The sequence below is a fragment of the Balearica regulorum genome, chromosome 5 (assembly GCF_011004875.1).
Source record: "Balearica regulorum gibbericeps isolate bBalReg1 chromosome 5, bBalReg1.pri, whole genome shotgun sequence".
Lineage (NCBI taxonomy): Eukaryota > Metazoa > Chordata > Aves > Gruiformes > Gruidae > Balearica > Balearica regulorum.
In genome coordinates this window covers 49,322,703-49,550,088 of record NC_046188.1, presented here as the reverse complement: position 1 = coordinate 49,550,088, position 227,386 = coordinate 49,322,703, and the positions used below count along the sequence as shown (strand labels likewise).

The 227,386-nt window shown below is 42.7% G+C and overlaps 3 protein-coding genes and 1 long non-coding RNA gene across 16 annotated transcripts; 2 read left to right on the top strand and 2 right to left on the bottom strand.

Moving 5' to 3' along the window:
• Positions 1-5,017: 5,017 nt before the first annotated feature.
• SLC1A2 (solute carrier family 1 member 2) lies at positions 5,018-111,131 on the bottom strand. Of its 11 annotated transcripts, none has more exons than XR_012835741.1 (12): positions 109,619-110,100; positions 46,783-46,901; positions 43,076-43,215; positions 40,242-40,394; positions 39,351-39,601; positions 35,712-35,880; positions 32,600-32,726; positions 29,550-29,783; positions 25,733-25,927; positions 22,756-22,890; positions 15,070-17,706; positions 5,018-14,164 (listed from the first exon to the last, which is right to left on the bottom strand). XR_012835741.1 is itself a non-coding variant. In XM_075754801.1 (12 exons), the coding sequence occupies exons 3-12, from the start codon at positions 43,203-43,205 to the stop codon at positions 14,090-14,092; spliced, it is 1,701 nt and encodes a 566-aa protein (XP_075610916.1). In that variant the 5' UTR covers positions 43,206-43,215; positions 46,783-46,901; positions 110,364-110,680; the 3' UTR covers positions 5,018-14,089. The 11 variants fall into 11 exon arrangements, 9 of the variants coding, with proteins under 9 accessions (XP_075610916.1, XP_075610915.1, XP_075610917.1 ...); XM_075754801.1 differs by lacking the exon at positions 109,619-110,100 and adding an exon at positions 110,364-110,680 and having other exon boundaries at positions 17,475-17,706; XM_075754800.1 differs by having other exon boundaries at positions 17,475-17,706; positions 109,619-110,102.
• Positions 111,132-114,659: 3,528 nt separating this feature from the next.
• On the bottom strand, positions 114,660-176,216 carry PAMR1 (peptidase domain containing associated with muscle regeneration 1). 3 transcript variants are annotated; one of them, XM_075754794.1, is made up of 12 exons: positions 175,993-176,216; positions 164,413-164,589; positions 163,539-163,667; positions 157,031-157,145; positions 149,034-149,251; positions 144,360-144,467; positions 125,984-126,154; positions 123,084-123,296; positions 121,498-121,564; positions 118,650-118,882; positions 116,965-117,260; positions 114,660-115,708 (listed from the first exon to the last, which is right to left on the bottom strand). In XM_075754794.1, exons 1-12 carry the CDS (start codon positions 176,063-176,065, stop codon positions 115,172-115,174), a joined length of 2,337 nt encoding a protein of 778 aa, XP_075610909.1. In that variant the 5' UTR covers positions 176,066-176,216; the 3' UTR covers positions 114,660-115,171. The 3 variants fall into 3 exon arrangements, with proteins under 3 accessions (XP_075610909.1, XP_075610910.1, XP_075610912.1); XM_075754795.1 differs by lacking the exon at positions 125,984-126,154 and having other exon boundaries at positions 175,993-176,215; XM_075754797.1 differs by lacking the exons at positions 125,984-126,154; positions 144,360-144,467 and having other exon boundaries at positions 175,993-176,215.
• LOC142602076 (uncharacterized) lies at positions 160,882-166,232 on the top strand. The gene is made up of 3 exons (XR_012835743.1): positions 160,882-161,283; positions 165,242-165,323; positions 165,872-166,232. It is a non-coding gene; the product is annotated as an uncharacterized LOC142602076 (long non-coding RNA).
• Positions 176,217-209,914: 33,698 nt separating the features above from the next.
• Positions 209,915-212,752, top strand: FJX1 (four-jointed box kinase 1). Its single transcript, XM_075754755.1, has one exon. The coding sequence runs from the start codon at positions 210,387-210,389 to the stop codon at positions 211,665-211,667; it is 1,281 nt and encodes a 426-aa protein (XP_075610870.1). The 5' UTR covers positions 209,915-210,386; the 3' UTR covers positions 211,668-212,752.
• The last annotated feature ends 14,634 nt before the right edge of the window (positions 212,753-227,386 follow it).

The following is a 227,386-nucleotide window of genomic DNA, read 5'->3' as shown; positions in this document are numbered from 1 at the left end:
AGGGATGGAGGGAGGACACATTTGCTGGGAGAGGAAGTAAAGGGAGAGTGAAATTTCTGTGCTACTACTGGGAAAGTCCCTTCAACACCCCCAGCACTTGAATGTTTCACATCTCCGAGAAGGAAGAAAGAATTGGCCTTTTCCTCTGAAGCCCCCACCTCCAAGTCACTCTCTACATTCATCACCTCATTTGCAAACTGATTTTGAATAATTTCCCCTGGTAGCTTATTTCTTGTTATTACTATGCCACGCTGCATGTGGTATCCACCAACACCACGCTGAGAGCAAGCAGCTATGACGATGAGAAAAGAGAGGCAAAATGCAAATTTAGAAAAGATGAATAACAGTGTCTTTTGTACAGCAGAGAGACCGTACTTTTTGTCTTCCCTGTCTCACCCATTTGGAGTAAGGTTAGCAATGGCAAGATTTCGAGAACATTTCTCTTCTTGCTTATCTTCCTGTTTTTAAAGTACCAGACTTACACAGATCTTCACACAGGTCAAATGTGCTGCTGCCAATTTTTGAAAAGTTGAAACTGAAGAAGTAAATCCGTCATCAAAGAAGCCCTCCTGACCTAAAGGGGGCTGATTATTGTTAAAGTGCAAGTAAAGCAGATGCAGTGAAAGCTTTAAATATGCTTTAAACGCAGCCGCCTTTCAATTTTTTCTGGATGGTTTCAGCAAACATTAAAAGGTTTTGCCTGAGCAACAACTCCAAGGATTCTCACACCTTTTATTAAAATTTGTTACTCTACAGGCAAAAGGGTTTTGGATGAGCAAGTGGCTGGATGAAACCCATTTTCATACATTCTCTGACACACAAATCTGTGCATTGAATGCTGATGTGAATGTCATTACTTTTGTGTTTTCTTTCAGAAAAAAATAAAAAAATTAAAATCATGGAGCTTTGGATCAAAACAAGTCCACAAAGACTGTCAAGTGAGAAGATGACTAGATTTTGTTTTCAGAAATAGACATAGTTTTCACTAGTTTTAATATCCCAGACAGAAGATCTAGCTGTGCACAATTACTTCTTTTTTTGGAAGATTCACCACGCCTAATACATAATGTAGCTTTCCATTTGTACTAAAATGAAATCCTTACAATGTCTGTGTAAATTTACAGTAAATTAAGTCAAAGTCAAGTCAAATAGGATCTGACATAAATTTAAGTGCATCTATTGGAAAACCCTCAAGCATTTTTTAGAATAGTAGGGAAAAGTCTCACTGTGAAACACCCACCTAACTCAGACTTTAACTCAACAGCAGCTTTCTTCTGGTGCTGAAGCTGATGCAAGAGGCTGCCTTCTAAGTGGTGCCAAAGGCACAGCTGAAGTTAGGGACGTGTGGGCTGGCACTGGGAAACCAGCATATGGCTGATAGGCAGTGGAAGCTCTGTACATCGAACAGGTTCCAGGTTTGCTGAGTTAGTCCTGAAGTCTTTCAAACTCCCAGAGCAACCAAGGACAGAGGAGGCATTTTCCACCTCTTCTCCAGAGGCTGTAAGTTTTGTACCCGACATCTGAAAGCCTTGCCTCAGGCAATCATGTTAGGATGAGGTCAGCTTTAACACCCATATGCTAGTGTCATGTTGCAGTGTATAAATGGTTTGGTTACAGCAGAGTTTTAGCTTTAAATCTAAATTACTTGCAGTCATTGGTGTATATCTAGTTTCTGGCACCACATACTCAAAAGGCTTTTTTTTCCCAGCTTAACTTGGGGCGGGGAAGCTTAGATCATTTGCAGTGACCACATTTTCCTCGCACGAATCAAGACTCCACACTTTCATTTTACTCAGAACAAACTAACAAACTGAGTATATTTTGCCTCATGATTGAATGTTAAGTCTGAGTTTATATTCACCACTTTTTGTCAACCTACTCTTTTTAATAACAAGCATCTGGTTCAGGGCTGCTGCTGCAGATTGCTAGCAGCACCCTTACTGTAGCTAGCTCAGAGAGACAGTTTTCAGCAGCTTTCAGCCTGAGCCTATAGGATGAGTTTTTCTAAGATGAGCTTATAGCTGAGCCTTGTATCCAAGACACAGTGATCTCAGCTGGCAACAGCACAATAAAGGAGAGAAAAGTCTTCCTGCAAGTGCTCTGGACTACAACAATCAATGATACAAGCCTCACAGCAAATCTCTAGAAAAAGTGTGTTGGGTTCATTTTACTTTTTGAATCTACAAATTATTCATTGTTTTGGCTTTGTTCAAGCACTGGCAACGTATGTCTAAATGCTGCCTATCTGTACCCTAGTGTGCAAGCACATGGGGTTTGTAAAACTGTTTCACAGTCATCCACTCAATTAACCATGTTTTGTTTTGCAGCAGTAGGTCATCAGATACACCAGTGGAGACAAGTTTCTAGTTATTGGGTACTTCAGGTTTTTTGTGGTTCATTTTCTAATGTTTCTTTAATTCATCAAGAGAAAGTCTGAAATGAACTCTAGGTAAGGGTGCTTAATTGTTCAGTGACTTAAAAACCAAACTTACCCTTTGTTCAAGAAGGGTGACTTCCGCTGCCTGTGCAGAAGGCCTACCGGTTGGTTACATGCCAGTCAAAAATGGGAGAAATCGGGTTCAGAAACAGCTCAGAGGGTCAGCCTGCTGCTGATTAACTGCAAAGGTGAGGGTCTTCCTCAGGGACCCTTTTTTAGAGTAATCTTCATTCATATGGAGTAATGCCTTCAAAAATCATTGCTAAAAAGTAAACTAACAAAGCTTATTTGATCCTAGCAATCTAGGTAATACTGGTAACCTAGGTGAAACAATGGAATGAATTTTGAGTGAATTTCCTAGCCCGGTCCTTCTTCTTTCCCCTTCACAGAGTTGAGAGTCAGCTGTCCTCTCTCTTTCACATCTCCACAGCAGCATTTCTCAAATGATATTCATGGACCATGGAAGAGCAATCCATGGCGCACCTTTGGGCACCCCAGTAAGAAAACAGCGAAATTGAGGTGGATCATTCTTACAAATGACTATGGGAAAGGCAAACATATTATTAGTTCAGTCACGAGTGAGAATAAATAGCACAACACTGTGAAAGACAGACCCTGGGCTGCTTCTTTAAATACTCATCCTTGTACTACAGAAGCTCCACAAACAGTGTGAGGCCTCATTCCTCCGGATCCCATCCTTGTGAGTTTTGGTGGGCAGCAGTCAGCTTTGTAATTCATCTACGCAAACACATTTTGCTTATCGCCACAGAACCTGCCTGCCTTGCTAGCACCGCCACAACCACAAGACCTAATCTTGCATGCAATCTAGTTTCCTTCCTGTGCCTGCTGCAGAGAAGAGAGCACATGAGACAGCAGCAAGCCACCTGCCAAGGCTGTGAAGCCACCTCAGCTTTGTACACAGGGCTCTGCACAGCCCCGGGGGAGCTTCGGCAGCACAGTGGCACTAAACTCTGCTGGGCTGGTTGTACATTGTTGCAAACAACTCTTGCTAGCCCAACTGAGTGTCATTTTTAATGTTGTTTTCCTCCTAAAGCACTGTAAGTTGGGGCCACCTGTTTCTTTCATGTCCTTGTCCTGTTTACATGTACAATCTAATACAAAGGAGAAGATTGTTTAAGGTTTAGCAGGTCTGAAGTGTTATCTCAGTTTTTCCTTCATGTCTGAGAGGCGATATAGAAATATCTCTTAATTTGGGTCAATGATTCTTGACTCACTGTCTTCTGTAGCACCTTATAGCAGATGCTTTCCTGTAGAGAGGGACACATTCCAGATGCAAAGGTACTCCTGAAATAATCTTTTTCTCTAAGGCTGAGGACATGGCCAAAGAGGGGCACCCAAGGGGCTTGCGAGGGCTTAGACAATCAGCTTTTGAGGTATGTATTTTCAAAAGGAACAACTTCATATAATTGCAGAATTGTCTCCTGCATGGGTTGGGGTTTTTTTAGGTCATTCTCACAGAAACATTGCTTTGAAAAAGCAACAAACATAGGTCACAGTGTCAAGCCTTTCATTTCAAACTTTTTGGCATGATGTGTAACAAAAGAATAATGACCTTTTAAGGAAGGAATTTGAACACAGTGCACGTAAAATATGCCAGTGATGGAAAATCCTGAGTGCAACAAACTTCGGGAGGGAATTTTATGTCAGTAGCATGCATTTAACACTTGTTAATGAGGCCAGATCAGGACATTTCTACCTCTGGCAGAAAGCAGCAACATGGTACAGAAATGGCAGCAGATAGGCGGGTCCTCAGAGTTATCTTTTGCCCAAAGATCTTCCTAGCACCGCATTAGGGCTTGATTCCTTACTGACTCAGAGGGCAGATCGCCAGCTGAAGCGCTGCCAAAGCCACTTCCTGCTGTGCCTGGATTTTCTTTGGAAACTTCTCAAGTGGATGTTGGCCTCGGTTAGATTAGTAAGAAATAAGCCCAGGGTTGTGCAGACTGTTAAACCTCACAACCTGGTTTTCGGTTATGTGTCTTGATCGCACAATGATTACACTATCTCTGTAATGTGGGCTACTCTGAGCATAAATGTCAGACCTTTCCATACGTAGGAACTGCCAGTCCTCTGGGCCATGGTTCACTCCATGAGCATCTCTTAAATCATGTATTAAATAGAGCTGATTTCTTTACAAAGTGCTCCAGGGGCTCAGCTACACACCTTATTTACTTTTTTTTTTAAGAAAGGCTATGAGGAAGAGATTTATTTTTTAGCAGCCAGGAGAGGGAAGTAGGTTTTTCAAGCAACTGCAACCATTGCATTGCACTCTTCTAATATCTCTTTCCACTACTCTCAACTTCATTGCCAAGAACTGTAGTTAGTGCATCCTGGCCTTTGTGGCAAATGAGCTCAGTTGCAGCTGGCACCCTGGAATATTTGCAGGATACAGTGAAGGGTGAGATTTCTAACACTCTGGCAAAGTCAGGTCCATCTTCTACCCTGCCTGCTGTTTTCAGAGCAGGCCGCCTCTCACATCACACTGCTTTATCTAAAATCGTACCCAAAGCATTCCCACATTGAGCCCAGGCTGACATTAAAACTCACAGATATAAGCCATGAAAATTATGAATCAACATTTATTGATGATATGTACATAAGAGGTACAACACTTAGTGAAATATTATATTCATGACTATTTCCAGTATAGAAAGAATGTCTACTTTTTTTATATGTGAAAGTTACAGAAATCAGTTCACACCATAAGAAAGCATTAAAAGCAAATGACTATCAATTGTTGTAAGGAGGAGAGGATCTGAACTGCAAAAATAGACTCAGTGTACGAGGCATTCCAACTACGATATACAAGAACAGAGCCCAGAGTTGGGAGAAGTTTTATCATCTGGATTCATTAGTTTTTAAATCATCTGGATTCATTAGTTTTTAAACAAACTGTGCTATAGACACTGTTATTTCAAAATCTGGCGAACTTTTTGAGTGTAAGGAAAAGACCAACCATATCCCTATTCTTTTTTATTCTTTTTACGTGAAACATGTCAAAACATCCCAGCTCATGCCTGGTCACTTTGAAGAGGGTGAAAGGTATGATGAATAGGCAGCACACAGTACTGTGGTGTGCAATTCATACCGAAGCATTGTAATGGGACTCGCCAAAGATACTTCCTATGCTTCGGGATAGCATGGATTTTTCTGATTTTGATCTTACAGGAAATTATTATATATATGAGAACCAGGCACAGGGTATCTAGGAACGAACCAGCTGCTTCTTGCTGTCCCAAGCTCTTTCAGAACCACCTTCAGGTTTTGCCCCAGAAATGTCTTATTTTCTCACAGATCTGAACGGTAGCCCTGATGTCAGAAGATTTTTTGCTACTGACTATGTAGTTCATATGTCTGTGTTATGATCAGACATACTTTTTAAAAATAACAGGCTTGTACAACAACCACAGTAGCTTGAGGAGCATTTAGCTTTGCATTTAATTAATATCCTTTTGTAACAATGAAAGAAACAGTGCACCTTCGCCTGTGAATGTATTCATCTTTCTGACAGACTGTTCCTGTAAAGGGGATTAAGCAGAGGTTCCTACTTTGACTTCTTGGGCATTCTGGAGAGAATCAGCAGCCCTGGGCTGCCTGCAGCCTTGCCCACTCACAGCCGTGTGACTGCACTTGCTTTGTTGGTGTCTGTGGTCAAGGAGGAACTGGAAGTGACTCAGAGGGATCCTGTGATGCCGTGATGTGACTAAGGGCTGAATGATACCCAGTGCACAAAGAGTCAAAAGCAGCCAGGGCATCCAGCAGGAATGCAGTTGGATGGATTTCTCCTTATTCATTGTGCCAATTTAAACAGTGATTTACTAAACTTCTGGTGATAAAGAGTCCCAACATTTCAAACAAACAGGAGGAAAAAAACCAGAAACTAATCATTCTAGGTGAGCATTAATTTTTAACATCATAGCAATTGCATTCACAAGGCAGCAAATCTATCGCTTTCACTCACTGCCAGGGAACTACGCACATGCAGGTACTAGCACATACCGCGCTGGTTAGATAACTGAAAACTAAAAATAACATATTTACAATAAGTTGGCTGCATACATGATTCTGAATATTATCAGAACACGATACTCCATAATAGACAGATAAAGCAGTTACTGAACTGTGGAACCTAAGCAGTTGAATGGCCAAAGGGAAACAAACTCAGATACAAATGAAAAACAGAAAGTAGATCAAAATTTTAACAGACAGTCCAATTTTCTACTATGGCTCAGTACACAGAAACTAATTAAATTAAAGCACTACTACGCATACTTTATACACCATTTCACTGAAATTACATGTTGATAACTACATTGTCTACACTAAGTGCAGAGAGGCACTGGACATCATGCTTCAACAGAATGTCAAAATTAGTATCAATAAGGTTTTACAGCTATTTGTTACTCAGCACTATTTTACCTGTGGTTCCTATGAAGATAATACCTGGTACATCTGATTTAAAATACAAGAAAGAGATTAAAATACAAGGGTATATCAACACACTTCCTACATGTATATCTACTAGAAATCTAGTCTCTAAAACCTCAGCAGAATAACGTGGCCTCATAGATTTCTGAATAGTTGAAGACATACCCAGTATCAGTCGCACTGGGACAGCAGTACTTGCTGTTCAATGTTTTCTTTGTTTCGAATCACAGTCAAAGAGATAGCAGGCCATAAAAGATTTTTTTTGCGATATAATTGTTACAATTATCTATATTAATTTATTTTTATTCCTCTAAAAACAGTTCCTTGTTAATTAAATAGAAATTATTATAGCCACAGCCTTAATGCCAACAAGTATTTGCCTAATGGGAACAGATGACCATAATAAAGAAGCAATTCTCACTTCTGCTGGTCAAAAAAAAATTGTGGTTGTCCTCTTTAAAATACATAAGAAAGCAGGAGGTATTTGTACAGATGCTACCCAATTACATTGGTCCTATGGTGGTTCTGTTGGTCCCTTTTCAAGAAGGCAAAGGTAGGTGGCCAAATCATGAACTCTTTCCACAGGCTGAACTCACATATGCTGTATTGTAGCAAGATGGACTGGGTACCTGATAACATATTTTTTGCCTACCCAGATCTCCAGTTTTCTATAAATTGTATTCTGAGTCAGTCATGATCAGATCCTAAGAAAGAACTGCAGGATTTGGCAAAGTTAACACCAGGAAAATGACAAAAATGAGGGACGATTGCCCAAGAGAGTCAATCTAGAAGATTGTTCAGAGTATTATAACATTGTTCCATAATGAACTGCAGCATTGAAGGACATCTTGAAATTCCTATTTGCTTCTTGCATTTTGTGCTTTGTTTATAATTTATCACTAAATATAACACAAAAATATTTCATTGCTCCTAAATGTTATAAGAAAACTGGTTTTCTTCTAAGTTACAGATCACCTTTAAAGGATTATCCCCCACCTTATACCATCATATAGAAAACATTATAAGAAAATATTAGCATGTCTGTAAATTACAGATACTAGGTAATTTAGTTTAGTCTACACTGTAGTTTCCAGAGAACAAGTACAAACCCCTAAAACCTGTATTAATAACTAAATCAGTATTGAGCATATAATATTTAACAGTATAAATAGGTATGCAGCTTTTTCTCATGCATTCTACAAGCTAGAGTTCACACCAGCTCATAGGAAATGGGATATATGTAAGAAAGGAGCAGGATATATTGGATGGACATTTATGCAATTGTCTTTAGGAAGGAAGGAGAACCTGTAATACACAAGAAGCACAAGCCCATACAAAACACCAAAATGGAAATGCTATAATCTACAATATTGACTGAAAAATCAATTTGTAAATGCAGTTTGCATACAGTCTTTGAAAAACTGCAGAAAAAAAATAGAAAAGAATGATACAAAAATCCTTGCAAACTATACTATTTATGTACAAAGCAATATACAGGTACCAGACAATCCAGGTTGTGTGATGCTGCCTATGACAGTTTCTCTTCATTTAATTGTGTGCACCAAAAAGCATCATTAAAAACAATTGCAGGACTCCTGAATTTTGAAAAATCAGACTAGAAGGATTGGACAGGCTGGCATCGATTAGCATTGGCTCTGCAGCAGAATGTAGTTAGAAGTGAAAGGGGATCAAAGGTTGGGTGAAGTGAGATTTCTCACAAGTCTCTTGCCTCCCCAAATCCTGCATTAGCCTGTTGTTTATTTCCATCCTGGACTAGTAGAGACCTACTCAGAGGCTCAGTCATATGCTCTAGGTTTTTGCAATGTTTGGAGCCTGGGTCTTCCATAAGACTCATAGTTGCAACTGCACAACCATCTTATCTGTTAGGGTTTGTATCAACCTGGTAGTGGGAAGTTACCAAGTTTCCCCCAAGCAGGGGAAGATGTCTCTGGAATGGTGAGCACATGCAAGGGATGGTTCCTCAGAGCCTTGTGCCAGGGAGCCCACTCATACAAGAAGTAAAAGAATTACCAGCACCTGTGCATCAGCAGCAGTTTGACTCATTCATAGCAGCAGATTTCAGTTTAGCATCAAATATGATGGCAGGGAGGCACTCATTGTACAGTTTGTGCCCAGGCAGTGTTGCTGGGGACTGTACTGGGAGTCCTGACTTAGGTGTGCAGAACTGCAGTCTGTGCTTTGTCTGAGGAACATGGAGAGACACAGCCTTTGTGTCTATGTGGGAAGAAAGATCAGTAACTTTGGAAGGAATATGCACTAAATACATTATTTCAGGTAAATTGTGAGTAAGAACATAGCACTTTCAAAAATAACATGGTGAAGCTGAACAATTTGTTTACCTTTGATACTTCAGTATTGCAATTCCCTTTTTTTTTTTTTTTCCAAGTTCTTGAAGCTACATTCTATATATCATTATTCAAACAAAGGAAGTTGGGTAAATATTTTTCCTTCAAAGTCATCAATATGATTGGAGAGAAGAAAATAACTCATCTTCCTGAGAGTGCTTTCTGCTGGGAACAGGAGCTTCTACATAGTCTTATATGGTGAATTATACCAATGGACTATACACCTATCATAATAACTAATATGAAAAAATATCTTAATCGTGGCCTTAGAACTAATAAATCAAGGATAGTCTTCTGGCTCATATTACAGTATATTTTTATAAAGTGCCTTTATTTATCCTTCTGTAAAATAACTCAAATGCAGCAATAAAAGTAGACAAATGGAACTTAATGAAATGAGAAACAGTTATACCTTTACACCTTCACAAAAGGATTCTTCTAAGCCCGGCACTAAAGCTCAGAGCCTTTTTAAAGGTAGTTACAGAAGTGAATGCCAGAGGTGAGGTTTAATACTGCCTACGGTTTTGGGGATTTGTGCGATTGCTGCTGTGTTGTTACAAGACTGCAACAACACAAGTAAAGGCAAGGAAGCAAAGAAAATCCAGGCAGTTGCCAGAATAAATTTGTTCAAACGCTGTTGCTGCAGCTTCTCAGATGAACAGTCTGCTCTTCTGAGTATCTACTGTGGGAAAACTAATGACCCTGGAAGTGATGGAAAACAAATCAGAAATCTATATTACTCAGACATTTTAAAGTGAAACGAAGTTTTGGAATTCCATGTGCTTTGAGAAAGAAATGGAGATCAGCTGTATCTGAGGGAAGAAATGGGAAAAAAACGTAATGATAGTGAACCTTGCCTTTGTAAGTAAGGATCTTTTGTGTGAGTTTTAAATTCATTGCTGGACTTGTAGCATAGAAACAATTAGGCAAAAAAGCAGCATCTTGGCAGAAATCTTTTGGATGTGAGAATCAACGTCATTATTATAAATAGCAGACAAAGACTATTCCCTAGGATGGGACTGTAAAATGTCTTGTAACTTAATGCAGACAGGAACGGACTTCACCTTTCCTGGAAGCCCATGACTCCCATGTGGGGCTTTCATGTAGTCAGAGCTTTGCAGGCACAGGTTTTACTACAGCAAACACAGTTTTTCAAACACGTACTGAGTTTCTCACCAATTCAAATGGAAGAAGCACATCCCATAATATGGTTCAAATGGCTCATCCCCTACCTATTTGAAGCACCTTCATGTATAAGATCCACACGTTTCTCACAATGCTGGTGCAGCCTTTATCTTCTAAGGGAAGCAATGAACAAATAAATTCAGTAGCAAAGTGCTCCACCTCTTCTTTAGTTTTAATGTACAGTGTGCTTTAGTTTCAGTGAATAGATATTAAGAGAATGCTGACCTAGTTTCAGCAGTAAATACATAAAGCAAATGCATAAGCATGTACTTAATTAAGCATGCCATTAACTGAGTCTTTGTCTGGTCTAGACTTTTCCATGTGCCAGTATGCTGTAAGTAACCCAAAGAGCAAAGGATATCACAGTTGCACAGACAAGGGTGGGGGGAACTGGCAGAGCAGCAAATGATGAATGTATAAAGAAATATTAATTTGTTTAGGAACTACACAGAAAACAAATCACTTTCCACTGTGCTTCTCCTTTGCCACTCCAGCACTGTGAACAAATACAAAAGATTTGCCAGATGAAATTAATGCATCAACACTCCTAGTGAAACTAAAAAGAGACTGGCCAGTAACCACCACTGCCTGCTGAAAACCTGAACCTTGTATTAGCTGCAGTGGCCGGTCTCTGGGTTATTTTCTGTTTATTTAGTTAAGTAGCCTCATGTGGAATGAGCAAATTGAGAAATGCAAGCCAAGAGTGAGTGAGTTACATTTTCCCAGAGAAATGGGAAGCTTTTTGATGGTTAAATACAGTGCTGCGCTGGAGTAACACTATATTAAATAGTCAGGATAAAAGCAGAGGAGTATACGAAAAACAACGTTTCTCCTTCTCCTACATCCACATTTAAATAGAGAAATACCATTGTAATTATATTTTGAAATGTCCCTGAGTTACTGTATCTACAGAATTACTATTTTAAAATCACAGTCTGCTATTCTAGTCTTTTCAAAAGACCCAATTTTATTCTTCCTTATGTAGGTGGGGTTTCTCTAGCATCTCATTCCTTCCACCTCTAGTCTCCATACAAAGAAGCACTCTTCAAAGGACAATACATCCCAAGTGGATAAGTGTACACATATTATGTTTTGCAATATGTAATTTTGTGGAGCTGCCTAGTCACAAGTTGCTGGCATTCCTATTTGTTTCCAACTGCTAAACAGTTTCAAAGGACAGCTAAAAGTCTAGGGACCAGTTTTGTAAAGCTACTTTTAAGGCAAGCAATCCATGTGGCTGCTCCTAAGAAACTGCTACAGTGAAGACGATGGAAAGTCATCTGTTAATCTCTTAACGGGTGAGCTGTGCAATGAAACAGATCGAGAACCTGAGTAAGCACTGCGTGTTATTCTTGCATATAACTACCACCCAAGTCACAACAAATTTCACTTGATGTGAGCTAGCAGAGTACCTACACACCATCCCAGGCACATTTCTAGCACATAAACCAGTGGTAAAAATGTCTTCATATGCAAATTGGGAGCAGCAGCAGCTAGCTATAGGTTAACTCTGGATAGGCTAATACCAATTACTGAAGAAAAGAAAAGAGAAAACAACCTGCCTACCACTTGTCTTAATATCCTACAATTCCATCCCTCACGACAAAAAAAAAAATCCTTAAGATGCTTCAGGAGGCCTCTGGAAAAGGTCTCTACCTCTAATACATGTTAGACGCCTACAGAATTCACAGTGGCTCAATATTTATTAAATGATATAGGCCATTTTACTTAGGCTTGTAGCCATGGCATGCAAGCGAGGACAAAAATACAGTAGCAAGAAAAATATTCCATGACAACAAATGCTTTGAAGCATTCACATGAAGGATACTCTGACAATGGACTTGAACTTGCACATCATTAATCATGCAAGTAGCCTTGGCTGGCCCAGGTCCATGTGCATTTTCGGAGATATTTATATGAATGCAGATGAGCAAAAGCAGATTATATTTGTATTTTAATAGCTTCTACAGAGCTAAATACCACTCTACATTTAAACACATTATTCCTGTTTAAACCCATGACAGGTCTGAGCACAGACACTGAATGGCCTGTATCCGTGAATGCTTCAAGTCTGCTTTCTGCCACTTTTAAGTTCACCGTATGCTCATATTCTAATTCATTCTGAGAACCTCTGAGAGCTCCCCCAAAAATTGCACAAAGCTTGTTCTGTGGGTAGAGCCTCCCAAGGTCACATGGCTCAGTGTTGCTATAGAACATTGCTAATAGTATAATGGCATTCACCAGTGTCTTAAATTGCTGAGTATTAACAAGCACCTTTAAAAACACTTCGCAGGGTGATTATTGTGGCTAATTTCTTCTGACAGGACAAGTCAGCTATACTACGTGGACTAAACACCACCTCGTTAATTCAGACGCCATGTGCTCCAAGAAACATTTCTTTGACATTAGAGAGTTATATGAATTGTTACTCTGCAAAAGAGAGAGAGAGAGAGAGATTCAATGTTCTGATCTAAATCTTGAAATTCTGGTTTATTCTCTATTCAGTCCTAGCCGTGGCCAAATTCTATTAACCTTATATGGAATTTGGCTTAGCAATGAATTCAGGATTTGGCCATTCTTTGAAATATGACATATACTTGAATGATGGCTTTCACTTCATACCAAATGCTACTGATGATCACATTCAAAACCTCTCAGTTTCTTAGAGTAATGGATTCAGAATTTGTTTATAGCTCATTATCAAGTACCCAATCATGACATCTGTGATCAATCTTAGTAGTAGTAGTCCTGTCCACATGAGGAATCCCTCTGACATCACGGGACAGCAGGGTGAAGAGTAAGGTGCTACCTACTTTGATTAAGAATGACATAACTGAGCCCACGGTATTCTGTATTTTGCACATCAGGCATAGATTTAGTGAAGGAACTACCACCCCTGCAATAATACTGCCTTGTATTATATGATGCATTGTGGTCACACAGCAGCACAGCCCCATCATAAAATAAAGGCTGCACCTGCCCTGGGACAACTGATAAAAACACATCGCATGCACATCCAAATCTAAGGGCTTGTCTTGATGCTAAGTATTAGTTGTACTGATCTAACAAAATGTCTCGGATAATTTATTGACTTCTATACATTAATCTTGCCCTGGATCTAAGTTGAGTTTAAAGTACAACTAGGCACAAACATACAGTGCTCGTTATTATTAAAACAAATAGAAATCTTTATGGACATTTTCAAAATATATTTTAGCCATACAGTGCTAAATAGATCAGGTATGCCATAAGAGTCACCAAAACACTTGAAGGTTTACGTGGTGTTATGTTTCTCTTGTATTTGTGACCCTGAGTCCCTGTAGTGAGCTTTGATCTTCCCATTTTGCAGCATTTACATTCTCTGTGTCTTGAATGAAAGGGGAGGCAGGTGAGAGCACATTGCACTGCGTGGAGTATTCTCCAGCTGCATCATCCAAACAGTAACACAAGGGAGACACATGGTTATGGATCATTGCTTGGCAAAGACACTACAATGACTTGATGAAATCTTTGCTAAGTTTCAGTTAAGAAATTAAGTAAGCAGAAACTGTAGATGTTAAATAAAAAAGAGAGAAATCTTCTTTAATCATGGTATCTTTTGCCAGAAGGTAACTTCAGGGCTTATTAAAGATGGAGCTAGGAATCTCTTCCCCTAGTTTTCATGTTTCCAAGGCTCTTCTTCAATAACACTGAAGTCTGCAGATTTGCCATTCGTTGCCAGTGTTACCTGCAAGTAATTATGATCAACAACCAACTTAAAGGCCAAGGCACTTTGACAAGAAAAGTCATGAGTTTTATATGGAAGGTCATGCTATTTACAGGAATTACATACACCATGTTTTATTATATATGTAAAATGTATTTATTCAGAATTCACAACACTCCCAAATAGTGAGACTCCTGTTCATTTATTATACTGACTAGAAAACATTAGCAGTAGAAAATTGTTCCATATTTTCTTAGCCTTTGCTCTGGGTTTTTTTTTTTTCAATAAATATTTCACATTCTACTCCTTTTTATCTCCTACAGATTTTTCTGGATTAGTTAAAAAACAGATTACTTTTTTAAATGTAGAAAGTCATATTTTTTTCAGTGGAATTCCTTAGCAAAGCAGGATAGCTGATGCAAGGACATGAAAAATATGCAAGGCCAGAATAATCATAGATGTGTATCTATACAAACTCACCTACAATTACACCGCCTTTAAAGAAATGGAGGAAAGACATGCTGTGAAAGTACTGTTCATCGTACCACTGTTTCTAACAATGCAGTGAAAGATTTTTACTATAGTCAGACCAAAAATTCATAATGCTGCTATGTTTGTCTCACACAAAGTACAGCAAAATATCACTCTTGCCTGTAAAGATACGTGCTAAAATTTTTCATTTTTAAGTATGGTAGAAGACTTACAGTGATCTACCAACTCACAGTAAACACTGGTGAGTATGTTGCATCCCAGAAATCACCATTAATATACCTATGCTTCAAGAAAGATATCTCCAGCCAAATGACTTAAAAGATTTAAAAAGGTAAAATGTCAATTTAACTTTACAAAAGTGATCTAGATCTTTACAATTGTGAGAGGACCTTTCATTTAATTGTAAATGGATGGGTCACTCTTTCCTAACTTACCTTGTAAGTTAACATCCTCAGCTTCAAATGAAAACTTAAAGACAGAGCTGAATTTCCCCATGCTGGATAAACTGGATGCATGGAAGTATTGGGACATGGAAACATGACAAAATGCACTGATTTTTGAAACAAAGTCAAGCTATTTCTTAGATAATTGAAAGGGGGAAACATGCAAATACAGGAATGAACAACTTATTCAGAAATGAAAATTACACAGAGTCATGTGAAATACGATAATAAAAAAATACAAAAATATTGTGCAATAACAACCACTCTACCCCCCATATAAACTACTTATTAAAAATTTACATTGATCATGCAAAATTATAAACTATTAGTGCTATACATGGAATATATTACATAAAGTAAATAGAAAGGACATGCTAGTTGACTAGCTTTTCCAAATTCTGACCAGAGTTGCAGTGAGCTTTTCAACCCACCAGTGCATTTGACATGATGAAGAGAGGTCTCTTCAGACTTAACAGCTGACTGTTTTGAAGCCCCAAATCCTAGACTCTGTTGCTTTTGCTACTGTAACACTTGGGAGCTGTAGACCACTTCAACAAGATTCAAATGCTTTGCAAATGTCAGCATATATTCATAGCTAATGAAGTAGACTGTAACATCACATCCTTTTGGCAGTTTGCAGACACGGACGAGAAGTGACCTGCTCAGAGTCAGTCTTGTGCTCAATCCAGTAAACCCTGACTCTTTTCATGAGTTTAAAAGTGCAAAATGAGATCACAAGTAGAGCAAACCCAAAACAATGTAAAAGAACAAACACTTCTAGCTCATAAATCACTGGTCACAAATTTTAATAAAATGATGTGCTTAGGATGACACATTGCACCATTAATCTATGTTTTTGAGGTAAGCTAATGACTCAGTTGAGGGAAATGATAAGAGAAACTGAAGGAGAAAAGGAAGTGCAGCAAGTATTGCATCAACAGGCTACTACTTTGTAGCCTGACTTGAACCTCTGTGCAAATCTGAGATCTTTTATCAAAGGAGAACTTTCTTCTTCAGGGAGCTTCTTTTTTCCCTCAAATTTTTATGTCTCCTGTGTCCTTTTTTTTTTTTTTTGAGAAATATAAATTAATGACAATTTTTAATTTTGTGTAAGCATGTATCCTCTTTCCATTTCAAAATTTTTTTCCTTTAATTTTTCTCATGGAAAAAGAGTGGGTCAGAAGAGGAAGGGGAGAGCCATATCAGAACAAAACGTTTCTTTTCATTTTAAAAAGCATTTTGTTAAAAACTTGGAAGACTCAGGAAAAATTGAGGATAAAATGTAAGTTTTTTCTTTCCTGAATTCAGTATTACTTTTCCCCCTGGAAGTTCAGGTTTGGACTGACTTATCTAGAAGTAAGCAATAGAAAAAAATATGTTCTAAAGAACACTTCCAGCCAGGCTGGAGACAGGTGAAAGTGATAGAATAGGACTTATATTTCCAGCATATATAATGATCTGCTAATGGACTTAGTGTGAGCATTCACAGTTAGATACTGGCTCAGTTGTGGCAACTGGAAGATGCAAGAGAATCTCTTTGGATAACTGGCTAAGGTAGGCTCAGTGGCAAATTCACTGTGTCGAAGACAGTGTACAGGATCAGATCAGAGTATTAATAAATAAAAAAAAGACTATGAAATGAAATGTTCCAGCTTGTTTCACTCTCTTTCTCCTCCTTTTCAAAAACTCTCTCTTGATTTTAAACTGCCCTGTCCTAGTGGTGCATGCTTAGTAAACTTTTAACCACTAACCTCCCCAACTGTTTTCTCATTCAACTGGTGGAGTTTCTCAAGCTCACTTTGCTCTGATCAAGATATTATTATTACTATTAATAATCCATGTTAGTTACAGCAAGAAATAGAGAGAGAATATGATGTTTGTGTCTTAATGACTCAGGAACAATGATGGAAGCAAAGCGTAAGCATGCTGTATGAGTGCAGGAGCATTCTGATGCTAAAGTGCATTCAACATGTCCATCTCTGAACAGCATATCATGGAAGGCAGTCAGCAAATGACAACACCTGTATCTGAATTGCAGCTATCCTTCATTTGGATTGGCAATTAAGTTCTCTGTTGCCATAGAAAATCAAGTAAATGTCCATAGAAGGTGATGCCATATTGTCTGTGTCTCGGCATGTTCCATAATACGCTGCATCTTGCCTTTTGATATGTAAACAATGTACATGATTTTTTCCCCTCAAATGACAACTTTTAAGAGTGCAAAAAAACATCTTTTGAACTGCTCAAACTCATTCAAAATGTCTGGGGTTCATGGACCTTGTCACATTGTTATTTGCAGAATGATTTGAAAAATACATGCAGGTTAAAAAAAATAAGATAAAATAAAGCATGCAGTGCTATATACATGTCTCAATATCCATAAATGTGAAAGGTACCTTGCACTCATCTACTATGACTGAGTTGTGAGCTGCAAAAACACATTGGTTTGAGTTGTTTTCCCTATGATTTTTCATGTCGTCATAAACTGACTGAGTCTTGGTCATTTCAATGTCTTCGTGCCCTTTATGATGGGAATCAATGGTGTCAAGTTCTGCCTTGGAAAGGTGGTAGACAATGCCAGCACCAAAAGAATCCCCCACTACATTGACTGACGTTCTCATCCGGTCCCTACAAAAGAAGCAAAAGGCAGAGGCTGAATGGCATGAAAAGAAGAAAAAGTAGGGCATGGCAGCCCTGTTAATGTTACAGTTACTGTGTTTATTTCCAGCAGTTTAAGGCATCTTTAGAATAGAAAGATAGGAGCTTTCAAGTGAAATTGAAAAAGCTTGCTTTCCCCAGGGACTTGTTCAGACAGGGAGGATGTGCAAACTCCCATGTCCCAGCTGCTCATACCAATGGATTTTGGCAAAGAACTTGCACTAGACATACAGCCAAAATGCAGAGCTGCGTTTGACTGAGATCTCCCCAGCACCTGCTTCTAGAGCTGGAGGTTTCAATGTCAGGGTGCCAGACTCACATCATTGCCCTTTGTTTAATCTGAATTTATCACAGCACTGAACTTAATGCAGCCAGGAAAAGATTTTGGATCTGATGAAGTGTTCTAATTTCTGGGACGGATTAACAAATGGCCTCTTCCTTTATTCTCAGTGAGCAAACTATGGGGAAAAAAATGCCTGAATTATCTCCATAAGACTCAGGCCATCAAAGCTCTTCTCCTGGCACCATCTTTACAGATGGTCATCTGTTAGCATGGCAGCATGCCCACTCACACAACTGTATGCCAGAGCTCAGCATATGAGCCAACCAAATACAGGTCATGGCCTACAAAATGATGAGCCTGTGACAGCATTTCAGTAATGAGTGCTCCTTGTTGTAGGAGGGTGCCAACAGAGGCTCGTATGCTTCATTACAAAGAAATGTGCTTGTTGGCACTTCCTGGACAGGATACCATTGGACAGACATGCCATCTTTCTCCTGTCTTGTTTTTAGAGTGTTGCTCTATCTGTCAGCAATAAACTCATGGTTGTGGATTTTCCCTTATTTCAGAATTCTGCCCCAAACCTGCCCAAAATTCTGCAAAAATGGAAGATGGTCTTACAGAGCAGAACTCTGGGGTCCTGCTACATTCCTGCTGTAGGTAGGCTGTATTACACATGTTGAAATCATTTACAAATTTGCCTCTTTATATCTGAACATAAGACTCCTACAAACCTCCTGACTGAGAGCTGCAATGTAAAGCTACTGCAGCAACTGAGTCTAGTTTTGTCAAAGAGGTCAGAGAAGCAATTGCACTGATTAGTTCTCAGAGGTATATCCATGAAGACTCATTTACACAAAATGTTGAACAATGTTGAACAGTTGGCAGGTTGAACAGTGTGGACATTTGCCAAGTGACAGGAAAACCAGCATGTAAGACCTCATTTCCCATGACAGTGATAATTTGAAAACACCCTTTCTAGCATTTCTGGTACTAGATTTGTGTAATATTTCCTTTTGCTGTAGAACACTGAGAAAAAAAAAACCCTAAATATATATAAACCCCTAACTGATACGCATTCATTACACATGTCTATTCCTGGCCATACAAACTTTTGAGCCCTTTTTAACATCTTTGCTCTAAATATCTGTAAATCTGCCTTTCCCAGCTGTGGAATTGCATTCCCTTTCAAGTTTCTCCTCTCCCTCTCTACATTATCATGCTTACATATTTGGAGTTTGCGGTGTAATATCTTAGTTGAGGCAGTTAATTTTTTTTAATATTTTGTCATCAAAAGAATATGCAGAAGTAAAAAAAAAAACCTCCAATAATACCCCTGAAAAACAAACAGACAATCCATAGGAGGAAAACATCGTTCCAGTTTTGCTTCACACAAATAAAATCCTTTATGCAGCTCTCATCCCATGCTTATGAAGAGTCATGCTTATGAACCTGGTCAGAGTGGCAGAATAGGAAAATATGACTTTCTGAGTGTAATTTTTAATTAAGATCATCAAATATACTGAACCTAGCAACACAGCTCCACAAAAAGAACAGCTGCTTAACATTTTGTATGAGCAGTATTACATTTTGGAAGGATTCACCGATGGCAGACAATGAAGGGATAGTACAGGATGCAAAAAAAAACAAGGTGGAGAGAATACATAAATATAATTTAGGCACAATTCAAATTCTGAAAAGGTCATTTGAGGAGATGGTCCAGCCCATATGCATGTATTACTAACGGAGAGATTCAGCGATACAAACCTCACAGCGCTGCAGAACATGCTACACTGTACGAACCAAAGTAAACAAGTAAGTTCCTTACAATAGGAAGAACAAAGTCTCAACAGCAAAGTGCCAATGACCTCTTTTGGGCCAAAGAACACCCTAAGAAGAACAAAGAAGACTCTACTTACTCTTTTGTTAAAAAACAACCAACCAATTAATTCCAGCTATGCTGGAACAATGTAAACAAAATCAATATAGGAAAGCTGCAGTCTAGTAAATTACTTGCTCCAACACAGCTACGTCTGCATTGTCCATAACAGCTTCTGAGAGGAATTATGGGACTGAAAGTCAAAGTTCTCTCTCAAATGTCAGCTCAACATCTGGTACGAATGGGCTTTGGAATAATTAGGAAGTAATTATTTAAATCTTGATAAGAATTAATGCCTAATTTCCTCAAACTGATAAATCAGACGAACTGGAAGCTTAACAATGTAGATGAACGGAATAGAAATGTGAAGAATTGAATCAAGCCCCCTTATTATTCATGTCATAGTGCCTATATAGCATGCTAGTATGCAAATAAGTTACTCCTGTTCCCCGAAAGGTTGAAAAACCTGTATATCAACCTCACTAGATTTTAGAAAGGAGATTAAAATCTTAGCACACCTGCTAAGTCAAAGACCAGGTGGCATGTTCAACTTGCCTTACCTCTTTGTCATTATAGGAAAGAGCTCCTGGTTTTATAGTTTAATTCAATTTATATTAACATCCATATGTTCATAACATCCATATGTTCATAACATCCAGATGTCAACTGGGTCTGAATATTCTGAATTTAGATCTAAAGCAAGGAACAGAGTCAGAACTCAAGCACTCTTTTTCTGAGTTACTGAATGAAGGTTTAAATACTGGATCAGGTGTCCAATTCCATTTTCTCTAATTCCTCTCTCTCCACTGCAAAATACTACTGTATTTGAGGTTGTGCTATGATATTTGCTAAGCTTGTCAGTCACATCTGGAAAGTAGCCAGCTTCTGGCTAGAGCAAAAGAAGTTGGTTTTATCCCAGCTGTTGGCACATAATTCATGTCCTATTACCAACACTGCTCTGTTGTGCTTACTTTTAAACTGAGAAACTATGTGAGTTGTGAAATATTGGGAAATTTGCCTGATGAAAGAGCTCACACTGTGTATGTACATGTGGGAGGGGGAAAGGTTGAGCAACCTAACTTCTAGATATTGGAGAGGCTTGAGAAGAAATTGATACAGAAACCTTTAGGCTTCAATTTGAAGGAGAGAGTGACGAGTTTAAGGACATTCAAAAGTCAGCTTTTTGTTACAACGTGACCAAATCATGCAAAACTGGTTTTGGTAAGACCACAGTTCCAGATGATGGTAGTATTGTAAAATCATTGATGTTCTGATATTTTCTTTCATCAGAAATATTGAAAGACTCATAGAGTATGACATTTTTTTAAAAGCTTTGATTATCTGGAATCGAAATGTTATAAAAGAGCTATTCCAAATATTTCTCAATGGCTGCTTGAATTTACACACTGGTTCCAGAAAAATGGCTAGAATTGGGTCTTAAATATTTTATTAACTCTCTCTTCTACACTCTGTTAGAAATACTGCTGTAATGTTATTTGATGATCTAAAGAAATGGAAGAAGACAATGTCTGTAAGTAAAGAAAATATCTTTTTATGACCTTTTGTTTCAGATATTCTTTAGGTCTGCTTCGTGTGCCGAACAGCTTGCTCAAAAATCAGCTTGTGTGCCTTTTCTTAACATCAGCAATGTCAGCAGCATCATTTTCCATATCTCACTAGATCATCGTGGCTACCACAACACAACCACTGGAAGATGGAAAATAAAGCTATTAGCTGTTGACATATGTTAATTAGCACAACACTTCCACCAACAAACTTTGTCTTAATTTTACAGCACCAGCGGCATGACACAGAGCTTTTCATCTCCTTCTTTATCTCTTTTCCCACTTCCCTCTACCTTTCAATTCTGAATCACACTGCAATTGCACTGCTGATTGTTAAGCCAGAAGGATCCAAAACCAACCGCTTGTGCTGAAAGGTTCTTTTGCCTGGCATTTATTTTGGAAAGATACCTTGAAATACTTCTTTCAAAAGTACTATCCTTCCTATACTTACATTCATCACCGCTACGACTCCACAGTACAGAAGGTTTTATTTCCTAAGCAGGGTTGGATGAGCCAGCAGTAACAATGCTGCTGAAGCCAAGCCTGAAATGCAACACCTACTAGTGGATCAGAGCTGCTGGTAAACTTATGGCTATGAGGTTTGCTACTGTTGGCAGAGCTTCTCAGTCCACAGGAATATTTTTAAATGACATTTTCCTAAAAAAACAAACAAACCACAGGCTCCTTTTGCACATCCTCCTACCAGCTGCAGAAACCTACCTATTTGCCTTACTTTGAGAGCCAGCAAAAACATTTATTTAAAATGAGTATGCACCTCCCTTTTGCTCTCCTCCTCCCAGCTTCAGATTCCTATGCCACTTTCCTGTTTTCAACCATGACCTCATAAATATAAAAAACCCACAGAATATCACATTTTTCCCTACACCAGCTGTACTCTGACTGCCGAACCCTGCCTCTTTCACCATTCTGAGTCACAGTATCATGATATTCAGTTATATATAAAATATGTAAGTCATCTTTTCCCTTTGCCTTTCCAAGCTGTAAATGCCTCTTTCATTTTTCCCTGAAGCAGAAGTCGGAGCTGTATGCTCTTCTTCACAATTCTTAGTGATTCTTGGCGCATAGAAACTGACTTCAGTAGCTCTATAACGATTTGTACCAGCTGAGAAGCTGCTTTCAGTGTCTCTTACTTCATTAAATAGCCTGTTTCTTCCTTTGCCTTAACTGTAGATGAGAGTCTTACAGTTCTTTAAGATCAATGGCTGAAAAGCACTACAGACAACCATTACTTCACTACTTTTTCTGCACTGAGCAATGGAGTCAGCACAACTTACAAAAGCCAGTCAACAGCAACAAGCAAACTGATGTCCTGGGTAGGGAGACCCACTGCAGTAAGGATCAGAAGCATAGTGACGAGTCCTGCGCTGGGAATACTGGCAGCTCCAACACTTGCAAGGGTGGCAGTCAAACTGCAAAAACAAAAATTAAATGGGGGTAGCAGGAAGAGGAACATACGCTTTCATTGCATACTGATGTAAACATTAGGAAGGTCTTATTTTTAATAAATTCTTCCCAGAAAATAACGACTATATGATAGATCACAGTAAGTTCAGGCAATAGTTTTCACACTTGTGTTTCTACAAAAATTTTTATTAGGGGTGGCCAGATCTATGGAGTTTGTTCTGAGAGTTGTAAGAGAGTTGTCTCAGAGATTTAAGTTCTGAAGTGGGTTATGACATTCAAATCTTTGGCCTAGTGTTGTTTTCTGAGCTCTACCAACACATTCAGGGTCTTGAATCCTGAGTTTTGATCATCCAGACCTGCTGAAGTTTTGTGACTTCAGGGTGGTTCATTTTTGTTTATTTATGGTACTTGAAGTCTGACTTGTGAGGTACTGGCTGAAAGTAAGTCGTTATTATCAAGTACAGAAGCGTAAAAATCTTGGTATCCAACACTCCCACAGTACAAGCCAGTGGTGTACCAAGCCTAAATACAAATCACCCTAGATGAAAAAGGAAAATTCATTTGATTGTTTCACAAATCCAAACCTGTCTTTGTTTTTGCCTCTCATTTTTTAATGAAGACCAGTAATGTTTGTAAAAATACAACACAGATCACAACAAATATCAGTATCATTGCCAATCCTATGAAGAATGGAAAATAAATTTGTCAGAGAACAAGCCAAGGGGAGAAAAACAAAGAAGAGAAGCAGAGGAAAAGGGAGAGAGAGAGGGAGAGGGAGAGGGAAAGAGAGAAGGAGGGACAGGTAAAAGGAAAAAGGAAAGTAAAAGCTATCTCTGTTTTTTTAAATACAGAGATTAGTAACATGGTTGTACTTCTGTGGGTGTACCCAACAAATCTGAAAGTCCTTCCAACACAGAAGTAGGGGAAAAAGGTCTCTGTGGAGGAAATGCTCAGCCGTTAGCCACAGAACTAATCTGTGATGATGTTAGCCTGATTTAGAGCTGGCAGATGGCTGGCTCTGACACAGACAATCCAGGCTGCAGTGTGTTTGTCAGGTGTCTGGGTGCAACCTGGCCTACTAAACACCCAGACGGGTCCAGCAGATATGCAGGCAAGATGCTCTGCTCTGCTGTCAGGCCCTGTGCACAGTGCCAGCTCCTCAGGCACTTCCAGCCTTAAATGGTAAGGGATTACATCCAAGCTCTGTGAGGAAATGCTCCTGCCAACAGTGCTGCTGTGGGAAGCACTTACAGGGCTGGAGGGGAATGAAGCTAGCACTGTTCAGGTCTAAACAGAGTCTGGCTTAGCTACCATTTCCAAGATCACCCTCTCCCAAAGGAGACAGGAAATCAGAGGATCTACATGACCAATATGAAGTAACTAGGGCTGGCCAAAGGCTAATTAAGTCTTCGTGAGTTTATGTCTGGGTCATTTGAATATCCTCAGTATCACAAACTGGATTTGACAGACAAAACCTAATAACCTTTCATTCATTTGAATTGCCGCCCTGAGAGATAATTCTTGTCATATTGTTGTAGCAAAAATGCTACACTGCATGAAGAGAACCAATGGTTTTCTTACAGATAGCCCAAAGTTGCTGCCTGCTTAGTAAATCTGAGTCACAAAGCTGGCCACACCACCCTTGAAATGGTGAGATCAGGAAGAGCTAATGGGTCAGTCCCTCAGAGAAGAGGAGTAACTCAGGTTCAAGTCTACCAAATCTCTTGGACAACAGCTGATTCCTGACTCAATTTCCTTTGGCCTCAATTTAGTTTAATATGCGGTATCTCTGAAATAACTGTTTTCAATCTTAGCAACAAATATGCTTCATGCAGGTCTAATATCTGCCTTCATTCAAAGCAGCCCTGAACCTTTTAAAAACCTTGGCTTTACTATTTCATGGGTTGGTGCAGGAGGTAAAGAAATGGAAAATGTGGAACCAGTATAGCTGGGTAAGAAGCATAGAATTAGACATCTCTTTGCAGGAGTTTCTTTAGAGTTAAAACGGTTTAATAAAAGAAAGGTGGGTGGGTGAAAACTACAGGAAGGCGGCAAACTTGGCAGCCTTCACTTGTGGTTTCCATTTTAACTATTCAAAATGTTAGGCCTGGTGTCTTCATCAAGTTTTCCGTTGAAAATTAACTTTAGCTGCTGCAGTCATACTTTTGCTATTGTTTTTTATTAGTCACCCTACCTAATATGTCTTAAAACTCCATTACAGTAAATAGTCTTCAATTATTCTTATCCATTTTTAATGGGTACTTTCCTTTGTCCTTCCAGATATTCAGCTTAGTCCTATATATGACAATTTGATATGAAAAGACTAGAGCTAATGTGTGCTGGGTTAGAGAGAAAAAGTCTGGGAGTATCCAGACCAGGCTGCAGGAAATCGCACCCTCAGGCTGGGCTATTCTCAGTCCATTTTGTTTGTTGTTCACCAAAGTCACAGAAAAAGTACAGGCAAACATAAATACACAGATACATTTTTTAGGTACACTTTTTTCCAATGTATATAAACACATACATTCTAGAAAGTTAATGCCCCATATATCACTTGTAGCATCCCTCTATACTAAAAAAGGCATTGCACTGAATAGAGAACGCTGTATTTAACATTGTATTGTCAACTGCAAAACTGTGTAAAACACCACCAGCATACACTAAGGCTGCAAATGATACATATGTCACCAGAGAACCAGGACCTATGTACATAACGTTCCTTTGCATATCATTATTAAAAATACATGGATTTCACAGTGAATCCCACAGCTACTAAGAAGACATCCAACCCAAAGCTTCACATTTTACAGTCTGTAGAAACAAAGCCTACAAGTATTTTGAACTGACCTCACAGTAACTATCTGGCCTCCATCCAACTCAATTCCATTCATCTGTGCTATGAAGATGGCAGCCACAGCTTCATAAAGGGCAGTTCCATCCATGTTAATAGTTGCTCCAACGGGGAGAACAAACCTTGTTACACGCTTATCAATACCTAGATTTTCTTCAAGGCACCGGAATGTGACAGGTAATGTTCCAGCACTAAATGAGAGAAAGCAAAAAAGTAGAAAAGACATAATTACAATGTAATATATACACATAAGAGAGCAAAGTCAGAAATTCTGCTATCACTGTTTACATTTTCTACTTCCACGTTCTGCTGTGATTCAAGCCTTTTTTAGCCAATTTTTAAATTAAGCCTGCATTTAGCTGAAGGTGGACTGAGGCCAAGACATGAACATGGCTCGAAGTCGGGATGAGAGCTTGAGAGAGTACAGATGAATTTTTCAGACTCATTTATTAATTGTTTCTTGCATTTTGTTCAAACAGACAAGTTCCAGATGTTTTCTGATGGACAGAACTATGAGTGTAGGGAAAAATCCCAAACTTCTTTGTGAATTTGCTGTGAATGGAGAAATCAGTGTTGTATTAAGGAGGGAAAAGTCAGGCAAAAAAATACAACCCATAGAGTTCCCAGACACTGGAGGACAGGAAAGGTTATGAAACACAGCTGGAGGATAGGAAAAGATGCAAAAGATAGCTGGAAGAGGGGAACAGCTCCTTACACAGATCCCCAGTGCCTTGCCTTTGGGGGAATAGTTCATACTATTACATTCGCTTGCTCACAATAAAACACCTTCATGAAAAAAATACTGCTGAAAACAGAACACTTTTTTCCCTGTAGATGCAAATATCTTCTACTTCTTCACTTGCCTAGCAGGTCTGCCTGCCTCAGGCAAAGGACTTGGTGCATGAAACTCAACACAGGAGCATGTTTTGGTTCCTTACTTTTCTGTGTTATTTCTGAGGTCAAGTCCACCACTAAATCAAGTTGGTTGTTGCCTGAGAAGCTGTTCTGAAAAGAAAGCTGACCTGGGGAAATTCCTTTTAATTTGTGTTTCATACAGAAGCAGCTGGAGCACATCTGTTGTGGTTTATTTGCTTTTCTTCAGCTGAGCTGCCAGAATTCCTCAAAGAATTTCCTACTAATTCTGGTGTCATTGCCCCTACAAAAATACGAATTTGCTCATAGAACAGTAAAGGACTGGACTCACCAAACTTTCTCAGATAAATACAGCATATTGTTGCTAGTGCCTTGCAACTTCAGAGTCTAACTCATTCATTCGTCCACTGCCACAGAGATGTTATTGGTTACAAAAAATTTAATCTTCCCATTTTGCAGGTGATTAAACCATGGAAAAGGGAGATTAAGGAATGCATGAGATACCTAACTATAAAAATGTAGTGTCATAATAAAAGTCCTATGTTATCTGGAACAAGCACATGAGGCTGACCTATTTGCATGGGATCTATGGAAAACCTAAATCCTTCTGGACTGGCATATGCCTCAGTCACTTCCTAAATAACTCCTCTTGTCCCACATCTATCGAAAAATGAGTTAGAACATATGAGCTTCTAGATTCTCACCTTTTGCTCAAATGACTAGACCACTGTTTGTTCACAGAGCTTTTTTTTTTTTTTTAACAGACATCAATAAGACAGAATGGCAGTACCAGTAATTTGTGTTCTAGCATCTTTGCAAATATATTTGTAATTATTATTTTACTGTGGTTTTAACCAAAGGTAATCAAATGCTTAATATTCTGTGGGTTTAGCCAAATCAGCCAATCATACTTTCTAAAAACAATGTAGTATACTCTCTCGTAAGTTACTCTAGCAGCTGCATTTATAGTGGATAGTAGAAAATATCTAGTGTGTGATTAACCAAGAACTACTAGTCAGTTTTCAAGACAGTTCCAGATCACTTTACCTCCTAGAGCAAAGATATTCCTGTATCTTATTAAAAGAAAAATAGAATAGAAAAGGTAGTTCAATGACACACATTGAAACTCAGTCAGATAAGGTTCTTTTTTTTCAGAAATACAAGTACCACCTTACCTTTACTGTTAGAAATCAGATCATCAGCACAAGATGTGTACCAGCCATGGCCTACCATTGCCACAATGAACCCCAGCAGGCTCAGTAGGCAGGGACTATGCAAATATCTTCCCCCTTCAGTTCTGCCACCATGAGCAAGGACAGGTGAGCAGGTCATGGAGACAAGTTTTATTAGAAGAGCACAATACATGGATGTCTTCCATGGTTCCATGGTTCCTCAGGTTGGCCAAAGAGCTTTAATAGGTCCCTGTATAGGAGGCATTTGCAACTTCCAGAGGTACCAGGTTAGACCATATGATGGTGATTGTTTTCATGTGGTCACTTGTCTGGGTGCTAAGAACTGGTACACCTCTGTTTAGCCAGTAATTCAGATCTGGACAGCAGTCAGGTGGTAAAGCTAGTATCCAGGTAAATCCATATGCTGGAATCACTTAGAATCCCCCACATTTTTCCACCTCAGTACTCCAGTAGAAAAACATTATTTCACACTAAAAAAAACCCCCACAAATGTTGTGTATGGACACTGTAAATTTTGTATTGAAAATCTAAGTGGAAACTCAAACACTTAAAAGAACAAAAGCCTTAGGGAAGTTGTGGTTTAGTGAAAATCCTGGACAGATTAAATCTGCTATAATCCCACATTGTTTATCACAGAGCCACGTAATTGTTGAGGTTGGAAGGCACTCTGGAGGTCACCTATTCCAACCACCTTGCTCAAGACAGGGGAAGCTAGGGCAGGTTGCCCAGGACCATGCCCAGACACATTTTGTCTATCTCCAGGGATGGAGATTCCACAACTTCTCTGGGCAACCTGTGCCAGCATTCAACCACCATCACAGTAAATCACAGTAAAAATATTTTTCGTGTGTTCACATGGAATTTCTTTTGTTTCAATTTGTGCCCACTGACTCTCCTCCTGTCACTGGGCACTACTGACAAGAGTCTTGCTTTATCTTCTCCACACTGTCTCACCAGATATTTATGCACATCAGTAACATCTCCCCAGAGCCTCTTGTTCACTGGGGAGAAGTTGTTCAGCAGGGTGGTTTGGGCTGACACAATCTGATGGTCAGTTTTGAATTAGGCTTTTTTGTTTTCACCTTTTTAATTAAAATGGAAGAATAAGTTTGCTTCAGAAATAAAACATCTATTGAAGATAAACATTCTAAAATATGCTATTTAACTGAAAAATATTTTCAACACAAGATCTACTGTCTGCCCCAATGCAAAACATCAATTTATTACTGAGAATTGAGTTGCCTACACACTTTGTTCAGTCTGTTCTGTGCATTAGCAACAAGGCTAAAATGCTCACCTCTTCAATGAAGTCCCCTTACTCTGCTAAAATGGATGAAAGAATAAAAGGAGAGGTTTTTTAAATATCTTCTTGAAACCTAGCACTGTTTATTTTTTTCCCAATGCAACGAGACTGGTCTAAACATGCTTTCAAAATAAATATAATTATTACTGTTTCCTAGTTGAGGGAAACAAGTACAGAGGTAACACAATTTGCACAAGTCATTTGGTCAATGACAGAAAACAGAAAGTGGGTCTCCCAACTTTCTGCAGTTGGCTGTACAACCTAAGAAATCCCAAAGATGCGTGGTTATTTTTATTTATTTCAACATGGCTGGATTAAAAATACTTTTTATTCAATGGCGTAAAATGATTTTGCAATGAAGGTCAGAACAGCAGATGTATTAGCTTTAAACAGCAGCTAATGATCTGCTAAAAAATAAAGCAAGCTGTTATTTCTCAAGTGTACCTGGAAGCTGTGCCTAGTGCTGTGATCCATGCCTGGAAAATCCCAGCAAGGAATGAAAATGGGCTTTTCCTTGTTATCACAAAGTAGAGCAGAGGCAGGAAGATCCCTCCATGGATGAGAAGACCCACAATTACAGTGACCATGTACATGCCAAGTTGTCTAGCAACTACTTCTAAGTCCTTGATTGCAATGATTTTTCCACAGATGAGGCAAGCAATGCCCAAAGGGGAATACCTGGGGAAAGAAAATAAGCACAGACAGAACTAGTCTTTGCAGCATAGTCATAAAAATTGTGCTCAACAGAGTATAGACTGGAGAAAGAGTAGAGGGCACTCAGGCTCAATGCTGAGATGCAGATGGAAATTCATGGAAATTCAATGGATACCTTTCACATCTTTTTAAAAAATAATGGCCATCTCCAGTTAATTCCCCATCTACTTCGATTTTTCCCATCCCATAGAATGCAATATATATTTCCTGAATAGTCTTTGATCCTGGAATAACATTGTACAAGAATACTATAATGTTACATGGGTTTGGATCATTTTTATGAAGAGTAGGGTGGTAGTTGTTCTTAATACATAACTTTTACAACCCATTGCTTATCTTGTTTCAGAGAGTTGCATTATTTGATTCAGTTAAACTATTCATTGAAATTAATTGCTTTTATCTCGAAGGCTGCAAATGTTTCCATTATGTTATTTCAATAATTTGGACAAATGCTTTTTAGTTTACGGATTCTTCATTAATTATGTGCTTTTCTTAGTTAGGGTCAGGTTTTTGTTACCTCAGTCCTGTGATTCCCTGATGGCAGAAATGGAACACTTAGATAGGATGGTAATGGTAGCACAGTTTAGTAATAAAAAAAATTGAAATTAATGGATATTTTTTAAAAATGTAATAATCAGCTATAGTGAAAAATGCTTGAAAGTGCCTGGATAGAAGACAATATTTATACCTGCACTGGTAAGGGTTAGCATATTATATAATTTTAAGTGACATTCACTTTCTCTGCCTGTTTTATAAAACTTAAGCTGGGAGAAAGTAATGTGTGTAACGTGGAGAAACAGTAAACAAAATGCCTCTCTGAAAATAAATGGTAATGCATGGTTTCAAAATTGATAAGTGATTTGAACGCTTAATTAAAGACAATACAAAGGAAACTGACTTTCAGAATAAAACTGCTTCGTGTTTTCTGTAAGAAACATTTCATGGTCTCTCAAGCAATGAGCCCAAAACCTGGAAAGCCCTCAGTCACTTGAAATGCAAGGCCAGCTGTTATACCAGTTATCATAAAAAGCCATGTTTCAATGAACTTGAGGAAGCATATTTCTTATAAAGAATTACATGGTGTCAGGGACAGGTGTCTGAATTGTTTATGTTTGCGTAGCAATGCCATGCTGCTGAGTCTAGAGTTGCCACGCGAGTTACAGCGCTCTGTGCAGAGAAACCAAAGAAAATGTAACTCTGCATAAAGAAGTGCATTTGTCTTTATAAACACACGTAAAAAAACCTGCTTCTGACCACAATAATTCTTTAAAAATTCTAGACAGAGATGAACAAGTGGAATTCCCAACATCAATCTCCTTTCTCACGAAAATATAAAGCATATCAGTAAACAATAAACATTTACAGTGAATTTCTTGAAACTTGAATGATTTCCTGCCATTGCAACACTGACTACTAGAGACAATTTATACTGTAGGCAAGGTATTATGTCTTGGGTGTACCAACTGGTGCTAAGTGAAGTAAGAGTAAATTCTAGCTCTTGGAATTATGAGAGTACAGTCACTGTCTCTACAGAGTCAAGAGCAGCAGGTTACAATAATTATTGAAAGCACTAGGGCTTTGTGAATAAAAACAACTGTGTTTTTATGCAGAAAGATCATCTACAGAAAAGCAGAAGCATAACAGGAATGCAAGGTCATTGCTTCAAGTTCTTTCTTTTGTTCTACACATTTCCACATCGCTGTTGCTATCTGCATCACTCTTGCATAACAGTCTCCCTTTCAAACACTGGTGATGCTGAAGACTTGCACTTCAGGCACCCTGCTCCCTTTTCTATAAACTGTGTCCATCTAGAGCCTCAGAGAAGAGGCATACTGCAGCCTTGTAACTCAGGACATCATCTCCAGGGACACCAGGGAATCACGGGAAGCAATGAGCCATGATACATGTGTTGTATTGAAGTGACTATTTCTGGTCTCAAAGACCTAGGAGATACAAAACACAGCAGTACAATGCCAAATGTAGCAATGCATTTTTATGTTCTGAAAAACTGGGGTGTTTGTGATATGGCCACACTTGGCACTGTGTACAAATAGCTCTGGAGAAGTCCTCAGAAGAAACATCTCAAAAAAAAAAAAAAGAGAGAATCCCCTTCCAGAAATGTAAACAATAGCTCAGTCTTATTTGGGTAAAATCACTCCCTTGAAGGCAAGCCAGGCCCCATTATTACGAATGGGTATACTTCAAAAACAGGACAGATACATTCCAGTGACCCCATTGCAGCGAGGTTGAAAGACACAGATTCTGCAGAAACTATGGGTGGAGAGACTACACATCACTGAAAACCACTGGAATTTTATTTGGTGGTAGAGTATTTTTAGTACAGAAGACAGTGAATAAAGTGTGTCTCCAGGCTTCTTTGTAATTATACCTCCTAGCTATAGGGGATTACGCTAACCTCCCAGGAAGATTTGGATGTTCTTATGTGGGGCATTCTGGCTTGCTTAGGTGTCCTTCTATGCAATGAACATCCATAATCAATGTGGCATTTGAAGGGCTCTTTGCAGGTACCTGCATGTCTTGGATTTCAGTAAACAAAGAACAGAATACCTTCAGAAATATTTCAAATTGGGTCCTAAATAATCCTCACAAACAGAAATAATGCTGCTGTAGTTCTAACACACCTGTCAAGGCTTCAAAAAATGAACTATTTAATTACATTGTTTAAAAAAACTGTGGTCACTCTATGCTATATTAGGGTTTTATGAGGTTTTTTTAAATCTTTTTTTTTTTTGTTCTAGAAGTTAAAACTTCAAACTTACCACATGATCATAGTTACTAACTTCATTACAATCTCATTCAGGATGTTGAAGAAATCCACCATGATCTTGGCCTGTTCTCCCATTTTCCCCATAGCAATGCCAAAAGCAATAAAGAATCCTATCAAACCTATTGGGAAAAAATTGCAAGACAAAAAAAAAAAGCAAGTAAAACCATGGTTTTTAGGAAGTTTTTGCACCTAGTCAATGTCTTGATACTACCTGCTAGTCCAGTTTTCAGAATTATAGTGTATTACACATCTCTCGGGACTTTTTAATACAGACTCACTCTCAACTTTCATGATCATATTCAGAACATCTTTTATTCTTCAATATTTTACCAAATTCCAATTTCGCAGCCCAACTATGTTTTTTTTTCCTTTTTTCCTGAATTGATCCGATCATCAAAAAAATACTTATACCATAATCTTCTCAGTGTCATGCAACTGTTAGAAATCTCATAGCCCCTGGCAATTGGGAGAGGCAACACAGTGCCATATCATGACTCTTTTTTTGCTGCTAAAACAGTCACTAAAGACCAAGAGCATTTTTGTCAAGCTTTACAAAAGTCCCTTAACAGATTCAACCTACAGACTAGTCAGTCCTGGAGTACAAGGAAAGGTAAAAGCAGCCCAGAACATAACTTTCACAGGCAAGAGTATTCCAGTTAAATGAAGAATGTGGGGGTGGGAGGAGAAAGTGGGTATTGCATTTTAAGCTAAACCACAGAACTCCCATTAAAAAGATTAACCTCACTGAAACTGTCTATCAGCAGATACATAATCATAGAATTCAATACAAGTAACATTTGACTCCTAAATTTAAATGCTAAGGTGTGAAAGTCTGGAGTATTGGACTATCGGTATGAAAAACTTAGTGCATCTGTCATGTATTACTTTGGAGCTGTGTCTCCAATGCTAACCTTTACCATCCAGCAATTTTCAGTGTCCAGGGTGGGATTGTTATCTGATATCGATAGATAGTTTGAATCTTCAGCCATCTTTTGAGGCTAAACTTTCAGTCATGATATAAATATCTAACAACACATGTGTGAACTCAGCTGGGAAATTCCTAAGGAAAAACCCATCAAGACACAAAAGCATTCAAGAGAAGGGAATTTCAGCTACCAGTACTCTGGGAAAAGACAGGCTGTTCCATATCCTCACACTGGATCTAGGAACCAGACTTTTTGCCTTTTTTTTTTTAATCGAATCTCCTGGATATAAAGTCAATCTTTAGCACCAAGCCATCTTTATTGAGTCACTTGAATAGGGAAGTGAAGTGTATGTTTGTGCGCTGCAGAGCATAGAGAAATTACGAAAAGCTTTTCAGTCAAAGACCAAGTAACTTCCTGGAATTCAGACTCAGTATTAGAAAATGTTAGTAGGTGGTTTTATTCATTAATTCCAAACGAGCTGCTACATTAGTCATAAGGGTCAAGTTGGTTCATATTTGCAGGAATTTGCTTGGCTTGTACAGTTTATGCAAGCTGGATGGCAATTCCCCAACATTTTCACTTCTTCATTCAAAACCAAACCACACCAAACCAAACCACACGTTAACCAAAAAACTGCAATGTTTGAGAGCCATTTGTCAAAATACTACAGCAAATCCCCCACCTAAACTGTGTATTTCCTTTCTGTAGGAATTGTATTCAGCCTTCTAGGTCTTTTCCTATCCATGGCAGAGCCTGCAGAAAACAAGTCCAGCACTAAATGTAATGCATCTCTCACATTAGAAATACCGTTTTATTTTAATGCATAAACAGGAGAGAAAAAAGCATGAGCAATGAGCTGCTGCTTCATGCAGGGTGCAAAATGCCAATTTGCAGCTTTGAAAGAAAGCGGCTCCTCTGCCCACAGATGTTGAATAGAACGAGGAGCCATGGAGGCAGGCAGAATACAGTGGCTCACAGCTCTTGTAGAGCAGGCTGCTTCACAAAGAAACAAATCATCTCTCATGAGGTTACTGATGCTATCTCCCCTACTTCTAAGCAACGCAGCCACTACCAACGAACTCACCAACATCTGGAGAAGCTCTGCAGGCACAGCAGCCACTGTGTCAGCAGGAGCAGCTCATCAGCTGTAAGGAGTCTGCCCCTAAAAGTGATGGCCCAGTGGTGACATAAAGCAGGGGTTTAAATACTGCCACATACTGTCCCACTTTGAGGACAACACCTATAAACAAAAGTGTCAGCCTCAGCCCTGTGGACATGCTGCCACAGAGATTGTGTATCTTCAAGTGCAGGTGTGCCAATGAGGCTACAAATTGAGGGCTAATTTGTGACTGACTTTGCCCACATCCAGAAAATAAGAAGGTGAAGGAGGAGCACTCCTCTCCGGGCTGAGAAAACGGTGAGTCTAAGCACAGAGGAGAAAACAGAAGTAGTGTGGTGGATCTTTGTTCCCCTGCACCCCTGCCCCAGTCTAAACAGGTGCTTCAGGAAGGGGTGGGAGATAGGCAAAGTCTTCGTACCACCCCTACTTGCTGGCTTGTCCAGACAAGATGGCACAACGGCTGCTGTTCATAATCTACAGCTGGTAAAGGTCAGCAGCCAAGATGAAAGAAGGAGGGATTTGTGACTCAGAGATATGTCAAGTCGCTCTGGAATTTTTCTTGGGTGGTGTAGTTCACACCCCACCTCTCACTTCAGGCTCTGCCTCAAGCCATATTCTAGTTCAGCGTGCCCAAGACACCTACTGGAAACAACTGAGCTCAAATTCATCAGGGGATCGGTAAAGCACTGGCACTTGAAGCTCTCTCCCATATTGTTTTGCCAATAGGCGTTAGTCTAGGTAGGCTACTAGGAAGAAAGGATATTTTGGGTACCTCCTACATGCTTTCCCATTGTACTCTTAATTAATACTTGCACAGCTGCCAATCCAGAATAATTCACTTGATATTGTTTCTGTAATACAGTCATATTTCTAGAAAGACCATTAGATTTTCATCTCAGAGACCAATGGGCAGCCAGTAGGTGATAACACTAGATGATTATGTGGGAAGACTAAACTTGCACTGAAGAGCAGATCAGACAACACTGGCTACCCAGTCACAGCCAAAAGCTGTGTCATACATATGATGTACATATTTAACAGGCAAAAAGTTTTCCTACCCAGGACATTCATGCCATCCTTAAATTCAAGTCCCTTCTTAATGACCAGCTGGGCTTCTGGTGGTGCTTCGCGCAATGTCTCATTCATCATAGCAAAGGCAGAGTCAGTGACATTAGTTGTTTCTTCAATGGGTGGTGGCACCAGCACTTTCTTAGTGACAGTTTGGATCTGAAGATAAATAAAAAGAGAGGATGAGAATGGAAACAGACTGACTATAATCCATATGGGAGATCAGGAAATAATAACAAAAAGAGTCTTCACTTGAAATTCCAGGGAAATATATTTTTAAAGGATTAGACATGCATTCCACAACCTCTTACCCCCTTTTTCAAAAATAATTTAATTCCAAGTGTCATAAAGTCCTGGGAGTCCTCCTCATGACTCTAGTGTGAAAAGTAAGGCAAATACTTGTTCCTTACCACTATGATGTAACATTTTACAGATAGTTAGCCCCTTTGTCCAGATGGTTCACAAATGGTGCTTCACAGATTGTATGTTACATGTTGATACCATCAATTTAGCACCAAAAGACAGGCACCTCTAAGATCAGTCACAGCAGCAACTCTGCAGTAAGGCTTGTTATTCAGGATGGTCTGCCCAGCTCAAGTTATCAGTTACTTTGATGGTTAACTTGAATCAAAAACTTGGGACATTTCCAACACTTGGTGACTGTGAGAGGTCAAAATGGAACACACACAGTCTCTCTAATTAAAATATCTGAGTGATAGATAACAGAAAAATTGTCAAAGCTGCCAGATACCTATTAAATCCAATCTGATCACCTCAAAAAAGAAGACATCAGCATCTGAATGGATCTGGACCCCTCCTGGCACATGAAAGGCAGGGTCAAGGGAAAGCTGGGAAGGAATGGTATGGGGAAAAATGGGCTGGAGTTTACAGCTAGGAAAAAAAGGGACAAGGGAGTAGAAAAAGAGAGATCTGTGACTTGATGCTTTTAGAAGGAACATTTTCCTCCCACTTCACACCTTGAGCCTTTCCTGCCTCTTCATGGCTCTGGGACAGGCAAAATGGCTAGGAAGCTATGACCATGTTTGTCATGGTTTCCCATCTGCTCCCTACTTTCCTTGTTCCTAGCTAGAAACGTGTTTGAGTAAGGCATCAGAAACAGTGTATTAGACTTTAAAAGAACATTTGCACCTTGTTCCTGTTGAGATGGACATTGCAGTACTATGGATGATGATCCAGGTTCAATCCACATCTTTCAAAACCACAAGGTTTTAAAATGTACGTTTTATAAAGTTTTAAAATACCTTACATGTCTCCTTTCAAAACCTGCTGTCTTAAATCTAGAGAGGTAGATGTAGATAGAAAACTTACATAGCTTTGAATGAAAAACTCTTCAGTTGTCCTGAAACAACTCAATGCTCTGCATGTTTATATTTTTTTCAGAGTTAAATTTTATCTGAGGGATTAAGTCAACACAATATTTTTAATGATGTGAGGTATCCAGAATGTAAGAACAGAGTCACAGAAATTAAATTTAAAACATTAGAGTCCACACAATCACAAATTCCACTGCAGTCACTTAAGTCACAGTTCCTCAGCCCTTCTTTGCATAAGGCCACAGTCACTAAAAATGCTGAGCATATCATTAAGATTAGATACTGACAACAACATCTAAGGCCAGAAAACCATTTAAATGTCACAGTCATATTTAGAGATGATAGTCCCATTCTCTTTCATGGCACATAAGATCTTAAGTCTCTGCTGGAATAGCAGTCTTCATTATAAATTAAGACTTTCTTGTAGACCATACAAAAATTCAAGAGATATTGAAATCCCACAATGGTTCAGAGTTCAGTTTGCAAATGAACTGTTTCAAAATTGCAAGTGAATTCCTTCATTGCTTTCTGCCTGGTCACAAGGGAAGGCGTGTAAAAGTCCCCCACAGACCACAACTACACAGTACAAAAACTTGCTTTCTCCTAAGGCAATCTGGAAACACTGAATGCTCATGTATAAATGTAGGAAGAGAAAATATATGCTGACACCATTAAACACAGTTAATTTTCCTCCAAAACACAGAGACAAGTAAAGCCTAACTCCTTACTGAGGAGTTAAGGGCTAATAGAAGGCACAAGCTCCATCTGTAAAGGAGAATGACTTACTTTGTAAATGAAAGGTGACTTTGTGGCAGAGGATTTCACTGGCGATTAGTTTGGAATATGATGAAATTAAACACTGGAAAGCCAAAAAGCTTAGTAGCTTTTTTAACTAAGTTTAAAAAACAATCAATGGAATTAGTGATCCATAACTAATGAAGTGACCTGAACATTGATATTACACACACTGAAAAAAGCAATAAGGTTCCAAGACAACTATCTGACATGGGTAGCTTAATTCTGTTCTCCTGCTTTTTGTCCCTGTGCCAAGAAATTTGACCACTTTCAATTCACCAGAAATTTAATTCTCCTCTCTTCCACAGTTCAGATGAGGGAAAGGAAAAAAAAACCATAAGCACTGTGCTCTCCCCTCACTCAGTTTTGAAAAAATATTTTTCACATTACATGTGATGTTTAGCCACCCGCAGTTTGACCATGACTGACATTCCCACGATGATTTGGAAATATTGACAATGTTCTCTCTTTAAACCCCCAAGGACCATGTATTTTTATGTGGAAGCCCATGGAAGAAGTGAAGCAATCCAAGCCCTTTTGGCAGCTTACATTGCCCTCCATTCTTCCAGCCTCCGTGGCCTCTTCCCCCTTTCTCCCTTCCCGCTCTTCTCTTCACTTTATTCTTTGGCCATAACCACAGCTCCAGCTATCATGCCATTTCACTTAGGAACAGCTAAGAACAGGTTTGGCAACAAACCCTGTTCCATAAAAAAAAAAAAAAAAAAAAAAAGTCTGCATTATTGTCAAACAATTTAGTTGTAGGAAAAAGCAGCTTACATGCAAGAAATATGCTTAAGCAGAAATTAGGAAGAATGCATTTTTCATTTATTTTACCCCTCAAAATGAAGCTGTTTTGATTAAGCATCGGTGAAAAGCTTTTAGACAAAATTTTCTCCCTACAGAGGGAGTAACACATGGTGCAAGCATCCTTCTTTCCCAGCATTCTTCAAACCTGGCCTGATGGAGCCACCTGTAGGTGCGTCAACCACTTGACTGTATTATCCCCACCTAGTCTGGACAATACAGCAATAGAAGTTATGATAGCTTGGGTTTGGGGGTACATTTCCACTGGCAACCACCCGGAATTAAGATCATTCTTATATTACAAATAGAGCATTGCAGAACCATCAGCTCTGTAACTAATGACCAAGATCAAATTCAACCTGGGTGAAAGATCCTGTAATTCATCAGCTGTTCATCCCCAAGCCACCATTCATGACTATATATATTGTATAAAAAGTGAGGAAAAAAATTAAGTTTACTAAATAACAAACTAAAAATCATCATCTTTTAAAAATTCTGTGAATTTAAATAATAACTACAACATAAAACAAAGCAGCTATAAATAATGTTCTTTCATTTACCTGCGCAAGACTTAAGACTTGTATTTCTCTTTGCGTCATCATTTCTGTCACTCACCTAAACAATGACATTAAGTCTACAGACATCCCTGGTAAGTAAAAGATGTAAAAAATATTACCAAGGAATAGAAGGATTTACCTGCTGAAAGCAAGCTTGGACTAGATTTTCAGGGAACAGGTTTCGGATCAGATCCAAGAAAGCATCCAAACTAGATACTTCATCATTCTTCTTCCCTTGACCAAGCTGTTTCTTGAGTTTCGGATTCCCTGGATGGATGGCTAAAACCAAAATCACACCCAGCACAGCAGCAATAATAGTGGTGGACATGTAGTAGACCATGGCTCTTGTACCCAATCGGCCACTTGCTTTAGCATCTAAACCAGACAGTCCTGCAGGTGTTTTATTTTAAGAAACAAACAAATATATTGAGACTCAATATCCAATTCAATAATCATAAAATAAAATCCTTTATAATTTGCAAAGTTTAATGACTGCCTATAGTTGCCTACTTTTGTTCTTGTGAAATTCTCACCACTTGGTACATTACTGAGGCTTCTCCCTCCAGTTCTTATGCGAACAATGTCTGCTGCTACTAATTTGAAAAGAACCATTTAAGATTCCATGTAACCGCAGAGGAGGCATTGAAAAATAGAGAAGATATCATAATATCTTTTGCCATTGATTGCTGCAAACTGGTCAAGGTCTGGCTGACACCACAGCTTTAAGAAGGCTAGGCTTGCTAGTGTCATGCCATCTTATCTGCAAGGTCCAGTTGAGGAAGTAGGTCAAGCAGCATATTAAGAAATTTCTGTTCAAGAAGGTAGTATGTGTGCGTGTGTTTGAAAATAAATTCACTGGAGCATCTAGGTATTAAAGCCAATGAACTTAATTAGAAATTAATTCTGAAATACACATTGCAACTGCAAAATCCCTACCAGGATCACACTATTATTCTTCCTACATCACGAAAGCAAACCAGCTAATATCTGTAGCAAGTATCTTAAAGTATTTATGGCTAATAGATCTTACCTGTGATTAAACTGGAGATAATTAAAGGGAGGATCAGCATTTTTAGCATCCTCATAAGTATATCTCCTGGGAAGGCTATTAACATGATGATGTCAGGGTCAATAGGTGTTGCTAGACGAAGAAGACCCCCACACAGTGCACCCAGGATGACACCTGGAAGAAGAATAAAAGAGACCAGGCAGGTAACATAAATATACCTGAATGCACATTGATTTCCCAGAAGAACAGACCAGAGGAAAACCAGTTACACAAGGCAGCTGATTTTTGGTACAGAGATAGATTTTGGAAGGCTTCTGATTAATACAAGGCTGTAACACACTTACCATGTAATTCATGATTAAAGAGAAGGGGTCCTGATGTAGAATCTTCTGTCAGCTGAGATTATTCCTAATGTACTATTCTCCTTCTGCAAATAAAAATTTGCTGCAAACCACAACATTATTGAGGTTTACTAATACTGTGTAGGCCTTGCAATACATTGCACGATAGTCAATTTTAATTCATATCATGGTTCTACAGCTAGCAAAATTGAGGCACCAAGAGGTGAAGTGATTTATATAAGGCCATACAGAACTGACAGAAGAGCCAGGGTTAGGACCCAGCTCTTTGGAGTACGACATCTAGCTTGCAACATAAGAATGGTACCACTTGAAGACAAGATTAGCATGAGCAGCTATTTTACAGTCTAAGAAAAACCCTGCAGGAAAGCTAGAATAGTCCTGTGAGAAAAACAGATTAAAGTTTTATTTGGGGTGTTTTGGAAGGGAGTGCCTGATCTGGAATACCGCACATATCATTGAACAAAACTTGATTCCTAGTACTCATTTGTTACTCCTTCCCTTTGATGGTCTGCATTATTTAGATTTTACAGAATTACAGAATGGTATGGGTTGGAAGGGATCTCTGGAGATCATCTAGTCCAACCCCCCTGCTAAAGTAGATTCACCTACAGCAGGTTGCACAGGCTTGCGTTCAGGAGCCTTTTGAATATCTCCAGAGAAGGAGACTCTCTGGGTAGCCTGTTCCAGTGCTCAGTCACCCTCACACTTAAGAAGTTTTTCCTTATATTGAGATGGAACTTCCTGTGTTCCAGTTTGTGCCTGTTGCCCCTTGTCCTGTCACTGGGCACCACTGAAAAGAGTCTGGCCGCCTCCTCTAGGCATCCACCCTTTAGATATTTATAAGCATTGATAAGATCCTCTCTCAGTTTTCTCTTCTCCAGGCTAAACAGACCCAGCTCTCTCAGCCTTTCCTCATACGAGACATGCTCCAGTCCCCTGATCATCTTTGTAGCCCTCCGATGGACACTCTCCTGTAGTTCCTCGTCTTGAACTGGGGAGCCCAGAACTGGACACAATATTCCAGATGTGGCCTCACCAGAGCAGAGGGGGAGGATAACCTTCCTCGACCTGCTGGCCACGCTCTTCTTAATGCACCCCAGGATGGATACCATTGGCCTTCTTGGCCACAAGGGCACATTGGTGGCTCATGGAGATCTTGTTGTCCACCAGGACTCCCAGGTCCTTTTGCACAGTGCTGCTTCCCAGCAGGTCAACCCCCAACCTGTACTGGTACCTGGGGTTATTCCCTCCTAGGTGCAGGACCCTACACTTGCCCTTACTGAATTTTATATGGTTCCTCTTTGCCCAATTCTCTGGTCTGCCCAGGTCTCACTGAATGGCAGCACAGCCTTCTGGTGTGTCGGCCACTCCTCCCAGTTTTGTATCATCAGCGAATTTGCTGAGAGTACGCTCTGTCCCCTCGTCCAGGTCATTGATGAATACATTGAATCAGACTGGACCAAGCACTGACCCTTGGGGCACACCACTAGCTACAGATAGATTTGTACAGTGATAATACCCAAACCCCCTCTCCCAGAATTGAGGCTATTGAAGCATAGTCTAGGGAAAAAAACGCCATGTTTTACTTTCATAATATGATCTTTATGAATGGATATTTTATGTTTACATCAAGGATGCCTTTGTTTTCCTGATCCCAAGCCCAAGTCTCAAGTGTAATAAAACTTGACAGCAAAGCCTGAGTTGTGGTTTGCAGCAACTATGACTCTTTGAAGTATCAGTTTGATACAACAGAAAATATATATGTATTTAAAACTTTCTCTGGAACCACATCAGGCACCTTCTAAAGATGATTCAAAGCAAATACTGTCTAAACACTTCAGCAGTATGGGTTTTGAAGGCTGAAAAATATGGATGTGAAATTTGCAGCTCAAGACCAGCTGCAGCTGGTCTTTCAAACAATAACAAAATAGAGTATGTGTATGAATTTGCTGCATTTGGCTGTTAGGCTTTCAGTGAAAAAGAAACAGGCAAAAAGCCAGTGAACCACAATAAAATGTCAAACTGTTCCATATTTGGAAGCTGCTAAAGCCAGAGGCAATATTCAGGATGAGATCACGGAGCACTGGCTTACAGCTACAGAGAGGGGGCCGAACCTTGAAAGCAGCAGAGCATTAACTGAGAGATAAAAGATGAAGGAAAAGGAATTTTGAAGAGTTTTTGTCTTTTTTCAAATAACAGAGAGAAAAAACATGTAGTGCATTTAGTTCTACTGAATGACGTTGATCTGACTGGCCTTGGGACTTGAGATCACACTCCATTCAAAACCAGATTCAGAATGTATCTCAGTGGTGTCGATTTGCTCTGTTTCAGTAATCCCCTGCACACCTGAACTAAAGTGATAATGCTTATAGGCATCCTATTTAGTCTGTGGCTGCTCAGCTGGAACAGCTTATGACCACGGACAGGGCCTGTGGTACTACATGAACAAATACAGATACACACAGAATGTCCAGACCAGCAGACGCAGCTTACCGAACACAGTAAGAGTCAGGAGTAGATTCCTGTGGAGGGACTGACAGAACTGCACACATATGTTCCTGGATCTGTGCTCCACTGGGCTTAAATGACTTTCATGCATCCGCACTTCTACTTGCTTAGGCATATTGTTGGCACTAGAATAAAAAATGAAAATTAAGTAAGTTATAGCACAAGATGCCAAAAATGAGAGGAAAGTCTGGATTGCTTCCATCATATATAATTGGGGAATATGATGCATATTCCATCACTTTCCACATTTCATAAACACTGTATATTTACTGCTCTGAAGAATTCTCTGAAATGGCAATGGTTTGTCTTTCTAAACGTATAGTCTTTAAGGTATTTTTTTTGTGGTTCTCTCTCTAACGGTGGACATGTAAACAGAAATAATTCACTGGACACATCATCCCAACTGTTTCATGGGCTAAACTATTGGTCTTGAGCTGGAAAATTCAGTTTCCCCAAAGATCATGGCTGTCTACTTAAGTAGGAGAGATGGCTAAAAAACAAAGTTTCCATTAGCAGGAAAATGCAGATTTTTAATACCTTATTTAATTCCAATTCAGGAAAAGAGTTTAAAAATGGGAATTTATTTGCAAAAAAAAAAAACATTCCAGAATATTTAGATTGATCTTCCCAAAACATTTCATTTCAACATTAACATTTTATTGTAATATAATCAGAATGCTGAGGTCAAAAGAATCTTAATCAACTTGGTTCTAATGAGACTTGAACAACTGCCACTGAAAATTAGTCAGAAAACTACGCATTCCCCAATAAAACCTTTGGTTTCATTGAACTGGCATTGTTTAGAGTAAAAGATTTGATTTTTAACTAACTCTGGTTTATATTTAAGTGACATGCACATGAGTGCAGGACTTTGAAAGCCTTGCCTCTAACTTTCTCAATGCCTGAGAAATCATTAGCAATAGACTCCTTTTTTATATACAAAATATTAAAATGTACTTGAAAAAAATACTAAAAATACTACTATAAATCAAACAGTTTCCCTAAAAGTTAAGGCTGTCTACTTAAATATGAGAAATGGGTAAAGAATGAATTTTTTATTATCAAGAAAATATATATATTTTGAGATCTGGTCTTACGCTAAATTAGGACAAGATTTTAGAAAAAGGAAAACAAATCTTCCTCTAAAACAGTAGACTGAGGTTTACAGACCTAAAACAGGTCTGAAAAGATATGTAAAGTTTTGATGTTCTCACTATTAAACCATTTCCAGGGCATCAGAACTCTTTTTGTTATACATAGTACAGCTTGTTGTCTTCATAAAGTTTCTCAACAGAAATTTACAATTAGACCTGTAATAGGAAATCAGTCATTTTGATGCAAATAGTTCCATGATTTTCCTTTTCAAAGTGAAATGGCATTTCTTTCCAATACATTTGGTTGTTAAAAAAGTAGCACCAGCAAAAAATGCATTAGAGGATACATTTTTTTCTTAAGGGGGAAAAAACTCTCCAAGTGTTGTACTTTTTATTTTGTGCCTTTTTAAATATTTTACAACACTGGCTGCAATGAAATGTACTGCTAATGATGGAATAACAAACAAAAGTATCAGCGCACATTCTGAGAGTTTCAACGAGGCATGCCTACTTCTTGAAGACTTATGAATGCAAGTATCAGAGATACATAAGGATTAGTCAAGAGATAATGTGCATAGCAGTCATTTGAGGAATTATGAGAAAGATGAGAAAGTGTCTGCAGTTTTCATGCACACGGGCCACAAAGTCATGAAATCACTGGTGGAAGCGTGCCACAAAATCAAGGAACTTGGGATCCAAACTTTGCAACTGGGGATTACATCTAGTTTCACTTGCTCTGTGAACACAAATGTGTAACTTATTTAGACCTACCATTCACTACAGGTTGATTATATATTCCTCTGAAACTTTGAAATATGGACAGCTGAAAGTAATTCAAAAGAAAACTTACAGGCTCTTCCATTAGCAAATAATTAGGCAGAACTGGAATGGATCAGTAAACAGAAGCACTTGATGATGTTATATGTCTTTCTAGGATTTAGCTTTGGGCTAAGTCTGGTTTCCTGGACCCTTTCCCACCTGACATCATGCCTATAGCTTCATACTGTCCAAAGGAAAGCCACCTCACAAATATATGCTTCCTCAGCTATCAGCCTTTTCTGTAATCCATGGACAACGGAAGCATACCATTCCCCTGATACCATTGCTGAAATAAGTCCTCCCATGGAGAAGCAGGTCTCTGGTCCTGCTCTTGTTTTCAAGCCTTATTTCTATGCTTATCCATTTCTAAGTGACAGCATGGTGTTCGCTGGCCAGATCCCCCTTCCACTCCAAGTCTGGTCATCATACAAACAAAGGTTCATCAAGGGAGGGGATGGTGGACCTACTCACACAGCTGCAGTTACTACTTCAGGATTATACCCCAAATGAATCAAAGCCAGCCCTGCTTGAGGTGGTCAAACAACTACCTTCTTCAAAATTTCAGCCATGTAAAAACATAGATATCCAAATACCTTCTGAGAAGAGAAGGAAATGAGGACACAAAGCTCTTTAAGGACATTCCTAAATTTCCAGGAATTTAATACCATATTGTGTGCTTCCCTCAAGTGTAAAATATGGGTTTTACATTCTCCAGCTTTTCAAGATTGTAAGTGAACCTTCAGCATGGACTGAAATTCTGATTGGTACTTTATTTTTAAGAAAAAGACCCAATACTAAAATATGCTAACCATGCAGATTTGTTACAAAAAGCATTGACAGATTAATATCATCACATGAAAAATGTTACCACAAAGGATAATAATCTAAGCATTTGCACTGTTAGCACTGCTCTTAGCAATGAGATTTTCATCACCAGAACAAAGTATTGTTCCAGGCTTTTGAGTATGGGGGGGGGGGGGGGGGGGGGGGGGGGGGGGGGGGCGGGGAGGGAGAGGAGGTGAAACAATAATGAAATAAAAATCTTCTGCAAAGGATAAGCTTCTTGCGTAGCATGTGACAAAACCAATATTGCGCACCCGAAATTTTCTATCCAATTACTAGAAGATTAAAATCTGTTTGACCTCCGAATCGTGGAAATGAGCTTTTATCTTATGGGCTGAGTCATCCTGCTTGTGCTGGTTTTGTGCCTCTATTTGCATCTTGCAAACAATATTTAGCTCCAGAAGAATGCAGAACTTTTCGCACCTGAAACCTGCAAATCACGCAATGGCATAACTGCAGGAAGTTCCCATTGAAGCCAATGGAAGATGCACAGATGTAAGTTAGGGCAAAATCTGGGCCCTTACGGACCAGATCCCCCTGGATCTGTCCTACTCCTCTGCTGTCTGTCACTGACATTAGTGCACGCTCGCATGCACAGCTTACTATGAAATACACTCTACTCTGCCAAGGCAATACGTAAGTGCCATGTTAAAGCATGCAGGGAAGGGGCTTAAATATGTATAAGGCTTTCTTGTGCTTCAGATTTTGTTGCTGAAGGAAAAAATTAATGCATGTCAGAGTGGAGCTTGACTGCACCCCAAATTTAGTGCTGGGACTAAAATGCAGAGCCATAAGGGTACCAACAACATGAGCCCCTCCTACACAACACGAACACTGCTAATATAATCTCTATGTTAATGGTACCTCTGTAAGTATCACAAAACAGTGCAGAATGGATTTTAGCAGCTGTGAACTTTCAAACATGCAAGTGATTACCTTGGTTAAATAAATCATTGTTCCAATGCGCTGAGCTTCTGTGGCTATTCAAACAAACGAAGCATTCTGAATGCTTGTCTGAAACCCATCAGACCAAGACCTCTTTTAGTCTAACTTCACTGAAACGAAAACATGATAATATAAATTAATTCTACTCATTATTTTCACATGTCATAGTGACAAGCAGCCAAACAGCTAAGCTCCAAAATAGGCCCACAGAGAACTGCGAGAACTGAGACCTTCAAAGAAGATAATATTTGCTGTCAGCTACAGGTGCTTGAAAACATTGGCAGGACTTACGAAAAAATGAACCAAATATTGGAAAATGTGTAGTCACATGAAAAAACACAACACATGAACAGCGCATACCAAGAGTTAGACATATGTGGTGGCTTTTGAATAATTATGATCTTCTGCCTCAGTGTGACCTATCTTTCTCCCTTTTGAGGCAGCATTTATCCCTAGAAAAGGAGAGGAACTCATTTGAGCCCAGGAAATTTGATTTTTATTTACCTTAGGAGAGTACAGAAGTGTCTCAAAGTGAACACAATCTGCATTTGCACCAACTTCAAATATGCTCTGTTCTGCCAAAGCAATATGTAAGTGCATTAATAGAAATGAGTATCAGAATTAAATTGCAATTTTAATGTCTTTTAAGCAAAGAAACAACCTTGCCTGCATATTCAAGGTTATCATCTACTTGCTCTCTCCATTGTCCCTCATCCCCACAGTATGCACAAAGTACAAGAAAAAAATCTGTCCATAAGCATTTGATTTTAAATTATCTAAATATTTACAGTTAGTTTTACATATGAGATGATACACATTATACACATTATTTTACCTCCCTCCGGGAAAGTCTGCTGTTATATTTCTTTTCAATTGCTCTTTTCTTTCTCATTCCCACTGAAGTTTCTAGGACTAAAAGGTTGGAAAAATGATTTGCTGCTTTTCCCTGGTTACCAAATATAACTCCTTTCCTCACAAAAGTTACAGGTTAACAATTTACACAGTGCTCGAGTGACAATGCCCTTTTATTTTCTGTCAGTTTGGGGGGAAAGATCTCTACATCTCTCAAATGCTTACCCAGCTTGGCATAAACCTAGAGCAGAGACTAGAGAGAAAAAATAATCTTTCATCTAAATGAAAGATGTAGGCAAAGATCAAAAGGCTAACAGATGCTGTGGACAGGGTAAATTAGCAGAGACTGTGTTTAATCTGTATTCCCGCTGTGCCAATTAATCAAGCACGTAATTCTCACTATAAAAGTCTGCTTTGGTTAGTGCTGTCTAGAGATTAATTTGGTCTCTAGTTTTGGAAGATGGTGAGCTGTTTAGAGGAGAGCCTCTTGTTAGCACAGTAAATGGCTATTTTAGAGTAGGGCAACAAAATGAAGATGATCATATTTTGGGGGGAGCTGGCAAAATAGTTCTTGGATGTTTATTGAGGGTTATTTAGTAGAGATTCAGGGTTTCAGCAAAATATTTAGGTAAGATTTAAGGAAATAGCATTTTCTTCCTGGAATATCATGAGTAAAGTACTAGTTTATGTTTTGTAGCAATTACTTCAACCTAGGTAGCAAGAGTTATTTTTGAGAAAGCCACCTTGGACAGACTGGCTTAAGTTTCAGTTCAGGGTCTAAGAGCTAGATGTCTGCCGTCAAACCAAGCACTGTTCTCCTCTGAAGCAATGAGTAAACAACAGACATGAATGTCAGCACTTGTTCAGGTGTTCCTAGGAGGACTGGCCTTCTTAAGGAGAAAAAAAAAGGAAATGTGGGGTGTGCAGAAGGTTGAACTAGCTTTCTTGACCTCAGAATAAAAAGTGAACAAGCTGCAAATGTCTTCTTGCCAACCACCTAATACTCAGACAGGTAGTTCAAATGCAGTCACAGTTGAAAAGTCATGGCAAAAATGGTATCGCTAAGTTTGGTGCATAGTAATCTTGGTGAATTCTCACTGACAGAGCTTGTCCTAGCAATCAGTGGAATCGTATGGGAGTAAATGAGAGCTTAATCTGCCCTGAAAGATATTTGTTAGCAGCAAGACTTGGATCAGAGTTGCATCTCTTCCTCTTTCCCTGAAGTGACAATGTAACACCGATGATTCAGGATCAGGTGCCATGTTCACCATGAAGAGGGACTATAGATCTGTTCCACGCAACATGATCAGCTTACTCCTACCCCATATGTAGGGAAGGGCCTACTCCAGTTGCTAGATAAAAGACAACTGACTAGAAAAACTTATGGAATATCGCCAAGACAAAGAGATTTCACTATCTAGATGCGAGGAGTCTGGACTGTCTGCCACAAGTCTTTTGAAATTAGGGTTCAAGCATCAGCTTACCATGAAACTTCTAGTTTGAGTTGAAATAGAGTTGTCTGTCTGCTTAATTACATCAAGACAACAGCTGCTGAGCTTCTTTTGGGAGACAGCCTGGGACTATATTGTTCCATGTGTCACGGCACATGGGGGTTTATTTTCTTAGATTAGATCTATTTTTCAAACCACAGTGGAGCTGGTAAAGCTCATCATATACAGGCACAATATGACAGGTCATGCAGATGAAACACCTAAAATATTTTTATTGTGCAAAGTATACATTAGCTTTCGCATCACTCCTGCTATGTGATGTCCAGTTGTTAAATGTTGTATTTTATTTACATCAATAAAATATTCTGCTCAGGTCTCAGCCTCTTCACAAAAATAAAAGAAAATGCAAACCCAAACATACAGAACTACTACAAACAAGAATAACATAAGCTTTAGTCTGCATTAACAGGGTTTATTTTAAGCCTCTTGCTGCCCCTAAGCCCTTCTTTTTAAGTGCATTATGTAGGGGTTTTTCTTGTTATTTGTAAGACATTAATGAATTCTGAGTGGAGATTTTACCATGGAGCTTGATTTGGCCTAGAGATTGGTATTACAAGGAACACCCTGAAGCATGACTTGCCTTTTTGCAGTGGGAGAACTTTTCTCCCTGGATCATTTTATAACCATGTTGTTTCCTCTGAGTTAGCATTCAGTATATATTCTGTGAGTTTAACATAATCATATGAGTGAGTTTCATCATAATCATATCAGGACAACCAAGTGATCAGGCCCAGTCAGCATGGATTCATAAAAGGAAGTTCCTGCTTGACCAACTTGATCGCCTTCTATGACAAGGTGACCTACTTAGTGGATGAGGGCAAGGCTGTGGATGTTGTCTACCTTGACTGTAGTAAAGCCTTTGACACCATTTCCCACAGCATTCTCCTGGAGAAAGTGGCTGCTCATGGCTTGGATGGGCGTACACTTCACTGGGTAAAAAACTGGCTGGATGGCCGGGCCCAAAGAGTTGTGGTGAATAGAGTTAAATTCAGCTGGAGGCTGGTCACAAGTGGTGTTCCCCAGGGCTCAGTATTGGGGCCAGTTCCATTTAGTATCTTTATCAATGATCTGGATGAGGGGATCGAGTGCACCCTCAGTAAGTTTGCAGATGACACCAAGTTGTGTGGGAGTGTTGATCTGCTTGAGGGTAGGAAGGCTCTACAGAGGGATCTGGACAGGCTGGATCGATGGGCCAAGGCCAATTGTACGAGGTTCAACAAGGCTCAGTGCTGGGCTCTGCACTTGGGTCATAACAACCCCCTGCAATGCTGCAGGCTTGGGGAAGAGTGGCTGGAAACCTGCCTGGCAGAAAAGGACCTTGGGATGTTGGTCAACAGCTGACTGAATATGAGCCAGCAGTGTGCCCAGGTGGCCAAGAAGGCCAACAGCATCCTGGCTTGTATCAGAAAGAGTGTGGCCAGCAGGACTAGGGAAGTGATCGTCCCCCTGTACTGAGCACTGGTGAGGCCACACCTCAAGTATTGTGTTCAGTTTTGGGCCCCTCCCTACAAGAAAGCCATTGAGGTGCTGGAGCATGTCCAAAGAAGAGCAACAAAGCTGGTGAAGGGTCTAGAGCACAAGTCCTGTAAGGAGCAGCTGAGGGAACTGGGGTTGTTCTGGAGCTGTCTGGAGAAAAGGAGGCTGAGGGGAGACCTTGTTGCTCTCTAGAACTACCTGAAAGGAGGTTGTAGGCAGGTGGGTGTTGGTCTCTTCTCCCAAGTAACAAGTGATAGGAAGAGAGGAAACGGCCTCAAGCTGCGCCAGGGGAGATTTAGACTGGATTTTAGGAAAAAATTCTTCACTGAAAGGGTTGTCAGGCACTGGAACAGACTGCCCAGGGAAGTGGTTGAGTCACCATCCCTGGAGGACATGTAGATGTGGTGCTTAGGGACATGGTTTAGTGGTGGACTTGTCTGTGTTAGGTTAATGGTTCCACTCTATGATCTTAAGCGTCTTTTCCAACCTAAATGATTCTATGATGCTATGATTCTATATTTAAGTAATTGACCAGTAGCATCCTTACTGAATCTGCAGGGAAAAGTCCTCTACATGAACCCACTCCTGCCTCTCAATTAGTTTGCAGTTATATGTATCTCTTTCTTCTGATTTTTTAAAAATTTTGTTCCATGAGGTCACTTAGGAAAACTGCTCTTCATGATCTACCTGAATTTGCAATCTTTGAAGTTAGACTCCTTTTGTTTGCATTTTTAAAACCCTACTAGAATTAGTAGAGTTTTCTGCTCACTAAATGCTTTCTTTAACACTTTCTCCAGCTTTTGAATCTCGCTCAGGAAGCTTTATTGTACAGTGGAGAAAGGGTAGTCTAGAGGCCATTTGAAAGCAGGAGTAAGGGAAAATGAAGTATAACACAACACAATTGTTTTATAAGCACATGGTCCTTTTTCACATATCTATCCAGGTCTTTCCACAAATACTTATCACTGTGGAGCAAAGACTTCCTTTTTTTTTTTTTTTCCTGGGGTTTCTTTATGTCTGATTGACTAATGTATTGACTTATGTATTAATTGGGCTGCAGCAATACATCTGAACAATAAGAAAGAGAAGTAAAAGTTATGGATCTATCGGGCAAGAAGGAATTGTTTTCTACTCACAATCACACATCCTGTGTATGTCCGCATACATGGTTTTGAATAATTTCTTCAGACAGACTGCAGAGCATGGATAAAGCCTCTTCCTGTGCAAGATTTTTCCCGTTAACTTGCAAATTAAATTTTGTATAGCATTTTATGGCATAAAAAAAATGAGTCCCTATGGAGAGGTTGTGAACTAAAGTTCACTTGTCACGGAACCCTGCACCATAAATCACACGAAGCCAACAAATCACATTGAGTCACGCTGGTTAGAAAGAAGGTAACTGTATTTTACACAAACAGTTATGTAACTGAATACCTAGAAACGCTTTGGGAGTGGCAGGCAGGCAGAGGAGAAAGCAATCAGGGTAACACCTAAGTGTTTGAAAGGAAGAAAGATGGAAATTTCTGCAGTAAATTGCAAAAAGGAGATCTGTAACACCAACTCTCTACCCACTGTGTGGTGGATCTGATGGTAGGGAGCCACAGGAAGCTTTGAAGGTATCCTTCCACCAGGCAGCCATGAACCCGCTGGCTGCAGGACCCCACAAAGCAGTGCTTTCAGGCATCTCTTACCTAGTCATATGAAAACCTGATTTTTACACTTCAAAGAGAGAGTGTGTTGGAGTGTCTACGTGTGGGCATGCTAGTGAGTTAACTAACTTTCTAATTTACTGGCATGACAAAGCCTGACAGAAAGAGATTAAGTTACAGTTTCTAAGAAGAAAGCCAAGGTAGTTATCCAGACCTCATGCAATACAGATGTCCTGTGGATTTCCATGGTCCTTAGCAAGGAAGACCCCAGCACTATACTAGGACAAAAGTTTTAGTGATTGGAAATCCACTCCTTGCAGAAATATCTGAAAGACCCAAAGGTGCTTCTTGTGTCTGCACACACTGACCACTGTACAAAGTGGAGCGAGTGACCAAAGACTTACGTTATGCTCCTCTCCTTGTGAGCATCTCCAGGGTCAAACAGAATCACAGAATCATAGAATGGTTTGCGTTGGAAGGGACCTTAAAGATGACCTAGTTCCAACGCCCCTGCCATGGGCAGGGACACCTCCACTACTCAAAGGGCCATCCAACTCACTTCCAGGGATGGGGCATCCACAACTTCTCTGGGCAACCTGTTCCAGTGCCTCACCACCCTCACAGTAAAGAATTTCTTCCTAATATCTAATCTAAATCTACCCTCTGACAGTTTAAAGCCATTACCCCTTGTCCTATCATTACATGTCCTTGTAAACAGTCCCTCTCCAGTTTTCTTGTAGGCTCCTGTATCAGGTTTGCATGGCAAGATTTTGGTAGCAGCAGGAGAGCTACAGGGGTGGCTTCTGCAAGACGTTGCTAGAAGCTTCCCCTAGGTCTGACAGAGCCAATGCCAGTTGGCTCCAAGATGGATCCGCCGCTGGCCAAGGCCGAGCCCATCAGCGATGGTGGTTAGCGCCTCTGTGATAACATAGTTAAGGAGGGGGAAAAAAATCTCGTGGGAGCTTTTGCAGCCAGAGAGAGGAATGAGAAGATGTGAGAAACTCTGCAGACACCAAGGTCAGTGAAGAAGGAGAGGGAGGAGGTGCTTCAGGCGCCAGAGATTCTACCTGCAGCCTGTGGAGGACCCCACGCCAGAGCAGGTGGAGACACCTGAAGGAGGCTGTGGCCCTATGGGAAGCCCACACTGGAGCAAGCTCCTGGCAGGAGCCGTGGACGCACAGAGAGAGGAGCCCATGCTGGAGCAGGTTTGCTGGCAGGACTTGTGACCTCGTGGGGGACCCACACTGGAGCAGTCTGTTCCTGAAGGTCTGTACACTGTGGAAGAGAACCACGCTGGAGCAGTTCATGAAGAAGTGTAGCCCATGGGAAGGACTCACACTGGAGAAGTTTGTGGAGATGGGAATGGGAAGGACCCCACACTGGAGCAGGGAAAGAATGTGAGGAATCCTCTCCCTGAGGAGGAAGGAGCGGCAGAGACATGTGATTGCAACCCCCATTCCCTGTCCCCCTGTGCCGCTGGAGGGGACAGGGTAGAGAAATCAGAAGTGCAGTTGAGCCCGGGAAGAAGGGAGGGGTATTTATTTTAAGATTTGGTTTTATTTCTCATTGCTCTACGCTTGATAATAAATTAGATGATTTTTTTTTTTTCTAAGCTGAGTCTGTTTTGCCCCTGATGAACAATCTCTCCCTGTCCTTATCTCAACCCTCGAGGCTTTCATTATATTTTTTCTCCTCTGTCCAGTCGAGGAGGGGAGTGATAGAGCAGCTCTGGTGGGCACCTGACCTCCAGCCAGAGTCAACCTACCACAGCCCCCTTTAGGTACATGAAGGCTGCTGTAAGGTCTCCCCAGAGCCTTCTCTTCTCCAGGCTGAACAATCCCAGCCTGTCTTCACAGGAGGGGTGCTCCAGCCCCCGATCATCTTCATGCTCTGGAATCTCTCCAACAGCTCCATGTCTTTCTTGTACTGGGAACTCCAGAGCTGGGCACAGTACTCCAGGTGGCGTCTCATGAGAGTGGAGCAAAGGGGCAGAATCACCTCCCTCGACCTGCTGGTCACGCTTCTTTTGATGCAGCCCAGGACACGGTTGGCTTTCTGGGCTGCAAGTGCACATTTCCAGCTCATGTTGAGCTTCTCATCCACCAACATCCCCAAGTCCTTCTCCTCAGGGCTGCTCTCAATCCATTCTCCACCCAGCCTGTAGTTGTGCTTGGGATTGCGCTGACCCGTGTGCAGGACCTTGCACTTGGCCTTGTTGAACTTCATGATGTTCATGCAGATCCACCTGTCATGGTCCCTCTGGATGACATCCCTTCCCTCTAGCTTGTTAACTGCACCATACCGCTTGTTGTCATTGACAAACTTGCTGAGGGTGCACTCAATACTTGCAAGCCCTGGTTTACAATAACACTTACAATGGTTTACAAATAACATTGACTTGGTAGAGATTAGCTGTTGTTTGCAGGAACACAGAATTTGTAATATAGCTCACATTTTAGCAGACAAAGAAAAAGCTTCCATAATTTTTCCTATTTGCCAAGATCTGGACATGAACCTTTTTTTTAACAAGTCTTTAAATTTGGCACTGATTTATCTGTGTGAAGCTCTGGCTCTGTTTATTCACTCTCTCTGCTTTTCTGATCCTAAATCTCAAATTTAATCAACCTAAAAAGCAAATGCCATGATGACACGGTAAAGATTCAGATGTACTCTAAATTTCAGACCTTAAAGGGATATCAGTTTTTTGTGGAAGGAGGGCTGCCAGTTTGTTTCTTGTTTGGAACAAACATGGTGCATTTCTATCTACAGAGATTGTAATCTATTCATCACCCAGAGTCTAAAGCAAGAAAGTGTGTTTTAAACCATACAGTATAATACCTACCATAAAAACGATCATTTATTTATGTAATGATGTGCATGTGGAATATCTTTTTTAACTGACTGATTTTTGATGGGGCTTTATAGTGGTGTAACAACCTGGGAACTTAAATGCTTCATTACTCCAGAATTATGCATTGAGGCTGAGATGATTGATGAGTAATAGAATTAAGGATGAGTCATATTATTATTATGGCAAAGGATATAATAATGATGTGCTTTGTGCAAAAAATTATCTACTTATGTGCTCAGAAACTCAGAGACAAGTCAAATCATGATCTTGCATTTGCTTCTACCTGGGGTGTGCCAGGTAGCACAAAGAAAAAGGCTATGAAATGATTGGGGATTAACATAGTTTCAAGGGGACTGAGCAAAGATTAAGCCAGTGAGAATGTGAGAAGATCAGAAACCTAGCAGCTCCTAGACATGCTGGCTAGGGACAAAAAGGAGTAGAAGTGTGGGGGTTTTTTAATTCAGAGTAGTTCACAGAAAGGCAGACTGAACAAGGAGCTCTGATTGAGATAGACAGTAAGAATTAATTTGCTCATGATAATGGGAAACAAAATGCAAGTTCTCCTATAAATTTATTTCTTGAGTGATGGCTCTTGAAACACTTTTTCCTGTTGTAAATTCTCACAGGTTTGTCACTGAAAGCAGCTACATCAGTGATTCTGGACCACATTACTCACATAGAACAAGTTTCTAGTGGCTACATAAATCCTCATGGCTGGATTGGTGCATCAGAGCTCTACAATTAAGTAAGTCTTAACTAAGTCTAAACACAGTTATTAGCATTCATCTAGACACCATTCAGGACAAAAAGACTCAATCTTAACCGCTTAATTTTTTTTTCACCAAATCTATGTATTAACCATTTATTAACAAAAGTATGGTATGTGTCAATGAGCAGAAATAATACCAAAAAAATGAGGAAAACCCTCCTTGCCTCTCCCATAATGACTATTGTTCTTGGTGTCCACTTTGAAAGTTGCCTATAGTTTTGAAAGCAGCATGAAAGTACCCATCAGATGCAGTAGGAGTCTTATTAATGCTGTGCTGTAAACTTCCAGGTGATTTCAGAAAAACACAGCTCCAAAGTATCTTTCAACTGAATATAGTGACCACAGATGATGCTACTTTAACCCGCAAAAAGAAGTTCCCTCTCATACCGAAGCTGCTTCTTTTCTAACATGCCCTAGAAGCTATATGTCCAACTAGTCGCTTCTCGAAGTACTAAAAAACCTGCCGTTTGTAAATGTTTTCTGAGAAATGACTGGATAGTACTAGGTTTGTTACACACATTCAACCAGAAAAACTAGAAAAATCAAGATGGGGAAAAAAAAAAAATCAGAGCTCCTTTCCAACTTCCAGTGGCTGAAGTCTGAGATAGCTGACCCTTCACATTTTCAGTATTTTCCTCTAAACCCCATAAAGGGCACAAACAGGTCCAAGCTTAACTAGACTTCAGACAGCCTTAATAAAAAGCAACCAATTCACGAAAAAATGCATCCAGTTCCATGGGATGTTTGTCAATAAGCCAGCACATAACACTGGATCCAGGACTAACTGTCCTAAAACATTTCTCTGTGCTTTCTGTGGGGGAAATCTCTTGTCCAAAAAGTACTGAGGACAGACTCAGAAACTGCTTGCACAAAGAGCAACTACTAAGGAGACTGCAAGAAAACAGTTGAATTTCTATCCAGAAAATAGCAGAATTTGTATTAGTGTAGGGAAACTCAAAGTCCCAATTTGCTCCTATGTACCCTAACAGATGTTAATTCTGCTTTGACTACAGATAATGGTGTTTCTCAGCTGTTCTCCAAAATCTGACTTACAAGGAAATTTTAAACAACTATAAAGCTAATTTACCACTGCAATCTCTGAGTGCCAGAAACCTCTATGATGGTGCAGAGGTCTCATAGCATAACATTATAAACAGACTATATTTGTTCACCAGTACAATGTTATATCACAAGCTGAAAAACAAAAAAGACATTTTAAGCTTTTTCTCTCACCATATGGCATATTCCATCTTAAAATGCATCCTGTTCAAGAAACTTCTAGTCATTCTTTTCTCTTAATAATTTTGTTATTTTTTTTCCAGACTCCCTGCTTCTCTTTTTATGCCAATACACTTTTATTATAGCCAGACACTCAGATTGCTTTAATCATAACTATTGCGCCAACAAAATTGCTTTGGCCAAACTCTGCTCATGTTCCTTGAAAACAGTCTCAACAAAAATTACTTGGGCTGGGCCCTGAAAAAGCAAAGAAACTTAGTTTTGAAGACATACTAACTTCCTGTAGTATGTTAAAGAGATTACAGAAATCAAGTGTAGCATAACAGAATCCCTTGTGACATATTACTGTAGCTGTACAGCTCAGCATGCTCCTTGAAGCAGTATATATGATCACATACAGCAAGCTTTGATGAGTGCATGCCATCTGCTGGAACCAAAAAGGCTTCTCACAGAGCAGTTCCTAAAAGGCAGCAATAATTTTCACCCAGTGTAAAGCATCTACTTCATTGTCTCATGTGCCTTTGTAATTAAGGTTTGGAGTCCTTTTTTCATACTGTACCTTTACAACAGATGAAAAACAGTAGTAAACACATTGCTACAACATTCTTGGGCAACGAGAGAAAAGTATCCTATTCACATGGACTAGGAATTTATTCTAGTAGCTGTATGAAATGGAATGGACGTTCAGATAAATAGGTTGCTCAAGTGATTTGTTTATATTGTTCCCTCCTTATTAACACATCAGAAATGTCTGCAAGGAAACTACACCCAGAAAACCAACAGTATTATGATGGGAGGTTATAAATACAAAATAGCTTTCACAAAGAGGTGTATACTTAGGATTATGGGCCTGAAGATGGATGATTGGGTTGTTTTCTATCTTATATATTATACATGTGATGCCCTCAGGGCACATGCCACTCTGTCAAAGGATTTGCCTTTGTCTCCCCCAGGTCTGCTTACACTCATTTTACAGATGCAAAAGAGTTTGAGAGAATTTCAGTGCTGGCAGGCACAAGATTATTTTTGACATTCCATAAGTATCTATCCTGGCAAGACATTTTATTGAACATTTTATTTTTGCTCCTTATTTAGTATTGTCCACTTGACTGTAGTATAACACTTTGGGTAGCCTTGGCTGAACTACTTCAGCCAGGTGGTGCCTTCTTAGGGAGATGTTCCACTGCAAGACAGAGCAGCACAGTTACTATATATGTGTTGAAGATGAATCTTCATATCCAAAAGTTGTGAGGCTGAACAGCAAGATCACTCTGTGAGCTGCAGCAGCTGGTTTTCTGCAAGATACAACTACTGTCACTGCAGGAGGACGCAACAGCTTCTGTAAAAACTAGGATGGATTTTCTAACCTTGGCCAAATTTAACCGTGGAAACTTGAATTTTTCAAAGTTAATGGAAATCTAAAAAGGTTAATTTTCCAAATTATTCTGTGCTCCTCACCCTAATGGCTTTTAATATGAAGACTGGAGGGTTCATTTAACCCAGTTTGAAATCTCTGACAGTGACCAGCTCTAGATATCCAGGACATGACTGCAAGACAAGCATGTAGCACAGTATTTCCCAAGGTATTGTCCTGGCATTCATCAGCCTGTGGGTTGTGGATTTCAAGTTTATCCAGACATTACCCATAAGACTCCTTCAGTACAAAGTCAGAAAAAGAAAGTACAAGTACACATCAAAATAATTTTTTCCCATTTTTCCTTGCGAGACTTGTAATCCAGATTGCTTACAGAGACCAAGCCCTGAGATGGCATTGGGAACCTTTGTGGAACATGCTGTACAAGTAGAAAGCTCATAGAGTTTTAGCTTGAATTATGGTCAGTTACATCTTAAATCACAAATTACAGAATGATCTTAACCCCAATCACATTTACTATGTTTTCCATGGTGAATTCCAAAGCATATTATGTAAACATCATCTCCTGCAAAATGGTGACGCATTGCAGGGTGCTTTAGTCCAAGGAATAAAAAGTCTAAGCCCAATAATGAAGTCCCATGAGCTAAATCCTAAGGCTTTTATTGAGTTTTTACTGAGATTTCTATTAAAGTTACTTTAATGTTTACCTAAAGTCAGAGCTATGGAAAATCTCGTTCCCTTTTAAAGAAAATTATTGCCAAGAAATAAAAAAAAAGTGCACATCACTAAACATCTAAGCAATGGATGTCTTCAAGTGAGTTTGAAAAGAACTAGTAAAGTAGTGTGAAGCATGACACCCCTCAGTGCCGACAGGCCTGTCCCTGGGCCAACGTCAGAGTAAATACACAGAACTGGAGGCTCTGTTCACAGCACACATTACACCCAAACACAGTCTTCTGGTCTTTTAATCTAATGAACAGTGATCTCCTGAGACACAACCATGTGTTAATTCAGCAGCACTTACACATGTCCTTAAAGATACATGTATGTTTATCTGGTTGACTGAACTGGTTGCTAACCAATGAACTGCAGGAAGATACAGCCCTGGAATTTACTAGGCTATTTCTTGTAAAAAAAAATCTTACAATACAATTGCAAACTGAAAGCCATCACTGCCTAAATAATGATTAAGAGAAACACAGATTTGTTTATTAACGGCTGTATGTATCCTAGCTTATCTTTTTAACGATGACTAAATACTACACTTCTAAGTACTTAGGAACTTTAAAGCCAATACTACTTTAAAAGATCCTAAAGTTATATGCAGATCATCTAGAAAATTCTGACTTTTAGGACTATGGGAGGCTTTAGTTTACATCACTTTTATTTATTGCATTTATATTTTGTGGCTTGAAAACTTTAATAGGAAAGGAGACTTCAAACAATAATTCATTGTCGTTGTCTTGTTGTTTGTAGCCAAAAGTGAGCTGGAGTCCCAGCTGGCCATACTGCTTCTGACTCCTGGCACTCTCACTCAAGCTCTGGCTGTCAACACAGCATACCACAGGTGTCTTCAGTGAGAGTCAGTAGACGTTTTGATTGTTTACATTTACAGCTTATTCCTCATCATGAGAGTTTATTCTGTCAAAAAAACCAAAGTGGGGAAGCAGCCATGATGGACATACTAAAAATACGATGCACTAAGTAATGCTGCAGTTGTGCCCACGTTCTAGGAAAAGATGATGCTCAGGTTAGGCTGAACTTGTAAACAGGCAAACATCAACAAGATCATGTGCTGAAGTTATGATGCGGAGTTTTATAGCACCTGATAGCACTTGTGTGTTGCTTTCAGATTAGCAAAGAAATCAGTATTAAAAATCCACAGAGTACATGACTTAGCCCAATGTTACCGCAAACAGCATAGTATGTCCTAGTTTAATTGCTTGTCTTCAGCTAAGTATTTAGCATACAGATTTAAGTGGGAAAATTTGATACGTTCTTTTGCTTAACAAACCTAATTGAAGAAGTATTCTCCTCAAAAGCTCTTTAAAACTATGCTGGCCTTTCCACGTATCCCACAGTAACTATGAGTCTGTTTAATCTCTGGTACTTTTCTGCCTGATTAATTAAAAGGTGATACCAATCAAAGGACAAAAGTTCGTACCACTGCAATACTTGAAAAGCTCTAGGAATGAAAAATCTGTGATCGTGCATTTGTGTGTCTTTCCTCAGGCATCACAGAGTCACTGACTTGAACTTTCCACATATTTTTCAGTTCTCTTCCCCGCTCTCTTTCTGCCCAGCTAACCCGGTACTTTCTGATTACTTAAAACTATAGTTTTTCACGTTGTATTTATTGTAACATAATTAAATAGGCTGGTCTTGCCATTCTTGAAATACTTAACTTTCTTCTGCTGTTAGTGCTTCTTTAGGTTGTTGGTGCAGCCCAAATGCTACCCCATTGCTCTGTGACAGGCCAGAGGTCATTACCCAATCAAATGTCTCCCATGACCACATGCCTTTCAGTTACTGCAATCTTCATACAGCACTGGTCACAGTGTATTTCAAAATACATAAGTGTCCTTGAGGACATTTACACGAGCACTGCGGCCATCCCCAAATGTGATGAGCAAGCTCCTTCAGCTGGTGGAAAGCAGCAGGTTCATCAAAATCAAAATGTTTGCCCCAGAGAAAATACCAAAGGATTAATTTCTTGAAAAGGTGCCCTCAGCATTTTCTCTGACCAATTTTTCTCTCTGTCTCATCCCCTTCATCTGTCTCCACTCCTCTCCTCCACAGTAGGAGGTGGCTATTCATCACTCCTCGTTGTTCCCCACCGCCACCTGCCCGCAGACAAACTCCAGCTGGGCCATGCTGCATGCACAGGTGGGCTTCCCAGCACGCAGGTAAGAGTGTATGAGAGTGATATTCGGGAAATTTCAAGCCAGAATCAATGCATTTTTCCTCTTATTATTAATTATTAATTACTATTATTACATTTATTATATTTCTTGACAGGTTCACTTGACCTTTCAAGGGGCAAAAGTACAGTTTGTTTCAATCGGCTGCTGCAAACTCTCCCTGCCAGCTGCAGTAAGGATAAAGTGCATTGGAAACAACACCGTCTTCAGCTTTCCTGGCACAGTATGAAGTTTTACTTCTAGCAGTCTTCAGAAGGGTTTTGCCTGGCAATTATGGCACCACCTACAAAGAGAAAGACCTCCTCTCTCTCGGCTACACAGCAGAAATCTGCTGGAAAGGAATGGGCATACCTTTTGCTGGTAAAAAATGATGGATTTCTTCTAAAATGAGTATGTCATACATTGATATACAGTGCCAGAAGGCAAACCGGGCTAAATCAAAATCCAGTTTCCTAACGAATGCATGGAGCTTGAATTTTGGCCCAGACTAATATAAATTTGAGGACATTCAGGACTTCCTCTATTTTTTTCCAGTTCTGGGCTTTAATTGTCAGGTGACAATTAAATCATTTTATAATACAATTCACTTTATTTTAAGCTTGGATTTATTCTTATTCAGTCTCCTTCCTTTTTCTGCTTTAAATTGTCCAGCAACTGGAGCTTAAAATACCTAATGAAAAAAAGCATCTTCAACTGAGCAGGAGAACGTGATTCTTTCTAGTAATCTGAACAGCACAAGGGCTCCATTTCAGAGTGAAGAAGACTGATCTGAGATGGCCCAGGTAGTCCCCTTGTAGAGTGACAGGAGCTAGAAAACATGATTTATGGTGAAGGTATACTCCTCGCAGCTTTCTTGATGTACCTCTGCACTTGATTTCCCATAGTGGTTTGAGAGCTGGTGCACACTTGCAGAAGGCAGCAGAGGCTTCGGCAGAGTGGCACTGAATAGCACTTCACACTGCCACACTTCTTGGTGTCACATGAGTCCGAGTTACCTAACAGACCTTGCATTCAGAAACCAGGCAGTGAAGAAGGATTGCAGCTAGTGAGAATGATAATTAATGACCTCTGCATTTTTGCCTCTAGCTCTCAGCTTTAGTAATTTGATCACTTTCATGGCAAAGACTAACAGAAAAGATTTTTATACTCTTAACATTTTCCAGGCATTTCAATACTGCCTTGCTTGCGAATTTATTAGTAGCACAAATAATGACTCACAGGTGTTTTGCAAGTTATTATTTACAACAGGAAGCATAGCTGTTAGATGAGAAGACACAAACATTCTTCACCTATGCTTAAAAATAAACATGAAATGTGAACAGTAAGGGTGAAAACAGATGCTATAGGCAAGTAAGTGGAAAAGTATACAACAACAGTTACAAAAGTTACAAAACAGCCTTATCCTGTTGTATTTAGGTATGAAATCCCACCATTGAATGCCAATATAGGACCATTTTAATGACATTTTAACTTTATATTTTTATCAAATAAATGCTTCTCAGCTTCTCCTTCTTTTAGTTATTCATGGAGCTTGACTAGAATAGCTTAGCGCTAATGATGGAAAAGTCAAAGGCCACAGGATGGTTGCCAGCAACCTACCCCATTAAACAAGATGACCAGAGTATCTCAGGCTCCTCCTTAGCACTGACATTACTCTTCCAGTTCCCCAGGTTCTGCTTCATCTCTCTTTGGGTCGCAGACTGAGAGTGACTAAGGTCTCTCCAGAGCGCAAAGTGATATGTTGGGGGCACAGGCCAGCCCTGTGCCAGACAAGGACTGACCGTGCTCAGTTCTGCCAAGAGACTGCTTGGAGGTTTTGTTAAGGAAGCTTAACCTCATCTTGTTGAAAGTCTGGTCACACTACGCCCATTCACACACAACTCATTGTGAATATAAGTAAAAAAAATACTCAGAGAAATAGAATAAAAATTCCTGAATTAGAAATAAATTAAGCAGAAAAACTAACTCTCTCCATGACTAATCTTCTCTATCTCTGTAGTCAAATATTTGCATCTTGCTCACCATATAATACAAAAAGTTCCCTTGCTAATCCATTCATTTTGATTCACTGGGACATGTTCTAGTAAGACATGACAATGCTCTGCAATCCAAACCTGACCTTAAACTTATCTGAGAAAAGAAAGCTTTAGCCCTGTTCCAAGAATGACCTTCCCACTCTGTTCCTCTTCTTTGCTTTTGAATACTTTCACATTTACAGGTTTCAGAAGATAGACTTAAGAGCCACACGAATCTCTTGGCAATGCCTGAAGGAGCTTGTTCAGACCAAGCAGCTTCAGCAAACATCGCCCCATTTTCCTTCTACCTAAACCCCTGAATAATTTATGCTCATGCATCCCCTGTTGGCTCATGCATCCCCAAGCCAGACAGAATGGAGGTATTTTTCCTACTTTTGCCTATTTTGGCCTTATCTTGGAGCCTGAGTTCTACTCAAGTTACATCACCTCCTACAAGCCTCTGCGTACAGCAATAACTCTAACCAGCTCATGCCAGAGCCTGTTACACAATTTCCTGTATTGTCTATATGAAGAAGAAAAAACATTATTATGATTGCTCTTCCTCCTCTTTCACATCACTTGGACTGAAAACAACTCGGCTTGTTATTGCACTTGCAGGAAGTTTGTTACAGATTGTCTGGGATGATGAAATGCATACACCTGCAATAGCACCCAATTTACTTTTAAACTCATTAAATGGGAAGTTGGTTTGCTTTGTTAACACAGTAGTTTTCTAGCACAGACTCATTTTTGTCAAACATGTTAAGCCCAGGTTTGGTCTTACATTCAAATAGGGTTTATTTGCACATAACCTAAAAGAAGGGGAGGGATGGGAGAACTCAACATAATGTTTCTAAAATTTTTAAGGGTAAAACAACGCGATATCCATCACTCACCCATTAGACACGTGAAATATTGCCAACACTTTACAGCCCTTAGAGCTGCTAAGACACTCATATCTGACTTTCCTGTTGATAAAATTGTTCTCAAGGTAGACACAGTCTGCTCAGCCCATCTTCTGCTAGCTAATTATGTGCCATCGTTACTCCTGAAAACTTTATTCTCTTCACTCTGGTTACACCTGGCAGGATCCAAATTGATAAAGGACAAGCCTGTATCTTAAAGGCACTGGCCAACTACTCTTCACCAGGAACAAGAATGAAACACTTGTACTCCACAACTGTGACAGAGACAGTTTCTTGCACCTTTGTCAGGACCACTCCTATGGGCTGACATCAAACATTGATTAAAGCAGGTACAGCAGTAAATAAGCTTCCTAAAGTTAAAGGGGTTGTTGGGTATAAAATTTTCCTTCTATTATTTTCTCAGAACTAAGAGCAAAGGGAATATTTTACAGTTCACCTTTGTGCTCTGGGATTACTTTTCTATGGGTACGGTTGAGGCCTATGCTGGATTTTCTGCATTTTCGAGGAAATAACCTTTCTCTGACTTCTTTGCTGCTGTCCTCATTTCCGCTCTCAGATCCTGTTGGCAATTCTGGCTTTCACACAACTAAAGTGCTTAAGCAGTTTAAAGAACTTCAGTGCTGGATGTGCATGCATACATATATAATGCCACTTTCTCTCTCTGCTTTCAATAGATGCAGTAAAAGTGAAAACACATCTAATTTAGCACACAATCTGTACAGGGAAGACTTTGCTGTACCCTAGTGTCCCCCATATTGAAGCCACCAACGTTCTGGAAGGAAATCCTGACGGATCCAGCAGGATTATTCATAACCTTGCCAATTTGGCAAGTTTTGCTACTTATTAGTGCGAGGTAGGTGCAAACAAATTCCTGGGTTCACAAGTGTACCTTGGCGATACCATTTTGTTTCCGCTGTGCATTCCCTGAAGCCTTACTGTGAACTTCAGCAACCAACCTTTGTGTACTCTAAGAGCATCCCCATCACACTAGATCTGATGCATTAGAACTTTTCCTAACATATACAAAACTTCCTCAGAAGTACTTCATACTGCCACGTATCAGGGAACTATGTAGAGGAGAGGAAACTATGCTAACCTAAGCCCCTGCTGCTGTCCTTGATGCCTGCCCATTCTGCCCTGATTTTACACTAATTACCATTAAAATCTTTCCAGAAGTTTGGGCAAGAAGTATAACCCAGAATCTGCTTTTGATACCTGCTTTATCAAGATCTGGTAAATGCCAGAAGAATCAGAACAGCATTAGAGAGATAACTTCTAAAAGTGTAAAAGTTTTAATGGTAATTTTTACACTTGATTGTTGCTGGGTCTTGTACCTCTGACCTTCCTAACAAACAAAATTTTCTAATGCTGTTTGCCCCTCTCTCCTGTGTCTTAGACCACTTTTGTCATGATACCAAGAGTCCGGATTTCACTATTGGGTTTACTAACAGCCACTGCAGCAATCAGCAAGACCCAGTTTGCTTCTAAGCAGGTACTGCTGTTTTGAACAAAGTAGGCATGGACAGACCACATACTATTCATCTTGTGAAGGCTATCTAGACTTCTTCCCTGATAAGCATTTGTACAATACAGGGCCCATAAGGCACCAAAAGAGTTTAGCTAAATTCCTGTATTTCATGGGATCAGACTGTGCCCTGAATGCAATTTTAAGTACTCTAGCCTCAGAGAATCTCCTAAGGGTTAAGTGCAATTGAAACTGTCTCTGGTCATTTCCTAAATCCTTTCTTTCCTCTCTGTTATGGGTGATATGGCTACATGTAATCTTGTAATGAGCCAGAAGGCTCTTCACTGAAAGCGCAAAGGATTCTTGAATGATAACAGAGGGAGGATTTCTTATACAAAAGGAAGCGTTTGTCCCAGCTGGAAAAGGAAAGCTGACTACAGAGAGCCCCCTTTTGTTTAATTTGTAAATGGCCATTGTGTCTAATTCAATTATTTGTGGTACACTGATACAGTAAGAGACTACCAATGAACTGAGTTTATCAACAGTAAAAATAGGAAAAAACAACTGTTAAATAGCAGAAGTTGATGTTTTTGTAGAAAGATTTTAAGTACAGCACACACTTGTCTTTAACAGTAACCCAACATATTTCACTGTTTTCCAAAGGCCAAGTCCTATGTGGCCTGAGCACTTGTTCCCTAGGCAATTTCCTTAGATGACTGATAAGTCTTATTACAAGTTGCTTATGCTGTCTTTTATGTCATTTGAAGAGGAAAGGCACTAGAAATCAAAGTTGTTCATCTAGGCACAAGATAAGTGTGTAACCAGAAAGTCACTGCAGCTCATCTTAAACAAAGTGCTTCAAGTATCTTCTGGACTAAAAGCCTATTCTTTAGATTGCATGTAGCCAATAGAAATTAGTCCACGGTCACCCGTTCTTCTACATATCAGCTATCCCACCAACACTTTCTATCAGCCCTCACTGTTGGTACTACATTTGGGTCACTGCCCCAAAGATGGAAAATTATTCTACAGCAGCAAATTGATCGCAGTGACTACCTTGTGGCATAACTTCATCCCCTCTGTACGTACCAGGCCTCTGCCACCCATTTCAATATCCCTGGTAACATCTACTTGGTTTTTATCTCTTGTTTCCAGTTCTACATTTAACAGAAAGAAGTGTACTATCATTAAGACTGCGTCAGATGGACACCGTCTAAAAGGGGAAGTCCCTTACTTCATTCATGTGTATGTCAAGGATCACATTTCAACTCTTTGCTCTTATCTTGGAATACAAAAGGTTGATTCTCCACACTTCCCAACGAGAAGTTTTTCTGCTTAATAGACAGTCTAAGAACAAAATTATTGACGGATTCTCTACGAAGTCACTGGACTGGCATGTTACAGTCTAGACTCACTTAGTTCTACTAGAAATAATAGTGCCTCAGACAAATAGTCTGTATACTAATGCCCCAGACTGTTAATAAGCATCACCTAAAAGAAAGCTCACCTTCATGCTGAATTCTGAACCATGTTTTTCCTCTTTATTAATTAGCTTTTCCAAGTTAACCAAGGTCAGTACACCTCTTTTTTGTCTCTCACTTGCCTGCCCCTTTAATCTCCTTATGTTTCATTTTTCTGAGCTGCCACCTCTCACACATTGACAGAGACATATGGTTTATAAGATATTTTTTTTAAGGCCTCAGCTCACTGATGAATTGTCTTGGGTTTTTTCTTTGTAGTTTGGTTGGTTTTTTTCCTCCCTCCCACTTCTACAGAGGAAAAGAGTATTTTCTTCTCTTGGTTGCATGGATGTGTATGGGAAGGAAAGACCTTCTTGGTCTATGAGTGAGAAGATACTCAAATTAGAGTACATAAAGCTCTGCAATAACCTCTTTCCTCAAATGCAAAGGAACTGATTAGATGGGACTTTACCTTGTCTCTCAATTGAGTGCCTATTTACTTCTAATTCAGGGCTTAGTCAAAATTCAGGGCTTGTGAAAAATTCAGTGAAAGTTCAGAACATATTCCCAGAACAATATATTTCAGTTCAGATATGCTAAAATTAAGGTCTCTGTTTAGCTCAGGTCCATGTATTTTTACCTGTGTAAGGGACATTAACATGATTCAGTCTTCCCAAGACATAATATGATCTTTAGCCCAGCCTATTAAGAGAATGGGAAACCATCTGGGTACCCAAATTACAACTACTATGGTAAGACAACAGCATATCACATTGCAACAGTTTGATAATCCAGCCAAGGTAGTTCTGATCAAAGAGCTTTTGAAACTCTGTACACACACAGTAGAGTGTCATAGGAATTTTTTCACAGAAGTGTTAGATGGAAAGCAGCACGTAATAGAGCTGTATTCAAGTTGTATTTGACTGTGGACAGGAAAGTTGGAAACTTATTTGCAAGAAAATTAGACAAAACTGCAATCTTAGTTCAAACTTCCTCACCTCTGCTACAATTTGTACTTGACCCTGACTTTATGCAGGCCTATCTCTTACAGAGAGCTGAAGCAAAATAAAGAATCCATATGCAACTGAAGGAGAGGGCACTGCAAACACGCTACTGAGTTATATCATGGTAACCTGGGTCCTTCAAGTGTATCTCCATGCAACAGTTGTGGAGAAAAGAGTAAATGGGATGCAATGAAAAACAAACTGGTTTCCTCTGTCCCACCACTACTTGCCAGAAAGACAACAGAAGAACCTAAGTTACTCATTCTCTTTCATGGTCACTAGCTGGATTGTATGTTTTCTTGCATAAAATGCTGCATCCATTCTATGTTGTTTTGTAGATTTAACCCATAGACTAGTTATGAACTTAAAAGCAAAACAAAAATCCCAACAGCAATTAGGATTTTATAATGAAATATATACTAATAAATTTACTATGCTGTATCTGGTGTAAATTCAGCAACTTGAAATTCATGTGGAAAACTGTGTTGAACCTAAACAATCAGAGTTGTAAAAAACAGAGCTCAATGTTTCTATTCAGTGTTTGTCTATCTCCTTATGTCCAGCAGCCCAACCTACAGGCCGTGGGTTTGGCTCTCTTAAATATGAAATGCTTCTCTTACTTCCCTTCAATGTAGAAGGGGAAAAAACTTTCAAAGAGGAACCTTTGCAATAGAAACATTCACACTTTAGAGACTTTTTTCTCAATGTAGTGTGAATGGTCCTGTGAAAATAGACCTTAACATGAAGCTTAAAGTGGAATTTGGCCAGAACATCGCCCGCCCCCGTGTCTCTCATTTGCCAGTTGCCCATGACTTCAGCATGTGTTCCATAGTAACGCACAGGCTTCAGCCCAGTGGTACGAAGAAAACGTGTATCACAGATATGTGAAGGAAAGATAATTAATAACCAGACATTTCTTGTCTGTTGCCATTTTCAACAAGGAAATATTCAGCCTCTTCGTATCACCCCTGTGTGAGGTGCTATTGGGGCAGGAGAGCTTATTCCTAAAATCCTTTGCTAGAAGAGCATGTAGGGCATTGCAGTGGTGAGAAAGGTCTTACAGAACCACTGCCAACTGTATTGGCCTGGAGAGACGCAAAGTCTGTTCTCCTCTGCAACCAGCTGTCTTCCCTTTTGTCTCTTCTGGCACAGGATGAGCCACCATTGTGCTACACAAAAGAGCAGCAGCAGCAGCTCACCTCTGCTTCCTCTTCCCTCTCAATTTACATAGAAGCAGGCACAACGGTACTTTTAAAATTAACCATCTTACTAGGGCATGATCCTGAAACCATGACTAATGCCGGTGAGACTCCATCACCTGAGCAGTTTTATGTATGAGGCGGTATGTGAAGCAGGAAAAGTCGCATGTGGCTAGCAAGGGCTGCACCATTCGAATAGGTCTGAAGGATGATGGGAGTCTGGTTTGGTCCTACACTGTCCAGAGGCTTTAGAAGAAGGGCTGTCTCACAGTGCACATGTACTTAATTCTTCCTGCTGCTTACTAGAGATTTTCAACCTTAATCTATCTACAGCCTGAATTACCATTTTTATTTTACTGCAAGCAGTCATTAAAAGGGGGTGGAGAGGATATTTATATTATTTAACAGCTGAATTTGCTGTACATATGCCGAGCTACCTGTAACCAAAGAGAAGGATGAAATGTGGGACAAAGATTCAAAATGAGATTAATAGAGAAGAAAGCAAACGATCAAACAACTTGAATGAATGCCACCTTTGTTCTTTGTAAATACATGTGTCCTAACTCCAGTTTCACACTTTCACACTCTGACGTAAAAGGGGTGTAAACACACAAAAGGGAAAGGGGGAAATTTTAACGGGAGCTATTAACTTCTAAAGGTAAGTACAGGACCTCATGAAGGACACTTTCTCTTACTTGACTTCAATATACAAGGAAAAAAAACTCCCTAAAAGCAAACTTTGCCATGAGTACACTCAAGCCTCAAATCTTTGAGAGGCACAAAGCTTGTGGTATGGTGCAATTAAAAGTGCTGGAGTGAACAAAATGTTATTTATGAGTAGCTAAATGTTATTTATTAGTAGCTTTGGTTTAGATCCTGTTTTAGAAAAGTTTCAGGAGGTGCATCTGTGACTGGCACTCAGGATGAAGGTTAGCAGACAGCAAACAACATGCCCTTGCTGTGGTCACTCTCTCTGCTTAGTTGGGTTTTTTTGCTAATTTCTCTCTTGATTTGTTACCGACGGAGAAATAGGTACAACCTTGATTCACATCAAAACAAACAAGACAAACAAACATGGGGGAAAACCAACTACTGCTTCATAAGAATTTGTTAGGGCCTGTGAAACCTGAGCTGATGCAAACTATTGCAAGTCTGAGTCTGCCCTAGTCCAGACCTGGTGAGCTCTAAGACTCATACTTTTCTCTCACAGACTTCCATGGGTTCGTTCTGAGGATGAAGAGAGGACAAGATGGATGGTTTTTACAAGGATGCTTTTGCCCTGTGATCTACATTATACGCTTCTGCTCATGCTTGTAACATAGTTTCACCTCAGATTTCAAAGGAGCAAGGCATTACCTTGGAAGATCTTCCTTATGTTCAACCATTACAGACTGAGCTCAGCAGGTAGAGGCTCAAGTGCTGATGTGCTTCGACTGTGTGATATTTGCAGCTTCCTAGCACTGGGTAATGTACAAAAGAGTGTCATGATCTCATGGGCTTGTCTGAGATGATAAAGCTAAAGGCTTTAAAGAAAGTACCTTTGTGGTTACTTAGCCTGACCCAAACTGTTTTAAAGTTCACTCAGCTATCACTGGATACTTCCTGCTGGAGGAGATGCCACAGGAGCCCTTTTCCACAGCCAATAAGAAGGCTACAGACAGGAAAAGTACCTGGATATCACAACCAGCAGAACTGATTATTGTAATGAAAACTGCTTGGGACTTAGGGCAGTTGGTATCATTTACAATATTATAGGAGTATAATAGATTCAAATTATGCCATCGTGGGCTAATACTATGGTCGTGCCCTCTAAGCCACATCATGCCACTGCATGACTCAGTCAGTGGTTGATTTCTCTTCTGAGTCAGCTGCATGATCATTATCATATTATATTTTAATGAAAAATCCAAAGCTAAAGTTACACAAGGTGAGTTCTTTGCAAGCTGTAGCTTCTCCAAAGGAAGCAGAAAGGAAGACTTGAACGAAGGCCCCCGGTATTCCATGCCAACCAGCTGAGATGACCAGGTGCAGAAGGCAGCACATCCCGCATTCTCCTACATGTGTGAGCAGAGCATGTTGCCCTTGGGTACAATTCTCCAGGACTGCACAATCACCTAGAGCTGCAGGGCTCTAACATGAGCGACTTGCTAAAGGTTAGACAAGTTGAGACAGAACCCAGATCTCCTCTTTTCTTCTAAGACTCCACGCTTTTGAACCTGAACCAAACCATACTAAAGTTAATGGAGGATTCCTATTTCTTTTAGTGATTTTCAGAGAAAGTACTCAAACCTCAGGGCTGTCTGATAAGAGGATGTGGGCTCCTTGCTCTCTGAAAATCTTGAGCCGCATGCCTGGAAAGAGATTTACCTGAGTAGGAGGAAGGATCTATCCCATTCTTGCTTTTGCAGATATAAATCTCATTCACTCATTTCTGGTTTTATGCACAATCTCTCCTCAGTTGTTCAAACAGAACAATGCAGCTAGCAATTGATTTTGGTTTGTATCTTGCTTGGAAAAAAAAAACCCCACAGATGCACGCCCATCTGGAGAGCATGCCATCCTCCCTCTAGACATAAAAGAATGACAGTGATGGTGGGGAAACTGCTTAGAGGTTTGGCTGTGCCCCACAGTACATTTTGTCACACTTCTTAGCAACTGAGTTCTTTCTCAGTACACTACATAGGATGGTAACTGTAATATCCTGGCATTTGTAATGAAAAACACAACACTGAAAGCTAAGGGTACACAGACCAGAGAAGCCTCCACCTCATTTCTTGCACTCATCTTAAATACTGTGTAACAATTCATTCAATGTACATCTGTGCCTTAGCACTCCCTTACACACCACAAAGAACAAGAATGTGGGAAAAAATCCAGTTTCTTCATCCACTTTGCATGTTATTGGCTTCATTACATAAAGGTCTGTCCAAAAAGGCAGACTAAGTAAATTGTTAAGAGCAGCGATTCAGTTTCTGTCCAGTATGGAAGTTGTTCCGTACAATCTCACAGATAGTAATTCGTTTTTTCCCTCGCTGTGACACCTTTTCCAAAGACTTACACTATACTCCCCAGCTCAGTTTTCTCTAGCTCAGTTATGATGCTTTCAGGTAATAAAAGAAAAAAATCATTCCATACTGACACACTGTACAGACGAACTTCAAACCTTTTTTTCAGCAATGAGGGTCTGCAATGCCATCAAAGAATACTCCTATCTCCAAACTTTTGTGACTGGAGCATGGAAATAAATGGCTATGCAAGTTCCCTTTGGGGATACTGAGTGTAGATGTGCAATGTCTTAGGGAAAAAATTTCTGTACAATACTGTCAAACAAATACCCAATTACTTCCTTAAGCAGAACACCTTCTGACTTTTTGGGAGTGTATAGCTTAAGCTCCAAATGAAAGAACAGATTTATTTTTAAAGCGTGCAATATTAGCGTGAGCTGAAATAAACTCAGAAGAACAGTAAGTCCCCTTGTTTCAGGGACCACTCTTGCAAACCGAAGAGGAGGTGTCCGCATGATTTATTACCAAGGCCCCATACACTGAAAGGATTCTATTCAGTTTTACACAGGCAGTGTGAAGGTTATTCAAAACATTTGCCTTTAGAAATGGTTTTCATGACAGCTTTCTGCTGGTATGTTCTTTCTTTCTAGACTTCCCAGTCTAGGTTTGAAAAACAAACAGGATCTCTGCATTTCTTTATTTCTTTTTCATTGAAAAAATACAAAGTTCATGAGAATCTGAAAAAAATAACTATTTTATATATATAGTTGTCAGTTTGAAACAGACATAAAAACAATCAGTGCAAGAAAAAGCTAGGTTCTGTGTACTACATGGAGGTATTTTAAAGGCAGAACTACAATGGGTATAGGAAAACTCAGAGGAGCTACATTCCTGATCATATCCTTTTTCCTTTAACGTTAGTGAAAACTCTGCCCATAGGCCTAGCTTTTTTAAATCTAACCAAGAAAAAAACAAAAAAACACCACCAAAAACCCACAACTGATGAACCCTGGGAAAAAGTGTCAACCAGCCAGAAGGAAGTTGTGCAGCAGATTTGATAGAAAGACTGATCTTGGACCAGAAACATACACAGGAATTTTTGGATACCTGGCAACTATTTCAAAGGGCTAACTGAAGACAGTTCATTGCAGGCACCACCAAATGCTTTCCAGGAGACCAGACAGCTGCTGAAAGACAAAGATATACACTCAAGTTCTTTTATCAGTGTTTTTCTTCTACTGTGAATTTGAATCAGGATATGAATTATAATGGCAACCATTAGGACAATTTGGCACTTTTAAGGGAAAACTTACAGTGGAGTAAGCCATCTCAGCTTTATTGACGCTAAATAAGCTAGTTAATGATGAATTAGTTCACTAGTATTTTTAGAGTTTTAACTGCTATAGACTTGTCCTTGGCTCTCTCATGGGCTCACTGCTACTTTGGTGATCTGCCGAACTTCTCTGTACCTCCACTCACCTGTCAGCACAGTAAATGTAATGCTGCCCACAACAGTGTTGTTAAGATGCAGAAACATGTCTGAAGACCACTGCAGAAATACAGTGGTTTTATTGCTGTTTTATTTCAATTTTGATAAGGAAATCTGATTGAAGGGGCACAGGAGAAGTGGCTCCCTGGCAGAGGAGATGAGCAGCACACGTGCTGGGGGGACAACGCCAGAGACCCAGCAATGAAGTGACTCAAACTGGCTGATACACCACCAAACACTGCAAGACTCATGGCAGAGACTCAAGGCTTCTGCCACTTTATGCTTGTAGACAATCTCCTGAGTCTGGAAATCACACAAATAACTGCCTCAAAACAGAAACCTAGGAGAAAGCCTCACAGCTCAGTAGCGCAGTCTTTATCTTGGGCTGGTGGTAGTAGACAAGGTACCTGTTTTGATAGTCCTTACATAGCCCAGAGCTCTCACAGACTGTTTTCCAATGAAAGCAAACACTAACCATTACTATATTCAAGGTCCCTGCATAGCATCCCCTAACGATTCTAGCTTTATAAACTAAAAGCCAGTGTGGTTTTTCTACCTCCCCTTCATCCCCTTCATCAATCAATACCCCCAAGTCCTTCTCCTCAGGGCTGCTTTCAATCCATTCCTCACCCAGCCTATAGTTGTGCTTGGGATTGCGCTGACCCACATGCAGGACCTTGCACTTGGCCTTGTTGAACTTCATGCGGTTCGTACGGGCCCACCTCTCAAACCTGCTGAGGTTCCTCTGGATGGCACCCCTTCCCTCCAGCGTGTCGACCGCACCACACAGCTTGGTGTCATCGGCAAACTTGCTGAGGGTGCACTTGATCCCATTTGTCCCCGACAAAGATGTTGAACAGTGCCGGTCCCAGTACCGACCCCTGAGGGACGCCACTCATCACCGTTCTCCACTTGGACATTGAGCTGTTGACCACAACTCTTTGAGTGTGACCATCCAGCCAATTCCTTATCCACCGAGTGGTCCATTCATCTAATCCATGTCTCTCCAATTTAGAGACAAGGATGTTGTGCGGGACAGTGTCAAATGCCTTGCACAAGTCCAGGTAGATGACAATGATAATACATAGGCATTTTCCATAGAACAGACATCTAAATCTCACTCATACAATGACATTTTAAAATATTGTCCTTAGAAAAAGTATATAAATGACCTGACCGTCAGAGTTATTACAGTAGTCTTAGAGAAGTCTGATTTTGCTGAGTTTAATTCTCCTTACGCTGGCATCAGACGATTCATACTGGAGTCCGTGAGAACTGCAGCGAGAATATGGACTATCAGTTCATTGGATTCACTGCTGGAATTGTAGTAATGCACGTGAAATGAAAATTAAGGCAAAGTCCTGGAGCACTCTTAGGCCAGAGTCACTACCAGCTTTATTCCTCCTTTTTAATTTTGTTATACCATTCAGCTTAAGAGAGTTACAACAGCATAAAAATAAACTGACCAACAATGCAGCATTTTGCTGTCTGGTCAAATAGTTTACTTAGCTGCCAATGGATAATCATCTAAAAATTTTCCTCTCGTGCTTTACCACTGACTTAATAAACCACTGTGCTTACCTTGTCAGATTCTAGGAAAAATTTCATCAAAAAGCAAGGTGCTTTAATCCAGACAATGTACTAAGTTCTTATTTTGTTCTAATTACACTTCCCAAATGGTGTCTTTATAGAAGGAAAACAAAGAGGAATGTAAGATATCATAGCAAATTGAATCCCATTTGTGGCTAGGCAGAATAATGGAAATGAAACATGTTATTAGAAAAGCTGAATATGCCACCTAAATTTGCAACAAGTTTATATTGAGCTAGACACTGTCACCCTTATTCACAATGAGGATCATCAGGTTTCAACTCAAGACTCTACTCAAAATGCAGCCCGTATTATAATGCAGAAGAAAAAATAAAGTAAGATTTTCTACAAAGAAAACAAATTTTGAAAAATAAGATAGACATCACTGGCCTTACTGTCCTAATGATAATGCTCCCTTATGTGAGCATACAGAACGCTTCATGACCCACTGAACAGTGCGATTGATTCCATCTTGCAAAGTTCTTCACTTTCCATTTTTCTGTATCTGATGGCCAGTCTGTGAATTTGAGAGCATACACTGAGGTACAGAGTACAGAATATCACTACATTTGGCCCAAAGTGCCAGACACATAAACACCATAATACAGCAAAATGAGGCTAGTCCCCAAAGACATCTTCCTGACATTCTTCAGTAAGAAGCAAAATAACTTACATTTATGATCTGGGAGTTAAAGTAGGCTCTCTGAACAGATGTAAAAAGGTAGAGTTTTCACAAAACAAGGGTTCTTTTTGCAAGGTGTAAACAAGAGAGGCCCTGAATCTTCGCTGCTGGTCAAATGGAAACAAGTTATGCTGAATATAGCAAACTGTCATTAAAATAGCACATTATATACCCAGGTGACCGATAGCTTTATTATGGTTGGAACAATAGGGGAATTTTATCCTGTGGATGTACAGTGGGAACTGAGTACTGGACTGCATCCCTCGTAAGCTTTAATATAACAAATGTAACTCTTCTCACAAAACGCTATTTAAGATGTGGGGATCAGAAAAGCACACCATTATGAAATAGGCTGCTCTATGGGACACAAACTATTTTCCATCTGTGGCTGTAGTAGATAGAAAGAAAAGAACTTAATGTTTAGAAAGGAGGCTAAGGTTAGATGTTACGGAAACTCTCTGCACAAGTAGCCTGCAGAGGCTGAGGATGTCCTTCATTCACCCTCTAGTTTAAACAAAAATCTGTGAGAGATGAGACCAGAACGATTTATCCTGTCTCAGATGAAGGCTGGAAAACCTCCTTAGGTCCCTTGCAGCATTATTTCTGGATGCTATAATAGTTGGGTTACTGTGTTGTTTCAGTTTCCACTAATGTGCAATAAGCATTAATACAAACAAACAGCAAAGGGCTTTGGTTGCTTGATTGCATTTAGTCTCTTACCAATTATCAGTCTGCCTCAGACACTGAATGTGTTTTACAGTTTGTGCTGGGCACAGGAGTCACACTGCTCTCTGTGAACCAGGTTTGATGTGCTAAATTCCTAACAGTGGTGTCAGGGTTGTTTGGGATGTAAAGCACTCTGCCACTTTCCAAATATCAAGGCATTTTTAGGCACCAAAGTTTTCAGTGGTGTTCATTAGTGGGAAGATCCCCACTGATGTGTCTATATGTATGCTTATTTAATAATGTGACGCCATTTAACCATTAAAAATAATACAGAGTTTCTGTTTCCTTCAAAAACACCCCATCCAGTTCAGAGGTATTAAAATTCATATTTTACACATTGCAAAACAAGACAGGTGCTTGTTCATTCTTGCATTGTGATTCTATGTTATTTTAAGCACTGGTGTCTATTCGTAGTCCTTGCACTAAAGCCCTTGGATAAAAGCATGACAGTTTATTTTTAGTGAACTTTTTTTCCAATGAATTTTATTCTAAAGCCTGACTAATCTTTGCTGCACCACAGAGTAGGCTGATCTCTTGATAAATCTTAGCTTAGATTGGTGGTGAGCTGCAAGAAGACACCAAATGCTTTTTCAATTAATCCTCTTTTATATCTACCCTTAGAAGAGGGTAAGGAAGGCAGAGAAGAGCCAGACAACATGCAACACTTCCCTGGGATCCTAGTGCAGCCTAGAAAAGGTAGGGGAGTCGCATGCATTTAGTTGTCTTCTGTTTCTTACCATGGTCTTTTTAGCAGCTCTACAACGCATGAATTTGTCTGCTCTGCCTGCAATTATTCACTGCATCTCAAAGATTTGACAGTAAAACATGCAACAGATTTGCTTGCTCGGATTTTCTTACTTTTATCTTAGCCTCTCTAACTAGGATGTTGGAAAAAAAGAAGGCCTGAGGGAGAAACGTATTTCAATTTACAGAATGGTGCATTTTTAGATATATATTATAATTAAATTTTAATACATAATTTAAAAAGTGCCGAAGCCATCAACAGTCTTTGAAGTGTTTCTACTGGAGCCTGTGATTGGCAATTCCACAGCCTGAACCTGTGAGACAGAGGCAGACAGACAGACCTCACCTCTTCTCTGTTCACAGCCTTACAGCTGCTAATTCTGAGTGCCCCCTTCCCTTGTATGGGAAAACATGGTGGTATGATTGTTACAGACGGCGTAAAGGTAAGGGTCATGAGGAGGGATTTCTCCAGTGTGAGGGAGGTTCCTGAGGCAGAATACCACACCCTGTGCACAGCGGGCATATGGGTACAGGAAAGGCCATTTCACACACCCGAGGGGTGTGAGGAGGACAAATAGCTGACTCCATATGTCCTGAAGTGACAACCTAGACCTTGGATTACTCCCAGCTGGGCAGAGGTAGAGAACCAAATATGCTTTCCTAATCTGTGCTGGAGTAATGGCCACATGGAAAATGGGGAGCTCGGGCAGGCATCTCCCCATTTCAGCAAGTCTCAGGCACAGACCTTAATCTGATTTTCTTCAGTAAGAAAAAAAAAACTTTGGCTTCAGCTTCCTGATGTGCTCTGCAGACAGGAAGAATGCAGCCGTTATTCTTCCAAGTAATCTCACAGGGACTGCTTATGAGAGCAGGCATTGCAAAACCAGGCTTGAACTCTTCTGCCCCATGCTTAAATAATCCTCCTTTCCATTTCAGGGAGAGAACTAAGAAGATACAAGAAAACATTGGGTAATTCACATTTTTTGGTGAAATGGCACCTAGATATACTACTCAGCTTGAGATGTTTATTGAACTCTGGCAGTGGAATGCCTCATAAGTGCAAGTAAATGTCTCTAAAAATATTTAACTAAATCTTTTAAATGAGACTCTAACTGTAACCTTTTGCCCTTCTTGGGGCATCAATTTCAGCTCTTAAATAACCTGGCCAATCCTCCTAACACCTCTGCAGGGAAATCAGCTGAGTGGGGTAGGGCTTAACACGTGCCAACCTACAGAGAGCCTGGTGGCCATCAGCTGTCTGCAAGGGATGGCTAGGCTGGCTGCAGGATGGAGGAAAAGATAGAAATGTTAGGGATTGGTAGCGAACAGCAAAAAGCAGCATTGCTCTTGTTACAATCAGAACTTCTGAGGTTTCTGGTAATTCCCTATTTGTATCTCAGTCATGAAGCAATGACTGTTTCCAAACCAGTATGTTAAACACATCAGAGGCTTGGGCCTTTCCCATTCACCCACACGCTGTTGCACGCCAGCCTTCCTTTGAGAGGTCTATTGCAGCCAGCCCTCATGGGCTGAATGGTAATCAACACTGAACAGGAAAAAAACACATATTATCTATAAGCCTTGTGGATTTGCACGAAGGTTTACTGATTTTTATTTTTTCTTTTTCTTCTGCTTTATCTTTTTGCTTTTTTCCTTTTTTCTTTTTAATTCTTCTTCTTCTTTTCTTTGCTTTTTGCCATCTGATTTGTAACGTTTCCTTTTTCAGTCACAAGCAAGAGGGAGTTGCCCTGAATATTCCTGAATCATGATTCTGTCTGGGTTTACCGAATAACTAAAATATCTGCTAAGGACAACCCCACTGCTAATGTTATGGCCCCACACATTCCCCACAGGCCACCTCTCTTCCTCCCCACTGTCTAGTTTTCAGTAAATTACATTTCAGGATCACTCTGTGGCCTTAGTAAATAGATCATTTCCTACCATGGACTGCACCCTACATGGGGAAGGAATATTTTCTTTCCTGCTAAAAAGGCAGCTTTTGTACAGTGGTGCAGATGCTGCAGTGATGAAGAAACTGGAGATAAACAAGTGCTCTCCTTTCTATTTGCACGCTGGGTATGTCCAGAACGAATCTGGTGGACAGTCTTAAAACCCCAGAGGACAGCAGGATCTCACTGCAGAAAAAGGAAGGCTGGATTTTTTTAATTTCCATTAGTGCCTGTGGACCTTTCTCCTCTCTTATAAAGCTCTACACTAGGTATGTTGTAGGTCATCTGGGCACTTCCTAGGCAATTCAAGTCGTGTGCCTTGACATACCTTAAAGTGATTCGCACAGCCTGCTCATTCAAGTTTTAAGGAATTTATCGTCCACTACTTCCCCTGAAAATCTCCAAAACTGTCTAATGAATCTTACATTAATACATAAATACATGCATACATTTGGATTTTTTTTCAGTAAATTCAAGCTAATTTTTCCCTTGTTTTTTTTCCATCTGAATATTTCTAATTATATCTGATGAGGACCAAGCAAATTACTTTTCTTCCTTTCTTGATGGTACAAATACTTGTCTCAACCTGCAGCACTATATTTCAGCTCAGAGCCCAGCAGAAGAATGCCCTCAGATAAGCACAGGCAACTTAAAACTTCCACTGAAATCAGTTTCTCCTTCCTGTGGCAATAACAGTAAAGGGTAGTTCTGCTTCTCCCTCTAATTTCAGTGGCCTGGTACAGAAAACTTACCTCTAACAAAAACCTGACAAAAAGCAGGAGTCTGTGCTTTCAACTTCAAGTTTCTCCAAGAAGCCTGCTGTGCTGCCACTCATTTGAGGTTAGCTGTTTGGCCTGATCTTCTCCCAGCTTTGCTGAACAGCTGAGGTCTCCCATTCCCTCTGAAATGGTATCACACATTTACCTCTATGAAGTTGCAGTGAGGCATGATCTGGCTTGAACAGTTGGCAAAAAAGCTGCCTACTCTTCAGTTTATTGCTTTTCCTAGAAACGATCAATGCCACCTGCCAGGTGTCTCAGAAAAGTGAGGCATCCTACAGCTCTGATTTCCTGGTTTTATCTTTTTTCCAAAGGACTCATTAAGGACCTGTGATGGACAGGCAGGCAGATAGAGCTCTTGTCTGTTCAGCTGATGAGGTTATAATATCTGTCCTAAACCATCAGCTTTGTATTTCAAACCCTGCTCATAAAACCTGTCTTTGGTCTTATTTCTGCATACCAAAGCCTCACTGGAGTTTGAAGAGATGAAGAGAAGAGCTGCAGAAAAATCTGCACTAATAAAGATTACAACAATAATTATCAGCCTACAGTGACATCTGAGTATACCAGCCATCACAATGGGAAAAGTTGGGGTTGGAAGAAGAAGACATCCATGGACTTCTTTGATTAAGCTGCATAGCCCTACAGCAGGCTCTGAATTTGGCCCAGAGACACATGTGGAGCTACGCACAGCATCCTACCTAAGCTACCCATTTGGGAAAGAAAGGTCTCTCTCTAGCCAGGAACAGCAGCCTAGCGAAAGACCCATATACAACCCCTTCAGATCTAAAAGGAAAATTCACCTATCTGGGACTGAGCATTTGGGGGCCATATTAGTCTTAGGTGGAAAAATGTATGATATGATTGATACTTACTCAACTGTTGTTTCAACAAACAAATTTAGGATCACATCCCCAGTATTTTTGAGCATAACTACATCTACCAAATTTCCTCCTTGGCATATCTGTTAAACACGTTGTCCTGGTTCTGGCAAGGATAGAGTTAATTTCACAAGGAGCCAGGACAGGTCACCCAAGCTGGCCGGGGGCTATTCCATGCCATGGGAGGTCATGCTCACCATAAAAGGGGGCTAGTCGGGCAGGGGCGGGCTCGGCGTGGCTCCGGGACGAGCTGAGCGTCTGGTCGGTCGTTTGTCGGAATGGTAAATCATTCTCTGTTATCACCCATTGTTACTGTTACCAGTACTGTTGTTGCCTGTTTTCCCTCTCCCTTGCTGTCCCAGTAACCTGCCCTTATCCCAGCCCTTGAGGCTTTGCCGTTGTTTTTCCGTTCTCCTCCCCATCCCGCCGGGGGAGGGGTGAGCGAGCACTGCGTGGTGCTCAGCTGCCGGCTGGGGCTAAACCACGTCACACCTGTATTTTCCTAGAACACATTCCTAGACCATGAATAGTGGAGGTTACTACTTATGTGTTTCTTATATCACATTTTAAAAATTTCTGCCATTTTTGTAACAAATATTCAACAGTACCAGAAATGTAATTCTTATCTGGAGTCACCAATCAAATCCCTCAGTGAGAAAAGACTAAAAATAAAGACAGTCAGAATAACCAAAGAAAACTGATTGTATATACAGGAGAAAAACTTTAAGTAGTTTTAAAGCAGTAATATAAAGTCTTACAACAGCAATTATTCAGAGCCTTTTGAAAAAGTAAGCATTGTGTCAACCAGTTTTGTAAGTTTAAAGGAGCTGTCTGATCCTTGGGAGAACAGCTGCTGCCTTCGCCAATACCAGAATACATAAGTATACGTTGTTCTTGATACTAAAGATGGAAAATATTCTGCCCTCAAATCACACCACTGGCACATTTCTTTTCCAAGTGAATTGCCCTCTTAACCTCATGATGCTTTTTGTACTGCTTTTTGTACTAAACCCTGAAAAGAATTTCCAGGAAATTTTGAAACAGAAAATGTTTGAAATATGTTTGGGGGAAGGGTGGATCTAAGCAAGGAAAATCCATTATGAAAATTCTTAATAAATAGTGCAAAACCAGAACTTCAGAGCTCATCAATTTAGCTTCTGTTTTCTTAGAAAATTAGAATACTACACTCTTTCCCTACATACGTACTAGTCGGAAAAAAGCTTGTGGATGACTGAATGTATAAAAAAACCCTTTAAAACTTCTGCAGTACTTTTACAACCATGCTATTTCTGCATAGAAAAGCTGTATCAAAAACTAGCAGGCGGACACATTTTTTTCCCTAAATTTTTACTTTTACAGTTACCACCCAGATTCTAATTTAAAATAGTAATTCATTGAAGCTCAGAGGAAGAAATTCCCTTTTAAACATAAGCCATTCTGCCTGTCTGTTAGCGGCTATATAAACAGCTAGAGCGGCTTAAAGCTTGAGAGTAGATGACAAAGCTCCAGGAAAATATATAAAGAAAAGAAAAAAGATCTTATAGCTTACATAATGTACTATGAAATCCCAGTGCTACAAAAGTGCCATTTTCTCAGTAAAACACATGACACCACAGTGCACTGCTTTGCATTTTGTGCTGCTGGAAACCATTAAAATCTACTCCTGACTGACAGTATTAGGTTGCTACAGGAATGTCTGAGATGTCTGTTCATAAAAACATATTTGGGCTGCTTTGAACATGAACAGTGCGTGTCTTGACAAAGGGTAGATGCGTATATGCTAAAGCTGACTGAAACACACAGTTTGCAACTGACTGATTGATGAATTGTCTGTGTAAATTTCAGGCAAGTAGGTCACATCTCTGCTAAAGTAAATTGACAGGACTACACTGTAGTCATCACTGTAGTAGAGTGATGACCAGTGAACATGAGCAGAAAATATATCTCACTGTCTGCAAGGTCTCTTGGCTGAGGGAAAGTAACAAAAATACTCTTTGTTTCCATTTTCTTTCTCACTGCACTTCCTGGAAAATAGTTGCTGGGTTTCATGTTCACATTATAATAGGGTCCGTTTCTCCTAATGGAGCACCAGTTGCGTTTTGGCATACATGCACACATATAACCACACTCAGTGTGGAGTTAGAACAGCTCCAGTCTGTGTCCTTTGGCCATAAAGTCTGTGTCACATTTTTGCACAGCTCCTTCAGTTCCCTGGAGCATGAAAGTAAGGCAAAAGGAGTGGTGACAGATGCATGGGATGCTTTGTGGTGCTGCCCATTACTTCAGGAGAGTCTTGTAGCTTAGGCCATTTCTACCAGATTGAAGTAGTTGTTATTATTAACAACATATAATTCACTATTGCATGAGTTGCACACATGTAGTCAGCCTTGCTTCTCTAAAAGGGCTGCTCCTCTATGATGGATGTAGTAACAGCACAGCGTAACATCATGAGGACTTTTATTTTGGGAGAGGCAGAGTGAATTTTACATAGTGGAGGGTGTTGGTGTTGCCAGGGAGTGGAACTGCATGCCTATGGGAGGGGAGCTGGGCTCATCCCTGGACCCAGTCCAGCCTGACTCAGCTGTGATCAAACGTGCAACCACTAATGGCAGTTTTGTGATATATGTGAAATGAATTATTTCATTTCCTAGGGAGCACTCCCACAAACCACAAAAACATTACTTGTGGTAGACACAGCAGGGGGCAGTCAAAGGATAAAATGCCCGTTGGGACTGAATTCAGTTCCTGCAAGAGACAGGATGAGATTTTTCAAACGTACACAAATTAGATGCTTGAGTATTTGGAAGCCTGTCTAGAAGACTGTACTGAAGCAGCACTGAGACCTTCCTACCCATGGACAAATACCAACTGAAATCTATTCTTCTGGGTTGCTCATTTAGCATCATTCATAAACACTGAATTCACTCTGACCTACAGTAGACAACAAGTATGCTAACATGAATTAAAGCCATCAGGTAACTATGGTTCAGATTAAAAACTAAGGCTAGGAAAGAAAAAATATCAGAGAAACTGCACGACTAAGCTCTGAAAGGCAAATGAAGGGGAAAAAGAAGCTCAGCATGCATGTATTTGGGATGAGCTGTGAATAAGGTAGTAGTGAGAAGAGGGTCACAAGTGAGAGAAAGTTAATTCATATTCTCTTATTTTGCACTAGAATATGACTATCCACATTAGAAGTATTGTACTAAATGCATTAAGAATGGTATCTAATTGTCTAGACAGAATGTTAGTTTCCTAGAGAATGGGTGCTGTTGGGTTCAGGTTCTTGGCTGGAGATACGATGGAGATCGCATCTCGGCCATGCAACAACAGTGTCCTTCCTGCTACACTAGGCAAGGTGCTCTGAGGTCAGCCTGCAGGAGTGCTGGTGCACCATGGCCCCAACTCCCAGGGCTCGAGCAGCATACGGCAGGCAGAAACAGACTCCTTCTGCTCAGGCTGACCAGAAGGGTTAGCACGATACCAGAAACAGGCTAGCAATCCCACCTGACATACAAGGTACACTGGCTCAACTGTGGCACTGGGCTAATACAGCCACACAACTCTCCTCGACTGGAGCTGCCTCATATCCCTCCAGCACAGAGCACAAGCAGAGTGACCTCAGCATAGCAAGCGTTTGAAAGATCTGCACGTTGAGGCTAACAATATGAAGAGGCAGTAAGAAAGTTTCAGCTCATTAAGTCCATTCGGACCAAGCCTAGCTCTTTCTGTACACCTCAAGCATCCACTCGCATGTCCCAATCTGAGTTTTTACCAGCATGTTACTCTAAATCCAGATACAGCAGCATTAAGCAAATAGGAAGGAGCAGAGACTGATCTTTCCTCACTTTTTAAAAAAATCTGATTAGCTGGGTTTGATGATACAAACCACCACTTCCTTTGACTTTGGGGAGCACCCGAAGAAAATCACAGATATAATTTTCAAAATATGTCATATGGTATATTACAAAGCAGATCTGAGTATTATGAATTCTATTTTTTTAATACAGTGAGCCTTTGCTGTCCAATTGAATTCCAGGTTTGTATTTTTCTAAGGCAAGAAAAAAATGCCACTCCACAACTGCAACTTGGAAGTGGTTGTTTTGGGTTTGCGTGGCAAGGTTTTGGTAGCGGGGGGGGCTACAGGAGTGGCTTCTGTGAGAAGATGCTAGAAGCTTCCACTGTGTCTGATAGAGCCAATGCCAGCCGGCTCCAAGACGGACCCGCCGCTGGCCAAGGCCAAGCCAATCAGCACCTCTGTGATAACATATTTAAGAAAAACAGTTAGAGAGCGCTTTTGCAGCCGGAGAGAGGAGTGAGATGTAAGAAATTCTGCAGACACAAAGGTCAGTGAAGAAGGAGGGGGAGGAGGTGCTCCAGGCGCCGGAGCAGAGATCCCCTTCAGCCTGTGGTGAAGACCATGGTGAGGCAGGCTGTCCCCCTGCAGCCCATGGAGGGAGGATGAGGGGGTGTAGAGATTCCACCTGCAGCCCATGGAGGACCCCACGCCGCACCAGGTGGAGGCACCTGAAGGAGGCTGTGGCCCGTGGGAAGCCCACGCTGGAGCAAGCTCCTGGCAGGACCTGTGGACCCGTGGAGAGAGGAGCCCACGCCAGAGCAGGTTTGCTGGCAGGACTTGTGACCCCATGGGGGACCCACGCTGGAGCAGTTTGCTCCTGAAGGTCTGCACCCCATGGAAGAGACCACACTGGAGCAGTTCGTGAAGGACTGTCTCCCGTGAGAGGGACTCCATGCTGGAGCAGGGGAACGATGAGAGGAGTCCTCCCCCTGAGGATGAAGAAGCAGCAGAAACATCTCATGATGAACTGACCGTAACCCCCATTCCCCATCCCCCTGTGCCACTGAGGGGGGCGGAGGTTGAAGCCGGGAGTGAAGTTGAGCCCGGGAAGATGGGAGGGGTGGGGGGAGGTGTTTTAAGATTTGATTTTATTTCTCATTCCTCTACTCTGTTTTGCTTAGTAATAAATTAGATTAATTCCCTCTCTAAGTTCAGTCTGTTTTGCTCGTGATGATAATTAGTGAGTGATCTCTCCCTGTCCTTATCTCGACCCACAAGCTTTTCATTATACTTTTTCTCCCCTGTCTAGTGAATGAGGGGAGTGATAGAGCGGCTCTGGTGGGCACCTGGCCTTCAGCCAGGGTCAACCCACCACAGTGGTATTGTCAGTGAATTCCTAAATGGAGTTTCACTAGCCTACTTGTGGTCTATCATTTAAAAAAAAAAGGCAACTTACCATCTGTGAGCACCTTCCTCACAGCCTCATTAGGGAAGCATCTATTTGGCTTGCTTTGGTTTTCTCTTTTTTTTTTTTTTTAGTGCTAATTACACCCTCCTATACAGACTTGTTGTGTCCTTGTGTTTATATATTACTGTATTTACAGTTAACAAAATGCTCTGTGAAGGGAGAAATAGGAACGTTAGCTTTTTAGCCCCCACTTCTGCATGTCACGTAAAAGTTTCTGAGCTCTACCTGTTTCTTTTCTCCAAAAGAACCACAAGCAATTGCATGCTACTTGTTTTCACGAGTATCCTGCTTCTCTTACACCTACAGCATGAGGGAACTGCGCCACTGAAGGAGCAAGGCAAAGTTTGCAACAAGCAAAGGTCTGTCACTCTGACACAGCTGCACTATATTTCTAAGACAAGTAAGTATGAGTAAAATTAATTTTATGCATAAAATCCAGCAGCTTTATCAGCTGCCAGGCTCAAACTTGCAGAGTGCAGTGTTAGCTGGTAGTCAGAAATGAGCAGAGTCAAAATCAATTCTTTAACCCCATCTCCTGGCCTCATCTGGGCAGTCACTTTCAGAACCCAGACAAAGAAAACAAAGCTGCTGAAACTCACATTGAATTGAAAGATGTGATTTTCTTAGGATGGCAAAGGCTTTACAACTGTTGTGGTGCAGGCAAAGGTACCATGCTGCCTACCCGACACTTTCAAGGTCTAGTCAGCTACTTCACCTTTGCTTTGGGGTGTTTCTGCATGAGGAATTAGTGCAGAGTAGCTAGTGCACAGCCAATTAGCCAAATAGCTTGCTTCACAGTAGGCAAGCCCATACATTTCCAGACAGAGGGCCAGCATGTTTGTGAGTAGCTGTGAAGGACTTCTAAAGAAAGACTTTCAGATCAACAGCAAAGCATCAGAATTTCTGTGTGACACATATCACATATTCTGTGAAAGTCTGGACTCAAGCAAAAACACCAGCATATTCTACTGACACTGCTTTCTCCCTGCCAGCCACACAAGCAATAGTCTCACTGAGGGAAGAAGGAACCTGAAATTAAATTTTCCTCTATTATAACTGACGAGGACATATTGCCAGAACGTGGGCAAATAGTCAGAGCAGTCTGTACTGGCAAACCCAAATAAACTACGCATAGTTGGCCAGGAGAGGTGCAATTAAATGTGTATCACCTTCTTCATATTCCTTTGTAATTAATTTTTAATCATTCTTGCAATGAGTACAGATTTCATAGAATCATTGAATCATAGAATGGTTTGGGTTGGAAGGGACCTTAAAGATCATCTAGTTCCAACCCCCCTGCTGCGGGCAGGGACACCCTCCACTAGACCACGTTGCCCAAAGCCTCATCCAACCTGGTCTTAAACACTTCCAGGGATGGGGCCTCCACAATCTCTCTGGGCAACCTATTCCAGTGCCTCACCACTCTAACAGTAAAGAATTTCTTTCTAACATCTAATCTAAATTGACCCTCCTTCAGCTTAAACCCATTACCCCTTGTCCTGTCACTACACTCCCTGATAAACAGTCCCTCACCATCTTTCCTGTAGGCCCCCTTCAGGTACTGGTAAGCTGCAATTAGATCTCCCTGGAGCCACCTTTTCTCCAGGCTGAACAACCCCAACTCTCTCAGCCTGTCCTCACAGGAGAGGTGCTCCATCCCTCCAGTCAGCTTCATGGCCCTCCTCTGGACTCGCTCCAACAGCTCCATGTCTCTTCTGCACTGGGGCCCCCAGAGCTGGGCACAGTACTCCAGGTGGGGTCTCACAAGAGCGGAGCAGAGGGGGAGAATCACCTCCCTCGACCTGCTGGTCACACCTCTTTTGATGCAGCCCAGGACACGGCTGGCTTTCTGGGCTGCAAGCACACACTGCCGGCTCATGTTGAGCTTCTCATCAATCAATACCCCCAAGTCCTTCTCCTCAGGGCTGCTTTCAATCCATTCCTCTCCCAGCCTATAGTTGTGCTTGGAGTTGTGCCGACCCACGTGCAGGACCTTGCACTTGGCCTTGTTGAACTTCATGCGGTTCACACGGGCCCTCCTCTCAAACCTGCTGAGGTCCCTCTGGATGGCACCCCTTCCCTCCAGTGTGTCGACCACACCACACAGCTTGGTGTCGTTGGCAAACGTGCCCAAGGGTGCACTCGATCCCACTGTCCATGTCGCCGACAAAGATGTTGAACAGTGCCAGTCCCAGTACTGACCCCTGAGGAACGCTACTCGTCACTGGTCTCCACTTGGACATTGAGCTGTTGACCACAACTCTTTGAGTGCAACCATCCAGCAATTTAAAAAGTAACAAACAGACAGAATACCTACCTTTCACCTAAAATCCTACATTTTTTCCTCACTTCCTTTTCAATAAAAACCTGACATTTGTTTCATGAATTAGTTCTAACAGCTATCAAGTCTGATTCTAGTTCAGGTGACCAACTATTGCCAATAGTCTGAAGAAAAAATATGATGTAGAGGCTAATAGTGTAAACAGAACAGAGCAGGCAGCCAGAGCTGTTAAATCCTACTTCGTTTTTTGTCAGGTGGTCACTATTTGATCTGTTCAAAAAATTGAGAGTGAAAAATTTTCAGGTCTAAGGCATGCTAGAATGTATAGGCAAACTTGTGGGACACTGTATGTGAACACTGATGACCACATGAATGTGGATTTTTGCACTCACAGTCACTGAGAATACACACTCACATAAGAGAGTCTGCTTACTGAGCCTGCCAGGAACCACCAAGGAGTGCAGTGCATCTAGGGTCTTCGGTACAAGCTCTATCCATACCGGCACTAAACAAGCTGTAGGAAACTCCCACTTTGTATGCAGATGAGTGAATAGGAAAAAAAAGAAACTAAACATAACAAAAGTGTTATAGGCAAATAATAACTAGATGGTGAAATATAACTTTTCATTTTTCACTTTTGCACAGGAAAACTCAGAATGCATGATCCCACTGATCTGGAAGGATGCATTTTAAACTAAACTTAGAAACTGAGATCTTCATACAGAGTGTACACATGTGCGTTCATTTGAAACCCACTGAAACGTATTTGAGTGATGTCACTGATATGGAATCCATAGATAAAGATGGAGAGTACTAACTGCTGTTACCAATGTTGAACAGTAAGACAAAGGAGGTCTCTCCCTGCTGGGAGAGTCACTCATTGTTACCCTTTGCTGAGTTGTGAATGGATTTTTTTATGTGAAATCAGATTCAGCGTTGTCCACAAAACAGATAAGCTAACTCGCCATATTTTCTTTCACAGTGGGTATTTATATAGCTATAAACTGTAGGCCTGCATGGGATCTGATGTGACTTTTTGTCTGCCTTATTATTGTTTTCTGACTTTGCTTCTGCTAATCCACCTAATGTTTGTGGGACCTCATGGGACTTGAAAAAAACATCATGAATCACTATGGCAAGTTAATGCTGATGGTTTGAAAACACTAACAGTGGAACAACTTGTCAGGGACAACTTTGAACTACACTAAAGGATTTCAGAAGAGGACTAGACTTAAGGCTAAAATCTGGAGTCTTTTCTGTTCCACATACATCATTTCAAAAGGAATTTAGAGTGTAATTCTTGGACAGAGGGATGCTCATCTGAGAAGACACTGAAAGATACAGATATGGCTTAGCCAACTCCTATACCACGTTCTCCAGAGACTCTGGACAAAGGATATGTTGAGGAGGAAATACAAGTTAAGGATGTCTAGTGTACTCACTAACCATTATAAATGATCCCAAAGGCTGAGAATTAAAGCACCTGCTGGAATATTCTAATTGATACTGGGATGGGACTGTGAAGGTCACTTCCATAGAGCCCAAATACTTCTTTTACACTGAACTCAGGACATGGTGAAACAGTAGAGAGAATCTGTTGATAAAGCTTTAAGAAATGTGTTTTGAGGCCAGCAATATCCAGACAGACAAACCAGATGATAGCTATGCCATCTCCACTTTAATGTAAATTTCCAATAATTTAAATAGGGCAATTTAAAACTATGCCACGTTTGTCAGTTATGTCCTAGAGACACCTTGCAACTTGGTGGCAGGTCACCACTAGGACATAATAGTGACCGCATTTTTGCATGTGTTTTTTTTAGTATGTATCTGTATGTAAAAATGTCTTCCATGCTCAGTAGATGTGTGAGCATCTTCTTTAAACAAGGAAGACCCTAGACAATAATTGTTTATGGCCAATTTCGAGAAAACATGCTATTCCATTCTTTTTTTTTTTTTTACACTTTGTCATGTAAAGATGCCCTACTGGGGTGTTATCTTGCTTACCTAATTGCGTATTCAACTGATAGACTAACTTTTTCCTGTTTCCTGCTATTCTGTCCTGCTAGGCAGAATGTGAAGTTATGTCAAGAGCATAAGCCATAACAAAGAACCTACTTGCTGAAACGTGACACATTATGCCAGGAATTGTGACGGAAGGTTTGTGAAATGCGGTAAGCTGGTCATCTGCCAATAAGGATCTTTCCATTCTGGCTTTTGATGTACATTTGGCACTAGTGTATTTCCTGTTACTGAGAAATGTCCTATCTATCCTTCAGACATGTACTTTTGATGTCTAAAAGCCCAGTTTACAAATCAGCCACCATTAATAAACACATCAGTTTCACAACAGTGCTTAGAAACAGCAGTTCTGAGAAATGCAGTCTACCTCTAAAAATAAATAGTTGTCAGGTTTTTGGATATCTTAAGCTTCAGGGGGAAAAAAAAAAACCCTGAGAGAAAGCAAAAGGAGAACCTAAGTATTCCCAAACAATTCAACAAATCTGAAGACAACCTGGTATTTTTGCAGGAAGAGGGAAGCCACTGCAGGTCCACACAAAGAAGCAAGTTCAGCCCTTCCTCTGGCCTCCCTCTGCTCTAGTCAGGCATCAAAGAGGCAAACAGCATCACCTAGGATGAAAAGTGTGGGAAACAGATAGTGTTGCGCAACCTGACTGGCCACAACAACAGGACAACTGTCCTACCCACAACCGCAGATTTCTATGTACTAGAGAGCAAACTTCATAACTTAGCTCTCCATCTATAACAATAAGAATACATTACTTCTCCTGAGCTGTCTCTGGTTTCTCTGTTTAGACAGGAAGATAAATTAGGAGACATTAATCTTTCTATACATGTCATTTTAGCCCCACAGAGGCACATTTTAGGCATTCTAGTGTCACAGCATTACTAATAAAGAGATTGGAAAAACAACACCTTGATGTGGCCATTCTTGATATGCCATGGATGAGAAGGGAGGTTGCCAAAACTACCATCTGTCTTGATGGCAAAAGTATCAACAGCAGGGAAACTGGCCGGAAGTTAAAATCCTCCTTCTCTTTCCTTTCTCTCCCCCTTGGAAATAATGAAGAAACAGTTTATGACAGCTACTGTGATTTCCTTATGGTGTCTAAAATTATGGAAATACTCACTCAGAGGATGATGTATGGTCACTGCATAACCCAGGGTAACTACCAGACATTAACACACAAGTACAAGACAGTAATTAATTAGTCCCCTCCTTTTTGGTTCTCAGTCTTGAGGCCAAGTCTGACCTCCAGGCAACAGCTGCTGTTTCTGTTCAATTTGCCTGTCCAACCCGTGCCCCGTTCTGGCAGGTTCCCCTCATCAGCTCTGACCAGCTTCCAAGTGATGACTTTCAGTGCTCCCTCTGCAGATGTAAAGCCAGTGGCTTTAAGGTGAGAGCTCTAGCTCCTTCCTCCTATCACCTCCAGCACTGAGCAGGCGACAGCTGTCAGGAGCAGCCTGATGATCTTGGACATGCTGACTGCTGAAATCCTCCTGTATGTGCACAAGGAGGAAGGATATGATGGCTCCTACGCTGATTAAGGTATCACAATGATTTTGTACCTTCAATGCAGAGCCTGAATAGAAAATATTATGAAGTGTTACCACATGGTAGAATTAAACTGTCACTTAACACTTTTTCAAGTCAATTATATCAATCCTACACTGTCATTACCTCAATTTGTCAAGAAGTCTAAGCAATGAACCAGTTTCATATGCAACTTGAATAGTATGACATATAGCAGAAAATCACGTGTACTTATCAAAGCAAATGGCAAATCTAGATCGAGTGATCCAGACACAAGGGAAAACATCGCCCATCAAATATTACTGTTCTTCATGTTTTTATTGTTATACTGACTCTGCAGGATCTTTTGAGGGCAGCCCAAAGTTCAGAATGGACAGGAATAAAGATACTGGTATTCCAGCCTTTCTGTGACTACATCTTTACAATTCCCTCAAGATAAGAAAATGCATTCTCTTCTCCTGATTTGGACAATACATCCAGATTAACTAACACCATTGTTATTTTGAATTAGAAACATTTCTCTGTAGGTTAGTGAATAAATAAAACCTACAAATGAAGTTGGTTTCAGACTCCACCTTACTCCTGCTCTCACCAGGGTTCTTATGTCAAAGGGCCATAACAACTAATGGTGTCTTTTTTTTAGCTAGAAAAATGCAGTGCACAAAGAAGTTCTGGTAATAAACACTGCCATGCTCTCGCTGCAGCAGTTTGTTGGATCTCTGTGAGAGAGTGCAAGTTGTCTGAAACAGACAACTGTCTGTCTTTGTACTGTAAATGTGTGCAACAGTTAAATGTACGGCTGGGCTCTGACCCCCAGCCCAGGCTTTTGGACATGGCCAGCACAATGATGAACGGCAAGATCCCAAGCGGATTGATCTCCTAAGATGCAGAGGCTTCCAAAGCATGCACAGCTACGAAACTGAGGTACCTAAACTCAACAGCTTACCTCATTTGTGGAAAGGCAAAATAACATCAATGTTTAAGAGCACTTGGTTACACAATACCACCGTCTAAAGCAAGGAAGCTGATGAGAATCCAGGTGGTCAGAACGGGATTCTTTCGGTCTGAATTTAGGTGTGTGTATTCTTGCTTTATATTGCACAAAATCCTTAACTGCTACTGATAGTACCCTCTCATTGCTAAATATTATCAAGGAAAACAAAAGTGTCTTGGCAAATATAGACAGGTATGATAAATACCAACCAACATATAGGGATTTTACTATTTGCACTACGATTTTGCATCTACTGCCAGGTTACCTAAAAAAAATGGGGCTTACACAACCACACCATCCTTGCGGGTTGTATCTACTTCCTGCTGCCCAATAAATCTTCACTTACTGATTTCAAGCCAGACACAATCAAGGGATCAACATCTGAAAGACATTCAAGTCTCAGTGAGGGTGAAGACTGCCTAGACCTCCCTGGCAGAGGCAGAGAAACTGCAGCAGGAGTTTAAGCTTTATTTGGTTTGCAAGGGTGCCACCATGTGACACAAACCCGTTCCCAGAAAAGGGAGACAGGACTGTCCTCCCCAAGGCACTCCAGCAACTTGCTTGAAGAGATGGTGACTGCTATGGGGCCCTTCTGCCCTTAACTTCAAGCCCAGTACCGTGTCTTTCAGACAGTCCTCCAGGTTCCCCTCAGGAAGGGCTGTTGGGAAGCCCCTTCAGCAAACCACCAGGGAAAATATGCCTGCAAACAGGACAGGAAAGAAAGCAACAAGGAAGGCAACAGCTAATCCTGGAAGCAGTGGAAGGCTTCCTACTGTTTTGGTACTACGGTGAGACAGGTTTTGTAATGCTTTTGGCCTACATATCTGGGAAGGTTCCTCCAGCACTTTTTATAATAGGAATAGTATCTCCTGGCAGTTTCCAGCATAGGATGTTGCCATAAGTCCCCCTAAAATGTCAGGTAAGGGATTCTGATCTGTTTTTCACTTCCTGTCCTAGATTGCTCTGATATAAATAGCAGCCAAGTGTTAATTAATTCCCATATGCATGGTGCGGGGGGGATGCTGTGTGTTTATATATATGTGCGCTTCTAAGGACAAATCTTTTCTCAGTTACTATAGCAAGAGTAGTTCTTACACATATAAGGACTAGATACTTAATTAATGAGATAGATTTCTGCCTGAAAGGAAGTGTACTACAATCATACCTACTCAGTATGCTGCTTCTGCCATTGTATGGGGTTGTGTTGGGTTTGCATGGCAAGGTTGTGGTAGCAGGGGGTGTCTACAGGGGTGGCTTCTGTGAGAAGCTGCTAGAAGCTTCCCCTGTGTCTGATAGAGCCAATGCCAGCCAGCTCCAAGATGGACCCACGGCTGGCCAAGGCCAAGCCAATCAGTGACTCTGTGATAACATAGTTAAGAAGGAAAAAAAAAAAAAAAAAACCAGTTAGAGAGAGCTTTCGCAGCTGGAGAGAGGAGTGAGAAGATGTAAGAAACTCTGCAGACACAAAGGTCAGTGAAGAAGGAGGAGGTGCTCCAGGCGCCGAAGCAAGATCCCCCTGCAGCCTGTGGTGAAGACCATGGTGAGGCAGGCTGTCCCCCTGCAGCCCATGGAGGGAGGATGAAGGGGTGTAGAGATTCCACCTGCAGCCCATGGAGGACCCCACGCCGCACCAGGTGGAGGCACCTGAAGGAGGCTGTGGCCCGTGGGAAACCCACGCTGGAGCAAGCTCCTGGCAGGAACATGGATCCATGGACAGAGGAGCCCACGCCAGAGCAGGTTTGCTGGCAGGACTTGTGACCCCGTGGGGGACCCACGCTGGAGCAATCTGTTCCTGAAGGTCTGCATCCCATGGAAGAGACCACACTGGAGCAGTTCGTGAAGGACTGTAGCCTGTGGGAGAGACTCACGTTGGAGAAGTCCATGAAGGACTGTCTCCCATGAGAGGGACTCCATGCTGGAGCAGGGGAACGATGAGAGGAGTCCTCCCCCTGAGAATGAAGAAGCGGCAGAAACAAACTGTGATGAACTGACCGTAACCCCCATTCCCCATCCCCCTGTGCCGCTGAGGGGGGTGGAGGTTGAAGCCAGGAGTGAAGTTGAGCCCGGGAAGATGGGAGGGGTGGGGGGAGGTGTTTTAAGATTTGATTTTATTTCTCATTCCTCTACTCTGTTTTGCTTAGTAATAAATTAGATGAATTCCCTCTCTAAGTTCAGTCTGTTTTGCTCGTGACGATAATTAGTGAGTGATCTCTCCCTGTCCTTATCCCGACCCACAAGCTTTTCGTTATACTTTTTCTCCCCTGTCTAGAGAAGGAGGGGAGTGATAGAGTGGCTCTGGTGGGCACCTGGCCCCCAGCCAGGGTCAACCCACCACAGGGGCCAAGAGCCCTCTGCACATTTGGCAGGAATTTGCAACAGAAGCCTCCACGATCTGTAAGGCTAGAGACTATGGTTTACCTCCAGCCATGCTTTGGTCCAATCTGTGCTCATTGTGACAAGCAGGCCAAGTACTGTTCGCTAGCCCCTTACGTAAGTAAATGTCTCAACGGGCCATGGCAGCATCTTGGCTTGTGGTCACAGAGGCCATGCTGCCAGCATGCACGTGAGTATCCAGAAGATGACAAGAGCCTGCCAGGAAGCTGCCCAGTGGGGAGCACTTACCTGACGAGTATCAGTAACCAACTGAGGGTAAACTTCTGTTAGCAATTTAGTCAGAATCAGGAATGAGCTTCTGGAGTGAACTTCCTGATGACATCCACCTGCTGTGCTCTAGTTCGCATTGTGGAACTGTGTTGAGGCAGATGCACTGAATTACTTTTGGGTTAAGCTACACCAGGAAATGGACTCTAAGAGCACACCTAAGGCTCTCCACATACTAAAACCAGTGTAGTGTGGACTTATCAGGACCAACTATTTCTATTTGGCTTGACTGTTATTCATGTATACATAGCCTGAAGCCAGTCTCATGAAAAATAAGTAAAATGGATGTAGTATAGCACAGGATGGTGTGCTATATCCAAGAACTGAGATAAGAAGATACTACATGGAGACAGCTGCATACTGCGTATTTGTGGTATACAGAATCTTGGAACAGTTAAGGTTGGAAGGGACCTCTGGAGAGCCTCTAGTCCACTCTCATATCCCCAGTTACACAGTACATATGTGGTGGCATTTTTTTAGATTAAAGAAGCCACAGTCCTAGAGGGTGGGTGGTTAGTAAAAATCACAAATGCTGGTCATAATTTTCATACTCTAGGAGAAATAACACTGATCTTTTTTCCTTGAACTGAGAAACCTGTTGAGAAACAGGCTTTCAGGCTCTGTGTGGGCCTGACCTGGGACATAAAGGATACCCATGTCTGTCTCTGTGCCAGCCTGGGACATCCATACTAGTGCTCCCCTGCGCTCAAGCTAACTAGCCTGGCTAAGAGGCAGTCATTAGCCTGGATACAATGCTGGGCTAATACAGTTACACCACCTTCAGGATCTAAACTGGTCCTGATCATGTTGCTCCTCCAGGTTGGAAAGATGTACAGAGGTGTCAGTCAACCCCTTTAAGAGGGTGCTGCATCAGACACACTTACCCAAAGGAGTAGGAGTGGACAAGCTTGCGCACAGCACCTGCCAGACAGCCTTTCTGAACGATGTGTCAGATGCTTAGCCATGCACATGCCTTGTGATCTCTGTCATTGTCCCTGCAAGAGACCAAATCTCCACGATCCAACTTAACTCAGCTTCCAGGGTTAGCACACTAAATGACAGGAGGAAAGTACAATGAATAATTGGAAAGGCAAACACCAGAGGTTCCTGCCTTGGGGGAGATGAAGTCCACCATCTGGAAACCACACTGTATGGCTTGAAGAGGCCACAAGTAAATCAGAGGTGCAGTCACTCTCAGATTTGAAGCACAAATTTGGCAGTGGGGCTAACTGAGACTAACTTGATTCACACAGAAATGTGAACTAGCTGGTGATATAGCTCCCCTTAGACCTGTTTACCTGTCTTCCCTGGGGTAAATGTACAGAGATAAATTAATGCATTTACACTTTTGGCAAGTATCAATTCGAATGCAGGTTTTACTGCTAGCCTCTCTTAAGCATTCTAGTACCAAACTGACCATCTTCTCACTCACATAGATTTTACACTTACATCACTGATTATTCTGGATATGCCAAAGGAATGACAGATTAAATTTAAACTTTCCCCAAAATATCTACTTCAGAGGTGCTGTCCATTACCTTCTTATTGGGGATACAGTTGATAAGGAGCTATCACAGAATAAGAAAACCCTCAGTACCTGGACGGAGCTCATGCACCTTGACTTTGGTAATGACAGTTGCATCCCGCCCACCCAACAAAGGCAGCCAGGCAGCCCCTGTGCCTGCATATGGTCACCAGTATTAAAAATCATCACTGCAAACCTGCCATTGTGAAAATCAACACTGCAAAATACACTAACAGGTTTTGAGATTGACAGAGAAAAGGCTCAAAACTTCCTGGCAATTTTGGAAGCAACACCAGTGAAACAGCTGAAGACAGAATCAGATATGCCTTTCTATGCACTTTTCTAAGAAACATTTTACTCCAAACTAACGAAAATAGTACCAAAGCATAGAGACTTGGCAAAACCTCTTCTCAACTGGATGTCTTCACAGAGACCCTAGGTGAATCATCAGTGAACGGGAAAGAGAATTATTATTATTAAAAAAAAAGACAAAACAGAAGCCACAAAGGACTAGAAATAAAAGAATGACAACAGAGATGGCTGAAAATGTAAGAAGTAGACCAATATCTAATGGTAAAAGAGAAAGACAAGAGTTACTGTGGAAATATATAACAGGTGGAATTAAAATGCACCAATATGACAGAAACAGTAACAAAGTCTACTAAATAAAACTGTTGAAGAAAGGGCACAGTATCTGAAATAATAGAGAAATGAACCATACATATACATGTGTGTACACACACACATATATACGTGTACATATACATACATATACATATATAGTTGTAGGCGACTCCCTTCTGAGGGGAACAGAGGGTCCAGTATGCCGGACAGACCCTCCTCTTAGGGAAGTCTGCTGCCTCCCTGGGGCTTGGGTTAAGGACATCACTAGGAACCTTCCTAGCCTGGTACGGCTCTCAGACTATTACCCATTACTGCTCTTCCATGTGGGTGGCGATGAAGCTGCAATGCGTAGTCCAGGGGTCAGGAAAAGAGAGTTCAGGGCCTTGGGACAGTTGCTGAGGAATCTGGAGCACAGGTTATTTTTTCCTCTATCTTTGCAGTTGTGGGCAGTGACATTGGAAAAAACAGACAGACCCAGTCTATGAATACATGGCTCCGTGGCTGGTGTGACGACAACAGTTTTGGGGTTTTCAATAATGGGATGGCCTACGTGGAGCCAGGTTTACTGGTGTCAGATGGGATTCACCTTTCTCAAAGGGAGAAGAGGGTCTTTGCTCACAAGCTAGCAGGCCTCATTGACAGAGCTTTAAACTAGATCTGAAGGAGGAGGGGGGATAATATCAGGCTTCCCCGTGACAAGGTGTGGGATGACGCACAAAGGCTAGAAGGACAGGGTGCTAGTGAGGGCCCTCAGCCTGTTGCTCTGAGACATGCTGGCTACACTGGAGCACACCTGAAGTCTTACAGAGATAAGCTAGGGGCTACGGAGGTAATAGGAGCCAACAGGGAAACACCAGTGAAATACCTCAAAGGAATTTAGGGGTGTTCCTCTAAGGTGACACAGCTGACAGACCAGCTGAAGCACCTCTGCACCAATGCACACAGCATGGGCAACAAACAGGAGGAGTTGGAAGCCACCACGTTGCTATAGGAAGCTATGACCTAGTTGCCATTACTGAAATTTGGTGGGACAAATCCCATGACTGGAGTGTGGCTGTTATTGGCTACAGGCTGTTCAGAAGGGACAGGTGAGGAAGGAGGGGTGGAAGTGTTGCCCTCTGCATCAAGAAATGCATAGAGTGCAGTGATCATGCACTGATGGGGTTCATAGTCCTCAGGCATATGGATCAGACAAAGACTAAAGTCAGGACCCTGAATTTGAGGAAAGCAAACTTCCACCTGTTCAAGGAGTTAGTCAGTAGGACCCCCTGGGAAGCTGCCCTCAGGGACAGGGGAGCAGAACAGAGCTGACAGATCTTTAAGGATGCTTTCCATAGACAGCAAGAGCTTTCGATCCCCAGGTGTAAGAAGTCAGGAAAGGAAGGCAAGAGACCAGCATGGATGAGTCAAGACCTAAAGGACAAGAAGGAAATGCACAGGCAGTGGAAGCAGGGACAGGTATCCTGGGAAGAGTATGGGGACATTGCCTGGCTGTGTAGGGATCAGGAAGGACAAGGCACAGCTGGAGCTGAACTTGGCAAGGGATGCAAAGAATAATAAGAAGGGCTTCTACAGGTATGTCAGCCAGAAAAGGAAGGCCAAAAGCATACCCCCCTTGATGAACACAACTGGCAAACTGGTAACAACGGACGAGGAGAAGGCTGAGGTACTCAACAACCTTTTTGCCTCAGTCTTCACTGGCAACCTCTCTTCGCACACCTCTTGAGCTGATGGACCACAAGATGGGGACTGGGGAACAAAGTCCCTCCATAAGAGAAGATCAGGTTTGTGACCACCTGAGGAACCTGAATATACATAAGTCATGGGATCAGACGAGATGCATCCCAGAGTCCTGAGGGAATGGCTGATGTAGCTGCCAAGCCACCTTCCATGATATTTGAAAAGTCATGGCAGTCAGGTGAAGTCCCTGGTGACTGGAAAAAGGGAAATATTGGATCCATTTTTAAAAAGGGTAGAAAAATGGACCCTGGGAACTCCTGACCTGTCAGCCTCACCTCTGTGCCTGAGAAGATCATGGAACAGATCCTCCTGGAAGCTGCACTAAGGCATATGTTGGACTGGAAGGTGATTCAAGACAGCTAGCATGGCTTCACCAAGGGCAAGTCCTACCTGACGAACCTAATGGCCTTCTGTGATAGAATGACTAAATCAATGGACAAGTGAAGAGCTATGAATGTCATCTATCTGGACTTCTGTAAGGCCTTTGACACAATTCTCCACAAAATCCTTCTCTCCAAATTGGAGAGATACAGATTTGGTGGGTGGACTGTTCGGTGGATGAGGAATTGGTTGGATGGTCACATCGAGAGGGTAGTGTAAACGGCTTAATGTCCAGATGGAGACTGGTGATGAGTGGTATCCCGCAAAGGTCTGTAATGGGACCAGTACTGTGTTTTTTTAATATCTTCATCAATGACATAGTGGGATCAAGTGCACCCTCAGCAAGTTTGAAGATGACATCAAGCTGGGTGGTGTGTTTGCCACGCCTGAGGGAGGGGATGCATTCCGGAGGGACCTGGACAAGCTTGAGAAGTGGGCGCATGTGAACCTCATGAAGTTCAACAAGACCAAGTGCAAGGTCCTGCACATGGGTCAAGGCAACCTCTGGTATCAATACCGACTGAGGAATGAAGGGATTGAGAGCAGCCCTGCTGAGGACATGAGGTATTGGTGGATAAAAAGCTGGATATCAGCCGGCAATGTGCACTCGCAGCCCAGAAAGCCAACCATGTCCTGGGCTGCATCAAAAGAAGTGTGACCAGCATGTCGAGGGAGACCTCACCTGGGGTACTACATCCAGCTCTGGAGTTCTAAGCACAGGAAAGACACTTGTTGGAGCGGGTCCAGAAGAGGGCCACAAAAATGATCAGAGGGATGGTATAACTCTCCTACAAGGAAAGGCTGAGAGAGCTGGAGTTATTCAGCCTAGAGAAGAGAAGGCTCCAGGGAGATCTTATTGCAGCCTTTCAGTACTTAAAGGGGGCTTATGAGAAACGTGGGGATAAACTTTTTAGCAGGGCCTGTTGCAATAGGACAAGGGGTAATGGTTTTAAACTGAAAGAGGGTAGATTTAGACTAGATATAAGGAAGAAATGTTTTATAGTGAGGGTGGTGAAACACTGGAGCAGGTTGCCCAGAGAGGTGGTAGATGCCCCATTCCCAGAAACATTCAAGGTCAGGTTGGACAGGGCTCTGAGCAACCTGATCTAGTTGAAGATGTCCCTGCTTATTGCAGGGGAGGGTTGGACTAGATGACCTTTAAAGGTCCCTTCCAACCCAAACTATTCTATGATTCTATATAAATTTAAATGTCAACAGGAATAGCCCAGAGTTTAGCTCATAAGTTGAGAAAATAGTAAAAAAGGCTACAGAGCAGAAAGCCGCCTGGAAAAATTACTGATGTTTAATTTGGTGTTTATATTTTTCAAACATCAAGAAAAAGATCAGTCGCAGTCACACTAAAAAAAATATGTTTTGAGTTTGTTAGCAAAACTTAAAATCCACACAATATTGTCTTAGTTGACCCAAAACGTTTCCTTAATACCCAGTGAAGTGTTTTCCTTTGTATTGGAGCCCCTACCGTTTTATTTTAGTCTTCCTTTTCACCTTGACGTTTTTTTCAATTGAAAAAATAGGTTTGAAATGAAAATGTTTGGGCTGAAACTAAGCATTTATTTTTGAAAAGTACAATTTAAATGTTTTTAATTTTTAAATTCTCTTTCCATTCTTTTCTTTAAAACACTTCAACGAATTTGATTTCTCAGACATGTCAGTGAACCTGAAATACTGCATTTTTGTGAATTTTACGCCATTTCCTAAAGATGCCTGTAATTAGCTGGAGTGTTCCTTAATTCTTTTATGCCTTGGTTCTTTTTTTGTTCTTCCTTGTAAGGATCCCCAATTTGGAACTGCTTACACAGGATCAAATATGTTCTATATAAAAGTTAGAAAATATGATGATCTTTGAACCTAGTCTGTTGTCTTTCCCAAGTACTGAGACATGTATTGTAGCTAATTGTCTTAAAGCTTTAAGTACACTGAGAGGCTTTGAAATTAATATAGAAGTAGGATTAAATACATAAAAGCACACTTTTATAGGATTTGTGTGGACTTTGTGTCCCCCCACATACACAGCCCCAGCGGTCCCACTGTCATGTACATCGAGAAGGAACCTGCATGCCAACCACACTGCTACACAGGTGAAACAAGATGGAGTTTTAATCACAGCCTTTTTTAACTGAAAAACTGTGACCCTTTAAACACTGCTCACAAATTCAGTTATTGGCGATCGTGGTTGGGATAGCCAGTAGATCAAGAGGAGACATGAAGATAAAGAAGAAAAATAAAATGTTGTACATATTGTGGCAGATCCTGAAAACTCACTCTCTCCTATGCAGGTGCCTTAACCATACCATGAAATGCAAAGTTACTTTTTCTGACTCACCTAGGTGTGTCCTGTTATCTCTGGGCTTGGCGTATAATACGTGTTGGCAATCTCCCTTTCAGGTTTGTCTCAATAATGCAGCAAATGACTTTAGGACTTCTACTCCAAGATCCAAAACCACCACAGACGCATGACAAAAACACTAATCCTGTATAATAAATTAATTCTCAAGGTTCAAATTTGTTCAAAATATGTTGACAAGTTAACTTAGAATCATAGAATCATAGAATGGTTTGGGTTGGAAGGGACCTCAAAGATCATCTAGTTCCAACCTTCCTGCCATGGGCAGGGTCACCCTCCACTAGACCACGTTGCCCAAAGCCCCATCCAACCTGGGCTTGAACACTTCCAGGGATGGGAAATCCACAACTTCTCTGGACAACCTGTTCCAGTGTTTCACCACTCTAACAGTAAAGAATTTCTTCCTAATATCTAATCTAAATCTAACTTCAGTTTAAAGCCGTTACCCTTTGTCCTATCAGTATATGCCCTTGTAAACAGTCCCTCTCCAGCTTTCCTGTAGGCCCCTTTTGGTAGTGGAAGGCTGCTATAAGGTCTCCCCGGAGCCTTCTCTTCTCCAGGCTGAACAATCCCAACTCTCTCAGCCTGTCCTCATAGGAGAGGTGCTCCAGCCCTCTTCTGGACTCACTCCAACAGCTCCATGTCTCTCTTGTACTGGGGCCCCCAGAGCTGGATGCAGTGCTCCAGAGCTGGATGTAGTGCTCCAGTGCTCACAAGAGAGGTTTAGAGGTGCAGACTCACCTCCCTCAACCTGCTGGTCACACTTCTTTTGATGCAGCCCAGGATATGAAGGGCTGCACACTGCCAGCTCATGCTGAGCTTCAGCCAACACCCCCAAGTCCTTCTCCTCAGGGCTGCTTTCAATCCATTCTCCACTCAGCCTGTATTAGTGCTCGGGACTGCCCCAACCCTTGCACTTGGCCTTGTTGAACTTCATGTGGTTCACAAGGGCTCACCTCTCAAGCCTGTCAAGATGTGGTGGTGAAACCCCCTCCCTCCCTTCTTGAGCCACTCAGTACTTGCTGCAATTTCTCCCACTTTTCCTGGGCCACATGCAAACCTAGGATGAGTTGGGTGTGGACTGCAAAAGGCAGCAGACCAGAGTGATAAGGCACCCCCTTAACAAGCCTGGTTCTTGCTTCCCCCTTGGCTTGGGAGTGGTAAGGACAATCACCTCCTGACAGCCTGGTATATCTGTATCTCGGTCATGGCCCAAAAGGGGGGTCATACCAGAACTTCAAAATCTAGCAAGTTCTGGGTCTGCGCAACTAGTGGAAAGTACCAGAATATTTCACTATCCAAGATGGGCCGAAGTGGAAAAGTACCTGACAAAAATCAATTATCTTGGATCCTATAAATAGCAGTTCTAAGCGAGGCCATTTCAGCTCTCCTGGATCGCAGCAGGCTGTGACCAGCATCTCCCCTCAGCTGGGACAGTTCTCAGGCACAAAATCCTCAAGGATCCTCTGCTGACAGAAGACCAGGGCGAGTCAGCCTCCTTGAGTCTCAGCTCTTGTTGAGGAATGCCAATGCCTTGTGAGTATTTACTCTAAACTCAAAGGGGGGAATTTTAACTACAAGATAGCTTCCTCCATCCACCTCTCTACCTATCTATGTGTTTAAATATACATATTTGCCTTCACAAGTGTGGGTGACACATATCACTGTGCCCAAATATTTCTGGTCTGTGTGTACCTGTTTTTATATATATATATATCTGTAAACCTTTGATTTAAGATACCTTATAGTAAGTTAGCATGAATCTTGTCATCTTGAATCTCTAATTAAGTAGCTGTTTTGGTCATAATATATTTTACTGAATTACTTTTAAATCTTTAAATTAGTCAATTATTGAGTGCTGCTAAAATTCAACCTTTGATTTAACTCATCCTATTAATGAGTTTTGAATTGACTAAATTGTAACTGTGTCAAACATTTTCATACACAACACAAAGTCCCTCCGGATGGCATCCCTTCCCCACAGTGTGTCACTGCACCACACAGCTTGGTGTTGTCGGCAAAGCTGCTGAGGGTGCACTCAAATCCCACTGTCCAAGTCGCCAACAAAGATATTAACAGCTCCGGTCCCCATACTGACTCCTGAGGAATGCCACTCGTCACTGATCTCCACTTGCACATTGAGCCGTTGACCACAACTCTTTGAGTGTGACCATCCAGCCAATTCCTTATCCACTGAGTGGTCCATCCATCGAATCCATGTCTCTCCAATTTAGAGACAAGGATGTCGTGCGGACAGTGTCAAATGCTTTGCAGAATTCCACGTAGATGATGTCAGTTGCTCTTCCTTTATCCACCAATGCTGGAACCCCATCACAGAACTTGCATCTACAGGGCTTGATGCCAAGTAAGGTATTTCTTATTCTGGTGTTAACTTTACGTTAAATTGACAAATAATCATCTTTCTACAGCTAGTATAAAACCTGTGTAAGTTCCATATAATATGCTGTGGCTAATTTTAGGGAAATTGAATCAGATGCTCCCTGACCTGAACCAAACTTGTATTGTTTGGTGATCAGGTAGTACAAACAAACTGTATTCATGATTGTCGAACTGTAGCTTCAGAAACAGTGAAACCTGAGATGAAGATAGTGAGTATCTATAGAAGAATGTAGTAACAATCAAGGTCGAAGAGGAGGAATGGACCATAGCTGGGTTTTTTTTGTGGGTTTTTTTTTCCTGTTAAGTGAAATATTGATAAAGTCATATATCAAGACAGGGACCTCTGTAGCTTGTGTGCACTATATCTGCTATTCTGAACAGAATGAGAGTTCTGCATCTGTGCCATTTCATATTACATAAACACCATTTATATTAAGTGTACATAAAATTGTGAAGCACTTACAACTATTTTACTAATCAAATCATGACACTAAGCAATTACCCAGACTTCTGTCTTTTCATATATAATAATGTTTCAACATACTATTCCACTTCACTAGATTTATTTTGTAGCAGGGTGCACACACACACGCACACATAGACTTGCTTGTTAACTGTGTACCGTATATCCATAAGGGTAACATCTCTGTTCTTTTCATAAACCTGCCTGGGACTGTTTCTCTAGCACCAAGACCAACGGAAATGGAAGAACCCACAGCAGTATTATTAAATTCTCCAAAATATGATCACATCCAAACTGCCCACTGGGAACGGCCACTGGCCCACACTGATTCCCTAACATGCCCGTGAACTGGGAGAGGGCTGCCTGGCCAAAGCCATGGAGGGACTGCTCTGAGGCTGACCTGCACACAGAGGGTTGAGCTCCCAGCTCAGACACCTGCTTTGCCTCTGTTTAATTTACTACTATAGATGCAGTGGTAGTGTCTCCTAGTGGCTATATTCTTGAAAGAACAGACCCAAACTCAAACTTCACACCTGAAACTTTCACTCTTCAAAGATATCCAAAAGCATCTGTAGATTTTTAGAGTATCTAAACCAGCATCACTCAAACATGTAAAATAAAATCAAAAATTTAAACACTCAGGTTTAATATCTGAGTTACAAAATCGCACACTGATTTAACATCTAAAACCTATCTCTAGGTTATACAAATGTGTTTCTTTTAAAAAAAAAATAAAACAGTAGCAAGGTATTGCATTATTTCCCTTTTGAAACAGTAACACTAAAGAGAGAGATGAGAGCCATAACAAAACCACGTGAAACAAGTTGTTCATGACTTTGCTCAAAGGCCTGAAGGCAAGTGTGGGCATCAATTGGATCAGAGTCAATCTCATTTAACCTTTAGGTCCTCTCAGACTCTGTAAAAGCAAAGTTAATGCTTAAATGCTCTGCTACGGTAAGTCTCCATAGGTTCAGCCTATCACATGCTGAGCCCTATGCCAGACACCACAATCTGTGAATATGAACTAATGTCGCTGGATCTTTGAACCACGCTAAGGACTCAGGAAAAGTGATGCTGGCATAGATCAGAAGGCCACTTCTCCCAGCAGCACTCTGTCTGCAGGCGTGGCCAGCAGAGGACGTTTAAACAGAGAACATAAAAACAAGCAACCCTGAATAGTATCACTGCTTGGTTCTAGCCCTTCCTCCTTGAACTAGCTGTTTTCAGCACCAGCTAAACACCAAAAATACATCTCAGTAATGAGATCTGTATCAGGGGATTTTGCGAAAGGAAGACTTAACAGTCAAGATACAGCGTATTCAACAGTAAGCCAAAGCCCCACTAGCAGTAACTACAAGCAAGGTAGACCCAGAGGACACATGGGTCTGATTTTGCCATGTTGGGGCACATTTCCTTCATCATTTCACATTTTCAACTCATTGAAGTTTCCCATTGTCCACCATCCTCCTGGAACAGAAAGTTTTGGGCAGCAGATTTCCATACATGGATAAGCTTAACCAAATAAGACAATGAAAGAAAAAAAATAGTGACTGGAAAGGTGCAGACAAGGAACTCTTTCCTAGCAAAACCTGGCTCTAAGCGACCACTACTTCTTAACAATGGAATACAGATTTGCCTTCCTCTGTGTATGTGTCAGGGCCTTTTGCTGTTCACCAAGTATCCTGCCACACCCCTGACATCCTCACTTTGGAGATTTTATGCAAGCTCCGCTGTTAGATAAGAAATAAGAGACTGCAAAAATTACTGTGGTTGGAGTAGTTCCATCACAACAAAATATAGTCTTTACGTACTTCAGATCTTGACTAATGTATCAATCTGAACATCCCAAGAGCCACCAAACATAAACCTGGAGTGCATACCGTTTGTTCCAACCTTCAGCAGGTCTTTCACCATGTACCTGTGCCCGAGATACACTGCTCCGCTTGCAGCAAAGCGCACTTTCTGCTACCTTTTTCCCCACTATGTTGGTGCTGGTGGAAAGCCTTTCTTGAACAAGGTCTGATCTCTGATGATCCTTACGGTGCCTCAGTTTGCTAATCTTTAGGCCAGAGTGTAAAGCTTATCTACACCCTCAGCTTTTTACCTGAGGGTAGGGAAAGATGACAATTCAGTTTGGAAGAGGTTCTCACCGGTAAAAAGGGACTGACAGTGAAATGCTTCCCACTCAACTTGTTTTCCACAACTCTTTCAACTATCACAAGCACTAGTTGAATCATACCAAATAAACAGTTTCAGCTTGTCTTAGTCTAGGTAAGTTTCCTAAAAAGTTTGAAAGCAAAGCCTAAATTGTTGTTTCTTTTCTCACCCTTACAACTTAGCTCTGTCCAATAAGGAAAGCAAAAGCATGCATCTATTGAAGCCTTTCTGTTTTCTGGTGCTCTGATTTTTTTTTAGCCCACCTGTTCAGCCAGCACCTCTCTTTCTACACACATTTAAAAGTTGACAAATCCCTCTAACACAGTCACCTCTCATCATGTCTCCTCTTATTAAACCCCTGCACAACAGATCACACATTCCCCCACTGGTCTGAAACAAGCCTAGACCTCTACAGACGCCTTATGTGGGAATGAAAACAGCAGGTAACTGGAGCACCCAGAGGGGAGTGGAAGTTGGGGCAGTCCAAGGATACAGAAGGGACAGAGAAGACAGAATTGCAACGCTATGGATGTAGGCTGTTTCCTTCATCTCCAGGCTTCTTCCCTGTGGCTCAAATTATTTGTTGACAGTATCTAGTTAAGTGATTTCATTGTCAGAGGAAATGCTACAGGGCAGATTAAACTGCTGGGCTGCTACCAAAACAGGAATGTACAAATTTGGAGCAGAAATTCCCCAGGAAGGGAAGGCAAGGCAGTAGCAAACAGTAAGTTAGTTACCTCTGTCACAGTCCCATGAAGAGCCAGAAGACCCCCACAGATCTGTCCTCTGTCAGACCTAGGGGATTGTCCTTTTTCTAAAGCAACCAAAGGTAATACTTTCTAACCTTTCACTCATCCCAAGCCAACTGTTTAGGGGACACTGCAGAGAGCCAGTTCCTTCCTTTGTCCAGGTAACGGGACACTTGCATGCACACCCTCCCAGACATGTGTTGGGTTATTTAAATCAGCTCAGCAAGTCCTTCAGCCTGAGAGACACAAAAGCAATATAAACAGAGCTTCCTTTTGCACTCTGTCCTCAGAGAGTCCTATCCAGAGCAGATCATGCTGATACAACCTGACAACATCCAGGGATAAAGGGGAGGCTCACACCAGATGCAGTCTAATACTAGCTAGTATTATAAGAGGGCAACCAGAGATCAAAGAAATGTTTCCTTTTCTTTCCTACTACCAGCTGCTCTGCAGACTGAACAAGCCCCCAGCCCCATCAGAGCAACGAAGGGGGTGATCCTTGCAATCTTGTCACAGGTAGGGAGAAAGGTTTCCTTCCAAGGGATGCTACCAGGGCTGAACTGTTTGCTTTTCTTTAAAGCCTCTTGTATAACCCTTCGCCCTTCCCAGCATTTCTCTTGCTAGCACTGTAATGCTTTTGGCACAAAAACACCAAATTGCAAAACTCAAAAAGTTGGATGTTTGCCTTTTTAAGAGGTGGGTGGGGGGACAGCTCCTTGATTCTTTTTGAACTATTGATTAGTATTATTATATTTAGGAGGCTGCTCCCCCCTCCACCTCTGAGTTAACCATTCACTTGGACTCTTCTTTCAGGCAGGTGGTTTAAGCTTGATCTGCTCTCAAGGGGTTAAATAAAGAAGTGATGGGAGGAAAAATAAACCTTTCCAATGGCTCATATTTGAAATTCTTTTTTCCCTCTCTCTCTCTCCCTGTCCTAAATGGGGCTCATCTGCTTTTAGTTTCCTCTCGCTCCCTAATTGTTCCATTAGGGAATGTCGGGGGCAAGGATTAACAATGAAGCAGATGATAGGAAACCAAAAGCACAATGCCGGACACCCCATCCCCGCATCCTCCCGTTCCTCCCTCCCAAAAGACGGTCCCCCTCACCCTTCTGTCGATGCCATGGTCCCGAAAACCCCCCTGTCTTCTCAAGGGTCCAAGGGATTATTTTGGACAGTAGGGCGCAAAGGAGGTTGGCTCTTTGAGATAACCCTCGCTCGCGTCTGGGAAGGAGCACGCAATTCCTTGTAATCCTGGGGACTCCGCAGGGCGAGGATCCGGCAGCTCCGTTCCTCGGCTCTCAATCCCGCCGCCACCGCCCAGCGAGGACTCTCCGCGCCCCAAAGACCGGCGCTGCTGCCCCCGCGGCCGCCCAGCAGTGGCCGGCGGGTCGAGGAGGCACTGTCACCTGGGCTGCGATCCCCGGGACCCTCCCCTCGCCGTGGGGTGCGTGTGCGTGCGTGTGTGTGTGCGTGTGCGAGAGGTGGGGGTGACTTCACATCAGCGCGGTGTTGGCTGAGGCTGGATTGGAAGGTTTTAGCCCTCGAGCCGTGGATTTGCAGTCTATATCCCTCTCTATTTTAGGCACGGGCTGACATCACGAGCCGTTGTTACTTATAAATCCCCCCAACCGCTCCTTGACAGAAGCGGGGGGGGGGGGGGAGGGGGGCGGGGGGCGGCGAGCCCCTCGCAGGGGGAGGGCCGGGCCGGGCCGGGCGCTGCCGACCGCGAACTGGCTCCGCTGGCTGCGCACCGCCACCGCCTCCCCGGGGCAGGCCCGGCCCTCCGCACCGAGAGGGCCCGCCGGGACTCCGTGCAGCGACGGGAAGGAGCGAATCCCACGCACACACACCTTGTGGGTGTCCGGATGCCACCTCATACCCCTCATGTCACCTGGCGAGCGGGCCTGCACTCCGGCGGGAGAAGAGTTCGGCAGCCTGCCCGGCCGAAGGGCACGCCGCCGCACCCCCGCCTGCCGGGCCGGACTCCCGTAGCCGAGGCACCTGCCCCGCCACGCCGCGGCGGCAGCCTTCCGAGGCTGCAGGGCTAGGCACAGCGCTGGGCGGCCGCCCCTCCCCGGGCCCGACCCGTTCAGCTTTCGCGAGAGCCGTCCTGTCTCGCCGGGGCGGCCCGGGGCTGGCTGCCGGCTGCGGCAGGACCGAAAGGCTGCGGCAGGCGGCGAGCGGAACCCACCCGCCCTCAGCTACGAGAAAGCTGCTGCTTTCTGCGCGGTGCTGCCCCCTGCCGGAGAGGTGGGGGCGGCGCCGCGGCGGAGGCCTCACCTGCCGGCGCGACGAGGCCCGGCGGCGGCGTCCCCGCAGGCTCAGCCTGATCGCAGAGCAGAGCCCGGGCGCGCCGGGCCTGGTCCAGCCCCGCGTCGCCGCGGCCCCGGGAAGAGGCCGCCGTCCTGCCGGTGGCCGCAGCGCCTCCCCGCGCCCTCTGCCCGCTCGCACCGCCCTCGACGGGGCCTGGCCCGCGCCGCGTCCCTACCTGCACCGCCCGCCGCCGCCGTGCCCCTCAGCACCGCCCCGCACCGCCCCGCCGGGGGGCGCCGCGCGTGGCCGCGGCCTGGCGGGCCCGGGGCCGAGGCAGGCTGAGGTGCGGGCGGGGCCTCCTGCCAGCGGGGCCGCAGGGCGGTGCTCACGGCAGCTGCTGGGGCGCGGCCGAGTCCCGCTGCGGCGGCCGTGGCGTGCTGGGGCAGGACCCGCCGCGAACGCGGGAGGACGGGCACGGTCGGGGCACTGCCTGGACACGGCCCGGGCCACGGTTGCCCTGGCAGGCCCCTGTGCAGAGCAGGGAGAGGTCGGACGGGCACTCACAGCAGTTCGGCTCATAGGAGAGCACAGGGATGTCCTGGTGCAACCCCTCATCCTCACCTCACCGCTCAGGAACCGCAGCACGGTTTATGCTGGAATTTTCTGCTACCAGCCACAGACTGGCCTGGCAGCCCACTGCCCCGCCTGCCAGCTGCAGCCAGGACATGTTTGCAGCACAGGGCAGGAAGTTCTCGTCCCATTCAGTAACTACACTCTTGTGCTGGGGCATGGAACACTCACGCCATGTCAAGACACTGCCATGTCAAGACGCTGCCATGCACCTTCACTTCAGTTTCCACCAGCAGAGGCTCTGCCTGCCAACTTCGGTACTGTCTTTCCATCCAAGTCTGACCAACCTGATGTCTCATTTCACACGGACCAAACATTTGTGCTGTAGCCTGTTGCCTCTTCACCACGGAGGTGGCACAGAAAGCCAGCAGGCATGCGGGAAGCTCCTTGCCACAATAAAGTGTTGTGAGGCTGCAGGGGATGCACAGCTGAGCAAAGGCTACCTGACCCTGCCCAGCTCTTCCACTCCCCCAGTATACCTTTCTGGCAACTGAGCTGATTCCAGTACTAGTTCTTAAAACTGGCAGGATGCAACTTAGTATGTATTCCCTAGTCCTGATCAAATACACATTTTTTTCTTGTAAGTTACCATGGACTTAGGTTATCAAGGGAAACAAGTTATCAGGGCAATTTCATAAGAGTCACTGAAGGTATGCTTGAGAAGAACATGTACTTCAGTATGTCCATTTCCTTACAGTGCTATTTTTCAGGTAAGCACCCTGGCTTTTGGAAGTATTTTAATCCACCCCCAGCCCCAAAAACATACAAGCCCATTAGAGTAAGAATGCAGAGACTGGTTTGCTCTCTTTTTTTTCATAGCAACACCTTTACAGCCTTTCCAGAATGCACAGCTCTTTTCCTCAGAGGGAAGATGTGTTGCTATCCATGTTGTGCTATTTCACACCCTTTCTCCAACAGATGGCATAGATCCTCACCTGTTTAGAAAGAGATGTTTGAAATAGTTTTGCATCTTAAAAATAGATCCTAGCTATCAAAGGGATTAAAGCTGATTTGTAATTCCTACAAATACTAGGAATGCTACAGGTGCTTGCATATGTTGATATGACTGCCCACCCATATGTGCGAACACATATGTCATATAACAATAGAAATAAAACCTTACGTTTGCATTTAGAGATTAGTCAGAATTAAATCTACAATTCAAACATCGAGGTCCAGAAGTAGAACCAAATGCTACAGTTAATTCCTCTTTCTATAAAGGACTATGCTAAAATCTGAATCCTGGGGTTGAGAGAAGCCTGGCCATTTTCTTGCTTCTGTTTTCTTTGAAGAGCATCATGACTAAAAAGAAGGGGGGTTGAATTCTGCTGTACGTGCACAGCTCTAGCAACCTTCTCCTGTGATTTTCATTCCATGAATTCCTTCAAGTTTCTCTTCAAGAATATACTTTCGTGTGATATACAGCCGTGAACAGCTATATTGTTGCTGCACAAGCCCAGAAAACTTTCAGCTATTCATTGCCAGATCTGTGAGTAGTTTGAAGCCAAATGGGATGTGATTCAACAACCGAGGAGGAGTTAGAGGATCAGTAAATACTAGGTATGACTGATCTTTAGTAAAAGAAGAGTGAGGGGCTAAAGGCTGGAATTAATGAAGACTTTTGCAGATCTGTATGGACTACTTAGTTCTCTACTAAATCCTAAAGGCAGAAAAAAAATTTAGGGTCTCTTCTTCTCTATCAGTTGTAGCAGTGGAGAACTAATAATACCGTGGAGAGCAATGCAGTCACAGTGTCATAAGAACCAGCTCACCAAACTTCATGATTTCTGTTTTAGAAGAGAATTTCTCTTACCATTAGAGTGTAGAGACTCACATGTAATGTAATCATGGAAGAGCTCTGACTGGGCAAGCCAGGCTCCAATAAACAATTCTATTCATTTCTCATTTCATTCTTCATTGACAGGAAGAAACACATGCTGACTTTCTGCCAGTTTTCCCTTCTCCAAAGCTGTTACCTAATTTCCTCTAACCCCTTCTGTACCACACGTTCACTGGCACATGATCCTCCCAGCAAAGGAATGAAACACATCTTATTTTTCACATTTAATTCAGAATTTTTGTTGCTGTTGTTGCCATGCAGTTTGTCAGCCAAGCATAATCTGCTGGCAAGAGGAGACATACAAACAAGATGAAGAGAAGCAATATACTTTGGTTGTAGTCCTTAAACTTTTGATTCAAGCAATGTCACCTGGATCCTATTGCAAGAGAAAATAAGAGCAAAAGCATAACACATTAAGTCTTTCTGCCCAAGAAAGCAAAAAAATAAATTAAAAGCAATGACCTCCAATACTAATTGCCTTTTAGCAGCAATTTTCAGATGCAAAAGTAGGTGGAAACTACTGAATGCTAAGAAACTCTTAACAAGATTGCACAGCAACAGAGAATCAGAGCTGAAATCAGACTTGTTAGCTTACAATTGCCATAGCCATGCAATAGGCGAGGCAGAACACGACTTCAGGATCTGAGTCTTCCTTGGTGAGAGTACTAAATCCTTTCATCAGATCCCCAGCCTTCATATCCAAATATTGCCGTGAGCTGGTTTGAGCACTGTAATTACTTGGAGGTCCTACAAATTCCAGGGTGTCATAGATGTCTTACCCAGGAATCATTACTGATGGGACACATTCCCCTGTGCCTCCTCTTCCAACTTTTTCTAGGGGTCATCTCTAGTGTTTAGGCCACAACTAAATAGAGAATGATTTAGTAAAGAGCAGTGATTAAGGACCATAAGTAGACCAAAGTATGGCCACTGGGCAACATGCCCAATGGGAGAGTCTTACACTTTGATGTCTAAAAGTCCAGTCAAGAAAAGCCTCTGCTAAGTGTGAGACCTGGACATTATTCTTCACCCTGAAGAGCTACAGAGGAGTTGTTCTGCCAAAAATGTATATGAACTGATGGAAACCAGAAGTTTTCCTGAGGCTTTCATAGATCTTTGAAATAATCCACATGGAAAAATGTTTTTAAAAGTGTGTTTCAGGTTTTTATCTGTTCAGAATACAAGGTGGGAGGAACTCCCCTGTACATTTCATTGCAATGGTTCATCTACAACAGAGCGGCACTGGATGTATAAGAAAAAATCATTATTTATGTAGTATTGAATTTTATGCAAATTCTGCCTTTCAGTGTGCCTGAAGAGTCCCAAGTGAGTCACATGCAAACAGACAAGGGCAGTATTAAATCCCTAGAGTGTGACACAGATAAAGCAACAAGGAATCTAAATAATATCAGGCATGGGTATGTAGGTTAAACAAACAAACCATGGTTTATTTAAATGTGTAAGTACTTGGGAGGGAAAAAGATTACATTGTACTATGGCAATACAGACTGCACATACATAACAAGCTCATCCATCGTAATTAATTCAGGCTACTTTTTCCACCCTCCTAATCCGCTCAGTCACACAGATCTTTGGGAGAAGCTTGCCATCGATTTCTCTAGGGGACTCCACACTACAGATTAATTTCAGTCAGAATTTGCTGTCCTGTTTCTGTATGTCAGACTCAGGAGCAGAGCATCATCCTCCCACCAGGGGAGACAGGCAAAATATGGCAAAACTTCTCATGCACTAAGACCCTTTATCATGGGTTAAGTAAAAGTAGCCTGATGGAACATCCGATCCTAGGACAAATTACCAGGCTGTCTGCCTTAACCTTATCCCAGATGTGGCTCATCACTGGGATGAGAAGCCTAAAGCAGCAGACTGAGAGAGATATTATGATAGTTATAAAATGCCATTTCCAGACACAGCTTTTTATTTTAGGTTCTTCTCAATCCAGTCTTTGAAGGGAAAAGCTTTGGTGTATCCACTGTAGAGTTCTAGGCTGCAAGTTTTATCATAACCCCAGCTCACTAATCCCATCAGGTGCCACCTTAGCTCAGGAGATGCTTTTCCTGGCAAAGTTATGGCTGCAATCCCACCAGTCTCAGCAGGGCAGATATTAGAAAAGGCTGTGTGGTCTTGTTTGGCGCAGAACATGCTGTCAGTGATGCTGACTTGTATCCCATTATCCTCATACTGTTGCTCACACAACAGTGAATCCACCATCTGAACAACTCCCATGCGGATTGTGTCATTCTTGTATCCAGGATCTTTAATGTCAGCCAGTACCTTCCAGCCAGTAACCATTATTTTTAAATCCTCTGTGGATGAAGTCAAGTCATGAGAAGATGACAAGCAAATGGGTTGAACACGACTGCTGATTCTGGCTTTGTCCAAGAGTTTTATGATAGCTATGTCAGAATCAAGTAATATAGGGTCAAAATTGGGATGCACTATGATGGCAGAAATCTGGGGAGGAAACAGAGTAGGAAGAATTGTAGAGTTAACAGCAATGGCAAGTCAGCAGCACTCTTTCCATACTACTATAATACATGGTAGTTTATTTTGCATACTTCTCTGCCCTCCAGTCCCAAACTCTTCTTTTACCATAGTACTCACTCAAATGAGAAACATGCAAAGAGATCAAGCATCTTCTGACTTTTTGGGGAGGGCTTGGGTTTCAGGACAGTTTTTATTGCTTGAAACTCCTCCTAATAAAAAGCAGTCAAGGACATTTTCAGAAAAACGGGGAGTTAATGTACAGTTCAATTTTTTCCTCTGTTTACTGAAAAGATTTTACCTGCCATGTTGTTATCTTCAGCCTGTAGAACTTGATTGGGGGGGCAGGCTTTGAATTAAAATGCTATCTTCTCATTGAAATTCAACCACCTTCCCACCAAAAAAGAATACTAGCAATACATTACATAATGTTGGGACCAAACCTTTACTGCTAGTTGCCTTGATGAAACACTACAAGAATGGATAGGACTCCTATAAGGAAATATTGGAAAAAATAATACATTTCCTTACAGAAAAAGTCCGAAAAAGCTGGAATTAGAGAAACAAACTAAAAATGGGGGGGGATCAAATTAACTATGATTTCTTGGATAAAATCCATTAATTAACTCACATAGCCCCCCCAATCCAGAAAAAAAGACACACACACCCAAAATTGCTGTATTTCTCCTCATTTGGACTTCAGCCTTTCTAGTTCTATGTGAAAAACCCAAACCACTCTGATGAGCCTGAGGTACTATTTTTGGAGCTGGAGTCAGACATAAACTTTGTTTTGAGTTTAGAGCTGTACAGCCTCGGAGCTGAGACGTAAAATGTGCTCAGAGCATCCAATCAGGATCTAGACCACAAGTGTTTCCCTCATAAACTATGCTAATCACTTTTGACAGTAGCTGGGCATCTTTTCTACTTTTTTTCTGGCAATATCACTCAGACATTATGGCCCATGGAACCTGAGCTATTTTCTTAGTGATCTCTGTTAGGAGGTGAACATCAGAGCTGGACAGTGTCAGGGGAATTTAATGAACTACAGCATGTGCCCTCCTTGTGCTATGACAGTTCTGTCAGTTGAGTCTCTAGATATGCATTTCAAAGAATAGTGTGTAAAACAATATGTTGTTCAAAGGATAACCTTTTTGTCCCCATACAAGATGGATGTGATCGGCATCTGTCTGTGCTCATCGTTTTCCGCTCCCAGCAGACTTACTCACCCGCAGGTTCTGGATGGTCTTTTCATCCCTGTCATCGTCTCTGTAGAATTTCCCCAGAACCACCTTGAGCTCTGCTGTCTTGAGCACAACGGTCTTACCCAGGTCAGTGACACAGTGAGCTGCCACCACCACGGTGCGCTCATTCACCAGGGCCCCACTGCAGATAAGGATCCAGGCCCCTTTCCGGAGACTGTTCTCCTTGACCCCATTGACTGTCCGATAGATTGCGGCTTGCCAGGGCCACCTGGTAGAGACCACTGTCTTCTGAAGGGTGATGTTTTCTGCTTTTCCACAGACTGAAGAAACATGAACCAAGAATGAGGTAACGCCTTTTCCCCACCAAAGAATCTGAATATCACTCTTGATTCCTGCTTAGGATGTGTCAAAAGAAACCAAACTGCAATGGTTAGCATGAGGGACAGCTTTCTAATTAACCTGTGTTCTCAACCTGCAAAATTATAAGAGTATTTTGTATAGCTTTAAAAAAAAAACAAAAACCTTTCAATTTTTCCATTATTATCTGAATTCCTGGCTGAAGTAGGAATGTGGATTTAGCACTTGAACAGGTGAATTTTCATGACAACCTTATCAAGCTGCACTATAATGAGATGACTGCATAAAGAAATGGAAAGAACACTTCTGATTCTTGCTTATAATAAAACATCATAAACCCAGCAGTGCACTAAAACTACCCTAGGCAGTCACAGAGTAATTGTGAGGTCCTCTCCTAGAACTGACCTTAGCATAGATGAGTTCATGCCTATGAGAACAACAGCCATCCTGGGGAAAAGAAAAAGTTCTGCTCTGTTTTAGGAGTATATTACCCAGGCTCAGACCTGGGGTAAAATCTCCTTAGGAGAGTAAGGGTAAAATTTAGGGGTAAAATTACCTTAGGAAAGGTTTACTTCAGTTGAAAGAGTTACATCATGTGGTCACATTTTTTAGTCTCCCTTAGGACATTTCTTTTTTTCCTGGAATGTAGCGTGTGCATGCCCATAGTGAAAAGGATTGAATGAAATACTTTTCAATGCATGAGATGACCTCCACGCAAAAACCACAAACAAGAACTCTAAAAATTTGCTTGATGTTAGGATTTACTTTTCGCAGTTTGCCTGATGTCAGTAGTGGGTTGTACCAAATCTTGTGATGTTCCCTCACTGACTTAGTCTGCACTAGCTCTGGATAGGATTTTATCTGGACTTACAGTTTGCAGTATGAACCCTTCCTTAGCAGGGTACAGTAAAGGAAGAGCCTCTTTAAAATGCAAAATGTCCATTCTATTTCTTAAACTTCCATGGTTTTGTCAGCTGTGTGCCAAAGTATAAAGTATAGAGTTGAAAGAAAAAACACATTTGCAGTAAATAATACTGGAAAACATGAAGTGATAGTAGGAAACCATTTTCTAATCAGGAGAGATACTCACTATACCTTTTGCTCAATAAAAGAGTAGAAAAATGGATGGCAAATTACAGTGCTGAAAGCTTGATCCCTTTACCATCAGCTGCACGAGTTCTAGTGGTGGATAGAAAGAGTCATATATCCTCAAGCTTTATTGCTCCTATCTCCCAGCTGGAAGCATAAGCAGCCTGCACCACTGGGACTCCCTAATTATCTAAGAAAGACAAACACACATCCTGTTCCCCCATCCACCCAGACGTGTGCATTTTTTTCCCTTGGAGACTCACTTGGAATACACACAGGGGCCCTCCCACTCCATTTTCCTGTCTTCAGACAAGTCCTCCTGCTGCTACCCAGGCGGCGGTAGAAAGGAGAAACGCACTCATACTGAAGCTGAGTGTGCAGATGCTGGTATCCTGGGGGCAGGTCTCCAAATGGCAGTGCTGGCTTCTTGGTTGGATAGATTTCAAGCTTTTGCTTGCTGAATGCAGATGAGTAAAGTTGATGCAAAGGTGTTTCCCTATCAAGGCACGAAGAACACAAGGTAATAATAATAATATTATAAAATCAATCATTACCATAGCTTTATCACCAACTGTATTAAGTATCATTTAAAATCATATGAAGTTCGCTTGTGAAAGAAGCACAAATATAATTCCGACATAGTATAGCAATACTCCCATTTACATCCCAGCTATTTTATTTACACATATATATATGTACACATACATAAATACACATATGTTTATAAATTTTCTCTTTATGCCTCTTTTTTTTCATTTATAGTTTCTGGATCACAACCAGTTGCCTCTGAATGTGGAACAGCTTTTGCCATTCACAAAAGGACCGATATACCATGTTTTTAAATAAAGAAATTACATTGGAAGCTGGCATTGGTGTAATTAATTCTCACTAGAGAGGAGTTAGGCACATCTTTTCTCTAGTGAACATTTTAATAGGCAGTATTAGGAATCAATTCAGATTAAATCATGTTGATAAAGTTGCTTGATTTAGCAATTAAGAGAGATAATTGTCTCACCACAGAGATTTCATAATTGCAATAATCACTAAGCTTCCATTTAGAAATTGTACTGATTAGCTGAAACATGGCACATAATTAAAAAAAATAAATATATGCACCAGCCTAGACATGGACCATAAACTTGACCACTGTCATACTTAAATCTTCATCACTTAGAACGTGTCCCTTGGTCTAATGCTTAAAAGCACATATCTACCGAAAAAACTATTTACACCTGAAAAATTCAGCAGGACATTAATTTCCCTTGAGATTTCTGGGACTGCCTGCATCCAGAAAAGCCCAAATAATGTTTTTTCGTGTGGTAATTCCATTTTTGATCACAGAGAGATGCAGACTGCCTCCATCGTATAGAATCTGTGAGGTGATACTTAACAGCACTCAAGGAAAGTAAAGTTATTAAGAACAAGAGCAATGGCAAGTTCATTATATTTTGGAAGAAGGATGAGAGCTGCTGTGGTCATGCTAAGACTGCCAGGATCCCATTCCCTACTTACATGTGACCTTGCAATATTGCATAATCCACATTTTGCCTCACTATTGATCTATGAAATGGAGATCTTACTTCAAGGGATAAAAACAGTCCACGAACATGAGATGCCATCATGATGATCAGAGGGCTGGAGCACCTCTCCTACAAGGACAGGCTGAGAGAGTTGGGATTGTTCAGCCTGGAGAAGAGAAGGCTCTGGGGAGACCTGATAGCGGCCTTCCAGTACCTGAAGGGGGCCTACAGGAAAGATGGTGAGGGACTGTTTACAAGAGCATGTAGTGATAGGACAAGAGGTAATGGCTTTAAGCTGAAGGAGTGTAGATTTAGATTAAATATTAGGAAGAAATTCTTTACTGTGAGGGTGGTGAGGCACTGGAACAGTTTGCCCAGAGAAGCTGTGGATGCCCCATCCCTGGGAGTGTTTAAGGCCAGGTTGGATGGGGCTTTGGGCAACATGGTCTAGTGGAAGGTGTCCCTGCCCACGGCAGGGGGGTTGGAACTAGATGATCTTTAAGGTCCCCTCCAACCCAAACGATTCTATGATTCTATGATTCTATGCTATGGACATGGGGGCACATATATGCTGTCATACAGCTGGTGTTAATATCAGAAACATTTTGCATAAAAAGATCTGTGTTCAAAAGTGTATTGAGAAATTTAAGCAAGGAAAATCCCTTGATAGCTACTAAAGCTTCCTGATGGCTTCTTGGGGCCATCTCTACAATCATACATCACAGAGCTGGAGCATGAGAGCGTATTTGGGAAGTACGTGCTTGCCTTGTTCCTAAAGTCTTCTCTAGGCATCTGCTACTGGCCATTGCCACAGCCAGGATATAGCTTCAGCTGGACTTTTATTCTGACCTGGTATGGCTGTTCTTAAGACCAAAGATGAGGACAGTTCTTGCACTGCATCTAAAAATAAATAAATCATGTACTGCAAAAAAAAAAAACCCAAACCCAACCAAAAAAACCCCACCAAACCTGAAATGAGAAATTACTACTTGGACAAAACTGAACCTGAACATTGCAGCATAACTAATTCAGATTGGGCTTATTTCAAGAAATCAGCAGAAGGGTAAGCCCAGACAAGGTCAGACCATTTATTCCTTCCTCACCTTCTACTCTAGTTCCTCCTCTCCCCCATGCCCACCTCAAACCCAACTTTATATCAGTTGTGCTATATTGCTTTGGATGGTCAAACTTAATGGGAGCAGATTACATTGCTGTATCCCCTTGTCTCCTAGTGCTCTCTCCACTCATTTCTTCACTCAGATGGCACATGTCCATATTTTAAGGCACATCATTAGCCCAAGGAACGGTTCTCAGACTGTTCTCATAGCCTGGCACAAGCTTGCAAGCCTAATTCCAGCATCGTCCAGTAGTTTTCAGATCTCTAACTGTGCGTTTCGTCCTGGCTGTCTCCAGGAGCTTGCAAACCTGTGCTTAATCAGACATCCTCTCCCAGCAGCTCTCATTGCTTGGTTATCAGTGGCGTTGTAGGAATGGCGGCTCAGGCAGGCTAAACACACAGGGTGGAAAGGAAAGGAGGGAAAAAACAATCACATTTTTTCTTTAAACTGTAGTTGAGATATTGCATTCTCACCTTGACTGAACCTGCATTGGAAGCACTTTCTGTCTCACCAGGTCAGAGATCTTTGGCTCTCTGCAGGCTAGAAAAAATATAATGTCGCACAGTACTTTTTCCACATTCACAGCTCAAGTTTTACGGTTCATATACATTTCCACTCTTTACTCTCACTAGCCATAGTGGACTGGATTAAGAAAAGAGGCAGTAAGTTACGTGCATTAAAATAAAGATAAAACCTAAAGCCTTGGAAAAACTACTTCCCTACAGATCGCAGGATCTATCCCATTTACAATGGTGGAAGCAACTGAGTGTCTTCTGCACTGAGACTTTCAGCCATGGAGGAAGATTTGTCCATCAGTGTGTCTGAATGCCAGATTTACACCACTACAGCTGATGATTTGGAATCTGAACAAACTTTTGCAATAATGGAATTATTTCCATCTGTGTAGCCACACACAGCTAATCTCTGTGACTCGGCATACAGGGAAAGGCTGCAGGATGTTACAGACTTCTAAGAGTCCGTTTGCTTGTGCACCCATTGGAAGGAGCTGGAGACTGATTCAAAGGAACATCTCAGAGTTACCTGAATATGCACAAAAGAACAGAAGGGAGATCCAGGATTTGTAATTTTGCATATTCAGTTTATTTACTTTAAAAGCAGGATAAAATATTCAGGTTTATCAGTTCAAATAACTCTGCCAGGATCTCCTTCCTGCTGCACACAGTGGAAGAAAAAGAATCTTGCAGGATGGATTTTATCTATATGTCTGAGCAGTTATGTTCTGTGGGGTTTAATAATATATAGCTCTTTGTGATTACTGTATACATTAACCTTTATGTCACTATCAAAGTTAAAATCAATAAAGATGCTTTCCACAGATGATTATACATTTCAGGGAGAGAGTATTTCCATCTAAAGTGGCAGAATAAAGCAAATTCCCTAGGTGACAGACATATTCCCTTATATTATCATTACTTCAGTTAAAACAAAAATCCATTAAAATACGTGTCAAACAATTGCCCAAATTAATTAATCCATTCAGGATTTCAGACATGCTTAGAGTAGCTCCAGGTCAACAGCATAATTCCCTTTCTAGCAAAGTATTTAAAGATGTGTTTCAGTATTTTGATGAATACAGATAGTTTAACCATGTCCTCAAGTGGTTTTCTGAACCAAATCTTCAGGGCTGCAATCTACAGACTTGGCCTTTTATACTTGTAACTGGTTCCAATGACTTAAAAGGATTCTGAGAGGAGAGTTGGGCCCTATGACAGCAACTCTGATGAGACAATTACTTCCATTTCAATTCTCTACTTATCTTCTTTGATTTTACGCAGGTTTGATCCTAGAATGAGGGTAATAAGGGTCTCAGCGAACATTCCTTTCCATGTTTCAAGAGGGAAACATCTTCTAGAATCACTGGCATCTTCTCTGAGTTTAGCAGCCAGCAGAGCTGGCAAACTACCAATCTCTCTATGAAGTGTCAGATGGTTTATTCTTAGCAAAAAATGATTGTTTGGTGAGTATAAATTATATAAAAAAAAATCTAGTAAAACCATAGCAGCTTTTGTGAGTTGTGGTAAAAAGTATTGTAAACTACCTTTTATGCAGATTGGCTGCTTCCCTGACCATTCTCCATTGTCTTGGCAGGTCCTCTTTTCATTCCCACTAAGAACATACGAGTTGTTACAAAAGAAAGCAATGACTGTGCCAATTTTTGCATAGCGTCCATTCAAGAGCCCAGTGTCTTCTACTACTCTTCTGTAGCCATTGAGTGGGCCACCAGGATCTGAGCAGTTTTTTTCATCTAGAACTAACAATAGGGGGAAAAAATAGTAACCATTTTATCAAGTTCACAGCATTATTTTCACCCATCAGATTGCTTGGCAATTCATTCAGATGTTACTACACAATCCACACTTTATTAAAGGTACCTTTTCAAGACCCATCTGGGATCTCTGTCTTCAAAAAGATCACATATTAAAGAAGAATTTATAATGTACAGATGTCTGTTCATAATACACACTTCAGTCTTCACTGAAAGTGTAAGGTCCTCAAATTGTTAAAAAGACCTTAAAACACAGCTGACAATCCTGAAAAAGAACTTCAACTTTACATGATGTTAATGTCCAATTAACATTAACAGGGCTACTTCTAGAACATAAAAGGATGCACTTAAACTATTTGCAGGAAACGGGCCCTTGATGTTCTTTTCCCTTTTCAGTACTTTCAATACTTCACTAGACTTGGATAATAAAACTAGACTACTTAATTTTACTTTTAAGTTTGGTTGCATTTTGGTTTCTTAGCACTGAGAGATCTCAATAATCCAGGGAAATATGGGAATTGAAAGATAACATATATATATATATGTATTTACTGATACTAAAAATTTCATATGAAAAGCTTACTCATGCTAGGTTCTGCCTATAAAACCTCTTTTACTTCCTCCTTCTCAATATATTTCCCTTCTTTTTATTTGTGGTTGTGTTTTTTTCTCTCAATAAACTTAAATTTTTGGCCTAAAGCTGGATGACAGCATTCCCTATGTGATGCTAATAAATGCTTTTCCCTAAATTTTTCACTCTTCTGTTCCTTCTATTTAGCAGCTGAAAAGGTACTTTTTTTTTCCTTTCGATTTCATCCTTCATCATTTCATCAAGTTTTCTTGTCAGGCTCACAGTAACATGCAATTCTGTTTAATTCCTTTGCCTGATGTCTTACTGCATGATAACCAGTGAACATCTAGTTTAGACAGTTAGTGTTGGTGCTGTTCTCTGCTTATGGAGGGCTGAGAAGACTGAGACATATAAATTGACCAGAAATGACCTCTTCATGTCATTGCTTCAGACTCCACGGCCTGCTGAGCCTCACTTCCCAAAAGCACCAACATATAACAAAGCACTTTTAAACATTTATTTAAATCCCTGTGAAATCAGCACAGTAACAGTGCATAGGTATGGCCCTGTCCTGTTCCCATATCCTCATGTCACCAGAGCCCAGCTCAGCCAAGCATGTAAACACATAGCTAACCGTAACAGTATAAGTTCAATGAACTCTTAACATTGAGTATATACTTCAATCTAAGCATATATTTCAGTGCTTTCTTTAACAACATTGGATTTTAGCATATACTGAAGGTTATCTATGTACTTAAATACTTTTCCACATGAGTCATATTCAGTAAACAAAGAGTACATCTGAACTTCATCATCTCAAACAGGAGAAAGGGAGGAGCAGAGCTCTGTCTGTTTTTAATTTGGCTCCATTTTTTTTCTCTGTACCTCACAGGCCCTCTCACTTGTGAACCACAAGTGCCTGATAAATTGATAGCAGCTAAAGACTACGGGGAATCACCCACAGTATAATGCTTCATTTGCAAGTTGCTTTCTGCACTGATATCTAGCCTACAGACATCATCAAATGAGCAGAGTGCATGTTTCCAAATGTACCTAAGCTTGATCAAGTAAGTCAATGCAGACCTTCTCTTATTTCATCCTATGCCTATCAGTAACTTTAACAGTAATTCTCTTCTTCCCTAAGCTCAGGGTTATGACTTTTTGCTGGATTAGAAACAAAGAGAAAACATCTGGGAAGGAGAGACCCAAATTACACCACCTAGCACTTCAGTAACAGACAAGTCTAGAGACAGATCTTTCAATAGATCTTTAACCAGGGATGTCATGCAGCAGGGACTTTAGCACAATCCTGATACTACATTTAGTGCAACCAGAGACATTCTCTCTAGATAAAAGAATGCCTATTGCTTGCTCTTTCAGATGAGCTTACATGCAGCTGTTCCACAACACTCCCCCCCAAATTTACATTGTTTACCACAACACACTTGTAAAAGCACTTTTCCAATTGATAAAATTGTTCTGGAATATGGAAAAAAATTGTGCAATACAAAACAGCCAAAGAAAAATTAAAAGGCTCTTTGAATGAGAAGAAGGGGCTTGGAATTTCACAGCTGAATCAATGTGAATGGTAGGCATGCCAGCTTGCACAGCTAGAATGAATGGAAGTTACTCTTTTATCAATTTTTCTCTAGGATGGGAATTCTGTTGAAATAGAAGTCTAGCCTTCGTGCAGTAAGCCCCTAATCACCTCCACAGAGTGTACCAGACTTCTGCAGAGAAGGTATCAGAGGTACATAGTAATGGAAATAGCTATTCATGGTTGCACAATGTCCCTCACTTGGTTTTGGTCCTAGACATTTTCAGTCTGTGTGTAAGAAGGATGTATCCCTAAAGTCTTTGAGGAAATTATTTTTCAGTCATTTGATGTTTCATTCAGATCTTTATATAAGCAAGTCTTGCAGGCTTGGGCTCCAGCAGAGTAAAATAAGAATCCCTACTGCTTCTTAAAGACAGGAAGACAAAAGAACATCATGTTAAGCCATTGATCTACCAAATTTCAAGTGAGATTTGGATATTCTAGTTTCATGTGAATACATTGGCCAAAAAATTTGATAAGAATCAAAACTTAAAGTGACCTTACCACATTCAGGATGATGTGTTGACCAAATCCCATCAAGCTGACAGTAGGCAACACGGCTGCCTTTTAAGCTGTAACCTGCGTTGCACTTGAAGTAAACCTGGGCCCCGTATTTAAAGTCATCTCCTTCCACAATACCATGAGCGGGAGCACCTGGAGTCCTACACATCACCACTGACAGTTCAGATATTTCAAAAAAATCCACTGTTATTACAAAACAGGACTGTGTTAGGATGATTCTTTATTTAGAACATTGAAAACCAATTAAAATGGGCACAGAAGTCAAAATTACAAGACAGGTATATGCCGATCTTCAGAAAGTTGTTTAGATGTCAGTTCTACACACACTTACATGTACACCACTTTTCAAAACATATCTAGATCCATTCAGTTCAATGGGATTACTCAGAAGCATGGAGTGATCATGTGCATAAGCATTAGTATCATTAGGGCACATTTGCTCAAAATACTAGTACTTGAAGCACTTTCCATCTTAACAGCGGTTTTGAGTGAGCTACCATGATTGGGCAAGAAAAAATTTAGACCCTTAAAAGGCTTATATGTGCAATTCTTTCAAATTCTTCTTTCCATTTTTATATGGTTTTTTTTCAGATAACCTCACAGAAATATTAAAGTATCATTATTTGCGTAGATCAAACATTATCATAATGACATTAAAAACGAACCTTGATATTTACCAAACTGTGATATTTACCCTTTCCACAGGGTATGCTCTGTTGGGAAAATACTTACAGACAATAGTCTATTTAATTACTGCAAATAGTAAATATTAGATTAAACATTATAAGCAAGATTTCTCTGAAAGCATCAAACCACCCATGCTAAATCAGAACAAAGGTCCATCCACCACAGAAGCCTGTCTTCAATGGCACTCAACAGTAGATTTGATGGAAGGAATATAAAAACAGAGCAAGCATATAGAATACTTTCCTGGCATATTCTGGCACCATTCAGCAATCTGGGGCTCAAGGACTACCTGAACTACAATGGTATTTTTGGTATAACATACCCTGGTGATTTATTTTTTTTAACATTAATTTGTCTGAGTATTTTCTAAACTCAACTATATGCTTGGTGTCCACAACATGGCAATGAGTTCTCCAGACTAAGTGTTGTGTGAAAAATACACTGCCTTCTTTGGTTTGTTTTCATTTGATAATTTCATTTGATGCTCTGCTTTCTGCATTATGAGAGACAGGGAACATCCATGCACTATTCATCTTCTTCAAGTCACTTTTAAGACTAATTTTCTGTACGTAGAAATTACATGTATGTATCTTCTGTATGTAGACATTACAACAATGTAGGAAAAACAGGTTTTTAAATATTTTACACCTTTATGCATCTCTGTGTGTGTCTCTGGTTTTGCCTGGGCATTCATTGTGGAAGATGGCAAAATAAAGGATTCAGTGCAGTTTTAGATATGCGGGGGCGGGGGGGGGGGGGGGTGGTGTTTATCATGACCTGTGCTACTCTGCTGAAGATACATAGATAGATAGATAGATAGCTAATAGATAGATAGATAGATAGATAGATAGAAAGAATGCTAAAGAGATCACACTTTATACTTTATGCTTTTAGAATTTGATCGTTTTCTGTTTTGCCTCATAGCTAGTTGCTTACTAACCTACAGCCAAATTTTGATCCTTACACTTCCAGAGGAAAAGCTTTTCTGAGGCCTTAGCTCTGTAATCCTCTACATGGAACACACATGAATGCATCCTATTTATATGCATGTGGACAGAACTTGCTCCACAGAAATTCCCCTCATTTTGTTGATCTACTACAAACATCAAACAATGAGTCAGCTGAATAATTTGTGCACTAGTAAGCACAAGTCTTGGAAAGAAAAACTGTCTAACATTTAAGCATTAAAGAAGGGCCCAGACTCACTGCTTCAAATCAAAACACATCCAGTTAGGGGAGCTCAGCATTTCCTCTTGGCTGCACGTGTTCTGCATCAGTCTCATCTTTAGTGAAAGAATAATGGTAAAAATGACATTTCTCATGTGAAATATAGGGACACATGCATATATAGGTGCATATGTATATACACAAGCACATACATAAATGAAAGGGAAATAATGGGAGCGTAGATCTTCTAGGTGTTTTAAATTCTCAGAACAGTTGTCTTCCCAGTCACGATCTTTGTATTCCCAGTCACTCCCTCCATATCTTTCTCTGAACAGCAATTCATTTCATTACATTTATATTTCTCTCTTTCAATGTAAAGTCACCCTCAGCTTGTCAAATGAGAAAAGATGATTAGAAACATCTGTGCAACTCAGAGTTCTCCTTTTTATCATAAATACAGGTTTTCTGTTTTGCTTGTGGTCCAGTTGAGCTCTGCAGAACAAATGCTTTGGTTCTTTTGTGTTCTAGGTCCTTCCTGGAAAAAGTGTCACCAAGCTACATTTTTTTTTTCTACAAACCTATAAGTATTTGTTCTTGTTCAGTCTCCTAAGTGATTAAGATACTTAGTTTCTAGTCCTTTTTGATTTGCTCTGGTTGCCAAACTTTCTTGAGATTCTCTGAGCCAGTGTGACCCAGCTGGAACAACGCAGGGTTTATTTATGATGTAATTCAGTGTTTTGTGCAACAGAAAATGTGCAATTAGTCCTGGAACTATGGCCTAGAGTAGAGGATACAGAGGCAGAAGGTCATGAGATCTAATCATAGCTACAAAACTGTATCCATGGCTTCATTTGCTGTATCTAACAAATGAGAGCACCCTTTTCCTCACAGCGATGTTATAAGCATTAACTCATACACGCTTGTGTCACAGAGTAACCGTGGGGTTTCTCTGATGGCAAAACAACTAAGTATTATTAACAGATGTATCCCTTTTGTTACCTGTGCCTTTATCTACTGGTTGTCTGTTTTCTTGTAACACAGGACCTTCCCTCATGCTCTGTCCTACTCTTTAAACTTTACCACTGTAGGCATAGCCACTCATTTTATTTTTTTATTTGGAACATTTTGTAAGTTCATTCTTTCTCTCTACAAATTAAATGTGGTTTTGAATCTTGAGATGTTCCCTGCATCTCAGTACCACAGCTGAGATCTCTGTTTTCAGCTATATTATCTAGCCTGAAAGTCACATACAGTAACTCTAGTACCTGCCTCTACTGCTTTGGTTTCAGCTCTATAGCTTATTAGTCTCTTCAGTTTGACTTGCCTTTTATTCCTTTCACCTAATATGTTTCAGGCAGCTCTTCTGCACCTTTTCCCTTTACTTGTGAACACTTCAGGAAATGGAGCTTTGAAGAGTTATTGTGAAAGGAATCCTAGCCCGTGTGCTTCATCCAATTCTCTCTTATCTTTTTGTGGATAGCTTCCCATCAGTAGTGTGAATTTGACTGGTTCCACTGAATTTTAGGAAATTCCAATGAATTTCCTTTTTTTTTTTGTTTGAGATATTTTATTGAAGTCTTTCTCCTGGTGTAAGACTATATCCAACTCTCCAACAGATGTTTCTCAGAAGTTGAAAAGAAAGGAAAAGAACATTTACAAAATGTCATTCATACCTAGCTCTTCCCTTACCCTCTGGATACACACACTACCCATAAAATCCAGCCACCTGAGCTGACCCAATTCTCTTCAGTTTCTAAGCTCTCTAAGATATTTTACATGATTTCAGATTCCCTTGCCTAGGCAGGATGGGCCTGATCCTGCCATCTACTGAGTATTTCTGCCTATCAGTCCTCCTTCTCTGTGTTGTCCAGCTTTCACAGTCATGCGGGCTGGATCCTCCTGCCAGCCCTCACCCACCCACAGCCACCCCCATCTCACCTGGTGTGCACCCCCAGCTATACCTGTGCCTGGTCTAGCCTGACTGCTACAGCAGAGACGAGGCTGTGAGCTGTCTGGACACCACTTCCTTTGGAAGCAGGTGGTGGGCTGGCCAGGAGTAATCCATAGGTTGGAACTGTTCCTAGGCCACTAGTTAGACTGCTTTTCTCCAAGTGAAATAAATGATTCCTACTGCCCAGTGACTCTGGCTTCCTTCCTTTAAGGTGTCTTAGACATGTGTCATTTGTGCTGTGTTTGGCTACAGCATTACTTGTCCATAGCAAAATGAGAAAGGAAGGAGCAGGAAAATCTGTCTTGATAATCCATAGGAGGACTTTCTTACTGACACAGCAGTGGTTAAAGAAAGAACTAGCATCCATAGGTCTTATCCTACTTTAAGGCCCTATCAACATTTACCTAGTGTTAGTACAATGCCCTCTGAATAGCAGTCACTGCCCAGCTTTGCACAAAAGTAATACCTTACCTTTTCTCTCAGTGTATTTTGCAAAGCAGACAGAGGAAGAATCAAAAGACAAGGTAGAGAGCTTCAGACAAAATTATCTATTAAATGTATCATGAAGGTAGCAATACTCACCCCAAACTGTAAGGTTTAAGACAACCCTGCTAAAATGGAACTGTGTCAGGATTTCAGGTTGCAGTGCTCAGTCTCTGCACTTTTCTCTCCACAAAAAGAAGACCAAAGCCACCAGAAACCCAGAAAATGGACTAGGTGGCTGCAAAATTCTATTATAAGATGGTAATAGACAGCCAAATATGAAAGACATTCATTCAAGGTCTGCCAAAAAAAGTCTGAGCAACCCAGAGACTCCATGAGGATCAGGCTGATCCCGTTCTTCATGCTATGGTGTCATCACAGCTATAAATATTCTGGTGAATTTATATATAGAAAACAATACAAGAACTGGAGACATTTCAGGGAAAGGTGAATCTAATGTTAGGGCAATATAATCTTGATAGTGACTAAGAGCTAAGAATGACCATCATGGTCATGCAACAGCTAAAAACCACAATAATCTAAAAGCTAAAACCAGAAAGGATACAATAAAATGTTTAAAGGAAGACAAAGAGGTATATTCAGGCAGGATAAAATTAAGAACAGGAGAAACTTTCTTACTCAAGAAAAACACTGTAAAAGTCTCCTTGACAAATGTCTGAAAGGCATAGTAGGATGTAAGTGGAAATGATACAAGTCTCATCATTTGAAAAATGAAACTTGAGCTAAAAAGAAAACTGGAACAGACTTTGGAGAGAACAGAGTAGCAATAGCAAGCCCAATATGAGCTAAGAGTTTTGTTCTGGTTTTTTTATTTATTTTTTTTTCCATATTTTGCTACACAATATTGTTCCTGAGAAGTTCCACAATTAATCTATACAGGCATATAGGTAACCCTTGTCACTTTAGGGTCTGAGGCGAGTTTTGGCCTGATACAGCTCTGTACAGTTCAGAAGAGAGCAAAAAGTAGGAAGGTAGAAGACAAGGTGGCTATAGGCACTTCTGGCAGAAATGCTCAATTGTGACAGCCCAGATGTTAAAGAGAGAATAAAAACGAGAACTGCCTCAAGTGTCTATATAACAAACTCACAGATTCCCAATGAAACTTATTACCCTTCTTGCCTCTTACTTTGGTGTCTTGGAAAAAATAAAACAATATTTCTGACCCATATGAAACATTAAAATGGCTCCACATTTCACAGACAACTTTCCGCAATCTGAGAAACACTAGACTAGAGGAATGGTAAGTTGCTGAATTTTTAAGTAAATGTTCCATTTTAATAACAACAGTGCAAATTCCTCTCCCTTTTAAATTATACGTAAGAGACATTCCTCAGATCTGAATTATCTGTCATTTAGAAATAGTTTTCATGCTCATTTTATCACCAGTGAGATAAATTAGATGATCTCCTGAGCTATACTTTATTCTCTTCAATGTCCTTCAACTCCTGCCTGGTGGAATTATCATTTGCTTTTGTCCCAGAGTCCCTTCATTAAATGAACACCATTTTTTTCTGCTGCCTTCCTCTTACCCACTTCCTCATTAAATAATATATAACCCCTCATACATATCATACATTATCTCTGAATTCTGGATACCCTTTCAATAATATATGGCATGCCTGAAATAAATCTCATTTCTCATTGCTGGTACTAATAAAAGGTTTAAATTTCCATTTTTGTCCCCCCTGAAATATTACATGTAAGAGCTTGTAACTGTATGGAGTTTTGTTCTTAATTTGCTTACAGGATATTTTAATACTGCTAAAGAAGTTATCTTGTTGCATATTCCCAAGTTAGAGTTTGGCTTTCAGGCTGACCCGTGCTAATGTACTGTCCTAGTTTTAGCTGGGATGGAGTTAATTTTCCTCCTAGTGGTGGGTATAGTGCTGTGTTTTGGATTTAGGATGAGAATAATGTTGATAACACCCTGCTATCTTGTTTGTTGCTAGGCAATGTTTACACGAATTCAAGTACTTTTCAGCTTCTCATACTGCCCTGCCAGTGAGGAGGCTGGTGATGCACGAGAAGCCAGGAGGGGACACGTCCAGGACAGCTTACCCAAACTGGCTAAAGGGATATTCCATACCATACGGTGTCAAGCTCAGTATATAACTTGGAAGGAGCTGGCTGGGTGTTTAGACTGCAGCTCGGGAACTAGCTGGGCATCGGTAGTCTGCGGGTGGTGAGCAATTGTGCTGTGCATCATTTGTTTTGCATATTCTTTTATTATGATTATGATTATGATTATTATGTTCCTTTTCTGTCATATTAAACTGTCTTTATCTCAACCCACAAGTTTTACTTTTTTTTTCCCCAATTCTCTCCCCCATCCCACTGTGGGGGAGGAAGGAGGTGGGAGCAAACAGCTGTGTGGCTGTTTTAGCTGCCTGTCAGGTTAAACCACGACATGTATATAACACATTTTAACTATCAAGTAGAAGCTCTGGGGAATGTTTTTCCATGTACTTGTAATACTGCTTCCACATAAAGTGTGCTGGCACGCTCAGTGGAGGCCAAACACTGAAAATGGCCATAGAAACTGCACCTGGTAACAAGCAGGGGAGTAGAGCAGCTTCTGCAGTTATGAATACTAGCATATGTGATCTGCAGCGAAAGAGAGAGTTATGGACTTGCTTTGGGACTCTGGGTGCCACCATCCTAGCCAAACAAGTCTAATGACTGTCAGAGAAAGCCTGAGAAAGCCTGAAACTCTAGAGAAAGCCTGGTAGAGACTGAAGAAATTTAAATAACTATCCTCAGAAACAGGACATGTTGTCAGGAGAAAGCCTAAGTGACATTATTTTCTCTAGTGAATGTTATCATGACCCAGCATGCTACTAAAAGCCACAGCAGTCCCTAAGCCAAAGAAACACTGAACAGGGAACCTCAACATCAGGATTTGGGATCCTGAGCTTTGGGGTTTCCTGGCTCCAGAACAGTGGCTGGAAAGTGCTCTGGAGCCAGAGAACCTGGAAGCCCCAGAAATCACAGCTCCAAGATGCTATTGCTGGAGGGAGTATAACATGCAGAGCATGTGGAAGTGAATTTTTTTTCTCTCTGATTAAAGAAATAATAATAATAAAAAATTCCAGCAGAAAAAATAATTTTCTTTGAAAATTTACTGCTATGAAACCATTCTAACAGAAAACTCCCAGCCAGCTCTACCTACATGCACTTCATGCAGCTCACTAATATTTGCAGTTGCTGCCTATGCCAACTCTGCTAAAGTCAACAGTAGTAAATCCCATCAGGTTTGACTTTTGGCCTGCAAGTCTCTAATTTGATCAAATTCTTGGTTTAACTTTCATTTTTGAGGGCAAGTCTGACTACATGACTACCTGAGTATTATTATATAACAGTTCTTAAAGCTTATAATCTCTGTATTTCTGAAGTTTTTTATAAAATTAGTGTCTGCCTGCATTTTACTGCTGGGGAAGCTATAGGACAGAGATAACAGTGATTCACCTGAAGGCAAACAGTGAGTGAGTGGCAGAGCTAGGAACAATCCTGTCATCTCCTGATATTCTTACTACATTTACGTTTAAACTGACCCAGCTTTGTGCAGAAATCAGCATTGTATAATTATACCATTACATAATCCACACATTATTCTCAGCAGCAGTGTTTTGTACAAAGGTGACGGAGCCATATGGGAGCAGATAGATCAGTGTGCCTGAACGCAAAGGAGGGAACCAGCTGTGAAAAGCTTAGCAGTTACTGGTGGGTATTGTGATGCCCTTTGCAGAGCCCCATGAGTAAAGAGCTTTTCTGAATTCAGACTTACAGAATTTGTTGTCTTCACTCAGAGCTTATTTCCTCATCTTGGGCCATGAGCTCTGTCAGTCCATGTAAATACCATTTATTCCTGCACTTATCCCTTCTCTCCCCAGCATGCATCCATAAGGTGAGGACGCCCCAGGTTCTCACAGGGTTTGCTGGCAGAAAAGAACTAACGTGGGAGAGGACTCAGATGGCTCTCCTGAGACATCATCCCTCTGCAGCTTGGCATAGCAGCCCAGAGACAGTTAATGCCTAACACATAAGCCCACAGAGACTAACTTTAGCCAAAAGCATAAGGATATTGGCTGTCAAAATGTTTTTGGAATGGCTGTGTCCTCAAGGAAGGAATGAGGTGAGGCATTTCTGGAGGCTTTGTCTCAGAGTGCTCAGGAGAACTTTTTTATTCCTTCTCATAAGCAGTGAGCACGGCTTTTAAGCAAGCACATGAGCTTGGCCATGGATTTGATGAAACAGCCTGCCAGCATTGGGAAGCATCAGGCCATCCTGCCATCCTGAGGCAGTGTGGCTGTGCACTTTCCTCTCTACAGGGCTGCCAGACCTTGATGTAGTAGGTCACACACACTATGAGGCAGGAGCCCTGGCTCCAGACTTATGCTTTAGGAGTCCCAGCATTCTTGTCTGGCTCTTGTTTGCCTTCAAGGTTCTCTGCATGCTGGGATCATGGGCACATCATAAATCTGCTGATAGCAACATCGATTCATGAGGCCCTGCAGCATTATGTAAGTTGTGATGGGAATGTCCTTCTCTCTGTGACACTGCTGACACTCTCCCTAAGCCTGCAGTCATTTCAGCACAGGCTTTTTTCCTACAAGGAGCATAATTCACAGTGATGGTACTTACACTCAGGAAAGACCCTGGCATCTTCTGATGCTGCTCTCAAGATCAACTCTCAGCTCAAGCTCTCCTGAATACATGGTAGCAAACACTGTGGGATCCACCATAAGGACATTAACCTTCTTGCCACCACCTCCCTGAACCTCCCACCTCTCCTACACTGGACAGCGCTGCTGACTAGGAAGCCACACACTGACAAGCAGCCCAGCTGTTCTCCTCCAAACCCTGGCAAGAGCTGGACGTGAATGAGAGCAGAAGAGACTTGATGACATTAGCTTTGCTATTTGATCATCATTCTCCCCACAGCAGAACAAACTGCTGGGAGCTGAACTGCTTTGGAGGACAGGTGGTCTTGGTCAGGATTCTCTGAGGGAAATGCTTTCCAGGGGTGATGTGTGTTTGTATGGGCCATGTCTGAGGGGGCTTATGATGTCTAGCATGCTTGCTTTGTTGCCCCTCAGAACTATTACTTTATGGAGTTGGCAGGCTCTGCCTTTTGGGTGAAAAAAGAGTGTGGTTGCAACTTTTACAACCAGAAATTAGAAGGGGACGAACAAGGAAAGCCAAGAGTGCTAAGGTTTGGGTAGAAAATTATTTATTTTAAAGCAAGACTCTCAAAGCAGAGAACAAATACATGCAAACACTGCAGCAGATCCTGTACAGGAAAGGGCAAGGAAACCACTGTGATATAAAAAGGTGTTCACAGTGATGGCAGTGTTTTCTAGAATAAGGACACTCTTGGACCCTGAAGAACAAGGATGCGCTGCACAGCTATAGCCACACACCCAAGCAGCACTGCTCTGCTTGGTCATGTCTGTCACCACAGACTCAGCAACAAGTGGGCAAGGCTTTAGGCTGGGGTCTCAGAGGTACCTCCAACATTATCACAGGCACTTTAGCTGGCAAGGCTAAGATACTAATAATCAGGTCCACAAAAGTGTCCGTGTCATGGTGATTTCAGTAGCTAAAAGAGCAAATAGGTGCCTAAATGTTACTTAGGAAATGGCCTTCAGTCCTGGAGGGATAACAAGGATTATTCCCCCAAAGTGCCCCCCTGCATTGCAGTAGCTTCCATTGATGTTGCTAGCAAAGGAGGATTTTGGATAAACTATCTCTGCCCTCACTCACTTGTGTTTCAAAGGAGAGGAAACTCTCCACCCTCCTTTGTGCCTCTTGTGATGCCCCAGGACACATTCTCCAGCTCCATGCCCAGCTCCAGCCACAGCTCATGCAGAAATATTGGGGCAGACAATTCACCACAAAGATTTTTGGCCTTAATTTATCCCCGATGAAAGAGTCCTGAAAGTTCAAATCTCCTCTCATTGTTGCATTTTGCCAGTCCTTACATTAATCCTGGAAATGTCAAAGGAAATCATAACAAGAGCAACTGATCAGCCAACCCCAAGTACCAGAGACAGTAGATTTCTAGTCCTGCTCTCTAGGCCTCTTCGTTTTTGCAGTGGTTCCACCAGCTAGGAATAATTAAACAAAACTATGACATAATCCCTACTGAAATCCAAATCTTTTCATTCCCTTCCAGCCAATTGGAACTCACCCCTGATGTTTTCCAGCTCCCTGCTTCTGTGAATGAGACCGTATCCATGTGAAAATATGCTTGGATCACCAACTGTGATTTATTCATCCGGAGGTAATTTGGAGGTTGTTGCTTACAATTAGCCACTTGATCTTTATCAGCATTGTTCTTAGCCCTTAGAAAGCTGTGTCTCTGGACACAATCTTTCCGGTACTTGGATGGCCTATTTAATCATACAACTGGACCTGTTTGTGCATGGGATTCTAGAGTGAGTGAAATCCTTACAATCCTCAACATTCACTTTCTGTATCAGTGACAAGAACTAATATTTATAAATTCCCCAATGTGTCCCTTGGAAAATGTCACAATATCACGCTGCAGAGGAGAGCACTATCTGCTCAGGAGGAAGACTGTAGGGGAACAGAGAAGCTGATATGCTCATTATTATACCAAATTGCAAAGGAGAGTAAATCACCTTGAAGTGTTTCATTTTGGAAATGTCAGCTTTCCAGCTAAATAGGGACAAGCTTAGGCAATTCTGGATGAGAAAGACACTCTAAAGAAATGCATATTGCTTCAAAATTATGTTTGTGAATGTGCATTAACTATAACAGGCAATGTTGTATTGTATAGATTGACCCAAGTGTAGCTGATGATGATAGAATAGTTTATTCAGCCTTTTTCTGGGATCTGAGCTGGATTTCAGACAGAAGGAAAGATGTGGCATTGCCTGTTTAAGAAAAAGGGATGGAAATTACCAAGTGTTGAGATGAGAGTGTAGGGAAAATAAAATTAAGGCAACTAAAAAGCAGGAGAGTACTAAGAAAGTAGTAGGGCAATTTGGTTGGCTGTGAAATGCAGTTCCTGAGCTCGTGAAGAAACCAAAGAGGAGTATGGGAGCCATAAGAAAGAGCAAGTGGGATAATGTCTGGTCGTTTGTGTCATCATTCCTACTGCCTGGGGCCATTCTGCCTTGGCAGCATTTTGTATATCAGCTGCAAACAGCATGCAAGACAGTGAAATCATGCCCATGAGCACAATAAAGGGAAGTGCGTAAGGCAGCTTGCCTCAGAGATGTTTGAGTGTAAAATCCTCATGAAGGAATGAAGCTTTTGAATGAACTTTGGAGGGAAAAGAATGAAACTGACAGCATTTAAGCATGCCGGTTATTCCAGCAAACATTCAAAGTAGTTTTAAGGTTACCCCAAAGCACTGCAAGAATGTGCACTCTTGCACCCCAGAAGCTATGAACAGTGTATCAGTAGTCTTCAGAGAGGATGAGTGGTTAGAGGCAGAGACCCCAAATCTATAAACTACTCTGGGCCCTCTTCTCATTTCTTCCAGCTCCAAAGAAATGAAAAGATACATCTCCTCTCCCTCAGCTAGGAGGCAGAAAACATCTCCATCAGCAATTTATAATCTGTGACCTTTGCAAAAGGTGAGGGTGAGCCTAAAGTGTGCCAGTGATGTAGACTGGTTTTTTGGACTGCATGCAGTTATTCTGTGCTGAAGAGCTGATTTATGCCATACATTAGAGCAGACCTGTCAGGAAGACTTAGTTTCCTAAGTGATTCAGTGATGAAATGACAGGGAAAAGTATCTTTGTGCCATCCAGCATGGCAAGAATACCTGGAATGTAGCTTGATCCAACCTGTCCTCCTGCAACACTGATTCATCCTTCCAGACAGCAAGTCATACCAGGGAGAATCCTGTGGATGGTTTTATCTCTAGGGCATGTTGGCAGACTGAGGAAAAAGCTCAGGATTGTAATGGGGTGGGGCAAGTGGAGATTCCCTATGAATCTATTTAATGTGGTTTAGAAATACACCTCTTTTCCCACAACAGGCCTGTTCTTGGACAGAGAGACAATTTCTGATTTATTTAGATGATAGCAATGCCTGGGGCTATGCTTTAGGCAGAATACCAGAATGGGTTTTCACCAGACATGTTTCACTAAAAAAACAGGCTAATTAATAGACACTGAGAAAATAACCAAGGGACAAGAGGAGTTGTCAATAAAGCAGATGTCCTGTCTCTTTCAGCCGTTCTGTCAGCTACACTTACTCACTGGAGTTTTAAAACACTATTAAAATATTATGAGATCAAACAGTGCTAAATGGTATAAGCACTTCCTCCCAGAGACTGCATGACATACCTAATCCAACAGTCGTATTGACAGAGCTGAAGGAAAGAGCAGTCCTAGGGACCAATTTTCTGTAGGCTGATTCACAAGCAACAGTTGTTTAGTGATTGCTTCAGATGTCTGTAGCAATTTCCATCCTCAGTCATCAACCTCATTTTTCTCTTAGGTGTTTCTGTCCTCCCATGAGGCATCTTGGCTGTTTGCATAACAGGAGCCAAACAGCTTTAGTTTATTGCTCGGTGAATTAAGACAACCCAAAATTGATGTTAAGTTACCTTAAAGCACTCGACATAATGTTTGGTGGTTTGGCAGTTGCTGTGTGAACAGTTCCAGCATCCTTCTAACCAAGGGAGACACCTCCAAGAAATATACTGTAGCGAAAACTGGAAGCAATTTCTACCTCCATCTCAAGCCAAGCCCTTCAAATTCACACACTCGGTACTAAACAATACAGATCTTGCTTCATAAACACTTGATTCTACTGGAAAGGAATATACTGTGGGGCAGTATGGAGCAATGAGGATAACATCCTAGCAAACGTCTAGACAGCTCTGATGTTCTTCTGATCAGCTCAGGATAACAAAAGAGGGCATTATCCCACGAGAACTTAACTCTAAAGGTGACTTATTAAAAATCTCTCTGAGGACTGCAGAGACACATGGGTCGCTGAAGCTTCCTGTATGATTGCACTGGCCATGTCTTCACTGCAGGATTGTCTCACCCTGAGATAACTGTCTGAACTGTCATTCCGAACAGTCTTGCCCATAAAGAGCAGTTTAACCAAGTAATAGTGCTCAAGGCACAAGCAGCAATACTATGTTGCCCCTCACAGGGAGTCCCAGGAAGGTTCTGGAGAACAAGCCACCTCTGAGAGCATCCTGCCTATATTCACACTACAGGACTCCTGTATGATAGGCTAAAGGGTGGTACTGGTTTAAGCTTTAGCCTGTAACCCCTAATGGGTCTGCAAAACTTGAGAACTGCCACATTCCATTTGACGGTTTTTGCTACTGTGTGCGTCTCAAGGCACGTGAACCCTTGGATTGTGATAGTGAAAAAAAGCCACTAGCCTTTACTCCCCAGTAGCTTCAGGTATATATGTGCTTTGGCAGCAGGAGGAGTTTAATTCTTATTTCCTACTATAGACATGCAATTCTATAGGGAAGACAGTAGAAATGTGATGGAGAAAGAGTGACATTAATCTCATCTCTTTGACATAGCCACCAAAAAAACACCTTGACACAATTGGAGAAGAACTCTGCCCCTTTAAAAAAGCTGTAATAAGTTACTTTTCACAGGAAGAAACAAGCAAAACCCAACAAACAAACAAAAAATCCAATGGCAGGGCTAGGAGTAGGGAAATTACGAGTTAGACTTCTTTCCAGGACATTTTCCCTAGCTGGAATAGGACTGATTTCCAGGCCAGAGTGGCAAGAAAGGGCTCAGGGGCATTTGGTTATACCTGAAGTTCTCCAATGTAATCATGCAGTCTAGGCATGGTCTAATGTGGGCTGCAAATGGCACAATATGGTCAGTGACTATAGACAGCGATTATGGCACTCCTTGAAACCTATTACTGAGAATCTTTCTGACAAAATTTAAAATTCAAAGTGTTCCCTTAGAAGACTCTGCATTACATGTCCATGATTAGATAAGAAAACTAATTTTAATGACCAGAACTTTTCCCTAGTGCCTCATCCTAGACTTTGCTGGGATTAAAACTCTGTCTAGCCTATGCCAGCACTGACAGCTGGGCTCATTTCTCCCATAGCAGAACAAGGCAGGGGTTGGGGGAACATTAATGCCTTCTCCTTATCATAAACATCACTCCATCAGAACCATTCCAAGTCACAACTGTATGGGGCCAAGAAGGATGGAAGGGGATTATATCAGCAGTGGGGAAGGGCCTGAAAGCTATATTCAGAGGGCTGCTGGAACACAGTAAGGCCAGCCCTAGCAACATCAAAGGCTACAGCAAGGAGCTAATTTATACAGCTTAGTCAGTTGGATTAGACCTTTCATTAGAATGCAGAACAAACCTCTTCTTCTTGGCAGACAGGAGTGAGAAACAGAATAAAAATGGAAATCGGATCTGAGCCCTGAATTCCCCATTCAGCATGAGTTCCTCTTATTTGCGTAGGAACTCTAGTTTGCTTGGCTTTGTTTGAAATAAAGGTAACAGGAAATTTCAGGGCAGGATGAGGTCAAGGTCTCTTGCTTTGGGGCCAGCAAGCCCTGGGAGCACTCTTAAGTCAGAACACCCCGTCCTAGGAGGAGGACAAGCACAGGGCGAGAGCATTTGCCATGGCATATCAGCAGTACCATCTCTCTACAGCTGCATCTTCAGCAGGCAAACTCAACACTGAGACTTTGGAAAAGACTTTTCTTAGTTTGAGTTGAACTAGTAGTTGTCATGCTGTACAGACTCATCGACAGTCTGATACTTGAGTGGATGTTTCTTAGCATGCAGAGCACCAGGATGAAGCCACTAGTGAGCTTGTTACTTTTTCCCTAATGTGCATCTTTTGAGGAAGTTGCTGCTCTCTTTCAGGGTATTGCAGGCTAAGAGAAGATGATGGTTTGGTTTAGGGGGTTTTTTAATGCCTCTGATTGTAGGATTATTTGCATTAAAATCCACAGAGGTCAGACAGAAAAGCCTGAGTTTGACCTCAGTCATGTCAGCATGGCTAAGGGGTCAGTGGAAGTGGTGTGCAGGTATACTGCAAATGCAGTTTAAGATCAGAAGTAAGTCCATGTATTTAAAACAGGAATTAGTTTTCTCTACTTACTGTATCATTGTAACAAAGCATGCTTATGTGTAAGAAGGTATTTGTTGCTGGTCTCTAGGACTTGTCTTTATTGTGTTTTAGGGCAGAAGAAAGAAGGAAAGATCTCACTCTATTGGGTAGCATTTATTTTACAATTTCATGTAGATTTTTTTTAAAAAACAGTCTCTGGAATGTAATCAGACATACTTAGATAAAATATTTCTTGCCCTGAAACAGAATTGATTGAAATATTAACAGCTGTTAGAAAGATACATGCCTGCATTTCACTTCATGCTGTTGAAGCCTTTAAATCACTATATTAGCACCTCAAATTGTAAACAAAAACCAATTTCCTGGCTGCCATAAGAGAAGAGAAAAGAGACTGCTAGTTATAAGCAAACTGTGCCTCTAATTATTTTATTAATATTGAAAATTGTAACTGACAGAGCAATTAGGGTTGAATATTACCCCAGGAAAGCAGCTTGACCAATGTTGTTCATCCTATTAAATAGATGTAACTTAGTTTAACAGAGGAAAAATAGGTTCCTTGTGGTTTATCTCATTAAGGTGATTTCCATAATTCCAATAGCGATTCCTACATCTTTAGAAGTAAACTCGGTAACAGACAAAAAGACACAGTCGCATTGGGTTTGTGAGGAACTTAGAAGTTTTCTAATTCTGTCACAAATTTGTTAATTGTCCATTAACAAATGGACATTGCTTAATTTGTTTAATTTGGCCTTAACTTATTCCTAAATGAGATAATCCCACAGTCTCCCTTCCTCTGAAGTATGTCCCTTGGATTTCTTTAAAACCCTTGTATCTCTCTAGGTACCTTTTGTTGCACCACCTCAAATCTTCTACATGCACTTAACATTAAGAGGCTCTAATTTTCTTCTCTCTTATACCTATTTTTCATCAACATAAATCCATTGACTTTAGGAGGATTGCACCTGACTTGCTCCAAGAAAACCAGACTGAAAGAATCAGCCTTATAGTGTCCAAAGTCATATTCAATATTCTAAAAACGACCATTTTTTTGATTGTTTTCTGCAGAAATAAACTTATTTCCCTTGGGTCCACCACACAAGACAGTACTGTTGCTGCAGGACCTAACAGACATAAAGATTCTGAGCATGACATGACCTCCCTTTAACATTTAAACTGCGGTGCTGTTCAGGAAACTATATGACTAATTTTTAAAGAATTACAGCCACAGATATTTTTTCCAGTTCTTCCTTTTGGTCTTAAAAAACAAATCAAACTTTAATTTTCTGCCGTTTTCCCTCCATACACTGGAAAATACTTAGGATACATTTTCACAAAACTGAAGGAAATATCTTAAGAAAAAACTTCTTTGAAGCCAGAGAGAACATAGATTTGCCATGATATTTTCCCACTGTGAGGTTTGCTATTCACATACAAGGATAAAAAGTCAACCTTTATCTATGTTACGAAAGGCAGCAGTATAGGTGCTGGAAAAAAATATTTCCTAGCATAAGCAAAAGGCAAGCATACAGCTGCAAACATCATAAAGCAGTATTTTATCCACCTAAACTGTTCTTTCACAAATCAAACTACAGGATTCCTGTCAAGTTAAAAATCTTATTGTATGTAATTTTAAGTGTCTCCTCCCTTTTATTCTGTTACTATCTATACCCTTCATTGTTTACAATAAGACAGAAGTCTCATCCTATTGTTTTACGACTCCCTCCTCTGTTGTTTGCTCTGTGTGTTGCATGGGTGAAGTTTCTACACTGGAATTACAAAAGAAGACTAGTAAAAGAACGTGAGCTTCATTTCTTGCCTCTAGTGTAGAGCCTGCCAAAACTAGCGTTGAGGTTTGCTGGAAATTTATGTCATTTGAAATTTAGGTTGGTTCTGAACCAGACAGGAATCTTTTCTAGTTTGGTTTTGGGTTTTTTTTCTAACTCTCTCCTAAAGACAGGAACAGATTGTAATCTCATTGAGCAGCTGCAAAGAGCTGGGCAGTTCCCAGTCCCTAAATGACCTACTAAACAACTACTCACAGCAGAGGCTGTTAGTAGAAGAGCCAGCCACATTAGCCCTCAGGTCAGGAACCCTCAATTTGCAGCAACCCCTTCCCTACAGAAAACATACCAGGAATCTGTGCAATCTGGCAGAATGTGGCATGTTGTTCAGAACCAAAACTTTTTCAGGCTTATAGAAAATGTAAAACTATCTCACTGCTGGTCTGCTGGGAGAAAAGTCAAGTCTTAGGAGCTACTTCTGGATCTGTAGAAATCAAAAGGTCTTTTATCTCAAAATGATGCATGCAAGGAGGTACCATGTCACTAGGATTTAACTCCCCTGATAAGTAAAAGCAATTCCAGGAGAGAAATCCACTATTGACAATGTGGGGAAAAGATTTTGAAGTAGTGAGGTTAGGTGTATATTGGCTGCTTTGACATTGAATTGAAAACTCCAGAAGCAGGCAAGGTATTGTATGCTTTATGGCCAGAATAATGCCACAGCAGGGTACAGTAAGCCATGCTTTCTGTCTTGGGCCAAATATGATCCCAAGTGAATTTCACTAGTATCACTGAAATCCTCCAGGGTCAGCTGGTTAAACTTCCTAGGACTGACTCTGGCAAGAGCATCAAGCACAGGGCTCAGCTGGGGTATGTGTTTTTAGAAGAGAACAGATGATCCACACAATGGAAAATACCAGGCAGGTATATCTCTGTCTGATAAGGTCCATTACAAGATTTCCTGTGTGCTATTTCCCAGCTCCAATTCTGTTTTACCTTTTTACAGATAGATATAAAACTCTAGAACTATTCAGTGGAAACCTTCATAAACTGCAAGCAACTCATCTTTTAAAATGCCATAAGAAGCTCAGTGGCACTGTGATTGACCTAATCTACATACCAATGACATTCCTAACAATTCATGGCCTGCATCAGTGACATACACATAGTGGTCATACACATAGTGCCTGTACTCACAGTTTTCACAGCGATTGCCTGTATAGCCAGCCAGACAGGCACATTTGTAGGTACCGCTTTTGTCTAGAATGCACGTTCCATCATGAAGACATGGGGATGAAGAGCAAGCTATAAAAGAAAAGCAAGAATGTTCATTGTCTCTCCTAGGATGGCAGTCCTTATCTATTTTTCCTTATGATGGTCGTATCTTGGGGTAAATTACATATTCTGCTTAAAAGTTAGGAAGACACAGTAAAGGGCACAATGCATGTCAAAAAGCCTTCTGCTCTTCTTTCTTACTTACTGCAGAGGGGATCTTATAGGGATGGGCAGTTCTTTTCCCAGCATTCATCACTTACTCTTACCATTTTCCTTTAACTGTAGTCAAGTGGTGAGAAAGGTTTATGGAAGAAAAATAACTTACAGCAAGCTTCAACAGTGTTTAGAGCTTAGCCTAAATTAAAGAAGTTTAATATTAACCTACATTTCTCCTGCCATTCATCCCAGAGTTAGGGATAAGTTCTGGGATCCATGGTTCTGGTGGTTTTTTTGGGTCTTGGATCTTGTCATTGCAGACTTTGAGAATTGCTCTGCCCATGAGGAGCACTTCTTTTGTGTTGGGTTCAGGAAGATCTGAATGGTCATGATGACCACGTCTGCTGAGGAAGCTCTTGCACACCACAAATCTAGCAATGATACACATCAAACTATACATATCAGCATAAATTAATATCAGAATGTGTAATTGCACCACTTAATATCAGCAAATTCCACTGTGCAATAACACACAGGTTTGTTTGTGCCTGCTCGAAGGTGAGATGAGTGAGTAGAACGTAATTTACTCTCAAAAATAAAGAAATCATTTCCACTTAGATTATTTTCCACACTGAGTGTGGGTTTTACCAGACAGAAAGTAGAGCCAAAATGTAAAGATTTAGATCCAGTTTAAGATTCAAGTAACTCCAACACTTAAGGAGTTCAGGATCTGATGCCCTGCTTCAAGTCCATCTGAACAGAACTCTGCAGCAAAGTTCACATCCGGATCCATACCAGAACCTGAGTTCAGTTTCAGCTCACATTGACTACAAAACATACTCCTTGTCATCTTAAAGAATTATCCAGCATACTTGGATCAAGCATGCTTGATCCCTCTGTAGAAGAATCTTGACAGGCTGGGTCAATGGGCTGAGGCCAACTACATGAAGTTCAACAAGGCTCAGTCCTAGGTCCTGCACTTGGCTCACAACAACCCCATGCAATGCTACAGGCTTGGGGAAGAGTGGCTGGAAAGCTCCTTGGCGGAAAAGGAACAGGGGATGTTGGTTGTCAACCGGCTGAATATGAGCCAGCAGCATGCCCAGGTGGCCAAGGCCAACAGCATCCTGGCTTGTATCAGGAACAGTGTGGCCAGCAGGACTAGGGGAGTAATTGTGCCCCTGTACTCAGCACTGGTGAGGCCACACCTTGAGTGCTGTGTTCAGTTTTGGGCCCCTCACTACAAGAAAGACATTGAGGTGTAGATGTGGTGCTTAGGGACATGGTTTAGTGGTGGACTTGGCAGTGTTAGGTTAACGGTTGGACTTGATGATTCTATGATTCTGTAACTTTGAAATCGTAATTGCTAGCAAGGTCTGCATTCTAATTCATTAACAGATCATCTTTGTCCTTCCATGCTAAACACACTGATTACTTTGGTTATAATAGAAATCTGAATCTTTGTACCAGCCATTGAGTTTTGCAACTACGAGCAACCATCCCTGGGGGATCTATGGTTAGGTTATGTATTATTACATTTAAAGCATTCTCTCTGCTGCAGTCCAGAATGACAGATATCAGAATCAGCTGTTTTCCTTGCAAAGACTTCACTTCATCTTTAAGTGTCTTATATCCAGATGCCAAGACACAAGAAATATATAGATGCCACACTTGGATTTCTCTGGAGGTTTCATGTCATGATGTAACAGCAATTCATTCACGGCTGGGCAATGAGTATCTTCCAGGTCTCACTGAAGACTAAGGTCTGACTAAGGACAGTAATTCATTCATTAAATGGAATATATATGTGGCAATTGTACAGTGTCCGACTAACGTAAAATATCACTGAGAAAGGAAAGGAGAAGCAGAAGAGCCTGTACAGACTGATATTTTGTAATCACTGGTTTGAAGCCAGTGAACTTTCAGCTTTGTCCTTGCCCCAGCTTTGTCTCTTTGTCTGATTCTGTAAAGTAAGCATGTCAAGTGAATGAGGATAAGTGCCAGATACCATCCTTGAAAATGCTTGACATTCAAGAGCACTAAATATTTTTATTTTTAAAGGAGTCTTGACTTCCTGGCTTCAGTCAAACAACATGGGACAGTACTACAAAAGGTTAAAGCCCCTATGTTGTGTCAAAGATCACTAGCTTGGGGGTACAGAAAGTAAAGCGTTATTGAAATTCAGTAACAGGCTTTCATCTAACTAGATCCAGCATATGTCTAATCCCTAAGAGACCCTGATGCCTCCCCATCTGGCTGCCCATCCTTCTCATCTGAAGTCTGTCGAGTGACTTCTAGTCACTCATGCCAATTACTGGTTTCCATTATTTGACATTTGGCATGGCATGGGATCTATCTAATACCTGCTTCCAGACCAGGCAGCGCAGCAGGTTGTGTGGTTTCGTCCTTTAATAACTACACATGCAGTGACCTTTCCTAAAGGGGATATAGGCTTTGCAGCTTACTTTGTATCCATCAAAATCTTTCTGGCAGTGAACCAGCGACCTCTCTGCAGTCAGTGCCACTGCTTCAGCAAGCTATGATTTATAAGCCAACACAGACCTCAGAGGAAGGGAAGACAGAAAGGGAAGGAATTCAGTTCTGACAGCGCAAGACGCTTTCGTCCTCTCCATTACAATACTAAGGTGCTGGGGACATCAGATCACCTCCACGGCCTGGTCCACATCCTGTAAGCACAAGTGCTGCTGCTGCTTTCACCTGCAGCGCAGGGAATTGCTCTAGCAAGCCCTATGCAATCTGTTCCGGGGACCTCGGCTTTTCCACAGTGCTGTGCACAGAGGGAAATTTCAGAGGAAATGCTTCAGTTTGCAATGTGTTGCCAGAGCTTTAGAGCCTGTGCTGCCCCCACTTTCAATTATATGCTGCCCCATGCACGCTGTATTCTTTGCCCTGAACTGTCCTGCTGGACAGGTTAATAATTCACATAAGAAGACACTGGGAGTGTTTTAAAAGCCTTTCACTGTGGCTACACATTAGGCCAGAACAGCCTGATAATAAAGTGCACAATAAGACCTCCTCACAAACTCTAAGAATCCCTTTGCAATGTGCTCTGTGTGGATTACCACACTTGCAGCCACCTCGCCTCAGAATAATTACCACTAAAAATGGAGCAGAAATACAGTGCTCAACAGTATTCGAATACCAAGTGTTCCCTGCTTGGCAGAGAAAACAAAATCAATTTAGCTTGTACCATATGGAAAATGTTAATTCCCTGAGTGTAGGCAGCCCTTATGCAACATAGCCCACACCACATTCATTTGTTCTATATCACCTCTCCTGCTGTAAGCCTAGGCGAACTATCAATAGCTAACTGCTCCTGCTATGTTACTAACATGTACTAAATGTAACATTTGAAGAATAGGGCAGGCCAAGAAATGGCACATGCACTGCATCCAGCAGTATGCACATTTTAGATTGCTAGTTACACCCCTGATCATTGCTAACAGCTGATCCACTGTAGGTTTCTGTATTTATATAAGGATTATACAAATTAACCAAAATTCCTGAGCCAGATATACCCTGGATGACCTCATGAAATGTGGGTCACCAGGGTGTGCGGAAGGCAAGTTATGGTGAGTCATAAATCCTGCAAAGTTTATCTATGGCAAAGCAGCACACTCTGATTAGCCTTCTGTGCCAGGAGTACTGTGGATAAACTTGACCAAAATTCTCTACATAGCTAAACAAGGAAGATCCAGGAAGCGTGTAGAGGCTGCTTCAAATGCAATAGCAAAATGAGGAGTCAGCTACACTTTCAATGTTATTTTGCAGCCTGAAAGAAACAGTGGAAAGCAGCGTGGGGGACTCAAGCACTGAGTACTAACAAAAACACAGGAATTCTGGAGCCCTGCTTCTGTCATTTGTAACACTGAGTTCATCACAGAATGGGAAATGCCTCTTTTTTTTTTTTTTTTCCTTAAAGAAAATAATCTGTCCTTTGTACACTTTTTTTTTTTTTAAGCCCTAATGTTATGATACATGGGCCAACACAAGAGTCATGTCAGGATATTTTCACTGAGCTACTTATGAGGCTTTGCATTAAGTTTTTGCTAATTGAGACAATGACTCTGCTCCTGCACATAGCATTGAGCAATTCTGCAATTGCAGATACACACACCCCTTCCCCTATTTTCTTCTGTGCTCTTAGTTCTCAGATTCAAACAGAAAAGTTTCACAAAACAGCAGCTTTTTTGTGCTGACTGATGTGCTTGTTCTTCATGCAGGAAGAAGGAATTCAGTCTTTGTTAGAAGAGCCTCACATTCACATGCCATCTGACGGCTTTTGAATCTTCCCTGCACTGACTTAGTGTAAGTTGCTGTTGGCAACACAGCATGAAAGTTTTTAATGAAGCAAAAAAGACAGAGAGATTAGTGAAATTGAATTAATGAGTGGCATGTTCCACTTTTGGATTATTTTACCTGTAATTTCTTCAAAGACAGCATGAAATCCATCAAAGTTCTTGGATCCATCAGACTGGAAAAGGACATGGAGTGAAGACCCAGTGCTTCGAATGGGAGGTGGCCTCTCATTCCCACAGAATTTCTTAATTATTCGGCTGTCCAAATTGTCCCCATCACGGATCTCCACATAGTCATACTGGCACATGTAGTCAAACTCCAGGCTCAGCATGGAAAATCTTGGGGAACAAAGAAAGACACACAGTCAGACTGTGTACTCTTACCTGTGCACCCTGACTCTGATTTATTTGGATGTTTAGTTATGCTAGTGCCTCCCCCCCTCTCAATGAATGAACAGGTGCCTAATCACATGAAGTCCCCCTCAATTCATCTCGACTTTTGCATCATGATCCTTGGAAGCCAGCTCAGCTCTAAATAGTTGCTCCATGAGAACATTTAAGTGGCAGAACAGTGAAGACTAAGTTGAAGTTATACAGTCTGTTCACATGCATCAGGTCGCTAACCACATTACGATGTTAGAACTTTCATCTAGGGTCAGACACTGTAGGGGGCATATTTCTATTGTGGCCGTTTGCTAGAAATTGTTCTATTTCCCCTAAATAAAGTTCTAAGTACTGAAAGTAACATTATCAAAAACTCAAAAGCTATTTATATTGTGATGTTCAGAAGTCAGCAGTTAGGGGTACAAGGAAAGCTTGGGGATGTAACAGAAGCCAAAATAGACAAAGGTAATTTGAAACACTACTGCACATTTTGCTTTAGAAAGCAAATTGGTACTAAATCCTCAATGTCTGGCACTTGCCCGTCTTTTGAGGGCAGAAATAAGGGACAGGAGTTAGTGCAGAAGGTAAATATTTAAAGCCTTTCCCCACAATGTCTGTCTTTCCTAGCTTTGATCCAGCCACTGCGCAAGGCTCTTGTTTGTTAACAGCAATGTTATATGTTGCTGTTGGAATTCAGTGGGGCACAGAGCCAAAGCACCCCACCAGAATATGAATGAGAAGCAGAGTGAGAAACACCAAGTGCCTCTTGGCACTAGAATGAGGAATGGCCAGGGATGCTGGGTCCAGCCTTGGTATAGCAGATAAAAATGAGAAGATCTGGGCCTGGGAGAGGTCATGCTACTAACCATTCAGCAGAATATTTTATAAATGAAACTTGCTGTGTACTCAATCTTTCTGAGAACTCCTAATGCCGCAGACACATGTATTTAGAATTCAGCTGAATCTCCCACATTGCCTGTTCCAGTGTGGGCCTGGTGATTTGCAAAGACTGCATTTTCATACCAAAGAGGTGAGACAAATTTTGGATCTCCTGCTGGATCTCACAGTCTGAAGAGGCAAGAGAGTACTGGAGTCTATTTCCTGCTCTTCTCTTATTGGGACTCAGGCTCCCATGTTAAGGAGGCCCCCATGTTATGCAAAAGGACTTTTCTTTACAATTCATGAGCTGATTTCACAGAGACATGGTGTGATAGCTCCTGTGACTGGAGTGATGGGATAGAAGGATACAGGCTTTTTAGGAAGGACAGGCAGGGCAGACGAGGAAGGGGTGTCGCCCTCTACGTCAATGAACAACTAGAGTGCCTGGGGATTGATAAGGAGCCGACCGAGAGCTTATGGGTCAGGATTAAAGGGAGCGCTGGGGCAGGGGACACCACAGCTGGGGCTTCCTACAGATCACCTGACTGGAGACCGAGTGGATGAAGGCCTCTATAGTCAGATAGGAGCAGCCTCACATTCACAAGCCCTGGTCCTTATGGTGGGCTTCAACCACCCCAACATCTGTTGAAGGGGCAACACAGCAGGGCATAAGCAATCCAGAAAGCTCCTGGAATGCATTGATGAACAACTTCCTCCTCCAAGTGACAGAGGAGCCCACGAGGAGAGGTGCCATGTTGGACCTTGTTCTCACCAACAAGGAGAGCCTGGTAGGGAAAGTGAAGCTCAAGGACAGCCTTGGCTGCAGTGATCACGAAATGGTGGAGTTCAAGACCCTCAGGGCAGCAAGGAGGACACACAGCAAGCTCACTACCCTGGACTTCAGGAGAGCGGACTTTGGCCTCTTCAGGGATCTGCTGGGTAGAATACCATGGGACAAAGCCCTGGAAGGAAGAGGGGCCCAAGACAGCTGGCTAATATTCAAGGGTCACCTCCTCCAAGTGCAGGAGCGATTCATCCCAACAAAGAGGTAGTCAGGCAAAAATGCCAAGACACCCCCATGGATGAACAAGGAGCTCCTGGACAAAGTCTAACAAAAAAAGGAAGCCTACAGAGGGTGGAAGCAAAGGCGGGTAGCCTGGGAGGAATACAGAGAAACTGTCCAAGCAGCCAGGGATCAGGTTAGGAAAGCCAAAGCCCTGATAGAAATTAGTCTGGCCAGAGATGTTAAGGACAACAAGAAAAGCTTCTACAGGTATGATGTCAGTGATAAAAGGAGGACAAGGGAAAATGTGGGTCCCCTCCAGAATGAAACAGGCAACCTGGTTACCCAGGATATGGAGAAGGCTGAGGTACTCAACGACTTCTTTGCCTCAGTCTTCACTGGCAAGTGCTCTAGCCACACTGCCCAGGTCACAGAAGGCAAAGGCAGGGACTTGGAGAATGCAGAACTGCCCACTGTAGAGGAAGATAACGTTTGAGAGTATCTAAGGAACCTGAAGGTGCACAAGTCCATGGGACCTGATGAGATGCATCCGCAGGTCCTGAGGGAACTGGTGGATGAAGGGGCCAAGCCACTCTCCACAATATTTGAAAAGTCGTGGCAGTCTGACGAAGTTCCCACCGACTGAAAAAGGGGGAAACATAACCCCCATTTTTAAAAAGGGAAAAAAGGAAGACCCAGGGAACTACAGGCCGGTCAGTCTCACCCTCTGTGCCTGGCAAGATCATGGAGCAGATCCTCCTGGAAACTCAGCTCAGGCACATGGAAAATAAGGAGGTGACTGGTGACAGCCAACATGGCTTCACTAAGGGCAAATTGTGCCTAACAAATCTGATGGCCTTCTATGATGGGGTTACAGCGTTGGTGGACAAGGGAAGAGTGACTGATGTCATCTACCTGGACTTGCGCAAAGCATCTGACACTGTCCTGCATGACATCCTTGTCTCTAAATTGAAGAGACATAGATTCAATGGATGGACCACTTGGTGGATAAGGAATTGGCTGGATGGTCGCATGCAAAGAGTTGTGGTCAACAGCTCAATGTCCAAGTGGAGAACAGTGACGAGTGGTGTTCCTCAGGGGTCATTATTGGGACTGGCACTGTTTAACATCTTTGTTGGCAACATGGACAGTGGGATCGAGTGCACCCTCGGGCAAGTTTGCCAACAACACCAAGCTGTGTGGTGTGGTCGACCACCACCATGTGGAGAGAAGGGATGCCATCCAGAGGGACCTTGACAGGCTTGAGAGGTGGGCCTGTGTGAACCGCATGATGTTCAACAAGGTCAAGTGCAAGGTCCTGCAAGTGGGTTGGCGCAATCCCAAGCACAAATCTAGGCTGGGTGGAGGATGGATTGAAAGCAGCCCTGAGGAGAAGGACTTGGGGGTACTGGCTGGTGAAAAGCTCAACATGAGCCCGCAGTGTGTGCTTGCAGCCGAGAAAGCCAACCGTGTCCTGGGCTGCATCAAAAGAAGTGTGACCAGCAGGTCGAGGGAGGTGATTCTCCCCCTCTGCTCCACTCTTGTGAGACCCCACCTGGAGTACTGCGTCCAGCTCTGGGAGCCCCAGTACAAGAAAGACATGGAGCTGTTGGAGCAAGTCCAGAGGAGGGCCACAAAGTTGATCAGAGGGCTGGAGCACCTCTCCTATGAGGACAGGCTGAGAGAGTTGGGATTATTCAGCCTGGAGAAGAGAAGGCTCCAGGGAGACCTTATTGCGGCCTTTCAGTACCTGAAGGGGCCTACAGGAAAGATGGGGAGGCACTGTTTGTCAGGGATTGTAGTGACAGGACAAGGGGTAATGGGTTTAAGCTAAAAGAGGGTAGATTTAGATTAGATATTAGGAAGAAATTCTTTACTGTTAGAGTGGTGAGGCACTGGAATAGGTTGCCCAGAAAGCTTGTGGATGTCCCATTCCTGGAAGTGTTCAAGGCCAGGCTGGATGGAGCTTTAGGCAACCTGGTCTAGTGGAGGGTGTCCCTGCCCATGGCAGGGGCATTGGAACTAGATGACCTTTGAGGTCCCTTCCAACCCAAACCATTCTATGATCCTATGATTCTGTGACTTAAGAGGCTCTTTACTCAGTCACCTTTGTTCAGGTCATATGGTTGGCTTTAGAGCATCAGGAATACACTACATATGGAGAAATGAATGAGCAGTTTTAGGAAGCTACACCACTGAAGCAGAGCCCCTCATTTTTTAAATCATCTGGTGGAATGTAGAATAAGAGAAAAAATTACATCTACTTTTAATGTGCATTAGAGAGAGATTAATTCAATTTAGCTTTGCATAAAATGCATGAGAGAAATTCTAGTTCTGTCAGGTTTTCCAGAGACATCCTCACAGGTATCAGGTTATACACTACATCTTCAAAACATTCTTTCGCTGGCAAATCATACCCCAGGGATCTACCCTTACAGAAGTTAGAGAGCCATACAAATTAACCGATTCTTCCTTATCACACTTATCAGGCTACAGTTTATCCTGACTCAATGCTAAAAATATTTACCAGTTCTCTGAATGGATACATTTCTGATTAAAATTAAGTATGTGTGTAAGTACGGAAAGAAAGTTTCTGGGATGCCCACCATTTAATGGGAGCAGTATTATTTATAGATGTAAAGGTAAACTCTGTCTAGCAGCGTGTTCCTGAACAAAAAATATCGAGACGTACTCACACAGAGTGAAGGCACAGACTGAAAGAGCCATACACAGAATACTGTTTTTAATTGTTTGCTTTCTCTGCTTTAAAAAACGATGAAAACAGAGTGGAAGACGTGAAAGGCATAGGGGGGTTCTGAGTTGCATTTTATTTAACTTAGCATAGAAGCAGATACACTGTACAGATGACATGGGATCCCATGATTAAGACTCAGAACTGGCAGGTCAGGAAACCTGCCAAAGCTTTTCAAAACTTCTTGGCAATGGCCCAGTTGATGGAACCCTTTACAGACCACAAGGTCTATTGCTATTTAAATCACAGCTACAGGCAATGTAATGAATCTCAATTCCCTCACCTGTGAAACGGTAACTATATCATAATTCTCTTGGATATTATGAAACTAAGCATGCTAATTTAGTGCTACAGGTCATGAGATACAAAATGGAATGCAATGTATTGTCTTGATTTCATCAGTGTCTGCCGTGTGAATACATTTTGCCATCCCCTCTCCCTCTAAGGAAAGGTTCTAGCCAAAGGAAAATATTTTAAACTGCATCTCTGCTGAGGCATTAAAGAAAATGACTAAAGGTTGTGAGCTACTTCTACTGTGGTATGGCATCCCTGACATGGCTTGGGCTGAAGGAGCCTATACATCACAACCCAAAGAAAAACAAGGCTGGAAGAAAGCAGAGAAAACCACAATCTGGGCACCATTTATTAAAACAGCTCTGCTTAGCCAACCCCGAAAGGACTGTGTGGTACAGCTTGAAGCAAGGGAAGATTCATCCTGAAAATTTTACTCTTCTATGCAGAGACAAACCACTTTGTTCCCCTTCTGTATCACACTGTCCCCACCCCTGCCCTCACAAGCAATCAGAGCGGCAGCAAACAGGATTGGTGCACAGACAGAATGAAGAAAGGAGTTCATTTGTTAGCAGTTGTGATGATTCAGCACAATGTTGGCTGTGCTTTACAGCTCTAAGCAGAGTTAGCACCCACAGAGGGGATCACTGTGTTATGAAAATGCAGTGAAGGCAATGACTCAGCATGGATGGCAGAGCCAGGAGGAAGACTCTGGTGGCCTGCTTAGTTGTACCTGCCCTTCTGCGTAGGAATGGCCTAAAGGAGAAGCTGTAAGCTAAATGTACCAGTTTTCCACAGCATCTAACTGCTGAAGTACCTTAATGGCCAGCTTTGAGGTGGTCCACCTTGAAAACCTCAGCTGATTCAGAACATACTCCAGGGTCCTCACGTTCTGTGTTTGCCCTGGAGGCTTCCTCCTATGCCTCCTGACTTGCAGTGTGGCAGGATTAAGTGTGGACATTCAGGACAGTTCCTCATCTTTCCCTAGAAGTGCCATGTCATCTGCTGGGATTTTTAGGCACCCAGGCATCAAGCTCAGCTCAGGCTGGGCACAGGGCTTTAGGCTTCTCCAACGCTACCCAGCTCAGATAAATGTAGTTGCTGAGAGAAAGAGAAAAAAAAAAAGTTGCTGGGAGAAAGAGAAAGGCCCTCTCTGCAGGATGCCCCTCATGTTAAAGTTTTGCATCTTCTGGTAACAGCAAAGGCAGAGTGAACTGTAGAGCTCTCATGTGACACCAACATCTTCCTAGCATGCATGTGGGTGGCCCTCTGGATCTAGAATGGAGGTCTGGTTTCTCCAAAGAGTTAGTACATCTGTTTGTTAGCTTACTTTACAGTACTCGCCATTCCTCTGCCTTGAAAACAGATGTGTCTCCTTAGTGCAGCCACAGCAAGTACTGCTGTTTGATCTAGTGTCCTTTGTTAAAATATCCTTTCCTCCCTATCTTGTACCTTGTGCCTAGTGCCACCTGGCTTTCAGCTTTTTATCCAGAGATGGGTACATTCACTAGTGATGTGCATGCACAGGATCCATTTCTATCCTCACACCCACCCCGTAAAAGCAGCTCCTGAAGCACGTTTTAAGCCTTACAATTGACAAAGCCTTGTTCAGAAATGTGAAAAATACCAGGTTACAACCTCCCTGAGCTTGTGTTGTGCAAATCATACACCTAGGCAACATCTTTTACAAACAAGGTACGTACAGCTCATTCCTGCTGAGACTGATGCAAAGTTGTGTCATGAGAACACAAAACTCCTCCTCAAAGACTTGCTCCCCTGTGTCTCATACATATTTCTCCAGAGTAAAGGAGCTCCAATGCCTTCCGGGCAATAATTGCAGCTACTCATATCTACACAACAGGCTTGCAGTTGCAAGTCTGAAAAAAGGGCATTCAGTGTGGGAATGCCAGAAGCTCAGCTCTTCAATTGATTTCTTCTTATTAGGTCTCTCTTTAAACATATAGGAAGAAATTTGTGTATCTAGCATAGTTCTTTTTCCTGGGCTCCAAAGCTGGTTAAATATTGATATGAAGGCTTTAGCTACTGTTTTTATTATATTAGCTAGTAGGTTTTGAATACAATCCCCTGTCAATCTTCCTGCCACATGGGTGAGCTCCCTGCTACACGTGTGAAAACAGTATTAATTACCCCAACTAGGGGCTCTCCTGCACTAGGCAGGATACCCAATCAAGAACTGTGAGCTTGAGTCAGTAGTGGTGGGTTAACAGGTTGAAGCATACATAGGTCAGAGGACCGATGACTTGCAGGAGAATCAATCACATCCTCCAGACATAGGAATGGTGAGAGGAATAATGGAGGCTGGTAAAGAGGATAAGGCTCGTAAAATGAGTGAAAGAAAAATAAGAGAGGGAAAATGTAAGCTAAATGCAAGGCAGGTCTCATGGGCAACTTTCTCCTGGCATGAGACATCATATCAAAATGTTCCTACAGGTTTTCTTCAAAGAACGTCTTAGTTCAGCCTGGTACACTTTTCAGAAAATACTGAGTGCTTTTGTGTCAAGGTCTTGAAGAGACCTCTAGAGAGACACATTTTGCCCAATATCTGAGAAACTCCCCTTAGCATCCAGCTGTCCTAAATGGGAACTGAAGGCACAGCATTGATGATTTGTGCAGTGGCTGCCCATCACAGGCCAGAGCAGGGGAAAGAGCTGAGGTACCAAACACAAAGTGGTGGCAGTACCTTCACTCCCCCAGGACTCCCAGCTGTTGACCCACAATGACTCTCAGTTATCCACATGCTCCAATGTCCACCTGAAACCAGTGCTGGCTAAAAGTCAGAATGACCTACCTTAATTCAATGTTAAATCCACCTTGAACGTGAATAGTCCATTCACATCGTGCGTTCAGTGGGTAACCCTCCAGCAAAATCTGACCTCTAGAAGCCCGAAGAACCTGCCCACACCCTGGGGAGCAAAAGAAGAAAAAAAAATCTGTGTGAGGGACCTTCAAGAGGCACTTGAAGAAAATACATGTAGAAAAAACACCAGAATTATAAGATAGGGTGGCTTAGGAAGATACACACTTTCTTACAAGGCAATATATAAAATAATGGAACAGGAACACAATGGCTATAAACGAGTTATGACTCTATTAGAGTATTGTCTAGACTAAGAGCACCCTTAGAAAAATTTTAGTTGATTGCTTCTCCCTGGTTTGCAACGCAGCCCCATGAAACCATTTCTTACAGCTTTTGCCCCACTCTTGATTAGCTCACCCGCCCACCTGGCTGACGCTCCAGCTCAGAACAGTTTTGATGGATCTCATGTTGACCTCTGTAATCATTGAAACTGAGGAAGCTGGTGGGAAAGTGCCAAAGGTACAATGAACACTTGAATTAGCTCAAGTGAGCAAAACAATGAGAGGAGGAGCTGTTGCACCCAACATCATAGTTTCAAGTCTTTCACAAGGAGACTCTTGGAGGAAAAACAGCTGATGTATTCCTAGAGTCCTCAGGATTCACCACATCATCCTCACATGTTAATGCCACCATGCCAACGGAGACACATAACCATCAAAGCTCCTCCACCAATGACTCAATGTAACACAAATATAATATACAGCCCTCATCCCTTCTCTCAGGTTCACTCCTGTGCTTCCTGTCCTCCTGTCCCACTCTCAGCTTTCCATCATGCTATGAAATGTACTTCAGTGCCCAGCATCAACAGGAAAAGATTAAGTACTCCAGTCATTTGTGCCCAGTCTGAGAAAAACATCAGAGGACAATAACCTGAACAAACATCAGACAATGTCACATACTGAGGAAGCAGTATGTTTTCATGGCTATGCTGCAGCTGTCCCTAGGCAGCTGTCCAGGGATAGTTGTCCTGATTCCTCATCTTGGATGCTAAACATTTTTAGCCCAGAGAGTTCTCTCACCTTTGGTAACCTCTCCCTTTCCCCCAGCTATAAAATATGGCTAATGGTATTTTCCTCTGTGGAAGAAGGAAAGTTGTTTAGCAATTTTTGTAGAGCCTTCTGTAATCTGTAAATGCAAGTGCTAGCAAAATGCACAGTTAAATCATTATGTACAAAACAGAGAGAATTTCTCAGTTTCTACTTTCCTGACTACATCTTTCTGACTAGAGTCTTGCACATGGCTACATTCCCTGGTAAGCCTTCTGTTGCTTTGCTGGGGGATGAGACTGTATCCATAAGCCAGAAATTGCAATTAAGTCTAACAGCATCACTGAACCAGGAGACTTATAGGCTGCACACCACAGATAATAAGCAAAAAGACAAATGACCCAAAAGAGCTCCACAGCAAATCTCCCACTTCTTTTTACCTCTTCAGTCCAACAGAAAGCCCTGCTCCTTCTATCTGTTTCCAAAAAGGAACCCTAAACTTTTAACCAGTAATATAGGATGAATGTTTCCTACTGAAATGGTAGGTTTTAACACTCGCTTCGGGGCCCTTCCTTCCTTTGGGAAAAGAGGGTGACAGTGACCTGATTTGGTGAAATACCAAGTGTCTGCGGTTCCCATTGATTTTAGTGTCTGGAAATCAGTCCTGCTGCATCTGGTCTATGGGGAAACGTGAAAATTGCAGGTTAGTTACCACTTTTTCTTCTTAAGAAAGTGTTGCTCAAATGAAATACCCTTTGTTCATTTACCCTTGGTTACCCTTAATTAAGCAGGACCCAAGGAAACAGAAATGCTGCTCAGAAGAGTTCCTCAAAAGTGTTTCATCCTCCTCTGTGGCTCACTTAGTTCCCTCTGTAAAAGGCAAGAATTAATGACTATGCCCAGCAACCACATTAGGATTCAGCAAGTACAGCAGGATCTGCTGTGGTGCACATGATAATTCTCCTTCCCACAGCAAGAAACAGGACCCTGTGCTGCCGCTGGCTCCTGCCTCTAAAGCAACCTGAGACAAAGCTGCTAGAAATCTTCAGATGGTTTGACAGGGAGCTTGGACCACCTCAAAGAAAGTTTCCCTTTCGTCCTGAAGGGCTTTTGAGTTTCCGATGCCTTTAACAAAGGAAAGACAAAGAACTGGTGCAGAGAGATATCTGTGTGCATGGCATACTAAACACACTTTCTGTTTGCAGTGGTACAGCCTGAACTCTCTGAACACTGGTGCCAAGGAAGTAGGTTTGGCCAGCAAAGCAGGTGGTCTGAGGCTAAAGAGGAGCCTTTCAATGACCACCTCCAAAAGGACGCTCTCAGATTTGCTACTGCCCTTCTCTGCACAAAGCACATTTGCGATCACATCAGATCTGTGCTCTTGTATCTCCAGCCCTTCTAGCAGAAGTTAGACTGACTCCCCAGACCAAGAGTTCAATCATCTGTTGATCAAAAGAAGTCTTTTCCCATTCTGAACCTGCAGGAGTCCTGGAAAGCTATCAAAAATAATTTACATCCTAAACACAAATGCTGGCAAATTCTCCCTCATTTACCAAAAAAAAAAAAAAAAAAAAAAAAAAAAATCCACTTTGGCGGAGCGTCAACATCCTTGTTCTGTTCCTGAAAAAAGGCAGCTTTCAGGGCCACAGTAAGATTTCCTCTAAGGTTTGTTACTAGCAGAAAACAAAACAATTCGGGAGACATCTGAGTTGTAGCCCACGGAGACCTGTGGGTCAATGGAGGGAGAGGTCCTGAGGAGACCTCTGGTAAGAGCTTATTATCATCAGCTGTTCAAGTGCTACAACATCAATGTGGAGCTCCTTCAATAGTCAAGAGGACTGAACAAAGTAGGATGAGCGTAGAAATGTTACTTGTATTCAGAAACAGGCTGATACAGAAAGGCAGCTGTCACTCATCATGCCTTGTTGCTGCCTGTTGTTTGTAGGTCACCAGTATTATGTGAAATGCTAATGTTCACAAAGTCTCTAAAACTACAAGTACTTTTGTTCATCATGGGGACCACATTCAGACAGCAAGGCTGAGGACAGCTGTTAGATAACACCACTTTCTCCTCCACTTTGATGGAGTACGTGTTCTTAAAGGACATGACAATCAGTGGTTGACAAAGGCTGCTGGAGTGCAGGGTACAGAGTAAAGGGTCCTGCAGGGTCATTTTTCTTCTGATTTTAGATTCTGATTTGCCTTTAAGGGCACGATAGTCCAATCCAATAAACAGTCCTATTAAGAAATGTCCCAGTACCCAATTAACTCTATTCAGTGTGGGGTTTTTTCCTAATAACGTTCCTTTGGACCACCCTATATATCATTTCTCTTTTTACAGTCCTTTGGCTGTTTTTCAGCCATGTCCATGTGTCCGGCTATGTCAGCAGACACCAGATGGCCCACAGGCTGGCCCATGCTACTTCTTCTTTGCTGTGGCCCTCCAGGCACATCACCACTTTTGCTGGCAGTTCCCAGAAATCACTCCCAGAGGGTCACCCTGCCCTCGCGACTGTGGGCAGCCCCTTGACTGCTGCCTTGTGGCTTGGGCAGTGCCACCAGCCCATGGAGCCAGACAGGGCACCCCACGGCTGCTGGGCTGATGTGCAGACAGGCCTTGCCTATGCTCCTTGAGGTAAATAGAGCCTGTCCCATAGCTTCCCTCCTCCCTCCTCCCCAGTGCGATATTAAATAGGCATTAATCCCGCCCTTATGCTAAATTGCAGCTGCGCGCTCCTCTGAATCCCTGGCACTCATACTGTCTGCCTACACGCGCGGCCATTTCCCCGCCCGGCTGACAGGAGCTCGCGGGGCCTGCAGCCATGGGCCTCCTCCGGGGTCCCCGGGCGCCACCTACCGCCCGCGCCGTGGCGGTGCCGCGCGGCGCCCCCGGGCGGGCCGGGGCCCCTGAGGGAAACGGAGCGGCGAGAAAGCGGAAGGGCGGAGGCTGCGCCGCAGGAGGGGAGTCCCGGGTCGGGCCGTGCCCGGCGCTGTTTCATAGGGCGGTTCGGTAGTGAAGCGATGGAGCTGGAGGGATGGCCGCTCGCCGCCGGGCCGCTCGCTTGGTTACGGCGGAGCCCGCTCGAGCCCCTCGACTCCTTGGCCTGCCCCCCCGCACACCGAAGCCGATGCTCCGCGGCAACGCCGCCCACTCCCCGCGAGAGGGAGACAAAGCCTGGCGCTCCCCGGGCAGCGGAGGTGGGTCCGTCCGGGAGCGCTACCCGCCCGCAGCCCCGGATCTCTCCTCCGCACCAGTCCGTGCTTGGGCAACCATTCTACGGCTTTCAGGTGTGGGCGGGGGGAGTGAAGTCTGCGGGCAGGTTGCCCTCGGCGCGGGCGTCGCTGGGCTGGAGGAGGTAACATCTGGGGAAGAAGCTTCAGTTGGGAACGCCTTGCAAGAGCAGCTCTGCCAGGAGGAGCTCTCCTTTCTGGCCACTACGGCAACGGCAACGGCAACGCTGCTCCCCACAGCCGGCGACCTGGTGTGGGTGAAGCCTTGTGTGCGGCTTGTGCACACGACCAGCTTGGTCAGGGCAGGTCCCGCGGGCTGTCGGTGTGCTTGCTAGCAGAGGGCATCGGCATTTGCAATATAGGATGAAGTAGACAGATTACATCCCTCAGTTACTGTGGTTGCGCTCCCTTGTGTTCCGGGGATTCACTGGCACTCTGTTGCTGGCAAGGTGCCCAGGGCAGGCTGCAAGGTTCCAGATGTGATCCTGCGTGCAGGTACCAAAGAGAGATGCCTTCTCCTTCGCTCTCCAAAATGTGTTGTGTTAGCACATCCACTGCTCTAGCAGCTGGTACACACTGTTGTACAAAGGCTACTCGCTGGCTGCCCTCCAAACCCAAAGCCACATAGTTTTGAGCCTGCAGGCCAGCACCCAGCATGGTCATAGGCTGCTTTTCGGACATGCAGTCTCTGCATGCCTGAGCCTACTGTCAAGGCCAAAAGTGAGATAGCCATGAGAGCCAGAGCAGAGGAGGTCAGGAGTGTGCTGGGATCGCAACTGTGTTTGTGCTTTTCTTTAAGAGTAGAAGAGATGGTAGCACTATCTGCCCATCCTACCCTGCCTCTGAAGTACTGCAGAACCACACAAAAGAGACCATAATCCTCAGTGTCACACTGCTTCCCTCAAAAGAGCAAGTAGGAGGAAAAACATTATAAGACAAAACTCTGCAAAATTTTGGTATTGGAAAAAGGTCCAAATAGACTGCAGTGTGAGGGTGTATTTGCTTTAAAACACAAGTAGGCAGAGCAGACTGAAATATACTGTAGGCAACCAATCTACTCAGGCAGAGGGAGGAAGGATTAGATGAGCTAATCATTCTTTCTTGGTTCTGCTCTTATAAAAAGTGCCAGGGGAGCTCTAGCATCAACCCAGAGCAAACACAGGACTTTAAAGTGCTATCAGAGATCACACCAAAAACCACAAGGGACTTAGTTTATCAACTTCTGAAGAACCAAGGTTGAGTTAGCCTCATTGCTGAGACATGTTGATTCTCCATATTCTGCTGTTTGAAGCAATGACTTTATTTTGTTTGCTTTTACCTCCTGAATGGTCATGGGCTGTGTTGGGAAAGCAGGTTCCATTGTTGCTTTAAAATCAACAACTAAGAGGGAACCAGACTAAGATGTGTAGAATAATGGACAGAACAGAGTAGGAAAAGCAAATCTGCTTCCATACCTTTCAGTGAAATGTGAACAAAGAAACAGTCAATAAAAGAGAGTTGGTGAAAGGCTATACCTCCACCAGTGAGAAACTGGTAAAGGAAATACTAGTCTTAAACTGTATCCAATTAGCTTATGGAATTCACTATTGAAAGATAGCCTTGGGAACAACAGCTTAGCAAAATCCAAGAAGCAGGAGCTTTACACTGTTGTGAACAAAACCTTCAGATATCGCTACCAGAGCCTGAAATATTCCTAGTCCATCGCAGTGCTTAGTTGCAAGACAGCATTTTCCAAAGCTGCCTTGGAGTGTGACGGAGTTGTGCAAAGGAGGGAGGGAGCATGGGACTTCCTTGGGGCTAGTTCTGCAGCCTAGGGTTTGAAGGAGGACAGAGGAGAAGCTCTTTGATATAGCTGTTGCCCTTGTAAATGTTTATGCTTTGCTGAAGGCCTCCAGGGAATCAGTTATGCTGAAGCATGTCCAAGAAATGCAAAGAACAGAAGATTTCCAGAGTCACAGTAGTCAAAGTTTTAAAATAAACGAAAACAAACCAGAAGTTTAGTAGGGTTGTAACCCCCTGTGACTTAGGGCGTGGGCCAATCCCTAGCAGATGAGCACTGGGAGAGAAGTTTTCCCCACTGTAGATTGGCTTACTGCCTGGTTGTGTTTGCCTTCTCCTGCCTATGCCCTTTGCAAAAGTCACCGTACAGGAATAGCTGGGAAGGCACAGCACGGATCTGGCCCTGTCCCTGACATGCCTCCCTGCCCGTGTAGGACACTTACTCATGCAGTCCCCTCCATACCAGCCAGTTCTGCACTCTGCACAGTAGATCCCCTTGATGTAGAAATCATCAAGCGTTCCTCCCCAGGAGCCGTTGCGGCAGGACTTGCAGTTCTCAAAAATGGTGCAGCCTGAAAGGAGAGCCACTGCGTTAGAGGAAAGCCAGGGTAGATTGTCTTGCAGGGAGAGAAGCAGCCTCTCTCTCTCTTTTCCACAAAAATGCCAATCAGATTAGTGACTGCTGCAGTGCTGATAGCTTCCCTGCTGTGAACCATACCCAACCTCCACCCCCAAACCCTAGGGAGCTCAGACTCTGAGATTTGGAGCCAAACTCCCAGTCTGACTTGCCCAGACCTCTAAATCTCATTGCTCTGACTGTAAATGCCTCTCTCAGGCATCTGAATGTGGATGCTGGTGCTGCTCAGGCCCAGCCCAAGTGATTTTGATGTCCTTACCTGTTCCTGTCTCTTCCTGCTCTCACCTTTCACTTTGGCCTGTCCTCCTTGCTAGCCAGACTTCCAAGTTGTCTCTACCTTCTTGTTTTGGGGATGCACATCATCCCAGAGCACCTATGAAACACTCCTGGTATGAAGCCAGCTGCAACATCGCGATTTGGCAGCTCCCAGGCCTGCCCAAGACAACCTGACAACAACACTGCTGGTAGTAAGTGGGTTTTTTTCTGGCAGCGATGCTACCTTGCCAAGTGTCTTACTGCTGTCAGCAGAGTTGCAGAAGTAGTTCCTGAGGAGGCATGGGGCAATCCCATGCCCCAGTGAGATGTGCCTGCCCTCTCCACTTCCCTGCCCAGCAGCTACCATCACGTGCTGATGCCTTGGCCAAAAAGCCAGTGTGAACACAGTGTGGCCCTAAACATACCTGGGTGGATTAAGCAGGAGTCACACTCATTCTCCTCATTCCTGCAGCAGGGAATGGTGTAGCCCACTCTTTCTTTCCGTCCTGGGCAGATGCACTCTATTTGGTCGTATTCGCAGCACTCCCGACACATGATATTCCACTCAGCACCTGGGCAGTTTTCATTGATCACCGTGTACTCTGCAAGCAGGGAACAGAGAGGAGGACACTTGGAAGGAAGCCATTATCTGCCGAGGATTGACAGCACCTATTATTCAGTGTTTTGTCAGATCATGTGTGGCATGAGGTTGGCTGAGGTCTTTGGTCCAGGAAATCTCAGACTACATGGTAGCACACAGCTGATACGTCAGCTCTGTTTGGGTGTCTAAAGGACACATGGGCAGCTTTGCAGTGCCAGCCAGAGGAGGCGAACAGACCAGAGGAAAGGAATATGTTCATTTCAGTCTTTTCTCTGCAAGACCTTCCCACTTCTGTGGTGAGAAAAATAGTTTAAAAAAAACACAGACCATGATGTCACATGAGAAACTCTTCTTCAGATCATAGGACTGATTTATGGCTTCATATATAGTACAGATTATTTAATCTATAATAGCATATTTTGATTGCATTTTTGTTTGTGAATTTGCTACTCTTGACGACTAGGATGTTCACTAGGAAAGGCCAATTTTGAGGTGTGTTTTACCTGGTTTCACTCCCTATTTTCACTCAGAAGCACATGGTGTTACACTTGGCTTCACTGCCAAAGGAAACAAGATTTTTCATTATTTTTAAAGGTTCGTTTTATCTGGCATTTCTAATATGGCAGCATAATTAAAATCTTTTTATTATTTAGCATAACCTCGTATGGTGATATTTAAGCTTTGCTGGAAGTGCCCTTTTAGGAAACAACCTCAGACTGACTCTGGACTGCCACAGTAAGTACAGATCCCATCTTTCTCCGTTAGCATGCTGTCTAAATTCTACAAAGTGAAACCTAATGAGCGCATGGTGCTGTCAGCGTGTCTCCTAACCAGCTGACAGACCTGATGACTGCTTTCATGGAGTTTGATGGTAAAAAGAGAGAGAGCAGACTAGAAAGATAGATGAGACATGAAGGAAACATAATGAGTATCTCTCTCTTCTTCCCTCTCTCCTCCCCCTCTTCCTTCGCCCTCGCCCCATTGTGGTTATGTAACATCCTTTTTCCTTTTGTTTTAAACTCTGAGTAACAGGGCTGCCTTGTCATTGCAACAAGCCCTACATCTCTATAGTGTAGTACTCCTGTCTGTGCCTATACCTGGCTCCCTTCTCACACTGTTACTTTTTGTTTCATTGCGCTTCATAACCTAATTACCATGTCTGCTGGAGCTACTGTTTTGGATTTGCATGGCAAGGTTTTGGTAGTTGGGGTAGCTACAGGGGCAGCTTCTGCAAGAAGCTGCTAGAAGCATCCCCTAGGTCTGACAAAGCCAATGCCAATCAGCTACAAGATGGACCCACCGCTGGCCAAGTTCAAGACCATCAGCAATGGTGGTAGCGCCTCTGGGATAACATATTTAAGAAGAGGGAAAAAAAAGGAGCAGCAGCTTTTGCAGCCAGAGAGAGGAGTGAGAAGATGTGAGAAACTTTGCAGACACCAAGGTCAGTGAAGAAGGAGAGGGAGGAGGTGCTCCAGGTGCCAGAGCACAGATTCCCCTGCAGCCCGTAGAGAAGACCATGGTAAAGCAGGCTGTCCCCCTGTAGCTCATGGAGGTTGATGGTGGAGTAGATATCCACCTGCAGCCCATGGAGGACCCCATGCTGGAGCAGATGGAGAGACCTGAAGAAGGCTGTGACCCCGTGGGAAGCCCGCACTGGAGCAGGGTCCTGGCAGGACCTGTGGCCCCATGGAGAGAGGAGCCCACGCCAGAGCAGCTTTGCTGGCAGGAGTTGTGACCCCATGGAGGACACACGCTGGAGCAGTCTGCTCCTGAAGGTCTGCACCTCGTGGCAGAGACCCATGCTAGAGTAGTTCATGAAGGACTGTAGCCCGTGGGAGAGACTCACGTTGGAGAGGTTCGTGAAGGACTGTCTCCCGTGAGAGGGACTCCATGTTGGAGCAGGGGAACAATGAGAGGAGTCCTCCCCCTGAGGATGAAGGAGCGGCAGAGACAACGTGTGATGAACTAACCATAACCCCCATTCCCTGTCCCCATGTGCCGCTGTGGGGAGGAGGTAGATATTTCGGGAGTGAAGTTGAGCCCGGGTAGAAGGGAAGGGTGGAGGGAGGTGTTTTAAGATTTGGTTTTGTTTCTCATTGCTCTACTCTGTTTTCTCGGTAATAAATTAGATTATTTTTTTTTTCTAAGTTGAGTCTGTTCTGCCCATGACAGTAATTGGTGAATGATCTCTCCCTGTCCTTATCTCAACCCACGAGCCTCTTGATGTATCTTCTCTCCCCTGTCCTGTTGAGGAGGGGGAGTGATAGAGTGGCTTTGGTGGGCACCTGGCCTCCTACCAGGGTCAACCCACTACAGCTACCTTCCACTGAACTTTGCTGCTCTGTCTCACTTCATTCTCCATGGCCTCATGAAGCCTGGTTCCTAGAAGCTTATCTTTTCCCCTAATGATATTTACTGGCTGCATAAAAAAGGCACCACCAAACTGTTTCTTAATTTTTTCCTTTTTGCTGGGAAATGAAATTCAGCCCTTCGTGCTCCTCAGAACTGAGCCTTTCCCTTGTGCCTGGTGTACGAACTGGGGAGAGTCTACCACCGCTGAGTTTGGAAAACAGGCTGCTGTTTGTGCTGAAACCTTTCTATTCCCACTACCCACCCCCATAATCATTCCAAAAGGAAAAAGAAAGCTGCTTCTGTCATTCAATAAGGTTCTGTATTTTTTTATTCCAATAATAAATTCTTGTATCAAAATAAACTTAGTGTTTTGATTTACTGACAATTTAATTCCCTTTCAGGTTCTCAGGTACTGCAGTTTGGGCAACATATATAGCCTTGACAAGAAAATGTGTGGATTTGAGATTTTTTTTTAAGTGATCCTCTCTATGATTTTCTTCACAGAAATCATGAAATCTATTATCCTGAAGTTTTGTAGAAGCTATTCTTTAAAGAAATTTGAGTGAAGACTTTATGCACTTCTTTAATAACAGTAGGATCCCTTTTGTTTTGCATTAAGTATCTCCAGGCAAACAACAAAGGAAGCCTTTCCCTCAGAAATTTAAGAGGGAGATGCACAGAGCTGCTAGCATATGTAATGTGCGTTTATTTGTGTTGCTGAGCTCAGCCTGGGCTCCTGGCAGGAAGAGGCGTAACTCTGCTCCCCCTTGTGTGATTGAGGAATGGCGGCTCCCCACACCCACACTTGGCCATTATTACCCCAAAACAGAAGAGAATGAGGCAGAGAAGAGTGGTGGGAGATTTATTGACTGAGTAAAATAGTGGAAGCCAGGCCTTGGCCAGCTGTGGCAGAGATAATTGCGGGGTGCTTTGTGGGCCTGACTTTGATAATCCTCCAAAGCAGGCAGTCTGGCTTGCAGGCAGTGGCTCCATCTCCCAGTGTCACAGTCCAGAAAGTGACTTGACCTGATTTTGGGAGAAGCAGGAAGAAGCTGCTTGACAACCCATGCAAAATATTTAGCTGAAAAGAACAAACAAGTCGCCGGACAGGCAAATAAACAGTGGATTAATTTATGGGATTTTAATCATGGAAGAAAAGCCTATTAAATCCAGGCGTAAACAGCAGCTCAAGACTATGGAAACCAAGCAAGAAATGGCTGTGTTGGGAAGGCATGCAAACCTCTGGGGAAAGTGCTGGAGGAAAGACCTACTCGGCTCGACAGCCTGGCAGAGGACAATGCAACCTTTCACCTGGTGCTTTGAGTCCAGCCTGAGGGACAAGTGAGGTGGGAGATGAGCACTGAGGTATACACAGGGTGGCTGTGTTTCCAGGTTCAGATGGCAACACGTTCATGCTTTTCAATGACGTAATGAGACCGCCTAGTCCCTGTAGCACATTTCAGGCTGTCAGCAATGGATTTTGTAAGATGACAGTAGGAGGGGATGTTCCCAGTTAATGTCCTCCCTGTTAGCAGTATCATTCTGAGGGCTGAGTTACAGCGATGGCAGTTCATCACAGAGATGCTGTCACCTCCCCTGCTCCCCAGTGCTGAGCTGAGCTTTGGAGGAGCCAAAGGCTCCTCACTTTGGGGACCCCTCCCTGTTAACAGGTGAGCCCTGAGCTTCCTCTGTGAAAACCTCCGTGTGGGTGATGAGCCATAGCAAGGAGAAGATACAGCAGGACCATGTGGAGGGGTGAGTTGGCTGATCCTGCTCTGGCCTCCGCTGAGCCAGTGCTGGGAGCTGAGCTGCTGAAAAGCAGGTTAAGAGCATCTACAGAGGAGCTGGCACTGAAAGAAATGCACAGCCACTTTGCTGAGTAGTTTAATGCTTATTGACATCCCCTGTCAGTAAAAGGACCTCAGTTTCTCCACAGATCCTCAAAACCGGAAAGGCAAAACTTTCAGCCTTTGCTCTTGATTTTGACTCAGCTCAGTATTTGCCTTTTAAAAGTGGTGCTTGCCTGTCTGCCTCTGTACCATGAACCCACAGGAGCCAGGGAAGGGAAGGAATGGAAGTAGGTTACTCCTAGTGTTGAAATAGCTTGAAGGGCAAATAGTTTTAATCTGCTGAACTATCATGCTTCTACTGTCACTCACTTCCTTTACAAAGTTGCAGCAAATCCAGCTCTGATTTGACTTGCCAGGCTCACCCACATCCCTCACTTTCTCTGGCCCAAAATTCCCTTTTTTGCTTCTTATTTTTGCTTCACCTTTTCAAAACATGCTGACTTCCTTGTCCAAGATGTGCTTGGGCAACCTGGTGTGCAGCAGAGGAGCTTGAACAGTTAGCAATGTAGTCATCATCTCCCTGACACAAGAGTGTCTGGTTTTCCTATCACCCTCATGGTCTGGGCACACATATGACGCAGCCATCTCTGTCCTTGCTAAACCTCAAATACTGTCCTGTTCCAAACTGCAGAACTTTGGAAAATGAGGTGATAAAAACCACACAAGGAGTTCTTCTATTAGTACTTGGGAAGGGTTGTGTTAGAAGTTTGACAGAAATTTGAAATTGAGTGGAAATGCATCCTTCCAAAAGGGTAGTTTTTACTGCACCATTCTGGAAAGCCAGAAGTGTCCTCTGAAGATAAGTGAAAGCTCCATTAGGACTCACCCTGAAGACTGGAGATATGTTACTTATTTTTTTATGCCAGTGAGTTCAAAAAGGATGCCCAAGTAATAAAAAATAGCTGCAAGGATAAGACCATCTTAAAGCACTAGTTCTATTCAATACAAGGTCTGCTGGAAAGGATAGTGATGAATCTTGTGGGATATACAATGAGCCCAGCCAAATCTCTCATTCAAGGGAAAAGCCAAGACCTATCAGGGACTGAAAAAAGCCTGGTCATCAAAGCAAGCTATGTCTTAGAGCTCAGGGACAAAGGAAGAATTGCCAAAAGCCAAGCTGAATTTGACCTTGCAAAGGAAATTAAAATAATAGAAAAAGGTTCTTCAGCCATATAAAGAAAAAAGAAATAAGGAAAAGAGGAAGAGAGACTCCTGTGGGATGGGGGTGTGGATGAAATGTAAGATCGTGGTGGAGAATGTAGTGAGTTATTAGCTTTCATCTTCAAGGAGGTTGTTTATGGGGAACCTGTGAGCAAGGGTTTGAGGGTATGGAAACAAAGCGTGATCCACTTTTAGTGAGCTTCTAACCAAGTGCAGTTTTCACCTTGGGATATTCAAGTAAACCAACTTCAATTTTGGTTTATCTTACTAGGTCAGGCTTAAAGCTTTGGTGATTTGGGAACAGATTCACAAGCGCATTGCTGCCTCAGGGGTGGGTCAGGCAGCTCATCATGGTAAAACTTCAGCTTCAGCACACTTGTCTTTTGCCATGGTGAATTTGTCAGTCATAGATACCTTGCTAGATAGAAAGGGAATTTCTGTTACAAAGGTCTGAGAGCTGGGAAAATTATATGGCTAAGAACTAAGGTGAATTGAAGCAAGCCTGATTACACCAATTAATTCTTGTGTCTTCCACTTCTTTGGAAGAATGACTTTTTTAGGCTGCAGTCACTTTAAGCTGATATAAGCCTATGCTGCTGCTGAGATGGGACACTTTCCTCCCATCTCTCCCTGACTTCCCATTCCCACTCCCTATCTTTGTGCAGGCATTAGCTGCTATGTGGAGGGATCAGGTTTCCTATCTCCAGCCATGCTTAAAGGAAGAAAAAAAGAAAAAAATACAACCTAAATGTGCTCTACAGTCCTTTAAAAGGGACAGCACCTTAGGACCCTGCTGGATATATGTATTTATCAGAACTCCTGAAAGCTGGAAGAAAGTGCTTTATAAGGACAGTCATATCTTCCATATCCATCCATAACTGATGGAACTTCCCATCCTACAAGTACATTCTGTTATCTTGCAAAGCTGAGTTCTTCTTCCAAGCCTCAATTTATCCATCAGCACATTGGTAAAACACTACTTAGGCTCAAAGAAGTATTATTTCAAATTGCTTTGAAAAGTGCCATACAAATTAACAGTGCATTATAAATAAGAGCAGATATGAACAGATGCCTGTTTTCCTAATAGATATGTTAAAAGGATAGAAGGGATAATGCTGTCTCTAAAAACACTTGTTTCTCTTTAGAAATTATGCATCTATTATTCTTTTTAGCAGCTGGGCTAATTAAAGAGGAGCTAAAATACATCCCTGTTCTACTCAATGTGCTTACTTTATGAGTTGCAGACCTTTGCTGAATAATTAGATTGCTTCTCCTACAGAGTAAGTTAACATCCTTTCCTGGCCCTTAGTGCGTGCTTTCACACAGCGGTAAGAATGGGGGGAAAAAAAGGAAAGGATTTCTATTAAAAAAAAAATTTAAATCAAAACCAGTGTGTGAACACCAGGGGAAATCTACTATACTAAGCTGAATCTGTCCACTTAATAAATGTGCATTAACCTGACTGTCTTTTTTAAGTCCCAAATGCAGGATTGTGTTGAAAGCAGACTAAACTACTACAGAAAGTATATTCTGTTCAAGAAATGCATTGAAAACCTGTCTAGTGTAAGTACAACTGTATTCTACTGGATGACACCACCATTGTCCTAAGCTCTACCTTTTTAACAATTCAGATCATGTTTCACGTAGAAAAAAGGCTAATGCACATTCTCCTTTTATTCAGGAATTGGGGCCTGCCTAATGTTTTCAGATAGGAGGGTCTCTATTCCAGGTTTCCTGTTGTCATACAGTGTTTAGTAGCTATAAATTCAGAAATAAATAGTTCTGATGTTGTTCCTGATAGGCCATAGGTTTGCTTCATTGTGCCTTTTTTACATGTTTAAGCTTCTATTCTTAACTAGGCTATGACAAACAAATCATAAACTCCCCACATTTCTGCTTCAAGGAGAGAAGAATTATTTGTTCAATAAAAAAAAAAAAAAAATGAGGTTTCATCAGGTTCTTAATAGGATTTCCCATGTGACTTCCAAAGCTTGTATCTCTCTCCACACTTTGTGGAGATACACTTTTGTTTAGCAAAACATTTGTTTTGCTAAAATTCAAGGCTACGACTGACCTCCTGCCAAAGTTTCCGTGTGGGTCATGAGCACAGAGAGCTTCTCCACACCTTCATAAAAAAAAAAATTCAATAAAAATTCAAATTTTTTGCTAAAATTTGATAAAATTCAAGTATCCCAGTGTCACTAAAAGGGAAGCCAAATAAAAATTGTGCTTCCTATTTGTGAGGTTTAGACTTTGCCCATCTAAGTGCTATAATAGTGGGTTAATGAAAAAACAGAATTAAAACAAATAGGTCTAGGGTTTTCTGTTTCCACTCTTAACCGAAAAGAGGACTGTCAATTTGGTCTTTCTACATCTTAAAGCCTCAGTAATGCCACTACTCTTCAGCCAATCTTGCCTCAGTTGTAAAGCCCAGCTGGTTGTGTCATTCCCACCATTTTCCCCCTTCAATAAACCTGTATGCCCTGCAGCCCCTCGTCTTGCCTGCTCTACCCACTGCTGCAGAAAGGACTGACAGCTCTGGGGTAGGATGCTTGTTCCTCTTGAAAACTTCCTGTTCCCTTTCTTCCTACATTTCAGCAGCCCTTGTTCCCTGGTGGTAAGCTGTAGCATGCAAAATAGAGCCATATTCCACTCCTCCTGAGTCGAAACTCTGCTCCTTTCCCCATTTTCTTGTACCAAGCCCTTATATCCCCTTCATTCCCTTTAGGGACAGGCCAGTTGGGCTACAGGCCCAGAAAGCTGCATCAAGTGTTCATGCCTCCACCACATTTCAGATCCACTTCCAGTTTAAACTTCATTCTCCTTTGCACGCATCTTCCCCTTGCCTTCAAAACACCACACAGCTTCCTCTTACTGTATCTTTTTGTCATAGTTGGATTTAAATTACAGGCCATCTATGCCACTACCCAGGATGTTTTTAGCATCTAAAGCAACCCAAAGAAGTCTGCCCTAAACTTCCCTCTCCTTCGGTTTCTTCTCTGTAATTATGAGCTAACATTTGTGATCTTATTATCAGCACCATGGCCTTGTGTCTTCATCCAAGAAGGGCTGTGACAGGATAAAATAGCCAGGGTAAGGCTAAAACTCAGAGATTGCCACATTACCTTGATTTCTTTCTGGGATGGGGGAGATTATTCTGGCTGGAAAAATTATACTAGTGTGATCAGGAAGAGATTTTGTTTTCTCTGTGCTGCAAGACAAGGAACAGGAACAGGTAATGAATGTAGCACTTTTGAGTTAGTGGCAGCATTGATCTTAGAGAGCCCAGCCTTTGCTGATGAGGCCTGGGGGGCAAAGCCAGACTTCCGCAATAGGGACAATATTTGGGAATCTGTGGAGAAGAAGCAGCTGCAGTATTGAAATTCATGACCACATAATATGAGAATGTGCTTGTGTTACAAACATGGAGGAGTGGTGTTGGACCTGTCTTGAGTGCTTGCTTGCTGTAACAATGTGAGACCTGGAACATGTTGGCAGTTTACTTGCAGTTAATGTTGCTCAGATAGAAATAGTCCACACAGACAGCAGCAAAACCCCTGAGCCTCCATCTCAAATTTTACTCCTTAGAGCTCCCCCAGGGTGTGTAGTCCAGCCCTAACCAAGGACTGCAGATGCCCTCAGGCTACCAGCCCTCTGTCCTTGGTGATAGATTGACTCCTTGCCCTATGGCCTCCTTCCCTGTTTGCCTCTGCACCACGTCCCTGGTCCTGCAGGAGGAAGAGGGACATCCATGTCCTCAAGGGAGCTCGTGCTGATGGCAGCACCTGCACAGCCGTGCAGTGGTGAGGGCTCCCTCTGGGCCAACAGAGAGCCAATTCCTGGGCAGCAGCAGGCTTGCAGGGATTCCTGGGAGCCCCTTGAGGTGGCCTCGGGGTCAAGAGTGAGTAACCCCAGGTTTTCTCCAAAATAAAAAGCAAGTCTCTTTCCCTTTGTCCATGCTAGGAACCTAAACATGTGAACTGAAGTAACCCATTTGCTAAGATTAAATGCATCTGGATACATCTGAGTCCATCTGGCCTCCACTTCTCTAGACAGAGGCTGGAGGGGGAGGGGAAAAGAGGTTAGGAAGGGTTTAGATAGGCAGAAACACACACAAACACACATATATTTTTAAGGAAATATGAGTCACTTGCACTTTAAGTTTATTCCAAAAATCAGTTCCCAGACCTCCCTGACTCCTGCTCCCAACTCTTGAGGCAGGCCCTGTGCAACTGGGTGTGATAAATATGGATAAAAATTGGATACATCTGTGGGGAGGAGGCAAAATGCTATTTTCCAACCTGCCCTGACATGCTAAGGCCACTACACTTTTGAATCACTCCCCTATCTCTGAGTGCCCTTCCTGCCACTGCCGAAGGGGAGCTCCTGGCCCTCTCCTCATACTGCCAGCTGTGTGCTGGGCAAGTACCTGCACCGGCCGCTCTACCAGCAGCAGGGCAGGGGAGGCACGGTGAAGAAGGAGAGTGGGCAATGGGGAAAACTGTCATCCACGTGTCCCCTAGGCTCTGCTTGCACCGCTTCTGGCGCAATGAGGTGCTGGTGTCAGGGGGAATCGGCATCCGCCGTCCCAAGCTCACCATCCCATAGCCCTTGTGTCCTATTGCCCATTGTTGTCCTTCCTCCTGCCTTCCCTTGTCACTGCCGCTCAGGGGGGCTCCAGCAGTCCAGTGCCTGCCTGCTCTGTGGACCAGCTTCTCACCATGAGAGACATGTGCCAACCCCACAGCAGGAGAGATTTGTTGCTCACCTAGCTGCTTGACAGCCGCAGCCTATGCCTAGGGCAGCTCTGCCACCAGCAGGGCTATTTCTGTGCCACCCCAGCACATGCCACAGAGCCACCTAGCATGGCCATTGTGCCAGGTGGCACATGGCTGAGGGACAGGCCGTCAGAGGGACAAGTTGGTGGGATGAAGGTGTGGAGAAGCTCTCTGTGCTCATGCCCCACAGGGAAACTTTGGCAGGAGGTCAGTCTCAGCCTGGTGGGCAGACGTGCCTGGTCACCACCTGTCATCTGCGCCCTGGGCCCTGAAGAGCCAGCAGGGGAGGGCACTGCACAGGCAGATGCCGTGGTCCCTGGTAAGGCAGGCTCTGAAGTGTTGTCCTTGTCACCGATTTTTCATAGCCATCACAATTGGAGTGCCTGCGTACCTGGCAGCTCCCCTGGTAAGAGGCACTTACCTTGCCAGGAGTGCTGCAATGTGCAGCAGCTAGAAGGGTGGGTGATTTGAGGGCACCTCCCCTCCCAGTCCTTAGGGCTGCAACTCCCAAGAAAGCAGCCTACAATGATGACAGCTAGCTGCTGCAAGCACCCCCAGCCACCTCCAGGTGTAAACAGCCCTTGTTCGTGACCATAACAACAGCATATTTGCACTCAAAAGTAAATGCTTTTTTGCTTAACCTTATCAAGAACAAACCATACATGCTGGTTCAGCAGAAACTGGAGCAAGGCTTGAGTATAAAAAAGATCATTCTGCTTTAACAAGGCTTCCCCTTGAAAGAATAATATTGGCAGAACTAAAGCCCAGATCGGAAACAATGTGTGGCTTTTGTTTTCTTTTTTTTCCTTCACTTTTTTCCTCCCTTGCATTCATTCTTGGTGTTGGGGCTGGAGAGGAAAGTCTCTGTCTTGCCAAACTAAACAAATTACGCTTTACAATTCAGAGATGTAAATGCTTCTTTTTATCATCATTTCCTTAGCACTGAGTGTTGAGAAAATAAAGCAGTAGTAAACGGAGTGATTGCATACCCTTTTCTTGATGGCCATTGGCAAATAAATCCAGCCAGTTGTTTCTCTCTAAGGCTATTAAGTTTGCCTGGAAATCATCCCTGGGCAAACCTACACACACACACACTCTGTGCTGGCAAGAAAAAAATAAATAAAGCAGAGCCCCTTCTTTCCATTATTATCATCCCTGCAAATCTCTCTACTTCCCATGACAGCACATGAGATCAAACCCCTCTGACCACACTGAAGAAAAGGGACTCAATCAGCTGTGCCAGGATCGCACACACTCACTTACCTCTTGGCAAGCAGGAGATGAGCAGGAGCTGGAGGAGAGTGAGTCCTACATGCGTCCAGGGGGCTCGCTCCATACTTCCAAAGCTGCTGCAGCGGTATGACTGCTCAGGAAGGGAAAGCAGGCAAACAGCTTTTACTGGGACCTCACCAGCTCCAGGCTGCAAGGGATCTCAGATTTCAGACCTCAGCTCGCTCCCATCCTCACCAGAGGGGAACTACCTTCAAGAGACTTCTCAGGCGTCCAGAAGCACGACGTCACCCCAAACCTCTCCAACTGCTGCCTTAACCCTTTCTGGACTCTGGCAGCCGATCTCTTTTGTGATGGGTTTATTGGCTCAGTGCTCAGCTCTGATATAGCAATTTTCATCTTGGAAAGAAAAATATTGTAAAGGGGAAAGAAACAGAAATGCAAATATCTATTTATATGAGTCATTGCAGTTTCTGTGGGTGAGCTGAAGTTACAGACATTTCCAGAAGGAGGCACTTTGTACATGTTCCCTTTGGGCTTACAGGGATTGGTGCATCCTGGGCTGCTGCCCCTGATGGTGGTGCTGTGTGTGGGGTGGGTGCAGAGAGGGATTCCTGTGACCGGGCAGCGTGGCCAAGTGACATGTTCCACTTTACAATGTGCTTAAAATAGCCATGCATTTCTGTGGTGGGGCAGATGAATGAATGAGCCTCACTAAAAGTTCACTCCACAGTGGATGAAAACCACAAAACACAAAAGAAATCACTTGGCATACACGCGCTCGAGCTAGTCAAAACCTTTTTACAGAGTCCATTTCTGCCAGGAAATGCAATTTTGGCAAAATTGAAATGTTTCATCAACATGTTGATATTGAGGAAATTTTCAATCCAAACAAAGGAGACCATTTAATTTGGATTTTATCTTTGTGTCATATTTTGTTTTGTCTTTTCTATTAGCATATGCTACTGATTTTATCTGGTCTTCAGCCCATATTTCATAGCAGTATGCTTTATTTATTCTAATATTTTTCCAAATATTTTTCTTGCACAATTTTTCAATACTAACCAAAGGAAAGATTTCATAGTTCTAAATCAGACTTTCTCAATTTCATTTCTGCAGCAAGTTTTCAAAATTTACATAAATTGTGAGGGGGAAATCAAAATATTGGCATTTGCTTTGGAGTAGAAACTCAAGCATCTCAAAAAGCTTTAACAAATACCTACAGCTGTTTGTAAAGCCCTTAGGCATGTTGAGCAACCTCAGAAATTTGAGAGCAGTAGCCAATGGAAACCTTGAGTAGTTTACTGCAGTGGAAAATCCATTACACCTTCAGGTGGTCTTTCATGGGGTGAATTCCTTTATCCAGACATCCCTTCAGGTTAAGCTTGTCTGTCTACCAATCTATTGACTTTTAACTGTGAGCAGTCTTCATAGTGTTTGTACACCTTCAATATAAAACAATACCACAATATTCATGATTGTCTTTTTTCTCTAAAACTCTTAACACTGATGCAAACCCACCATTGAGAATACTAATATAAGACCACCTGAGGTAGATGCAAAGATTTTAACCATTATGGCACATAGTGCTACTCAGAACATGTCAACATTACATGGTACTTGAAGGATATTTTGCACTTAGCTGCTGTTTGACTTTCTGCATGGCTCCCAACAGTGGAACCGATGCTAACTGCAAATACAGTAATGATCAGTCAATAAACATATAGTTTCCTTTCTCAAACACAATCTTTTTAACTATTTCAGTATGATCTATAGATACTAATTGTGGTGGGTTAATCATGGCTAAGGGCCGCACTCCCACCCAGCCACTCACTCACCCCCCCTTCTCAGCAGGACAGAGGGCAAAGATAAAGACAGGGAAGTTGGTTACCAGTTACTGTCACAGGCAAAACAGACTCAACTCAACTTATGGCCGATTAAATAGATTTGGGTAGTGAGAAACAAAAATGAAAAGTAAACCAACATATTGTGTCCCCCACCTTTCCCAGGCTAAGCTTCACACCTTCATTCCTGACTCATCTACCTCCCCACTGAGCGGTGGAGGGGGACAGGGAATTGGGGCTGCGGTCAGTCTATTGCATCTCCTCCCTGCCGCTCCTTCCTCCTCACACTTTTACCCCTGCTCCAGCATGGACTGTCAAACAGGCTGCAGTCCTTCAGGAATTACCCACCTGCTCTGGTGTGGGGTGCTCCAGGGGCTGGGGTGTGGATATCTGCTCCGGCATCGGCTCTGTGTGGGTTGCAGGGGAATCCCTACTCTGCCTGGAGCACCTCTTCTCCCTCCTCCTTCTCTGACCTTGGTGTTTTCAGGGCTGTTTCTCACTTTTTTTTCTCTCTTCCTCTGCCTGTCCAGCATTTTTTGCGCTTTCTTAAACACGCTCTCTCTGAGGTGCCACCAGCCTGTCTTGAGGGGCTCAGCTCTTGAGGGGCTCAGCTCTGCCCTGTCGCGGGGCTGTTGGAACTGGCTGGAACCGGCTGGAACAAGCATGTCAGGCATGGGGCAGCCCCGGCCTCTCTTCACAGAGGCTCCTGCAGCCCCCTCTGCCAGCACCTCGCCAGGGACACCCACGCAGTAATTTAGTTTTCACAAACCCCTATAGTTCATAGTAGCTCCTGTTCTCTACCTCTGACGTCACAGGCAAAATGTTCACATCTTTTGTAAAAGGTGAAGAAACCAAGGCTGTTGGGTGGAAATCTATCTCTGGGCACAGGAATCATTGCAACAGCAGTCTGTGGCGACCTGAAACCAGAAGTCCTAACAAGCAGACTAAAGCTTTCCCACCGATCCTAGCATGTGAGCTGTCCTTGCTCAGCAAGCCTGACTGATGCTCCTGGTGCTTGGCAGCTCAGGAAGAGGTTACCAAAGCGGTTACCAAAGCCGTCCAAGTCCCACTGGACCCTATTATGGTTCAGCTACCACATTGCCCCGGAGCCCTTGATGGACATCGCATGCCCCAGAGCCCTGAAACCCTGCCTCAGTGCCCCCCTGTTCCTTTCTGATTACCTACACATATGCTCAAAACTCTTTTCTAATTCCAGCTTTGGGTTCCTCTAACAAGCCATTGCTGGTCAGTGGCAAGAGGAAAAAACTAAGGAAAAAAATTGAAGCCCCCCAAATGAGATGAAAACAGGGAGCCCTTACCTCTTCACAAAGAAACACAAAACTATTTTAATGTCTGTGAAATAATGATTACTTTATTCTTAGCCCTTATTTCTAGTAAACAATTAAATTATTTAATCTACTAAGTCCTTTTAGGACTGAAAGTTGGCTTACAGATATCTGAGGCTTAGATATCTCTGATGGGGAGTCTCATGAGGACATAAACTGAAATCTGATTCTGGTGTGTGAAGTGAAGGGAAATCCCAGAGTACTGAATGAGGCTGGACACAGGGAAAGAGAGTGTTAAGGCCAGACATAGGGGACCTAATACTTAGGTTTCTCCTACAGGCCAGAACCATTGGGGAAAACATACCTACAAGGGCCACAACTATTTGTTTATTTGAGCCAGTTCCTGTGGTGAGACATTCAACATGGTAGAAAAGCAGTAGCTGAAGTTGTGTCTTGTGCAAGGAGCAGCTCTTCAGGGATACTTTCTGTTTCAGGGTGGAGAAGTGGTCTTTCTGTTTTGCAGAGGAGCGGGCTAAAGAAAGAGGAAAATGGTAGATCTATGACTTTTTGTTTTTTCTTGTCTCTGAGGGAAGGTAATTCTGCCACCAGGAAATATAATTGCACTCAGCGTTACTCTACGGTGCTTAACTTATCTAGGCACCTTGCAAAATCCACTGCCTCCTTAGAGAATGGCTCAGCAGCCAAAGAAGTGAATTCAGCCATGATTCCACAGATTTGCACATGCCCTGTTTACACGAGTTGTCTGGTGGAATGTAGCTTTAGCCCCAGGAATGACTCTGGGCAACTTACACGGTGCTCCTGAATGCGCTTCTTGCATTCTTATTAAGAGACAGGGACCAAACCAGGCAGATTGCACTGGCCAAATATTTCAGGCTGTATATAATCCTCCATGAAAGCAAGCTAAAAGCTCTTAACCATGTGTCTGTGCTGCTGAGGAATCTCAGTGTAGCATTTGGCTGCAATGTTTGTATCTGCCCTATTGCTGACCATACTTAAGTACAGGTTTGAAAATTACATTCTACTGAAACTGATTTGTAAACCAGAGTGCTGCAAAAATTGATAGAGTTATTATGTTTTAATAGTAATTTTAAAGTACCTAGCAATCCATTTCAACCTAGGGTAAAACAAGCCCTTTGATAATTAATAATTGATCACTGAGTGAATAATTAATGTGTAATAAATACCACTAACTCATACTTCTAATAATCCACCATCAAATCTGAGACATGAAAACACTGTGTGGTCCAGTCTGCAAGAACAGAAAGAATGCCTCCATTTTATAGTGGGTAAAAACAGTTGCAGGGAAATGAGCTGAGATTCATATCCTGAAGCAGAGGCAGCTCAAGAAGGGAGCACAATAGCTTCACCCTCATTGGTACTTGAAGCTCTGGAATAATTAGGGATGAATGTATAGTTCTGAATAAAATCAATTTGGACTTGAAATAAAATCGCCATCTCAGAGCCAGAAGGACTTTTTTCAGTTTTTGAAATTTTAGTGAACTTTTTATTTCCCTCCATTTTCACAAACTACTGAAATCTCTTGTTTCTGTTACTGGAACGTTGCCAAATAACTTTCTTCTTTTGTGACTTCTGCTCAAATGATTCCATCCCAAATGGCCCTGATAATCTTCCAAAGCTCCAGAGGTTCTGCTGGAAGGAAATCTGTGATTTTCAATGTTATCCATTTATGCTACTACCAATTGGATGCCTTCACAGGACTTCCTTCTTACAACATTTGGACCCCATTTCTCTGTCTTCTCACAGGCAAGATTCCCACTGAAACTAGTGGAGCCTTCTGCAAAAGAAAGAGTTTGAATCATCTAAGCTCAAACATGCTCCCAGCAGGGTTGGTGGAGTTAGGTCTTGAACGTTAGCGACTGCCCAATAATACCCATCCGACTCAAAAAAAATCTGAAGAAACCATTTTAAAGACATTGTAAAAGAAAATTGACCCATTGAGAGACTGGAAAGAGCTGGTATCTCAGAGGGAAAATAAAGTTCAAATGAAACTCAGACCTGGAGCGTTAAGAGTAGCAGCAATAGCAATTAAGGAAAGATTAGCAGTAATGTTTTATTCCTCCCTTCAAAGCATTATTGTCAAACAAGGGGGTCCTTTTAGAGGAGAGATTACAAAGTGTCTGCTTTTAAAACATAGCTTTTGAAAGAAATCCAAGACCTTACTCTAACATCTGAGGAACATTTTATAAGTTTCTAGGAGAATTAAGAGTATACTTTGCCTTTTGGGCTTCAAGTGCAATATCCAGCATTTATGAACCACAGTAGAATTGCAGCAGCCTACCTACACAGGCACCTACAGGCAAGGGCACTTTGTGCATTTTTTTCTGGTCTGAGCTCCACAAACTATTCCCATCTCTGTGTAGGATGTTAATCCTCAGTGACTGAGGCATCACAGTCCAGTAAAGCTGAATGGGTGAGAATGGGAGAAGCCAAAAGAGCTAGGAGCTGTAGTGCCAGCACACATTACAGCCCCTGGCCTAATGGGACTTGTAATGGCAATCATAATGCTTGTATTTGTTAAAAATATTTTGTCAGGAAAATTGAGGTAGTTTAAGTTTATGATCCCAATTACATTTCTGGGCAGCTGATCAGCAAAATATGACCAGAAAAATATGACTGCCTAATGGCACCTAACAAGCAATATGCTTTTTTTTTTTTTCAGTTGCTATTTCATGTCTTAATCTGTCTGGATGTTTTTTCCAGTAATCTTTCTGTGCTTCACTTTTGTATACAGGCTATGATGATCTTCATCATAGCAACGTGTAAAAAAAGAAATAGGTGGAAGACTTGGTTTGAAATTAAAACTAGCCAGTAGTCAAGCTGACTTAATCAGTCAGACACTGATATTACAGTCTAAGGGGGTAACAAAAAAGGGCTGCAATTACATATTTCCCTACGTGGACATGAACAACCTGTAGATTCAGTCATTCTTGTGATATACTTTTTTGCTTCACAGGTTAATAAATAAGGCTTTCTAGGTTAATGTGTAAAACTTTTAGTCTGTATAGCAGATTCAAACTGATCACCAAAACAACAGAGACACAGAAAATTGGCGACTGTTTTGGTTATATTTAGGTTGGGCTTATGTTCATGGTCTTGGGTACATGTGAGTCGGCATGGAAGCCAAGAAGAGCATCTGATTTTGAGACAGAAACCTAACCATACTCCACCTAGAAGGACAGCCTAGCACTGCAGCATGAAGTCCAGCCAGATGAATGTGTGCATGAAATGAAGTTGAGAAAAATCATAGAATCATAAAATCATAGAATCATAGAATGGTTTGGGTTGGAAGGGACCTCAAAGATCATCTAGTTCCAACTCCGTTGCCATGGGCAGGGACACCCTCCACTAGACCACATTACCCAAAACCTCATCCAACCTGCGCTTGAACACTTCCAGAGATCGGTCATCCACAACTTCCCTGGGCAAACTGTTCCCATGCCTTACCACCCTCAGAGTAAAGAATTTCTTTCTAACATCTAATCTAAATTGACCCTCCTTCAGCTTAAAGCCATTACCCCTCATCCTATCACTAGATGCCCTTGTAAACAGTCCCTCTCCAGCTTTCCTGTAGGACCCTTCAGGTACTGAAAGGCTGCTATAAGGTCTCCCTGGAGCCTTCTCTTCTCCAGGCTGAACAACCCCAACTCTCTCAGCCTGTCCTCATAGGAGAGGTGCTCCAGCCCTCTGATCATCTTGGTAGCCCTTCTCTGGACTTGCTCCAACAGCTCCATGTCTGTCTTGTACTGGGGCCCCCAGAGCTGGATGCAATACTCCAGGTGGGATCTCACGAGAGCGGAGTAGAGGGGCAGGATCACCTCCCTCGATTTGCTGGCCATGCTGTTTTTAATGCAGCTGAGGGCACAGTTGGCTTTCTCGGCTGCAAGTGCACACTGCCAGGTCATGTTGAGCTTTTCATCCACCAACACCCCCAAGTCTTTCTCCTCAGGGCTGCTCTCAATCCACCTTCTACCCAGCCCATAACTGTGCTTGGGATTGCCCTGACCCATGTGCAGGACCTTGCACTTGGCCTTGTTGAACTTCATGAGGTTCGCACAGGCCCACCTCTCAAGCCTGTCAAGGTCCCTCTGGATGGCATCCCTTCCCTACAGTGTGTCAACCACACCACACAGCTTGGTGTCGTCGGCAAACTTGCCAAGGGTGCAACTATGAAATTCTAATTACAAAGAGTAATGAAATCATTCACCTTTTATACAGTTGTCTTACATCATACAAGTAAATAATCAGGAAATGTATAATAATACACCATGTATCTTCCTGATGCATCTTTTGGGAATTCTGCCATCCATCATTTAACACTCTCTTATGCTAATAATTTCCCAGTTTTTCTGTCCTTCTCTCTTGATTGACTTGATTGACCTTGACAAGAAGGGTGGGGGAGACCTGAATAAGATGGCAAAGACAATAAAAATATAATGATTCAGAAAGAGAAAGCAAGAGCTCAAACTAATAGATGAAGTGCCGAGAACTTTCAGAGCAGTAGTCCATTCTGAGAACAATTGGACAAGGTCACCAGGGCATTGCAAAATTTGATCTCATGATATAAATATATCATATGATAAAAACATACACTGATCAAAATCTCAGGACAATATGCAGCCATGTCTTCAGTTTTATTTTTAAAAAAGTCATCAGCATCTTCATCTAGTGCAAAACCAGGTGCTGAAAAGCAAGTTGCTGAAAAATAGCATCTTGTCCACCTCTTCTGTCCCTATTAGACATTGATGTGGCAGTTGACAGTCCCGATGATTCTGCTTCCATATATTTATTCTCCATGTCATCCTTGTCATCTTCAGACTCTGGCATGCCATTATTGATGTTTCACTTAAAAACCTGGGGAAAAAAAAAAAAAAAGAAAAATGTTTCCTAATAATTTTTCTTTTCTTTTTTTTTAGGCAGTGATTGGGATATGAATCAGAAAGATTGTATGTTGTAACATATTGTCCCTCAGTATTTAAACTGTGTGTAATCCCGAAGCACAGATCCCACCCACCACTCTTACATTAATTCCTATGGGAAAATTTGTTTTGCTATCTGTCAAACCACTAACTGTCACACTTTCCAGGAATGTGTGCTCAGTGACTAGTAGGAAATGTTTGTATCAGGAAATCCCCCTCTGTGTATCTAACACCACAAAAAAATATACATCTTAGTATCATTCTGTTGCTTATAGCTATATATAAACTCAGGAGATTTAGAAGACTTACAAGGTATTAACCAAGGAAAAGACTCTATACACAAAAAACATGAGCTAAAAAGTCAATTCAAGTTAATGGAAAACTTTGTATAGCTCGTAAGACCTCTGTTTAAAATATCCATGAAGATACTACACAGTATCAATTGCAATGGTATTTTAAGCTCTGACTTAGCAAAGACTTAAGCATGTGCTTAACTTTGGTTAAATCAGTAATCCCACTGAATTCAGTGGGGCTAAATAACACCATTTTAAGTTTTTGAAGCCTAAAGGTCTTAGTGGATAACCATAACTGAAACTGGGAGAATTGACAGCAGGGTCACACAGAAAGCTTTCTGCCCGAGTCCTGGTCTGGTTGGACCTCTCGCACCTCCAGAGATACGGAGCATTTCTATCATTACTGCAGTTGTCACCCTCAGCAGCAAACAGGAATGAGGCTCTCCTTTTGCAGTGTGCTGCCTGAAACAAAAAGAAATAGATTTCATCAGACCAGGTTTTCCACTGGGATTACCAACAAACTAGCACCAATCCACTACTTCGGGGATATTGAAAGAGTGACAAGAGTTTCTAAATAAGACAGCCTTCAACATTCATTGTTAACAGGTCTGTCAGAGTAGTAAATGTGTAGTAGTCTCCAGGATTAAAAATCAACACTGCTGCTTCCCTTCAGAGACTGAAAAAACTCAGTTGAAGCAAAGTAAAAGATTTTACCACACCATTGTTGCTCCCCTTGATAGTTAGCGTTTAGTGGTGTGCAAGCTGACACAGAGGGTATTGATTTTTCTTACTTTGAACATTTCTTCATAGAAGAGAAGCAACAAAAAGGAGTAGAAAAGAAATAATAGCCATTCTTGTTTTCTCCAGCAGGACTTAGATCTTACAAGTTTAAGCAGTAAAAGAATGAAGTAGTCTATTCCATTGCAGTCTGTCCTGCTAGAAAATCCACATTTCTTCATCCTTGTTATTATTTCTCTATTTTGAAACCACAATGAGAGCATGTACCTCTTGACAGCATAGCTTTAAACTTCTGATATCTATTCATGATTCCTTGAGACCTTCCCAAAATCCCATTGCACTATTACACACAAAATCATGTAAGGAAAGAGAAGTGTGCACAGAAAAGTCTGCTTTGAGTAGTCTAAATGTCTTCAGAAGTGACCTCAGAAGAGCCTGTCTTTGATCCAGTTAAGAATTTTTAGTTTGTGCTAAAAGAGTATTGACTATTGTGGGGTTTTTCCTATATATTTGGTTCTGTCTGTAATTCCATTATTTGTATTCAATCATTGTCTTCTGTGTGAAGAATCTCTTGGCCATTGACATTTGGTTTAGATTTGTCTTCATGTCTTTTTAATCCAAACCAGCTTGATCCAAAGCCACTGAAGTGAATGGAAAGACTATCAGCGGGTTCAGTGGCCTTCAGAGCAGACCCATAAGGATCCTGATGATCAGCTGATGTAAATTTGGCTGAAATTGAAAGCCATGTCTATGCTATGTTGAAACAGAAACCTCTGGAGTGTTTGTGACCCTGGTTTGTTTCCTTTCCTGCCTGTCTTGACTTACCTCTTGGCTGGCCTGGGCATACATGATCCTACAGATGATGGAAATGGTGCTCCAGTTGTACCTCAGCCAGAAATTTCCTGTATGGACTGTTTATGTCGTAAGTATCCAAAGCTGGCTTTTCTATGCCTTCAGAAGTAGTCACTGTCAAAGATAGGAGCACAACTGAGTACATCCAGCTATTTGATCTCTGAGAGAAATTCTTCTCTTGTTGATGTCCTCAGCTGTGTTTCCCAAATGTTTTGGCGTGTTAAAATTTATGAACTATGTATCTTTTCTGAATCACCTAGTGAGCATTGGCTTTTAGACAATTAGTTGTAACAGTAGTATCTCAAGGCTGAAGTCAATACCAGCACCTTGAAATGTTGAATAGTTTTGAAGTGTAGCTTTTATCTCTCTGCTCTAACTATACAACTATCACACATGTCATTATGAGTAAGAGATCTTAGGCAGAAGCCTACAACAGCAACTCAATGACCCACTTCATTGTTGAGCATGGTGGAATATTACAATGCTGAACTAAGGTAGACAGCAATCACTTTCCTTTTCATAATGCCTGGCATTTCTGCTTTTCAATGGGAGTCAATCAGTGAAAATTGGTTCTCCTGCCTCATGTTCTGTTCCTGATCTAAGATGTAGTTCAACCAACATGTCTCAGCCTCGGCCTCTAACATTTTGTACTCTTTCATGGGTCTTCCATTTCAGATATGAGGATAGCATCCATCTCACCAAATGTTAGATGATTGTACATAGATATCTGAGTTAGTGCTTTAGGTGCTCTTTATTATTAATGGAGAGAAATAGAAACTTCTGGTATGTTATTTATTATCACTCTTTTAAAAATCAGCATTGGGATGAGTTTTCTGTTCTTCTCCATGCACTAGAAAGGGGTTTTAGATAACTACCTTTGATGTAAACTCTGACATTTAGGATGTCTGATATTAGATAAGGTGAACCCAAACCCAGTCTGGTGAACTTATGTGAGGATTGCATGCCATATAAAAAAAGCTAAATGCAATATTGACTTAATCTGTAAACCTGTATTTCATGGGACAGATTGCACTGGTTTGGGTTGCCATTCATCATGAGGCAAAATATCATCTGCTTCTGCAGAGTACAGATGCCAGAAGAGTGATAGATAAGTATCACATGAGAATCTGGCCTTCAGTGCCAGCCCTTCTCTGTTGTTTCAGCAGAGTAAAGCCTTATTGGCCAGCACAGGTGAGCTGCTTTAAATGTTTTATGATTTTCTCAACCAAAGGAAGCCACATGGGCCAAAGTGTAAACAAATAAATGGGAACAATAAGATGTATATGGCAGAGAGTGGCATATTCCTGGCTATCTGGAGTGTATTTAGTATTATATCATCCCCTTCCTCCATGTGATCACAACTAAGGTGGAAACACTGCTTTCTTTTACAGCCTTTCCCTTTGAAGTATGACATACCAACTACAAAAAGAGGAGGAAAACATAAATCAAGATGCCTTAATAAATAGTACTCCAAAATAAGTTGGTGAGTCTTTTTTTTTTCCCCCTTGGTATGCAGGCACAGAGTAGACAGGTTAATCAGTTTAAGATTCTTTTATAAGGTCACAGTGCTCAGTATTAACTGGAGATGAAATTTGGCAGGCAATACGTTCATAATATGATCTAATCATGTTTGGTAGTGTGGGGAGGGAAATAAAGAAATTGGCTGAGAGAGGATTGCTTAAAAATTGGCAACCTTGCAAATACTGTAACTTCTCCATGGAAATCTCATCAGAATGATGAGCCAGTCAGCTTTTCTGAGCCTGTCCAGAATTTTTCCTTTCAAAATATTTGTGCCTGAGTGATAATGGATGACTTCTATTACCGGATGGCTCTTGCAGTGCACTTCAGGACTGACCTGAAGTATTCCCTGCTATTTCATTATTGGACTACAAAATGCTCTGCCAAAAAGCCTCACTCCTCAATTCCTCCTTTTCTTTCAGGCCTAGGGTTCATAGGTCTGTTGGAATATTGTCACATAAACACAGTCAGGCCAGACAAGATTGAATATCCTCTTTGTATAGTGTTCTGCCTCCAGAAATTATCAGAACTGTGTATTTCAACAGATATAGACAGTAAGCTCATTGGGATAACCTATTCCAGCTCACAGTTCTATCCTGTTCTCCACTAGCAAAGACTAACTCAACTCAACTCCTAAAGTGTTTATGGTTTAGCAATTATACTCCTTACCTCTTGCTATCTACACATATGCCTAATGCCCCTTTAAACTTGCTAAGATTTTACTCCCAGAGTTATGCAGTGGAAATGATCAATTATCTAACTACATGTTGCACCAAGAATCATTTCTCTGTTCAGATTTGAACTGGCCACCTTCTATTTCATTAAATTACCCTTTGGTTCTTAAAACCCAAGGCAAACACTTAAACCATCTCTCTCTAACATTTTCTTGATTCAGCAGGTTACTATTTTTTGGTAAGACATTTCTCATGGTTTTTTCTCTCCCCTTTTCATCCTGTAGTATCACAACATCCATTTGAAATGCAGTGATTGGGATGAAGTGAGTATCCCACAGGGGCCATCCCGCTGATTAGATCAAAGCATCGCATCATTCTCTTGGTCATGCTCTCCTCTGTCTATACTTGCTGGCTTGCTGGGATGCAGCTGCCACTGCAGCAACCACCTCTTTAGCCTGCCCAGAGCAGGACCCAGCTCACTTTCCTGAGTTGATATAATTAAGCTGTAACTGAGAAGTGCAGGGGTAACTTACTCTTCTAATGCTTATATTGAACTCTGCTTGTCACATTGTCTGCTTCCCTAGACCCTTGCTTGGACCCTTTGCAAGTTCCTCATAGACATTCCTTGGTCAGTACTCATCAGCTTAACCTTATGCTATCTACCATAGTTGCTAGGTCTCAGCTCACCCCTCTTTAATATGTGTATTAACTACATATGGCTTCACATCCATGTTAGACACCTCTCTACACCTATGTTGTCAGGTATGAGAAAAAAGCATTAGTTCCTACTCTTTCTTCCTCTCTCTCAGACAGTTTTGACCTATATACTTTGTTTCTCAGCCATGATAGTTTAAATTTATTTCTGTCCCTCTATAACACACCTCAGAAGGGGCTGCAGGGAAATCTAACTGAGCTATGGCAACTAGCTACCCGCTGCTTTACTCTCATGTAAATTCACTGGATTTCCATCTCACAATGCCCATTGCTATTCCAAGCCCAGAGCTCCTCACAGCACCAGCACAGCTACCACTGTCCTCATCTGCTGCAGCCTCATATAGTTCCTGCTGAACTTCTGTCTTCACCTGTGCAAATCTCCATCATTCATGATGTGGATCTCACTGTCAAGTATATATGCAGTCTTACTGGTGTGAGCGATAGGTATGAGCATTGCTGAATTTTACCACAGGAATAATGATTTTTTTATATTGCTCCATGCACTTTTTTCCCCTATGCTCAAATATGCAGGCATTAGGTCCCATTGCAACTTCACTGTGAGGTGTCTGAAATTTTTGCACCAAAAAATTTGCTTATGTTACAAATTAGAAATAATAGCACTACTGTCACTAAAGAATGAGTCATCATTCTGTAAAGCTTTGGCAATGTGTCAAAGGGCAAATGTTCAGGAAAAGAGACTATTTTCCCAATGTTAGTAAAATATTCAACAAAATAAATATGAACTCCCTGGAGATCACAGGCAATGAGCATCTAATTTCAGCCTCCACAGAAATGCGTCATTGTTCCTTTTATTTTTTGTAGTTCCCCAGAAAAAGGAATGTATTTATGGAAGATTAATCTCTACATAATAATGGGTTTCCCATGAAAGGCATTTACTTTTTCTATATTCTCTTTTGACTCTTCAGAAACTAACACATGGGTGTTCTAAGTATTAATTGCCAGACAGGTATTTGGTCTGGGGTGCAGCCTTGCGCACACGCTGTTGGAGAGATTTTTTTAGTATTGCAAATTGCCTTTGATTTGCCCGTCTTGTTGTGTAAAATAACTTTTAAATTACGAAACACAGAACTAAATAGGTGCTAGGCCAGTATGACAGCAAACTCTGTGAGTACCTTTACTCGACACAGAAATCCTGCTTTGCAGCAGGTGCTTCAGTCACAAGCATGAACCCTGGTATCCAGAACTGCTCTTCCATGGAAAGGGGGCCTGTTTGCATCTCAACAAGTGCCTGCCAGAAAGGGAAGGTGTCAGTCATTAAATCTTACTGATAGTCTGCCTAAGGGAAACACTTTGGGAGGATTGACTGGCTACAAGTGTTCATTAGCTCCTCCAAATTCTCTGCAAGAGAAAAAGGGGAAGTGGAAAGTGGAAGATGACTAACATCAAAGCAAAAGGACTAGATGTTGGGGATGGGCTGTATAAAACTGAGGAATTCACAAAGGACAGAAAATCTTAGCAGGTGAGAGAATCAAAGAAATGTTTTCACAGCAGAAGGTCTTCTCCTAATGTGTGGGAATAGGCAGTCAAAGCAAGCTGTTCTGTAGGAAGAAAGAAGGAGTGAGAGAGAGACAAGCACAATGACAAACAACAAAGTAATTTTCATTTGTTGTTCAAGTCAAATGCCTGTCAGAGAAAACTAAGATATAGGTATTTTTCACTACTTTGTCCACTATTTTTCGTACTTGTGCTTTTATTTAAGTAAATCATTGTATTTTGCAAGATTTTACATCCAGAGTGTTTACTTTTCCTGCCATGGGAGTTCCAATATTACCCCAAACAGCCTCCAGGAAGAGATGTTCCTATTCCTGTACCCCACAGCAGCGAAGATGTGACACTTCTATAAGGGTACTTTGGGCACAGCGGCAGCCTGCTGAAGAGGGTAACCCAGCATCTGTACAGACAGTCCCCACAGACAACCAGGAAGAGAGGGTACAGTATGGGGAGGCCCAGTCATGACCTGGTGGCTGGCTGGTATGGGAAACTGCACCACAAACAGGCAACCCCATCCTGTGGTGGAGCTTACACAGTCAAAAAAGTTCTCATACAGATACTTATCTTCATAAGGGTAATGATTACAATTGAATGGCTCCTCAAATGCTTTCTTGAATGAAGATGGGCTGAGAAACATTCACCAGCCGCAGTTGTTGCGCTACGCTGAGAGGAAGAACAGTCATATGAAGATCATAATCTGGTTTAAATTGATCTATCAAATGTGAAGTTTACAAAGTTTTCAAATGTCTCCAGAAGTGTAACTACCTTATATTCCTGGCATAAGGAATTAGCTGCTGTTTTTTTCTTATCCTTTGCTTTTTCTTTTCTAACTCAGCCTCTTGAAACAGCTTATCCTTGTGTAATAGAGGGGAAAGACTTGATTAAAATCACACGACTAATAATATGGCACAGTTCACAGGAGGAGGAAAATTATTGATTAGGCCAACTGATGTAGCTGGAAAAAACAGACAAACTTTCAAGCAGACAGGCATGAGTGAGCCCAGAAGCTTGTCAGTTTTTCCCAACCATATCATTTGGTATAACAAGAGCTATTTCCTCTCTCTCTGTGAACTGGCTTGTATGGATACTCTGGGGGCACAGCATGGAGAATGAATGCACTGGAAGCAAGGGAGCCTGTTGAAGTGTTCCTGCTTTATAAATTAGCATAGCCTTCAGTGAAAAGTGCCTTGTTATTATCCAGTTGCCTTGAAATCACTCTTTATTCAAGCCAGGATAAGATCAGTTACAAATAAAAGTATTTATTCATGAGATCCAAAATAGATAATGTCACAAAATTTATAAAAGGTAAAGGTGAAGCAATGCAAAGAAAAAAACCATTTGCGATTCAATATGGAAGGACTCCTATTACATTTTCCCTCCCTTTCTCTCTGCCTTTCTCCCAGCAGTTCATTGCAGCCCTTCCCCATGCCCATCTGGCAGGGGTGATCTCTGTCCATATGCCTTTCACCTCAGCCTTAACCCACAGGAGGACTGAGCTGGGCAGATCATGACAGCTCTCAAGCCTGGTTTCCCCTTGAAGCCTTCCAGGGGATGCAGGCAGGTGTGATCTCTCTCTCTGAAATGAGTTTATTTCTTTTCTATCTAGACAGGAGCCTGATCATTCTTCATTAAAATACGGGTTGCTTGACTTTCTTGGGGACTTAAACATCTCTGCAATGGACCAGGTGTTATTTTCCATATTTTTCTGACCACTTGCCCATGCATTATGCTTCCTTCTACATCCTCCCACTGCCATACACGTGTGACTCTGCATTCATGACCTTACACTGAACCTCATATGTCATAGTAATCTGTACCTTAAAAAGTGTGCTTGATTTCAGCATCTCTGTGGGATAACTGTATACATCTCCTGACTGCATTTTGACTGAAAGAAAACACAAATGTAATTAACCTTTTTGTGGCAATAGTAGATTTAGGGTTGTTGACTGTGAATATCTTTCTTCTAAACATACTTGAATAAGTATTCTACCCTCATGCCTCATAGCAATTAATGAATGCTTTCGCACAGCTCTGAGCAAGGTGGTGATGACTGTATCTCATTTTTTACTTGAAGGGCTGAGACAGATGAGCTGACAGATTAAGCTCAGGAGTGTATTTGTTTCTGTGGTCCAAAACACGATGCTTAGACAGGTTTTTTTTTTGTTTGTTTCTTTGTTTGTTTGCTTTTAAATTCTGTTGTTTCTTCTAACAGTACCAGAGCAGACTCCCATTGGCTTCTGTTATTGCTGTCAGTGCCCACCCTCCTGCTGGTCAAATTTTTGGGTGGTAAGTGAGGAACCTGGAAAAATCAAATGCAATTAGCTGAAAACCTTGTCTTATGGAACCCGGATGAGGTGTTCGGGTCTTCTGTGCCACTCTATAATGGAACTGTGGATAAAATCTTCAGGATTCTGCTGCTTTGAGCAGAAGGCACTCTCCTTTTCTTGTATTCCCAGATTTAATTCACCACAATACTGCTAATTTCTGCAGGATGTAAGGCAGAGGTCTGACTACTTCCCACCCTTGGTAAAACACCATAGGGCAACATCTGGCAAAGCTTTCCCTTTGTGTCATTTTGTACAAGATATGCAAAGTGATTGGTAGAAATGGTTGTTTGGATGATACGCCTTTGCTCAGGACTTTCAGTGTTCCCAGAAAATCCTGCTGTCTGAGCAATTGCTGTTTTGTTTTTATTTCATTACTTTAAACATTCTGGGATGTTTCAAGCCCAGAATCAGTTGCAAGATCGGCTTCCCAAGGCTGAGGGGGAGACACACAGCTGGGCTGCTTGCCACTTGGTTTCTCTCCAGCCAGAAACTTCTGCCTTGACTGCGTCTCTTTTCTGAGATTTCCTGAGCTATAAGGAGAAGCAGAAAGGTGAAATGGCAAAAGGAAGTGCAAGATGAGTCTGTACTCTTCTTGTTCCTTTTTGAGACAGATAAAAAAAGGCCTGAAAAGTGGGACTTTTTCTCCTTCTCGAAAGGCTTCCATTCTCTTCTTATTTTTAACCTTTGAAGCATCAGGAAGGTCAAGGCTCATCTTCACTGCTTTTTATTGTGAAACTGCATGGATATCTGTGCTATTGGCTGTATGGAGCTGACCAATCTGAATCTTTAGCAAATTAGTATTTTTTTCTTCAGCCATCTATAGGGGGGTTGCATTAAACATGTACTAACAAAACCCATCATTTTAAACATCCGAGATAAAATTTACTTCTTCTCTCAGCCATTCATGCTATACCTTAATCATAGATATCATAACCATGTTAGTTCTCAAGCTGTCCAGAGAGTCTATCAGGAAAAACTGTAGAGATGAGATCTGAATTTTTCATGTACAAAGTACCTGCTGAAAAGTTCTCCCAAAATATCTGTAAAATAAAAACTCTTTCAGGCTTTCTTTATAGCGAGAAAAGGAAAGAAAAGACACAGACCCATTTGTTCCTCTCTTGAGATCATCTCTGAAAGCTGGGAAAGAGCTGAATTTAACTGAAATAAGCTCAACTCTTACCAGGATGCCATGACCCAGGCTGGCCTGACAGTCCATGGCTACCAGTTTTGAGCTCTAACACCAATGACAGCCCACTCACTGCAGCGCAAGAGCTAGTAAGGCTCAGTGCCAGGTCTTGCACTTGGGTCATAACAACCCCCTGCAACGCTACAGGATTGGGGAAGAGTGGCTGGAAAGCTGCCTGGCGGAAAAGGACCTGGGGGTGTTGGTCAACAGCTGACTGAATATGAGCCAGCAGTGTGCCCAGGTGGCCAAGAAGGCCAACAGCATCCTGGCTTGTATCAGAAAGATTGTGGCCAGCAGGACTAGGGGAGTGATTGTGCCCCTGTACTCGGCACTGGTGAGGCCACACCTTGAGTGCTGTGTTCAGTTTTGGGCCCCTCCCTACAAGAAAGACATTGAGGTGCTGGAACATGTCCAGAGACGATCAATGAAGCTGGTGAAGGGTCCAGAGCACAAGTCTTTGAGGAGTGGCTGAGGGAACTGGGGTGGTTTAGCCTGGAGAAAAGGAGGCTGAGGGGAGACCTTATGGCTTTCCAGAACTACCTGAAAGGAGATTGTAGGCAGGTGGGTGTTGGTCTCTTCTCCGAAGCAACAAGCAATAGGACAAGAGGAAATGTCCTCAAGTTGTGCCAGGGGAGATTTAGATTGGATATTAGGAAAAATGTCTTCACTGAAAGGGTTGTCAATCATTGGAACAGGCTGCCCAGGGAAGTGGTTGAGTCAGCATCCCTGGAGGTATTTAAAAGATGTGTAGATGTGGTGCTTAGGGACATGGTTTAGTGGTGGACTTGGCAGTGCTAGGTTATCAGTTGGGCCTGATGATCTTAAGGGTCTTTTCTAACCAAAACAATTCTGTGATTCTATGATTCTAAGAGTTTGATTATTTCTCCTGCTCTGGATCTGTAGGCTGCTTTCCACATACAGGAGGCACACAGCCAACATAGTGAAAAAGCCTTTCCGACTTCAAAAATGTTCATTTGAACAATAAAACCTCTGATTCCACTGACTATTATTTTAAAAATGTTGTGTTCTACCTCCATGCAAAATGTATCAGGGTTGCATCAGGAAATAGTGTCACAGAGATTTTCATTGCGCCTTGGGTAGTACTCTACCAATGCTTGATACAGACTGAAGCTGTTCATGTGTGTATGAAATAGGCAGGCGAGTGAGCCTGAAAGCACTGGCACTATGTTGTCCTCTAGGAGCTGGCATAAGATGAGAGCCCTACTCCTGAACAGAGCTGTGTGAAATGTGCTCAGCTGAAACACAAAATTGCATGGAATGAATGTTACACACTTGAAACCAAGCAGTTTGGTCAAAACGGATCCCTTCGTCTGGAATATACCTGGCCCCAGTTCTGAGGAAACTTGGATGAAATCATTAAAAACCATAAACTGCTTCCCCCCCCCCCCCCCCCCCCGGAAATTGCTGAAACTCAGGGAACACAAATCCACTGACGCAGAAGCCAAAGAAAAAGGTTGTCATTATTTTCATTTACCCTTGTACCCACTTCTTCATGATGCCTTGCTAGGACACACATTGAGAAGTTTAACAAGTCCTTGAATGACGGAACACAACTCTCTTTCTGTACAGGGAAAGTAGGTATATTTGGGTGTGACACCAGAGAGAGTTATTCAACAATGACGTTCTTCGCACAAATGAGAGACTTTGTCCAAGAGGAAGATGGCTGTGACACTGATAAAGCTAATAATCTGTAACTTCTGTAAGATGCTTTTCCTCCTCGGATATCAAAGGACTTCACAAAGGAGGGTATTCTTATCCTGTCATTATAGGAAAAGGGAACTTATACAACAAGAAATGAGGGAACTAGTCCAAGATCAAATGATAGATCGGGGGAGAGAAATAACCACTGTCCTGTTCCTGTCCCCCACGATTAACCTGCCCTGTGAAGCACAGTGAAGGTGGGAGTTGCTTCCTCAGTCTGCTCTTCAGAGGGAGGAATTCACACTGATGAAATTTCATCTTCTCCCTCTACTGCTGCTGCTACTCTTCATCCCCTCTTGCCACCCTGATGCATGTTTTATCCAAACCCTGAGCAGCTTGAGCACAGGAACACCACCACTAAGAGAGGGTAGGTTTGCTGTGACTTTTCTTGCTTTGCTGTGCTGCAGTCAGTGCTCTGAGTAGTGTGCTACACAAACATCATGTACTGGTCATACGCAGGGACAGTTCACATCACGCACACTGTGACCCACAGCGGTCTTGGTGTGTTGCAGTAGTACGCCTTGTTCCCAGAGCAGCAGATGTGCAGGCCATATGTCTTCTCCTGACAAGTCCTCACAGCAAAGGCCTTGGGGTGAGGGCAAGAAAAGTGAGGAAATGCGTATCACCTTGCAGAAGAAGGAAATTGTCCAGTCAAGGGAAAAGATGCTCAGAGCAGCTGAATAAGAAAAAAAGATGGACTCACTTGCCTGAGATCCAGATGTCATTGCTACTGGATGATGAGAAGCAGAGTCTTGTGATATCATTTTTTTAAATTAAAAAAACTGTTAAACACACAGTGGAGAATTGCTCCATTTTTTTTTACAAGGAAGTATGTCTGTTTCACAAAGATAACTTCCAAATTATTATACATACATCATTAGGAGGTAGCATCTCCAGGATCCCAGAAATCCAGGCACTGATGTGCTGCAAGGGAACAGCCTGTCCATACCTTACAACAAGTTCACCTGGTGGTTATATGAAAGTAGCTTCACCTGGTCTCAGCTCAGGTTGAAGCCTCATTATGGCAGATGCTGTACATACACACAGGAGAGATTCCTTGCCCAGATGGGTTATGATCTCTCTCACATAGACACTTCAGGCCTTGAAGGCATGGTGAAGGGGGATGCCTTGACAAGGATCTCAAAGGAAGTGCAAACACATCAAATTCAGATCTGCTGTGTCCCAACTTCAAAAACCCCTGCCTTCCACTGAGCACTTTCAGACTACTTTTTACCTGTCTCTCCTGGACAGTTTACTGGAAACTACTGTGCCATGATGGTTAGGGATTCAGATCCACAAAGGAAATAAAAGAAACAAGAAAAACCTCCTTTTCGCTACTCTGGATAGAAGTCAGAAGGTTTACGTATGGAAATTACCTGTTTGCCAGGGATTTAGCAGTTGAAGGGAGACCTGTGAAATGTTGTCGCTAGGGCCAGGATAAACTGGGACAAAACCCAGCATATCCTGAACACACACATAATTTTCAACAGGGAGCTGTCAACTAGCACAGAGCAAGTCAGATGTCACTGGAGAAAAATCTCTGCTCTTCTGGAAGGGAGGAATCTCTCCGTGACTCAAGAGCAGATGGTTTGGCAGCAGCAGCTCAGCCAACTCCTATCACAGAATTAACAAATTACACAGATATGCTCTCTCCTTTGTATTTACAGCACATGACTGGAAAGAAGGCTCAGAAAAAAGGGATGATGTGAGAAGAGCTCAGTTTCCACATGTAATGTCAGCTGAATGGCCAGAAGGGATTCTGATGAAAGCTAGCAGCCTGCAGCAGGACGCTGCCTGTCTGTCTACCTCTAGTGCGTATACATTGTTGTTTTAAGGGCATAGGATCCCATCTCCTCATCCCAGATAAAATGCAGCATTATAAACTACTGATATTTCACTCTCTCTAAATCCCAGTGCTTAAATTAATGCTGAGCCTGTGTCTTTAAGCCCTATTTGTTGCTCTTCTTGTTGCCATAGCATTTAGTGTTTCCATGTTGGAGATTTCCTTTTTTTTTTTTTTCCAGACATTACCCCATCAGCACAGTTCCAGACCTGGGATTCCAGCCACTTTTGGCTAAAGGGGAACTCATTTTTGTTGCTATAAAAATATCAAGCCTGTGGCTCAGATATAGGTCCCTGTGTCTAGGAATAGCAGCACAGCTGAGAGTGAATGAGAGAGGAGAGGAAGAAGCACACAGACTTCTGTGCATCTATTCTCATACCTCTGAGTCAACCTGTCCTCTCGAGGACCGGGAGAGGAACAAGCCTTTGCCATCCTCAGGCACAGTAGGAATGCTTATGGCTTTTTTTGTGACTCAAAACCAAAAGAAATTGTTCAGTTTGGGCCAGATCCAAAGTCCAAGGCAGTAGAAACACAGCCAGCCCTTTAAGAGGTGCTGGTCTGTGGTTAGACCCAGCTTGTCACTAAGGTCTTTGCTGGCATGCAGTGGATGTGGGAGGAAGCGTGACACCAGAGGCCCCTGCTTTGCTACATCCCACCTTTGCAGCCTGCATAAAACGGGAGTCAAGTCTGCTCTCTGCACTCAGGGATGAGCAAGATTAAGGATCCCTCAAGACACCAGAAGTGGCCTGTGTAAGAGGAGAGAGAAGCTGAGACTTCTGAAGTGAACTATCTTCTCCTGAGTGCCAGAGAATTCAGAGGGAAATTTTGGCTGGGTAGACTATAAGTGCTGTGTTGCTTCTTGTGCTGGACTCCTGCAACATCTGCAACCCCCTAGAAAACAACAGCGTGGAACAGATATGGCAGTACCCACAAAACGCAGCTCCCAGATATTACCACTGCCCTGAAATCACTGCAGTGCTCTGAGCCTCTGGTTGCCTATCTGGAAAACAGAAGTAATGAATGGATATTTAATTGTCTTAGTAAAGTGTCTGCTGATACAGGGATGGAAAATATGAGCTAAGCACAAAGTACCACTAATATTAAGCTATTTCTTACAGCACTGTTAACAGTGCTTTCTGCAAATCATTGCTGTTGGCTCACCCTGGGACTCAAATTATTTATGCTGCAAAGTGTGAATCTGTTACATTGCAGCACAGATTGAAAGAATAAAATTAAATACTCTAGGGAATATGGCATGAAGTTTTAACTAGCTCTACGTAACAGCAAGTGCTAATTATTGACATTATATATTTCATGAAATTACATTAAAATAAAAAAGCATTTCAGCTACTGTATTATGTCATATTGTAATATATCAGGAGCAGCAGTGCATGCTAGTAATGTATCAGGAAATTACATTAAAATACAAATAATTTAAAAAGTGGGGAAAATTAAATTAAATTAAATTTGAAGTAAAATTGTGATGCAAACCCAAACATTTTCTACAGTGTTTTGTTAATTTTGAACATTTTTTTCATTCAAATTCTATTATAAGCCTCATGGATTTTGAGGAGAAGCAAATCCAAGATCTTTCATCAAACTTGTCATGAGATTACAATGGGAAGTGTGCTGCCAAATTCAAACCATTTTCCTAGTTTCTACCAACTTGTGCTTCCTTGTGGTTTTCATAGAATCATAGAATATTTGGGGTTGGAAGGGACCTTAATGATCATCTAGCTCCAACTCCCCTGCCATGGGCAGGGACACTCTCCACTTGGTTCTCCAAAGCCCCATCCAACCTGGATTAATTAATTTTGGATGAATACTTCCTGTCTAATACTCATGGGTTATGTTGCTGTACAGGGAAAACCTATGAAAGAAAGGAATTTCAGTAAAGAACTTGTTGGCCATACTACCATGATTTATTTTTACTACGACTAGAAGTAGGGTTTTTGGGGTTGTTTTTTTTCTGCACATGAAAGGAAAAAATGTTTCTAGCAAAGGGGAAACTGATAAAATCCTCAGGGTGAAAATCTCTCATTTGGACTTTCTTGAATGCCCAGGAGAATAGAGGGCTAATGACAGCAGCAAGACTGAGGGAGCTGGATAAATCATGGTTAGGGAAGTAGAAAAATTTTGATCAGCCATGCCTTTCCTCGGCAGCTGGGAATCCCCAAGCCTTGCTGCCAGAGCACTGTGTAACCACACAAAAACTTGCTGCAGCAACAAAGACCCACTGCTCTGAAGAAGGACAGGCAAGTGTTCCGGCTTCCCTATGGAGACTCTTCAGTAGAGGCTGATAAGCTCTGGCATAGCACAAAGGAGGTCTGCAACAGAGCAAGGATTACAGGTACGTTTGTTGGGCAGCCCAGACAAATGACTGACGGACAACACCTGACCTTCCCAACAGATCCCCAGCTGGGATTTCTGTTACCTGAATAGTTCACATCTTGTATCTCTCTAGCTTTGCCAGGATACGTAATGAAGTCTATTCAACTAGACAACAAGGAGCACAAGTATCTAGTAAAGACTGAGAGCTAAGTAAGGCAATCTGGATCTTCCGCTCTTCCAGGCTCCCTGGCTATTAGTGAACCTGCCCATTTCCAGGCAAGTCAAATTAGAGCCTGTGATAAATACCAAGGGGGATAGAAAAACATTTGTAAAATCAAGATGTGCATTCAAGCAATGCTGTCTGATATTGCACAGCAGAGCTGCAATTGTGAAAATCAAATCATGGCTTGAGAGGGGAAAAACTTAAGTTGCATCTAAAATGCTAAAGAGGATTTGAGAGGACCCTACAGAGGATCCTAAATAAAGATCCATGACAGACCGAGTTTCAAAAAGATTAGAGACATAAAACCATGTACTGAAGCTGCACATAGGACACAAGTTTCTTACTAGTGCAGGGCTTTATTTGGGTAAGTCAGGGTGGGGGCAGCCCTGGATACATCTTCTCTTCCCTGAGGTCCCTTCTGTACGTGCCAGGCTACAGATGATTTCTGTTTCTACCTCCACACCAGCCAACCTAATTACCCAGCTACTTGCCCCCTCACCAGGCAAGTTAATAGCCAAGCTAAATTCAATGTTCAGATTTTCACCAATAGAAACATCTTGGAAATTTAATAGCACAATTCTTCTCCTACCAAGGCTGCCTGAAGGGAAATCCTACAGGCAACCAGCTTTCCTGGAGCAAAGATTGATTCCATCTTCTGTTGTTTTATTTTAAAGATCCAGACCCCAGATGATGTCATCTTTTTTGCCAATTACACCCCTGTCAGCACAGTGAATTGCATCCAAGAATACAGGGTGTCAAAGGCTCTGAGCTCCAAGAAATGTCTCAGCTGGCTCTTGGCTCCTCTTGGCTCCTGGACACAGTGCACATGTGCACAGAAGGCAGTCACTATCTCACATCAAAGCTGACATCCCATTTGTAGAGCTCTCATTACAAGGATTGATTTTGATTGTGTGGTTTTGACTTTCCCACACACAGTGATAGTCCCATGTCCCGCAAACAAAAATCCTGTGCACGTGGCAGAAGTATGATCCAAATTCTTGTTCTGCTTGTACGCAAAAGAACCTGACCTCCCTCGTTTCTGTGACTCCTTTTAGTTCAACACCTTATTGATTAAACACTTTGTTTTCATGTGCCTTTTGCATCCTTGACCTCCTTTCATCCACAGTGGGGAAGAAATCTCATATAGACAAGTCTTGAAAGACCTGAGCTGTTTACTTCATGTTGGTATTCTGATCATCAAGCCTTACTAAAAACAATAAATCACAGAATAACTTGCATTTAAGTAGAGATTCTCAGTGGTACATTGATAGCATTTTAACTGCTTTGGGCATTTCAGAGCATTTGACCATAAGCAGATTCAACCTCGGCATTTTAAGATAATAAAGCAATTAAGATGGATGTTGCACATTAAATATTATTTTGTTTCTTGAGCAGAATTCATAATATGAGCCCATCTGAGCATGTCACAGCTGTAGCCTTAAGCACAGCCTGAGCATCGTCGTCACGCTGCATATTTAACCTGGTGAATATTGTACTTTCTTTGGTTTTGGCAGCAGGAGACAGGAAGCTCTCAAAGTCCTCGTGTAGGCTCCTGAGTGCTGCAGCTCCTGGTGAGAGGATATACAGAAGGAAGTTCCAAGGTCTTCATATAGGCTTTGCCCTTGTTGTCCTTCACCCTAGTAGGCAGAAGAGAGAGCACCAAAAGTCATTTTATGTAATTGCTTCAGGTTGCCCATCCATACCGTGGCATAAGACTGCAGTACAGAGAGCTGAGGGTTCATGGTGATGCAAGCCCTACAAAGCTGAATCACTCCATATTGGTGTTTAATATGAGTGACTGTGTAAAAGGACAAGTAGAGAAATGCAATGTATTTCTTACACTTAGCTCTGTCCCAGAATAAAAAGCATCAGGTATAGAGCTTGTGAAGGGACCTGTAATGCCTATATCTGCCCTGGTGATTCCAAAATTCTAATGCAGTCCTTAAATGCGATCTTTAATGTAAGGATGGGGAGCCAGAGGGGGGTGCAGGTAGATCCTGGTGATCTGAACGGGGAGGCTGACACAGCACACATGTCCATGCGGCTGCTTTTCCAGCCCAGAGGCACCCAGGACCAGCTCAGCTCCTCCACACCCTTACTTGCCATTTCTTGTGGGGCAGATTATATTAAGCCGTGTCTGTAGTGCCATTCCATATCTGAGGAAGTTCAGATGTCTGTTCAAATCTATCTCAAAGCTTAAAAAAAAAAGTATATTTTCTCCATGATGCCCTTGTTTGTTTGTACTGTCTCCTGTTATCTCCCTGGTCTGTTATTTTGTGACTCAGTGGAAAATCAGCTCCTGTGATGGCTAAGAAAGAGCAGGAGGAAGAGAGCGCTCACTTCAGTAACTCATGACTATGTTTATCTTTCTCTTCTTTGGGGGATTTATTTTATTACTCTCACTAAACTGTTTACAGAAAGTTCAACATCTAGGCAGAAAGTCATTTGCAAGGAAACTGGGCTAAATTAAAACAAAAATGTTGATCAGTTTCCCAGAGGAAAAAGAGCTCTTTTCTGTAAAGTCTGTGCTGCTCTTCCTCTCAGCTCTCAAGGAGAACTCAAAGACCTCTTTAGACATCATTAGATAACTTATTTTCACAGCACCCCATTCTGTAAGTGGAGAAACTGAAGCATGGGCAAGATAAGTGGCTCACTTGATGTCACAGAGGGGAAATACAGTAGGGCCAGTTGTAGAAAATAACACCTACATTACCTGTCTTGCCAAACTATTGGATGCAAGAAAGGCCGAGGGAGAGACTCACCCTTATGCCTTTGTATTTCATCACTTTTGATAACAGACACACTTTGTGCAGTATGTGGTAAGCATATGGACCCTCCTACACCTCTTAAAATGGCTGCCAGGAGTCCTAAACCTGTCTCAGGCTTTTGGAGGAAGCTGAGCAGCACCTCTTTCCCCAGTGAGATGAGGAGGTGTATCCTACCAGAGCACATGGTAGAATGTACAGCCCAGCTAAAGGAGAACTGTAAATCATATCTTTATTTTGTAGTTTTACAGCCTAAAGTTCCAGCCACTAACCACCATTACTCCTTACTGCTGCGCTGTTTAGTGGCTTTGCAGGCTGAGGAACTAAGTATTGCTTTGCACCAGGTAAGATATGCAGTAACTTAAATGCTTTCCTGTTTGTAGATAAAATGGTTGGATTTCATTTACAGTTAAATACATTTTGGTTTAACGAAAGCATAATCGTACTTTTAATAAAGCCTATAGGGTATAAAAATGCTTATGGTGCTTAGATATGGTGCAGATGCAGTTCCTGACTGCAGTCCTTAACTTCTGAAGGGTACGTTCCCAGTTCTTTTTAAATCACATGCGGTAACTATTGCTTGCTTCTGACTCTTTATTCATTCCGTAAGAGAATGCTAGTTCAATACCAGATAAGTAAATACGTAATCAATGAGACATTTATTGAATGTTAATACTGTGTTTAATAAGGCCTAGAAAATTAGATGGGTCATATTAAGATGTAGAGCACGCAGCGGGGAACCTTCCCAGTGTCACCAGTCCCAATCATGGAAAAATCATGAGCTGGGACATTCAAAACTGGAATACCTTCATGATTCAGATGAGGCGTGGTTCTTTTGTTTCCTGCTCCTCACCTCATCATCAGGAGGGCTCCTGACAGGGAACATCTCCACTGCAGAATGGACTGTGGTGCAGGGATCATTGTGGTTGCAGAGACCCAAAATGTTAAGTCCACTTGAGTTTTAATTTAGGCTAGTCATGCAAGTGTGGCAGTATTCCTGTGCTAATAACCTGAACCTGGGCTTTTGAGCTCAGACAGGGAGCCTGGCTAATGCAGCTAGATCACACCCAGGCTCAGCTGGCTTGCCTTCAGCCAGAAGGAGGAGAGGAGAAAAGTTATCGATATATATGACATTGATATTGCAGGCCATGGGATCTGACCCTTCAGGAAACCCTACCTGAAAGCAGAGGCTAGTGCCCAATGCATTATTTACCCCCTCATGTGGTAATTACCTCTTGTCTCCCTAAATCACCTCAGCAGTTTCACTTGAAAAGGTTTCTTGAACTTCTTCCTGGCCTAAAAAAAAATATGTATTTTTTGTAATAGACACAAATGGCTCTTGTTTTTCGCTCCAGAATGGACTCTATTTCAGGGTGAGCAGGGAACAGTGGCCTCCCAGAACTATTCTAATGCGGATGCTGCAAGTTTCAGTGAGCCGCTCGACCACCATGCAGTTTTGCCAGTTCAGATCAGCCAAGGATCTCACTCCAAGCCATGAAAAGCAAGGCCATTTTGCCTGATGTTGCTTATATGGAAAATCCTCCCAGCTGAATCATCAGCTGTCTGGAGAGGCTGAGTTTTATGTGTATAATGGATGCTCCTGACCTATCATTTCAATATATTTCTTTCATGACTGTTCTGCAGAGCCTGCTTATCAGAGACCCTGTGAACATCAGTTTGAGCATATCACAAATTTCTTTCTATCTTTGCAGTTCACCTTTAATAGGGATGAGAACAAATACCTTAACTGACTGAGCATCATCAGGCACCTGACAAGTATTATGAACACTTTCAAGAGCCAGGCACAAAAGCTCAAGCACTTACTCATTTATTGCTTTGATATTAAAAGTAGAGTCACAGATATTAAAATCAGAGAGACCCAGAGTACAGGGCAGATAAGATCCGTTCTGTCTACGGAAAATTGCCTAGCTTCATGTTCTACATGGTGCTTCAGATTATTAAAAAAAAAAAAAAAAAAAATCCTTGTAGAGTCCCATCTGTCTGGGAGCTTTTCTACGAAATCAACTATGGAGTCAAAGCAATAGAAAAGCTTCCAGATTTCTCTATTCCAGGCTGAGACAAGTTTGTAAATACTTCCAGAAACTGCCAACACGCCTGCAGAGCAAGGTCTCTAATGTTCACTTCCCTGCTATGAAATGCAGAGCACTTTAACTTCTTCAGCCCTCCCCCAGTCACAACCAGCTATAAAACCTGCCCTTTGGTTGCTGGAATATCTCAGCAATGAAGGATGGTTTTTTTTAGGTTCAGAAATACAAATCCACCTTGACAGAGCCATAGTCAGGTATATACATGGGCTGTGTTGCTGCTATATTTGTACAAAGCACTCCTAGGGTGGAAATAACTTACAGTGACACTAAGCACATAACATTTTTGCACACTAACTTTTTGCCAGTTTAGTTTATTTCAAAACTCCCACCCACCCCCAAGAGAAACAAGCTGTATTGGCAGTAGCATTGTTTTGATGGTAACCTTGCATCTGTACTAGACAGCTTCGCAGGCACAACTCCTCCCCTAGCCAGCTGATCTAACTAACTTCCTTGCAAAGGGAAGAATTGAAACACACAGGCCACATGGACAACGGGCTCTGTGCGGGAGCTGCCTTTTCTTCAGGAGGCTACAGGTTCAGGCAGCGCAGAAGGGCAGTGTAAGGTGCTCTCACCACCAAGTATGCTGGCACCAGGGAGGCTGCATCAGGAGGAATCTGTCGTCAGCAGGAGTGCTGTAAATCAGCCAGTATAGGTTACTGGGATGTGGAGAGCTGATACCGTCCTGATGGAAGGCTCCTGAGACCCATTTTTCACTGATCCAGTGGCTCGAAACACAAAGAGAGGAAGTGTGAAGGGACAGGAGCATGCAGCACTGAGGAAGCAGGGGCATCATTTCACTACAACCTGTCTGCAGGAGCTTTCACGTCCTCAGAGCAGACCCCAGTTCCACAGGTGCAGACACATTGCACCATGTGCCCTCCTGACAGCAATCTCAGGTGGTCCCTTTAAAAATGGCTATCACTAGTTTGGGAGATCACTGGCACCAGCTCACTGCCAGGAGACGAAGCTACTAAACAGGGGTGGGAACAAGCTGCTCAGGGTCAGTTGAGGAAATGCTGGATTGAAATAGAGGTGTTTGGTAATGTGATGGATAAAGAAGAAAGAGTGCAGATAGAGCTGGAGAAGTATTCAAGGTGGGAACAAGCTGTATAAAAAGTCTTAGGAGAGAAAAAATTATTCTGGACTGGAGTAAAAAGCCTTTATTCCAGGATTCTGAACCACAATTTGGAGTAAATGAAGGACTTCATGTGTTGTGCTACTGAGAGAGATCACCACTGCAGTCTCCAGGGAAGGAGCTCACAGCCTTTTCCTTCACAGCTGAGGTTAATGTGGCAGCCACCAGACTCGGTAACTTGGCATTGAGGTGAGTTAGATCTGGCATTGGGTAAACACCAAACCCAATGATGAACAGAAAGTGTCTGTCAGTACTCAGTGAAGGGAAAGAAATCTCCACGAGCCTGTGAGGAATTTAGGGATGGTTAATCTTGGTAGTCCAGAAAGGTTTGTGCTAGGAAATAACTTGCATGGTAATGCCTCAGAAAAGCGGGGGTGAAGGGTTTGTACTGAAGCCTTGAGCTGTGGGAGAGTATCAGATGAAGATAGGCAATGCTACCACAGACCAGAACTTGCCTGAGCCAGAGGGTGCCTACAGGTGGCTGGAGTAGCCCTCCCAAGCTGTCCTCCCTGCAGCAGGCTGCAGTTGCATCCTTTCTGCCAGCTGCAGCTCTGGCCAGGAGAGGAGGCTCCTTCCTGCCCCAGAAAGCACTGGTGGATTTCTGGGTGCTTTGGAGCTGTTGATAGTTTCAGGCTCGGGTGCAACAGAGACTCACTCTGTGCCTGCTTTGCCAGCCTTCCTTGCCCAGCAGAGATTGTTACCAGAGGCAGGGCCCCTCAAGTCCAGCATAGGCAAGCTGTGTCCAGAAAAGTAAAGCCCCTATCTGCTTCCCCACAATCCTATCAAAGACCGTTAGTTTGGCCTTTGACTTGAGTATGAAATAACTTTCACTGCAGGGGAGAAATCCTGAAGTCTCTGTTCAGTCACTGTTTTTCTTGCCTTTGATGGGAGGAATCACTGCTGCCTGCAATGACAGCTACCTCACATCAGCAAGAACTGGGTACTGGGGAACAGGAGGGGAATGAGGAGAACAAAACCTTCACTAGACTAAAATCAGTGTGAAACACTAGCAGCTAGGTGTTCTATGAGCCTAGCTTTGTCAGGCAGCTAAAATCAAGGTAATATAAGACACTATGTAGGGGAAGACACAAGTTATTTTGTTATCTTTTTCCTTTCTAGGATTCTGGGTCTGGACAGTGGCCAGCTCTCCCTTCCCCAGTATAGGAATGAGAAGCCTGGAGGCTGTTCTCCTTTATCTCCAAGCTGTTCATTGCAATGTCTGCAAAGCAGTAACAAGACACGTGATTGACCCAAATATATCGGTGATCACAGTTTCAGGAATGCTTAACATGCTGTAAATTGAACAGCACATCAACTTGGCTGATGTTTAACCCTCTACTATTCATCTAGCTGTAAAATTATTCCAGCTTGTAAGTAGGACTATTAGGCAGCAGAATAGCTCAGCAAAAGTCTGGCTTGTTCTCCTTCCAAATAGTGTAGTTAGGAAGCTGGGTATTTGGGGGAGATGCTGTTTTCCCAGCTATTGATTTAAGGGTGTAGTCACAGCCTGTTGATTAACTGCCTAGCTTACAAGAGGCAAGCTGTAATTGAAATTAATGTCATGCATAACTTAGAGCTTATATTCATCTTAATAACAGGAAACATAGTGTCCTTATCCATGACAATAGTATTTCTCCAGGGGGACTTCCCAGTGCAGGCACTAGCAGCTGGATGCTCCTTATAAGTGTAATTCATCCTGAAAGAAATGCAAATAATTCACTTAAATCAAAATACATGTCCAACCTATGTATGGAATAAAATTAATTTTCTGCTTTCAGTCCTTTACCAACAAGCTATGAGTTTTCTTAAAGCTATTTCAAGCTGGAAAGTGGCAGGGAACAGAGGCAATTCTGTGCCATTTATTTGGTAAAAATATTCAGCCTACTGTTGGATAAAAGCCTCCTGCTTAATGTAATGATACTGTTCTTATTGGTCACTGTGAATTGTAGCAATCATTAGCTCCAAATCACACACCTGGTGTTCACTGTGCAGCTCTTGTGGCTTCCAAGGGTGAAAGTGTTAGGCATCATCTGGTAATAAGGCTTCAGAGTTGGCATAGCACGAAACCCGAATTCACGAGTATCGAGAGGAATGATTACAGCTTGTATTGCACTTGAGGGAACCCAGGATGGTGATTGTTTCTTATTATTTCAGCAAGTCCCTATGGGTATGAGGGACCCAACAGCACCAATGCCTCCAGTTACCACAGTCACAATTAGATGCAAGGTCTTGTTAGAAAAGGCATCAGCCACAATTTTTGACATGTGCTGGCTGTCCCTTCTGTCCCTGGCACTCCCGTTTCTTAAGAGACACCTCTACCCGGGCGCTACCTCCGAAGCGCTTCCTACAAGTCGGTCTCCTCAGCCTGGGCCCTGCCGGGGTTGGGGGGAAAAGGGGCGGCGGGGCCATGCTGCCCTCCCGGTCCAGCCGGTGCCGGCGGCGGCTGCAGCGCGGCGCCGTGGCCGGTGGGAGGAGCTGGTGCGACACGGCCGCTCGGCTCCCCGGAGGAGCGGGGGGAAGCGGCGGCTTTGCTCCTCTTCCGCTCTGCCTGGGCTCGGGGACAGCCGGGGCCGCCCTCCGCCGTGGGACCACGGGAGAAACGCTGCCGGCCGCAAACTCTGCGGTGCCGCGGGACGCGCTGGAGGCAAGGTGGAATCAGGCACTGGCGTCTTACAGCCGGAGCTTCTCTGGGAAGCGTGCGGGGTCCCGGTTTAAAGGGGAATTTGAGGCAAAAGGGAATTCAGCTTCTGGGGTTTTGGGTGGTTTTGGTTTTTTAGTTGTTACGGTGGATTAGGAAAGTTTGAATGTTTTTAACAAAATCCTAGAAAAGAGCAAATTGCCTTTTTCCTATACTAAAAGAAAATAAATTGCATTCCATCCAACCTGGAAGACTGACGTGGTTGGAAAACTACGAGTTGTTGTGATATCTCAAAAGAGCAGGAAGAGTTAAGGAGGTGAGAAAGGGATTTTTTCTTTTGCAATGTTTAAGATTCTATATGTGGTGCTTTTGCTTCACTGATCCCACTCCAATAACTACTTTGGAGGATAGCCACGGCACTGAGTGAAGAAGGGAGAGGTGGTTAATCTAACTCTGCTTACAAACATGTTCTTCCCGAGGGGTCTCCAGTAAAACACAGAGCAGAGCTAAGCTTCCTTGCCTTGGGAAGGCAGGAAATCGGAAATGGGGGGAGGGAAAAATAGCTGCTCTTCTAGTCTTCCAGTATACACGCTAACGACCTCAAAGGGACAAAACTTGAAGAAGAGGGCTGGCTGTCGTTCCCGCGGGCAGAAATTCCCGCAGGGCGGGACTGTGCCCTGCCGCCGGCTCTGCAGGCTTGAAAGATCCTCTCGGGGCGGTTAAAACGCCAGGAAAAGTTGGTTCGCACCGCACACGCCGTGACACAGCTGGTGGGTGAGCACGCCACGCAGACTGCTGTTTGAGGACGCGAACGGCGTTCCCCTCCCCGCAGACGGGCTCTGCACCGGCTGTGCCCTGCCGCCGCCGAAGCGGGAGGAGACGGAGGTGATGCTCCGTGGAGTCTCACGGCCTCGCCTCGCCCACGGTCAGCGGCAGCCCTGCCTGGCAGGGAGCCTCGGCATCACGCCGCGGTGTCCCGGCTCGGTCCCGGGCGTTACGTTCCTCGGGCGGGCAGCTGTGCGTGTCCGTATACGTATCCATACGTCCACATGCCATGTGTGCACAGCGTGGCGCGTATTTCGGGCGATCTCTTTGTGCAACCACCTGCCGGCTCCCGGCCCCCGCTCCCGGCCCCCCAGCGCCATGCCGGCGTGGGTGGGAGGCGGCGCGGCCGCGTCCGGAGCCTCCGCGGGAGCCCATGAACCGGCGCGGGGGGCGGCCCCACAGGCGTGCGCGCCGCCTCCCCCCCTCCCCCTCTCCCCCTCCCTCTCCCTCTCCCTCGGTATGCAGGCTCCTTTGTGCTGCCGGCAGCGGGAAGGAGGAAGCGGCGGAGCCGAGCGCTCCCGTCATAGCGCGCTCCCTTCCCGCGGGCGACCGGAGCGACCCCCGCGCTGCCACCCACCCTTCCGCCTCCCCCACGGGGCGCCCTGCCGCCACCGCCGCGGGGAACATCGCCGCTTTAAGCTGAAGGCCACGCCGGGAGACGGGGCGGGGCGTGCGTGTCCGTCCCCGTCCGCCCCCCCCCCCCCCCCGCTCCCCCACGTGGTGCGGTGCCCGTGTCTCCTGGCCGCTGGCGGAGCTGGGCGCACACAGCGCGGGGCTGCTGCCGGGGCTCGCGGGATTCGCCTGCTCCCGCTGCCGCTCCCCGGGCGGCTGGTCCGGCCCGGCCCGCGGCCATGCGCCAGCGCCGCGCAGAGCGGCCGAACGGCGAGGCTGGATCGCCGCCACGTCCCGCGGCAGCGGCGTGAAGCGGCAGGAGGATGAAGCGGGCGAGGCGGGCCGCGCCGGGGCCCCTGGCCGTGCTGGGGCTGCTGCTGCTGGGCGCCCTGCCGGGTCTCTGGATGGTGCTGCTGCGTCGGGAGGCGGCGGCGCAGCAGGAGCCAGAGCCGCGCTCGCCCGCGGGGCCGTCCCCGGGGCGGTGGGGCTGGCGGCGCTCCCCGGCGGCGCGGGGCGAGCCCGGCGGCGGCGGGCAGAAAACTTTCCGGGCGCTGCTGGCGGTGCCGTCGGCGGGCCGGGAGGAGCGGGGCGGCGAAGGGCGGTTCGCTGCGCCTGGCTCGTCGACGCCGGCCGACGCCGCCTTTCCGGTGGAACGGGGCATCTTCTGGAGCCGTGAGCTGGAGGAGCAGGTGCCGCCGGGCTTCGCAGCGGAGGAGGCGGCGGCGTGGCTGTCCGCTGCCCGCGCCGCCCGCGTGGCCTCGCTGGAGCAGGGCGGCTGCGGGCGCAGCTCCAACCGGCTGGCACGATTGTCGGACGGGAGCCGCGCCTGCGTCCGCTACGGCATCAACCCGGAGCAGATCCAGGGCGAGGCGCTCTCCTACCACCTGGCCGGGGTGCTGGGCATGCAGGAGCGGCTGCCGCCCATGGCCCTCGCCCTGGTGGAGGCCCGCGGGCGGCAGTGGGAGCCGGTGCGGGAGGAGCTGCGCGGCTCGCACTGGGCCGAGGGCGCCGTGGTCAGCCTGACTCGCTGGGTGGACAACCTCACCGCCGTAGTGGCCCCCGCGCCCTGGGGCGCCGAGGCGGGCGCCGGCCGGCGGCTGCAGCCGCTGTCGGCGGGGGAGCTGGGCGGCCTGCCGCCGTCGCAGCTGGTGGAGCTGGTGCAGTGGAGCGACCTGATCCTCTTCGACTACCTGACGGCCAACTTCGACCGCTTGGTCAGCAACCTCTTCAGCCTGCAGTGGGACCCGCGGGTGATGCGCCGCGCCACCAGCAACCTGCTCCGTGCCCCTGACGGCGGACTCGTCTTCATGGACAATGAGGCGGGGCTGGTGCACGGCTACCGCCTCCTCGCCATGTGGGATCCCTACAACGAGCCGCTGCTCCGTTCCGTCTGCGTTTTCCGCGAGGGCACGGCGCGGCGGGTCGCAGAACTGCACCGCCGCCGCAGCGCCGCCGCCGAGCTGCGCCGCCGCTACCGGGCGCGGGAGCCGCTCTGGGCGCGCCTCGGCTTCCTCTCGGAGCGACAGGCCGAGCTGCTGCAGGCCCGCGTCGACTTCGTGCACCGCCACATCGCCCACTGCCGCGCACAGGCCGCCGTGCTCTGACGGGCCCCTGCGCGGGCGGAGGGTGGCGGCGGGAGCCGGCTGCCCGCATCGCTCCGGTTTTTCTCCCCTGCGAGGGAGCGGGATTTACTTGCCCCAGCGGCCGCTGAAGGCTGGGGCGGACCCTGCCCGGCACCTCGCTGCTCGGTGCCCCGTCGCTGCCGCGACCGCCGGGTCTGACCCTGCCGGGGAAGGGGAAGGGGAACAGGGACGGGGCGGCCGCCAGGAGCAGCCGCTCGAGTGCGGGTGGTAAGGGGCTGCCTGCCTGCCGGGGCTGTCGAGACAAGCAATTAATTCGCGTTTGTCAAGATCTCTGAAGATACAGAGCGCGATCGGTATAATTATAGCCGAGTTCCACTCTGGGGCTCTGATCCCACAGCTTGAAAAAACGAGAGGATTCAGCATCTTGAGTGCTTTCCTTAACTCTTGGTGCACTTGCTCTCGTAAGAGACCCTGTAGGAAAGCTCTCGTCTTGTCTGGATTGGGGTCGACTATCTTTTCCTTCCAAAGAAGGCAGGCGGAAACATTTTTATATATATTCTTCCTTTTCCAACAGCATATTTAAGTATGAATGTTGATATTCATAGACCAAGAACTGATTGCACAATAGGGGAGCCACTAACTAGCAATTGCCCTATTTATGAAGCTTGTTTCTTACCGATTTTCTTTAACAAGAGTGAACCTTTCCACTGATTGTTAAATCTTGTCGATGAGAAGTGTATAAGAAGCCCATATTCCGTTAGCTCTTAGTCTTTGTCGTGGATGCATCTGGTTAAACTGTTTTGATTCTTAAGCGTTTTTTTTGTAATCATCGCCATCATTGTTTCATCTGACCAGTAAAGTAACTGACTAACGGGTGACACAAGAGGATCTCCCAGGTTTTAAAAACATTGCTGTGTGCGAAGACTTTGACCTAACAGTTAAAGTGGAGGAAAAACTGTTTCATGCACTTTACTTTGACTTTTTAACTTTTTATAAAAGAAGACCTTTTTATTTTACGAAGTCTGCCTTTTATGTACGTTGTATATGTTCATAAGCTTTTCTGTAACATACTAAAACTGATATTTCAGTAAAGTGTGTTAATGTTTTGCCTTCTTTGTCCTGAATATTTGCCTGAGCACCTCTTCTGTCTTCCCTGATGGGCAACAGGGAGCACTTCTTTCCAGCTTCTCACTCCACTGAACTGACCAAACTTTTTCTCCTTCCCTCTGAGGCAAGAAGGGGTAGAGCTAAGCTTTCAACCATGCCCATCCTTTTCTCTCTATTTTCTAGTTGTTGTGTCACCAAAAGGGCAAAAGCTCTTCGAGTGGCTAAAATAATGTGACTATTGCATACTTTAGCTGAATAGACTTTTGTCTGGTTTTTAAAGCCTGAAATGAACTGCCTTGACTAGCACTGAGATAACAGAAGCAGTTATTCAGCAAACTGATGTAGATGGTGTGTGCTTAACTGCTGTCAGCCTCTTCAGGTGCTGGGGCTGGGTGCCAGCCTCTTAATACAGGTCATGTCAAGTGTTACGGTACCAGAAACATCCCCAGAGGTGGTGGTTGCTTTCAATTGCTGCTTATACTGGTTCTCAGTCCCCTATTCCCATTGTGGTTATCTTTCCAATAGGGGCTGAGGCAGAATTGAAGAACAAGATAGTTTTTCAGTCTTCCTAAAATAATTGCTGGGTTTCTTTCCTACAAAAGTTCTGTTCTAGGTAGGGTGAAGCAGTAGCAGTTGTACAAAATAAAATCTCTTCATCTTGTTTGCATTTTTTACAATTACCGGTATTCATAGATGAGGCCACTGTATGGCTCAAAATACAGCCAGAATAAGGACAAAGGACCAACTAATCCTCTTTAAAAAAACCCAAATGCTAGTATATATCCTGCTATAATCAAACAGTAGCATAATCTCTTCTACATCTGGACTGGCACCTCTTGATGAAGGCAGCAGCATGCTCTGTGGCTACTACGCAAGTAGGTGCTCCAACCTTCCTCTGAACTCTGAGGGCTATGCATTCGTACCTGCTGGCAGGAGGTCTTTGGTCTGTTAATATTCATTTATTTAGATTAAACTTCACATAAAGATGATTTTCTTTGGCCATTACAGTGTTTTGCTTTTTTTTTTTAATAGGACAAGATAGCAGTTTTACAAACAATGGTCAATTAGTTAGCTATATTAGATATTGCAACTGTGTGTGTAAATATTTTATTTACCAGCAGACTAGCAGACTAGTTTTCATTTAACTGCTTAACTGACAAGGCTCTCTATTGAACTTGTATTTATAGTTCACTGCATTTATCTCTCTGAACAATGCACAGAATCCCATGTGACTTTCCTTTGTCATTTACATGATAATACACAATTTAACTGTGTAATTCTTAATTCTTCAGCTTGTCTTTGTAACTCAAATGCAGTAGCTCTGTCGCATTCACCTAATGAAAATACATTTAAATAATAAACCACTGGCATAAATTTTAAACCACTGTGAAGGGCAAACTGCTGTACCTCAAACTAAGGTTTCATTTCTGTTTACGTACTTCTATAAGTATGTCACAACTGTGGTTTTGACAGCTAATGGGAAATAAATCTCCTTCGCAGTGTCTTTAGAGCCAGAGTCTAGATAATTACACCCTTTGAGAAGAAACATGGTTTTATATTGGTGACTGGTAACTACCTCAAGTTATATACAGGTTACGTGTTCAAAAATGGCATAGTCGTAGGTTGGTGTGAAACTAGAGATGCTGTGCTGGAGAAGCTGTGCTGGGCTGGGAAATGTATTTATTCAAAGAGAACGGAGTAAGCTAGCTTGGATGGAGATACTTCACTTAGTTGCTGTGTTTTGTTCTTCTGGTGTAGATCATCTGCTTCTGTGCCATCACATTAAGGAAGAATTACTTTCTTCCGTGTGGTTTGGTTTTTTTGGGGTTTTTTTTAAGGCAAACAGTGCTTTGTAAATTAGTGGTCTGGTACACTTTTTTCATGCCATTTTAGCTGTACATGCTGTCTGATGTTTGACTATCTTCCTGCAGAACCAAGGGGTGAAACTCTAAAACTTTTGGTAGTACAATTTCAGCTGTACTCGTCTAACTCTGCTTTCTTCCAGGGGAGTTTCCTTTGAGTTACAGTAATCAGACAGGCAAGGAAGACCATTGCTTATTTGAGAACAAGAAGACTTTAGGAGCTGGAAGTTGTGAATAGAAGGCTCTGGCTGTGGATTGCCAGCAGCTCAGCAGCGCTACACCTGAGGCTCAAGGAATCAGCTCGGCAACTTGTATCAGAACGGGGCTGTAGGGCTTCAGGCATCCCTCAGCAGAACACTTAAGGATGCATTTAACTTCCCATCACTTTTCACTGGCTTTCAGTGAAGTATATGCTTACAGGTTGGCTGCACGGGTGTCTCCGTCAGATGTGGGCTGCTGAACAGATCTGAAAATGGTCTTGAAAAGGTTGGGTGGGGTTGGCAGTCTGCTGTCTGTCCCAGATGCGAGACAGAAGGTCTGGGTTTCAGCTCTGGTGACTCATGTGCGTAACTGATAACACTAGCTTCAGGGAAAAAAAAAAAAACAGGAAAAAAATATCTAGAGTATGTTGTAATTTGAATGCACTTCATTCGGTCCCATATTTCTGTATGTTTCCCTGATTAAATTCAGAATGCCTCCCCCAGATTTTTTCTTTCATTGGAATCTAAGGAGGTGTGTAGAGTAGGGGATTGTTGCTACTCCCAGCTTGAGTTCATAGTCACCTGGATGTTGCCCCCAAACCTTACTAGTGTGAAGGGAAGACCAAATTCACGGTTTCTGAGAACTGCCTAAGGGGTATCAAAATTGCTTGCAGCGGCTACTGCACCCCCAGGGAGCACTGGACAGCAGAGCCTGGGTGAATTCAGTGAGGTTCCCACTTCGTGAAAAGCAAGACTGGCACTCGCAGCACAAATCTCCTTTGCTTTTGTTTGCTTGCATCTGAAGTAATTTCCAATCTAGATTTATTTTCATTGTGGGTTTTCCTTTGAGAATTTCCCTCGCTGCTCGGGAAGCTCTTCCCAGACACAGAGTCCCCTCTCCTCTCATACTGAAGCAGCTGCCCTGGGGATGGAGCCGAGCTGACTGCTGGCGCCACGCTGCACTGGCCGACTGAGGCCATGTCAGCCCATTCAAAGATTCGGGAAATAAGTCAGGGCTAGTGGAAGACAGTGAAAATATAGTTACACTTTGACTTACTGGGCGTACAGCATGCTTTTAACATCACCAGCACAGTTTTTGTGGTTTGCTTTCCCTTTGAAGTCCGGTGCTTTTTTTTTAATGGTAATAATACTTAGAATTTTCTCACTGACATTACTAGGTGGTCCAGGACAGGCTTGGATATGAGATCATATTAAGACTTAATCCCATTTTGCATGTTATTCCTACTTTGCAACCACAGCATAAAATTTAATCACTCCTTCAGAGATGCACTCCCTGGGTTGAACACAGTGATGCTCCCACAAGAATGGGCTGGGCTGCACAGTAAGCAGTGCCTGCCAGGCACCCACACAGCTGTGACTTTCAGTGGCCTAGAAAACATTTTATCTTGCCGTCTCGGGTGCTAATGTAGCTCTCCCCACTGAAGTAATGCGCACTCATCTGAGCAGAATTTATTTCCCAACGTAATAGTCTCGCGTCCACAAGGACTGTTTTGTTGTGGATCAACTGGTGTTTTAACAAACATTATCAGTCCCGCCCTCAGGGACCGTTTAACTCAGTGTACTTTGCGTATGGGGCAGGAACGAGGTGTTTTACCTCGAACATCTTTAAGCCCCTCTTGTGCTGTGGCTTTCCATTGCTGTCTCCAGACTGAGGCACAGGATGAGCTTACAGGAAAGAAGCGTGCATACAGGCCTGCGTGAATCAGGGCTGCTGCTGTGTGCAGGTGTGAAAGGAGCTGTGCAGACAAAGGAGGGAGGGTAATTCCATCTGAAAGCAAGCCAGCACTGCACTCAAGAAAAAGAGCTCTGGCTGGATTATTGGAGGATGAAAAACAGTAATAGGACAACAAAGAGGATCTGACACTGCAATCGGACTGGCTGTTTTACAGTGATCCTGCTATTCAACCACTTCTTATGGGGTTTGGCTTGTAGGTTTTTGTGCATGTGGCACTTGGACCATTTCTGCAAGGAAACAAACCCAGGGGAATACTGCCAAATGCAGCTAGTGCTGATGCAGGGAAAATTGAGCAGTCGTCCTGAAGACGCAGACCCTTTCAGTTCCTATGCCAGGGAGGAAAATGCAGGTAGTGGGATTCCAGGTGGGATAGAAGCAGAATGCAAGCTGGGGAAGAGTAAGTTACAGCATATTGTAATGCAATTAATACAGGCAGATTTAAATTGCACTGTAACATGTACTGCCAGGATATCATCATGCTTGTCTACCCTCTGTCACCCAGGCTTTTTTAAGTGTCACACAGTGCCAAGCCAGTCCTTGGTGTCAAGCCAGCAGGTGTTTTCCAAGAAGTAGTCAAAGGCATGAAAGTTCCAAAAAATAAATAGATTTTGAGGCACTTGAAAGTAGGCAAATTACACCCCAGCTATGTCTGCAGCAATGGGATGCATTCAATGAATTTGCATGTGCCGCCTTGCAAAATATAGAAAGAAACAGGAACAGATGGGGAAAGCACTCCAGAAAAGGACATAGAAACAGTTGAATCCTTGCAGATGCTGGGGATGGCAAGCGGCAAACATCCTTTGAAGAAATTACATGGGTGCAGAGGCAGCGTGTCCCCCACAGCCCCTTTCTCCATTTTCTGTGACAGGTTTCCTGCAACAACGTCTGAAATGGGTCTTTTCTAGGCAACCCATGTCACAGAACAAGGAGAAAAATGTGTGTACCAGGAGGCTTTCGGACCTGCCCTTCCCCTGTGTAGACCACTGACAATTTGTGATCTTAAAAGCACAGGTTCATTTTCAAAACCTGTTTTTGTTACCTGATACATTTCAGCCTGAATAACATTATGTATGTTCAATATTTATTACTGTCCTCAATACTTATTCAACCCATTCAATATTATTTACGAAAACTCATGAAATGTTGAAAATGTTTTTACTTTCCTCATTCTGAGTTGTGAGCAGTTCGTTAAAAACCTCCTTTTCAGTGCCATAAAAGCCACATATATAATTTAATATCCAAGTATGCAACAGCCCAGGGTTTCCCAAACTGTATGGACTAGGGGATGCTGTCAGCCTTGAGGCATCCTCAGAGCTTATACCTGCAGCTATGCGATGGTGAGGATTCACAGAGGTCTGGGGTCGGTGTGGTTTTGGGTGAGGACTGAGGCTGGGAGGCCCCCCTTGCTGCTGCCACTCACTGATTCTCACGTTTCCCAAAACACCTGCAGGAGATAAAATTATTGGTTGTCTGTATGGACTGAGTTGATTTTCCTCTTTTTAACTGAAATGTAGCTGAAGGGCTTTGTTGCCAAAGGTATCTCACAGAAAGCAAAGTGCAGCTGTTAAAGTGTCCGTGTCTGTACCCCACACCACCCCCGCCCACCACCCCTCAACTACCCCTCCCTTAAACTCCCTCTTCTGCCAAAAGCCTTCTGCCCTTATGGCTGGGATCTTAAAAAATGCCTTGCAATGAGGACAGGCAGGCATTTACCTAAGTGATACTAACACACTAATGCAACCCAGTAATGAGGGAAAGGGCATTAATAAACTATGGTTTAAAGCTGCTGTTGTGATTTTTTTTTTTATCCATACGTGATTTCTTGTAGACTAGCTAGGAGTCTGCTTGCAGTATGTCCTGGTTTCAGCTGAGAGGATTGATTTTTCTTCATAGTAGCTAGTGTGGGGATACGTTTTGGATTTGCGCTGGAGACAGCATTGATAATATAGAGATGCTTTTGTTCTAGGGACCTATCGTTGAGCAGCGTTTACACAGAGCCAAGGCCTTTTCTGCTTCTCGCACTGCCCTGCCAGTGGGATGGCTGGGGGTGGACAAGAAGTTGGGAGGAGACACAGACAGGACAGGTGACCCAAACTCACCAAAGGGATATTCCATACCATATGACATCATGTTCAGCTTATAAGGAGCTTGGGGGAAGGGGGGGGGGGTGGCAGCATTCGGAGCAATGGCGTTTGTCTTCCCAAGTAACCGTTACGCGTGACAGAGCCCTGCTTTCCTGGAGATGGCTGAACACCTGCCTGCCCATGGGAAGTGGTGAAGGAATTCCTTGCTTTGCTTTGCTTGTGCGCGCAGCTTTTGCTTTACCTATTGAACTGTCTTTATCTCAACCCACGAGTTTTCTCACTTTCACTTTTCCAATTCTCTTCCCCATCCTGATGCGGGGGGGGAGTGAACGAGTGGCTGCGTGGTGCTCAGCTGCCAGCTGGGGTAAGACCACAACACAGTATTTATTTGTTTAAGTGACTGCAGTTAGTCAATTTGCTTTAGTTTAGCTGGGTCACCTTCATTATCTCCAAAGTTTTCAATGCCCTTTAGTGTGTTCAAGTATGCACTGCAGTGCAAAATCAGGTGGCAAACATTATGGACAAACCTGGATGCAAGGATCTGGAGGATATTAATCGTATTATTTCCTTTCACACCAGGTACACAGCAAGGCAGCTGCTCAGTGGAGATACTCCTGGTTTGATAGTGTGCTGGTTTTGGCTGGGATAGAGTTACTTTTCTTCACAGTAGCTAGTATGGGACTGTGTTTTGGATTTGTGCTGGAAACAGGATTGATAACACAGGGATGTTTTTGTTACTGCTGAGCAGTGCTGACACAGAGCCAAGGCCTTTTCTGCTTCTCATACTCAGCGAGTAGGCTGGGGGTGCACAAGAAGTTGGGAGGGGACACAGCTGGGACAGCTGACCCCAAATGACCAAAGGGATATTCCATACTATATGATGTCATGCTCAGCATATAAAGCTGGGGGAAGAAGAAGGAAGGGGAGGACATTTGGAGTGATGGCATTTGTGTTCCCAAGTAACCATTACACATGATGGAGCCCTGCTTTCCTGGAGATGGCTGAACACCTGCCTGCCAATGGGAAGTGGTGAATTAATTCCCTGTCTTGCTTTGCTTGCGTGTTTTGCTTTACCTGTTACTCTACCCACGAGTTTTCTCACTTTTGCTCTTCCAATTCTCTCCCCCATCCCACTATTGGGGAGTGAGTGGCTGCATGGTGCTTAGCTGCCAGCTGGGATAAAACCACAACAGATAGCCATCAGAGATCAAAACCAAGCCCTCTGTTTGCAATTAGTTAAATGCAAGTAACAGGATAAATTATTTTCTGATTTACTGTCCTGCAGGGGTAAGAGCATGAATTTGCCTGCAATTTGGCTGTGAAAGCTAGTAATGAGTATATCCACAATGAGTATTATTTTTATTTAAGATATGGCTTTGTCCCACTTTTAGAAATGATGAGGGGGAGTGACAGTGATGCTTCTTGCTCCTTTCTTTGCCAATTGAGCCAGCATACTGCCAGGAGCCCAGCTAACCAGAGCCTGCTGTGACAGTCAGGATGACAGGAGGTTTTATGAGCTCGTCTATCTAGGAATATTTTAGGTTGTGCCAAAAATGAGGCAGTCATCTTCTGGCTCATAAAAACAATTACCTGTGTAGAAATTTATCAAAAGTAGCAGCAAAGAAGAGACAAAAAAAAAAGTTCAAACTGGGAAAGTCTTACTGAGTCTAGCTATATTGCTTTCAAGGCTCATTAAAGTGGTTAACACATAGCATTGAGTCATTCCCTTCCCAACAACGTGGCACAGTGTAGAGGGGGACAGAAATAGCCTGGGGATGAGCACAATGCATTGTATAGGATGCTGTTCAGTGACAGAGTCTGAGGCTCCCAAAATCGCAAATGACAGATCCCAGTGCAGTCATTTATCCCTCCATTCAAGCCAGCAGAGAGGAGCTGCTAACCAAGCTCTTCAGGTGCCTGTCAGCTGTAGAACAAAGGACCACAACCAATGACTGACAGTTTTCTTACCAGTTTGTCATTTATTATGGAGCTGATGAAACGTCTGACTTTCTGAAGATGAGTGGTTGGAGCTGATACAGACCAGTTAAATGGATCCTCCTGGGTTAAGTCTCCTGTTTTTCTTTAAGAAGAAAACCAAATCATTTCCTTTCCTTATGTTTCTATTAGTTTTTCAGATGATTAAAACTAAATTAGAAATGTAATTTACTTGTCAGTGAATAGTCTAGATAGTTATTGTACTTGTATTTTGCTTCTCCTAGTCAAGACACATAAATAAGGCACTTTTTGTCAATAATGAGTCTCCAGGCAATTTCGTTTTCTAGACCTCTCCCACACAGTCAGGACACTGCAGTAACTGTACTGTACACTCTACAATTGGTATTCCTTGAAATTAAGCTATTACCATAAAAATCATTAAATTATTTCCTCATACATTTTGTAAAAGAGAATATTTAGGATTGTTTCCTTGTGAACCTTAACAAACCAGGCTACAATTTCTTTCCTCTTTCAAACTGCCAGGTTTAGTTCCTTTACGTCAAAGGGAGAGCAGACAACTGCTTCGTGTGGCAACAACTATTTCCTATAAAACAGCATGTCAATCCCATCTGTCTTAACAGTGCTTTTGGTGACATCAGGAAAGCTGTTTCTGATCAAAGAGGCATAGGACAGGTAGGCTACATACTCAAGTACGGATCTAAGGCTTGATTGCTTCATGGTGATGTACCTATGTATTGAGAAGGTATGGGCAGTTTGGGTTAGGACATAGATCATGGATGCATATGCAGTGCAGCAATTGATATGAATCAGGACACTGGTGAGCGTGAGTGTTAGGCTTTGTTTGGCCCTGGGAGAGGAAAACCCTCAGGATCAGCCCCAGCGCAACCATCTCCCTTCCTCATCCTTCACCTCCCAGACCCTTTGGTTGAAAATAGATGTTTAAGCCATGGAGGAACCCAAAGCATGTTCAGACAGGATCAAAACAGGTGGCCTGGGAAGCTGCAAGATCTGTGCTAACCCCACTGATGTAAGTGTAATCCGGTATCGGCAAAGTGGCAGCTGGCGCAGGGGAAGGAGCCGGGCTGCTCCAGGAGCAGTCACCCTGTCTGCCACAAGCACCGTGCCACGGCTCTGCACTCTTGGCTGGCCCCAGGCACAACTGTGGGGCCACATGTACCATATCGCCAGCTGTGCTTGGGGCCAGGAGCCAGGACAAGCACAGCTCTCGTCTGGCACAAGTGGGAAACCCAACACGTGATTTCTAGCAGGTACTTAGTGGCAAAAAAAGGATGTTTCTGTATATTTGCTAATGAAAGGTACTGCCTTGCTCCAGACTTGGTGCTTCTTCCTGCCAGGATCATCCTCAGTGCTTTGGCAACTAAATCTGCTCTTGAAACACAGGATTTGACCTCAGAGCTGGGGAATAAAAGCAGAAGGATCCATCAGGAAGCAGGGAGAGGCATCCTGCAAGCCAAGGCTGCAGCTGAATGCCGCTCAACCAAGGTTCGCGGTCGCTGCTGGTGGAAAAGCTGAAACGGGGGGGTGGGATGGCTGCTTCCGCAAGAGACTCAGCAGAGCCTGGCCAGCAGGAAGGAAAACGCCCCAGTGAACTTGTCTGTTATGATGACACAGTGCTTAAATCCTTATTTACGACATCCTGACGCACTTGAGTGCCTTGCCACGGGCTATGTGGAAACGAGCAAATGCCACATCTGGAAAGGGAACTTGAGCATATCGACCCCTCGCCCTGCTCAAACCACTCAACTCCTTTTCTTTACCGTCTAGATAGCTTTTGCTCCTGTCCACGCTTTGCTGCAAGTTCTCAGACACCACTGATATTCAGACATGCTGGTACATGTTACACCATACGCAGACAAGTCTGCCTGCCCTGAGGGGCATGCTGCTACTCTGGGCTGGGAGGAACTACCCATACTTACATATAGTGCCCCAGAAACACCAGCTAGGGTGATAAGGAACACATGGAATGCTATTTTATGATGAAATCCAAATAAGTGTTTTCTTCATCGTAATTTTTCAATCTGCTGTCAATTTAATGATCTCCATCCATTTCTTTCAATTCCAGCAACTATTGTTCACAGTCTTCAAGAGAATTTCTTCTCAGAAAGAAAACTGTACTCACTGAACAACTTTAAAAATTATCCTGCCTGATACGAATTACTCACAAAGCTCGTTAACATTTCAGTTCTCAGTTGGCATAATAGCTGAAAAATATAGGTGTGCTACATGGAGCCTTTTTGCATTAGAAATGACAGAATTGACTTCTAACATTTCAGGTATGCATACATCTTCCTGAAATTGTTGGGAAAGGGCAAATATAAGAAAAGCATTTACAGCATCTCTGTACAACTGCCAAGGAGCTGAGATATAGCATGTGTAGATAATAAATAATAATATTCATGCTTAATGATAATAACATGGACCATTCAGAGATAGCAGTCCAATAAATACTCTGGTAATACTGATGAAGTTACAGAAGCATTTTGGACTTTTGCAGAGCATTTCATGATGGATTCAAGACACTTTACAAAGATGAATTAGTTATGCATCACAGTGCTCTTGTAGCAAGTCACTTGTCCTCATGTTACAGAGAGGAAAACAGGAATGGAGAAGTCAAGGGCATGTTGCATGGCGCTGGCAGAGCCAGAGCACCTAATTTAGCAGGGAAGCAAGGCCAGTGATGTGTGAGCTCTAGCAAATATTGCATTGAAGGTGGAGGTAAGCTGAGGCGAAGCCACCAAGACTCGGCACAGGTTTTCTTCTGCTAGTTTTGCTGTGTGGGCAGCAGCCTGCTCTCTCTTCAGAGGTGCTCTTGATGTTGTGGGCTGGTGGGAGCCTTCACCATCTGCTGTGGGTAGGAGGGGCCCTTGTTTGTGGCCCCTCAGGGGACTTTTTTCCCCCAAGCTGGCAGCTGGTGGTTCAGGCTGCCCACGCTGCTGCCAGGAGCTGGCAGAAAGCTTGCTCCTGCTGCTTGGCTTCCCCTGCACCTCTGCCTGGTGCCATGTTGCTGCCTTTGCAGGAGCAGCACGGCCATGTTGCAGAGCTCATCTTGTTTCCCAACAACATCAGGCAGGCTTCAGATTAAAGAAAAGGTAACACAGTCCTGGAATTATAGTTACAAGCCTCAGGGTCATAATTGCAAGTAAAAGAAAGCTGTGACATGGTTATAGCATGTATTTAATGTGGCACCTTTGTCGGTCTCATATTTCTCCCAGAGTCCTTGTGTGACACGTGCCTCAAAGGGCAACGATGTGGATTTGATGGAATAATCCGACTGCAGGCACTCCTCAGTATCCGGATTAATTATTTATCTTTTCCCCCATATTTACACTAGACCTTTCTGTTCTTAACGAGCACAAACATGGTGGCATCAATAGCTCACATGCCTACATCTGTTGTATCTGTTCTGGGATCCACACTCTGGGGAGATGGCTTAATACACAACCTTAAAGTATGCTGAAAATCTATAGGGTTTTACCCAACAGTGCTGTATTAACTGTACATATTTTCTGTTGAGACTATGGTCTTTGTGCCTTTGCTAGCAACTAGCTAAAGCATCTTTGGATACATTATTAACAAGAGACCAGGAAGAAGCTGTGTGCTGGTGAAGCCTTTTGGGCCAAGCTCCTGCTCCTTAGGTACCGTTGACTCAGGAGCGTCAGGCTTGCAGTGTACAGGTACGAGTTTGCATGGTGGTCACTCTGATGTGACTCACCAACCCCGCTGGGGTTGTCTCCGGACCTGCTTGTAGCAAGCAGCACCCACTACCACCCACTGACTTGCCTGACTCTGCACTTGAATTCCTTTTGCCTTAGCAGGAGCGCATGCAGCCTCACAGCATGCCTGGTTCAAAGCCATTCCTGGAAGAACAGAGCTTTAAAACTGAAATTTGAAACTGCTTGGTTGGAGGAGTCAGTGCAGCACTACATATTAGCATAGGTATGTGCGCTTACTGTGGGCACAGTAATGACTTAGAAAGATTTGGGATTTCAGTGCTATTTTTTCATGTGGATAGACTCACAACTAGGAAATAATTTTTCCACTGCCTTGCTGTTGGTGGAGGAATTTGCACTTTTAAAAGTGTGGATCATAATGATTGTAAAATTAAATGATACAAGAAATTTATAGTTTTATGCCTTTTACTCACTCTGTGATTTTGTAAATAAAACTCTAAGGACACAGCAGAAGAAAATCGGGCCATTTTATTCTGGTGACTACCTAATTTAATTACTGTTCAACCCAACTTCAGAATAACTGGGTTTGAAAAAAAAAAGAAAATAAATATACCTTTATTAAAACAGAAAAGTTATGAATCATTATATGTAGGTGAGGCTTCTGTAGATCATCAGATATCAAACCCAAAGTAATCACAAATGCCACCTAATATTAGCAACACTTCCAAGGGCTCAGAACACAGGAAGGACTTTCTTTTGATTTAAACCACTGCAGCTTGAAAACTGATTTTCTAGCTTTCTGCCAGCAGAAGTCAGATCAGAATCAGGTTAAGCATGTGACTAGTCCAAAATGTAAATGTTTGATCTTTCTTGGGGTTTGGTGTTGGTTTGTTGTTGTGGGGTTGTTTGGCGTTGTTTTTTTTGGTTTTTTTTTTTTTTGGGGGGGGGGCCGGTTGGGTGTCGTTTTTTCCATTATTTCTTTTTGAGAATTACTTGTTTGCATGTTTGTCTGTTGAGGGTTGGTGATGCCTCTGTTAGTTTGCATTAGACTGTGAGTAGTGTCAGGTGAAGTAAGTCTGGCATTCATATGCTCCTCAGAGAGCTTCAAGTTTTGCTCTATCAACACTTTTCTTGAGTGCATTGCATTAAGGATTCTGTATGACAGGTTTGCACCTGGAGGCAAAGCCTGTTCCCTTCCCCCCCCCCTTCCCTGAAACCCAGAGTCTTTTTACATCAAGTATTTAATTTTCCTTTGTTCAGGATAAAATAATATGTAAAGTATGTGTTGCCATGGATGCAAAACTGAGAGCCTATTGATCCTCTCCTTATCCAGGTAGATTTTAAGCAGGATATTTAACATCAGAGGGCACTACAGCATGGATGGCAAGACAGACACAGGTTGGGGCAGGGAGAAACAACTTTAAAATTGATGTTCCCATAGCTGGAAAATGTGTTGTTGAAATAAAGCTAATCTTCTGCCCCCTGGGAGGTTGCTGGACCATGTGCTCGGCAGCATTTCCTCTTTCAGCACTCAGTTTTCTCCCTCCTCTCCTCCATGTGCCTCCAGCCATGCAAATAGCACAGATCATTCCTATTTCCCACCCAAACCCACTTAGATCTGAGCTATGGCCCAGATAAGTAATTTTTTGTGTATTAAAGATTAAAGAGCAATGGCATTTAAATACCACGGGGGTGTGGTGGACGTCTGTCTGAGAGTGGTGCAAGGAGGATCCCCAACTGCTGAATGACCCAGCATGGTTAAGCTGCTTATCCATCTAGGGCGAGCAGGTAGGGTGAGAGGAACACACAGCTGCTCATGGCTCAGGGACTTCTGGAGATGATACCTCTGCCTCTGTGTTTTCCTCTTGCAGCACCTCTGCCTCTGTGTTTTCCTCTTGCAGCAGATGAGGCCATGCATCTTGTTTTAATGAACTGCAGACGGGGTAGTGTTGAGCCACAGACAATCATCTGACAAGAGCCCTATTGTGCCAGAGAGGGACAGAAGGGCTGTGGTATAAATAAATACATTTCAAAAGTTGTTTACAATGTTCCCCTAACTTAATTTCAACCTTATTTCTTATATCTATTGTATTGGCCATGGCTTCATATCCTTTCCTCTCAGCGGCAGCGTACTTATATGAGAACATCAGTTTGCATTGTAAGTACAATGGACTGTGGCTTCCACAGAACTTCACTAAAACTGTTTGATATGATTTTGTCTAAAGCATTGCCTCCATAGATTTGTACCAAAAAAGGCTCATTTTGCTTCAGATTATCTTTTCCATACAGGATTGCATTATTACGGCCTGCACTTGCTCCTCGCTGCCGAAAGCACACACTTTAATCCAGCTTGCTTCATGAATTAAATGCCTTTTTAGTTGTTTTTTTTTATTTGGTGGGGTTTTTTTGTTTTTGTTTTTGGTTTTGGTTTGTTTTGTTGTTTTTTTTTTTGTGAGGCGAGCTCTGCATACTTGTGGGCAGGGCACCACCAGACAGCGGTGGCTTCTGCGTAGTGAAGAGGCCAGAGGAGCCTGCAATCAGATGAGCGTGAAGCTGAAATTAGCTTCTCGTTCAGGCAGCTTGATGTCTCTGTTACTGGAGCTGGGAAAGGTGAGGGCATCTGCAGAAGCAGCGGGGACCATCGCTTCCCTTGTTTCCAACAATCACCCTGTCCTTTGTCATTCATAAGAGCTACTGCAGCAGAAAGGCACTTTCATTTTTCTAACTGAAACGGGCTTTAATAAAGCTATTGTATTTGATCACTGGCTAAGGAAACAATAATTTAGCATAATAGGAAAAGATCATTAATGTTCAATGAACCTAACACTCTGCTCCAGTTTTTGCTGCCCTAGAGAGATGGAGTAAACTCTACTTCCTTAATTGAAGACTAAATAGAATACATTTCATTTTTCATTTCCAGCACTTTTTCCAATAGGCTTGTGATGTTTGCTAATGCGTGCTGAAAAGGGTGGACTGCCTGGCAGCAGAGGAAAAATTGGGTGGGAGGGTTTAAGCACATAAAAAGCCACTTACTGTTCATCAGATGGCTCTCTAGGGCCTTTGACTTCTTTCTTGACAAGCCT

Excerpts from the sequence above, each read along its gene's own strand:
- PAMR1 (XM_075754794.1), bottom strand. The coding sequence starts at position 176,065 with ATGGAGCGAGCCCCCTGGACGCATGTAGGACTCACTCTCCTCCAGCTC. Across the intron at positions 149,252-157,030 it reads GGATTTAACATTGAATTAAG|ATTTTCCATGCTGAGCCTGG; the intron begins GTAGGTCATTCT and ends TTGTTCCCCAAG. Across the intron at positions 144,468-149,033 it reads TGTCTTTGAAGAAATTACAG|CTTGCTCTTCATCCCCATGT; the intron begins GTAAAATAATCC and ends TTTCTTTTATAG.
- FJX1 (XM_075754755.1), top strand. The coding sequence starts at position 210,387 with ATGAAGCGGGCGAGGCGGGCCGCGCCGGGGCCCCTGGCCGTGCTGGGG.
- SLC1A2 (XM_075754798.1), bottom strand. Across the intron at positions 29,784-32,599 it reads TTAGTAACTATGATCATGTG|GTATTCCCCTTTGGGCATTG; the intron begins GTAAGTTTGAAG and ends TTCTTTCCCCAG. Across the intron at positions 14,165-17,474 it reads TCATAGTAGATGAGTGCAAG|GTAACACTGGCAACGAATGG; the intron begins GTACCTTTCACA and ends AATTACTTGCAG.